This window comes from Phascolarctos cinereus, unplaced genomic scaffold (genome assembly GCF_003287225.1).
Source record: "Phascolarctos cinereus isolate Bilbo 61053 unplaced genomic scaffold, phaCin_HiC Scaffold_2;HRSCAF=192, whole genome shotgun sequence".
Classification (NCBI taxonomy): Eukaryota; Metazoa; Chordata; class Mammalia; order Diprotodontia; family Phascolarctidae; genus Phascolarctos; species Phascolarctos cinereus.
In genome coordinates, this window is record NW_027555625.1 from 322,046,101 (window position 1) to 322,334,458 (window position 288,358).

A 288,358-nucleotide genomic window follows, 5' to 3' on the forward strand; every position below is an offset into this window, starting at 1 on the left:
CCCCAGTCTACATCTCCAGCCCCAATCTCTCTCCAGGCCTTCAGGCCTGCATCCTCCACTGCCCTCTGGTAATGTCAGCTTATTTCCCATATTTTGTTTTTCCTAAACAAAACATTTGATTCAAACTGGTTTAGTGCTCCTCCAAACATGTCTGTTCCTGCTTTTGTTCCTACTAATCTCATCTGGAATATTTGCCTCCAACTCTCTGCACGGACAAAACCCACCCATCTATCCTTCAAGCTCAAAGTCCAACTTGTCCACGAAGCCTCCTCAACTACTCTGGCTCACACTGATTTCCTCTTCTCTGGGCTCTTCAGCATTTATCAGTTGTACCACATACTTTAGCAATTCGTCATATATTCCATCTTCACCCAACTTGATTACCTCTGTCAGAGATGATGTTTTTCTCAGGTTTGGAGCAAAATTGGAATTCCTTATCAATTACATTGGTAGGATCCCAATATCCAAAAGAAGAGAAACAACAGTCTTGCTGTCCTCTTGGTTGTTCAGACCACATACGGAGCACAAAGTTGAGCTTCTCCAGGTGTTTCTTTTTGCTGATTACACTCTATGAATTACATTCAACCCAGAATACTACAGGAACTTATCAATAAGGCCGTAGCTCCTCAAAAGAGATAAGCTTAGTCATACTAGAAAAACAAAATGGCTAAAAAATGCACATTGCTCATGCCCCAACAACATGTAGTTGGATGGGCAGACTGCACTGAACTGGGACAAGAATTGAGGAGCAGATCAGGCTGGATTGCATTGCGGCAATAAATGAATAGCTATACAATATCCAAAGAGCCGAGGAAGGCTCTGACACCTTGGGTAGATCTTCCATGGATGATTTATAAAAGGTCATGGACAAGAATTACACAGGGAGAGAAGATGTGGAAGGGATGTCATATGCATGAAGGGCTAATACATATTTTCAAATCAAAAAGCACTTACCAAGCAACTACTCCGTGTTGGAAATATGAAGATGAAAAGGAGAAAGCCTTTGCCCTCAAGAAGCATACATTCCACTGGGGGAAACAAAGTGTATATACATACATACATACATACATACATACATACATATGTGTCTCACTTTAAGGTTTGCAGAGCACTTTATATATATTATCTCAATATATAGACAAAATAATTAGGGAGGGAAGTAGAACACTACTAACTAGAGGAATCAGAAAAGGCTCTAAGGGCAGCTTGGTTGCACAGTGGTTAGAGCACCAGGCCTAGAATTAGGAAGACTTGTCTTCCTGAGTTAAAATCCAGCCTCAGGACACTTGCTAGCTATGTAACCCTGGGCAAGTCACTTAACTTTGGTCGCCTCAGTTTCCTCATCCATAAAATGAGCTGGAGAAGGAAATGGCAAACCTCTCCAGTATCTTTGCCAAGGAAACTCCAAATGGGACCATGAAGAGTTGGACATGACTCAAACCACCAGACAGCAATGGGAGTTGGTGCCTCAGTTGTGTCTTGAAGAAAGCTAGGGATTCCAAGAGGAGAAAGAGCTTTCCAGGCATGAGGGGCAGCCTATGGTAAGGGCAAGGGAACATGAGAAGGAGCGTCACGTATGGGGAGGAGAAAATAGGGCAGTTTGCTTGTGAAAGTCGGAAGTTGGGGACTGAGTTCCATGTATAAGGAACAGCAAATTTGGCTGGAATATAGAAGGTATGAAGGCAAAGTAATATGAATTCACTCCAGGAAGATGGCGTGGAACTAGATTTTGAAGGGATTTAATTGTTTAGCAAAGAGTTTGTATTTTATCCTAGAGACAATAGGAAGCCAATGAAACTTCTTGAACAGGAAACTGACACAGTTGCGCTTTAGGAATTTCAGTATGGCAACTGTGTGGAAGATGGGCCTGAGAGAGAAGACTATAGCCATGAAGACCAATTTGGAAGCTCAGCAATAGTCCAGGTGAGAGGTGACAAGAGCCTGAGCCAAGGTGATGGCTGTGTGAGTGAAATGGAACAAATAAGACAATTGCTAAGAAGGCAGAGCTAACAAGATTTGACAACTGCTTGGGTATGAAGGATGAGGCAGAGGGAAGAATCTAGAATTGCTCAGATTGATTGAGAAGATGATGGTGTCCTTAACAGAAATGGGAGGATTAGAAGAGGGGTGGGTTGGGGAGAACATAACGTTTTCCATCTTGGATGTTGAGTTTGAGATGATTCTAAGAGATCCAGCTGGAGATGTCTAACAGATGGTTGGTAATGTTGGGCTGGATTTCAGGAGACAAATGAGGGTGGGATATATGGCTTTGGGAGTCATCTGCATAGAGATGATAGTTGAACCCAAGGGAGCTGATAAGATTTCTGAGAGAGAATGTAGAAAGAGAAGAGGACAGAACCTAGGACAGAAACCTAAGGTTCTTTAGGGAACTCAGGGATGAAGATCTAGAAAAGGGCAATGAGAAGGAGTGATTGGACAGGTGGGAAAAGAGCAGTGTCAGAACAATCCAGGAAGGAGGGAATGTCCAAGAGGAGGGAGCACTAACAGTGTTCAACCCTGCAGAGAGGACAACATGTGCTGTTAAGTGACATATCCGTGGCCACCCGGTTAGTAAGTAATTACTATCATCTTACGTACGATTCAAAGCCCAGTTTTCCTGACTCTAGCATGCTATTTACCATACAAGGCTTCCCTGCATCTAGGAATTTAATGAGATGGAGCACCTGATCAAAGCTCATTTAATGTTTATTGTGAACAAAAAAAAGAGAAAAGGAGAAAAAGGGGAAAAGAAAAAGAAAAATGAGATAAAGGAAGGAATGAAGGAAGGAAAGAATGAGGAAAGAGAGAGAGAGAAATAGAAAGAGAGAAAGGAGGAAGAAAGAAAGGAAGGAAGGGAGAAAAAGAAAGGAAAAGAGGAAAGAAGTGATAAAGAGCGAGGAAGAAAAAGGAAGAGAGGAAGGAAGAAAGAAAGGAAAAAAGGCAAGAATGGAGAAAGAGAGGGAAGGAGGAAGAAAGGAAAAGAGGAAGGAAGAAAGGAAGAGAGGGTGGAAGAGAGAAAGGAAAGAAGGAGAGAAGGAAGGAGGGAGAAAGGGAGGGAAAAAGTAAGGGAGGAAGGAAGATACAAAGGAACAAACAAAGAAAGCAAGACAAAAGAGATGAAACTTAAGACAGACCTGGAAAGGGATGCAGAACAAAAGCATTTTTTACCCCTTTGCTGTTTGATCATTGATTTGGCTCTACTTCATTAAATGCCATGGATTTTATGTGATGTTTCATAGCTCATTTTGAACGCTTAATTTGATTATTTGTTTTTGTTAATGGTTATTAGTTAATAATAATTTTTAAAAAGATCTTGACATTTGAGAGCAATAGACATCATCCCTTCATCTGGTTTTGGTGAGACCTCTTCCCCCTTGTTAAGCACTTGGGTCACACTGGCTCAGTCTTCTGGCCATGTGCCTTCTCTAAGCTCTGCCTTACTGTTCTGCCCTCAACTTTTACAAGGGGTCCACATTTGTTCTATTCATCCTTTTTCCTGCACGGTGAGTCAGTGTTTTGTGTGAAACTATACTGGGCAAGTCACTTAGCCCCGTTTGCCTCAATTTTCTCATCTGTAAAATGAGCCAGAGAAGGAGATGGCTAACCACTCCAGTATCTTTGCCAAGAAAACCCCAAATGGGGTCATGAAGAGTCAGACATGACTGAAAAAAACGACTGAACAAAAATGGTTGAAGATATTGCACCCAGACCAGTAAGGGTTCTTCACCCAAAGATCTATATAGTAAATTCCTTCTTGAATCTAGCTCCAGATGGAAAAGTTTCTCTGTGGGGGAGTTCCTTTGCTCTTTTTTTCCTGCCAATGAAAACTTTTTATCTCAATGATTCTTCTTGTAGGCTGGGAAGTGTATCGTCAAATTTATGGCTAAGATGCTGTTATCTCAATAAGGGTGCCTATAAATATCTACTCTTTCTGCTTCATCTGGAAGATCTCTGTTCTATGTCCTCAAATGTCTTATGTGTTTTGACTCACCTCAAGATTCTTTGTAAATATTTATTTAAGCAGTGTTTAAATAGTAATAATAAGATAAGTTTAGAGCTAGAAGGACTTTAGATGTCATTGAGTCTAACCTCCTCAGGTTACAGATAGAGAAACTGAGGCCCAGAAAGTTTGAGCAATTGCCTGAGCCTAGATAGTAAGTGGCAGGGCTAAGGGGTCATGGTAAATAAAAATGGTTCCTTGGCTAGCTACCATTAGGAGATCTGGGCCTTGGAGAGGTGTGGGCTCCCCGAGCATGGTTAGGAGGATCTTAACACATTTTAGTGCAGATCTCTGTCAAGATCAGAAATGGGACTCCAGAATTATAGATTTAGAATTGGAAGGGATCTCAGAGTTCATTGAGTCCAACCCCTCATTTTACATATGAGGAAACTGAGGTGCAAAGAAGTTAAGGGCTTTGACCCAAGTCACATAACAGCAGAGCGAGGAGGTGATCCCAGATCCTTTGAGTCTTAAGCCAAGAGCTTTTCCATTGCACCATGCTGCTTTTTCTGTAACATAATTTCAGTACTGATTAAGAACTGCATACGAACGTGGCCCAGGAGAGCAGTGAAGTTATTCTTCTTGCTGGGTCTTTGCTTATACTCTGGGAGAGAAGAGATGAAAGGCAGGGAGGGTGGAGCCAGCCTCGGGGAACTGGCTGGTTAGAACTGAAGCTGAGGATAATTTGTAAGGATGGGCCAGGGAATCACAAACAGAAGATAAACCCAGTCGAGTTTGAGGCCATGTGTTACTATTCAGGCAGAGCTTAGCAGGAATAGTATTTGGTCTGGACTTCATCTGAGGCTGTGCCTGTAGCAGAGTCAGGGCCGAGGGCCGGGGGGGTCTATGGCCAGGGTCAGGGCTTGGGGCTCTGGCTACAGCCAGGGTCAGATCTAGGGATTCTGACTGTGGCCAGGGTCGAGCCATAAAGGTCAGGGCTCCGTCTGTGGCCAGGGACAGAACTCAATCTGGGACGCTGGTGAGAGCTCAGTCGTTGGTCAGCTTCATGGGGTCAGTCTGACACCCAGGATAGGGCTCAGTCTATCTCCCAGCCAGTTCCCATTCTCTCCCCCGGAGCCTCAAGCCAAGCAGTCTGGATGAGGAAGGGGAGCTGGGGCCTGGTGGGGGGTGGAGAGCAGCTTGGGCCTCGTTCAGCCTGGTGAGGAGGGAATGCAGGAGGGGTGAGGGGGCCGCCCAGGGCTGGCGCCTGCCGTGCCTCTCTCTGGGCCGTCACCCTGGGAGAGAGGCTCCAGCTGCTCTGGGGCCTGGCACAGACAAAGGACCTTTCTTTCCCTGCACGTGGCCAGGTTAGATTTTTTTCTTGGGATCCGAAAGCTCTCGTGAAAGGATCCAGTTCTAGGCCAGGCTGGCCCTGGAGAAGCAGAACTGAAACTGGTGAATTGTGCTCAGGAGAGCTAGGGTGGGAGTGGGGGTGGGGGCAAGGCCTCCAGGCATGCTTCCTGCTTTTTGGATCAGACCCAATGTTCCTTTGTGTGTGTCTATGCACACACACACATGCTCCAGCAAAAGCATATGTGTCCATTTTTATCTATATCCACACATATGTGCACACATATATCTATCTACATATGTGCAATGCATCTCTGCATGTTCTACATGTGTGTTCTGTGCATATACCAGTGTGTACAGAGATGAGGGAAATGACACTGCTCCCTACCCCCTCACCCTCAAATTCGGGGTAATAGTTGGGGGAAGAGGTTGGGACAAAGGGTGGCTTTGAATATAGAAGTAAAGGACTGCCTATATTGTCTTGGTAACTTGGCAAGAAACGCCTGGTTTGCACCGATATTAAATTTGTCCTATTAAAACAAATTTTTCTCCTCGGTTTTCTTCTCTTTTCCTTGGGGCCCTGGATAGCTGGGAAGTTCTGGTTTCCTGGTTGGAGTAGAGGACAATGAGCCAAGGAAAATTGTCCTGATTAGCCATAAGCCAAGGAGGATTCCGCATGTGTATGCGTGTCTCTGTGTTTACTTCATTCATTATTTCAGCAAATATTTATTGCCTTTATTAAATTTATTTTTTCAATTGCCAAGCATCTATTTTTTCTTCCTCCAACCTTCCCTCCTCGCATTAGAAAAAACAAATAAACAAAAAGCCAAAAAAAGAGACAAGATTCTTCTAACAAAAAAGCATAGTGAAGAGAAACAAGTTCCCATGTTGGTCATGTCCAACAATCAAGATTTGTGCAACACTCTTCGTTTGTCATTGCTCCTCTGGATCTTAAGTCTTTCCAAATTGCTCAGCTTTACAATTCAACAAGCATTTATTAAAGCACCTACTATGTTCTGGGCGCTGGGACAGATGCCCTTCCTCCCTGGAATTCACAGTCTAGTAAGGAAAAGAGACATGAACACAGATCATTTTCATACATGGTATATTATATGATTAGAAAATTTGAGAACACAACAGAGCTATGTGAGGTCTTGGGCAAAGGCGATACTGGCTGAAGGGGTTCAGGGAAAGCTCCCTGGAAGTGGTGGTCTTTCAAGTGAATGTTAAAAGACATAGGAATAAGGAAATTATGTGTAGTTATCTGTCTGTCTGGGCAACTAGGTGGCACCATAGTGCACAGAGTGCTGGGCTTGGAGTCATCTTCTTGAGTTCAAATTCAGTCTCAAACACTTACTAGCTGTGTGACCCTGGGCAAGTCACTTAACCCTGTTTGTCTCAGTTTCCTCATCTGTAAAATAAGCTGGAGAAGGAAACGGCAAGCCACTCCAGTATCCCTGCCAAGAAACCCCCAAATTGGGTCACAGAAGAGTCAGACATGACTGAAATGACGAACAACAATAAACCTGTCCGTCCCTGTATCTGTGTACGTGTGTACAAATACTAGATTCTTGGACTGCCGGAGTCAACAGGGACCCCAGAAGATTTCTAATGCAAAACTTACACCTGAGCAGGAATCTTTCTACAGTTTCCCTGATAGGTGGTCACAAGTGTGGGCACTGTCAGTATGAGCATATGTGAGTGTGTTTATACATGCACAGCTCATTCAACACAATCATCACTTAATGTTTTGTGCACAGGCCATGACCAGAAGGTGCAGGTTACAAGAATGGCCCCACCAGTCTCCAGGATGCTGCTGTGGCCACCCTAAAAGCTCCCGAGTCTCCACCTTGGGGACACAGCGGCTCCCCAGCCTCCCAGAACCCTCCTCAGTGATGATCTCACAAGTCAGGGTTCTGAACACAATGAAGACTCTTTGGCTTCTGGTGTGGAGAACGATACTGGAGGAAAACCCGGTGTGTAAAACATTTTCTTTTATGCTTTGTTCAAAAGTACACTTTAACAGGGAGAAGGTCCAGTCCTTATAAGAAAACCCCTTACAAAGAAGCATCTGGAAAGTTTAGTCACTGAAAGCGAAAGTTAGTTTGGCCAAGCCTTTCATTATCCATTAACTAGAAATTGGAAAGGAAAAAAGGAAGAGACAAGTCAGGAGTCCAGGCAGGGCACTACTACATGGGGAATGTTGCAGATGACTGTGACCTCCATGCTGTCCTTGGGGCATTTGTTCAGTTTTTGACTCATAAAGTGAAAAAACCACCCAAACACTAGCTTTAAAATAAAAGGACCTGGGTTTCAATGTCAGATTGATCGTTCCCCTCCCCTTCCCCTCCTTTCCCTCCCTTCCCCTTTCCCTTCCCCTCCACTTCCTTCTCTCCCTTCCTTCCCCTGCCCTTCCCCTCCCTTTTCCCTTCCTCCTCTTCCCCTCCTTTCCCTTCCCCTCCCTTTCCCTTTTCTCCTCTTCCCTTCTGTTCCCCTCCTCTCTCTTCCCCTCCTATCCCCTCCCCTACTTTCCTCTCCCCTTCCCTTCCTTTCTCTTCAGTTTCCTCATCTGTAAAATGAAGATTGGATTTATAGCCTCTGAGGCCCCTTCTTACTCCATGTTTATGATCCAATGATCCCTCCTACTCTATAGTATTACATGATTTAGTGAATTACTGTGGCAAAAACAATAAACCTAAATTCATCAGGTTGGCGATCAATCTTCTATTGCTAAGCCTTGTGTTACATCCTTGTAGGGCTTATACTTGAGTTGAAACCTTTCCCTGATGGGGTGGATCTTCCTGAACTTACACTCTACTGAGATAGTGTTTGAGAATACAAAGTCACCTCTATATCATGAGAAGCCTTCTGAAAAGAACTTCAATGGAAACATGAGGATGATAGCGATAGCGTTGGTGATGATGATGGTGATAATGATGATGATTATAATGGCAATGGTGATGGTGATGATCTGCTTCATGGAGGCCACCACCTTGGTGAGAAAATCATGGAAGCACTCACTGAGGGTTAAGATGATGGCAAAATTTTAAGTGTGAGCATCATAGCCAAGAGTTATTTGAAATGCTCTTTGGACAGATTGTTTGAGTCGACAAAACTTTTCCTCCTTTCTTTTTATTTCTTAAAAAAATTCTTTGTTATAAGAAGTGTCTCTCTGGGAGGGGAACAGGGGGAAATCCAACTGACATAAAAACAAAAGCTTCAACAGAATTGATTTGAAATGATAAAAGAAATGCTATTGGGGAATAGAATAAGGGTCACAGAGCAACCAATTAATTATATTGCACAATCAAACTTGTTTTTCCCCTGTGGCACAGTGGATAAAGTGCTGGATTTAGGAAGATACAAGTTCACATTTAGTGTCAGACACCTACTGGCTTTATGACAATAGGTAAATCACTTAACCTGTATCTGCATCAATTTTCTCAGTTGTTAAATGGAGATAATAACAGCACCTACCTCCCAGGGTTGATGAGGATCAAATGAGATAACATTTGTAAAGACCTTAGCACAGTGCCTGGCACACAGTTAGGTGCTTAATAAATGACTTATTTCTTTCCCTTCCCCTTCAGTATCCTCATTTGTAAAACTGGAATAACACCTACCTCCCAAGGCCGTTGTGAGGATCAAATGAAATGATAGTGGTAAGGTACCTTGAAGTGCTATATAAATACTAGCTATTACTGGTTTAAGAGTAGTTGAACTTCATAGTACTTTTTTGTGCTGATTTCAAATATGGCTTCCTATTTTGTTATTTGCCCATTGTCTTCACAGGAATTATCATTTTCGATCCTTTTTTTAAATTTTATTTTTGGCTAGGCAATGGGGTTAAGTGACTTGGCCAGGATCACACATCTAGTAAGTGTCAAGTGTCTCAGGTCAAATTTGAGCTCAGGTCCTCCTGACTCCAGGGCCAGTGCTCTATCCACTGTGCCACCTCGCTGTCCCTTTTCTCAATCCTTTTAAAATAATTTTTTATTAAACAAATTTGTGTTCATTTAATTCAACTGTAGCTTCTGATGTAGCCACTGCTATGTAGTTTCTGACGATTTCCTGATCCATTTTGCTTCTGCAACATCGGTCCTCGGCATCCATCAGTACGTTAGCCCACCTTCCGGGGCTCCCCCTGCTTTGCTGGTGGAGATTTCTTGATGCATGTATTCTCCATGCTCATTACTGATTGCAGTAGGTTTTCCGGGAAGGAGTCCAAATGTGAATCCCAGAAATGTATTTTGAATGACATGTTGCCACCCTTAATTCTTTAGGCTTTGAGGAGATCATTGACAATTTTTTGGTAATTTTCTGCTTCATAGTTTCACAAAAAGGTTTTGGTCACTCTTTAAGATGATTTCCATGCAGCTCCTTCAACTCCACTCAACTGTTTTTCAAAATGTTCTTATTTCACAGACAAGCTGAGCTGAGTTGAAATACCAAGAGGCAATTGGGTGGTGCAGGAGATGGAGTAGTATAGTCAGGAAGACCTGAGTTGAATTCTCCCTCAGACATTTATTAGCTGTGTGACCCTGAGTAAGCCATTTAACCTCTCAGAGCCTCAGTTTCCTCATCTGTAAAGTGACATCATTGGACTCAAGTTCTCTAAGACTCCTTTTCAACTTGAAATTCATTTTTAAGCAAGCTGCACATCAGAGAAATTTCAGGGCATCCCAGATAATCCTCTTCTTCTAATTTTTGGATATTGGAATATTCATGTTTCTAAAATTCATGGTAAAAATAAAATTTAAAAACCCCAAAATGTTGATCTTTTATAACTTCCCTTATTCAAGGGTCAATAATTTGTGATTTTAGCTTCACTGATTCTTAGAGATTTATTTTTCAGATACAGAAAACTGACACCATTTTAATCCATTGCCTTGACAAATTTTTTCATTAAATTAAATTGAATGTGCAAATGTGACAAGATAAGTCAGTTGTGGATTACCTCACTTTTCTTTCTTAGATTCAGTGCTTTCTTTTGAGGATAGTATTTTATAAAAATACGTCTTTTTCTGTCACTGTTGTCTCATTTACAAATAAAGCAGCAGTGTTTGGTTTACCAAAGTGATCTTCTAATAAAACAGCAGTCTCCTTTAGATTCCCACAGATGTACCAAGAATACTTTTCATATTTAATTCTTAAGATAAGTTTCATGATTTGAACATATTTTGGTGCCTTCTTGAAGACTATTCCATCCTTTCTGCCTAGAGGTAGGTTAAAAGTAAAGCATGACTTTTGAGTAAGTTATGATCGGCAGCAAGATGATTTAGATCTGTTTGAGTTATTTTTTACTATTTATTTTTCTAAATTTAATTTTTTTCAATCAAACCTGCCTTCGCTCCTTCCTCTCTCCTTCTTCCCTCTACCCACACTGAGAAAGGAAAAAAATCCCACCTATGATAAATATGTATAATTGGAGGGGATCTCAAATTGACCATTAAAAAATTAAGCTCCAAATCTCCATCTGCTCTCTGAATCTATCACCTCTCTATCCCGAGGTGGGTTTCATCATGAGTCCTCTTGAATCACGGTTGGTTGTTTCATTGGAACAGAGTCCCTAAATCTTTCAAAGTCATCTTTATAATGTTTTTCTTACTGTATAAATTGTTCTTCTGGCTCTGCTCACTTCATTCCGCATTAGTTCATACAAGTTTTTCCGGGTTTCTAGAAAACCACCCCCTTCATCATGTCTTATGGTTAAATGGTATTCTGGCATATTCATCCCTCGTAACTAATTGAGCCGCCCACCAATTGATGGACAGACCCCTTTGCCACCACACGAAGAGCTGTTATTTAAATGTATTCCTGGGTCCTTTTCATCTGTCTCGGGTTTCTTTGAGGGGACAGATCAAGTAGCAACATGACTGGGTCAAAGGATATTCTGCTTGAGTTATTAAATGAGGATCTGAGGATGGAAAACTCACTGCAGGCAGGGAAATGGCAACTTCGTTATTCTCTTACCTTATGTCCAGTCTCACGGGCGCAAACTAAATCATTAGGTTTATTTTTTTTTTTTAAAATCCCAAATCCAAGTTTTGGTAATTTTGGTGAAGGTAGTTCTTTACTACATAAAACAGGCCTTTTAGCTGATGGTAAATTTGGATAGTATACATTATGGTTACGCTTAGGGACAGCTAGGTGGCTCATTGTATAGAATGCTGGGCCTGCAGTCAGGAATACCTGAATTCAAATTCAGACACTAGCAGTGTGATGATCCTGGGCAAGTCATTTAACTCCTGTTTGCCTCAGTTTCCTCATCTGAAAAACGTAAAAATCTGTAAAATGTTTAGCACCGTTTCTGGCACGTAATAAGAACTATGTAAATGTTAGCGATTATGTTAGCTATTACTAATCCCTGCTATACTTGTTAAGCCAAAATAGCAATCTACTGAATTGCCTTTTTGTTCTCTCCAAATAATATGGACTGCAAACACCATGGCTGAGATCCACGGAGCCAAACCAGTGAGTATTCCAACACAAGTGATACTGAAGAAGGGAGGGGCCCAAACTTTATCCTGGACATCCACTTTGCAACCAAATAGAGTTCATATGCTTTCTTTACTAGAAGAATGAAATCTAGTCTGTATGATTTAAAATTTAGCTCACCGCATATATAACAAAAACGGTTCGGATGATTGATGCACTGATGAGACGTACTGAGAGTTTAAGTGATATACACCAACATGCACAAGGTACAAACATTAGAGAAAACAGAATTTTGAAACAATAATGATTTTTTACCAAGTGATGCCTGGCTTACAACTGATAGAACAGCCTGAGAATTTAGTGCAGGACCAAATGTTATGTCAGTATGTTCTGGCCTGGCCTGCCATGCAATACCTAGATTTTATACAACGTAAAAGAAAAAGTCAACCAGTGGCCTCTCTCACCACTCCCATCTCCCTGCCCCTCCTCAACCAAACTAGAATTGTATTACTACCTCATATCATATAATTTATATTTAAAAAAATCACAACACTAAATAAGGGTGGGGGACAGAGAAATTGCATTTGTCTTTTTTAATTCACTATCAAAAATACATATTAACTTACAGCAGAGAACAAAAGAAAACCTAGAAGGAAGCAAAGGAAAGCTGGGCAGCTTTGAAAACAATGTGTAGTATTTATCATATAGGCTTTCTTGAAATGGAAATTTATTGTTTTATATTGAATCCTCTCTTATGTTCTGCTGTATACATGGCAATGTTTTTTTTTTCCTTTCTCATTTTGTACTAAAGTTTAAAATACATTTTAAAATATACAAAAACATATTAATTTAAGAAATTTCCTAAATAATTTCCATGTGAAAATGTATATTAAACCCTTATAAGTCATTAATAAATGAGTTAATAACTAACATTTGAGAGGATTTGTCACTGCATGTTAGGTGTTTCATTTCTTTGGAATTTTGTTCTTTATGTCATTTCTATGTTATTTATCTTTTATAGAGATTCCACTAAAGCCTTAGTTGACTCCACATCATTTTTGGGTGGCTAAGTTTAGAGAAGCTTAATATCACATCTGCCACAGGAACCCCTGAAGACCTTCTACCAAGTCATGGATGGTTTGTGTAGACAGAAGTGGTTTACGTGAAGTTGTGATTGCCTGTAGACAGTACCTATATTAACAAGTCCCCAGATATTTAAAGTAATTAAGTATGAAGAAAAGCTTCATTATAATATTGTTATTAAAATGAAAAATGTAATTTTAATATGCACAATTTATTAAAGGGTGAAAGTCTGTGTGATTATACTGAAGCATCATTTATCTATACCTGCAGTAAATCAACCCACTGGATCTAAGCTAGTCACTAGCAACTTGGAGGGAAGCTACTGGAAATGTGAGCATAACTACCTGGTTGGACTTTGTGACCTCTGAAGTCCCTTTGAGTTCAAGACCCCAGGTGCTAAGCTGAATCACCCTTTCCCTTCTGGGACAACATAAGTTAGATCAGATGATTACAGAGGACAAGACAAAGGTGACCCCTGGCTGCAGGGAAGGAAGAAGGAAGTATGTAGTACAGAACCTTGACCATAGAACACAGCAGAGGGTGTTTGGTGGGAAGGCTGCTTCCTTTCCCACTAGGTGGGACGTGTCTGTGTGGGCCAGGGAGGGAGCAATGTGTATGAATGATGATCCTAGTGAGGATGGCAGGACCACAGAATTTTAGAACTGGAAAGGAGAGGCCTTCAAGACCATCTGTTTTCTGGCTATGTGAACTAAAGCCAACCATTTGCCCCCTTTAAGCCTCAGTTCTTTATGTCTAAAAGCTGGTTTTCTCCTTTCAGCTCTGAATCTTACAATTCTATGAGAGTCTAACCTCCTCATTTGGAAAGTGAGGAAACTAACCCTAATTCTAAGGCCCATAGGGTGAAAGCATCACACCTATTTTTTTTTAGGTCTCTGAGTGACTGAGGAGGGACCAGAAATCTGGTTCTCCTAGCCAGGCAAATAGGTCTTAAAGTGGTTGGAGAGCTGGACCTGGGGTCAGGAAGACTTGAGTTCAAATTCAGCCTCGGACACTTACTAGTTTTGTGACCCTAAGCAGGTCACTTGCCTGTGTGTCTGCCTCAGTTTCCTCAAATATAAAATGGGGATAATAACAGCACCTACCTCCTAAGGTTCAAGATCCCAAGGTGATAAGGATCAAATGAGAAAACATTCCTAAAGCATAATCTCTGGCAACATAGTGTAGACATTAACAAGGTTAACTCCTTGATAAGGTGTGAATTCCAGAGGGATACCATAAAGAAGAAGAATAATTAGACAAGAACAGAGGATAAGACAGCCAGAGGATCAGAGGCAATGGATGTGGTATTTCGAGGGAGTCCCTCAATAGGTGAACCAAGGGACAGAGCTCCTGGACCAAGCAGAGTCAGTGACAAGGAACACCAAGGGACAGAGTCATGGAGGAACAGGGTCAGACCTTGCCCTTCATTGGCTCTGTGAATTACAGGCACTGTGCAGGTTCAAGGAAGGGCTGGATTCTTCAGCAATGCTAAAAGTTGTCCCTTTGGGGGAGCCTCACCCTCAGGGTCTGAAGGTCCCTAGGAGGTGGAGGCCCATTGGAGGGGAAAGGACAGTTACCTTGACTGTTTATGGGCTCAAGCACAAGCCTTTGCGGTTTATCAAAGTGTCTCCTATATCTGATGTGTTGTTAGCTTGAGTGCTTATATGGGACCTGAGAGCATTTTTCCCAGGCAGACCCAAACCTTGGATGGGGGTCATAAGTAAAAAAGAGATAGTGAGAAACCCCATCTGTGTAAGCCCTGAGTTTTGGTTCTTGGCCACCAGTTCTTAGCCACAAATAATATACAATGCTACACGGTAAGTACATTAGAGAGGTGCAATGTGAAATCCAGGGGGAAGGAACAAGGAAGGGTTCAAGAAGCAGGATGATCTTTGTCTCTGGGCTAGGTTTCTGTCACAGTCATGACCTTAGAAGAAGGGCTGGGCAGGATAAACAGGACCCAGGGACAAGAAGAAGTCTCTAAGATCTGCTTGGTGGAGTGGGGCATTTGCCAAGAAGGTGTCAGAGCCCTAAGCAGAGGCAGAGGGGTATTCTAAGTTCTCCATCAAAGCTTCCTGCTCCTTTCCTGGGCTCCCTCTCTGCCCTCTGAGGTCTGGGTGTAAACATGGAAATTCCACCGCTGCCTCCGACCAGGAAACTGGGCAGCTGACTGCTCCTTGGATCTGGCCCACTCTCTCTGGCTTTTTTCCAGGGGGCCCCTAGTTTCTTACTCCTTGTCCTCCTCCTGGGAAAATTTGGTGGTTGGGGGAGGGAGGCTGGGATTAATAAAGTCACAGACTATCAGAGCTGTCAGAGCTAATGGACCTTAGAGATGGCGCCCCAACCCTTCATTTTACAAATAGGGAAACTGAGGACCAGAGAAAGGAAGGGACTGACTCAAGGATGCACCAGCAATTTGTGTCAGAGACAGAATAGAAGCCCTCCCCCATTTGAAAGGCTTAGGCTCCTGAAGGAAGGTCCTTTAGAGAGTCACATCAATTAATATCCAACACATACTGTTCCCTGGAGGCTTCTTTAATGCAGAAGACATGGTAGAGGAGGGAGTTAGGGGCAGGAATGGGATAACCAGAGACATTTTAATGAATGGTTAGGTGCACGTGTATTTAGACCTCCTGCATTCTGTTCTTTGCTCTGATCCGAGCCCAGGTGACCCTTCTCTCCACCCTGGACCTTCTCCCCACCTGAAATGATTACCTAGTCTGCCAAATGGGATTGGTGGTAGATAGAATTTGGGCAAGCCCATTGCAGTCCTGGCCTCTGACAGAAGAGCTGACCAACATGAATCCAAGCTGGTTCTCCCCCTTCTTAGCCATTCTGGTGGCTTACTTAGGGGCTAAAACTACAAAGACAGCAGAGGAGAGGGTCAAGTCAAGATGAGGAGGGCAAGCTCAGACACCAGGGTCACAGGGATGAGCAAAGGTACATCGGGACAGACCTAGACACTAAGGCTGGTGCCAGATGTAGTATGTAGAATAGTCAAGTCAACCAGCCTTTATTAAGTGCTTACATTACGCTAAGTTCTGGGGAAACAAAAAAAGGCAACCCTTCCCCCCTCCCCAGACTCCACCCCCTTCCTGGCAAAAACAAAACCCAGCCTCTGCCTTTAAAGAACTCACATTCAAATGTGGAAGACAACACGCAAACGACTATGTACATACAAGACCTATACAGAAGAAATCGGAGGCAATAGAGGGAAGGCATTAGAATTAAGAAGGACTGGGAAAGGCTTCCTGTAGAAGGTGAGATTTTAGCGGGAACTTGAAGGAAGCCAGGGAAGCCACGAGGTGGAGATGAGTGAGAGCATTCCAGGAACAGAGGACAATGGGGAAAGTTCCCAGAGTCAGAAGATGGAGTGTCACGTGTGAGGAACAGACAGGACGTTAATGGAGGCTATGTGGGGTATGTGTAAAGGAGTGAAGTATAAAGACTGGAAAGGTGGGAAGGGGCCAGGCAGGGAAGGGCTTTAAAAGCCAAACAGGATTTTATAGTTGATCCTGGAGGTATCAGGGAGCCACTGGAATTTAGTGAATTGGGGGAGGGGAAAGGTGATATGTTCAGTGCTGAGAATGAATTCCAGTTAGAAAATCCTTCTGGGTTTGCCTAGTGCATCCCCCTGACAGATGCTGGTATCCCCTCTGTACTCTCTTGGACAGTTGGTTTTTCTTTTTTTCTTTTTTTTTTCTTTCTTTTTTCTTTCTTTCTTTCTTTCTTTCTTTCTTTCTTTTCTTTCTTCTCTCTCTCTCTCTTTTTTCTCTCTCTCTCTCTCTCTCTTTCTCTCTCTCTCTCTCTCTCTCTCTCTCTCTCTCTCTCTCTCTCTCTTTCTTTCCAGCAAGGCAGTTGGGGTTAAGTGATGCAGCTAGTAAGTGCCAAATGTCTGGTCGGAGACCAGATTTGAACTCAGGACCCCTGAGGACCCAGGTCCTCACTAAGTGCCACTTAGCTGTTCCAACAGCTGGTCCTGAAGCCTCTTCTTAAACATGTCTACTACTGCAGAGCCCACTATAAAGAAGCCCACTCTATTTCTTTTGTTTGTTGTTATTCAGTCGTTTCAGTCAAGTCAGACTCTCCATGACCTCATTTGGGGTTTTCTTGGCAAAGATACTGAGGTGATTTGCCATTTCCTTCTCCAGCTCATTTTACAAATGAGGAAATTGAGGCAAACAGGGTTAAGTAACTTGCTCAGGGTCATACAGCTAAGTGTCTGAGGCTGGATTTGAATTCAGGTCTTCCTGACTCCTGGCCTGGCACTCTATCCGCTCCACCACCCCATTGCTGGACAGCTCTAATTGTTACTCTGCCAGGGCAATGGAAAGGAGCACTTTTCAGGCACTTACCACCTGGGTGGTTTGGGTCAAGTAACTTAAGTTCTCTGGGTCTGTTTCCTCATTTGTAAAACAAAGGAGTGGTCATGGATGGCCTTCTGGGTCCCTTCTGGTTCTTAATCTGTGATATTCTTTATACTGAGCTGAAATCTGTCTCCCTATAACTTCCCCCATCTCTTTCATAGCTCAGTCCTCTAGGATAAAATTGAATTCCTCTTCCATAAGATAGACCTTCAGATAACACCACCCATCAGCATGAAGCAGTTTGACTTCCATCACCCAATGCTTTGTCCAGCAGCGGTGGGAAGAGCCTAGTTTTACAGTCTGGAGACCCGAATTCGAGCCCCAGTTCAGATATTAACTAGTTGTGCAAATCACTTCATTTAGCTGAGCCTCAGTTTCCTCATCTATGAAATGAGGTCTATCAAACCTAAACCATCTACCCTTCTCCACAACACACAAACATGCAAGACACACACACGGTTGTAAAGAAAGAGCTCTCTGGGGTATTATGAGTCAAGGAAGGGAGAGGCACAGGAATCCAGATACTTTTGATTAGGTGAAAAAGGAAGCTAGGGATCCTGGGAGGCATCAGCCTAGGGGTAGGAGGACTGAGGAGAGAGGAGTCTGGGTACCTGAATGAGGGGCACAGGGACCGGTAAAGAGAAATGTTGCTCCCTCCACAGCTGTACCTGTCACTGGGCATGTCTCAGTGGTATCCCCACCCTGGTCTGTAGAAGGAGCTCTGAATTCAGCCTGTGACTCATCAGGCCTGGGCCCTGTGATTCAGAGAAGATAGGCTCCTTGGAGTGGGGGTGGTTGAATAGTGGAGCGGCTCTCCTTTTTTTCAGTCTCTATCCCTTGATCCTTTCCTTCTAGGGACATTACATAATCCCAGGACTTTGTGTACCTGCGTCCATCCTTAGTAGGAAAACTCTACGAAGGGTTTTCTGGTAGGCTTATCTCAGAGTCCACAGCCCCACACCTCTTTACTTTTCCCCTCTTCTCATTCCTCAGTCTCTCTTTTTTTTTTCACCAGGATCTGACACGAAGGAGACTTGCTTGATGCCAACAACCCTCTCCCCCGAGTTCCTGCCTGCTTTCTCAGCACAGGGGGCTGGGACCCAGGCCTTTTTATCTGTAGAGCTCCTGGCAAGAGTAGGAGAGTCACAGAGTGACAGAGAGGAACAGGGCCTTGGAAAAATACTACTGAATGGAAGGGGTTTTATTACTTGCCAGTGATAAGGTTGTATTCTGTCCTTGCCTACATCTCAAGCAGCTGGGATGGTTCATTAGCAGATAGAGATGTCCTGCTAAACTGTATGTAAGGATTTCTGTGGGTGGCATATTGACTTAGAAAATCATATACTAACGTTATCGATTTTCTACTGTACTTTGTTTATTTTATTAAATATTTCTCAATTTGGGTCCCACTCAGAAATTTTGCCCAGCCCCGTGTCTGACACCTCTGCATTACAGTATCTACCTGGGTTGCCTGGGGAGACCAGGAGATCAGAATTATCTCCAAGCACCTTTCTCTGTGACGCAGGTAGTGCAAATATTGTTATCCCCACTGTACAGAGGAGGAAATTGAGACTTAGATTCATAGAACCTACAGCTGAACAGCACCTTGGAAATCAATCAGCTTTCTTGAAAACTGTCAAGTAGCTCAAGAAGATCCTTGTCCTCCTTTAGGAAACAATACAAACTCCTTTGTCATTCAAAGCTCTTCACAGTCTGCTCTGGCTTTCCTCCCAGGCTGATTACATGTTACCTCCCATAACATTCTCTAGGGTGCAGCCACACCAGTCTACTTTCTATTCCTCTTGTATGAGAGATTCCAGTCTGCCCCCAGGACTAGAATGTTTTCTCTCCTCTTGGAACCCCTATAGCTCCTCAAAGTCCAGCCCAAGTTTCACTTCCGGGAGACTGTTCCCGATTGCCTTAGTTGTTAGTTACTTTTCTCCTCCCACTCCCCCACCTCCATCATCACTGTACACTTGTTTTGTATGTATCCTACATCTATTTCTCTTTGATCATGAGGCAGCTAGGTGGCACGGTCAGCCTGGAGTCAGGAAGACCATGAGTTCAACTTCTGCCCTTGACACTTAATAGCTGTGTGATGCCGGCCCTCTGTTTGCTTCAATATCCTCAAGTGTAAAATGAGGATAATAACAGCACCTACTTTCCAGGGTTATTGTGAGGATCAAAAGAGAAAATATTTGTAAAGCACTTAGCACAAAGGAGCTAATGAATAATAATGTTAATACCTGCTTATTCCCTTCCTGTTCCCCCTTCATGTTGTAACTCCCTGGTAGAATGTAAGCTCTTTGAGGGCGAATTTTGTATTTGTATTCTTAGTGTGTGGAACACTGCAGGGTACTTCCAGAGGAGGGGCTTAATAAATGATTATTGATTTAGGAAACTGGTCTAAAGAGATGGAAGGACCTGCCCAAAGTCATCCAGAAGGTTAGAAGCAGAGGGCACAGAGCCTCTGACTCCAACTTGTGTGCTCTTGCGCAGGGACATTTGTCTTGATGCCCCAGAGCCACTGGAATCCATGGCTTCACCTAGACCCAGATCCAGACGTAGACCCAGAGAAAATCAATCAACGAGCACTTACTGAGCACATACTATGTTCGGGCCGGTGCTAAGTGCTGGGGATACAAACACAAAAATGAAACAACCCCTGCCCTTACAGAGCTTACACTCTTATCAACGAAGGAACAGCCCAGACCTTTTACCAACCGAGGCTTTTTTAAAAGACTTTCTCCATCACCCAGGGAAATGGGAAGCACACACTTTTTTCCCCTAGAGGTAAGGAAGGGTATGGCCCAACTCGTGGGATGTAGTGGAGAGTGTGGTGATTTGTAACAGAATAATCTGGGTTCATAGAACTGGGAGCTGAAAGAGACCTTAGAAGCTTATGTGTAATACAGTGAACCTGGCTCTGCTATAGACTACCTAGGTGATTCTGGACAGGTCAATTCAACCCCCTGGGCCTCCATTTTGTCTTCTGTAAAACAAGAAGGCTAGACTAGCTAATCCGTAAGGTCCCCCACCCCAATTTCTAAAGTCTATCACCTGGGGTTTATGACTTGCCCCAAATCACAAAAGCTTGGAGCAGAAAGAAGCCTGAGATTTGAATCTACCTTGGAATCTGGTGCTTTCTTCACTGTATCACACACTTTGCTGTTGTTCAGTTCGGTGTTTGACTCTTTGTGGCCCCGTGTGGGGTTTTCTCGGCAAAGACACTGGACTGGTTTGCCATTTCCTTCTCCATCTCATTATACAGATGAGGAAATGAGGCAACCAAAGTTAAATGACTTGCCCAAGGCCACACATCTAGTGTCTGAGGCCAGATTTGAACTCATGAAGATGAGTCTTCCTGACTCCAAGCTCAGTGCTCTACCTAGTTTGCCACCTAGTTGCCCCATCATACACTCTATCACACTGAATTTCCTTCTCCCTGCTCCAGGGCCTGAAACACACTGAAGGGATAGTACTATCTTTCCCAAAAGTCATAGGATTTCTAACTGGAAGGGACCCTATCATTCATCTCATTCTACTCCCACATTTTACAGATGGGAAAAACGAGACCCCAAAGAGGTTAAGCCCTAGGTCAAAGCTGTAAATCACAGAGCAGAGATTGGTCCTGTTAACTCCAAATTGAATGCTCTTTCCACTAAGCCTACACTTGTTAGTCCATATTTAAGCAGAGGACAAAACCTTGTGCCAAAAGAAGAAAGCTCCAATGGTGGAATTTGAGGCATCACGGGGCAGGTGAGAGGGAGGGAGGCGTTTAGGAGTAACACTTTCAGTCTTATCTCTTGGCCCCTAGGACTCCCCACCCAATTGTTTATCATAAGACAATAGAGTAGTCAGTTCTGATCAATGGCTGGGAGCTTGGAACCTTGACTAATTGCTTTGGGGCCCAGGTGTCCTAGGGATTTGAGGGTCAAGCATAGGAAGGTGAGCATGCAGTCCCCTTACCGCATAAACTGGAATGGAAGACAGGAACACCTGTGTCAGGCTGGAGTACCAGCACTATTCAAGTGTCACTCTGTGCTAGGCACAGGAACAATGACAGCTACTGCCAGGGAGCTAGATTTTAGCTCTGGCCCTTGCCCCGTGTTACTCTGCACAGGTCCCTTCTCCTGGCTGAGTGTTAGTTTCCACATCTGTGAAAGGGCTAGCACGCTAACTGCTCTACTTGACTCCTCTTCACCTGCGGTTAGGGATTAGGTAGGAGCAAAGAGGTGACGCACTTTAGCTGGACCTACCTTCTTTAAAGAAGGTCTCATTCGTGATTGTCAAAACTGGGACAGACCTTAGCTCTTTCATTTTATAGAAGAGGAAACGGATCTTCTGAGATGGGGTGTGACCGGGTCAGGGCGACAAGTCTAGAAAGTAGCACAGTTCCAGTATGTAGGTCCTGGAGACGCCCATGGACCAGCTGAATGACAAACTTCATTTTCCTTGCCATTGAGCCTTGAAGGCAGGGGACTTTGGAGGACTCAGGCCACAGCAGCCACCTTACTAGCAGCCACTCCTACTCTTACTGGCCGCTTGGCTGGTCACTCAGTAGTGCCGCTTTCAGCAAAAGAACTCTCTCCTCCCCTCTTCACCCCCGCCCCTTGCCCCCGGGTGTGTGTCTGAGGAGGCCCCAGGGATTGGTTGCTTGGTGGTCGGACCCGATTCGCTCCCTCCTAGTTAGGGACAAGTGCCCCATTGTCCAAGCCGGAGCGGGCCTTAATTACATCCACATGCCGGGCAGGCGGGCAGGCAGGCGGGGCTGTTTCTTGGCTCTGGGATGGGTTGGGGGGTGGTGCGAGGAGGGAAGGGGAAAACAGCTTGGCTGTTTTCACCAAGGGTCTGTTCCCCCCAACGCAGTAACCCACCCCCAACACCTCTCCCTCAATTCCTGCAGATCCTGGACCCTTCCATCGATGTACTCTTAGGGATGAAGGAGGGGAAAGTTTTCAAATGCTTCCCTTGGTGGGGTGGAAGGGGTGGGGCGCAGTATACCCTCTGCGGGATGCCGACCCGGCCAAAACCTTCCCCCCTCCCAACATCCCATCTAAAAAAGGGAGAATAATAACTCACATTGATATAACCTTCCACTTAAAGGCTTCATCTGATGTCTCCTCTAGCCTAGGACAAGACCCTTGGCTCTCAATGGCTATGCCAACAGGGCACAAACTCTCATAGATTGTACCAAACTGAAAAGGCTCCCAATGCCATTCTGGCAACTGACTGCACATTTGGCCCCAGAGGCCCAGAGAAGCTTGTGGCGATGAATGTTTCGGTCATAGTAACCTTGAACACCATCTACTAAGTCAGTTTTTATTTTATTTTATTTTGAATTTTTTTCAGTAACAAGCATTTTTTCTCCTTCCCACCTCCTCTCTCTCATTGAAAAAGAAAAACAAGCCCTTTGCAACAAATATGCATAGTAAAACAAGACAGATTCCTACATGGGTTATGTCCAAAAATATGTGTCATTCAGCACCCTGAGTCCATCACCTCTCTGTCATAACGTAGGTAGCATGCATCATCCTGGGTCCCATCCACTAATAGGTGATTGGTCATTGCATTGATTAACGTTCTTAAGTTTTTCAAAGTTTGTCTTTGTAATGTTGTTGTCCTTCTACTAATTGTTCTGGTTCTGCTCACTGCATACTCTGCATCAGTTCATACAACCAATTTTCTCTGAAAACTTCCCTTTTCACCATCTCTTACAGACCATCTACTAAGTTATAGAAAAGTTATGATTTGTCCTTCTAGGCATACTCATACACAAAACATCTCAGATCTTCGAAAACAGTTAATATATAGCCAAACCTGAAAGCACTTTTGTCACAACACAGGAGAGTACTAAAGTATTATTCTCTTCCCCCCTTTCCCATTACAGAGGAAGTGGACACTTAGAGAGGTAAGGTGACTGTTCTTGTTGGTGAGTCATTTTTTTCAGTCATGTCTAACTCTTCGTAACCCCACTTGGAGTTTTCTTGGCAAAGTTATTGGAGTGATTTGCCATTTCCTTCTCCAGCTCCTTTTATAAATGAGAAACTGAGGCAAACAGGGTTAAGTGACTTGCTGAAGGTCACATAACTAGTGTCTGAAGCTGGATTTGAACTCAGGAAGATGAGTCTTCCTTGACTTCAGGTCTGGTATTCTATCCACTGTGCTACCTAGCTGCCCAAGGTGGCTACTACAAAGGTCACAAATTTAGTTAAATATCAAGCCAAGTTTCCATGAATCCAGGCAAAGCTCTCTTCCCACTATCAGCCTCTGAAGGGCTGGGGAAAGCACATATTCAGAGATGACAGATAAACCGAGCTGAGAACTGAAATCATCTCTCTGCCAGGAATGGTGTTGGCTGGACCTCTCCCATGAGGTCAGTCCCTTGTTCCAGTATGCCACTGGGATGGGAAAGTGGTAGTGGTGGTGACTAGGTCTATCAGCAAACTTAGGTACTGACCAGGCATCTCTAGGGAATGGTCAACATCCCTCTCTTGACATTTCTTCTCCAAATTTTTGGCTTTCAGGGGAGGCCAGGGAAGGACATGAGTGAGATGGTGTTTCAGATCATTATAGTCAATAGCAGCATATAGTAGAGAGAGATTGACTATAGGCAGGTTGAAATGGTACAGGGCCTGGGTTAGAGTGGCTCCCAATCGGATGGAAAGGAAGGAAGGAATGGGGAGGAAGCATAGATACAGTGGAAAGAGCCCTGTGTTTGAATGACGAGTTTTGCCACCTATTTGTTGTGGGACCTTTAGAAAAGTTCACATCTCTGGACCCATACATAGCTTCTTCATCTATAAAATGATGGGGGTTAGATTTAATACCCACTAAGATTTCCTCTGGCTTTGCTACTCTGTAACACCATGAGACAGATATAAAATAGAATCAACAGGACTTGATGACCAGTTGTGTTTAGTTATGGGTGCCATGTTTTAGGAATGGCACTGACAAAGTGGAGCAACTATAGAAGATAACCAAGATTGGGAGGGCACTAGAGAACATACCATACAAGGACGGGTGGAAGAAAATCAAGAAAAAGACTTGGGAGGGGCAGGGGATTATTGCTTTCTTCAAGTATTTGAAAGGCTGTTAAGGAGAAGATGGATTGTATTTGTTCTGCTTGGCCCCAGATGGCAGAACTAGGAGTGGTGGGCAGAAATTTTAGAAAAGCAGATTTTGGCTTGATGTAAGGAAAACTTACATAAAATCAGAGCTGTCCCAAAGAAGAATGGGCTGACTCACAAACTAGGGAGTTTCCTGACACAGGAGGTCTTCAGTTAGAGGCTAGATGTCGACTGGTCAGCGATGCTGCCGAAAGGATTCCAGCAATGAAATGGGTAGGAAAAGATGGACTTTGAAGTCCATGTATGCATGTGTATACACATGAGTCCAAGCATGTGTTGTGAGGCGGAGGGGAAGAGAGGAGTCAAATGCAATATTTTACAACTGTAAGAAAAAAAAAACTTCTGGTCTTATTAACATAGTTAAATGCATACTGGAAGAATAGCTGGAAAAATGATATTTGATTGGATCTGTGGGGATGGCAGGATGTCCAAATGGAAGTTTCTGGAAGCAGCAGGGTACAGACATGAGAATTATGTGCACTGAAGTGCTGAGACTGAGAGGGTATGAATGAGATCTATGAAGGAGAAAATGAAGAGAAGAGAGTTGAGAATCGAATTCTGGGGAATGCCCAGAAGGGGCTAGAAGAGAAATGGGAGTCAGTGAAGCTGACAAAGTGGTCATAATAGAGAACCTGGACAAAGTTATATAATAGGGCTATGGGAAAAGTGTTGGATTTAGAATGAGAAGACTGGGGATTATAATCTATAACTTGGTAGTAGCTGGATGATCCAGGCACGGATCTTTCTCCTTCCTGGCCTGAGTTTCCTTCACTACAAAATGCACTGGTTGACCAGTTGATCTCATTACGTAAGTAGAAGCAAAACAGTTTAATTTTTCTACATGTACTCCAGAAAACATAAAGCAATATGGTGTCACACTTAATAAAGATTGTGAATAAAGAGAGAAGCTACAGTGAATGCTTTCATTCAGCCACGTCTGCCAAGGGGGATACCCAGAAGTCTGTAGGAGAGTGAGGGGTTGGACTGGGGTCCAGACTGGCAAAGATGAAAGAAAAGGAAAATGACAGCTGTTGGAGGAACTGTGCTAAAAGAGGAGCACTGATGCACTCATCACTGGTGAAAGGGTGAATTGGTCCAACCATTCTGGAAAGCATTTTGGAACCATGCTCCAAAGAAGTCATTAAATGGTACATCCCCTTTAACCCAGTGATACCACTACTAGGCCTAAACACTAAAGAGATCAAAGAAAGGAAAAGGGCTCATAAATAATAAAGATATTTATAGCACCTCTTTTTGTGATGGGAAAGAACTGGAAACCAAGGAGATGCCTATCAATTGGTGAATGGCTGAAAAAATTATGTTACATTAGTGTCATGGATTATCTCCCTATAAGAAATCACAAAAGGGACAGTTTCAGAGAAACTTGGACAGACTTGTATGACTTGATACAGAATGAAGTAAATAGAACCAAGAGCATAACTTATAGACTTTGTCCCAAAGGAAAATAACTATTAAAGACTTTAGAACCCCGACCAATGCGATGATCAACCATGATCGAAGGGGTCGATGATGATGCATGCTGCCCACCTTCTCTCAGAGGTGATGGACTCAAGGCACAGAATCAGACAAAGGTTTTTGTATATACCAAATGCGTAACTTGTTTTGCTTTACTATGCTTATTTGTAACAAGTACTAGGATTTTTTTTTATTGGGGGGGTAGTTATGTGCAAAGCAAGTGGGAACTAGGGCTGGTGTTTCCTCCCAAAAAAGAAGAAAAGAAAGTATATTTTTAAATATGCAGAGGAGAAGAGAGGGAAATTCAGAAGGATAGAGACAAGTAATATAGCTTTGAAAGTAACATGTTGAATTTATTATATACTTTTAAAAAACAAGCTGTATATAACAGAGATTTGTGGTTTCATATATGCTTTCTGTTTTACTTTGCAAAAGGATATGTTCTTTTCGGGCTGTTTTAAAAATTCAAATTAATTTTTTAAAATTCATTAGACTAGATGATTTCTCAATAGTGTTCAATGCTGCAGAGGTCAAAGATGATTAGATCTGAGAAAAAGGCATTAGATATGCACATGAGGATTATTGGTGATTGCAGAGAAAGTCCATTTAGTAGAATGGTGAGTGTGGGAACCAAATTAAAGGAAATTAGGGGGAAGTGAATGTTGAGAAGGTGAAGGCAGCATATGTGTATAATCTGTTGGAGAAATCTGATCGGAGAGCAACACGTTTGTAGCTATGGGGACTTTTGGAGAAGGACTTTGTATATGGAGAAATGGAAAAAGATTAAAATGCTAGCAAGAAGCAACATTATTGAGACCAAGCTAAATGGCTAATGTGGTCATCATTTCCTGGCCAACTTGACACCTTCCACTGCCTCCATTCTGGCTGCCATCCACATCTCTTCCCCTTGTGCTTCCCTAGTATTTAGCTCAGTGCCTGACACAAATGAGTGCTTAATAGATGCTCACTCATTACCTATCTATCTATGTATCATCTATCTCCTGAACCCATTACTCAATCTCACCTCTGGTTATCAGCCAGAGCATCCAGGAGCTGGTGGCCTTGGCTGCTCCTCCAAAGTCCTTTCTTTTTCAACATCTTGTGTCCTCCATGCCTGGAATAGGATCTGTCCCCTTCTCCTGGCCTCCTGGCTTCCTTTCAGTCTCAGGTAAAAGTCCCACCTTCTGCAAGAAGTCCCTCCCAGTATTCTCTAATCTTACTGCCTTCCCTGAGACTATTCCCAGTTCATGGGGGCCATCTCCAGTTGTCCTAATCTATATCTTACCACTGGACCCAGATGGCTCCCGAGGAGAAAGTGAGGCTGGTGACTTTACACTGCCCTGCCCTCCTCCTTCCCCACTTAAATCCAATTCACTTGCAAGTCATGGCATCAGCTTCCTGATGTCATGGTCCTCTTCAAGAACGAAGGACAAACAACATCCCCAGTTCATACTCTATCTTGCTTATACATAGTCTTGGCATTCTGTTTCCCTCCTTAGATTGTGAGCAAAAAACCCAAACAAAACAAAGGGCTGGTTTTCGCCTTTTCTTGTATCCCCAGTGCTATTCTAGTCAACTGACTGACTTGGTCAGGAAAGCCACTTCTGGCCTGGGCTGATTCTTGGTTCAGAAAGTTGGAGGCAGGTTGTGTTTAGAAGGTCTAGGATTTATTCTTAGGGAGCTGTTGGCCAACTTATAAGGTTCCTGGTCCAGTGGATGATCCTGTGGGTCTATCTATCCCCATTCCCAGTGTGTCCTCTGGCTGCCCAAATGAAGATTCCCAAGCCAGACATGTGAGAAGAGAGGCAATTCTCACTTAAATCAATATATACTGGTTATGTTAATGGAAGGCTTCAGGGTAACAAGTCTCCTTACTACCTTTAACACAAGACTGAAACACTCTACAATGATTCTACCTACCTTTCAGTACTCTCCAACATACCATCCCTTACCTCTACCCACCTTTCCCAAGACCTGGTAGCAGTAACCTGCAGCTCCATTAGACAGAAGGAAGGATGTGGGTCAGGGTATCACCTTAAGTAGGTCAGATTTTCCCCATACTGGGGCCCAGAAATCCAGTCTAGCTCATTTCCTGGTATCATTTACCAAAGATATACTCTGTACATACACAGCCAGTACACATACTCATATACAGCATTCTTTCCATGCTGTATTCTAATGGGAACAACCAACATTTATTTACTTAGCACTTTAAATTAAATCAAAATTCTGTATATATTATCTTATTGCAGCCTCACAACCACCATGTGAAGTATTTCTGGTATTGTTATCTCCATTTTACAGATGAGAAAAGCAAATCTTCCTCATATTAAGTCCAGTCATTCTGTTTCTCTGCCATACAGTGACAGTCCTACTTGGACAGTTTTTTCTTATTGGCCTGATCAAATCCTACCTACTTATCTTTCAAGGCCCAGCTCAGGGGTCGCCTCTCCCAGAAAGCTATCCTTGACCACCACCAGTCCATTATATGAACTCCTTGGAATCAATTTCAATGGGAAGCTTGTTTTCTCTGAGCTATTCTCCCAAACAGATTGTGAATGACCTCCCTACTCTGCCTCCCTGAGTCCCAGGGGCTGGGCATGGGGGTGAGTGATCAGAGCCTTCTAGTGAGACCCTGAGAAATCAAGAAAATCTAATTACTTGAGTTTTCTTCTCTAAGAACCCTGGGCTGGCACAAAGTTTTAGGAATCCAAGTCTAGTGTCCTGGATTTTCTGATGCTCCTGTCCCCGATGTAAGGGAGACATAAGGTCTATTCCTGACCCTTGGACCTGACACAGCCTTTGACCAATAAATTCTGGTCATCAGAAGTCCTAAGAAGTCTCTGGCCAGGGAGGAGTGGAAAACGTGGATCAGAGCTGACTGAGGTGGGGGAAGGCCATGAGGCCCAGGCTGAGGGGCTTGGGGAGAGCCAGGAAAGAGGCTTAGTACTTCATCAGAGCAAGTGAGTCACATCCCCCAGCCCAACCCCCTCCCCTCAACTTATACACTTAACAGTCTTCTCCCCTTTTCCCTCCTCCAAACCCCCTCAGTACTTACATAGACCTTGGGTCACTTCCCTCCTTTCCCCTTGGAAACCCTTCCCCCTCCCTCAGCTCACAGCCCTATGACCCTTTACTCTTGCATATGAACCCAGGCCTCTTCTGTAGGGGGTGCAGTAGGAAGGGGAGGTGCTAAACTCACTAGTGGACACACAGGGTGGCATCTCCCCTTCCCCCCTCCCCCAAAGGAAGCCCTCCCTGATCTTCCCAGTTGAAAGTGATCTCTTCCTGATTTCATTAGACCATTTTATCAGGATCTTCTTCTGATCCCTTCACATTCTTCTTCAGGCACCTTAGAGCAGTGAGAAACTACCAGCATTAGAGGATCTACGTTCAAATCATCCCTTTGCCACTTACTACTACCGACGTGACTTAACCTCTTAGGGCCTCGGTTTCCTTATCTGCCAAATGAAGGGCTTGGATTAGATCACCTGTGAGCTCCTCTTCCAGCTCTGAATCTATGATCTTACTTTGTATTCTACCTATTACTATAAACATCTGACCTCCATTACCACTAGATTGGAAACTCCTTGAAAGCAGGGACTGGGTTGTTTTTGGTTTTTTCAACCCCAGTTCAGAGCACAAGACTTTAAGAGTTTACTGAACTGAATTAAATTGGTTTGGTGGAGGGAATGTGGGAACAGACAGGTTCTTGCTCACCTTTTTTCCCACAGCACTCACTGCAGGTACCTGACATCTCAGGTACATTTGATTGCTTAAGTATAAACAAAACTAAAAGATTAATGGCTACAGCTTATGGGCCACCACCTTCTCAGAGTGAGTCAAACCAAGGGCGCCCCAGGAAACCGAAAGGCACTATGTGGGTGTGAGTAAGCTGGGGCATGAAAATGTCATCTGAGATAGATCCATGTCGAAAAGGCTCATAGGATGAAGAGCTAAGTGACCTGCAAGAAGACAACCCTCCCACTGTATGGAAAAGGAAACCCGAGCCCAGAGAGGGAAAGGATTTGCCCAAGGCCAAAGTGATGAGTAGCAGGACTGGCATTTGAACACAGGTTCTCTGACTTCAGATCCAGATCTTTTCCCGCTATACCACTATTCTCATGGTAAAGGGTTTCTGGTTAAAGCAACTATCTCAAGATAGTTGACCCACAAGAACCTTCTCTCTCTGTATCCCCTCCCATGCCCTTCCCTAAGGCTAACTCTCTAACTCATTTTGTTTTGTATCTGTGATTTCTGTTGTTTTTCTCTATGCAACAGTCATCTAAAACACCACCTGACTTTGTCTTCCTCCTGTATTTATCTTCCTTCCCCATGCCTACTTCAATGTCCTCCATTTAAATCCAGTTTTGGTGTGCTTTACTCAGGAATTCATTACATACTTTTACATTTTGAAGACAATTAATCCCCCACAGAATCTTATATTATATATGCATGTGCACATACACGTGTGTATGAAGGAGCCTTCAGTCCAGCTTGATAGAGTTAGAAGGGGAACTTTTCTGGGGTTGGCTAACTGGCCACCCTCCAAAGCCTGCTTGTAAGCCATGGCTAGAGAAGTTTTGTGGACTGGGACTCCTGGCAGCAGAGAGCAGGGATAGCTATGGAGGAAGAACCCAGTTCTTGAGAGGGGAAGCTCTTTGACTTTCTCCTTCTCACTCTGGTTGGGGAGGGACCTAGCGTAACCTATACCACCCCCAAACAATCCTCCACAACATCCCTGACGAGGTCTTTATTCAAAGACCTCCAATGAAGGGGAACCCACTATTTTCCAAAGCACCCCATTCTATCTACGGATGGCTCTGTGCCCCGGGACTAAGCAGAAGAAATCAAATCCTCTTTCACGTGACAGCCCTTCAAATATTTGAGAGCTGTCATGCACCCCATCTGCAACATGCTCTTTGCCAGGCTAAAGATCAAATCCTCAACTGATACTCACATGACTTAATTCTAAGGATTTCCATTAATACGACCGCCCTATTCTTGTCCTGGGATGTTCTCAGTGTTTTCTCTTGAAAGATTTTAAGTGGAAAAAAAGGGGGGGGACACCCAGATTTATAATTCTATTAATGTAGAGATCTTTCTCAACCAATGCAGATTGGTGCCCGGCCTGCAATTCACAGACTTAGGAAGTTGCCTAGGGTACTGAGAGGTGACTTCTCTAGGCAGCCATGTCAAAGGTGGAACTTGAACTCAGCTCTTTCTGACTCCCAATCTACTGGGCCATGGTTTCTATTAAAGTAAATAAAACCTTTTATTTACATTGAGGCAGTTAAGTTCCATAGCTTCTAAAAGCTGGGACTTGGAGCAAGATAAAGCTTGAGTTCAAATCCTTCCTCAGGTGCTTAATAGTGGTATCCTGGACCACTTAGTCAGTCAATAAATATTTATTAGATTAGTGCCTGCCACACGTCAGGCACTGTGCTGGGCACATAACGTGCCTCAAGTTTCCTCATCTGTAGAATGGAGGGGGTCACCACAGCACCTACCTCACAGGGCTGCTTTGAGGACAAAATAAGATCACATATTCAATCTCCTTCACAACCCTTAAAGTACCATATACATGTTAGTTATCATTGGTGTTATTACACACAAAACCATGAATCCTCTATCCCTATTTTTTTAGGTGTGGTATTATTTCACCCTCCTCCCTCATTGTTCCTACCTCACTCCCAAATTAGATGGATCTTAATGATACATCAGGAGTAAAGCAAGGGGCAGCTAGGTGGTGCAGTAGAGAGAGCACTGGCCCTGAAGTCAGGAGGACCTGAGTTCAAATCCCACCTCAGACCACACACATGACACTAGCTGTGTGACCCTGGGCAAGTCACTTAACCCCAACTGCCTTAAAAAAAAAAGAGTAAAAGCAGGACGATCTGAGTGTTACACTGGTATCCATGAAATACTAAAAGAACCAGAGGTAGGTCTCCATCTCCATAGATTTATGTGGCAGTGCAGTGGGTGTAGTGGGTAGTGTTGCCCCTGGAGGCAGGAAGACCCCAGTTCAATTCTTGCTTCAGACACTTACTGACTCTGTGACTCCTGGGCAAGTCATGAAACCTCTCAGCTCAGTTTTTCCATCTGTAAAATGCGGATAATAATAGCACCTCCCTGACAGGGTTGTTACGAAGATGCAATGCAGTAAAGTATGTAAAGCACTTTGTAAATCTTCAAGTTAAAAAAAAAGTTAGCTATAGTTATTATGCTAAGAAAACAATCACACAGGATAAGAAGGTGTGGTGGGCTTGCCATCCATCCTGGTAGAGGCAGTACCTGAACCAGCGAAATCAAGTTTATCAAAGCATCGGAGTGAAAGAGAAAGGGTTTGGCTTCACCAGGGGAGACCAAATAATTCTGGATATCAGCGAACACTAGAACAAAGGACAACTCCAGCATCTTGGCAGGAGCAGGGTGCAGAAAGGAGAGAGGCTGGGATCACCAAGAACATAGAGTTCTCGAAGACTCAGGAGAACTCAGACTAACTGGAAAGGGAGATGTCCAGATGCTTAGGCAGCAAGGTAAGAGAGACCTTGGGCTGAGGCGTTGGTCTCCAAGCCTGAACAGAGGCATTAGCTGTTAAGGGAACCACATCTCCAGGATCTCCCAGAAGACCCCTCTGTCCCTTCCCTGCTCATGTTTGGAGAAGGAAATGAGAAGCTCTTCCTGCCGTTTAGCACAAATGGCTGGTACATCTACAAGTCTCTTTCCCCATCTCCTGACTCCAAAGGTCCACTACTCCTTGCAAGGAGGTGGTCAGGATTTTAGAAATCATCTTTACCATGAGGCAGTCATGGATACATCAACTCAACCAAACCTCTTCCAACTTCCCTCTCCCTCCATCCCACCAAAAAAAAGGAAAAAAAAAAAAGGAGGAAAACTGCTCCAGCCTGTGGCTGCAGGTTTTTCCCTTCCTGATATCCACTAAGTAATAATTTAGAGGTGGGTGGCATTGGGTGGGGGGGGCACTAGACTTGGTTCACCTGTCTGTGAAATGAGGATTGTAATCCTTATGCTACTTAACTGGTAGCTAGGTGGTACAGTAGATAGAGAACTGGACCTAGACTCGAGAGCACCTGAGTTCAAATCCAGCCTCTGACAACAGCTGTGGCAAGTCACTTAACTTCTGTCTGCCTCAATTTCCTCAACTATAAAAATGAGGACAATAGCACCTAGCTCCCATGATTGTTTTTAAGGATCAAACAATAGATGTAAAGCACTTTACAAACTTTCCTAGCTATTACAATTAAGAAAACTTCTTAAACTTTAAAGCACTGCAGAAACTTCAGCAAATATTATATTCACCTAGCCAGAGTGCCCTCAACTGTAAGTGCATTTCAAGGAACAGGCTTCAACACATCCTCCTCTCCTGCTGCATTCTTGTCCTTGGGGGCCTCGAACACTCCCACCTTTTTAATTACTCTTGATCCTTCTCTAGGGCAGCCCACTCTTTTCCTGACATTCTCACTGAGATTTGTTCTTTTGCAGCTCTTTGCTAAGACAACCAGTTTCCTATTTTCTCCCTCTTCCAAGTAGTTGATTTAATTTTAAAAAAAAAATGCTTCCTTGGCCCTTATACCTTCCTCCTAATACCTTAGGCTCACTGATGTCTTGTCTTTACTGTTCCTTCAGTTCAACACATTTATTAAGCAAGTATTGAAAAGCTACCCATCTTCCAGGCCGGTAGTACAGACAACACAAGACAGAATAAGTCTCTGTTCTCAAAGAGCTTCAGATCTAAAAGAGAGGACACCAACAATCAAGTGGAATGCAAACTCTTTGAAAACTGCAATTGTTTTTTGACCTTTGGATTCCTGGAAGCTTAAGATAATTTTCTAAAGTTGTTTTGCATTTAAACCAACTTTGCTGTTTACCACTTATGTCTGATGTTTGCTTCTAACCCTTTCTAGCTGGTGACTATGGGTGAGTCACAACTTCTGTCTGCCTTAATTTCCTCACCTGTGAAATAGAGATAATAGCAAGTATTACCACTCCTACACCCCCATTTTATAAGACTTGCACTCCATCATCAGGCTTTGTTTTTTTTTGGGGGGAAGTCTTATGTAAATCTTAAAATGCTATACAGATATTATGCTGATTATGAGTTAAGGCTCTAGGCAAGTCACCTAGCCTCTCAGTGCCCTCAGGCAACTCTATAAGACTAAATTTTAGGGAAAGTGAAGATCTGCATTGGTGGAGGCAGTCCCTCATGGGAGATTACCTACACTGATAAAAACACAGATCCTGTTAAAATATATACATATATAGTGTGTGTGTGTGTGTGTGTGTGTGTGTGTGTGTGTATGTATGTATGTATGTATGTATGTATGTATGTATGTATGTAAAATCAAGTCAACAGGCAGCAGCCAATAGTAGGAAAAGAATGCCCCTGGTTGTTACTGAGTTATCTATTTGGGGAGGAGGAAAAATGAGAGAGTAAAAAAGAGAGGAAATGAGAAAAGGAGGGACACCGAGAGAGAGAGAGAGAGAGAGAGAGAGAGAGAGAGAGAGAGAGAGAGAGAGAGAGAGAGAGAGAGAGAGAGAGGAAGGACAGAATAGATTAGAGGAAGAGGGAGCAAAGAGAAAGCCACAAACTGCCTGTTCTTACTGGCCTGCTTACATTTCCTACTGGAAATGGCCCCAACTATTTCCTGTAATATTCTGGAAGAATTCAGTACATTGTGCTATGCGACTGGCTGTATTGGCAAAGTTCCCCCTCGTGTCTCATTTCTAATAAGCTGCCCAGAGGTGGTGCTGCCCCCTTCCTCCTGGGGAGGCTATTACAAGCCTCTTCCTATTGTTCTCTTTTTTTTTTTTGGTTTTATTTTTTCCCCAGCTGAAGCTTTCTACCTATGGCTCTCCTTCCTTCTTAGGCCTGGAACATGTACATGTTCTTTGTCACAGTGTTATGAGGATAAAATGAGATCATCCATGTGAAGGCACTTTGAAAAGTTATATACTACACAAATATAACTTGTCATCTTCAGCTTAGTGCAGCTCAACATCTTTTATCAATGACTTGGACGAAAACACAAAAGGCTCCTTGCCAATCTGTGGATGACACAAAGCTGGGAGGGAAAGCTAGTATGTCGGATATAATTGGGATTCAGAAAAACATTTAGACTGGCTAAAGCAATGGGCAAAGACTAATAAGCACCCAGACCTGTGATTTCATTGGCACAGGGAACTAGGGTAACAAAATTCCCTCTGCCAATGCCAACTGGTATCTTGTCCTTAGAGCCTGAAAGAACTGCTATTGAACTGAGAGGTGAAGTCCAGGGTCATACAGTCACTTGAACCAAGGTCTTCATGGATCTGAGGCCAGTACTCTAGCCATTAGACCATGATATCTCCCTAATAAAACCTATCAAGATGCAATTGAACAGGGATAAATGTTGGGGTCTACACCTAAGGGTCAAAATATCAACTGTATAAAAACACTGGTGATGGATGTTGCATATGAAAAACTTTTCTAGTAGATTAGAAACAATACAATAGTCTGACACATCCGCTCAAAACAAAACAAAACAAAACAAAAAAAAACTCCTGCAAACCAATTAAACCAAATCAAACCAAACCACCTAATAGTGCTCTTAGATGCCATTACTGTGAACAGTGGCCAGAATGAGGTAGGTGATTGTCCCCCTGTACTCTGCCCTGATCAGACCATTCTGGAGTATTATACTCAGTTCTGAGGCTTTATTTTAGGAAAGGCATTAACAACCTGGGTAGGATGGTTAGAAGACTTATTTGAGGCTTGACGGAAGGGGCAAGGAACGCTTAGCCAGGGGAAGAGAAGGCTCAAAGGGATGACTATTTTCTTTAAATAACAGAAGGAGCAAACCTTCTGCTTATCAAAGGAAGAAATTAGTACCAAAGGCTGGTAATTTTAGGGAGGCAATATAAAAGGATAGGTTTTCTAATGATTAAAGCTATCAGAAAATGGAACGGCAGTTCTGGAGGCAACAAGACCATGGTCACTGGCAATACTCACAGACAGAAGATCATCTGATGTTCAAGAGACTGATGTAGAATTGGACTACAAGACCCCTCAGGTCCTTTCCAACTTTAAGATTCTAAAATCAAAACCTGGTAAGCTTACAAACTATAGTCAAGATGACATAAGTACATGCACACACATATAATTTGACTTGCTTTATAGATTTTCTCTCCCCAACTCTCCCATCTACTTCAAAGCCTAGGCCAATCTCCTCTACATTTGGAATTGTTGCCTTTGCTGTAATCCTTTATCTTTCATTCCTTCCAGGTCAGATTCATTTAATCTTTAAGAAAACTCACCAGTCTTCCGTGAAACACTGGGCCACAGGACCTGACCAGTGTTTGGTGGTTAGAGAGTATCAAGGAGATCCTTTCTAACCTACTGTGTTCTATTCAATGGCACATCATCATTCCTAATCAAATCTATCCTTTCTCTAGTTTTTCCACTCTATTACTCCTAGGAAGTGACCTCAGATGAACTCAATACCATTTAAGGAGGTACAGCAAAGGTCAGAAGTCAAGAAACTAAATTTAGCTTTATATAGCCAATATAAATGCCTAGATGAGTAACTGTTCCCCTATCCCTTTTTACCTCACTATTAGTATTTCTTATTTCTAAAGGGCTAATACAGTTTTCACTAAATTATACATTCCTGAGAAACCTCTGATCCCAATCACTGGTAAAACACTTAGATATTATGTCTTATGAAATACAGTCCTGGTCTTAAATTCACATTGGTTTGGGATTTTGTGAAAATAGGTTCATGTCTATTAAAACTTTAATCAACTATGTTTCAGAATCAAGGAGGATCACTCTGACCCTTTCAATAACATGTTTTTTGTTGTTACCAGTCAGTTCAGCATTTTCTTCAAAGAAAAAAATGTAGATCTGACCCATCATCATTTTTATTCTAGTCTGAATTCAACGCTTTCTGGAATAATTTTTTTTTTTTGGAGAGAAAAGAAGGCTTAAAAGACTCTTGGATAATAACTCTCTCAATGCAACACTTTAAAGAGTTAGAGGGAAATTATTTCAGCACACAGAAGACATTTTCCTAAGGATGTTTATACCATGACACCTAAAGATGGCCCCTATTTTTCCCCACTTTGAATCTCAAATTTACTGAAATGTCAGTTCCAACTTCTGACACTGGGAGTCTCCAAACTTAGTACTTCATGGATGCTTTGCCAAGCAATGTTGGAAACAAGCAGGAATAATGTGCCGTCCCTACAAAAAAGTCATGGCAACCTCAGAACTGACCTCGATTTTACTTATGGCCCTACTAGAAATTACTCTTTACTGAGTAATCCTGGTCAAGTCAACTCTATCTACTTATAATTAGATGGAAATAATGACAACTTTTCTCTATTTCTCTCCCAAGGATACTGTGGGGATAGATTTGATCTTGACCATAACACATAAAAGGACCAGTCTTTTCATCATTCTGTTCCCTTGATTCAACGAGAGTTTGTGTTGTTTTAAAAGAGAAAAAAAGTAACCAACATGTCACATACCTTTCCTCTCCACCCCCTTACCATTCTTCAACGTAAATCATTACTTAGGTGTAAAATAGTATGGAAGTCTTATTAGATTCATGCAATTGATGTTTGCTGCCAACCAATTACATATGGGGAACCTTGGGGGAGAACAAAGATGAACAAGACCCCATCTCTGTCCTGTTTCACTTGTACTGAATTCCCTTTAGAAAACACAGTTAGAGTGAAGCCTAGTCCCACCCAATGATGAAACGCTAGAATTTGATGGTTTAATCTTACTTTTCAGGCTACAAGGGAATGATCCGGAACTTCTGATACCCGGGGCTTGAAAGACTTCCCAAATGGAAACAACAACAACAATGACAACAACAACATTTCTTAGACTGGGATTTTATGGAGGCAAAAGATCTGCTTTAACCTATCAAAGACGAAACCCACCTGAAACCCAAAATAAAGGGCAGTTTCATGGTTGGAGCTCCATGGGCTGGAGAAGACAAGAATTTCCTAACTGGTTCCCTTAGAGACACCAATCCTGGCAAATGGCTACTCTTCCTTCTTCATCCATCCTCATGAATGGTTTTAACCAGGTGCCCTTGGAAGGCTGCTAAGTTGAAAAAAAGCATCTTTGTTTCATCACCAATGAATACATAAATACCCATAGGGTACATGGCCCTAGGCACCACATATAAATCCACCAAGTGGATTCTTGAACCCATCTGGTACAATAACAGACAGTATGTCAAATCTGCAGAAGACAATAAAGTGTCACTAAAAACCTCAAGTAAAAATCTGACTTTTCAACTTTTTTTTTATCCAGGGTCACGACCACAGACAATTTATTATGTAGTACGACATGGGTGAAAAATGATCAAGAGAAAGTGTGTTTATGAGTGACATGGATTTGAATGAAAAGATCCAAGTTGTGGACGGAAGGTGTAAATCTGGCTTTTGCTTTTGGAAATGGATATCAAAATAGTTATAAGAAGCCACGAAAGCCTTACAGAGCAAATAATCCATAGTGTATCACTTTCATTTTGCAAACAGCGTCACAAGAGCAGTCAAATATAAGCCCAGACACCCAGAGAGTTAGCATACATGTTTGATAGGGAAAAAAAAAACAAGAAACTTAGCATGCTGTTAGCTATTTAAATAAAATCTATATTGAACCCTGTTTCCTACTGACGGTGGAACTTGGGAAAAAGCAAATTTTCCATAGAAACTACCCCTCCCTCCCCCCAACTCTGCATAGATGTGTATAATACTCATTTTCAGTAAGGCTTTCAAAATATATGAAGTTTTATAGCATTTGTATTTTAAGGATTTAGGGCAAATACATTTTTTCTTCTACTTGATAAAAAGAAAATTAGTACTTAAAGGTTCAAAAATATATCAATCGAATGTTTTGTTTTTTTACATAAATAAATTATATTGATTTTGGATTTAACAGCTGAAAAAACCCTTTCTGCTTCCACTGGAGGCAAAACTGAACAAAATGTTAGTTAAATAGAGAGAGCAGCATTTCTAAGAAATCTGTGGATAGACAGCATTATACAGCAGCTATGCTACAAGGGTGTTATTAAATACAACATGTTTAATTATTGGCTTCTTTGCTATATGATCAGTTACATAATTTCTTGTTTACTCCTCTGATCCATGAAACTGGGAATCTAGTTTCTGAAAATACACTTGGCTGATTTTCAGTAATGGTATAACAGACTTCTTTGAGATGCTAATTTTAACACGTACATAATTTATAATCCCAAATGTATAAAAGACAATGACAAGCATCATAAATAAATAATGCAAACTGAAATAGTTATGTCAAACGTTTGGACCTTCTGATAAATTAGCAAAACTGTAACAGAAAAATGTAAAAAATACAGTAAATTGTGACAACAATGGACACTAGCAATACTTCCAACATTTCCAACTGTCCTGCGGCACTGCCCACTGCCCCCAGTGCACTCCACCACTGTGAGTTTATTTCAAGTCTCAGGTCATGAGCTCTAACAGAAAAGCTAAGACTAAGGGGACTGAAAAATGTTAACTAGCAGGTGGAGAAGGATGGTGATGAGAACTGCCTAAGCAGGTTTCTTCTCAGGCCAAGCTTCTGAAGATTGAGAGTCTAAGGAAGAATCAAAAATAATGTTAATTTGTAACATATTCTCGACTGTCTCAATAATTTGCTGTTTGGATCCAACTGTCCAATACAAACACAAAAGAGAGGCTATAAAGAAGTGGGGGAGAAAAAAAACAATTCACAGTCTAACATTATAAAAGGCAGGGTGTTGGTGGTGGTGCTGGTGACAGAGGTGACACAATCAAATTTTGAAAAACTTCAACGGCCTTGACAAAGGACCTTCCAAAACGTAAAAGCTGCCATCCTATTGGACTATTTCTTGTAGGTTTCAGCAGAGGCGTCCTTCTGGGTAAGGAACAATGTAAAATAAAATCTATCATGCTTCCATATTCCTTGGATTCAGAGGGGGTGAATTCGTTGCCAGGAAAAAAACTAAAAATAAAAAAACCCCAACCCTCTGTAAAGAGTATTAATGCCATAGATAAGAATAAAATGCCAGTATAATTCTAAAGTAATAGGCTTTAAGTAGTGACTGTTCCTCCCCACTGCCCCTCTGCTCATAGCCTACCATGTGTAAAGCTTCCTCAGTCAAACTGAGAACATTTTTTTTAAACTGTGGAGAAAAGGGGGCATTGAAAATAAGTCAAAATTGTCATTTAGTAAAGTATAAAACAACATCTCCACTTGCTTCAGATATCTGAAAAGCCAGGAAAGGGGGAAATTATATTGCTACCAGTTATGTTTTTGTTGGGTTTTTTTTGTTTTTTAAAAGAAATGAATATATGTTTTCAATCATTAGTTATATACCTGTCTATACTACTCATCTAGTAATCATGATAACATAGGGAAACATTGTAAATCAAAAATACACATTAGCACGTATTATAGATGTGCTTCTGGTCCCCCAATACCGGTTTGTTTGTTTGTTTTCCATTTAGTGTAACTCGCAGAAAAAGGCATTATTACCCTTGTCTCTGTTCTTCTGTATTTTAATTGTGGATCACTAGACACATGCTTTCTTTTGCCTTTTTCTCCCTACCAAATAAGTAAAAAATTTGGAAGGGAATGGGGTAGGGCATGTCACCAAGTACTGAATTTACTATTGTTTGCTGGAATGAACAACTGGATAACAGAATGAGGATTCTGTGCCTCCCAGACTAGCTAGACAACACTTTTATCTAATAAAGTGGCGAGACCCTGAAACTATTAATGTCTGTTACCATAGTTCCTGGACAGGGAATTAGGTAGGTAATATTACTCATGGAAACACAGGTTTTTATGAAGGTGAAGTGAGGGAAATAACAAATCTTTATGGGATAAGAAACTTACAAGCCACAATAATTTTCTTAATGAAATAAAGTTCTAATTGGTGTCACTATGAGTTCCTTTTAAATTGCTTTGCTCAGCTTGTACACCATGTTCTTTATCTGTGGGCAAAAGTGGGGTGTGCTCTGAACAGTTCTGACCATCTCCAGATTCTTTTTCTGATATGGGGATAGTTTCTGGGTCTGGATTCAGGGTATCCCCTTTCACTTTCTTTCTCTTCCTCTTCTGGCTTTCTAGGCTTGTGTTCTCAGAGTGTCTGGTCTGCTGCATGCCTGGCAATGTCATGCCAATGCCGGGAGAGAGAAACATTGATGGGTAGATCAGTCCAGGAGACATTCCTGGTAGGAGAAAAGGGTTAAAAGCTACAGGACTACTGGTAGTTATTGCGGGTTCAGACTGATCTGAAAAGGAACTAGGAATAGGCTTGTCTTCAGCTAAAGTATCTTTTTTTACATCATGGCTATTCTGTTTGTCATCAGTAGCCTTTTCTGTGTTTGACGTACCACTTTTAGTTGTGCTTGTTAAAGACGTTGGAACCGTTGAAGTACAAGTAGTTGTCATGGGTGTATTCAGAAGTCCTCCAACACCAAACATCTGGGGTACAGCTGCCATGCCTGGCAACATCATAGGCAGCATACTGAGGGTGCTTTTGACATCCTCTCCAGCAGGCACTGCTGCAAAGCCAGCAGGAAACCCCACCAGCCCTGTGAGAGGGATGCCCTGCATATTCCTCATATTCTGAAGTCCTACTAGATCCATTCCAGCAATGAGTCCATTCATGAACAGTGGTCCCATTCCTGAGGGAGAGTCTCCCACAATGCCAGGAGCCTTAATGAGGTCACTTCGTGGGCGCCTTCCTCTCCTTCGAGGACCAGCATCTCGGAGAACTGGCTCAGTTAGGATCTGACTGAACTTGTTTTCTGGTAGAAACCCCTAAAAATTGGAACAAGAAACACAAAATCCCTCAGTTACTACCCTATAGGAAATCATCTGGGGCGACTACAATGTTCTCATACTGGTTCTTCCTTCCACAGAGAGTGTACTTAGTAAAAATGTATGGATCAGCAAAGAAGGAAACTAACCTACCTGGGGCTGGTGGGTATTTTACCCAATCATTTTGGCGGTTCTTTACTGTGTATTTTGTTTTCTCACTGGGCATTAAATGGATGCTGAGGGAATTTGTTACAATCTTATCCAGAATCAAAACCACAATTCTACTATAATATTCCAGACCTACTGCTGGGCAGATTACCATTTGAACAAAGCTTCGACAAAACTCACTAGACAGAAGCAATCTTAACCCTTTAGAAAACCTGTGAAAGTTATTAGGAATTAAAGGTTTTATCAGAAGCAATATTAAGACTTCACTGGCAGGTACTAATGACCTGAAATGGCTTCTCTAATATCACAGGACACAGTTTCAAGTTATCTAAATGCTATGAGGAATTAGCATCCTTATTTTATCAAGTTGCTGGATAAATAAATACCATTTAAAGATTTGATGTTTTAGCTTACCTTACAGATCTATTTTTCTTCCACACAGGGATTTGCTACCTAATTTTCTTGAAATGCAAAAAAAGCACTTTGGTGAAGCTCTTATGTCTGATAAATTATGTGTTAAAGGAGAGTAAACTGACACTACTAGGGACTCACCCATCAGCTACTAAACGTCATATATATATATATATATATATATATATATACATATATATACACACACACACACACACACACACACACACACACACACACACACACACACACACACATATATATGGCTCACCTACACATGTTTTAATATGTGACCATCATGAGATCTCTGGATTATTAAGATTTCTAAGTTGCAGCATGAAAGAATAATAAATCTCACTGAAAACTCTCAAAGGAGGCACATTGTAGCAGAAACACCCGGGCTTGGTTCCTGGCTTTCCTGCAAACTTACTGTGAAGCTCTTAGATAAGTCGCTTATTTCCTCAGCTCTAAAATGAGAAGGTTGGACTAGATGACTTTCTGAAGTTCTCTCCAATACTTAGATTCTGTGGTTCTATGACCTACAAATTAGTCACTGAAAGTTCCTATTGTAAATCTCATAATCATTTTAACATATTTTTCTTTCCAAGTTTTTATTTTTCAGTTAACAAGCATTTATTCCCCTTCTTATCCTTCCTGACTGTAACCTCCTCCACAGAGAGAGAGAGAGAGAGAGAGAGAGAGAGAGTGTGTGTGTGTGTGTGTGTGTGTGTGTGTGTGTGTGTGTGTGTGTACCACCACACCAAACCTTGTAACAAATACGCAGAGTTAAGTAGAACAACTTACTGGCCATAACACACACACTCTTCTTTAACCCTCTACTGAACTGCTCCTCATCATGGCACTGAGTCACCCCAAGATTCTCTAAGGCCATGTCAATGGAGTGCAAGCTCTGGCACATTTTGCCAAACTGGACCCAGGCTCTGGATACAGTCTTGGCAAGAGATTACCCAGTGATTCTAGAATAAGTTTCATGGTTCAATTGTTTCAAACCAATGGTGACACTGAGGAGGTTCCCTATTAATGGAATTTAAACCTTCTTCCAAAGTTCTTTCCTGTGTTAACACCCTCATTTCCCAAAGAAGCAGAGAGATGGAAGGAGGGAGGCCAACTGGCCCATGCTGAATGATACCTAGATGCACTTTAAGAGGTCTATCTGCAATGATGTCAGGAATAGGGAAGCAGGAAACAAGATCTCTCCTGGAAAAATGTTAAGATATGCAAAGAGATGATAATATTGCCAACACCTGCCTCACACAGAGGTTTAAATTGTTTTATAGAATAAAAACCACTACAGAAATGTGAGCTATTATCAGTTACAGGACACTGCTTAGAGACTGCTGTAATACATAGTTTTGAAATAATCTGTGTAAATGTATCAGGTATGATACCTATCAATAGAAATAACTGATTATTATGTGTCTCTTTGTTTATAGGTACATTCTGTGGTTCCTAAGAACTGTAATAAACAAATTTTTAATGGAGACACCCTAATCTGGCTTGGGAATGCTGTCAATCAAATGTAATTGCTGCTATACTACAAAACACCTCTAGTACCTCTTCACTGAAGGCCCACCCACTATTAGATATTTCTTTTAAAGCCAATTTAACATTGGTAAAAGTAACTGAGGCTGAGTTTTCATTCACCCGCCAGCTGCTCCCTCCATTAAAAGGTGGAATTCCATCTCTTACTCATTAAATCTTGGAATGACTAACTGTGATCATAAATAACTTTCTGTTTAGAAGAAAACCACTAGTAGGCCTCAGAATAGTATTCAATTATGCTTCATTCTATATTTTAATTTACTTGCTATCAATACTCCCTTAACAATGTCAGAGATTAACATATATTATTTGGACTTCTAAAACCACAGAGCAGATAGGGAATTCTGGGCACTCTTGAGTGGCGTAAAATAGCTGGGTTAGTTAGGACATGTTTCCCCTCTCAGACCCAGAGAGTAATATCAAAGTACCCTCCAGAGAAGGAAAGCGAAAAGTTTACAGTATGTGGACAACTGCAGGCAAGTATTTTAACTACTTCCTGTATGGGGAGAATCATCTAGTGACCCAGCAGCTACACGCCCCCCTTACTGAAGGCCTTTCCTTCTAGCACTGAGGATTGTGGATGGCCACACGCAGCAGGACATTCACTCTCTGGAAGCCTCTGCCCCTTGGCAATTACACACTGGGAATGATCCCGCTCCCTTTCCAGAAGGCGGCTAAATGGAGGGGAGAGAAAGGGGAGAATCATATACAGTAACAATGCCTGGGGCTAGGTGTGGTTTTTTAAACAATTTCAAGTGCACTCTGAGATAAAGAGCTTGTCATTATAATAAATATATGGGCATCTTAGGAGTAAGTAACTTCACATTTACATGTTAACTTTCTACTAAAGATAATGAATGGAAGTGGCACAGTGGACAGAGTGCCAGGCCTGAAGTCAGGAAGACCTGAAGTTCAAATCCAGTCTCAGACACTTAATAGCTGTGCAATCCTGGGCACGTTACTTAACCTCAGTTTGTCTCAGTTTTTTTCATCTATAAAATGGGGACAATAATAGCGCCTACCTCGAAGAGCTGTTGTGAGATCAAATGAGATGATAATTGTAAAGTGCTTAGCACAGTGCCTGGCACATAGTAAGGATATAAATGTTAGCTATCATTATTAGTTATTATTATCTCTTGAATGCTTGCTGGAAATTCAATTAACATTTTAATAAGCAGTTACAAAATATTTAATGTATGCAGTTCAAGGGAGGCTGGTATATTCTTAAGATCTATACCTTCCAGAGAAATATGGTTTGGTATACTGGGCCCTCTGGCTATTATACCCATGTGCACAACCACTGAAGTCAATGATACTACCCAGTCTGAAATTAAGGGCAGAATACAGAAATGAATTTAAAATGAAGGAATAGCCCTATTTTAATTTGGTAGAGAGGCCACAGAACATGGGGAAAAAAGCACTCACAGCCTGTAGATGTGGGTTCTAGTCTTGACCACTACTGAGTAGCTATATGGTACTAGCAGTCCCTTGACTTCTCTGGGTCTGTTTCCTCATTTATAAAATGAAAAGGATGAATTAGCTCATCTCTAATGTCTCTTTTAACTTTCTATGATCCTATGGAAGTGTTTCCCCAGGCAAAGGCAGCAGAACAGAGTTAAAAAGCTCTTGGGGGGCTTTGTAAGTAATGCTAATAGAGTCGTTAGTTTTCCTATCTTTGCAGACAGTACTACAAATTATCTTTCAGAGCAGACCTACTAAATGTATCTAAGGACTGCAGTGGGCAGCACACTGATTTAATTTTAAAATATATTATTTATGTTTTGTTGTATTTTTATTTATTTTTTTAAATATTTCCCAATTATATTTTAAAATGGTTTAGGCTAAACTTGAAAGTGCTGTGGTCTCAGGAGTGAGTGTCTGACACCTCCGCTTTGGAACAAGGATTAGGTCCATTTAACAATGAAGGAGAAACACATTTGTGCAAAGAAGATGGTTAGTAAGGAAGGCTCTAAAATAAATTTTGACTCTAAGTAAGTAATCTACTGCAAGTGATAAACCTTAGCTTCTAGTACACTAAGGAAATTCAGGTGAAAGTAAAATAGGAAAAGGCATTAACCCAAAAATGCACATTTTCTCAAATGTTTCTAAAACCAATGCTTAGAGCACATAAAATAAACAGGAGGAATAGATCACATAGTATAACCCTTATTTCTATAATACTTTATGGTTCAGGAAGCATTTCCCCCAATAATATCTATATAAAGTAGACAGTATAATTACAGCTTAAAACTGCACTAAATACATTTGGGACACTGTATTACCTCCATTTTACCAACGAGGAAACAGATTAAGTGACGTGCCCAAGGTCATACAGGTGCTATGTGGCAAAACCTAGGCTCAGAAATAGGCCTTCAATTCAACAAGCACTACTGAATGGTTCAGTACTACAAAAAGAGCATTCTTTTCATTTGGCCTTCACAGAGGAACTGGAAGTCTTAGTATGTGAAGACAAGAAGTCCAGATGATTTAACCCTTTGATCCTAGCCGTGATACTTGCTGTCTGCCTGTGAGTGCTACTTCAACTGTGAACCACAGTTTCCTCGCTTGTGAAATGGGAACAATACTCCTCTTACTTATAGAGCTGTTGTGAGCTCTTACTACTATTACTGATGACCGCAACAATGAAAAACACCATCAGCTCATTCCTGGGATGCAGGGTTTCCACCAGCCTGGACTTTAGGAAGTAAAATGGGAGATGTTGTTAACTTGTACAGTACATATAGTTATGTGCTTCCAGACCTAAGAAAAGAAACTAGGATTTCTTACATTAAAGCTAAAAGGGAAAAAAAGGCACACACACCCACACACACCTTTTTAAGGGTGATAGCTCCAAGATGGATAGGCTTCCTCTTTCTGTATTCAAGTGGCTTTGGTAGAAGATGTGGGGATGAGAGAGAGCCTTACTGACTTAAATATTTATAGAATAAGTGAAATATCATGCTGTAAATCATCTAACGTTTTTATAGAATATCCAATTACATACTTTTAAATTGTAAAAGTAAAATGAATTGACCTTGGTAGGTTCCTTTCTTTGTTTTTAAAGCTGATTCCTACAGAAAGAATTAAGAATGGACAGAAATTATATAAAAATGATTATTTTTCCATATAATTACTGATTTAATATCCTAAGGAAAGAAGAATCACTCAGTAAAATAACTGAGCTAATTATATATTCATACAAATACACACACACACACACATAATATATATATATATATATATATATATGTATAGGTATATATATTTTAGGGAGCCTGCCTTCAACAAGGTGATGGAACCTGTGGTGGGAAGGACACAGTCTAGTTTCCATAAAGATCTGGGTCTCCTCTAAGCATGACCCTGTAAGGCAGCTACTAGTATATTCATGTATAATTTGTTTATCTAAACAGATGATGAAGCTTAGTCTTAATCCATTTTTAAGCTGAAAGGTTCTTGCCTTAACTAAAAGTTTTATTTTACATTTTGACCTAGACCTGCAATTTTACTGGTGTAGGGAATGCTCAATGTGTAAATTCCTAGCACTGATGCAGATTGCCAACTGTTTGTAATTCACCCAGTCAGAGACTGCCTGGGGGCACTGGGAGGTTAAGTGACTTGCTCATGGTTGCCCACAGTATGTGCCAAAGGTAAGACTTGAATCTAGGTCCTGCTAATGCCAAAGGTTGCTCCTTACCAAGTATGTCACATGATTGTTCCTAGGGGTTATGATTTTTCTATTAATCTACTCATGTCTGCAAACCTGAAACTTAACTCAGTTTTACTATAGCAGATGACATTTTTGAACCAGCTATATCCTGACAACCAGTGAAGACACTCTAGATAAATATCTTTAAGTAACAGAAAGGCTGAGGGTGGGGGCAGGGGTGGGGCAGGGGTGGGGGTGGGGTTGTTGGTTATAAAGGATTTCCAGTAGAAAGCATTTCCTACAGTGAAGTAACCCGGAACAGGTTCCTGAAGTAGAGTGTGGCTCTTTTCCTTTGATGATCTCAATGAAGAAGGAAGGCCCAGTCCTGCTTGGAGGGCTCTGGAGTGGGAGACCTTTGGAAGAAGTCAGCCACCAAGCACTCATGAAGCACCCACCACATGCCAGGCACTGAGGATACAAAAAGGAAAACGAAACCACCCCTCCTGGCAAGGAGCTTATATCCTATTAGGGGAGACACCATGAGAACAAATAAGTCCATGCCAAATAAGGATACTGGGGAGAGAATTAGCAGCTAAGGGAAGACTTGAAAGTTCCAAAAGAAAGGAAGGATTATAAAAGGAGCAGTTGCGAAGCAGAGAGCCCTCTAGGCAGAGATAAGGAGGGAGAGTGTTCCAGGAATGGTGACAGGGAGCTCCTGAAGTTTAATGAAGAGAGGCGATACTGTCAGATCTGCACTTAAGGAAGATAAACTGAAAGAAGGATGGACTAGAGCAGGGAAATAAACCAGAAGGTGATTTCAATAGTCTAGGCAGGAGGTGATGAGGGCCTGCACCAGGGTGGGGATAGTATCAGGAGAGAGTGATTGTATACAGGAGATGTTAAGAAGGTTGAAACAACAGGATTTAGCAAATGATTGAATGTTGGTGGGATGGGGGAAGGGAGGAGTGGAGAATGACCCCTGGGTTGTAAGCCTGAGTGACCAGAAGAATGGTGATACCATCAGTAGTAATAAGGAAGTTAGGAAGAAAGGGTTTGGGGAAAAAAATTATGAGTTCAGTTTTCAAGACATTGATTTTAAGATGTCTGTAGGACATCCAGTTTGAGATGCACTATAGGCAGCTGGAGAATGGAAGTTAGGAGAGTTTAGGGCTTGAAAAATTGATTTAAGAATCATCTACAGAGAGACAGCATTTGAATCCATGGAAGCTGATGAGATTACCAACATATAGAGAGAAAATGGCCTGGGACAGAGCCGTGGGGGACACCTATGACACATGGATATGACTTGGATGAAGATCCAGCAAAGGACACCGAGATGGAGCAATTGGACAGGCAAGCGGAGAACCAGGAGAGAATCTAGAAGAAAGTGATTGACAGTATCAAAGGCCAAGGTCAAGAATGAGGAGAAAAGGGCTAGGTAGCACAGTGGATAGAGCACCGGCCCTGAAGTCAAAAGGGCCTGAGTTCAAATCCAGCCTCAGACCAAACACTTGACACTTACTAGCTGTGTGACCCTGGGCAAGTCACTTAACCCCAATTGCCTTAAAAAAAAAAAGAATGAGGAGAAAAAGCCATTAGATTTGGTAATTAAAAGATCACTTTTAGCTTTGAAGTTAGCAGTTTCACCAGAATGATGAAGTCAAAGATCAAACCGAAAAGTGTTAAGAGAGAGAGAAAAGGAAGCACAGAGATGGGAGGTGGATTGTTGATTTAGAAACAGCAAAAAACATTTTGGCCAGCATGGCTGAAACGCAGGTTTCAAGAAGGTATGAGTGAGATCTATATCTATATCTATCTATTTATATCTTTCCGTACCTATATACCTAAATATCTGCAGATGTCTCTATCTATTTATCTATCTATCCATCCAGTCATCTATCTATCATTTCTTTTGCGGGCTGCTAGGTGACGCAATGGAGAGAGCGCCAGCCCTGGAGTCAGGAAGATCTGAGTTCAAATCCAGCCTCAGACACTTACCAGCTATGTGACTCTGGCCAAGTCACTTAACCCTATTTGCCTTAGCTTCCTCACCTGTAAAATGAGTGGGAGAAGAAAATGGCAAACCACTTCAGTCTCTTTGCCAAAATAACCTCAAATGGGGTCACAGAGAATTGGAAATGACTGAAATGACTGAACCACAAAATCTACCTGCAGATAGATTAATTTTTGCGACACTCTCTCCTGGTTTTCCTCCTACTTGACCTACTGCTCCGTCTTAATTTCCTTTGCTAGATCCTGATCCAGGTCATACCCATTAACCACAGGTGTCCCCCGAGGCTCTCTGTCCTAGGCCATTTTCTCTCTAGGCAGTGGTGATCTCATCAGCTTCCATGAATTCAATTAACATATCTATACAGATGATTCTTAAATTTATGTTTCTAGTCCCAACCTCTCCTGACTCCCATTATGTATTATATATTCAATTATATATTTTATATCCCCCATACACATATGTTTACATACACATACAAGACTATATATATATATGCATGCACACATACACAGGGCACATGTACATGCACACAAATACACATATGTATACACATATATGTACACACATATTATGTGAACACACACGCACACGCACACAGAGAAGGTTGGGGCCAGGTTGTAAAGGGCTTTACAAGCTTAACAGAGGTGTTTATATTTGACCTTAAAAGCAATTAGGAGACAATGGAATTTACTGGGTGAAGGACTGACATGGTCAGTACTGACCTTTAGGAAGATTACTTTGGCAGCTGTGTGGAGGACAGACTGGACAAAGGAGAGAGCTGAGCTGTGGCAACAGTCTAGGGAGGGGGTGAGGAGGGTCTAAACTAGAATGGTGGTGGTATGACCAAAGATAAGGGATGGATTCAAGACCGACTATGGAGGTAGGAAATACAAGATTTGTCAACTGATTAGGTATGTGGGGTGAAGAAAAATGAAAAGATAAGGATAATGCCAAGGCTTTACATGTGGGTGACTGGAGGGACAGGCAGAGTGGTGGGCCTGAGAAAAAAAAATAAGGAATTCAATTTTGGACATGATGAGTTTGAGATGCTCAGAGTTGAGAAAATCAGCAATATTTAATGTTTTCAGCCGCATGTCTTTACCAAATTATGTCACCTTTATCTTCCTCAACTCTTCTACAGATATTATTTGGCAACTTACTTAATAGACTTTTTAGCCTAGGCTTTGATCAACAATGAGGCTTCACTATACAACTTTATTATATTTTCTCTGCATCTCAAACGTCCTCTCCCTTACCTGCCGTCCTGTCTCCTTATGGACAGCAGGGACTCTTTCTTCTCCACTTAGGGAGCCCATGTCCAATTTTCCTGGTTCTTTACAACGCTGTCTTCTTTGCTTCGGTCTGTCTGAAAAATTCTAAGAAGCAAAGAGAGCAAATATTAAAATGTTAAACTACTCTCCTGCTGCTTTCTAAGGAGCTGGCTGCTACTGGTATGTAGCTGTCTCTTTCATTACACTTCTTTCTAAGAGCCCAACACCAAATTAAAGAGAATGAAATACACTGAGAGCTAGCCCATGCCAGGCCCTTCTCTTTGCTTTCTCGTTCCTTTGTCCTTTAACTTGAAAAAAGTAGATCAAAGTATCGATGTTTAGTAGAAAGTAAAACACATCAATGATTTAAAGTTGTGTTTATCAGAATTTTAAAAACATGTTAAAAATTGTTTTTACATGTAACTGGGAAAAGATTATAGAGTAAAAAAATACTAAACAAAAAATAAATAAATGAAGTTGTGTTTGGCTGTACAGTAGAAAGAACTTAGGCTGTTTTCTGTTTGTCCTCCAGGCTCGAGGTAGGCTAGAGATAGCTGACCTTGGAAGAGTCTCTTGTGGTACCTTGTGTGCACCCACCAATATTTTTTCCTCGGCATTTTTGCAATGGCCTTGTCACTTATGTACATATGTGTTTACTCTCTTTTCTCTTGGGGGAAGGTTAGGGCAGAGGGGCTTTCTGTCTCTGAGCCTTCTCCCCTCCTTTTTTATGAAGTACTTTACATGGTTTATTAGTATAGTGGATCTAAGGTGAAGGGAGTGGGGTTGATACTTAACGGAGAAGAGAAAAATTCTCCTTTAAGATGATTACATTCTTCCAAACCATTGTCTGAGGGGTGATACTACCAAGGTAAAACAGAAGGAAAAGTCCCCAAAAGACAACTTTAAGGGCAGCAGTGATTTAAAAACAACAACAACAACAACAACAACAACAACAAAACACCACAAACTAAAAATCATAAAAATGTTATCTAGCCTCTCATTTCATAATCTGATTTCTCATGCAACCACGTCACCTAAATGTCACAATGTGAGTGAGTTAAGTGCTACGCATTTGAGATTTCAAAGAAGTGTGAATGAGGACAGTTCCTTCATTATTAAGCTTCAGCCACATTCACTTCTTCATAGAGGTTACTGACTTGTAAGTTACAGGTAGAGGATTACTTGGTAGAGCAAAGGTCTCGGAACCACATACAAAAGGACTTTTTTTTAAAGTGACATGACACCCCCAGTCTTCATACATTTCACTGAAACATATCCCACACTACTCTCTCCAATAAGCTCTTCATCTCAAACTCAATCAAGTCACATGGAAGCATGCAGAAAGAAGACACACACTGCATTTCCACTTACTGTCCCAAAGGTAGGAACTTCTATTGTATAATCTGACTGTTGCCTTAACCAGTCCAACAAACTCTTGTTGGGAATTGTCTTCTCGGCTGGGACACTGGTCGTCGTGACTGCGTGAGGAGAGGAGGTAGCCGAGATTGGCCCATCAGGGAGGGTGCTGCTTGGTGAGGGCTGCTCCTGCTCTTCTTGGACCTCCTGACGAGAACAGAGGGAAAAAAATGAGTATCTGGGAATACACCATGTGTGAATATATTGGAACAGTTACTGGACTTAAAGAAAATGTGGGTTCAAATCTAGGCTTTGATTTTTATTAACTATGGGACTTCACTCTCTCTGAGCATCATTTCCAAGTCTATAAGATGGAGGTGATACTACATATGCTAATTGTCTCATAAAGCTGCTGTTCTGATAGCATTTTATAAAATGTAGAGGCCTGTAAAATGTGAATCATTAAGTACTAACAGTAGAATAAGAGAATGTCTAAAAAACAAACAGATAGTCTCAAAAGTTTTCCTTAACTGTTTTCAGTTTTTCTGTACCTTTACAACTAGACAGTTTCAGTAAAAATTTTAATATATACTGATAAAATAAATGCAATATTCTAAAAAAATCACAGAAGACTTTTTTTTTTTTGGAAAATGAGGGAGATTTAAAATAAAACACAGTTCTGTACAGCAAAGTCTCACTGATTGATTGGACATGCTGATTGTCAAAGTAACTTACTTGGAGAACTACAGTGAGCCAACAAATCATCTTAAATATTCTATAGATGTAGGGGTGGGAGGGAGGAGGGCACAAAGCAGGAAGAAGACTATTATCGATGTCAATTACTTATTAAATATCCAATGCAAGTACCATCTTGCTCTAGTTGCCTGCAACAGTTACACAGAAATTACGAAATATTATTCCCGCCCATTGTGCTTAAAATTTTAAAAGGGAGTCATATACAAAGAAATGTAATCGTGTTTAATGAAACACAACTGTTCAAATAAATGATAGCTAAGAACTACTTCTAGAAAAAGAGCCTCTGGATCTTAAAAAAACCCTACTTTTTACAAAGAGGAAACCTTGAAAGCTAAAAGGCTAAATGCTATAGCTCAGTATTCAAGGGTTATTGTTGCATTAGAATTTTGAAATACTGCTTCTTAATCTTTAGATCTCAATGGTAGCTCCTCAGAAAACGCTAAGTGACCTGAGCATTCCTTCCAGGGGCATTTATATACCTACCAAAATTCCCGTCTGAAGTGTTCTATCCTTCAAAAAGATGAGGTCCATTCCTCCTTCTACATTTTTTCTCCTCCCTCTCCGTCTCCTCATGGCAGCATCATCTCTTCTTAAGGTTCCATTGACAATCTGTCCTGTAACAGGGTGAATTAACCCAGCTTGCAAAATTCCAGACAAGTCCATGCCAAGGGATCCTTGGAGGGTGCTGACTGTCCCAATCTTGGGTGTGCTGGTGCTCAATGGGAAAGGGGAAGTGGTTGCTGGAGACCCATCAGGTGTGCAAGAGAGGTCTATGGCTGACTCCCCACGCCAGCCATTGAGCACAACAGGTGGGTGTCCATGGGAAGCAGAGAACTGCTCTAGGCTCCGAGACTTCAAATCTCTCTCCACGTCATACTCATAGGGTCGTCTGTGCTTTCGTTCTTCCTTGGCAAATACTGGAGCCAGGAAACTTTCCTATTAATATCAAATGTGGAATAACATTAATATCTCACTTTCAGAGAATTTCTTACGTACAAAGACAACTCTGTAATACAGGCAAGTGGTGGCTCCCATATGGGTCCAGAAAAAAGGTTTCTGTTAGAAGACTGCTAGAGGATTGTTTTTTTAGAGGATTGTTCTTGCTCTTCTGACCACCTCTAGGAATAGATTATTTCTCTGGTCTTTTAAATTGTCTTGCCTCATGGTCCAACGAGGTTAAATAGAACTGACAGGAGAATGTTCACCACTGATGGTCAATGAGACTTGCCAGGATCTAAGGTACTTAAAAAAAATTGGTTTCTACAATAAATGCAGTTTCTGTGTCAAGTCTTCAAGGCCCTAATGCTCAATTTAATACCCAATTTAGTTAAATGGGGCAGGGATGCTTTCATCAAACTAACCTTCTTCCACTGAGACAAAGCACTTTTGGTCCCTCTCAGAAACTGAAAGGAAGCCCTCTCCTGTGTCTATGTGGGGACAGGGCTGTGAAGAGCCCCATCCTTTGAATTACTTGCCCTTCTTCTAGGTCACTGAAGTACCTTTTGGATAGACACTGAAGTAAGCGTACACACACATTCCCCGAAACCATTAAATTCTCTGCTGAAAAAACATTATTTTGTTGATGCCTTTTGTTTTTAACTCATCCCTGCCCCCCAGACAGAATCATTTAAAACAATTAAAAATACCCAACACAGAAATTTGGATGGAAATGCACATCATGTTTATTTAGTCTTTGCAGTCCCCAGCCTCTCTGTTGTGAGGGTAGAGGCACATTCTGTTGTTTCTTCTCTAGGACCTTTATTTGTTTTCTCATTACTGAGAGCTCAGCTTCTTTCTGGTGATCATTGCATTTGCATTATTAGAACCATCATCTATTGCATTCTTGGTTCTGCTTATTCCCTAATCAGTTCAAACAAACCTTCCCAAGATTTGTTTTTTGCTAGATTCATCATTTATTACTGAATAATAATATTCTATTACACTAATACAGAATAATAATATTCCATTATACTAACATATAATTTTGCCCCAGCCATTCCTCAATTGATAGATGCCCACTTTGTTTTTAATTCTTTGCTTCCAGAAAGAATACTATGAATATTTTGGAACATGATAGATCTTTGTTCCTGTCTTTGACATCTCCAGGAAATACACCCAGAAGTGTGAACCACTGTCACTTTTCTTTCATAATTTCAAATGGAAATCCAGAATGTCAGGACCACTTCACAGTTCACGATCCTCTGCTTTATTTTGGTGGTGGGAAACATCCACTGTTACTTCTTTTAAAAAAAGGGTAAGGGTTTTAAAAAGTAATAATAAACCTAACAAAAACTCTGAATCTCTTCTGATCTTTGCTAATGTATATATCAAGGTTTTTTATTAAATTAGCATGCTTCCAGGAAAACATATTAGGTGAAAAGTTACAGGGAACAGTTGGAAACTGAAAAATAGAAGCAATGTTATAAATGTCCCTGATAGCCAAAATATTTATTACTGAAGTGTAAAATAGATATTTACAGAGGCTATGTAGTTTTAATAATGGTAAATATTATTGGCAATAATGGTAAAATATTAAACAAAACAATGAAGACCGACACTTAGGAAAAATGCCACTAAGATTCAGTGCTAGTTTACAGTCACCAGTGATCCAACATACTTGTATCTTGGGTGACTGCACAACTGAAATTATACCTAGGCCTCATGATGTTAAAAGTGAGATTTAGTTAGATTATATACTAATAATACTATTCTGAAATCACAGGGCAGAGACAGAGTGTTCTACATATGGCAGGCACTCATGATACATTTTTATTGTATTTGTATCATTTTCTACTTTGTGTGCTATTTCTCTGTGTATGTGTCTTAAGACCTCACTGAAAAAAACTGGAGCCATGCATTTATCTCTGTACGTCTCTCACTATTTATTGTGCATTACACATAGTAAACACTCGATAAATGTTTGTGGACTTATGAGTGAACACACTGAGAGAGGTTACAGACTTGCCATTTACACACCAGAGTATTCTCGCAGAGTATTCTCTGAGGCCAAAATGCCACACACCATCATTTACTTAACGACTTTCCTATTATGGAATGCTTGGTCTGTTCCCAGAATGGGTTTCTACAGATTACCCTTTTGTGGGACTGAGGTGGAGGGGGCCAGAAATAAGAGGAAGAGGAGGTACTTATTTTTGGGGGGTTATGCTTTCTTTTAATGAAAAGATCATTAAAAAGGATAATGAGCTTTGCACATGCTATCTGACCATTCTCCAGGTCTACACTAGTTTACAGTACCACAGTCAATGGACTTAATTCCTCAGAAACACTGGACTTTGTTACTTAATTAATTTGGTAGTTTAATAGGCATTTAACATCATATTAGTACAGTGTCTGGCAAACAATAAGTGCTCAGATACTTTTTCATTCATTAAAATTTAGTTTAGATTTGCATTTTTTTTTATTGCTCTTGAGGCTCTGCATTTCATTCAATGCAAACTCTTTTCTTTTTGACTATTTACTATGTGGAAGTCAAATAAAAATGTTATGCATTTGTATTCTAGTATCTTTTCACTTTCTTGGCACATTAATAATATTTCACCATACCTGGGATAGTGGAAACAACAATGGACTAGGAAATGAAGACCTGGATCTTACTCCAGCTCTGCCACTGGCCAGTGTGGCCCTGGGATTAGGGCTACTGTCTTTCTCCCAATTTTCCCACTCAAGACTTTCCAACAAAGGACAAATAAGACAGCAGAAGTGCTCTGACAAAGAATTATGGAAATACCCTCTATTTGCCCTGGAGATGCAGGACCAATGGATTTCCAAATTCTCTGAGGCCAAAATGTCTCAAAATGAAATGGAGAGTTATCCAGTAGACAAGTGGACAATGTCTATGAACAGTTTTTAAAAGAAAAAATTGCAAACTATAAATAACTATATGAAAACATTACCCAAATTACTAACTAATAAGAGAAATATAAGTTAAAACAATTCTAAGGTTTTAGAATTACATCCTACAAACTGGCAACAGTGATAAAGGGAAACAGTCAACGTTGTAGAGGCTATGGAAAAACAGCTGCAAAAATATACAACTGCTGGAACTCTTAAATAGTTAAACTATTCATAACAATTTGGAATTATACTCAAGAAAAAATATTAAGCCATTTATCCTCTTCGACCCAGTGATCCTTCTCAAGGATGTCAAAGACAGAAATAAAAGACTAATATAAACCATACTTTTCAATGGCAGAAAGATACAATGAAAAGATCATTAAAAGGAACTCAAACTCCTGGTTATTGAAGAGCCAATATTTGCCCCAAAGAACAAATAAACAAATACACTTTCCCTCTCATGAAAGAGAAGTAGGGGATTAATAGGGCAATATGTTGTACACACACAGTATCAGATACAGCTCATTAGTTATTTTTTGTTGTTGTTGTTACAAGGTAAGGTTCAATTTTGGGGCTGGGGGAGGAGGTAGTAATATTTCCTGAAATGACTGTTGTAAAGACAAAAAGGCACTAGTAAAACTTATTTTAAAAAAATGAAATGGATTGTCCCAATGTGAAATCAGGAAAGATGATTCTTCTCATCTGGATGCACTACTTTGGGATGTCTTTGAATGACTTCTCCATCATGCATACCCATGCCCCTCTCCATCCTGCCAGCTTTTCAGCTTCCTTTTGTGTTCTGTCTTCCCTCGTTAGATTACAAACTTCTCAAGGGCAGGGACTGTCTTTCTTTTTTTGTCTTTGTAGCCCTAGAGCTCAGCACAGTGCCTGGCTCAGTTGTTGTTGTTCAGTCAATTCAGTCATGTCTGATTTATTTGGGGTTTTCTTGGCAAAGATACTAGAGTGGTTTGCCATTTCCTTCTCCAGCTCATTTTACAGATGAGGAAACTGAGGCAAACAAGGTTAAGTGACTTGCCCAGTGTCACACAGCTAGTAAGTGTCTGAGGCTGGATTATTAACTCAGGTCTTCCTAACTCCAGGCCCAGCGCTCTATCCACCAGCTGCCTCAGCTCACAGTAGGTAATTAATAAATGTTTATGGAGATCCTTTAAGATTTCAAACCCAGATGAGTAGGAGAAACATTCTCTTAGAGACTGTCAAGATCACATTTATAAAGACAACTTTCAAATATTTATAGCCACATATTTTTCACTCGATAGTTTCACTTGGATATTTACTATCTGTAAAGCAGCAAGGATATAAGGATATAAGGACAAAAAAACCCCCAAACAGTCCCTGACTTTAAGAAGTTTACATTTTACTAAAGGATAAAATACATAGACATGAGAAAGTACAAGAAATCTGAGGAGAAAGAGAAGACTCTTTAGGAAGAAATAGCCTGGTATTAGCCAACATTTAGCATAGTACCAGGCACATAACAAGAGTTTAATAAATGTCTGTTGACTTGATGTTTAGGGAAATCCCCAGTAATGCTACTTACTGAAATTTCTATTGAATCAACAAATGATGCAATCAAGCAGAAGCTGCTATCAACAGCTCCTCATTTGGGGTCAACACATTAGCTGCCCTCTCACCTTTGGGATCGGTGTGACTAATGCAGCTCCACTGCTGAAGTTGGGGCCTGCTGTTTCTTGCTCTGCAAGGCTGTTTCGTGAGCTAGGACTGCTGATTAACACTGGAGCAGGCAGTGTGCTTGGCATTTCATACTGTTGGCTAGAAGGCCACCTGCCCTTTAAGACTGCATGGCAGATGTTATCTATGCGGTTAATTATTACTCGGTCCTGCAAATAAGAATGTCAACAGCAAATCTCTTACACTAGCACGGGGTAGCAGAAACTTAAAATACAATAAATGTAAATTCACAAATACTTTCTCCTTTGAGAGAATCTGAATGGGTTATGGCAAGATTGGGTGAGGGAAAGGACTAGGGTACACACCCCAAAACACTGCATGGAAACATTTACAACCACACAAACACTTCACAGGCAGAGCACAAAGAGAAGAATGGGTCAGTGATGGCCAGTATTTACTCAAAATTAATTGTGCCCACTTTGGACTCAGTGCGATCACAATGCACCATTTCTGATAAACAGACTAACTGGCCAACTGTGAGTATAAATGGAAAAACTAATCAATTCTAATAAAGCTAAAACATTTTAGCTGTGAGTTATTAAAACTATGCAGATGTTAAACATGTATATATGTGTGCGTGTGTATACACACACACACACACACACACATACAAACATACACACACACACAGAGCTATCTAGATCTAGACAGAAATTCTTGCTCATTACTCCATATATCATCCTATATATAAAGTGACTTGGATTTGCAGCCACAGAACCTGGGTTCAAATCCCAGCACACTAGCTGTGACCTTAGGCAAGTCCCTCAATCTTTCTGGCCAGTTTCCTCAACTGCAAAATGAGGGGGGTTGGACTAAATGACCTTTAAGGACTCTTCTCCAGTTCTAAATATATTTTAACAATTTAACATTCCTCAGATTCTATGACTAAAAAATCCTCCTGAAAGTTTACTACTTGAGAACCCTATTAAAATCCAACCCAAAATAGGAAGTTTCACCTTCTTAGTTCTAAAATATAAGTTCCTGATGATTGAAATAGGCTTATTAGGAATTTCTTAACTAGAAAGTTTGAGTCTGTAAATTTCTACAGTCTCATTTCCTTACCACATACACCTAAAAAAAAATTAAGTTAAAAAACTCTATAACCATTATAATCTTTTAAATATTAGAATTAAAATAAGTATGAAATATTTCTTTAAAATAAAAATGTTGATAAAATGTTTTTTGCCCAATGGACTCATGGCTCAAAATTTGCTAGTTTTAAAGAATTAAGTCTTTTAAATAGCATTTGCTGCAATAGTTATAAACATCAACCACAAATCATGAGACCAGTGAGCCAGCAGAAAGCCAAACGAAAGCAAAGACCACCCTTAGGGAATGCTTTCTGCTAATGGGTAGAGTGTATGTGTGTGTGGAGATGGGTATCGTCACAGACTATCTTTTTAGGGTCCAAATTCTGAAGTTCTGTGGACAAGTCCCTGATCTTGATCCCACCACTGGGGCAACAAATATCTTTCTTTTAGCTGTGAGTGCTCTTAATGGGCATCATAATGTTTAGAAGGCACCTTTGGCCATTCGGAGAAGGAATAAAGAGTTTTTTCTTGTAGAAGTTGGGCAATGGTTGGTGCCCGGACTTCCTGGAGTTCATCCCCAATGTCTCCTGCTATTCCAGATGTAGAGCTCTTACTTTCTTCTTCAGAGTATTTTCCTGGATAATCTGAGAATATAAAAATGTGCAGATGAGTTATATATGTTGAGATCACAATATTCAATTTATTCTTTCCTCTTTTTTTGGTGGTGGTGATGGTGGTGGGAAGCTTAGTACTCCTGTCTTGCACAGGCTGAAAGTTCAGCAGACACTGATGGGCCCACTCCCACTACTGATCAGCACAGAAGTTTTTCCAATCTGGCCTGGTTAGCCCCTCTCCTTAGGCAGTCTGGTGGCCCTCTACTCCCTGAGGCTCACTATATTGGTGCTGGATTTGGTATCTTTGGCACTCTCAAATGGCTCAACATAAGAAACGGTCATGATTTTATCAGTTTTTGTTAAGTCATTTTTCAATCGTGTCTGACTCTTCATGACCCCTTTCGGGGTTTTCTTGGCAAAGATACTAGAGTGGTTTGCCATTTCCTTCTCCAGCTCATTTTTTCAGATGAACAAACTGAGGCAAACAGAGTTAAATGACTTGCCCAGGATTTGAACAGGAAGATGAGCCTTCCTGATTGCCAGCCCAGTGTTCCATCCACTGCACCATCTAGCTGTCCTGATTTTATCAGTAGAAATGACATTAAAAGAGATGCACTGCCATCTTTTTTGCTTCTGCACCCTAAGCACACAGGACCTTTCCATCTGACTTGCAGCAAAACTTTCTATATGTGTAGTCTCTCCCTTTAGCATGTGAACTCCTTCAGAGGAGAGTTGGTTCTTCTACTACATATCTGACAGCTCCTTCTCTGTTTCCTTTGCTGGTTCCTCTTCCAGATCACACCTTCTGACCATAGGTGTCCCTCACGGTTCTGTCCTGGACTCATCTTCTTTTTCCCTTTATAACTATTTCACTTGGTGAACTCATCAGCTCTCATGGATTGAACTACCATCTCTACAGTGGGCAGCTAGGTGGCACAGTGGATACAGTGAAGAGCCTGAAGTCATCTGAGTCTGGCCTCAGACACCAGCTGTGTGATCCTAAGCAAGTCACTTAACCCTGTTTGCCTCAGCTTCCTCATCAGTAAATGAAGCTGGAAAAGGAAATAACTAGTCCAGTACCTTTGCCAAGAAAACCCTAAAAGGAGTCACAAAGAGTTGGACACAAATAAAAATGACTCAAGAACAAAAATGCTGATTCTCAGATCTACCTATCCTGCCCCAAACTCTCTGCTGACCTCCAATTTCACAACTCCAACTTCCTTTCAGACATTTCGAACTGGATGTCCCGTGAACATCTTAAACTCAGTATGGCCAAAACAGAGCTCGTTATCTTTCCCCCAAGCCCTGCCCCCATCCTACCCTCCCTTATTTCTGTAAAGGACAACCTCATCCTCCCAACTCTGCAAGCTTCCAACCTAGCAGTCACTTCAGACTCCAGACTGCCTCTCACCCGCCACATTCAACCTGCTGCTAAGGCCTGTCGATTTCACCTTTGGAACGCCTCTTGAATGTGTCTCCTTGTCTCCTCTGATACTGTCAACACTCTGGTGCAGGCCCTTATCACCTCTTGCTTGGACTACTGAATAGCCTGCTAGTGAGGGCTGCCTACCTTAGGTTTCTCCCTACTCTTATCCATCTTCCATTCATCCACTAAAGTGACTTTTCCTAAAGCGCAGGCTGATTATATCACCCCTGCCTCCCAACACACACACACACACACACACACACACACACACACACACACACACACACACACACTCTCCAGTGGCTTCTTATGGTCTTCAGGATCAAGTACAAAATGCTGCTTAGCATTCAAAGTCCCTCATTACCTAGCCCCCCTCCTACCTTTCCGGTATTCTTATACCTTCCTCCTGCGCATGTACTCTCCGATCCACTGACTCTGGCCTCCTGAATGTTCCACAAATAAGGCACTCCCACTTCCTATCTTGCCTCTGGCCGTTTTCTCTGACTGTTCCCCATGCTTGGAATGCTCTCCCCTCTTCTGCTCCACCTAATGACCTTTAAGTTCCAACTAAAATCCTACTTTCTAGAGGAAGCTCTCCATAATCCCTCTTAATTACAGTGCCTTCTCTCTGTTAATTATTTCCTATTTATTCTATATGTAGCTTTTTTTGTATGTTGTCTCCTCCATTAGACTGTAAGCTTCTTGACAGCAGGGACTGTCTCTTGCTTCTTTTTGTATCTTTAGTGCTTAGTACAGTGCCTGGCACATAGTAAGCACTTAATAAATGTTTATTGATTTGCATCTTAAATGCTTAGCACAGAGTAAGCGCTTAATAAATATTTTATTTTATTTCAACAGACAAACATTAGGAGACAGGTTGTTTTTCTTTTTTGGTAAGGCAATTGGGGTTAAGTTACTTGCCCAGGGTCACATGGCTAGTAAGTGCCAAGTGTCTAAGGCTGGATTTGAACTCAGGTCCTCCTGACTCCAAGGCCACAGCTCTATCCACTGCACTACCTAGCTGCTCCAGGAGACAGTTTTTGAATGAAAATTTTAAAACATAATGGAACGCAACAAGGTTGGTGTTAAAGAGGTATTGTGGAGAATCATTCAACTTCTTATCCTAAAGAACAAAGCAGTAAACTGGATCTAATTCATATAAGAAATATTACAGAGAGACCTACGACATTTGTAAGCAGAGAGCTGGCAGATCCCAAGGCAGGATGATCTGTGAATATCTTTTCTCTGTGAAGTGACAAGTCATACTTAGCCTTTCAAATGTGAGGCTGTCACATTGGCTGATGAAAAAATGTCATAAAGGTCAGAAGCACAGAGCCTAGCGGACACCTGAAATATCAAGGGGCAAAGGGTGGGCTGACCACTGTAGCACCAAGAATGGGACACTAGGACTGGCACGTCCCTTTAGAAAAAACTCCCCTTGAGCAACATACTGTAATATACAATATTTAACAGTATATTAGCACAGTAGCATTGTATTAAGTGCTTAATTAAATTTTTAAATTTGCATTTTTTTGTAGTTACTGCAGCTATGCATCATGTTCCTGTACTTTATTCTGTAAAAACTGTTTTCCCTTAAATTGCATACTATGTGGAATCAAACACTGACCCCTCCCCTTCTCCCCCCCACCCCCCCCCCCCCCCAGTTCTTGGATATCTTAAGATTTAAGCTAGGCAGGGACAGCTAGATGGCACAGTGGATAGAGCTCTGGCCTTGGAGTCAGGCGGACCCGAGTTTAAATCTGGCCTCAGATACTTGACACTTACTAGCTGTGTGACCCTGAGCAAGTCACTTAACCCCAACTGCCTCACCAAAAAGCAAAAACAAGATTTAAGCTAGGCAGACTGAATTTAAGTTACACCCCCTGCTTCTTGTGCTCTTTAAGAGCTTTCTTATTTACACTTCGGTAGTTCTCAGTCTCCACCTTACCCCTTTACAACTTCTTCTAGCAGCAAGTCCAGCCAACTTCCCAGAACTACTTACTCTCTGTCTCATCTAGTAAAATGACTTTGTTTTCAGCTCACCTCCCACTCCCTCGCTTTTCTACTCCTACAACAACTGGCAGCCTGATCAGCACCTTCCTTTGTGGGAACAGTTCCTTTCTGCAATTATGTCAGTCAATGCAATTTATGGAGTGCCTATGTACAGATTACTTAAGATTTATGACTAGCTAGGAAAGAAAGAAAATGAGACCTCAGTTAATCAGAACTCTCCCCTCCCTTGCTATATGCAACTTTCATCATCAGAAAGGAGCCATGAGCTATCAGACATCTTTTAAACAAGAAACCTTTCAAGGTTTGTCTTGTTTTCAATGAGAAGGGATTCAGTTCAGTTACTTACACATTCCATCTTTATAGGACTAAACAATAAGGATTCATGGTTGGAAACATCAGCCCTCAACAATTCTGAAATCCTCAACTGTCAAGCAAAGATTCAATTAAGTTTTACGTAGTGTACACTAAGGCGGAAAGGAAGACTATTTTTTACAAAGGTTAAAAAGGGACGAAACAAAAAAGATTTTTTGTTCAATCATTAAGTGACCAACTTCCCTACTTCCATTCTCTCCCTTTCTTCCTCTCACATGAGTAAAAAGCAACTGAAAATCCTAAGCCAGGGATCAGTGAACTTTAAAAAAAAAATTCTGCTAACTGTGTTTCAATATCACGCTTCCTTCATAATCCTATGTATTCTATTTTATGTGTTTTAAAATACTATGTGGAGGTGTCCACCCATAGGCTTCACCAGACTGCCAAAGGGGCCCATGATACAAAAAAGGTTAAAAACCTTTGCCCTAAGCATTCTGGTTAATCAAAATTTTACTGCAGACATCGTCACTACTATGTAATAAGAAATTTAACTTTTGTAAAAATGCAACATTTCTGTATTTTTGTAGAAAATAAAGTCACATAAGTATTTGACATTTCCAGGACTATCTTTTTGAAAGGTTCAAGGACCACAGAACATAAATCATTTTCTTTACTTTCTACCATTCTCCTTTCACATTCTTCCTGCTCCAGGTTTAATTTAAATTGGTTGGTCTAGGGAACCAAAAGCTTTCTTAAAATCTTGCTTTTCAGTGGCATTCCACCATCTCTTGTCATATTTCTTCCCTTTAAGTCTAACGTGGGTGTGGCTTTTTAGTATTTCCCTTTCTAAGCCAAACCTTTTGCTTTGTGAGTTAAGCTTCATGGGGCAGTGTGGTAGAATGGAAAGAGTACTGGATTTGGACTCCTATGTACTAAGCACTGACATGATAAGTCGTGCAAGCTGCTCAGGCCTCACTTCCTCAATTGCAAAATGAGAGGGTTGGATGAGATGACTCATGAGTGTCCCTCCAGCTCTACATTTAGTATTCTATCAACAGCATGCTCATTACTTCTTTCCACTTTCCTCTGATGCATCTAGTCCCCATTTTCATCGCATTTCTATTTCAAACCTTCATGAACGCTTTTGTTCAGCCAATTTTAAGTGTATATCTTCTATGGATTTTCCACTGAAGACTTTTTTCCCTTCATTCTTACAAGACTGTCAGTTTGAGAAAAATACAGTTTCCCCAGATTTTTGGATGAGCTAATCGATCCCCCTCCTCCCTCAATTCAGTTTCTTCCTTTGCAAAATGAGATCAAAAGAGATATTTGTAAAGCACTTAGTATAGTACCTAGCTCATAGCTGGCACTTAATAATGGCTTGTTTCTCTCCCCCCCCCTAAAGTGGGAATAATAATGCTTATACTACTTATTGTGTAGAGTTCTTGTAATGATCTGGTGAGAAAAGGCAAAAAGTACCCTGTAAACTCTAAGGCCCTATATGATATCATCAACTATTACCTGGAAGTTTCTGTGGAAAGAGCCCTACCTTTGGAGTCAGAAGACTTGGGTTTGAATCCTGGCATTGACACTTAACTAGGCAAGTCATTTTCCCTTTCTGAGGCTCAATTTCCTAATTTGTAAAACGGGAATGATATGTTAATTATCTACCTGATAGGGCTATTGTAAATGCCCGTAACAGTGATTATCTTTTTCTTTCTTCTTTTCTTATCTTTATGCCCTCAAGAAAAAATTTCCTTATTTCTAAAAATAAAAATCTATTCATGATTTTGTCTGCTAAGGACAAGGAAAGAGGTGACTATAAACTACTAGCCCTCCACATTTATAGAGAGTAGCTCCCTATAAACTGACCGATCTCTCTATTGAAACAAGTGGATGAATTTAACTATATAGAAAGAGTGACTAGGACTGTTTCCTTATGAATCCAGATTACACATTCATACCATACTAAGATTACAAGAGGCTTCTGAAAAACAAGGCTTGGGCGGCAGTGATGCTCTGGGCACTTAAGGTAAGGATGAAAGAAATGGTGAAGGGCCTGATCAGAAAAATACAAGGTTCCCCATACAGTACCTTGACCTTGTAAGTTTCCATCTTTATCATCATCATCTTCCTTATTCTCAAAGTCCACGTCTTCTTGTTTTAGATCACTCCTGTCAAGAGGACATGTGGTATAACCTCTTTGCCTTTCTACCTTATCTTCCCAGGAATCTTCTTTTAAAAACTCATGGTCCACTTTCAAGGGCTCTGATAAAAGAGCTTTGTTTCCACCTTCTACAGCAATAGTGTTAAGAACTTTGCCTTTGAACAAGTCTGGGTCAGGGAACTTGGTCTTTTCCATCTCAAATTCCATATTGTCACCCTGATTTTTCCACCTGTCTATGGGTTTGCAGTGACATTCACAGAATGTTTGATCCACACATCTTAGCTCTGTAGGATCACGGCTTTGTGTCTCTGGGCCCCCTTCCCTGGTTTTATCTATAGTGAAACCTCTGTCCATTTCAATTGGTATGTTAGTACTGAGATCAGTTTGACCTATACCCTCTGGCCTTTCCCTTATCTGCACTCCTACTTCTGAGTTTTCCTCCTCCTCCTCTTCCTCTTCCTCCTCTTCTTCATCACTACGGTTCTGACTCAACATTAATTTACCTTCTAGACTTTTATTTCCTAACAAATCAATTAACCGCTGCTCTGAAGAAAGTTTTCTTTCAGAATTACAAACACTAAGGCTACACATCTCCATTAATCTACTTACATTCCCTTGCTCTAAGGGCGGGGGAATACTACATTTGGCATCAGGATGTCTTACAGTTTCATGTCTCGCAGCAGGTAGGTACTCATTAGAGTCTATATCCTTTATAGCCAGGAGAGACAAATGCTTTTCAGTTTTATTGCTCATTTGTTCTATTTCTGCTTCTAAATTACTCAGGGAACAGTGGTGTGTAGCCAGCTCCAATTCAAAGCTACCTGGCTGATTCTCTTTGTTTTTGCTTGCTAAGGCTACAGAAACATCCTTCTTGGATTCAGTGTTGCTGGGGTTCTCTTGAATGAAAGAACTTGGCTCACTGTTGAAAATCTTCTCACCAAACATCATACACTCCAAAGAATCAGGTAGTAAGCTTTCATCATGGTTAATAGAAATTATATCCTGAACTTTAGAAATAAAATTTTCACATGTTACATCAGGTAGGTTCCTTTCAGTGTGGCTGAGATTATCACTTATGCTTTCCATTTTTATTTGATTCTCAGGTTCAGTATCTATGGACTCACAAGTCCTTCCCATTTGAGTATATGTAAGGGATTCATAAAGTCTAGAGTTAGTCTGGTAAAGGCAACACGCATTTTCTGGACCCTGGGCTTCAGTTCTTCTGTGCTGAGCATAGTTTCTATAGGCATCCAGAAAGGATAGCTGTGGATCATTCATGATGTAGTAATCAGTACGACTGAGCCCATGCTTAGCTGTGCCGATGAGTAAGTCTCGGTCATGCTTCCCACACTCCCACCACACGGGCAGATAGAGGCTAGGCCTACAGAGCTGGAGGCGCTCATGCAACTGAGGATATTTCAGTACTTGCTCTCGGACCTTCCGCAGAAGTTCAATGCGGTAGAGAGTTCTTGCAGCACGTTCTTCTGTGATTGGTTCAACATAGAGAGTGGGATCTGGTGGGCCTGAAGACACAAATCAACAGAAAATTAGTTAATTAATTGATGTGGCCATTGACAACATGGTGTTTGACTTACACAACTCAAAACTCTAGAATCATGGGTTGACTCTGTAAGAATCACAAAATAACAACGACATATACAACTATGTTGTCACAAGTCATTGCTACTGCAAGTCGTAGTCCGTTATTTCAGGGACTATGACCAACAGTAAATACCCAAAGCCAGGTGAAGATGAATTAATCTTATGGAAGAAACACAGGCCCAGGAAGGGTAAAAGGACCATTTTAAAATCCTAGCCACGGATGTATGCTTTCTGAAGCCATGGTAGAAGCAAGAACTTAGGTGTCCTTGTGCATTTAAGTCAGTTCTGTTCTCATCCCTGCTTGCTTCAACATTTACAAATGTAGGGGCAGCTAGGTGGCACAGTGGATAGAGTACTGGCCTTGGAGTCAAGAGGACCTGAGTTCAAATCTGGCCTCAGACACATAATACTCACTAGCTGTGTGACTCTGGGTGAGTCACTTAACTCTAACTGCCTCACAAAAATAAAAAAACCCCAAACAAAACCCATTTATAAATGTCAAATCTTGTGAGGTACAGCATGCCACTATAAGGTCTTTATCTGCAAATGCGTAGTTCAAAGGGCAAAACCACAACCAACCACTACAACTAGGTTATTGTAAAATTCCCAAGACTGGTTCAACACCAATTAAAGGATGACCAAATGACAGTCACCTACTTTCAGTATTTTTAACCTCAGATAGCTGCATTTGCAACAGATTTTTAATGTAAGCATGGTACAAAAGTACAGGTAAAAAACATTCTTACAGCAATATAAATTGGCCCGATGTTCACAGAAGAATAATTATATTGTTGAGACAATTTTTCTTTAACTATATTTATATTGTGAAGTCTTAACCTAAAGTGCAATTTTTATTGAACTAAGATACATTTTTCATGGGGAAAAAAAAGTTTAGGAATAATTTTTCTTTTTTTTTGGGAAGGATGAACTCAATTAGCAGAACTCCACAAATTAGCAAAACTTTCCTGGTTCTCTCAAGAGTGCCTCATATTGGAACATACATACTGCTACAGTTATAAATAAACTAATTCTAAGACTTTCTTCTGTCTCCTCCATGATATGCTAAAAGTAATGTTTCTTACCGTCATCTTTCCACATGGGGAGGCGACAAACATTTCTACACATGGCCACAAAACTGTAAAAATATTTTTCTAGGCTTTCATCTGTCTTCTTGTCTAAGCGTGAGATGACTCGGAATTGGGTCCAATCAAAGGATTTCTTTTCTTGATTGTAGACAACGCCAAAGGAGGACACCGTTCTATAGAAATCTGCCTGTTCTCTTCTTGTCCATCTTGAGGATTCGCATAAGGGAAGTTAAAAAAAAAAAGAATAAAATGTTTTGCTACTCCCATACTTAAATTGTGCCAGTCTGGTACACACTGTATCTTCATCACTGCTAACCCATACTCCAGAGACTATGCCAATTCTGGAAAAGAGGCTGCCACCTTCGCAGTAGAAGATATGGATACTAGAAATTTGAACCCAACCACCTCAGAGACAGCATCAGACTCCATACTTTCAGAAATTTACAATTATGAAAACCTTAATGTTTTGTTCTGTTTAATTCCAAGGACCCGATTAACCTTGGAAGAGAACATCTCCCTTTCATGTAAACTTCTGGCTTAGCTATGAAATTTAATTTTCTCATGTTTTTTACTAATATATACCATGACCTCCTTTTTTTGTTACTATTACCTTTTTTGGATATCCTTGTTGATAGGGTCCATTTCAGTGGCTCTCCTAAACATGTCTTCCTGGACCCAATATCCCTGGTTACCTGGACCTAAAATTTCAGCTCGAGTGGGTTCCTTACGATTACAACGTTGGTAAACAGTGACCAGGCGTCTCAACCGAGCTGTAAGGGTGGAGGAAACGGGCCAGGGCGATCTGTCTGGGTCGGAGCCATCCTGGGCTTCAAACATCAGTGAGGATATTAGTAGTTACAAACAACTAAAATAAAGGTGATACACTTTTAAAAATGAAAACACTCATATTTTCAATTTTTTGTTCCCAAGGATAGACAGGGAAGTACCAGAGAGCTAGAGAGAGAAAGGGAGCAATAACTTACTTAAAGTTGCCATTATTTTCCAAATTTTCCAATATTGCCAAATTTTCCAAATCTTTAATAAATTCAAGAACAAGGACTCAGTAAAGTGTTTGAAACATTGTGTTGTGCAAAATCTTAGTGATAACTTTCCATATCTGTAAAGCATAAATACTATGAAGTCCTTTTTCTAGAGTGAGTTGCTTTATAGGGGTGAAAGAGACCTCTGGAAATTTCAGATATATCTCATATGAAGCACAAGATAAGCAAGACCTGTTGCCTTCTTTATTAAGAACTATAAAGTATGATGTTGCTGGGCTTTTCTTCCCAATGCTATTCTAAACTATCCCTTGATCCATTAATCTTAAACCCTTACCTATTTGTCCTGCAGAAGAATAATGGACGCTATCTTAGAACTTCAATGTCAACTAGATGGAGACCAAAATCATTTTGACATCAATGTCTCAACCAAACAACAAAGGCATTGATGGGGTCTGAAAAAGGCCAAGCTTTCTTAAAGATGTTTCTTAAAAGCAGCAGTTCTCTTTTTTTTAAAGACATGAATTCCAGCATAACATGAGGTGGATTTTTTTTTCTTTGCCTTCTGAAGGGCATTGTCTCACCTGCCACGTTTTCATCCTTCTTCTCACTTTCACCAAAACTGGTCTCCTCCTAGGGACAAAGAAAGCCACCACAACCATCAAGGACCGCTACAAACTTCCTTGATCATCATTACTAATATTTACTACATGCTCTCGTACAGAAAGTATATGAATACTTAAGAGACATATTCCTTGCGAGCTATCACCAAATCTGGGTAAGACTTGTTTACTGCATGTGCTCCATGTGGTGATTTTCATATCTTAAAAAATGACTAGAGGGCAGCTAGGTGGCCACTGGATAGAGCACTGGCCCTGGAGTCAGGAGGACCTGAGTTCAAATCCAGCCTCAGATACTTGACACTTACTACCTGTGTGACCCTGGGCAAGTCACTTAACCCTGACTGTCTTTGCAAAAAAAGAGAGAGAGAGAGAGAGAGAGAGAGAGAGAGAGAGAGAGAGAGAGAGAGAGAGAGAGAGAGAGAGAGAAATGACTAGAAAAGAGTTTATTAATGTTTGCTCTTGTAACTGTATCCAGTAATATTTTCTGTAGCAAATTAGCTTTAAAAGTGGTGGAGTACAGTTGTTCCTTTAGCAATCACATTTTACAGAAGTCCCATTTTCATGGTGAATTTAACTAGAGGCTTTACCAATGGTTCTTACAATTTAGTGCTACCATTTCACCAAGGCTGTGTATAATGGTGTCAAACTTATTCATCTATATTTTTATTTTATCATTGTGTGAAAAACTTATCATTCTGGGGCTCATTATTCCTACCTCAATTCATATCAATACGAAAAATTCATAAATTACTATTGCCCAATCAAAGAACCCCATAGGATAAACTGCCCGGAAATTCAAGTTAAAATAATGAATCAAAGCTCCGAGTGAATCTGGACTATTATCACTGGCAGAGATATGCTTCGGAAGGTGGGCATTTTATGCAACTGGCACCAATAGAAATGCCCATAGAAAAGGTTCCTTATTCTAATGAGAAGATTTTTCCTTATTCCCCCCAAAAACAAAACCTGAAATATGAAGTGTGTGTGATTTGGGGAGGAGGGAGGGCTAATTTCCACTGAACTGTTTTATGTGGATTAATATTGCTGCTTTTTGATGAGCTCGTCTTAGTTGAAATGATCACTTAGGGGTATGCAGACAAGCCTCTGGTAGCATGTGTTTGGACAGGCTGCACATAACAGACCTCTTCTTGGATTCTATAGCTGAAGGTACCTGGCAGCTGAGTCTAGAAAAAAAGAAGTTGTACCATGGAACACAAAACTTGTTTAAAATGCAGATAATTATCTTAGAGTCTTGATGCTTTGGAGAAAAACCATGAAAATGTAAATCAGAGTGGGGAGTCATTTAAACATCTGTGTTTGGAGGAGTGAAGTAATTTCTAGAACTAGATCACACCAGCCTAATATGAATTCTTTTTCCAACTAAAACAAGCACACAGCATTGGATGTTCAAGTTCTTTTCATAATGTAAGAAAGGAGATAACCTTGAAGCTGTCCTTACCTTATCAGCTTTAATTTGGCACAAACATGTGCCACGTTACCTGAGACGGCAGATATACATTTTTAAACTATAACAAATATTTTCCTACTAGTCAGCACCTTTCCTGCAGTATTAGCATCTGTCAGCAATAAGGGTGACAAAGATACTCCCTAACTTGAAACAATGGATAAAATAATATATGAAGGCTGGCCTAAGCCATGCACAATTTGTGGTCAACAGGACTGGCCTTCAGCCTGCTATCTGGGAGAAAGGTCCTACCCTACTCTGCTACCAACTCATTGTGTTAACCTTGATATGTCATTTCAACTTTCTGGAACTTAAGCTTCGTCATCTGTAAAACAAGGTGGTTGTATTCACTGAGCTGTTTAAGGGTCCTCCCAGCTCTAAAATTTTATGATTTCATGACATTATTTCTAAGGGAAAACACGTCCTGAGTCCCAAATAAACTTCTGTAATGCGACCAATGTATAAGGCAGGCATTATATCTGGTTTATAACTTCAATTTTAAAGGCATTTAAAATTTAAAGGCAATTAAAAGATAATTTGAATTATCTTTAGCCTATCTTTAGCCTTTAAAGTCTAAAGTTTAAAGAATCAATGCTAATTTACATGACTGCATTAACCATCTTGCTTATCCAGTAGCTCAAGGGCTTTGTGAAACCATATCTTGGAAAAATTCTTACCTATTAATATGAAAAAATGATAGTCCAACTTCAGTATAAATAGGAAATTAGAGACCACTCTGGGGTAAACACAAGGTCGTCTCATCTTCTCCAGGATAGAATCAGTCAATCAATAAACATTTACTAAATGCTTACTATATACAAGATACTGTAGTAGAAACACAGTTACAGCTTCTTGGATACAACTCAGAAGAAGAAATAAGCAAAAGTATACATATGGGAATGAAAACTTGCTGGGCCTCTACATTCATAAGGCACATTATAATACATCTGTCTGATGTAATGATAAAGAGAGTTACCAGGAACTGAGGCAAGAGAAAACCTAGCCCACGGACTCTTAAACTTTCTTTTGTGCCACAGATCCCTCCTCAGAACATTCATAATGGAAGGAAATGTTAAATTTCACATAGAGGTTAGTGAAAACAAAGATAATTTTTTGTCTCTACTGAAGTTCATATGCTCTTTGAAATCTATCCACAGACCTTTTGGGGACCAGCAGACCCCAGTTTAAAAATCACTGAGCTAAGCAAATTATAATCATGCCAAGTATTAGATTTAGAATTATTCTACCACAGGGACCTGTATTTTTTTGGCCCCAGGAACCCATTTCTCTTGGGCAGTACAGTGTCTCAAGCTCTCTTTGTCCAATGTAAATTGCGAAAGACTGGCGACAATTTTAAAAAATAAGAAACATGAATAAAAGCTATTGCATATTTGACTTACCAACTGTTTCTGCAGACCATCTAATTTGTCTTCAGTATTATCTTCTTTATCCAGATTGCTTCTAGATAAAAGTCAGAGAAAAGATCACAAAATACCCTGGAGACGTTTCTGTTTACAGAGCACCGGAGTTGGAAAGAACCTTAGAGACTATCTAGTTACATCCAACAGATTGTCATCCAGCCTTTGCTTGAAGGCCATTAATGAAGAGCAGACTACCTTCTGAGGCAGCATATCACACTTTTGGATAGCGCTAATGATTAGGAAGGCTTTCCTCATATTAAACCTAAACCTGCTTTTCTGCAATGTCCACTTGTGACTCTGAGCTCTTCCCTCTCTAGCCAAGGAGAATAAATTAATCTTTCTCTGACATGACAACCCTTCACATGCTTGAAGACACTGATCATGGTTCCTCCAAGTCTTACCTTCCTCAGGCTAAATGTTCCTACTAACTTTACCAAGTCCTGTTATAGTATGGCCTGGAGGGTCATTCCCACCCTGGTCACCCTCCAATAGATATTCTCCAGCTTACAAATATCTCTAAAATGTGGCTTATAAAACTGAACCCAATACTAGTCTGACCAGAGCACAGTATAGTAGGACAATCATCTCCCTAGTACTGGATACTAATGCCTCTCTCAATATAGTCTAAGATTATAGTTATTTTTTGGCTGCAATATCACGCTGTTTTGAACCTGGAGTCCCTTAAAATCCCCAAATTCCTTGTGTTTATAAGTCCAAACTTCACTGAACAAAGGAAAGAATGATTAATAAATTCTGTAACACAATACTGTTATTGCAATGATACTGCTGCAACTCTTGGAGACCACCAAGTAACTGTGAAGATGAAAGAGGAATATAATTCATCCTATTCATCTTCGCTGTTAGCAAAGACAGCTTCAAGATCCCTGCAGGCAAGTTCAAAAGAAGTATTAAATAACAGAGACAGCAGAAGGAAGTCAGTCATTGATAGGACAATCAAAGAGACCCTTTCTAAAGTGGTGTACTCTGAATAATCAACGTTGGTGTAAAAATACTTTTGTCAATAATGTGAGACAGTGCATACCTACAAGTGAGTCTGGATGAGCCCTATCACCTCTGCTAAGAGGGAAGAGGTCAGAGTTCATATTTACATCCTTTCCACATCAGTAATATGGGTATGTACTCATATCATGCAGTTGCCACCATTCTGGCTACTGTAGGAGAGATCTATCTGAGGAGAAAGAATGACATGTCGAATACAAATGATAGAACATAGCAGACTATTGGCATGACACCCATTCACAGAAAAATTTAATTTGGTTTTACTCAAAATTTATCTCTACATTGTTAAAGCCCTAAATGATTACTATAGGAGGTCAACATAAGCCTTCTACTTGGTAAAGACAACTGTCATGACTGCAAACTCATCAATTTCCCCTCTCCTCAAATTGTCTTAGAGCAATTTATCTGTATCTGTCCTTTGTTCTTATCACATTCTGCTTTGCACAACACTTATTTGTTAACGTATGCTCTATCCAACTATTACACTGTAAAGGCCCGTAAGAAAGGGATTGTGTGTGTGCGTGTGTGTGTGTGTGTGTGTGTGTGTGTGTGTGTTTAAACCTTGAATCTACAGTACCCAGGACAGTGTCTTTAAAAGAAAAATAGTAGATGCTCAATAAATGCCAAATTGAATTTCTTAAGTTCCATTACATATTTGTTAATGATCTAGGTTCTTAAATATTCCTCCTAAGTGAGCCCAATTAAGGGCTTCATCATCAAAATGACTTATTTTCCTGGTCCTGTCTTTCTATGAAGGCATGTTACATATCTTTTAGTTATACACCTGCAACAGGTCTCTCAAATCTATAGTTGGAATGATCCTTCTAAGCAATCAGGACATAAACATCATAAACATTCAGGCAGCAAATCTGGGTTATATTTTATATGCAACCTGCGAATATACTAGAGCAGAGGTGTCAAACATGTGGCCTACAACACTCCCAAGTGCAGCCCAACTAAAATAAAATGTGACTGGGAAATATTTAAGAAAATAAATAAAAATACAATAAAACATAGATAGTAATTATATTTTAAAACTAAGTCAATATATGGTCTCCAGGGATCCTTCTGTATGGTTCAGGACCCCTTTTCTATTTGAGTTTGATACCACTATGTTAGAGTCACTAATACTTTTGGAATTTGGTGACATCTCCCTGAATCCACCCTCAACAATTTGTAGGCAAGGCAGGGAAAGGATAGAATAGTAGTTCTCACCTGGGAATAAAACCTGGTAAATACAAAAGCCTGATGAGAAAATGGAGCTGCCACTGCGCTACAATCTTGGCCATCTTTCCTGCCATTATTCAAATTTTCTCTGCCAAAGTGATGGTGATGGCAACTGGCCGTGGTTTTCTGAAACTGCCTTAACTTACAGTCTTCAGTCTTCTTTTCTAGCTCAGTCATAAATCTTAATGTTGATGATCCAACAGGTGTTATGGTTGAGGGGCAATGACAGAATAGTTTTCCTTCTCTCTTCCTCTACTTTCAAGGCATATACATTAAGGGATACACCACATTTTACCTTCCATTGACAATTTCTAAAAAATTTAAAGGCTTTAGGTGTTAACAGATTCTGCTTTAAACTTGTTTTGGGGAAAATAATAGTTCCATGAATTCACTGGCATAAGTATTTCCTGCATTAAGATCACAACTCTTCACCTGCTCCTGTTCTATGGCATTCTTATCTTTGTCTCTACCATAAATCTTTCCAAAGAATACAACTCAAAGGTAAGCTTTCCCTTTCTCCTTAAGGAATCAATAAGCCACTAGAGCCATCTCTCACCTTCATCAAATGAATGACCTACCTCTTTTTATGATCATAAATGGCCTTGCCATGGTTCTTCTCCCATCCCTCCTCGTTAACACTAGAAGAATACTCACAATCACCATTTTTTCACTGACACTTGTAATTTGTAGTTTTACTTCTCATGAAATTGTTTTCTTCCATGTTCTGCAGGCATATAAAGTCACCAGTAGAATATTTGCACTACATTTAGTCTTTTTGAAGTGCCAGACAGTTGGGGAATCACCAAAAGTGACCCACAATTTTCATATGCAGTCCAGCCTAATCTCTTCCCTTACTGAATTCTAAGGTCTAGCTAATTATCCATCAGCATGTTTATACAGAATATATACGTTAAAGCCTAAGTAGAATTGCTCATCCAGCTGTATGTCATAATCTGGGCAATGTGTACTTTCCTATTTCAAGCATTTCTTTTCTCAGTGCAGATAGTAAAACTGAACTCCAATTTGTAGTTTTTTAGCAGATGAAATTAGAAATTAGCACAAATAAGTGAATAGGGCATTTGAAGAGCTTCATAATCGATTATAAATTCTTCCTCTGTTTGAGTTCTACATAGGATATTCTTTCCCAAAATACCAAAGTATTATGGTATTCTACAAAAAAAAAAAAAGGTAGCCAACAAGATGCTACAACACTTATTTGCACAAGACCCGTGTGGAAGTCAGGAAATCTGCGTGTTGGGCAGTGGAGAGGGCACTGCCATAGACTGGGAACTAAGTCTGTTGAACAGAATTTCATGAATTTCTTTAATTAGTCAGTCAATAAGCATTTATTAAGTACTCACTACGTGCCAGACACTGTGCTAAGTGCTAGGATACAAAGAAAGGTAAGAACGCCGTCCCTGCTCTTGAAGGGCTCACATTCTAATCCAAAAGGCAACATGTAAAATACGGTCTATATGAGACATATACTATGTAACTGGAAAGCAATCTCAGAGGGAAGGTACTAGCCATGGGTGGGGAAGCATGGACTCCGAAAGGCCTCTTGCAGAAGGTGGGCTATGAGCAGACTGAAGGATGGTTAAGGAAGTCAAGGGGCTAAGATGAGGCAGGGCAGCTGCGCCACGAGGGACAGCCTGTGAAAAAGATGGAGTGTCATGTGCAAGGAACAGCAAAAAGGACAGTGTGGCTGGATCAGAGTGTAAGTGAAAGGGAGCAAAGAGCAAGAAGACTAGAAAGTTAGGAAGATGCCAGGTTGTGAAGGGTTTTAAAAGCCCTCTAACGACTCTGAGTAATCAGAATGATCTCATCTAAAGACTTGTGATCTCATTATGTCTCTTTTGAGGGACCCATCCTCTTTTTTCGGTCATCAGCTAGCAAGTGCAGCAGGAGACAAAATTAGTAAGGTAGTACTATACAGTGGAACATGGTAGACCGTCTCGGTCCCCTCACACAAAAAACTGCATTTGAACCAGCACTGTCCAGGGGCCACTGTGCAAACCTGACAGACAGGACTTCACTTAAACAGTGTTCTTAGTAGAAGATTGTGAGGGATGATTTGAAAAGAGATTAAAGACTAGAATATTATGATAAAGTAATTATGCGAAGTGCTGGATGAGGCAGGAAGAGGTGGTGTTTTCATGGCACAAAAAGCCATATTTTTACTTCTGCCAGGGACCTATATGGTTTCTCACCTCTCTGAAATATCTTGTGAACCATCAGTGACACCTTGTTCTGCAGAAAGGGATTTTTCGTCTGGCATTCCAACTTTTTCCAGGAAGCAAAGAGCTGGGTCCGCTCGCATAGCATTGTACCTTTCATAACCTGGATGAAGACAGCAGGGAGCATTAGAAACAACATCAAACCTCAAAGTCTACCTTCATCTTGTACCACAGGACCTCAATTTCTGTCCTTGAATAGAATGCCACAACTTTTAATCATGCTTTTTAAAGTATCATAAACCTATAAACCATTATCACATTCTTTTAATTGCCAGGAAAATATTTCTAACTTGAAGTAGAAATTTTTGGGTAACACAGACAAAAAAAAAAACTTCTTCAAATATGATGTGAGCAAACATTAAGAACATATATAAACCCACATGTTTTTAGCTAACTGGAGCAACAGAGCTATTTCCCACCCGGCTGCACTATGAGGATTTCTCTAACTTTTCCACCATGCCCTGGGAACCTCACCAGTGGGAATTTCATCCTGCAGGACTGAATCAGCACTGGTACCTGTTCCTCATAACTACCCAATGCCCTTCTGATTGGAGGACAAAGTCACAAATTCTAAAACCTCCATTTCAGGAGAGGGCTCAGGAAAGACATCTCACTTCCCACCTGGCTGCATGACTTTGGGGCTTCTCTGACTTCTCTACCATGTGCTCCATGTTGGATTCTTTCTTCTTGCTTTTCAGTTTCCTTTTGGAGTTTGTCTTCCCCCATTAGATTGTAAACTCTGAAGGCAGGGACTGTTATATTTGTATTCTTAGTGCTCAGTATAGAGCGTGGCACACAGTAGGTGCTTAATAAATGTTTAATGATGTTAAGATGACAGAAAAATAGGAATCTAGCTTTGGAGCTCCCATTTTGCATATTTTTTTCACCCTGTAGCAAAGTCTAGGTTCTAATTTAGGCCTGTTCCCTTCATCACTGCTATTTTAACCCATGGGATCATATAGATTACAATGAAAAAGTCTGGCAATGTGATTAAAAAATATTAAGGGCAAAAAGTTAATTATTGTACCTACTTAATGTGATTAAAAGTGACTCAATAACTGAATTCACCAGTGCTAGAAGTAAATTTAATCAACTGTGTATAGACAAGAATCAATCTACGCCAAGCTCTAAAAATAAACAACTTACAGATTCCTTCTAATCTAGAAACAGGTTATAAGACATGATGCCACACAACAGAAAATATCTTATTTTTAAGTTTCCTAAAACATAAATCTGGTAATAGATGGCTTTTATAAGCAGATTAAGAAGAGGTATGCCAGTGAGGTACTGTTGGACAGAAATCTCTAGGAGATATGACAGATTTCTATAAGTATTTCTTTCTGAACTACTGCTAATCCATGCTCATAATTCTCAGTTATGAATGATGTGCAGTTGATTGTATGTGGAACCATTCCAAGTGTTAATAGAATGATTTTAATTTGTTGTTCCTTAGTTTCCTCATTAGCTTTGGCACCTCTGTTGGAAATATGCATTTGTTTTGATGATGATAATGATACATTTGGACACAATTTTCTCTTGGGGGCTCTTTTGCTCTTAATCTAAAGACACCATCAGCATAACAAGTGTTGCTCACTCAGAGCTAGTAACTTGTTAATACTGCCATGAAACTCTTTCATTAGCAGCATGTCATGACGGAAAGAATATCAGATTTGGTATCAGAAGACCCATGGGCCTTAATTCCTCACTTGTAAAATGAGTAGGCTGGACTACATGGAAACTAAGGGCTCTCCCAGCTCCAAATCTCTGACCTTCCCCCATAATAATAAAGCACTAGTCACAAGGAAGAATGAAAGGTAAAAAAAGAAAAATGTAGAAGGAAAAGTGAAAATAGCAAGAAAATAGGTCTGTAAGAACAACTGCCTTTCTCCTTTTCTTTCTTTCTCACTGTCCTTTCCAAGAGAATGGATATTACTACCATAATCGATTCTCTACACCTCTGATTTTCATCTTCATGAACCCAGGCCTCCCTAAGGGTGAGGGGGGGAAGCTGGAGTAGTCACTTTACCCAAACGTGAGCAATCACAAGCATGATACAGATGAGAAGTTCTGCTATGGGAACTTTTCTATTAACAAATGGAATGTCTGTGCGTAGCCTGAAATATCTAATGTATTAGTCTTGATCAGCTTTGAAACAAACCTTAGTGTTCTGTATGAATTTAAGCAATAACTTAGCAGGTGCAACTTGTTTAGATTATCATATCCATGTAACATTAAGAGTGTTCTGTGTTAGTTAATATTGAAAATAATGTAAGTAGAAAAGCTGATTCATAACCAAGGCAGGAAGCAGGATCTGAATGACCCTTTAATTTCCAAGTGTATTTATGCTCTAAATAATCCACTACCAGGGAAAGATAATCACTATAATTATCAGTCTTTTCTGAAGGAATCAAACTCATACATTATATTCTGGTCTGCTTTTAAAATTTGCCCATCTTCAGAATACTGCGATATCTTACTGTATATCTTTAGAATTTCAAGCTTATCTACTTTATGGCCTCACATTACGGTATCACTGGGTCCCTAAGACATCACATGCTTTCTCCTCTAAAATTAAGGTTAAATGACACAGTTATTTCCAATAGCTTACCATGAGGCTATAAAAATAGCTCTGGCACTGGTCTTTCCAAGAGTAAAAATCAAAATACTTGAATTTTAAATTGTGTTTGAGGAAATTTCCAAGGAATTATTAATGCAAGCAGCATATGGACAAGTTAATATCTCTGAGCTTTCATTAACTGTTAGTGAAATGCTAGAGTTAACAATCTTTCAAAGGTGGCATACATACCAAGTTATTTATTCCCTTGGGGGCTACCAGAGGGGGATTATGGCATCCTTTACATCTTAAGTTATTATAGCTTGATGATTATAGTTTAATTATCAATTAAACACTTCATCATGGATTACCTGAGGGCACAAATGGAACACCTGATGGGACCTGGGAAGAGGTAAAGGCCTACATATTTCACACCTCTCCCACAACTCAAAAATTCTCTTATGTGCTCCAGATTATTATAAAAAGTTTCTAGAACCATTTGTTGCAGTAGATGGACTATTAGCATGGAAATATTTGTGGACATATTTTAGCTCTAGTCATTATACTAACAGTACTAAGGATATCCAGAACTTAGTACAATGCCTGGCACATAGCAGGTATATTTATGGATTGATCGAAGTAGACTGGGAAAATAGGGATTATGTGGTTGATTTTGCACAACCCTACACAACTGAATTTTTCTTCCAGGGTATATTTGTGACAAACCTTTTCTAGCCTTTGAATCTCTAACCTATTGAAAATATTCTCACTATTACCATAACATGTGCATCCATTTGGGCTAATTTCCAAGATCTAGAAGTGAAATTTTACTGAAAGTGAAAAACATAACTGGATAATGACCAAATTGCCAATAGTAACTATATGAAAAACTTCAAAAGCTAGTGACCATGCATATTTTATCTCCTTACAACCGTCCAAGAGAAATTTACTTAATCCACTTAAAAGTCTCTCTGACAGTAGGGTTTTCTAAAGCAAACTTTTCCCTGGGGTGATTATTTATTGGGAGAAAATTATTAAATCTCCTAGGAATACACACCATGTTTGACCACTCCAATAAGAAGAGACTTATCGGCTTCTGCATCCCACCAATCCACTGGGATCTCCACGTAGTCAATATCAGGCAGCAAAACATCCAACTCTCTGTGGAAGACACAGCATGGATAGAAATTTTTCTGTATACAGACAAAAATTCACCATCCAACAATCCAACACCGTATCCCAAGGCCTCAGTGGTATCACACTTAAGAACAGAAGCAACAACATTAAAAAAGGACAGTCTTCTTTGGATAGCTCCATTCTGTTTTCGACTCTCCCAGAATGTTTTATGCAGTTAAATTTGTACATAATCAAATGCATGGGACTAAAATGAGAAGTCTAGTATTCAGCCTGCTCACAGAGGGGAAAATACAAACACTATTATTAATATAACAAGAACATCTGTACTAGTGTGGTCACGAATTGGGGGAGAAATGATAAGGAAGGGAATACTGGCCTGTGAGGGGTCAAGAGATGTGACATAATTATGGGTAGAGTACTCAAAACCTGTCAAGCGAAATATCTTTTATCTAGCTGTAAGACTAAATTCAATATTAAAAAAAAGTTCTACAAGACAGCGCTGTAACTCTCATTTAAATGACATGTTTTCAGCCGAATCAGGGGATTATGCTTCTGTTTGGTTTTCACTATCACAAAGACCCATAGAATCACAGAGTTCAAAGTACTTTAGAGACCCCCTAGTCTAGTCCAAACCCCTCAAAATGAGTCCACACTAGAACATACTCAAATGTGATTTTTAAAATTCTGCCATAGCACAATGCACTTCTTGAATGATTTAAATCAATTTGAAAGTTTTTAGCTACAATGGAAGCTTTACCCAAAAAGCCAGTATCTCTTCCTTATGTCTACTATATGAAATTATTCTAACTACAAATCACTCAAAATGGTAATTACTTCAACAGCCAACCTAAACTATAATCTTACTCTCAAAATAAATAAAGATGTTTGAAGGTGATGGTTTTCATATTCTTTCCAATTCTTTCTTCCTTTATAGCTCCCGTGATCACCCACACAGGGAGGTAGGATAGAAAAAAACTCAGTTCATCTTTTTGGTTGTTATCTGTAGCTATCTGAGCTTTGTTGATTCAGTCTCTCATCAGTGCTAAAAGGCAAAGAGAAGATGGAGCCCAAGGAAAAAGTCCAAGAAACAGAAGTTGGCTCATCTTATGATGGAGCTACCAACTCCACTAAAAATGACCATTATGTACTAATGCTCTGGTATCACTACCTCTACCTGAGAGTCCACATTCTGAGAGATACTGCTAATAATAAGGTGTGCTAAATCAAACGAGCTATAGAGTAGCAATAAAAATATCACCTAAAGGAGAGAGACAAATGTCTAAGGATACTAATTACAATCATGAGGAATGTAACCAAAGGTAATGTTCTGTGTAAACGGTATAATCCTTGAAGAAAACATACACAATTCTATGCTGACTTTGCACAGTCAAAGCTATGGCCTGGCTACAGTGGTTATACCTGGCAGGGGTTCCTTCAAATGCTTTATCTGCTGCTTCTCCCAGCACTTCGGATTTCAGGTAGTATAGCATCCGGACTCGAAGAAGCACCCTAAGAAAGATAAACTGATTAATGCAAATAAACTACAATACTTGGTTTGACTTTGTGCTCTTTGACACCATATGCCCTGGTATATTCTGTATTCCTTCCTGTTAATAATCTTGATAGAATATTACATCATTAGTATATGAAAATATTTTTTAAAATACAAAGTAGTCTACAATTGTAGGTCATTATGAATACCTCCGCCTTACAAAGGAGGAAGAATACCTGTTCAGTCACCCTATGAGACAAGAATAGAACAAAAAAAGAAGGTTTCCCCAACTGCTAGAAGATTGTTGTTGCTGGATTATAATACAGGCTTTGAAGTGATCTCTTGCCCTCCCAAGTTCCAATAAATTATCTCCTTGGTCACAAATATCTACTAAATGTGACTGACTTCCAAGGGGCTGGTTACAGATTGACTAGTTTGCTGAAGTGGTGGCATATCTGACACGTGGCAGGAATGAATTTAATTTTCATAAGAACACAGGTCCGACAAGTGTTGCTGATGGAGCAAAAGTTAAATTTTTCTAGTCTTTGGATAAAGATTTAGCACTAGCAGAGACCTTAAATGTCTTCTAATCTAAACCCCTCATTTTACAGAAGAAGGAACTAAAGTGCTGGAAGGCTGAGTGACTTGTCAAGGGCCACACAGGTAGTATATGACAGAGCAAGGAATGGGAATCCAAGCTCGCTGATTCCATATTCAGCCTTGCCCACTGTATCATACTGCTTCTAAGGGCAGTCTTAGGAAGTACTGTTTCTTCCCTAAGGATCTGCAGATAAACTAAGCTAATCTAGCTACCTGAGCTCATCTCGGGAAGACAGTAATTGATAAACTTTTTACCAAATACGCCTAATGCTGTTCTGGGGACAGAAAAGAAGTACATGATTTGATATCTGAGATTACGGAACTTAAAATTTAAAATGGAGGAACAATACAAATTAACATGTCACAGATTTAAGAAAGAAAAGAGATGAGTGTGCTTTGGATCAGCTGGGGAAGGAGAAGTATGTATTCTGATATGTACACAATTTTGGACCCAAGGCTCAAAGAATCTGAGCTCCTTGAGAGCTGGGACTGTGTCATTCTTTACATTTATAAATGTTCTCTCTGCCCAGCACAAGGTACACAGGAGTACTTAAAAAATACTTGTTGACTGAACGAATGGCCCTGCCTTAACTCAGCTCGTTCTGTAATTTATTCTATAAGCTGCTTAACACTGGTCACAAATTAGGTGCCACACAGACTAAAAGTCTGTGGACTCTGTAGTAGCCAGAGGACCAGGTATCATTGTGAATGGAAATACTTAATATTCTACTCACTGTAAATCAAACAACTGGGATAACTTTAAGATGCGAGCTTTGTTGTAATTGTTATTTTCAAAAGGTACAAGAAATAAAAATCCTCCGGGGAACCAACAAAGCAAGGCCACTCAGCAGTAGCAGTAGCTTCCAAGAGGGTCTAGAGTAAGAACTGAAATTTTCTCTGGCCTACGCAGAAGACTTTAGAACAGTCTCCTGGGAGTCTAGGGCAGCTGGAACATCAGATTTTCTGTAGAAAGAAGATCAGAGCTGTTTCTACTTCAGCTGAAAGAAGGGACAACACATTCGTTGTAAAAATATCTGTGATGTATGTAAGAAGAGAGTTCAAATCAATGGTATTCAATGTTCTCTAAATGACAAACTGACTGAAAAATGATAGGAGAAGCTGAGCGGCCCTTCCCTGGACAGCGTTCTACCTAGACCCCTGTCTTCCTGGAACAAGATGGTCTTCAAGCTCCTCTCAGGGGGTCAAGCGATCTTAGCTGATGTCTGCATACAGAGGAAAAGCAAGAATTGAAGCCAAATATTTTGTTTTAAGAAATAATAATTTTAGAGTTGGTGTCCTTTCATGATGTATGACCCTATCAGAAATGGCTGAGAACAGCTTTTCCACGATTCTCTGAAAGATGATCTTAATCAAGATACCCAATTAAACCCAAACTCAAGGGCCCTGAGCAACTGCCCCCTCCCCTTTCTCCGAACCATTCTCACCTCCCTTCCACAGTTCTCTCCAACACAACCTTTTCAGAGCCAGTCAAGCCAAGGCTCTCACTGCTCCCACATAGATTCTGCTTCTTCAAGCTACCCTCTGTACTTTTTCTTCCACACTATTTTTCCACTGTAGGAAGTACAGTGCCTCCCTCTCCACTACATTCCTTCAAGGTCCAACTCAAGATTTAACTTTCTCCAAGATGCCAAATTTATGCTCAGCTTTCTTTACTCTAGGTTCCCAGGCCTTCCTATTTGATTGATGTCACGTTATTCTGTATTTATTCCTATGCTGTTTTGTCATCAATTCTCTATTTGTAGATCTTAACCATTCAAGTAACTAGTAAGCTCCACAAGATTGGGAGTTACATGTCTAATTCTTTTTTTTTTTGTATCCCCCATAGCACCTAGTATGAAACAATGAAAAATATATTCTTCATAAACGCTTTTTAAGGAATTAAAGTGAAGTAGTGAAAAGATGCTTCCAAGGCCTTCTGCAAGAGTTGCGGAGGAAGATTGGAAGGCAAAGACTCGGGAATAATATTGGGAAGACCTGGATCCTCTTTAGTATAACAGCATTGGAGGATCTGCAGCTCCTGTCCTCCAGATGATGATTAGGTTGCCATCACAAGGAAGGGTTATAACAGGAACTAAACAATTTTTTGAGAACAAGATTTCCAAGAACTTCAAGAGTACACAGTGCACATGTGGGACAGGGGTCCAGGAAGAGGTGGTGTAAAGAAAGTAGTATAATTAAAGTATTTTAACCCTTGAATTTCAAAGTAACATACAGCAACATCTCCAACTTTCTTGATCTTCTTTACTGGAATAATTACCAGAACTTTAGGGCCTTCCCTCCAGTTCAAAGCATCTCTAACATTGGAGAGATGTTCTGAGGTAAAAGGGAAGTAGATCAGACACACTTACTTATTGCAATGTTGTTTAAGGTGTTTCTTGTAGCTGTCATCATGCAGGACAACTTCAGGGTTGCAGGTGGCCAACCAGTCTGCATTCTTTAACTCTGGAAGTAGCATCTGATTCTTTGTTTTCTTTCCCTTTCTCCCTCTGGGGACTGGGGCAGATAACCCTGTAAGGGCACAAGAATGAATGAGGGTTCATAATTGGGCGATGGCACAAAGATTTTGCCTAGCAAACATAAGTATTACATACATGGTGGCGATCAGACAATATATCTTTTGGCCTAGCAGTCTTGGTCTATGATCTACCTGGGACTCCAGATGAGCAAGAAACTAATTACAAATTGGCAGAAACAAAATATAAAAATTTAAAGGACTAAACAATCAACACAATGGTTGGTGATGATTAAATATGACACAGTATCTATCTTCATATAGCTTTCGATATAATTAAGGACACAAAACACACACAAAACAATCGCAATGGAAATGAAAAGTTAAAGTGTGTGATAATGTCTGTTAAGTTCAAAAGCAGTTCAGATAAAGGGTTACGCTTTAGAAATATAAAGGGCATCTCTGGGGCTGGAGACCAGGCAGAGGTGGTGCAGAGACAAAGATGTCATTGAAAATTTCTTGGTAGATGTAGGCCTCGAGAACAGGCAGAATCTGGATAAGTAGAACGAAGGGGGGTGGCGTGCGGAGGAGGGAGAAGGATGAGGAAGAGAAGAAGAGGGAAGAGAGAGCAGAGCAGAGGTGAGAATGATTCAGACTAAGCAAATTCAAACTCAGAAACAGGAACCAATCAACCCTTCCACCTTTATTGTGCAAGTCTTGGGAGACAGGTAAACTTCACACAGAGGGTTAAATGAACTGACACAAAATCATACAGGTGACAGTTGGCTAGTAAGTTCAAATTCCAGAGAAGCACTAACTAACAGTGAGAAAGCCAAGACCCTGCATAATGATGTGGGTCGTTTGAAAAGGCAGACACCAGAAGAGAGCCTGCAGGCCAAATCAGTACGGCCCTGACTGTTCTTACCCGAATGGTTCTGGAGAGCCTGGTTTTGTCCATCTTTTGTGGGTGTGATCAGATCCCATATGAAACTCTTAATCTTCTCATCTCCCTTGTAGTGTTTGACACAGTATACCAGGAGAGCCCGGCAGATCATCTCCATGTCCTTTTCATTAAGATGCCACTTGAATCTCCCATGAGTCAGGATATCCTTCCACCGTCCCCACCTGTGGGACAGAAATATCACAGGACACGAGCTATGAAAAACCGAGAATACCAGAGCCACAACATGATGGGAAAAGCCTCCAAAGACCACGAATGACCAAAAATACTTCTAGTTTCTTAATGGGTTGTTTGGCTTCCTCTTGTTGTTCTTTACTCGGGCCTGAGGGGTCCCAACACTTGTGTGGTGTATAACTGCGATGTCCAACACACCAGGCGTTGAAGTATTTCACACGAAACCATCAGAACCATAAGACAGGAGGGGCCGGCAATGAAACCAGGTTTAAATGAGTACAAAACCTCCCAGTAGCTACCCTCTTTGCCTCCAGTCTCTCTAACATCCCCATGATGCCATTACAAAGTGTTGTGAGTACAGAGAACCCAGGTGAATAAAGCAGAGTCAAGGTTAAGTACCTAGTGCATGTAGTATTCTCACATCAAGACGTGAATGCCAAAGCTTTCTTCTTTCACCCTAGCCAAAGGGGCCATATGACTTTTTCTCTTTGATTTTAGCACCTGTTACATGGGGTGCTTTATCCTTCTTGAGTGAAAAGCAGATAGAAAAATAAAATAAAACAGAACTAAGCAGTAAGTTGGCTATGGAGGTGAGAATGAGAGCAGAAGATAAAATCCTGGTGAGTAAAATACTGAGTGAAGTTCACAGTAACCCAAGGGAACTCTAAGGTAAAACTGTTCTGCCTTAATGGTTCCCTCAGAAGGAATGGAATACCGGTGAGACTTCAGAAAAAAACCAAAGCCAGGGCTGACAGGACCTGTTAGATATCCCCAACAAACCCTGTGGGAGTGGCATGACAGAGAGGAACAGGCAGGCATAACAGATACCCACCCGAAGATGAGCAGGTTCTTCTCTACCCGGAAGCATTCTGCCCGGAGGTAGCGCCGGGTTTTCTCATTTAGCCGCCTCGATCGGGTGGGCCTTTCATCAGAGTCACTGTCTAACTCAGAAAATTCCATCAGCTCGTCCTCCTCAAAAGAGTTGTAGTGTTTGGTCTGCTTTCTCACACGGGGCCGGTCGATCACTAAGCTTTCCTAGAGACAGAGAGGGGGCTGTTGTGGGAGAAGCACCTCTTCTCTCTCTCTCTCTCTCTCTCTCTCTCTCTCTTCTCTCTCTCTCTCTCTCTCTTTCTTTCTCATCCACACACACAGAAGTGATCCTTTGCCAGCCCTCTTTGCATCTAAAAGAGCCATTCTCAGGCACAAACCCTGGGCCCTGCCTGCCTCCCAAAACATAAATCTTATCACAGCAGAAAGAGTAGGAGGAATTCTCTTAAATAAGTCTGCCACCCCATGACAAGAAGAGGAAATTTCTTTGTTTTTCTGTTTTTTGTTTTAAATAAATGTGCTCCCCGGTCCTTAGTGCTGTCCATAGCCATGTTGTTGCTGCAACCAGTCTCATAGAGGTTCAGAAAGATAAAGTCCCATGAGGTCCAAAGTGGCAGTTTGATCTTGCCAAGAGAAACCACAGTGGTGACCCCAGCTGCTGGCTTAGAACGCAGAAAGCAAGCTGAACTCCGGAGACGCCGTCAGTCACCTTTCTATCTATCTCACCCTGATTCGTTATCCATTTTCCAATGACAATGCTTTAGACAATTGAACTACAGAAAAGCCTTTCACAGAAATATCCTTTCTAGCTCTAAGATTTCACCTATTGATATAGTGTCAAAGGCCATTTCCCTCAAGGTCAGCCAGCGTGACTTAGTCCCCCCCACCGCCTACAGCTCAGGTCTTCCCTCTTGATTCCTGTAGTGTCTTCCATGCTCGCCTCACTGGCTAAAATCAAACTTTAAAATGGGCAACAAAACTGTTTATTGGGTCTAAAAGTCTTGCTTCATGTCACTAAGGACATAATGGTTATTTTCCTCCCCTATATCAAAGAGAGAGGAACCTGATTATAAAACAACGGGTAAGTTTAACATGGGTAACAAACACACTACAGTAGAAAGAATGTTGGAATTGGAGCCAAAAGACCCCAAACTGTGTGACCCCAGGCAAGTCACTTCCTCTTGCTGAGACTTAGTTTCACCCCCAGAAAGATGTGATTATACTTGCCCTGCATCATGGGATTGTTGTGAGGAAAGGGATTTGTAAATCCCAAGTAAACGTGCAGTCCTTTTATTTATTTTAAAGCCTGTAACAGAGTTCTTGAAAACATCTGGTGGGCTCAGCTGTGGCTGTAGAGGGGGTATTGCAAGGTATAAGCAGGTGTGCCTCTGTGTACTATATTTATTTTAAGGTGAGCTGATAAAGTGAGGGAGAGATTCATAAAAACTAACATACAGAAAGACTTGGGGAAAAGGGCTGAACTGCCTCCTGAGCCTTAACTCATTACTTGATGCACTATCCTAATCTTAACAGTGAGCTCTTTGTCAAAGTAAGTATCAAAGCAGGGAGTAGATGATCCTCTCTTAGAGGGTTGGACTAGCTGACCTCCAAGGTACTAAATCTAAGAGTCTATGGTGCTAAGTCTTCCACATCATTACCAGGATAGCAGTACTCATTCATTCCTGGTTCCCATTTAAAAAGCTGGAAGAATTTACTACATCATGAAAACTCTAAGTGACTGTATGAAGTAGCAACGAAGGGCAATCTGCTAGGCCACCCAGGACCAATCCAGGACAGGTAGTGATAGTTCGTAAGTTCCTCCTGGGTCCTTTCCTTTTTCCATGGGCTCTGTTCTTAGCTCTGGAGCCCCCTGTCCTAATTCCCTAGCGCTGCATGTCCCCTAACCCACAGGAGGAATTTAGTTTGATAATAGTGACTGGGTGAGAAAGGGAAAAAATCCAGAAGTAATAAGCTAGAAGGTAGCAATAAAACTCTTCAATTAGAAAATTACTTGAAAACAGACGCAGTCCATGTGAGCATTATAAAACTGCAAATCATAGAAATCATACTGAAAATATATCTTTGCTAACTATGCTATACACCCGTATGTGGCTCTTGGGGAAACTTCTACCACAGGTCCAAGCCATAAAGAAAATTCCAGGCTTTTTCTATTTACCTATCCCTTCTAAAAGCAGATGTTTTCAGAGCGGTGCTAGTCACTGGATGGTTGGCTGCTTCCAATCCCACATTATTCAAAGGCAGCAGAGCACAATGAAAAGCACATGGGCTCTGGGTTAAAATCCCAGCCCTGCCACTGGCTGCCTCCCTGGGACCTCGGACAAGTCACTTAGCAGCTCTAGGTCTTTGCTTCCTCATTTGCAAAATGAAGACATTGGACTAGATGACCTCCAAGATCACTTCAAACTCTAAAACTTTAAGCTCATGACTAAAGAGAAGTGGGGTTTTTTTGTGTGTTTCTTCTATTTCAAGAAATTCAGCTCTATCAGAATGAACATGTAGAAACAGGAACTACATTTTAAGTAATCTGTGTAATCCTTTTCACCTTTCAGGGACCCAAAAAGGGAGGAACTAGTACAGGGAAAAGGTGGGCAGACGTGATGCCCCTTTGGAATCTTGAGTAATATTTTCACTGTGTTTGTATCTAAGTAGGACAGGTTGTGGAGGTAAAATGTAAAGAACACTGAGCTGGGAACAGGAGAACTGGATTTTAAGACCTGGCTCTTCCGCTAACCCACTGCATGATCTAGGGCAAGCTTCTCTGGGACTCAATTTCTTCATCCATAAACATAGGCATGCATAGCACATTTCTTTAGGGTGTACACACGTGGATTTTTTTTAAGGTTGACATTTACTGAATATTCAAATATAAAGGCCATTTTTATTTATTAAATAAACTAAGCTGAAACAACTTAAAAAATTAATAACTAAACTGTATTAAAAATGAACTTTAAAAAAAATGCAAACTTTAAAAAATGAGACACAAAATACCAATTAAAAGTAAAGATATTAGAGCATGCCTGGAGGGGCAAGGGGGTGTGGATCACATGATCACTAATGCTCTCTTTTGGCACTAAAATTCAGATTTGAATTTCCCACAGTTACCTAAGTTGTGGGTATATTTTTGTTCTGATGTTTTGTCCTAATCAATACAGAAATAAACAAATATAAACCAAAACATATTTGACCCTCTACCTTCTCATTCTTTGCATCAGTGTCCAGTTCAGCTATTTTAGCCCATTTCTGCCAAAAGTTGGGGTCATCTAAGGAAATGTCAGTCCTATTCCCTGAAGCCACAAAGCTAGCCTGTGAAGAAGATAACAGTACATCAACAAACTGCAGTCAAAGAGCATGAACTAGTAATACGCTTGAGTTATTTCATACACATTCAAAACTAAAACTTTCAATAGAATACCACAGATAAAGGTATATGATGCTCAAGTCTATTCATTTATTAAAAGCCAGTGCAAAAAGCTTCATTTTCATCCATAGACTCACTGAATATTAACTCAAAATTTGGACATTCATACTCAACCTAGTTCTCTTCAAATAAGAAAATAAATTTTGCTACTGTTTTTCAGCCATGTCCTACTCTTCATGACCCAACTAGGGTTTTCTTGGCAAAGACATTGGAGTGGTTTGCTATTTCCTTCTCTAACTCATTTTAAATAGCAAGGAACTGACGCAAAAAGGTTAAGTAACTTGCCCAGAGTCATAAGTGTCTAAGGGAGATTTGAACTCAGTAAGCTGTCTTCCTGACATCAGGTCCAGTATTCTATCCATTGAGCCATCTAGCTACCCTCCATATCTGGAGGCAGTAACCTTGCAAGGGTTAACTCTAGAGAAGCACTACTTGGCTTTTATTTTCACTGAAAGCATTAGTATCACTCTCTTTATAAATTAAAGCATAAAGTATCCTGATGAAAAATAAATCAAATACTGCAAGAGGAAAGGGCTCTTTCCTTTGGCCTATAGAAAAACATGGATCTAAGCAGCCACACAATGCTGAGAGGTCATTCTGCCATGGTATAAAGAGCACTGAGCTATAAATCTGAAAACTGGGTTCAAGTCTGGTCTCTGCCACTTACCAGGTAGGTGAGCAACTCAGTTAACACTGCAAAGTCTACTTCCTTATCTGTGAAATGGGGAACATAATACCTACCTCACAGGGGATGTTGTGATATTAAGACAATATATGCAAAGAGCTTTATAAATATATGTTATCATCATGTCATTACCGTCAATATCTCGGGTGAAATCTCTATTCCCATGGAATTAAAAATACATAAACACACACAATATAAATCTCCAGTATTTTTTAGAACTAAACTGTCTATAAGAATTTCTATTCTTAGATACTAATCAAGGAATACTCATTCGTATAATATTTTATGATTCAAATGTACCCCTGCTGGAATATATCTATGGCCCATATCACCAAGATACTTGTTATTTTGAACACTAAACTTCAGTTTGAAATGGTCTTCTGTCTTGTCTGGGATACTACATTTTGCCCCCACATACGGACCTGAATTTTGAAATGAGCAGCAGTTGAAATGAGTGTGTATAACCACACACTTTCATATGGACTCCTATAATTTTTGTGTGTATTTACACTTAAGAGAATCAGAATCTTGGCTGGTAAAAGCCAAAGGAAAAAACTGCCCGAGCCAGAGAAGACTGATGGTAAGTGGGCAGGAGAAGACTTAAGTGATTAGCAAAAAAGCTCTGTACCTTGGCAAAGGTAGATCCCTTTCCTTCAGACTGGATGGTGATAGTGTGGGTTCTTCTTTGTAGGATCTGATCTATATCTTCTTCACAAAATTTGGAACCTTCATCTTCTTCATCCATCAAGGCTCCATAAGCTCCTTTCCGAAGCAAGTCCTCCACCTCCATCTTTGTGAGCTGCTGTACCTAAACCACCACCACCCCCCCAAAAAAAGAAAAAGAAAAGGCATTTGCCAAAGTGAAAAGAAAATGCACTGTTTTTAAGGAAGTAAAAATTTAAGGAATCTAAGGAATTAATTTACACTGAGTTGACAATTGTTTCTACTACAGACTTGTGATATACACAAGTTCTGAGCATGACACACTGCCCCAGGATTTAGTGGATCAAGGCTGTTGCCAAGTATCACAAAATTACTAAAAGAAGATTCGTACACACATTACGGAAAAGGGAAGAATTGGCATTTTGATTTCTTCAGTTTGACAACATCCTTAAAAAAAATGTCCTGATGGGGAAAACTTACATGTATTGATACAAAGTGAACTGAGCAGAACCTGGAGAATATCGTACACAGTGATACAATACTGTATAATGATCAACTATGAATGACTTAGCTATTCTCAGCAATACGATGATCCAAGACAATTCTGAAGAACTCATGATGAAAAACGTTATCCACCTCTAGAGAAAGAACTGATGCAGTGTGAATGCAGATCGAAACATACTCTTTTTTACTTTATATTTTGGTTTTTTTGTCTGAGTTTTCTTTTGTAACATGAATAAAATAGAAATGTGTTTTGCACGACCACACATCTATAGTCTATATCAAATCACTTGCCTTCTCAATGATGGGGTAGGGAAGAATTTAAAACTCAAAATTCTTAAAAAACGAATGTTAAAAATCTTTACAGGGGCAGCTAGGTGGTGCAATGGATAGTGTGCCTGCCCTGGAGTCAGGAGGACCTGAATTCAAATCCAGCCTCAGACATGTAACACATACTAACTGTATGACCCTGGGCAAGTCACTTAGCCGCCCCCCCCAACCTTTACATATAATAGAAAAAAAAAAATTTAAAAATGTCCAGATGTGCCATATGAGCTAGCAAAGGGCGATTTATACAAAATACGTACATTGGGATGACAGATTCAGAGCTGGGAAGGAACCTGAAAGGTCCCTGAGTCAAACCTTGTCATCTGTAAGATGAGGACACTGTGGACTAAAAAGGCTACATATTGGAAGTAACATCAGTTTTTGTATTAAAAAGGCTCTCCTTTCTTAACTTATTCTCACTACTGTAGTACTTTTGTTTATGTACCTCTTGTACTCTTACTATATTCTACTTTTCAACATAATATTTACGCATATATTTTATCTATGCTCCTGGACTTCTAGTTCTGCAAGAGAACACAGTGTGTTTGTTGTTGTTGTTTTTTAAATCTTCTGTCTTCCTGAGTGGCTCGCAGCTAGTTAAGTGTCTGATTAATGAATGCCGAATACTGCTGAGGTATGATTACTTCAACAAGTTGTTACAAATAAGAAAGAAAGAAAACCCTACTTCCTAGTAAGAATGTGGCTTTCTTTGTGCCAATTATCACAGACTAAAACTATTACATTTCCTGTCCTGCACTGATGACTTGATGTACTCATTACAGTAACAAGACACTGCAACATCTGAAAATTTTAACTTAAAATAGCACAGCGTCCTGTTTCAAAGACATTTTAGTTGCCTGTATTTTACAACATGCACAAGTTAAACTCCAGGGAACAAGATTCTTACCTCAAGCCATTCAGGTTTTTTCCTTCTTCATATTATTTTATTATATTGGGAAATCAGAGCATTGACCAACTATTTAAGCAGTTCTTTCTTTTTTTAATTTAGTATTTTATTTTTTCCCAATTACATGTAAAGATATTTTTTAACATTCATTTTTTAAAATTATGAGTTTCAAATTCTCTCCCTTCCTCTCCCCACTCATAGAGAAGGCAAGCAATTTGATACAGGTTATACTTGTGGAATCATGCAAAACTTATTTCCATATCAGTCATGTTGTGAAAGAAAACATAACTCTCCCCACCAAAAAACCCCCCCAAAAAATAAAGTAAAAAAAAGTATTCTTTGATCTGCATTCAGACTCCATTGGTTCTTTCTCTGGAGATGGATAGCATTTTGCATCATTAGTCCTTTGGAATTACCCTGGATCATTGTACTGCTGAGAATAACTAGGTCATTTACAGTTGATCACTGTACAATGTTACTGTTACTATGTACAATGTTCTCTTGGTTCTGCTCATTTCATTTTGCATCAGTTCATGTAAGTTTTTTCAGGTTTTTCTGAGAGCATCCTCTCGTCATTTCTCATAGTATAGTATAATAATATTCCATCACCAATCACGTACTACAACTCGTTCAGCCTCAATTTCCAATTCTTTGCCACCATTAAAAAAGCTGCTAGAAATATGTGTGTATATATACATTCTTTTCCTTTTTGTTTTTTCTCTCTTTGGGATACATAGACCTAGTGATGGTATTGCTGGGTCAAAGGAAAGGCACAATTTTATAGCTCTTTGGGCACAGTTCCAAATTCTTCTGCAGAATGGCTGGATCAGTTCACAACTCCACCCAAAGCAGTAATGTCTCAATTTTCCCACATCCCTTCCAACATCTGTCATTTTCCTTTTCTGTCATAGTAGCCAACCTGATATGTATGGGATGGTACCTCAGAGTTGTTTTAATTTGCATTTCTTTAATCAATAGTGGCAGAGCATTTTTTAATATGACTACAGATAGCTTTGATTACTTCATCTGAAAACTATCTATTCATATCTTTATCAATTGGGAAATGGCTCTTATTATAAATGTGATTCATTTCTCTATATATTTGAGAAATAAGGGCTTTATCAGAGAAATTTCCTGCAAATTTTTTTTCACACTAATGATTACTGTGTATTCCCCTCTGACCTGTTCTCTCTCTCTCTCCTCTTCCCCTTCTCCCCTTTCACCCTGTCCATCCTCAAAAATGTGTTTTGCTTCTGGCTATCACCTCCTTCAATCTGCTCTCTCTTCTATCAGCTGCCCCACTCCTTCTCTTATCCCCTTCTCTTCCTACTTTTTTATAGGGTAATATAGATTTCTATACCCAACTCCCCATGTTCTCCCCTACTGTAAAAGCTCTTTCATACCTCTTTTATTGAGATACTTTACTCTATTCTACCTTGCCCTTTCCTCTTCTCCTACTTCATTCCTCCTTCTCATTCTTTAATTTTATTTTTTTAGATATCATAGCATATTCAACTCACACTTGTGCCCTCTATCTATACAGTCTCCTTCTAACTGTCCTAATAATGAGAAAGTTCTTTGGAGTTACAAGTAGCATCTTCCCATGTAGGGATGTAAACAGTCTAACCTTATGGAATCTCTTATGATTTCTCTTTTCCATATAATTTTTTATGCTTCTCTTGAATCTTGTATTTGAAAGTCAAAATTTTCTATTCAGCTCTGGTCTTTTCATCAGGAATGTTTGAATTCTCTATTTCATTAAACATCCATCTTCTCCCCTGAAGGACTATCCTCAGTTTTACTGGGCAGGTGATCCTTGATTGTAGTCCTCACTACTTTGCCCTTCAAAATATCATATTTGAAGCCCTCTGATTTTTTAATGTAGAAGCTGCTAAATCCTGTGTTATCCTGACTGTGGCTCTGTGACGTACAGATTTTTTCTGGTTGTTTGAAATATTTTGTCCTTGACCTGGGAGCTCTGGAATTTGGCTATAATATTCCTGGAAGTTTTTATTTTGGAATCTATTTCAGGAGGTGATCTGTGGATCCTCTCCATTTCTAGAATATCAGGGCAGTTTTCCTTGATAATTCCTTCCTTGAAAGATGATGTCTAGGCTCTTTTTTGATCATGGCTTTCAGGTAGTCCAATAAGTCTTAAATTATCTCTCCTACATCTATTTTCCAGGTCAGTTGTTTTTCCAATGAAATATTTCATATTTTCTTCTGTTTTTTTTCCATTCTTTTGATTTTGTTTGATTGTTTCTTGATGTCTCATAAAGTCTAATGACTTTCCACTTGCCCATTTCTAACTTTTAGGGAATTATTTTCTTTAGTGAGCTTTTGTACTTCTTTTTCCATTTGGCCAATTCTACTATTTAAAGGGTACTTTTCTTCAGTGAATTTTTGTAACTCTTTTTCCATTTGGTCAATTCTGTTTTTTAAGGAGTTCTCCTTGGTGAATTTTTTATATATTTTTTTCCATTTGGACAATTCTGCTTTTCATGTTATTTTCTTCAGTATTTTTTAATGCTTCCTTTGCCAAGCTTTTAATTCTTTTTTTTTCCATGATTTTCTTGCACCATTCTCATTTCTTGATTTTCAAATCCTTTTTGAGCTCTTCCAGGAATTCCTTCTCGGCATGACAGGAATTCACATCTTTATTTGAGGCTTTGGACTTTGTTGTCTTCTTCTGAGTTTGCGTTTTGATCTTCTTTGTCACCATAGTAACATTCTATGGCCAGGGGTTTTTTTTGGTGGTTGTTGTTTCTTCATTTTCCCTGAATATTTCTTGACTTTTTGCTCTATGTTAAAGCGGGTCTCTGCTCCTGGGGTAGAGGGGGCACTGTCCCAAGCTTCAGGCCTTTCTTACTGATAGGTTAAATGACTTGTCCAGGGTCACAGAACTAGTAAGTGTTTAAGGCCAGATTTGAACTCAGGTCTTCTTGACTCCAGACTCAGCTCTCTATCTACTGTACCTCACAAAAAAGGTTAAGAAACCCTGATCTAAATAAAGCTTAATAATTAACCAGGCAATGACTATAACCTACTTTGAAATGCAAGGGTTGACTACATAGAACTAATAATGCTTTAAATGAGGCAAGTGAATACTTGCCTGGAACCAAGGAGTTAGGCTTGCTAGGATACTGACAACAGGCAAGAAAAGCCCACATTACTCTGTAACACGCAGTGCAGCTGCAGGAATGACATTCAGAAAACACAGGTGGTTATACTCACCCCATTTGTGCTTCCCTTTCGATTAATATCCTGCAAGATAGCTTTGTCCAGCCCCAACTTCAGACTGGCTTTGTCAAACATTTCTCGTTCATAGGAATTTCGAGTGATGAGACGATAGACCTTCACAGCCTTGCTTTGACCTATTCGGTGACAGCGAGCTTGAGCCTAGTGAAATTAATAAGGCCAAAGAACACATTAATTCACTTATCTGATTAACTTCGAAATTTTATAGCTTTTACCACCACACTGCTTATATCTAGCCCATTTTTTTCTACTCACATGACTACACTTCCTGGTTCTGGTCCTCATCACATCTCCCCTAGACTATAGCTTCCTAACTGGTCTTTCTACAGTATCTCTCCCTTTTCCAATCCCTCCGCCTCCACACACCTACCAACGTTATTCTTAAAGCCAGGGACAATCCATGTGATCACCAACTGAAGGATCTCAAGCAGTTGGTCCTTTATGCCTCTAGGACAAAATACAAACTCCTCTTTCACATTTTAAGCCCTTCATGGCCTAGGGTCAACCTAAGTTTTCAAACTTATTACACTTCTGTTCATGTACTCTTAAGATCCAGACAAATGAGGCCTTGCTCTTCCTTGATCATTATAGTTTATGTTCCCACCTCCTGCCTCTGTCTTAGCAGACTGTTTCCCATGCCTGAAATATACTAGTTTCCTTCAAAGCTTAGCTGAGGCTTTCCCTAATCTCCCTTAGCTGTTAGTGCCTCAGCCAACTCCATATTACCTTGATACATTTTGCATTTATTATATGTGTGTATTTTTTTTCTCTGATAGACTGCAATTTCCTGGAAGAGAGAGAGAGTTCCATTTTTCTGCATTCTAACCCCATAACCTAATATGTAGCAGGTGCTTAATAACTGCTTATTGATTTAACAGGCAGAAGCTGTATTTCCTACTATAAGGAATTATTTAATGTAGAAGAATATGCCTGATTTTTTAAAAAAATCAATGTAGGCAGCTAAATTCAAGCTGAACTCTCCAAGTAGTCACTCTGGAAAGCCATATGCTTATTCTAACAGTGCTGCTATTGCTTAAAATATTTTGGGGAATTCCTTTGTTGGCAATGCTTTCAGGGACTGAGCCACATTCTTCGCAATTTGCTAAGTGGTAACAAATCTTCATCATCTGAAAATAATTAGATTTTTGGAAATAATCTAAAGTCATTCAGAGACATCTGGTATTAAAAAAAGGCAAGTGATAAAATTGGTCAACATAACTTTATTCAAAATTAAGACATGTTTGCAAAGCAATGAGACCAATTTTCTTGTGTTACTTACAAACTGGCCCTATACACAATTTATAAACATGAACTCGAGAAACATTCCGAATAAAAACTGCTGACTAGAGGGGAGGATAATCTTTATCTGAATGCCTCAGTGTTGGTATATTTGAAGTTTCAGGAATAGCCCAAATTACAAATATCTCTAAAAAGTTAAAGAAGGCTTCTACAGAGTCTCTGTTTTCTAAATTTGAAAATCTGAAAATGAGATAAGAATGCAATACTGATTGAAGATCAGGAAAGCAAAAGAAATTAGTCCATGCATAATTTCTTTGGGTCATAGTTTCCTCATTAACAACAGAAGTGAACTATGGAAGTGTTGGAATTTGTATTGATGAAAGAGTAGCCACATCAATGAAATTATGGATAAAAAAAATTAGCAATCTGAATTAATGTTGCAATTCAAAGTAGAAAGCAAAGAATCCTTTTCAGTGGAAGGCTTAATGTTTCCATCTTAAGTTTTCCCATATGACAGAAACTACTGACCTAGATCTCTAGTGCTCACTGCCTAGTAAGGCAGAAGTACCCTTTTACAGCATGAACTTGGGCCTACTACCTTTAGTTTATGGACTCTAGGGTGACCAAGGGAAATATTTATCAACCTTATAGTTACCTGCAAATCATTTTGTGGGTTCCAATCTGAATCAAAAATGATGCAGGTGTCAGCAGCAGTGAGATTGATACCAAGGCCTCCAGCTCGGGTGCACAGGAGAAAGACAAAGCGATCTGAGTCTGGCTTACAGAAACGATCGATAGCAGCTTGGCGCAGGTTTCCTCGTACTCGGCCATCAATTCGTTCATATGTGTACCTGGAGGAACCCCAAAAGAGTGAGAGTTTAAGCAGCAAATAAGCACATTTTAAAGGGAGAATAGTTAAAAACATAGGAAATTTATTGGACTAAGACTTTAAATTTTATCCTCCTATATGCACACAACAGCCCAATGACCAAAAAGGAATCTTTTTTGCAAAATCTAAAAGTTATTACCCACTATTACACTGGGTAACAATATCTTCCTCTGAAACATCAGTTATTAACTAACATTAGTAACAAAATTCAAAAGTTTAAAAAGAACTGGAGTAATACTTATCTCCTTTATAAGGGCTGAACAACAAAGTCAACCCCAAATTTAATTTTATATAATCCTCAGTTTAACTTTTCTTTTAAGGGAAAGTCAGATGTGACCCAAATCTGATCATAAGATTCAGGCAACAACCAAAAGTCTCAGGAAACTATTTATAATATTAAGCAAAAAACCTCAGGGCCAATGAAATTTAAATAATTAAGCAAAACCCTGCCACCTTTTACGGTAGTTTGAAAATGATAATCACTTCCCACCAAAACCTTACTCAAGGATCTACTCAGATGCCTCACTGTGTGACTCAGATTGAGTCGGTCATTGTCACGTTGGCATACTTTATGATTTAAGTTAGAATACTTTATGATTTAAGAAGAAAGTATATACTAAAATCCCTAAATCTTTAAACGATGATAAATTCTTTGAGTAAAAGCAAAATTTTGAAGATATATGGGTAAATGATCTTCTAAGGTAGTGTGGGTAGGCAGAAAAATGACAGATGAATACCAGTGTGAACAAGGGGTGGGGCTGGGGTGGAATACTGCATTTAGCAAAAAATAATCCAAATCAAATTTTTCAGAGGCAATAAAATGCTTTCTATTTGCTTGCTTATCAAATAGGAAAGGAACCACTGTAAACTTATCAGACTAAAGTCTAAAAGTGAGTACCAGGAAAACATCAGTTATAACATGGAAAGATCAATAGTGGAGGTAATTCTCAATAATTCTTTGGAAAAAATATCAATGAAGACAGGATTAACACAGATGGCCTTCAAAAAAATGTTTATTAATGCCCAGAATATGGATAACAAAAACAAAGTAAATGTATAATTTAACACAAAATGATGAAAGCAGTTCGTAAATGGAAATAGTAATGGAAGGGCTTATATACCTCGTTCCAAATAAATACATAAAACAGAATGTGTGTGAAAACAGCACTACATGTCAGTAAATTATGCCTGTATGAAAATCTATGAACCAGAGGTACAAGCACAATGAAGGGCAATTAGAAGAAGAAAATCATAAGAGACAAAAATACTATTGCTAAAGAAACATATTTTAAACTTAGTGGAGATAAAGAACACCTCCACTATCTAGTCATTTGCCAGATGTTCCTTTTTGTTAAAAACATAATAAATTCTTGATTTGGTAGATTACTGGATGGCTAATTAATTTATGAATGTTAACATAAGGGATGTTAATAGTGTTGTGCTTGAGGGCTCCCTGCTTTGCCTTGCTTGATAAAGCCACAGAAATAAAGCCACATTTCAGATTTTGATGACGACACATGAGACTATATATATATATATATATATATATATATATATATATATATATATATATATATATATATATATATGTATGTATGTATGTATATATATGTATGTATGTATGTATATGTATGTATGCATATATATGTACATATATGTATATATGTATGTATGTATGTATATATGTACATATATGTATATATATGTGTGTGTGTGTGTATATATATATGTATATATATATGGACAGTATATTCTCTCTCAAGACTTCCCAACCTTTTTTGGTTCTTTCACCTTATCGATAAATCTTCCCCAGGTTTGGGAGGAATACCTCCTATTCAATATGCAAGGAAATAAATCCTAGTTTACTATGCAAGTACACATAAGAAATAATTAAAAAAAAGATTAATTTTAAAAAAACCAAACTTTTATTCAACATATAACAACGTTGTTTGGTGTCAAAAAGTTGTTAAATGCTTACTGAATAAATGAAATAAATTAGTAAGACCTCTGACTCTATTTCTTGTCAACCAACAGTTTTATTCTTGGTATAGTTTTTGAAAGTGATTCCTACATATCATGTTCAGCTTCTAAGTTCGTTTTTTACTTTGGACTTGATTAAAAATAGGACTGAGAATGCTGATTCACAAAGTTAAGTTGTTATAAAGGGAATTAAAGTTTTATAGCATGCTTAGTGAGAATGGGTTACTTTGCCAAGGGAACATCAAAAATTATGTCAACTTGATTGATGGAAAATTCTTTAGAATTCTGGCTATTAACAAGTTCAATTAGTTTCTGGTTTTGTTTTGTTTTTTTCCATACCAGCCTGACTTTTTTTCCCCCCTAGCTCAATATGAAAGGGGTTTTGTATTACAATCTCATTCATCTGGTTTGACTGAGTACAATTATTTTTTCAACTATCTCTTTCAAATTTTTCAGAGGCAATAAAATGCTTTCTATTTTCCCACCCTATCCCAACTTTTTCACCATTCTTTGCCCTCCAATTCACAACTTTTTTCTACTAACTGCTACTCACTTTTGGAGTATTTAAATAGAATAACATAGTTATCTACCAAATATTCTCCATGCCCCCATGACAAGCTTCTTGTATTCTCCTTTGGAAAATACATACTCTGGTGAGGTCAGTAACCCCTATGATATTTGAAAGAAATCAGAATTCAAAAATGATCAGCTCTGGTTGGAAAGACAGGCTGAAAGTAACAAGGAACTAATAGGGCCAAACGTAAATAAAGTTAATACAATCCCAAGTTTCGTTAGAAAAGGAAAGTCAAAGTTTCAATGTACTCTGCAATGGGGAGGCCACATACGGCCATTCGTTATTAGGAATCATACTTTAAGAGCAACGATGACAAATTTGTAGTGTATCCAGAAAAGGAAAAACTAGATATCAAGGGGTCTAGAAATTGTCATAGGACGAAGTGTTGAAGGGAACAGAGATGTTTATCCTGAAAAAGAGAATACTTAGGATGAAGATAATCACTATCTTCAAACACAGTAGGCATGCTCTGAGGATGAAGGAGTATCCTTATTCCATGTGACTCCACAGAGCAAAACTAGGATGAATCGATAGAATAAAGGTTAATCTGCGTTCAAAAACTAACAATTATACCTGTCCCAAAATAGAACAGGCTGTCCTGTAAAATAGGGTTGTTATACAAGTACAGACAGAAATTTTTTTCATTTAGGGCAAAAACAGTTGAGTGGGAAGAGGCAGGGTATTTTGTGGGATCAGGTAACAGAAGAGGGATTGAGAGCTGGGGGCAAGAGACAGATTGGAAAGAGGGGGCCAGAGTGACAGAATTCTGGCTGCAAGGCTGTGGCCATATGGAAGCACCATGACGCACAAGATTGTGGACAGTGGTTGCCACAGGAAAGAAGAACACAACCCTGACTATGCCCCAGCCCCTCCACCCCCACGTTGGGGCCTTGAGGCAAGGCCCCACTTGCCACATGCTTGTTCTGGCTTTACATTCTATAAGTGAAATATTCAAAACCAGGCACTATGTGATCAAGGATTTTACAAGGGATTCTTGCACTGAATAAGCAATTAGAATAAATGACCATTCAGAGCCCTTCCAATTACCTATTTTGTGCTTTTATTAATTCTATATTCTCCTAAGATACATGCTTAATTTATTACTCTGGCCTAAAAGACCAATACAAAATTGAACATTCTTAGGAAAGAAGTCAGCATCAAAACAGAAATCATTATTCCCTTCTTATACTTCTGGTACAAAGTCAAGATGCATCCATACCAGAATTCCGTGTGTAGTTCTGACTGCTACATCTTCAGAAAGCTAAAGGAGAGTTGGAAAAGGCACAGGGAAAGGTAGCTAAAATTATCAAGTGACTAATGGGTAGCTCAGCTTCCACATGAGGCCAGAATAAAAGGATTAAAACTCTTTAGACTGGAAGAACAAAGGTGGAAAGAGGATATGACTACAAAGTAACTGTAAAATTACAAAATGGTGGTGTAGGATAAGCAAGGAGTTGTCACCAAATCCCAATATGTTAAAAACTAAAGGATACCCTAAAATAAAAAAAATACAATATGTAGAACAAATATATGTCACAACATGAATACTAAACTTATTAAAAACCGTTATGCTAAGAGACAGTCAAAGGAAAAAACATTACCTGAAAAAAAGGTTGAGAGATATTAGAGAATAATATATTTATATGAAGGCTATCCTCCTAATGTTTCAATACTGAAGTTCTAGAATACAACCACAGCCTTCCATAAGTCTCTTGATGCACTGTTAAGAGAGATTCCTGGGATGGCTATTACCATGGATATGATGTTATTTTTTACAGCCTTTGCGAATGATGAGAAATCATCAACAAGCATGACATGGCCACTAAACTAGGAAAGAAAACCTTATTAATGTTAAAAAAGTCAAATCTACTAACTTGTTAACCTTGCATACTTTAAAAATTTCAAAAGAATGGATTAAATAAGTCCCTGACATACTGGAAGCTTCCTGAAGGCAGCAACTACTTTTGTATTTGAATCCCCAGCATCTAGGTCAGTGTCTGGACCAAGCAGGAGCTTAATAAATTATTTGTGTGATTGGCAGATCCTTTGGTTATTCCTTCACGCTTTCCTCATGCTTGGTGCAAAATTAAATAGGAGTAAAGCTAAATGGATAACTGTAAGAGTGGAAAATCAACTCAAGAACAGGAAGAAATAAACTTGAGGCCTAGTTCAGTATGAAAAAAACTTGGAATTAACACTTCATTATCAATACTGTGCACACTTTTTATTTTTTAAATGAGCTGATACTGCCCATTGATTTGGTAATTCAGGGTTGATTATTTTTATATAATGAAGATCAAGTGGTTCACTGCATGAAGTTTTATTTTTGTATAACGTGAGGAGCAGAAAGCGTATTGGACTTGGAATCAGAAGACCAATATTCAGTTACCAGGGCCACCACCTTAGGAAAAATGGGCACATTCTCTCAGCCTTAGTTTCCCCACTTGTAAAAAGGGGATAAAATCTCTTCTTCCCTGTTTATATCAAAGTTAACTATAAACATCAATGCAGATCATGTGTGTAAAAGTGCGTCATTTAAATGCTTAGCAAACTAATGTAGTATTAACAATAGGGAACACTCAACCCAGAAAACCACAAAGGACAATAATATGAGAAAGCTTTTAGTCTGCCTTTAAACACAAAGATAAATAAGATGTGGTAAATGTACTCAAGAAACTTTTACTCCATTAATACACACACACGTACGTATGTATATCTGATAATAGTTCTGCGGATTAACCTATGTTTGTTCTACATCCTTATCAGTTTATACAGATCTTCCCAGGTTTCTCTGAATTCACTGCTTTTCACTGCCCAGAGAAGCAACCTTTATAGAGAAGGGCACGCCATCAAGGCAACACCAATACCAGTTGCTGATGAGCTATCACCAAGGGGGCAGGGAAGCTAGTCTAGCTGAAGCAGCAAGGTATCCTGAGAGAGAAACAGGAGTCAGTGTGGGCAAAGTAGGTCAAAGCACTACCACTGACTTGACCATCATCTCCCCTCAGACCCTTATGGAGATAGCACAGGACTCTGTACTCAAGAGCTCCAACATAGCACTGCCCCTTAGATCACTAACTCTGTTTGCAGTTTGGTCAGAAGAGCAACTCTAGTGGAAACGTGACCTGGCAAATGCCTTTGTGGATGCTGCAGCTCCTGTGTACTCAGCAGCTACAACTACTGAAGACTGGAGAAATAAAGTCCTCAAAATTCAAGTCCTTGGTACTGTCAGATGGTTCAACATCAGAAAGGCATACTCTTTTTTTAACCAATGAAAATGGTACAAGAAAAGATATATTACACCTGACTTTATCCTTGTTCTTTAGGACCACTGGGACTTCCCAAATGTCTTACAGACTCATGCTCTCATATGTGCTGTCCTCTGTTAAGATATAAGCTCACTGAGACAATTTTTGTGTGTAACCACAGTGCCTAATATGATCCTTGGCACACAGTGAATACTTAATAGGTATTTTTCCATTCTTTCTTTTCTTCATTTATTTAATAGCTTTAAATCCTGTTAATTTCATACCATGTCATATTTTGTGCACTTCCGCGATCAAACATACAAAAGAAAGGGAGTGAATGGTACCTGTCACATAGCTCTTTCAGGATGCTACTCACCGTCTCTGGATAAGATAATCCTCTAGTATGTCAAGGCAACGCACCATCTGAGAGAAGATGAGCACTTTATGTCCACCAGCAATGAGCTTAGGGAGCAGTTTATCAATTAGCACCAGTTTGCCTGCTGCCTGAATCATGGCCTGCAGCTGAAAGTCCAAAGAATCAGGACTATGTGTTTTACGGAAGTCTTCCAGAATTTTCTCCTCCGCCCCTAAAAAGGAACATAACAAAACCATTCTTTGCACAAATTACCAGGATGAAAAAGATTATCTGTTTCTTGGAAAAGAACAGCTCAAAAGCGAAAGGAGAAAACTAAAGCAACACCTGAAAAGTTAATTTCTAGGCATCAAGTCCCAAATCTCCTGGAGCTGGTCATCCAAGTAAAATGAGCAGATTCAACCTGGGCAGCAGCAAGGTTAGCCTTGCAGGCTAGCGCCTTTCCCTACACAAGGGCTCTTTATCAGTTACTAAGAGTTTTCTAGATACCACAATCCTAAGCTTTCCAGTGAGACCGAAAAATGCTTCACAGAAAGCTAACAAGAAATTCCATTATAACCTTTTTTTGATATCAGAAAGTAAAAACCAATCAGAACTCAAACTGAATATTGTTTTAACAAGTTCTCAGGACTTTCTTCATGAAAATTCTCAAGTGATAAATCTTCACCAACTGTTATTATATCTGTACAGGTGCTTTTAATATCTTCATAATATTATCTCTTATTTTGCTTTTTTCAATAACCTTTGTGATAGAACACTTCTTTGCTATAAGAAGCAGACAGCTTAAGTGTAGTTTAAAAAAAAAAAGCACTGAGACCTGGAGTCTGAAGACCTAGGTTCATATCAAGGTTTTGCCACCTAGTCCAAGGTCACAACTACTTGGAACCACAGTTTTCCTTATTTGTAAAATGAAGATAACAATACATGTATTACATAGCTCATAGAGGTAAGAGGACAAATGAGATAATGGATGTGAAGCACTTTATAAACTGTAAGATACAATATAAACTTAGTCTCATTGCTATAATAACAAAAATAACAATGGGGTTAAGTTGGAGAAGAGGGTAGCAAAGTCATAAGTTTTTCTAGCTCCTCCTAAGTTCGGTTTTCACACTGCAGCTTCATTCTTTAGTTTGAAGTGTCATGAATTCCAAGAACATACACACCCATATTCAAAGTATGAGGATACATTCCAAAACCAAATGAAAAAATGACTTCTGGATTATCCATACCTCTAGTTCCCTCAACCCCCACCCCCTTAACACAGACGATTGAGAGCCAACTTCTGCAGTTTTCTTATTCAAACTGTCATTAACTGGATATTAGGTAATCTCTCTATCGAGACGAAATATGCCACAGATATAGAATCAAACACCCTTTTGCTATAATGCCATCTTTCCTAGAACTTCCTCATATCTTCCTCACTATCTAGCAAAGATTTATCCATTAATGCCAGAGTTCACTATGGCCCAGTTCAACTTCCCACATCTAAGGACAGCTGTAACTAAAAACTGACTTGTGTACATGTACACACACCCACCTGTGAACACACTGTATACCATACTGGATCTCTGAAGCATCATCTCCAATGAAGTTAATTCTCCCTCTTTCAGCTACTCCAGTCCCATATTCTGTGGTTTTTAGGAAATGTAAAATCATGCATTGATCTTGCATATTTGAAAGCAAAGGCACAATGTCCTAACCAAAGCCAGCCATGGCAGAACAATGCTATAACTGTTCTGATAAGATAAGATAAACAACTTACAACATACCACCACTCAGACCCCAGACCTATATATACACACCACTGCTGCTTTTCCCATTTCCACATCCACTCTGATTCAAAATCACCGTCCACTTTCTGGGTTGTTTCTGACCCCAAATTCTCCTAGCTTCACTGTGTTTCCTCTCTGCCAAGTGTCTACCCTCTTTAATTTTACTCTCTATCAGTTTTTGATGCCTGGAGGTCGGTGCTGATAATCCATTCAGGTCTAGTTAAATAAAAGAAAAATGGGGTCTATCAAGTAGGGACAGAAACCATTTATTTCAAGGGTACAAGTCAGAAATACCCCAAATATTAAGAGAGCCAAAATGCCAAGTAATTGTCTCCACAAGCACATGTGCTCAATCAAAGGGCTTAAGAGGGCATACCAACAATGCATTCATCTGGCCTTGAAAGATTTGCTTAATTCAAACTTGTTGCTCTCAGGGGTCTGTGGCAAGACTTAACCCTACCTTGCTCCCCCCTGGCTCACCATTGATCAAATAGGGGTGATTGCAGCACTTTCTCAGCTCCATCATGGTGTTGATGAGATTGGGCATGTTATGCTGATTTGCCCCCTTGGTCAGGAAGGAAAAGTTCTTCTCTAAAATGGCTCGATAATACTTTTTCTGGATATTGGTCAACTCTACTTCAATGATTGTCTCTTGTTTGGGAGCTAGGTTCTTTTCCACATCATCTTTCAGCCGCCGCAGCATCATGGGCTTCAATATGGACTGCAACTTCTTCACCTGCCCAGGAAAATGAGACTAGTTTACCTCTTTGAACCAAGATGAGGTTGAGAATCAAGATTTTTCGATCACTAATATATGTCTGTTGAACTGAATCAGTATAACAAACAAGTAAGTATTGAATATCAGCTATGGAAGGAACTAAGAGAGAGGATGATCCCCTTGCATTCAGAGAATTTATAACCTGCAAAGGGAGAGAGGAGACAGAATGCTGAAAAGAGAGACACTGATGAGACAGAGCTAGTGAAGATCATTCACCGAACCTCAAGATGTAGAACAGTGTCTTCAGCCAGAGGCACTGCTCTCATTCTTGGCCAAAGTTCGCAGCTTATTGCAATACAACACAAAATACTGCACTAAAACTACCACCTACCACCAAAAAACACACTAAAAGACAATGTCTGCTAAAAGATGACAAACAAAAATGGCTAACTTTTCCATATAAAGAAAACGGTTTAATAGGGGATGAATTTGAGTTCTTTTTCCAGTATAATAGTAAGATATACATTCAGCCTCTACATCCTCTCAACCGATTCCACTGTGACACAACACAAGGTAGCCAGATGGGGTGGGTCAAGAATAAAGTGTAGTCATAAAAGAAAGAGTAAAGCTAAACTGGTCTACACAAGCTTGTGGACTTGGCATCAATTGCACGTATTCTAACCACGTGAACAAACCAAAGTCAAGTTAGAACTCCACAGTCTCTTTGCTCAATGAACAGAAAAAAGTACAAAACCAACTTTCATCATTATGTTTGCTGTGAATGAAAGACATACACTAGCTTACAATCAATTCAACAAACACTAAGTATCTATGACTCAAAAAGCATAGGGTTGGACACTAGGGGATAAAAAGAAGTCAAAACAGTACAGGATTTCAAGGAGTTTATTTCATGTTTCTCAAGCGTGTTCCTGATGCCATGAAATAAATGAACTGAGTACTGAGTACTTCTAGAGTTTTGATCATTGAAGGGTCTCAGGCACTCAGATCCTGAAAGGGTGTTAGAGCCCTTTCTCAAGATCAATTTTAAGGCCCAGAGTTAGAGCATGACCTCATCCTGAGTATGGGAGCAATTAAAAGCAAAAAGTGGGAGAATGAGGAAAAATGAAAGCAAGTAGAAAGATTTTTACAACTCTCTACCTGTCCTGTGACCTAGCATAGACAAAGAATCTTAAAATAAGAACAGTTCTCAGAGATTATCTATCTGAAGTAGAGAAGATTTATAGACCCCAATACGAAGAAGAGAAACCATTTCAGAAAACAATGTTAGAACATTTACACAAAGTAAACTAGAAGTGAGAGCTTACCACATGTATCTGAGTACATGATTTCTGTGGTTTGTTATTTAGGTTTTTTAAACGTTAAAACAAGATGGCCAGTTGTTAAAAGAATAACTGTAATGAGTAAGAAGTCCTCCTCTTGTTCATTCACGAAAAACTAAATGGCTTAGCAAGCAACAGGTCAAAAGGTCCAGGCATCCGGGAAGAAGGCAATGGGAAAAAAACAAAGTGCATATTCATAGTTCCCTTACCATGGTAAGCTGGGGACTAGAGAAGACCTGCTTCTGAGTTACAGTAACTTAACGAGAAGTAGGTAACTCAGTCATATTATCTGGGAATACAAGGACATTACAATTAAAAAACCCAGTCCAGGCATCATTTTGCCAAAAGTATAGAGAAGTGGAGGCACTTACTATAAATGGACAAAGACAGATTACTTATTCTCTGTAAACTATAATTGCCTACCAGTACAATCATTCATACTTACAGAGTTCCTCACCATCTGCATACTTTTTAGCTGCGTTCAAGAATATTGGTCTAAGCATGTTTCACACTTGTTATTATAAGGACAGACACAGGAAAGAAGGGAGGGTTCTGTTCCCACTAAAGCAGCCAAAAGCAAGATCTTGAAGCCCTCAAGTGGTAGAGATGAAGACCAAGAAACTGCATGTTGGCGATGGCTCTTATTTATAATTTGATTTATAAACTTTCAGGGGCATTTTAGTTATTGTTAATTAGCTTCCTCACTTAGAAAAGATAAAAATAATAATTTCACAGTAAGGCTATGTGAAAATTAGTTTCTCATTCTTTCCAGAGAGTTCTGCTAACTCCTCAAATTGGCAAGGGCCAATACTGTGTCTTCTCATTTTCTCCAGGCTCTTACTTACCTGTTCCTCTGTCTTCAGATCTCCAAACTCCTCCAGAAAAGCAGTCTCTGAAGGAAACTGTGACGGTTCCAGGAAATTCAGTAAGCTAAAGAGTTCTTCCACAGAGTTCTGCAAGGGCGTCCCAGTCAGAAGCACTTTATGTTCCTATACAAATTAAAGCATGTGATGAAGAACAGTTCAGTACTGGTACACTTATTCATGGTGACAATGTAATGCTGGGGCTGTCTCCATTCTTTATAGGCTTTTCTATTATACTTCTCTAAAAACACAAGGTGTGACTAATAATAATGGTAACTGGCAGTTATCTGGGATATTTTAAAATAGTCAAAGTGCTTTCCAAACCAACACCCAACAAGGTGGGAGATCAAGTACTATGACCTTCAATTCTCAGAAGAGCAATCAAGGGCTAAAGTGACTTGGCCAAGGTCATAAGAACTGGTGGTCTTCTGATTGTGAGTTCAGTTGTATTTCCACTACATACTGTATTATCTCTGTACAAACTGCAAATTTTCTGAGTGTAAAAAGCATGAAACCAAACTGGAGTTAAAAGTAACATTCCTGGCTTGGTTCCTATCGAAAAATTGAGGAAACCCCTTGTCACAGTTTCTCTATTGTTTCAAAGCTCCTTGGACTAGAGACCTTGAGTAATCATTGAACGTCCTCATGTTTATAAGCTTGCAAACTCTCACCAAAGCCATGAGCTTCAATCCCTCCAGAAGTTTGCAGTTCCTGTTCTTTAGTCTGTGTGCTTCATCAATTATCACACAACTCCAATGAATCTTCTTCAGCTCTGGGCAGTCAGCCAAAATCATCTCAAATGTTGTGATAACAACGTGGAATTTGAAGATTCCAGAAAGGGGGTTGCCCTGAGAAGGCCATAAATAAATAACAGTGATAGGACTCTATCAATGGGTATTGTTGAACTTTGGGACAAAGTAAATTCTTATACGATTACTGGAAGGATAAATATTAACATTACTAATAAGACATGATTAAAGGCCAAAACACACTGTTACACGTATGTCTACAAAGGAACCCAAAAAAGACAAAGCACTACACCTTTACCTTCTAAAATAATTACTCCAAAGATTCATTATTTTGCTGTCACTCCTTCAGTATCTTGACAGATATCAGCGGTTCAATCAGTTGCTGAGAACCTGAAATTTCTCACTTGGTAGAACCTGAAAGATCTGTGCTCCAGTGACATATATCTATTGCTAACCTGGGTTGCCTACATATTCTGATAAGGCACTGTAACAGAACTTCAACTGAGGTTTCACTAAACCACACAAACTAAGAGAAAGAGTGCCAGTGCGAGGAAGATGGGAAGAACATGAGATCAATTGTATAAATTGCTACAATAAACCTATAGCTGACCCATGCTTACTCAATATTGCCAGACAAAAATGATATCAAAGTGTGTCTCTAATGAATACTAAAGGAAATTTTAGTGACTCAAGGACCTATATCACACTTGAAGAACACATTTTATTTGCAGTGTTAAAGAGTGAAGATGGGAACTCCCCTGGGGTGAGGACTACGAGTTAGTAGGGACTCAGCCATCTAGTTATTCCCAACCACTGGGGTCACTAATAAGAAACAGAGCTGACCTAATACAGCCTTGATTTTGTACTCCTTCCACATGTTGCTTCTACCTTCTTCTAGACCCCTTGGAAAAACATTAAACTCATTCTGGCTGAATAGTATAACCCTAACAGACAACTCAAATTGTCAAGTTAGAGAGGCAGTCCAACTGCTAATACTCCTATGTATAATGATTTGCTCTGTATATCCTTCCATTACTTTAATTTTCATTTTATTTTATTACAAGAATCTACGCCCAATGCATAATACTTCCTAAGTATATTCAATGGATAATTCTTACTGAAGGAAAGAAAAAAGCTTTGTTTTTATATAACAAGACTGAGCTTCTTCTTGCTTCTTAAAAATGAATTCATTTCCAGCTCCCTTTCTGATTTCAATGCTTGTCCAAGAGGAAATGTTTTGCTTGTAGCGTACATAGCATACATGACAATTCAAATTTAAAAAATAACAATACTTTAAAAGTAGTTTCAAAAGCTGCCTGAAAGTCAGGCTTCTTGGCCTTTGAAATATTATGGGGAATGGAAAGAATGCCCTAGGGCCTTGAATATCATTATTAATAATACAACATCAGAAAGATGAAAATAAAACTCTCTAAAAGGCCAGTGCCTCAAGACACAGAAAAACCAAACTTCAAGATGCTAGGTGGGAAAACATTTGAAGGAAAGATTCTTTAAAAAAAAATCCTACTTTGCAGGTTATTACACTAAGCAGCTGCTATAACTTTACAATTTATGTCAATTTTACCTGGGCATCCCTGTAGAGCATCTCATATTGCTGGATCATCTGCCTGCTAATCTGGCTGCCATGATACACAATGGCATTCATCTCTGTCCATGTCCGGAATTCTCGCTCCCAGTTAGTAATGGTAGATAGTGGAGCAATGATGAGGAAAGGACCATGTATTCCCATCAGGAATATTTCTGAGAGAAATGTGATGGACTGAATGGTTTTCCCTAGACCCATCTCATCAGCCAAAATACAGTTTTTTCTGAAGGAAACAAAACATGTTTTATTACCAATACAAACAAAGTTGAGAGGCAACAATGGATGAAGCTTCTGAAACAAAGGGGGGGGAAGCCCACTAACAATGAGAAATTTACAAAACAGCACTGTTCTAGTATTTACCTTTTTAAGGTAAATTCTTCCTTCAGAAGAAATGAAAATCATATGGAAGGTTCTAAAAAAGAAGCCACTGAAGACTTCATTTTCTAATCTAGAAGTAAGAGACTGTCAGCCACAGAAGAGAATCTTTTCTACTAGGACCTCAGTCCCCTTCCATAAATTTATAGTAGCTCATTAAGCTAAGAAAACTATATGGTGTTTCACAGTTTACAAAGCACTTTTACATCCATTACCTCATTTGATCTTGACATTTCCCTGCGAGGGAATTTACAGGTAAGGAAATGGACTCGAGAACGGCTAACTCAATTATCCAGAGTGACAAGCCTGGTAGAACCACTACTGTCATTCTCCTTCTGAAGAAAGATCTAAGAGACAATCAGCTTGGAGGATTCCCAGGATCACTCTCTATATTTAATTTTTTGAAAATGACCTTCAGTTCTAAGCAATTCAGAAAATCAAAGTGTAAAGGCAATGGTTTGTGAAAGAATTTCCCACCTCACCGAAATGCCATAGGATACCAAAATAAGTTTTAATACATACCACAGAGAATAGAATTGTTACCCTAAAAATCTGTGAGTTTTCTTCAATTCATTCAACAACCATTTAATCAAATACTATGTGCAAAGCTCAGTGTGTTAAGTGCTCAAGTACGAAAGTTTTTGCTTCTCGTTTCCATCTAATACTTTCACTTCCAAGCTAGTTGGACTGATGACCCTAGGTCAGTCATTTCTTTAATTTACATACATTCTGAAAAGGTACAGCTCAGGGAGATGGCACATGTGCTCTGGCTCCTCACCTATTATACCAGTTAAAAAGGAGCCAGTTCATCCCCTCAAGCTGGTACTCTCGAAGTTGATTATTGTTCTTGTATTCCCGAGACTTCTCAAGCTTCTGCCACGAATCTGAAGCTGGACGCTCCTAATAAACAAAGCAGAGAGCAAAATGCATGGAAAGACAATGCTTTATGGGAACTTCACATGTATGAGTACAGACACAAGAAAAGACTGAGAGAGAAGCAAATCTCAACATTCCTATCAAATTTGCAAATCAGTTAAGAAGGGTATTGGGCCTCAGCTGCTTCCCTGAATGCAAAACAATGCTGAGATTATTTTAGCCCTGAATGTGTTGTGCTATATTCGTGGTGTGTGTGTATGTGTATGTGTGTGTTTACAGGGAGGAGGGACAAATGTGATTTTATCAGTTTAAGGAGCTCTCTCTGTGAAATTTTATCTATCAATGCAGATTGATACCTTCTCTGCAATTTATAATCACTTGTGCTAGTTCACAAAGGCATTAAGTATAAAAGGCAGGACTTGACCCTCAGAAGCCAGGTCTTCCTCACACACCAACTCTATCTATTAGACCACACCACCTCTCTTTATGTAAATAAACTTTTGAAATTAACTTATTACTTTTCTAATTTTAATTTTTTTCATAGGGGCCAACACTGACTTTCTTTATTTGCTTCTATTTTCACAATCTACTCTGCCTACTTGGGGGTGGTTTCCTTCTTTGTGCACAGTGCATCAGTTTAGCAGTATGTTGAGAATGCTCCACAACATAAGAGTGTAATGAGTCTTCCAAATTGTATCCAAATGGAGTCCTTTTCCTAGTTTAAGCTAATATACATATAAGTGCACATTACAGACCCCAGAGATAGCTTCCCAATACATAGTTAATTCAAGACAGTCTGAAGTGCTGAATCTTAAGAGGTAATGAACATTTTACAGAGGGCCTAATGGAAATGAGATGCAATAAAACCAGTATTTTACTTATTGGGAGCCTCACCTCCTTGTCAACAGAAATTCCTTGAATTAAAAAGAAGAAATGACACCATTTATAAACGGAAACATTCTAAATAAGTAAGACTCAACAGGCAAGTTAAGTACAAAGCTTATAAGAAATTACAGAGCAAGCAATGAGAGGATTATCTGATACTCATTATAACGAAAGACTGACCTTATTTCCTTTTCATGGCACAGTTAACTGAGATTGGTACATAAGGGGGAATACCACAGACAAAGAACGTCACATTATGTCAGCAAAGCATTCAACAAAACTCCTATGATTTTTTGTAGATAAGATGGTGAAATAGAAACCTATGATTAGGTAGATTTACAATTAATCTAACAAACATACTCAAAGGTACTGACGGCAAGATGGAAAAAAGTGAACAGACTAGGTAGTAATGCCACATAGCCATGGACTTGGCTTATTCTATCAATAAACTAGATGAAGACATTAAAAAAGTATCATTTGTCAGATTTGTGGATAACACAATGATGAAAGATATATTTAATATAACAGATCAAAGAATCAAGATGCAAAACGGCTTCAGCAGTCTAGAATGCTGGGCTTAATAAGCTCCTAAAAAGAAATGTAGTACAGATTAATGTAAAGTCTTACTTTCAGTTTTTAAAAAATCAGTTTTGCAAGATAAGGAAGTCTTAGAATCATTATTTTTGAAATCAGAAGATTTCTGTATTCCAATATTTGAAAGGCTGTCATAAAGAAGAGAGATTATTCATTTTACATAGATCTACAGAACATTATTGGGACTGCAGAGTAGAATGTACAGCAAGGTAGATATTATTGTGAATAATTCAAGAAGTATTTACTAAATGTCCACTAAATGTCAGAATTTTAGTGCTGGAACAGCCTTAGAAATGTCTTAGAAGTAGAGCTCCACTTTCTCATTTTAAAGAGGAGAAAACCAAGGTTTAAAAAAGGTGAAATTATCTGCTCAAAGTTTACACAACTCCGAACACACTTAACACAGGCAATATACAATAACTACAGTCTTCTTGACTTCTGAGAAGCTAGATGCTGAACCAAAAAAAAAAATCCAAAACAAAACTCAGGTAATGCTAACACATGAATCTTTATAATATACCTTTTCCATGTGAAGATCCCAAACAGATGTCAATTATGGTTAGGCTACTAACTGGAATATTAAGGTTTATTCTCTAATAATTCCCAGGCCATATTTCAAAAACAGACTTGTACATTCCCGGGTTTGGCTGAAGAGCCTCAGGTCTATCCTCATAGAAAATATTTGACTGCAAGTAGAGCATTTTGCAAAAACTGAGACTTTTGTACATTTGTTTCAGTTTAGGGTTCCTCATATAGGTGAGGTAACTCCAGGTAATTGCAACATTTGATACAGTCCTGCAAATTACCACAAGAAAACTCAGAATCTTGAAGCTGTAAAGTTTTACAGGTCATCCAGGACAAACTTCTGCTTCATGATTATGAATCCCTAGCCTGAGAGCAGTGACCATGAAAAAGATCTGAGGGTTTTGATGGACTACAAATTCAACATGATCCAAAGTGATCAAAGGCTAACACAACATTAGGCTGAATTATTAGAAATATTAAAGGAAGCAAGAACACTAACAATAAGAATTTATATTTGTATACTATCTTACTTTTTACAAAGCACTTTACATACACTATTTAAATACCAGTCCCACTGTGCTTTGTATAGGTCAGATTACAAACAAAATATTATGTTCAATTCTGGGTGCTATATTCTAAGAAACAAGAAAAACTAGAATGTACCCAAAAGAAAATGACTGGGTTGTGAGGGATCTTGAAAGTAGGTTGTACAATAAACATCTTAAGGAACTGGGAGCTGTTACATCTAGAAAGAAGTCCTTGTGAGGGGTCTCTTCAAATATTTAAAGGCCTCTCCTATAGAGGGAGGATTACTCATTTTGTCTACATAGCTCTATTAGGCTCAAGAGATAGAAGTTAACATTATAGACATTACATTCTTGATTACAGTAGATATACTTCTTGATAATGAGAAAGATGGGAACAGATGAAAAGAAGAAATGGCAAGGGAGATGGAAAAGAAGTCAAGAGATATTTTTGTTGCATTATCTTTATCTATGGCTATCTTTGCAATTGTGGCATTTCTGAGATGATTTTAAAAATTAAATATGAATAGAAACGTGTCTTGTTCTGATTTCCAAGAGCAGGGCAAAGTAAAAGAGTACACAGAGTAGGACAGGAGTGTCACTTATTATCTATATGTCAACTACTTCTGAGGAAAGGAATGTATGAAAAAGGAGGGCTCATTAACCTCTGGTGACTGCAGAAGTGGCGATCAAAGCAAGCGTGACTGAGCTGTGCCCTTCAACGTGTCACACAGCCCAGGATGCTTGTTTAATGGCAAGCTTTAATGTAAGATATAAGATTCCTTATAGAACGTATCTTTTATTGCCCTAAGTTTTCCATATTTACCTTATTATTTGATTTGTGCCAAAGTATTTGCCTTTTCTTCTAAATCAGGGGTTCTTAACCCAGAAGACATGAATTTGTTTTTAAAAAATGTTTTCATAATTATTTCAATAGAATTGGTTACCTTTATAATGTCATATATTGTATTTTATGCATTTAAAAACATGATTCTGAGAAAGGTTTCACAGTATCTTCAGACTGCCCAGGGAGAGAGGAGTCCATGACACAAACAAAGATTAAAAAGCACTGTTTCAAATGGGCTTTTATTTATTGGTACTCTATGAGATTCTGGAAGCACTGGAAATAAGCAATAACTTATAAAACAGACCCTGTGTTCCTTAAAAGTTAAAGATGTAAAAGAAACAGATTCATCATTGGCAAAGGAGATATGCCCCATGATTTACAAATCATCTATTGCCCAGTTCCCCCCATATTTAGGGGAAAAGGGCATAGATTATATTTTTTGATATTCAGATTCTCTTAACTGTTAAAGGTAAGAGGTTAAAGCAGAAAAACAGTATTGAATTGAGCAGTAAATTATTTTCTTGAAGGAATAATGGGCGAATGCCTATACTGAGTGGCAGACTTGGGGTTGACAGCACCTGCTTAAGTGCCATCCGGCAGCAATTATGTCCACAGACAAGGTCATGACTCAGTCATCTGACCTTTGTGAGCTTCAGGTTCTTAATTGCTAAGATGGCGATAACAGTACCTACTCTCACAGGTCTGCTGAGGGACAAACGAGATTAGCATGTATCAAATGCGCTGCAAAACTTAATGGTGGATATGTAACACTTTGCCATTGATTCATGGCTTACATCAGTGATAAAAATCTAACTTTTATTCGGTCCAGATAAGATGGAGTTTGTGGTAGGTAGGAGGAAGCAGCTAGAAAATATGGCCATGGTAACTATGTTAACTTCATTTGAGGGCCAGTCTTTCTTTGCCACAGAAGTTCACACAATCAACCTTAAAAGTTTCCTAAAGCTGTAGTTACTACTAAAAGTTTAAGTGAGAATGTGGTGACTATGGCTTTTCTGAACTGCGGACTTCACAACAAATATGCAGGCTTTTGGCACTTCTAGTTCGGACCGTTATTAAAAAATTCTTTTTAACTGAAAATATCTGGCACAGAATTAAACCACTCAGTATAAAGCTGGTATTAAATAATAAGCACAACATTCCAATTATGAGCTTTCATACAAGTGCAAAAATCCATTAACACTTCCTCAGGGGACGTGACTGAATCTAATACTACAGAATACATAGTATGGGGCAAGGTACTAACAGGATCATACAAAATTCATAATTATGGTTATTTGGATTTCATGAAAAAACAATACATTCCACAAATAATATATCTTCAAGAAGAGAGCATTAAATTCTTCTGCTCTCTTTTACTAACTTTTCCATTCCAACTTAGCAAAGATAAGATTCTCTAGCACATTCAAGACTCTTCCTCTCTAAGTTACTACAAATCAATCCAGCAAGCACTGAAAAAAACCCAATACAGTCTATGCTCTCAGGAAGTTTACCTTTTACTCAGGGGAACATGGTATATACAAATAAGCAAATGCAAACCAAGTAACAGAGCCAGGTGGGGAGCAGTAGGGTGAGATTAGGCAGCCAGCATTAACAATGGGGATGATGAGAAAAGGTCTTGTGAGTAAAGTGGAACCTGAACTGAACCTTAAAGGGATGTAGGGATTCCCAAAAGCCTCCAAAAGAAGTGAAGAGGAAGAATATTCTAGGCATGGAAACTAGAATGGGTAATTAGGTACGAGTCAGAATGCCACATATGGCCAATTTAGCTGAAATAAAGAGAGAGCGCTTGAAGGGAATGATATGAAATCAGCATGGAAAAGTGGGTGGGAGTTAGAGTGTGAAAAGCTTTAAATGTTAATGAGAAGAGCTTGTATTTTATTCTAGGAAAAATAAGAGATCCACTAAAGTATCCTGAGTAGTAGAATGACCTGATCCTCACTCTTGCAGACAAATGATGGCAGCAAAGACTAGAATCAGGAAAACCAATCAAAGGGCTCCTCTATTACTCTAGGGTCCTGGCAGTTACTGACATAGTATTTTCCTTTAGAATTTCTTGTTATCAAATATTTTATGAAAAGAATATTAATATTTTGTTTCGAGGTTTACAAAGCATAAGCCCCAAGATTTCATGTGAAAGTAGAATCAGCATTAACTACAGCAAATCACAGGGTACACATTATCCTACTAGAGCTATCCAACTGTCACTAATTTGAACTTGATATACAATTTATTCAATAAGAATTTATTAAGAGACTACTGTTCACAGAACACTTGGCTAGGCTGAGGAAGATGGACAAAATTCAAGCAAGACTGTCTGCTTTCACGAGGCATACAATCAAGGAAGGGGTGAGATCTACACAGAAAACTGATATGCATGCCTCAAAATAGGGCAAACAAAATGCACGGCTAAGGGAGGAGTCTTCACTGGGAGGGAAAGGTCATTACCAAGATGTGTATGTGCATGCATGTGTACAGAGAAGACTTAGGAAGGAAGTGACATTTGGGTTTGGCTTTCAAAGGGTGAGGAGGCAGAACAGGACATTTGGTGCACATGAAAAATGCAAGCAAAGGGTGATGGGGATGAAAGCGTGTGACCTGACTAACAGGCATACAGACATTCCCTCCCTATGAACTGTCATTACTGATATCACTTGTTTCTCTGCCCTTATTCAAAGGAAAAGTTAGTCAGTCCTTCCTTGCCTCCTCTGAACGAATTTTTACTGGAAGACTTTATCTCTACTATTTCTTGCCCTTAGATTCTTTTTTTTTTTTAATTCTTTGAGATAAGCCTCATCCTTGCTAGGATGGCAACTTAAACAAAACAAAACAAAACAAAACAAAGCTCTCCTGTTTAACTGCTTTTATTTTCAGCTCCAACAGGCATGTCCCACCTTGTGGAAGCATAAAACAAATTTGCTGGGGAACATAGCAATGATATCGTGAAAGAAATTCCCAGGTGGCCAAAATGTGGACAATAAAAGCTTAAGTTGGCCTGTACAGAGATGTGAGACTATGACAGTTGGTTGGGGTTACTGACAGCATAACAGATCTGAAACTTGACACCCAATCATCAGAGAGACCATTTAAGTTTATGGTCATAATAGGGTGGGGGCAGGAAAAGGGAGTATCTGGTTTCAGGAAAAGCAGTAGAAAATCAAACAACATCTAGGAAGGAGGCTGAGGAGGAATAACTCCTTCCAGCGTAAGAATACCCTAAACTCCAGCTCACTATCTCATTAAAGATAAAACCTCACATGAATATGAACATTTCTACCCCCAACAAAAATTCATCGTCTATAGCTGGGGAAGAATGATCCATTCTCCCCAGAGGAAAAAAGCAACGGAAAATTACTGAGACCTAAGGCAAAGTTTGGCAGAACCACAGTTGATCAGAGACAGGCCCTAGGGATTCAGGAGCTAAGATTTTTGACACTTTGTCTTCCAGTGATTGGAAAAATACAGCAACTACTAGAATAATGACTTTTAACTTGAAGAAAATTGAATTAAAACTTTAAAAATTCTCAAGGAATTTTTTTCTAGCATTCTTTATTATATTCCTGAATCTGCTAGGCAGAGAAATTAACTCAGTGTTTCCTCTGTAAACAGATTTTCTTAGGTTAACAGTCCCTTAAAAGCAAACTGACTATAAAATTACTTGCCATCTCTGTGATATTTAAAAATTCAAGCAAAATACAAAAATATTTACACAGGGTACAATATCTGAAAGACTTTTTAGGTGAAGCTTAGTTAGAAAAATATTGCTAGGGAACTTTTATTTAGAATATAGCCCCTGAAATGAAATTTGAACATTTCACTATAGTACTGTTGTTTCCAGATTAGGAAAAAGAAATAAGAAAAAAGATGAACTGATTCACTATTTGATGAAGGAAACAGTGGCATGATTAATGGTAACAAGTGAAGAAAAGAAGACAGCTTCAAAGAAGTAGGGAGGAATTTTGCTTTTGCCAAATATGTTTGATGAAGAAGCAGGAAAACAGTTGGTATGAGGCCAAGCAGTAAAGAAACTCTCCAGTTAAAGGGTTGCACATCCTCAGATGCCCACACCCGTCTTGCATATGCAGATACAAATGACCACTCTTCTGTTTCATGATCAGTAAGTCCACATGCCTAATGCACCTATTATTTAAAGGAGTTAAGTGAAAAACAGAGGCATATTACCACATGTTTAATTTCAGGAAGAATTTGAAGAGACTCAAATTCTTTCACTTTAGCTGGATCAACATCTTCTTCCAATTCCCAGGTACTTTCTTCATATGGCAGGGAACACCACTTCACTAAATAATGAGTCACCTCCTGATTGGGAGCAAAGAGGAGAGAAGAGAAATCCGAGTCACTTACCACAAGAACACAGGGACTAGGACTGGTGCTACCTTGGCCAGGTATTTGAAAATCACTGCAATTAGATAACAGATGTGTGGAATTCAAAGAAGGGTTACAAAATTAACGTTGATGGAATAAGTACTACCCCAACACACAGCAGGAATGAAAGACACTGCAGGGAGCAGAAGTACTTACTTCCCCTGTATCAGAGTCCTTGGTGTGGGCCACTTCTAAGATACGATCAACTTCTACATAGTCTGGATTGAACAAATCTTCGTCAGGCTAATGCAAACAGAAGAAGGCCGTTAAAAAAAGACTTCCTCAATTCCCTTCAACCCCATACCCAGTGTTTTTCAAAATGCCATTAGGTCAAAAAAGCCCATCCATTTGCATAAAGACAGATATTTCTTTAAAAGTTAGCTAACAAATATCTGTTCTCTTCTCTCAAGATCTACCACATTACAATTCAGGACCTGCCATCTTTAATATTAAAAGTTTCAAGAAGGCAAAGCATAATTTTGCTTGAGCTGCTTTATACAGGACCCAAAATAGCACCATGCATATGTTAGAGAGGATCCTTATGTTCTCTCTTATTTCCCCTATAACTCCCTCTACAGATCATAGGAAACAGATTTAAAGGTAGAAGGGAGCTCAGATGCTGTCTTGTACAATTTCTTCATTTTACATATGAGGAAACAGAGACACTGAAGTGTGATGAAATGACTTGCCTGAGGTTACACAAGTAGTGTCAGATGAACACCTAATTTCTGCCTAAACAATTTTAGTGGTTAGGAGATCACTACCCCAACAAGAAACATTTTTAAAAAAAATTATTATTCTTAACTTGGCCACTATTGGCAAACATAGGCACCATACCATACAAAGAAGAACTGAAAGAGGTCTGAATCTGAAACTCCATATCTCCATTGCATACAACTGGCATTTCTTTAAAAAAATTATAAAATAAATCCCATACATAAAAGTTCACTTGCTTATCTGAGTTTCCTTAACTTTCCTCTTTTTACTTAAAAAAAAATGCTACAATGATCTACCTTTCTTTTCTTTTTGTTCTAGCTTCACTGTCATTGATATCATTGACATATCATATCATTGACATTGATATCCCCCTTACTAACTTCCATCCCTCCAAACAAAACAAAACAAAATAACCCTTGTACAAAATAAGAAGAATCAAACAAAACAAATCCACATACTGGCCAAGTCTAAAAATGTGTATCTCAACCTAATCCTTGAGTTCTCCACCTCTCTGTCAGGCTATAGGTAGTAGACCTCATCTTCAGTCCTCTGCAGTCATGGCTATTCACTGCACTGATCAGAGATCTTAAGTCTTTCAATTTTGCTTTTCTTTACAATGTAGTTACTATATAATTTTTTTTTCTGATTCTGCTCACTTCACTGTGCATCATCAAAAAGCCTTTTCAACATTTCACCAAAACTCATCAAAACTGTATATTTTGTTTCCTTTGAAATTTTAAAAACAAAAAAAATGAAATGAAACATTTGCATAAAAATTGTCTCCAATTTGAAAGCAAGAGATTTCACATTTAGTTTAAGAATAATGTGACTATTTTTTTGATGAAAGAGCATGCAAATTGCTCTCGTTTAAGTTATTGATCTATATGCTGTTAAATTCCTAAGAAATGTTCTGTTTAGTGGCTGAAGCCAAGATGGTGGAGAGAAGACAGGGACTTGCCTAAGCTCTCCCCCAAAGCCCTCTAAAGACCTTTAAATAATGTTCTAAGACAAATCCTGGAGTACCAGAATCCACAAAAGTAAAGATGAAACAATTTTCCAGACCAAGACACCTTAAAAGTTTGGCAGGAAAGGTCTGTGACACCAGAGTGAGAGTGCAGCACAGGTCAGTGTAGGCCACACCAGAGCAGACCACACCCCAGCAAACCAGGAGCAGGCCTTGGGAGTGAATGAATCAACAGGGGCAGTGGCTGTTTCCAGATATCTCAGTGAATAGACAATAAGTGTGGTAGGGTCGAACAATTCTTCAAAAGGAGATTATAGGGATCTCTCTGCTGGCACTGGGGACAGGATTCTGTTGCTTTCTCCCTACTCAGCTCTTGGTGGCAGTCCCAGGGCAAGGAGGAGCACTAGCAGATCAGAGCTTGTGGCCACAGGGCAGCAAGGACCCTCATCACAGTTCCAGGACAGAAAAGAGTGTTTGTGGAAGCTCACAGACCAGGATAGTAGTAAACACACCTCTCCTTAGATCATACCATCTTGGATTACAGGTCCAAAGAAATACCTACGAAAATAGCTCACAAAATCTCTGAAGCTTGGGACAGTGTGTCCTGTACCCTGAAAGCAGAGCCCCACTTCAGCAAAGAGTTAAAAGTCAAGAAATAGGCTGAGAATATAAGCAAACAACAGGAAAAAAATCTGATCATAGAAAATTACTATGGTGACAAGAAAGATCAAAAGGCACACTCAGAAGATAACAGCAAAGTCAAGATTCCTATGTCCAAAACATCTGAGAAAAATATGAATTGGTCTCAGGCCATGGAAGAGCTCAAAAAGGATTTTTAAAATCAAATAAGAGAAGTAGAGGAACAACTGGAAAGAGAAATGAAAGTGATGCAAGAAAACCATGAAATAAAGCTTGGTAAAGGAGGCACAACAAAAATACTGAAACAAATAACACTTTAAAAAACAGAATATGCCAAGTGGTAAAAGAGGAACAAAAATCCAATGAGAAGAAGAATACCTTGAAAAGCAGAATTAGCCAAATGGAAAAAGAGCCACAAAAATTCACTGAAGAAAAGAACTCATTAAAAAATAGAATTGGCCAAATGGAAAAGGCGGTACAAAATCTCACTGAAGAAAATAATTCCTTAAAAATTAGAATTGAGCAAGTTGAAGCTAATGACACTACGGGACATCAAAAAACAATAAAACAAAATCAAAAGAATGAAAAAATAGGAGACAATGTGCAATATCTTAGTAGAAAAAAAAACTGACCTGGAAAACAGATCCAGGAGAGATAATTTAAAAATTATTGAACTACCTGAAAGCCATGATCAAAAAAGAGTCTAGACACCATCTTTCAAGAAATTATCGAGGAAAACTGCTCTGAAATTCTAGAACCGAAGGGTAAAATATAAATTGAAAGACTCCACTGATCACCTCCTGAAAGAGATCCCAAAATGAAAACTCCCAGGAATATTGTAGCCAAATTCCAGAGTTCCAAAATCAAGGAAAAAATATTGCAAGCAGCCAGAAAAAAATAATTCAAGTATCACAGAACCACAGATAGGATAACACAAGATTTAGCAATTTCTACATTAAAGGATCAGAGGACTTGGAATATAATATTCTGCAGGGCAAAAGAGCTAGGATTACAACCAAGAATCACCTACTCAAAAAAACTGAGTATAATGCCTTTCAGGGGGGAAAAAAATGGATATTCAATGAAATAGAGGACTTTCAAGCATTCCTGATGGAAAAAACCAGAGTTGAATAGAAAATGTGACTTCCAAATAGAGGACTCAAGAGAAGCATAAAAAGGTAAACAGGAAAGGGAAACCATAAGGGACTTAATGAGACTAAACTATTTACATTCCTACATGGGAAGATGATACTCGTAACTCATAAGAAATGTCTCCTTATTAGAGCAGTTAGAAGGAGTATATAGAGAAACAGGGCATAGGTTTGAGTTGAATATGAAGAGATATTTTAAAAATAAAATTATGGAGTGAGAAAGAGGAACGCACTAGGAGAAAATGAAAGGGAGAAGTAGAATGGAATAAATTACCTCACATAAAAGGGTCAAGAAAGAGCTATTACAGTGGAGGGGAAGATGGGGGATCTGGCAGGGAACATTTGAACCTTACTCTCATCAGAACTGACTCAAAGAGGGAATAACATACATACCCAAATGGATACAGAAATCTATCTTACCCTACAGGAAAGTAGGAGGGGTAAGTAAGAGAAGGGGTGAGGGTCTTCATAGATGGGAGGATAGACTGGGGGAGGCAACAGTCAGAAGCAAAATATTTTTGAGGAGAGACAAGGTGAAAGGAGAGAGAGAATAGAATAAACATGGGGAAATAAGAAGTAGGGAAATACTGTTAACAATCATAACTGTGAAAAAAATTTTGAAATTTCGCTGATAAAGGCCTCATCTCTCAAATACATAGAGAAATGAGTCAGATTTATAAAAAAAGCCATTCCCCAATCCACAGATGATGAAAAACTATGAAGTCAATTTTCAGAGGAAGTAATCAATGCTATCTAGAACCATATAAAAAATGTTCTAAATCACTATTGACTGGAGAAATTCAAATTAAAACAATACTTCAGTACTATATCACACCTATGAGATTGGCTAATGGGACAGAAAAGGAAAATGATAAATTATGGATGGGAGGTATGAAGATTGAGACACTAATGCACTGTTGGTGGAGTTGTGAACTGATTCAACCATTATACAGAACAATTTGGAACTGTAGCAGCTCTTTTCTGGTGGCAAAGAACTGGAAATTGAGGGAGTGCCAGATCAATTAGGGAATGGCCGAACAATTTGTGGTATATAATTATAATGGAATACAATTGTGATATAAGAAATGATGAGCTAGATGCTCTCAGAAAAACTTGGAGAGATTTACATGAACTGATGCAAAGTGAAATAAGCAGACCCAAGAGAACACTGTATACAGTAACAGCAATACTGTAAGATGATCAACTGTGAATGACTTAGCTATTCTAAAGCAATACAGTGATCCAAGACAAATCTGAAGGACTTAGGAAAAGTAGTATCTATCTCCAGAGAAAGAACTGATAGAATCTGAATACAGATTGAAACAGACTTATTTTTCTTGGGTTTTTATTTTGGTTTATGTTTTCTTTTCAACATGACTAATATGGAAATATGTTTTGCTGATTACACATGTATAACCTATATCAAATTGCTTGCCTTCTTAATGAAGGTGGTGGGGAGGGAGAAAGAAAATTTGAAACTCAATTTAAAAATGAATGTTGAAAATTGTTTTTTTATGTAATTGGGGAAAAATAAAGTATTAAATTTAAAAAAAATGTGCTGTTGAATTTTCACATTCCACTTGGCAGCACCCAATGTGTATCTAACCTTATGTAGCCACTGATTCACTTAAATACTGGATGATCACTGCTTTTCTTTAGTATTAATTTGGACTAAATTATACCAGAAAACAGCAGGTTCAACAATGTGAGAGAAACAGTGGATTTACAGAGCCTCAACTTCAATTAATAAATTACTCAAACCCCTAAGCCAGATTTTCAAAACTCAAAGAACTAAAGCTACATTAATTATTAAATGTCATTTTACCTCAGTAAAAATGTGCTTCATTTGTGCTTGCTTATTTCTGAAGCGCTTTATCTTCTGAGAGATCCGAGGGTCTTTTTCCAGCTCTTCCATCGTTGCCCATTTACAATGCAAGTAGGAACTGCCCAAAGATACAAGGACATTTAATCCAGGAACAACTACACAAATGTGTTATTTGTTTTAATTGTTTAAAATTCAAACTATTAAACATAAAAGCAACTGACTGGTTCTAAGATTCAAATCTAGTTTCTGATGCCAAGATTCAGTATTGTTATTATATCAATTTTGCTATTTATGACATCTACACATGTGCCTTTAAGGAGTCTGCCCTTTAGGACAGGGAAAAGCTGGGGACAAGTTATAAGGGCTTATGAATCCCTAGCCTGAGAGCAACTCCCTTAGCCTGAGAGCAGTGACCATGAAAAAGACCTGAGGGTTTTGGTGGATGACAAGTTCGACATGATCCAAAGTGATCAAAGGCTAACATAAGAATTGACATTAACAGAGCAATGGTGGGCACAGACTTTAATGGCCATCACTGAGAGCAATAGATAAGCAGAAGAAAATGAAGAGAAGTGGAAGATCAAGAAGAGAAGAAAGACTATACTTCAGTAAAACTCAAGAAGATAAAAATTTTAAGGGTCATCCTAAAAATACATGAAAGATGTCGACATGGGACATTTTGTTAAAAATGGGGAAAGCATCCTTTTTATGTGAAGGAAATGTAAAGGAAGAAATTAAAAGCTGTAAACAAGTAAATACATACAAGTTTCTGTACTTGACGTAGAATAGCTCCATGTCAAAAGGAAGCTCCCCAGGGTGAACCTGTGGCCAACAAGCAGATTATCAATTCTGTCCCTGTGGCAGGTGCTACTCTGCATGAATAATTCATGTGCTAAATGAAAATACATAAATTTTAAGCAAGGATTACTTAAGAAAACTTTCACTTTCACAGGCCTTTTACTTCTTGCTGATAACTAAAGACTGTTTCATGGAGGTGAAACACAGTTAAAAACCACATGGATTAAGGCTCCATATTTCTATAGTCTTGCAAGCCTCAAAATAGGACTAGATTTATCTTATTCCTCTGATCACACAGCTAGCATAGATGATTAGGATAAACCTAGAGTAAAAGGGAATACTTATATAGCCACACCCCACATAACAATGGTCCAGCCAATATTATTTAGCAATAGTATCATCAATAAGCCATGACTCCAAACCCCAATCCATTTGAATGAACCACGACTATAACACCACAAGGCTGACTTCCCATTGTTCCTATGAACTAAGTATCCTAGACCTAAGTAGGTGCTGCTCTGCCTGACATCAGGAAAAGTATGCCTTGATTTATAATTTTTCTTATGACAGCCCAATAAATCATCTGTGGCAGTGAGGCTTAAACAAATGAAACTTACTTCCTTAAATATTTAATTTAAGGATGAAAAATAAGTTTTCATTGATACCATGCCTCAATATTCTTCTGTCTCTAAAAATTTTCTTCCTGAGATGCTATCTGCTAATTCTGGGATACTTTACTTTAAACTAATCAAACCAATCTAGGAGACTTCTCTGGTATACCACTCACTGTCTACCCTCTTAGCCCTCAACTGAATTCTAATGAAGGTAGCAATTATGGAATAGCTACCTCTAGATGCAAAGGCAAAGGAAAAACAATAATTTTGCTCTTATTAAGTTATATAACCCAAAATTTATTATGAAGGACAAATGGATGACAAATGTCAAAAAATATTCTGGCATAATTCTCACTCCTACCATCCCTATTCCAACCTCAATTTCTCCTTTCTGCCCATCCCCCATGCCCCTACTACACTTGTGCATATTTCCAGATGGCTGAGTTAGATGAAAATTACAACTCATAAGCCACTGACCTCCTTCTGTACCATCTTGGATGCCAGAATCTTCTCAATGATATTAGCATCATCTTCTGGAGGCTCCTAAAGAAAAGGGTTAAAGTAATGGTCATTATTCTACTGACACCAAGGAAGATTTCATCTGAAGTACTATAACTGGCAATTTTTGATCTAGAAGTTTACTAATCCTTAGTAACCATCAGCACGTAAGGTGAATAAAATAATCTTTTATAACATGTTTATGGCTACACTGGAGGGGTTCTAGTGCTGCATAAAAAGATGATGGACACAAAGCACAATAGATAGCACTAAGTGGAAAACTTTCAAATTACAAGGAACCCTCAGAAAGGAAAAAATCCTAATTAATAATATAAAATGTTACTAAGTACTCTAATAATAAGAGCAAGAATTCACATTTACATACTACAGCACTTTATAGTACAAAAAAAGCTTTCCTCATAGTTATCCTGTGATATAGGTAGTATAAGCAATACTAACCCCATTTTACAGTCAAATACATAGAAAGTCAGAGTGGTTAAGTGGTCTGCTCATTATCAGCCAGGAAATAAGTAGACAGTAGTCCTGGAACACGAGCCCATGTCTAATAGATTCCAAACAAGTCTTCTCTTTTTTTAGAAACAGAAGTGATAAGAAATCACAACAACCCACAAGGTCACGCTTGTTTCCTTTTTAAAGTCCATATATAATACATTCCATATGATACTTTCAAAGCTGCCCAGCTTTTCTCCCTCTGAACCTCCTTCTATTCTGTGTGCCTTCTTTTAAAAGCTTCACTGACTCTTTTGTTTCTTTTCCTTCTTTTTGTTGGCATCATTATCACTAGTCCCCCCAACAATCCCTTCCTGCAAAAAAGAACACAAACTTCATCCCTTGTAACAGAAAGGCCATCAAGCAAACAAATTTGCACATTAGTCATGCTCAAAAAACTATTCTACACTTCTGTTCTATCACCTCTCTGTCAGGAAGTGGGAAACAGTCTTCACTTTTGGTCTTTTGGAATTGTGACTAGTCAGAATTGAATTCCCAAGTCTTTCAAAGTTGCTTTTCTTTATATTGCTATAGGTCATTGTATAAATTATTCTCCTGGTTCTGCTTATTTCAATATTCATCAGTTTGTACAAGTCTTCCCAGGTTTCTCTGACTCATTCATCTCTTATTATGCAATAAATAGCATTCCATTATATTCACAGGCTAAACTTTGTGTTTAGCCATTTCCCTACTGACTGGTACCCTATTAGCTTCCAATTTCTTTGTTAGAACAAAAAACAAATATTTTTTGTATATAAGGGTCCTTTTTTTCCTTTGAGCTTTTTGGAGTTTATGTCCAGCAGTGGTATCACAAGGTCAAGGAGTATATGCATAGACAGAAAGAAAATGTTTTATTTTATCTTGTTTGACACCATCTCCTGTCTACAAGAACGCATTCATTATCCAGTTATAAAATATATCTTCTTCCTTGGTCCTCAAATTTTGTGGCATTACTTTTTATATCTAAGTGATATATCCATTTGGAGCTTAATGTGGCATACAATGTGAGATCTTGATCTAAAACTCATTTCTGCCAGGCTGCTTTCCAGTTTTCCCAACAGTTTTTGTTGAATAGACAATCTTTGCCCCACAAAGGAGTCTTTGGATGTGTTAAACTCTACACTACTGTTTGTTTGCTTCTGTATAGTGAATACCTAATTTGTTCCACTGACCAACTTTTCTATTTTTTAACCAATGCCAAATAGTTTTTATGATTGCTGTTTTGTAGGTTAGCTTGAGATCTGGTAATAGTAGATCCCTTTCCTTTCTGCAATTTAAAAATTTCCCTCGAGACTCTTGATATTTTCTTCTCCAGATTAATTTGCTTTATACCTGCTGAGATAATCAAGTGATTTCCAAATTTTTACTATTTATATGGTCTGTTGCATTTAGTTTTCCTAAAATTTAACCAACCATTAATTGTTCATAAATCTCAGATGGTCATAGTATGTATATTTTAAATATGTGCTAAAACCACTTTAATATTTTATATCAACTTTCATTATGGATACTGATCTACAGTTTTCCCTGATTTGTCAACTTCTTGGTTTAGGGATCAAATCATATTTCCATTACTGAAAGAATTTTATAGGCTACCTTTTCCTCTAATTTTTGCAAACTGTTTATTCAATGTTGGAATAAATTATTTTTTGAATGTCGGATATAATTTATCTGGTCTTGTTTTGTTTTTCGTTTTTCCCTTTTGGGAGTTCATTTATGCTTTATACAAGTTCATTTTTTGAGAATGAGTTATTTAAAATCTTGATTTCTTATTCCATTAATCTGCATCTTTTACATTTTCATAAATATTCATCCATTTTATATCAGTTTTGCTAAAACACATAATTGGGCAAAAGAGTTCATAATGATTTCCTTTATTTTTTCCTCCTTAGTTGTGAATTCTCCACTTTCATTTTTGCTGATATTTACTTTTCCACTCTTTAAAAAATTAATTTTAGCTATTTTTTTTTCTATTTCATTAGGTTTTTTCCTTTTGAAAAAATCAGCTTCTGGTTTTAGCTATCATTTCAATGACTTCTTTATTTATTTTATTATTCTATATTTTGGATTTCAGAATTTTTATTTTGGTGTTTAGCTAAGATTTTATTATTTAATTTTTTAAACTTTTTTTTAGATGAATGCTCAGTAAATACACTGATCTATTATTTCTCTTTTGTGTTAATTAAAGTTTTTAAGAGACATGAATGACTTCCGCTTCCAGAAGCCAAGATGGCAGAGTAAGAAGTAAGTCACTCTTACCCTCCTTTATTAATCTCTGAAAGCCCAGAAAATATCACCCCAGGAAAAACCCTGGAACAGTTGAACCAGAAGAAAGACGGGGTGCAGTAGTCCAGTAGCCCAGGTAGCTTGAGAGATGAACCAGAAAGGCCCCTCTTGCCCTGAGGCAAGGGGAGCAGTACAGAACAGGAGGTATCCCAGCAAGCTAGCAGAAAGTCCCACTTCAGCATACCAGGAGGAGATCTTGAAACCCAGGTGGTGGAGCAGGCAAACACCAACACCTGGACCTCTGAGTGCCTCAGTGAGGATGGGGGAACTGGTGGAAACCAGCTTGGAAAACCACCAGGTGCCTTGGCATTCTACAGTAACCAGGTCTCCCAGTGCCTCAGCAAAACTAAGGGAAGCAGCGCTCCAATGGGCTCCAGGCTGATAAACATCCTGCAACATCCATCTGAAAGGAGCTGAAGAAAGTGAAAGGAAGAAAAGGCCTGGGTGAGCAGGAAATCTCCAGGGGCCACACTACCCAATCCTACCCCTAGAGTTCCAGTGTTACTGTTTCCAGCCCAACACCAGGTAAGCTGCCAGAACCCTACAGACTCCAATTGCCAACAGTTGAGGCCCCAGCACACAAAGTCAGTGACCAGACCCTAGGCTCCCAACACAAGAAGCCTGGGTCAGTGCCCCTGCTCCCCAGCAGGAGAACTCAATCTCTTTAAAGGCCAGGAAACAAGCAAACACCATGAGCAAAAAGAAACACACAATGGATTCTTATTATGGGAACAGTGAAGATAATAAGCTCAAGGCAAAAATTCTGAAGAGGACAACACTGTCAACAAACCCACATCTGGAACCTCAAAAGGGAATAGAACTGCTCTGAAGCCCAAAAAGCCTTCTTAGAAGAGCTCAAGAAGGATTTTAAAAGTCAAATGAGAGAGGTAGAAGAAAAAAAGTGGGATAAGAAATAAGAGGTATGCAAGAGAGAGTCAATAGCTTGGAAAAGGAAGGACAAAAATTAACTGTAGAAAATGAGTCCCTATAAAACACAACTGGCCAAATGAGGAAGGAGGTACAAAATCTAATAGAAGAAAACAATTTGTTAAAAATTAGAATTGTGCAAATGGAAGCTAATGACTCTATGAGAGAGCAAGAATCAGTCAAACAGAAACAAAAAAATGAAAAACTAGATGAAAATGTAAAATACCTCATTGGTAAAACAACTGACCTGGAAAATAGATCCAGGAGAGACAATTTAAAAATTATTGGTCTATCTGAAAATCACAATGAAAAAAAGAGCCAGGACAGTATCTTTCAGGAAATCATAAAAGAAAACTACCCTGAGGTCCTGGAACCAGAGGTAAAATAGCCATAGAAAGAATCCACCAATCACCTCCTGAAAGAGATCCCAAATTGAAAATGCCAAGGAATAAGTAGCCAAATTCCAAAATTATCAGGTCAAAGAGAAAATATTGCAAGCAGCTAGAAAGAAACAATTTAAATATCATGGAACCACAGTCAGGATTACACAGAACCTTGCAGCTTCTACATTAAAAGACTGTAGGGCATGAAATATGATATTCTGTAAGGCAAAGGAGCTTGAATTACAACCAAGGATCAACTACCCAGCGAAAATGAGCATGATCTTTCAGGGGAGGAGATGGATATTCAATGAAAAAGAGGACTTCCAACCCTTTCTGATAAAAAGACCAGAGCTCAATAGAAAATTTGATCTTCAGGGGCAGCTAGGTAGTGCAGTGGATAGAGCACCGGTCCTGAAGTCAGTAGGACCTGAGTTCAAATCCGGCCCAAACACCTGACACTTACACTTACTAGCTGCATGACCCTGGGCAAGTCACTTAACCCCAATTGCCTAAAAAAAGGGAAAAAAAAAAGGAAATTTGATCTTCAAATACAAGACTCAAGAGAGACATGAAAAGGTAAATGGGACAGGAAGAAACAGCATATTATTAATAAGGGCAAACTGTTTACATCTCTACAAGGGAAGATGACACTTGTAACCCCTGAGAACTGTATTGTTATTACACAATATTAAAGTGGTATACATAAAGGGGATGGGTATAAGTTGACTTTGATGTAATGATAAAAAAAAATCTAATCAAGTGGGTTAAATGAATCCAAGTGGATTAATCTGATTTAAGAAAATGTACTGAGAGAAAAGGAAAGGAGTAGGCAGACAAGGGTAAATTACATTACAGGAAAAGACACAAAAACCTATTACAGCAAAGGGAAAGAAGGGAGGGATATGAGCATTGTTTGAACCTTACTCTCATTAGATTTGGCTCAAGAAGAGAATAAAATAAGCAGTTAGGTATAGAAATCTAACTTGCCCTAAAGGCAGTAGAAGGGAAAAGGGGATAGAAAAAGGAGGGAAGAAGTAGTAAGGGTAGAGAGAAAGAAAAGAGAGGGGGCTAATAGAAGGGAAGCAGGACTGAGGGAGGCTGTGGTCAAAAGCAAAACACTAGTGAGGAGGGAAAGGGAGAAAGGAAAAAGAAAAGCATAAAGAAGGGGGAAATAGGATGGAAAGAAAGACACAGATAGTAATCATAACTGTGAATGTGAATGGGATGAACTCTCCCATAAAACGGAAGCACATAGCAGAATGGATTAAAAACCATAATCCTACAATATACTGTTTACAGGAAACACATTTGAAACAGAGGGGACACACACAGGGTAAAGGTAAAAGGCTGGAGCAGAATATATTATGCTTCAGCTGAAGTAAAAAAAGCAGGGGTAGCAATCCTGATCTCAGACAAAGCAAAAGCAAAAATAGATCTTATCAAAAGAGATCAGGAAGGAAACTATATCCTGCTAAAAGGCACCACAGACAATGAAGTAATATCATTATTAAACATATATGCACCAAATGGTATAGCATCTAAATTCTTAGAGGAGAAATTCAGGGAGTTACAGGAAGGAATAGACAACAAAACTATACTAGTGGGAGACCTCAACCTTCCCCTCTCTGAACTATATAAATCTAACCACAAAATAAACAAGAAAGAAGTTAAGGAGGTGAATAGAATATTAGAAAAGTTAGGTATGACAGACCTCTGCAGAAAATTGAATGGGGATAGCTGATGCTGAGTTAAGTGAGAAGAACCAGGAGAACATTGTGCATAATAACAGCCACGTTGTGCAATGACTAATATTGATAGACTTAACATTTCTCAGCAATACAAGGATCTAAGACATCTCCAAAGGCCTCATGATGGAAAATACTATCCACATCCAAAGAAAGAACTATGGAGTTTGAATGCAGATTGAAGCATATTATTTGCTATTTTTTTTTCTTCTGTTGTGTTTTGCTTCTTCTTTCTGGTAGTTCCTGGTATTGGTTCTAATTCTTACAACATCACTAATGTGAAAATGTTTAATAGGAATGCATATGTATAGCCTATATCAGACTGCACGCTGTTTTGGCGAGGGACATGGGGGAAGAGGGGGAGAAAAATTTTAAACTCAAAAGCTTATGGAAGTGATTACTGATAAATCAAAATAAATTAATTAATTTAAAAAAAGAATGCTTAGGGGAAAAAAAAGACATAAATTTTCCTCTCAGGACTTCTTTGGCTCTATCTCAAAAGGTTGCTTCTTTTTAAAAGTTTTTTTAATATTTTATTTCCCCCTCCAATTATGTTAAAACAACATTCATTTTTAAAAATTGTGAGTTCCAAATTCTCTGCCTCCCTCTCTCCCTTACCCCCTCATTGAGAAGTCAATTTGATATGGGCACATAAAACATATGCAGTCACATAAAACATATTCCCATTTTAGTCACGTTATGAAAGAAAATAGACACTTCCCCCTGCCCCCAAAAAATCCAAGAATAAAGATGGTAAAAAAAAAAGTTTGCTCCAATCTGCATTCAGATTCCATCAGTTCTTTCTCTGGAGATGGACAGAATTTTTTATCATAAGTCCTTTGGAACTGTCTTGAATTACTGCACTGCTGAGAATAGTTAAGTCATTCATAGTTGATCACTGTACAATATTCTCCTGGTTCTATTCACTTCATTTGCATCCATTCATGTAAGTCTTTCCAGGTTTTTCGGAAGGCATCGTGCTTGTCATTTCTTACAGCATAATAGTATTACATCACAATCATATACTGTAACTCATTTAGACATTCCCCCAATTGATAAGCAGTACCCCAATTTCCAATTCTTTGCCAGTACAAAAAGAGCTGCTATAAATATTTTTGTACATCTAGGTCCTTTTCCTTTTTTTTTCCTCTTTGGAATACAGACTTAGCAGGGGTATTCTGTGTCAAAGGGTACGCACAGGTTTACAGCTCTTTATGTCTCTGTCTATAGTTCCAAATTGCTCTCCAGAATGGTTGGATCAGTTCACAACTCCACCAATGGTGCCGCAGTGGTTCAATGTTGCCAGAACTATGTGTGGGCAATGCAAGAGAGTCCTCTTCCCTAATCTCCCGTGGGCTTACCATCTGTGGGCTGAGACTCCTTGCCACTGATTCAGTTGCCTCCAAGGCCTGTTACTAGCTTGCCAGGTGTGGCCTGCGCTGGACTGCACTCCGCTCTCACCCCAGTGAGACAGACCTTTCCTGCTGACTTTCTAACTTCTTTTGGTCTGGAAAACTGTTTCACCCTCTTCTTTTGTTAGTTCTGCCACTCCAGAATTTGCTGTGAGGTGTTATTTTGACATTGTTTGGAGGGAAATTTAAGAGTGCTCAGGTAAGTGCCTGCTTATACTCTGCCATCTTGGCTCTGCTCCCCTCTCCCTAAAGTTTTGAAAAACTGCCTCATCACTGCCATTTTCACTGATGAAATTACTTATTATTTGTAAAATTTGTACTTTCACCTAACAATTCTTTAGGATTACATGATTTAATCTCCATCTAAATTTGAATCTTTTATTTAAAGGTGCTTCTGACCATAAACTGTATTGTATTGTGGTCAGTATGTGTGTTTATTTGTTTTGGCATTTGTTTATGAGGTTTTACATGCTAGGCCTATCACATGGTTAATTTTTGTTACGGCGCTACACACAGCAGAGAAATTCTATTTATTTCTATTTCCATTTAATATTTGCCAGAATTATATCTCACTTGATTAAAATTCTGTTCAAGTCCTTATATTGTTTCTTGTTTATCTTTTCATTAAACTTGTCTGAAAGCGGTCCACTGAAGTCTCCAATGATAGTTTTGCTGTCTATTTTTCTCTGACATTGGACTTTTCCCTTTAAATACTTTGATGCCAAGACATTCAGTGCCATGTATTAAGTACTGATATTATTTTCTTATCTACGATGCCTTTAAACATAATGTAGTTTCCCACAAATGTAGTTTAATCTTTTCTAAACATCTATTTTACTGTTGCCTTTATCTTTACAGCCACTTTCTGCTTTTCTGAGTTTGCCTGAAGCACAATAAAAACTGTTCCAGCTCTTATTTTAACTCTACAAATCTTTATACTTCAAGAATTTCTTGTAAAGCACATTTTGTAGAATCATATTTTCTAATACATTCTGATAACCGTTTCTGTTTTTATGGATGAGTCATTCTTTTTATGGTCTTTACAAATAAGGCATGTACTTCCCTTCATCATATACTCTAACCCCCCATCTCTTCCTTATAAAGAAGCCGAGAGAGAAGGAATGTGATCAACGCTAGTTATCTACACTTAAGAGATTTGCTTCTAATAAATTGTCCCACCTCTCTTCTTTTTGTCCAGATTCAGCTCACTGGTTCTTGTATTTTATTTTTTTAATTGCTCTTCCCCCTTTACATCTTTACTCTGAAGTGGATCTTTGTTTTGTTTGCCAACAGACTATTCTATACAGACTGTGGCCTCATTCTTAAACCCCCTTTCCCTGTCTCATTCCTGCTTCCCGCTGAAGGTTAATGTTCTTCTATACTGACCCTTTTTTTATAAATGTGTATGTTCAACCATCATTTATCTTTCTGACAAGAGTCTCATTCTCCCTACTCCTTCTTCTACATTTGTATATTCTTCTCCATTGAGAAACTGAAGGCTCCACACCCTTGTTCCTCAATTTATCCCAGGTATATCCCTTTCCCCACTACTTTTTCTTTGTTTCTTAATCTCAAGATGGAACATACTCCCAGGCCCTTTGCTGGTCTTATTGACTTCCTCTATGACATTTGAAGACAAAAACATTCTACAGGTACCCTTGTTTCTTTTACCCCTATTAGAATGTAAGTATTCCATCACTGTTTAGTCCCTTCTAATTAATCAAATGTATTTACCTTTCTAGGTTTCTCTTGACTTCTGTGCTAGCATTTGAAAACTTCTACTCAGTTCTGGTCCTTTTTAGCAGTAATGTTTTGAAAGTACTATATTCCATTAAAAGACTACCTCCAGCTCCGTTACTCAGTGGATTATACTAAGTCTTGCAAGATTATTCTTTAGTTACAAATTTTTATTTTTGCTTTCTGGAATGTCACATTCTGAGATTTTCTTAACTTGATAGTAACTGGTGCCAAATTTTCTGAGATCCTGGGAGTCTTTAGTATTCAGACTTTCTTTATATTGACTTAAGAGTAATTTTTCTTTGACTAAGAAGCTCTTGTTTTTAATTACATTACTGGGAGTTTCTTTCAGGAGGCAATGGTGGTTCTCTTCTATTTTCACTTTGCCCCCTGCTTCTAATAGCTCTGGACACTCTTCATTTATTATTTCTTAAAATGTATCATCCAGGTTTTCTGTTTAAGCTATTGTGTTCAGTGATTAATGATTCTTCAATTCTCTTCCTTTCCCTGTTTTCTAGTAGATACCTCATTTTATTCTATTTTTAAAATATTTTTATCTTGTTCTAATATTTCTTGTTGTCTCATAAAATCATTAGTTTTATTTTCTCCATAATAATTTTCAAGGAATCTCCATTATATAGATAAGGTTTTCTACCTTCTCTTTTTTTTTAAAAAAAATCATTGTATTTTAAAAGTTTTAAACTTAACAAGAACAAAAAAAATGAACATTCTCATCTACAAAAAAGAACAGAAAACAGTAGTGTAGATAAAACTGCAAAATTCTCTGTTTTATATATATAGCTTGCTTCAAAAAAAAAGAATATTATAAATTCAACATATTACTATCAAACCCATCCTGCCTCTGTGTTTCCTTCTAGGCACTTAAAAAATGCTTCAATGGTCATATTTTATTTTCATTTTGGGGGGCAAGGGAGACAGTCAAAGGAAGCAATACTGTTATTAGCACCACTCTCTCCTTCCTGAATACCAAACCCCTAATAAAGAAAAGAAAATCAATCCTTGTAAGAAATAAGCATTGTTAAGCAAAACAAAATCACACATTTGCCACATTCAAAACAAATCTCATTCTGCACCTGGCATCCATCACCCTCTGTCAAGACAATCTACTTTCTATTTTAATCTCTTTATCCTCCCAATTCTTTTCTCCAAAGCTCTAACCATTACTGTTTATCCTTTCTTCATTTCTCCCAACTACTCCTGTAGTTCTCTGGACAACTTTTTTTTACCTTTGAGGTTATATTTATAGATGCTGTGGAGTTATTCTATTCTTTTCAGTTTACTCCTTGGGCATTCTTTGACATTTCTTTATAGTATTGCCTTCAGTTTGCTTACATGACTGGCTTCATTTGTGGAGTGGGACTTTGTGTCAGGGCCAGACTCTGTCCTCTCCCACGCTCTTAGATGGAATGGTCAAGTCCTGTTTGGTCCTCAACTCAATCTGGCAGGGCTTTTGGTAATGGTAATTTTTTTTTCTACCTCCCCTATTGCACCTGCACACAAAGTGCTGGCAAGTTTCGGCCCATTTCAATTGTCTGGGTTCAATGTATTATGTTCTTCAGGGCCTTCAATAGAGTTCTCAGTGCAAAATGTTACAATCTTGCAGGTCCTGATCAGAGCTCTGGCAGCCTTCAGCTCTGTTCCATGGTTGTAGTGTTGTACATTTCTGACCCTTTCTGGAGCTCCCTACTTGGAGCATTTTGGTCTTACTGTCACTAGCAAGAGAGCTATGGACTTCCCCTCACCCTGGGCTGACCCAATCGCATCACCACCTTGACCACCATCTCTCCTCAGATGCTAAAGGAGTTAAGTCCAGGATCCCAAACCCAACAGTACTGAAAAGCAATCCCTCTGGAGATTCAGTCCAGCAACTGCTCCTGTAAGTGCTACAGCACAGCTACTGAAGGAAAGATTCTTGTCATCAAAGTCCTTATTAACACTGTTAAATAGTTCAACACTAGGACGGATACGAAAAATCAAATAAAGTCAAATCAGTGTAAGTGACATTAAAGAAGAAGCACTAACCTTTCCTTTCTCACTGTACCCTAAGGATCATGGGATTTTTCCATCTGATTTGCAGCTGAAACCTTCCACGTTTTATCTTCCCCATTAGAAGGTGAGTTTGCCGAGAGCAGAGACTATCTTGCTTTCCTATTTATATCTCCAGTGCTTAGTATATTTATTATATAATTATAATAATATGATAATATATTATAGTACATTTATTATATAAATAAATGCTTATTTATTTATTCACCCCCCAACCTGTACCCCCCAGAGGGCTGAGTGTTTCCCATCCCTCCCACCCAATCCCACTACCCCAAAAAGTTTTACCATCCAGCACTCCAGGCTTCTTACCCCCTTGGAATAAAGTATTATAGGTTTTAGGTGCTCCTACAGCATCAATGGTCAGAGTACTAGCAAACTGATGACTTGTTTAGCTGCCCTCAAGCTGGCTTCTCTGGTAGAGGATATTTATAAACTTCTGCCTACCTTTTAAAAAAATTAATATTTATTGGTATCTTTTGTTCTTACATTGCTTAAATTTCCCCCTGCACATCACTCCCTTCCTGAGAATCATCTCTTTGTAAGGTACACTGTATCTTTAAGGTTCCTTTCATAAAGATCAGTTAATGATGGAAAAGAAAAGGTGTTTCTGTGTAAAGGAAGAGGTTTGTATCAACTGCTAAAGGATAAAATATTGCAGCTGTTGTAGATGAATATTTTGATAACTAATATGAACAGAAAAAGAATTTTGTTTTAACATAAACTTCTAAAAATGTATATGAAGAAACATAGCTTTCAGACAGGATTGGTACAGTTTAGGAGAGCAAATGATCTGTACAGAAGTGAGGTCTGACATGGAACTTGCTGTCAACAATGTGGAGTGATGTGTGGTAACAAGTGAATGTTCTGAAGAAGAAAAAAAGATTATTTATTTATTAAGAAACAGAGAAGAGGGGGGCGGAGCCAAGATGGCAGAGTGAAAGTAGTGACTTGCTTCAGCTCTCCCCCAAACCCCTCCAAATACTCATGAAAAATGGCTCTTAACAAATTCTGAAGCAGCAGAACCCACATAAAGACAGAGAGAAACAAATTTCCAGCCCAAGACAACCTGGATGGTTGATCAGAAAGTTGTATGGCGCCGGGCTGGGAGCGCAGTGCCACGTAGGTGCGCAAGCCACAGCGAACCTGTAGCAGGCCTCAGAGGACTGAATCTCGGGCAACTGTGGAGGTGTTCAGACTTCTCAATCCACGAATGCCAAAGACAACTTAGAAGGTTAGTGGGAAAAGTCTGTTTCTGTGGTGCTGAGACAGGAAGGTGGGGTCTCAGCTCCATTCCCCAAGAGCGTGGCCCGGGGGGGGGGGGAGCTACTTCCCGAGCTTCCAGCCCATAGACTGAGGGGGAATCCAGTGGCTGATCAGAGAGGGGTCGCAGGGATCTCTTTGCCAGTGCTGAGGGCAGGAATCTCTTACTTTGCCCGTGTTTGGATCTGGGTCACAGTTCTGGGCAGCGGTGCTGGGGTGAGAAGAAGTGCTGGCATGGTGGAGCTTATAGTGGCTGTAGAGAGGAACCCCTCCTCACAGTTACAGGACAGAAAGGAGTACCTGCGGTCACAGGCCAGGAAAGGAGTAAACACCTCGCCCCTTATCATATCACCCTGGAAGAACTGAAAATTTACAGGTCCCTACAAGTATCTCTGAAAACAGCTGTATAAACCCCTGAAGCTTGGGACAGTACATTCTCCACATTGGAAGCAGATTCGTACCTTGACAAAGAGTTTAAAACTCAAGTAATTGGCCGGGATCATGAGCAAGAAGCGCAAAAAGAGTAAGACTATATTATCTTACTTTGGTGACAAAGATCAAAATATACAACCAAAAGAAGACAACAAAGTCAAAGATCCTACGTCCAAAGCCTCCAAGAAGAATATGAATCAGTCCCAGGCCTTGGAAGAGCTCAAAAGGCATTTTGAGAAGCAAGTAAGGGAAGTAAAGGAAAAACAGAGTGATGCAAGAAAATCATGAAAAACAAGTCAACAGCTTGCTAAAGGAGACCCAAAAAAAATACTGAAGAAAATAACATTTTAAAAAATAGCCTAACCCAAATGGCAAAAAAGGTCCAAAAAGCCAATGAGGAGAAAATGCCCTAAAAAGAAAAATTGGCCAAATGGAAAAGGAAGTCCAAAAGCTTACTGAAGAAAATACTTCCTTAAAAATTAGAATAGAGCAATTGGAAGATAGTGACTTTATGAGAAATCACGACACAGTAGAACAAATCCAAAAGAATGAAAAATTAGAAAACAATGTGAAATATCTCATCGGAAAAACAACTGACCTGGAAAATAGATCCAGGAGAGAGAATTTAAAAATTATTGGACTATCTGAAAGCCATGATCAAAAAAAGAGCCTAGACATCATCTTTCAAGAAATTATCAAGGAAAACTGCCCTGATATATTAGAACCAGAGGGCAAAATAGAAATTGAAAGAATCCACAGATCTCCTCCTGAAAGAGATCCCCAAAGGAAAACTCCTAGGAATATTATAGCCAAATTCCAGAGTTCCCAGGTCAAGGAGAAAATATTACAAGCTGCCAGAAGGAAACAATTCAAGTACTGTGGAAACACAATCAGGATAACACAAGATTTAGCAGCTTCTACATTAAAGGACCGCAGGGCATGGAATATAATATTCCGGAGGGCAAAGGAGATAGGATTACAACCAAGAATCACCTACCCAGCAAAACTGAGTATAATCCTTCAGGGGAAAAAATGGTCATTCAGTGAAATAGAGGACTTTCAAGCATTCTTGATGAAAAGACCAGAGCTGAATAGAAAATTTGACTTTCAAATACAGGACTCAAGTGGAACATGAAGAGGTAAACAGGAAAGAGAAATCATAAGAGACTTATTAAGATTGAACTGTTTACATTCCTGCATGGAAAGATGATATTTATAACTCATGAGACCTTTGTCAGTATTAGGGTAGTTGGAGGAAAAAAATTATATGTATGTATATATAGATAGATAGAGGGCACAGGGTGAGTTGAAGATTAAGGGGTCATATCTGGAGAATAAAATTAAGGGATGAGAGAGGATTATACTCAGAAGAAGAAAGGGAGAGGTAGAATGGGGTAAATTATCTCACAAAAAAAAACAGAAAAGAAAAGTCTCTTACAGTGGAGGGGAAACAGGGGAAGGTGAGAGGGAATGAGTGAATCTTATTCTCATAGGATTTGGCTTAAGGAGGGAATAACATACACATTCAATTGGGTATGGAAATCTGTCTTACCCTACAGGAAAATAGGGGGAGAAGGGGACAAGAGAGCAGGGCGATGATAGAGAGGAGGGCAGATTGGGAAAGGGGTAATCAGAAGTAAATACTTCTGAGGAGGGACAGGGTCAAAAGAAAGAATAGAATAAATGGGAGGGCAGGATAGGATTAAGGGAAATAGAGTTAGTTTTTCACAACATGTCTACTATGGAAGTGTTTTGCATAACTGCACATGTACAACTTATATTGAGTTGCTTGCCTTTTCAATGAGGGTGGTGGGGAGGGAGGAAGAGAGAAAATTTAAAACCTCAAGGTTTAAAAACATATGTTTAAAAAATGTTTTCACATGCTACTGGGAAATAAGAAATACAGGAAATGGGGTACAGAAGTCTATCCTGTCTTACAGGAAAATAGAAGGGGAAGGGGATAAGAGAAGGGGGAGAGATAGAAGAGAGGACAGACTAGGGCAGGGGATATTCAGAATGCATGCCATCTTGGGGTGAGGGGGGTGAGATGGGGTGAAAATTTGGAACTCAAAAACTTGTGGAAGTGAATGTTGAAAACTAAAAATAAATAAATTTATATATTAAAAAAAAGAAATAGAGAAATAGGTTTGTGAAAAAAAAGACAGTATCAAGGACACTGCAGAGGGGGACCTTTTCAGAAGTAAAGTATGATGGGCACCTCAGTTAATTTGCATATCTGTCACCCAAGGAAAGTGAGTAAAACTAAGAAAATGAGAAATAAACACTTGCGCACTGAGATAAATTTAAAAGCTTGTTAATTTAAAAAGGCCTATTGACTTGATGGGGAAATTGGGGGAGCTGTCACTTTTTAAAGTCAAAAGTGAGTGACTAAGAATTAGGAGGAGGCTTTCCCAGCAAACAGGATAGCAAAGGAAGGAGAGGAACCTTGAGAGAAGAGACAGCTAAAGAAGACAGCAGGGAGCTGAAAAGGGCTCCACCTGAGCAGAGTAGCAGTTACAAAGAGAATGCTTCAGCTGATCAATCCCAAATGGCCAGAAAGAAGTGACTTCATTGGCCAAGAGCTCCAGTGCCCAGCCACCTTGCCTCAGTCAAACTGAGACCTGTTAAGGACCTTAGCTTGAAAAGGCCAAAGTCTCTCAACGCATCCTGGACCATCTCCAGTTGTCCTGATCCATATCTGGCCACTGGACCCCGATGGCTCCAGAGGAGAAAGTGAGGCTGGTGACTTTGCACAGCCCTCCCTCACTTAAATCCAATTCACTTGCATGTTCCGGCATCACCTTCCTGGCAAACAGCAGCAGCAATCCCAGGTGACAGAAAGTTGTGGGCAGCTCTGTGCTACAACCTCTATCTTCAGAAAGGAAAGCAGAAGGGCATTACTGCTTCTTTGATAGCCTGGTGAGGATGGGGAAGGGTGTTACTCTGAGCTCTATTCTGAATGGGTGGCGAAACTTTTGGGAAGGGTGTTGGAAACACCCAGCACTCTGGTGTAGGACACAGAATGAGCAATAAAGGAATGCATTATTAAGTGCTTATTATATTCGATGTCCAAGTGAGTAAGTAACAGTCTGGGCTATTTTGTAGAGCCCAGAGAGAGCCAATTTGTTGAGCTCTTTAGTTCTCTGGCTAGAGACTTGCTATTTACATTAAGAGCTAACCCTTTCTAAGTGTTTTCTTTAAAGGTGGTGATTATTTGAAAGATCTTATGAAAAGTTATGTTCAAGTAAAGAAGGCAATTTCCCCAGATTAAGAGTGGTGAACATCAATAGTCAAGCAGTGAGGAGAGAAGCAGTTTCATGTGGTGCATACGTTCCTGAATGGACAACTAAAACTGAAGCTTGGAGTCTAGAACTGTAAGTCACCTGAATTACATGATTTGGCACTCCTCAAGTGTTCATGTGCTAGGTTCCTGTAATTGGTTTAAGAGTGTAATCTGGGTTTGAGTATTGTGATTTACCTTATTATTTATGTACTTTCTTTAGTGTATTAGTATCTACAATATTATGTCTTTTGCCTTACCGTTACTTAAATGATTATCTTTCAAATATAAAAGTCTCCATTAGCCAGTCAGAAAACACACTGGTGCTAGAGTGGTAAGTAGGAGAGTATATTTGTTCTCAACAGGGTTATACCTACCTCCACAACCCTAACATAGCTTAAATGTAACTGTATGCTAGTGGTCTATCTCGGGGAACTTAGATCTGCCAGTGTGCTGGAGTGAATAAGCCAAACCCAGAAAAAGAAGTGGGATATCTTAAAAGGCCTAGCTAAAGAGAATTAGTTACTGATGGTGCAGATGTTAAAACTCTATTGGATCAGCCCCACTGTACACCATTCTGTAATGTTAAACATGGGGACAGTAGAAAATTATGCCCTACAACAAATAATTTTTTTAATAGAAAAAGAGTAAAACAATCTGCAAAACCTATCAATAAATTGAAGAAAACCTGACAATATAAACAACATTCCAAAACTGAGGCCCTATTCCCCAACCTCTGCAAAGAAGCAGGGATCATGTCACCTTTTTGGAACCAAGCTTGTTCTCTGCAGTTTTTAATTGTTTTGTGCTTATTGTACTTTCTATTTAATTGTTGTAGTCATTCATTGTGCCTGTTGTTTTCTTGGCTTTTCATCACTCTTCAGTAGTTCATGAAGATTTTTCCATGCTTCATCATATTCATCATTGTTTACAATCCAGTAACATTCCATTACATTTATATATCAAAATTTATTTAGACATTCCACAATTGGTAAATATTTACTTTGTTTCCAATTCTTTGCTATCACAAAAAAGTGCTGCTATAAATATTTTGGTGTATATGGGATTTTCTTATCAGTGGCTTTCTTGGGATTTAAGAATAGTAGTGGAATCTCTGGGTCACAGTATGGATATTTTAGTCATTTTATTTGCTTAATGGCAAATTGCTTTCCAAAATGGCTCTAGTGATTCACAGTTCTAGCAACAATGCATTAGTATGCCTGTCTTTCTGCAACCTCTTGGACCTTGAATATTCTGATCTTTTGTCATCTCTGTCAATCTGCTGGGTCTGGGTGGAAGGCAAAATCTCATGGGCGTTTTGATTTGCATTTCTCCCACTATTAGTGCTTTGGAGCATCTTATATACAGTTGTTTACAATTTGTAATTTTTTTGAGAACTGTTTTCTGGCTCGCCTTTTGTGCAGTCTCAGGCTAGATGAGAGGACTTACTATTGTTTCTCTTTGGCTTCTTAATCATTATTCAATTGATATAATGTCTTTAAAATTTTTTTGATGGAGTACATGTGCAAAAGTTGGGCTCCTGTACAGACTTTCCACGTAATCCATACTAACTAGAAGACCAAGTGTTCTACTTTAACATGCTGACATTCAATATTTCTGTAAAGACTCCTAAACACCTGAAGGTCAACTAAGACATTCCTGTTTTTGGAATTATTTCCAGACCTGATTTGGTCAACTCACCAAATTATGTTTCCCTATTCCCTGCTCCTACTAAGTTTCTCACCTAATCAACAGTCTCTCTACTCTTTTCCACAATCTGCATACTCTTTTCCACTACCAAAACTGTATGAGCTTTCCCCTCTGCATACCTTCCTGTGGTAGCTTATATAGTGATCACTCTAAAATGCCTTATCATTTCAAATTGCTATTAAAAACCACTTTTTTCCTCCCTTGGATACACATTTTGATTCCTAAATTGCTACCCACTTACAACCAAGCTGCAAAATATTTATCAGCATTTGAGTGATATCAGAAGTGACAAACCTAAATGGTATGTATTATATATGGACAGCTCTTCTTTTTGCTATATTCTTTCTAGTACTTTATTCTGTCAGTATTTTTTCAGCAGAAATTTTGTTTGGGTTATTATGGTGAATCCTAGATGCGAGATTAACTCATTCATGTCTATGACTTTCATAATGATAGCAAAAGAATGCTTATTACAATGACTCTACATTTGTCACTCTACTTTGCTAGCTGAAATCTTAAGAACGTTCATAATCTATGTCACTATCTTTATTTCATCTAGTTTTTGCCTGCAATGACTGTTTGAAATTCCAGACCAGACACATAGCATTTAATTTCCTGAGTGTTACAGATTAAGTACTTATTACTGAAAAAAAGGATGCAAAAAGGCTTAGAAGGGTGAGATGGTATAAGATACATGTGAACGGCAGTCTGATAAGGGTGCTCGTAAAAGTCAATATTAAGTGAGAAAAAATGATTATTCACTCATATCAATAACCAACTATTAATTGAGATTAAGGTTTCCCCTTTCTACTTCCTCATTCAGAAATAACCTCCTGTAGGTTATACAGTCAGTCTCTGGAGGGTGCATAGTTGGTTGGGACCCCATCCAACTAGAAAACCTTACTAAAATAATGTAATCTAAGTGAATTCAGGCCCATTGTGTTCTATTTAGGCAAGCTTAGGTGGAGGTAGATTCTTTTGTCTAGACTGCTGGAGGCTGGGGGTGATCTGAGTAGAGAGGAGTAAGAGTGACATAAGTAAAGTCACATCCCCTAGCCCCTCATTAGAACAGGCCCACCTCTCATTATAATATTAATTCTTTCATTAATTGTTAACCAATCAATCAGAGTTGATTTCTGCCTGTCAGAAACACCCACTCTTCCAAGGGCATATAAGCATTGAGAGAGAAAGCCAACTGACTATTAATTATTTGCTAGCCGTAATTTAAAAAATGATTGTTAATTACCCAGAAATTATGTCTCTTGGACTTTCTATGTATCACATAAGTAATCTTTAGGCACATGACATAGAGTCAAGTGCTACTTTGAAATTACTTTATTTTTTTTTTAATATACTTTGTCTTTACTTAAAAGTAAGCTCTTTAAGGCCTGGGATTTGCTCTTTGACTTTGTAACCTCAGGGTCTAGCACAAGGCCTCGCACACAGTAGGTGCTTTAAAGTGTTTCAAAACTATTAAATGCGAATTCCAAAATTCATCCAAAGTGTCACTATAACCTGCTCACTAAAAGCTTAGAACTCAATGAGAAGACAGCAACAAATTAAACACCCACAGACCAACTGTCTGTTATACAAGCTTATGAGGACAAGATGAATTAAAATATGCTTGTTTTTCATATTTAAGTATTTGTTTTGTTTTTTACCAAATTCCTATGTATAGTAAAGAAAAAGTGTGAATACTTCAGAAGCAGATGAAACAGAAGTTATAGACCAGAATGAGATGTAATGAGAAAGGGCAAGGAAATCCAGCCTGGGGTGAAGAGTGTCACAATTATCAAAGGCAGATGGAAAAGAGATGACTGTTCTAGATGTAACTTAGTCCATGTGAAGTCTGATCTTCCCTATGCACACACATATTCATCATTCAACAACTCTGATGGAATGTGCATACCATTTTCTAGAAAATTCACTGTTAATTAATGGCCAACAACAAGGAACCAAAAGTGAGGCACTATTTCATGATATCAAGGTCGTTTGCCACCACTACTCTCCTATCTTGTAACGGCCAACACCTGAAACTTGGCCTCAGGGCAGTGAGTATAATAACAAAGGATGGGTTTAGGGAAGACTAGATACCCTCTGACATATTTGCCTAGCATTTAATTTTACAGCTAATAATTATCTCTAAGACCCAAGTGTTCACCCCATACACTTGTCAACAAGCAAAATATACACAGCCTTTTCTTCCTGATTACTTTGTCACATTCATTTCTTTTAGATTTTCTTAATGCTCAGAAAGATAATTTTCCATGGGACAGAAATTATCTGCTATTAGAACTGTGGTTACTATTAAAAATATGTCACAAGAATCTAAAGGAAGATATCAAATCTGGCTGAAGAAATCTGTGTGAATCAAAGCAATCAATTAAACGTAACTCGCACATTTATTGAGAGCGTAACGTGTGTACAACTCTATGATAGGCAGGCGGGGAGATACAGAGCCTGGGTAAGACAGAGACAATGGGTTTATCTTTGACATCAATATCAGAGAACAAGAATATGAGAAGATATGAATGAATGTTAACTAACATCAATTCCTATAGTTAAAAAAAAAGGTATAAGGAAGTTAGGTAAAAGAGGATAAAAATGTACAATAACAGGAAGCACTGGACTTACTTAACAGTCAGAAAACCTGGGTTTGATGATGGCAAAGGCACTTAAGGAAACCAAGAAGTAGAAATTATCTCTAAAGCATCCTATAAAGTAGGAACCTTGGTAAAGTTTTATCTTATTCTTCCAAAACAAGGGTGTTAATGAATTACAGTCTAACAGGCTCTTCTAGAACATGCCAAAATGTTCTTTTGGAGGATGATGGGTTATTTAATGCTGCAGATATTCCAACCATTATACAGTAAATTCAATACAAAAGCAAATGGTAGGAGAAAAAATGTGTCTGGAATAATTGTCATGGAAGTGGTAATTCATAATAAGCTAGATAAAGTTAGCCTACATTAATAGACTAGCAGTTTGTATTTTAGGCAGTCTAAAGAGGTGGGCAGAAGAATGACTACTAACATTTGCAAATACCCAGCTCCTAATCCCACCCAAATAATGGTATTAGATTATAGCAGAGCTATAGGAAAGTGGAATGAGCTGCTTAGGAACTTAGTGGGTTTCCCCTCTCAAGAGGCAGTTACAAAAACAGGATTGAGCGAACAAAACCTGAAAGTCAAGTGCCCTATTTAGTCCGGTCTTATTTCTAGTGATCATACCTCTGCTTGCCAGGCCAATGTGGAAGCAGAGAGGGCTGAAGTGCGGCCAGCCCCCAGAACTGCAATTGTTTCCCCATCATCATCCACCACTTTGAAGTCCAGGTCCTCATTGTACTTTCTTCTCTTCACTTGCCGTCCTGAGCGCCGTTTCTACAAAACAAACAAATCTAATCAGGGAGGAATTGTTCCTTCTGCCAAAGCCAAATTTCAGGGACCTGAGGTCCACAAGATTTAGGAGGGAAGCTCCATTTCTTTTTCAGAATGGTACAAAAGAATCCAATGAGTTTTACCAGCATCTATTCAGGTGTGTGCGCTCTTCCCTAGGAAAACCCAATACGTGAACATCAGACTTCACAAAGTTGATGTTTTCACACTTTGTCAAACAATTCTTTTCTAATAAGTGCTGAACCTGACTTGAATCAAAAGCTACATGAACTCATATCTCCTCTGTTATCTCCAAATCTCTACCAAAACTTTCCTACTACAGGCTCAGCTTACTTCTAAGCAAGATGACTATAATTTTATGAACTCCCAAAGCCACATCTGAAAACCATTCTCATTACTCTGCCACACTGACTACATCCTCCTTTAGATTCATGAAGACTACTTGCCTTACTCATCCCAAGCCCCATCGATCTCTACCTGCCTCACAAGTTCACCATCCTCCTTCTTTACCCTTACCTTTCTTATTTGCTAACCCTCATTATTTCTTATACGATACAGAAATTGTGGAACCATGACTGTAGCTAGAAAAAATCCATGCACTCCTAGTTTACAAGCAATGTTTTTATTTGGCATGCCAGAATATTGATTATCCTCAGATGCTGACCTACTCCTCTCGCTAAGGTCCTCCTTCTGCCTATTGATCAATGATTCTATGATCCTATGACCAACACAGTTTAGAAGGCTTTGAGATGTAGACAAGGTCCACAAAAGGCTGGAACTGCATGATCACAGACGGTCCATTAAAAACAGAATAGCTCAACTAGTAGCTGGGGGCACTTCAAGAAAGTTAGCATTTCCAGGACCTTCGAAACAAGCTGAAGACTAAATTCCATGAGGGAAAGAGCTGGGGTTTTTTTGGTTATTGTTGTTGTTGTTTTTGTCTTCATATCCCCAGCACCCACCACAGTACCCTACACAACTAATGAATGTTTGTTGAATCAAAGGAAAAAAAAGACAGCTCTGTCTATCAAGGGGGAAATTCCTACCTAAAGCAGTATTCACCTGGACACTGTTTGTAGGAATGAGATTTAGGTGGGCTTTAAATTGACTTTGGTGAAATAAGGAGCACATTCATATCTCTAACTCAACACTTTAAAGCCTTCAGATTTTAAAATTACTTGTACAAACAGTGATAGCAATCTGGATCCTAAAATTCTTAGAAGGACATAACTCCCTCTGAAAAGAACACTGGTCCCAAAAGAGTACACTAAAAAAAGGCCTGTTCACTACTTTCTGTATCTCTGACCAAGTCCCAGGACTCAGTTTACAGAAGGAAACCAGAGGCAGGAATAAATCAGTAATAAAACAGCAGTAGGAAGATCCCATCTAGAAGCTGTCTTTCAAAATGGTTCCCAGTCACAGCTATACCTGGCTGTCAGCAGACTCCGTGGATTCCTCTGGGTTCCGATGAGAGGAACTCAACAGGCCCTGATCCAGCTCTAGGCTTTCCACTGATAGATCATTTTTCCTCTTCCCTTTCTTCCTCTTCTCTACTGGAGTTGGTCCTTGCTCCTTGCTACAAGGGAAAATTAAGAGTTAAACTTCCTGACATAATGAATTAAATCCACTGGGCAGTTTTTAAAACTCTAGTAGCAAATACACACATAGATTATAAAACTGCTTATTCAAGACGTACACACAGGCTGGGAAGTGGTTCAGAAAATGTGAATTAAAGTCTGGAGACCCTCACCTCCCCCTTTCCCCCCAAACAAAAACACATACCACATATGGCCCCAAGACCAAAAGAGTATTAATAGGATTTTTAGTTTTTCATCAAAACAGAAGTTTTGCTTATGTTTACTTAAAGTAAAAGTCTTTTCAAGACTTACTGGTCTGCTTGGAAGGCAGAAGTCTTCCTAGGTCAGATCCTTAAAATTAAAGCCACAGAGACTTTAACTCCTTTTTCAACTCACATAGTCTAGATGCAGTCCTCATACGCTAAATTAAGCAACATGGTTTTAACATTTCCAGACTCGATGGAGAAAAAGACAAGGAATAACGATCACTAGAAAAAAGGACGCCAACCTGGCCTTCTTGGCTTTCATCCTGGGTGTAGAATCCGCACTGCCCCTTTTGTCTTTAGCATCCTTGGATGGTTTGGGCTCCCTCGGTTTCCTAGACTTCCTAACGGCCTCCTTTTGTTTCGGCTCCTTCTGCTTTTTCGGCTCTTTGGCCTTTTTAGGTTCTTTTGGTTCTTTAGGTTCTCTCTTCCTCTTTGGTTTGGGTTCTTTATCCTTGACTCCTTTCTCCACAGCCTCTTGTTCACCTGGATCCTTTTTCTTCCGTTTCTTCTTCACCCCCGTGCCTCCGCCTCCACTGTCCTCCATCCCATTATGGGATGTCATTTTCCTAGGGAAAAGGTGATCAGTGTCTTCAGCTGGATAGAGGTCCTTCTCAAGGATACAGTGACTGGCCAAATCTGTAATTTTCTCTTCTTGATCAGTGCTGCTAACAAATGAAGACTGAGACTTGTACTCACAAGTGACAGAAGCATCAGACATTGGGGAGCGACTCAGAACTTTTAAATTTGAAAACTGCTGGAAATATAAGACAAAAAAAAAGATTTAATCTCCCTTTAATACTCAATACTTAAAGATCTGTTATAAGCTCAAATGCACACAGAGAATTCCCTCTACCACACTTTGTAAGTGACCAGGGAAAACCAACATATCCTGAGGTTTTAAGAATTTCTATAGTATAGATATAAACTTTCATGAATCATATTCCAGAGGGCCCCAACCATTTTCTTCCACCAAAAAGTCTCTGGCACCAGTGTTAAACACAAAATACCAGCTATGCTGTAAAAACGCAGAATGGTATCTCTTATGTTTATCTATTATCTTAATTTATGAAGTAAAAAAAAAACCTAACTAAATGTGCATATGATATCTGGAAGAGGTAAAATGACTGGATTCCACTTAAGCTCTATTGTCTCATTCCCTCTGAAGGCAACCCTCTTTACTTCCTTGTCTGGATATAAAATACAGAGGGCAGACATGGCATAGCACACTATGGTCAAAAATACATGAAACAGGGCAGCTAGGTGGCACAATGGATAGAGTACAGGCCCTGGATTCAGGAGGTCCTGAATTCAAATCCAGATGCAGACACCTGATACTTAACTAGCTATGTGACCCTGGGCAACTCACTTAACTCCAACTGCCTAAAAAAAAGAAAAGAAAAAAAAAGAAAAGGAAACACATAAAACAAGGCAAACAAAATTAGTTTTGCTACTTTGAGGCTATAGCACACTCCTGGACAGAAAGAATATTATATAGTTTCAATAATCCATGAATGAACAAACATTTATTAAGTTCTTACAACACGTAACAGAGCTTCTAGAAACAAAAATAAAAGGGTCCCTGATCCCAAGGAGCTTATATTATATTGGGGTGGGGGGAAGAACAATACATACATATGTAAGTATATATGAAAGAAATACAAGGTAATATTGGTGGGGGAGAGGAAATTAGCAGCAAAGAAAACCACATCAGGAAATGCTTCCTACAAACAGTGGGATTTGAACCAAGTACTGAAGGAAACAAGGGATTCTAAGAAGAAGAAGAGGTGATGAAGGAGTACATTATCAACATGAGGGTTGTCTAGTGTAAAGGCATGGAGACAGGAAACGGCATGTCAAGTGTGAGAAACAGGAAGGCGGCCAATTTGGCTGGACCATGAAAAGTGAGGAAGGGAATAAGGCAGTATAAGAGAGCTAGAAGGTGGGCTGGGGGTCAGGTTATAAAGGGCTTTAAAGGGGAAAGAGAGATTATATTTGATTTTTTGGAAATGAGAAGACACTTGAGTTTATCAGGTAGACCCATGCCTGTACTTTAGGAAAATCACTTGAGGCACAGTATACAGTACTGTGTATATATTATCATACTATACCATGTATGCTTCTATGCATCATATTTCTGGACAAGGAAGCAAAGAAGGTAGACCTTGGGGGAATAAAACAATGAAGCCTGAGTGTGACGTGGTCATTTTACCTCTTCTGAACATTATACCCACATTCAGGTCTCTTTTACTACACAAATTAAGCAGAAGAGATACTATACTGAGTTAGGACAACAAGCCTGGTATTTTGTGTCTGGATGAAGTGGAAACAGGAAAAGACTTGAGACAGAGAGACCAATTAGGAGACTACTACAGAAGACCAGGAAAGAGGTTATAAGCACCTAAACCAGGCTCCTGGCCATGAAAATAGAAAGAAGAGGGATGTGAGAGATGATGTGCAGACAGAAACCACAAGATTTGCAAATGATTAGCTATGCAGAGTGAGAGAGTATAGACTGGGATAATATTGGGTTTGCAATCCTAGATAAATGGAAGCATGATAATGCCTTTGAGTAACCAGGTAAGTTCAGAAGATGGGTGGACTTTTGGGGTAAAATTAGTTTAATTTTGGACACACTAAAATGCCTATGGAAACCTAGACTGAAATCAGAACTGGAAATGAAGAGACCATTACTACCTTTGGAGACTACAATTTTAATTTATTGTTTAGTTGTTTTCAGTCGTGTCCAACTCTTCATGACCCCATTTGGGGTTTTCTTTGCAAAGATAGTAGAGTAGTTTGCCATTTCCTTCTCCAGCTCATTTTACAGATGTGGAAACTGAGGCAAACTGGGTTAAGTGATACAGCTAATCTCTGAGGCCAGATGTGAACTCATGGAAGATGAGAGTTCCTAATTCCAAGCCTGGTACTCTAACCACTGTACCATCTCGCTGCCCCAACAGTTTTATTAATAAACTCAAAAGCATAGACTTAAGATTGAGAAATGAGAGAGAAGACAAGGCAACAAGTTTTCTTCCCCCTAGAAGTTTACTTATGAAAAGAGGAAAAATATTTTTAGAAAATGTATTTTTTATTTTTAATCTAACACTCCTAAAAGGGACATTTTCATATAAAAGTAAAAGAGAAAAAGGATAACTAGTCAAACAGTACAAAGAATTAAATAGTGTCCAATTTCAAGTAATTTGCATTGAAATGGAGACAAACACATACAAAAATATATAATATATAATTAATAAATATAAATAAAATAATTCAGTTATAACACTTTGGGGTTTGCAAAGCACTTTACACATTTCTCATTTTATCTTCACAACAATCCTGGGAGGTTGGTGCTAATATTATTTCCATTTTACAGGCGAGGAAACAGAGGCAGACAGGTTAAGTGACTTGCCCAGGGTGTCTGAGGCCAAATTTGAACTCTGGTCTTCCCAACCAGGCCCAGTGCTTTATACACACACACACACACACACACACACACACACACACACACACACACACACACACACTGTAAAAGTCACTACTACTGAAGGTTAATTCACCAAAATAGTCCCTATGGCAAAATCCAGAGACCTAGGAACTCAGAAATTTTTTTAAACCACGGCTCATTTACTAATCAGTTTTAAAGAAAGTTAGCTTTTAACAACAATCACTTATAATCTACTGTTTGTACACACCTTTACCTTACTTACATTGAGGAAAAAGTTAAAAGGAAATGGTACAACAATCAATTAATCAAAGTGCCAGTAGGAATCTTCATACAATTAGATAAAATCCCAACACAATTCTTAGGGCAAAATAAAGATCTGTTCTGCTTAACTGTATTTCACAAGGAAAGGGTCTATGGGGGAATAATAGGGAAATGATAGCAAATAAAAATAAGCATCAATAAAACATTTCAAAACAAAAGAAAAATAAACAAAGAAACTATGAAAATGAGTGAAGGGCTCCCAATATGATACCAAAACGTACTATAAAGCCATATTTATAAGAAAAAAACCCTGTTTTTGTTTTGTTTTATCCTGTTTTAGTGAGGCAATGGGGGTTAAGTGACTTGCCCAGAGTCACACAGCTAGTAAATGTTATGTGTCTGAGGCCACATTTGAACTCAGGTCCTCCTGACTCCAGGGCCGGTGCTCTATCCACTACGTCACCTAGCTGCCCTGAAAAAAAACTATCTGTTGTTCATACTCTGACTCAAAGACTAAACTATCAGGACTATTTATGGGGAGGTTATTGACAACAAGAAAAGATCTATATACATATGCCTATATGTAACATGGTCATACTCACTTCATTTGTGATGATAACAAAAAGCTAGAAACAAGATAGGCACCCGATAATAGGGCAATGGCTAATAAATTATCATATAAAATTATTGGTATACTGTAAGGAATGAAAAATACACGTAAGTCAGAGAAACATGAGAAAGTCTATATACATGCTATAGGTTGAAGAAAATAGAGCCAAAAGAACAACATACACATTACCTTCAACAAGACATAAAATTAATACTGAGAAACAACAAAACTCTAGTGAAATACAAAAGTCAAATGTTTTGCTAAAACCTAGATGAATTAAATCTACAACAATCTGCTGATCTACTAGTCTATTAACTTGTCAAAAAGGAAATGAGGTCAGTCTAGCATGACCTGTTCCTGATGAAACCATGCTGGGTTTTTTGTGATTACAACTTCCTTTTCTCAGATGCTCACTAACCACCCCTTTAATACAATGATCTAAACTTGTTCCAGGAATTAAGCTTACCAGTCTATAGTCTGTAGATTTCATTCTCTTCTCTTTTTGGGAAATTAGGCTTTTTGTCTTTCTCCAGTCCTTCAGTACCCTGCCTACCCTCTATATCTCTGTGATCTTTCAAAGATAAGTGAAAGTAGCTCAGCAAACACATCTAACAGTTATCTGAACAGCCATCAAAGTAGTGCAACAGAGCCTAGTGCCTTGACTCTTAGTATCAAAGGCAGCTAAACGGTCTCCTACTCTATACTGAATATCAACTCTATTAAACGTTTTATTGTTCTTTCCACTTCCAAGGATGTCATAATTAATCAGTTAGCCAGAAAGTCAACACAAATTTATTAAATGCATACTATATGGTAGGAACTATGCTAAGAATTAAGGATATAAAGACAGGTAAAACAGTCCCTAGTCCTAAGGAATTCAAATTCTAACGGGAGAAACAATATTCAAATAACTACATATATATAAGATGTACATAGATGGAATATAATCTCAAGATGGAAGTCACTTAGAATGAGGAGAGCCAGAAAAATCTCCTGAAGAGAGCAGTATTTGAGTCTTGAGTGAAGACAAGAAGTACCGGTGAGGATGGAAAATATTTCCATGCATGGGGGCCTAAAAAATTAATGTAGCTGGACTGTAGAGCATACGGATTGTATAGTGTACAAACAGTGGAATGATAGGAAGAGACAGGTTTTAAAGGACTTCAAATGCGAAACACAGTACATTATATCCGGTAATGGAGATAGCAGGGAGCCACTGGAGTTTAATAAGAAGGGGGATGATATAGTCAGAATTATGCTTTTAAAAAAACCACTTGGGTAGCTGAATGAAGGATGGATTGGAGTGAGGACAGACTTCAGGCGGAGTGAGTTTTTAGCAGGCTATAGCAATAGTCCAAGAAGAAGTGTTGAGGACCTATATTAGAGTAGATGTATGAATAGAAAGAAGAGGATGTATATAAGAGTGTTGAGAAGGTAGAAATGACATGATTTGACAACAGACTATATATGTGAGGTGAATGCAAATGGGGAATTAAGGATGATTCCAAAGTTGCAAACCTGGGTGACTTGGAAGGATGGTAGTGTACCTTCAACAGTAATAGAAAAGTTGGGAAGACAGAAGAATTTGGAAACAAAGATAATGGTTCTATTTTAGACATAATTGAGTTTGAGATGCCTACAGGACATCTGGTTCAAGATGTCCAAAAGGCAATTGGTGACGTGAGACTGAAACTCAAAAGAATTTAAGGCTGGATACATAACTCTGGGAATCATGCGTATATAAATGAGAGTTGAAATCATGGGAGCTGATGAAATCACCAAGCAAGGTAGTAAAGAAGGAAAAAAGGAGAAAGTCCAAGAAGGAGCCCTGGGGGACAACCATGGTTTTAGTGGACATGACCTGGATGAAGATGTAGCAAAGATGACTGAGGAGCAGTAAAGACAGGTAGGAGGAACACAATTTTCTAACCGGGAAGGGGCCTTGGAGATGATTTAGTCCAATCCCCTCATTTTGAAGGTCAGGAAATTTAAGCCCAGCAAGGCTGTTAAATGGCTTGCCTAAAGTCCATAGCTATTAAATAATGAGAGGAGACTTAAACTTCAGGCTTCTGTCTCTAAATTCCGGGCTCTTCCCACTACACCCTGCTGCCACCTTGGCAAAGAAAACAGAAACAAAATAAGAAGTGAGCAGCTCTGCCTTCCAACTTCATCATGTTACTAGCTCACAGACCCCAAGCAGTGGTCCCATCTCTTCCTTGATGCTCCTCTTTCCCCCAATGTACCTAAGATGTTGGTTTCTATTTCATTTCTCTGCTCTTCTTGCTAGTCTCAATCTAAAACTTTTGCCTCTTGACAGTATGATATTACAGGGCTAGGCTGTATTTTTGTACTCATCCTCTGATATCTGTCCCGGCTTTCTACTTTGGTGACTGATATCATTTGTAAGCATGATCATCACTTCATAATAGATGACATTTATAGGGCACTTTGAAGTTTGAAAAAGGCTTTATATATACGGTGTCACTGAAGACTCCAAACAACCCTCTCAAGTAGGTGCTACAGGTATTACCACCCTCATTTTACTGATGAGGAAATGGAGGTCAGGGAAGTAAGTGATTTGCTCAGAATTACACAGCTCGTAGGTATTAGAGGCAGATTTTAAACACTAGTCTTCCTTACTACAAGTCCAGTGCTAAATTCTTTTTCTCCTCATCAAATTATTTGTCTTTGTGGTTTCAGAATTTTATTCTTGATAGCTTTCTATCCCCATTGGGCCAACTTCCTTTGTAGAAAGAATACAGGGTGTAGAATCAGAAGACCTAGGTTAAAATCTCAATGCTGCCACCTAGATCCCGGGCAGTTAAATATTCATGACTTATTTTCCTCATCTGTAAAATGAAGGGATTAGACAATATGATCTTCAAGATTCTTTCCAGGTTTAAATCTACGATACCATGAATTTTAGGCCATGAAAGCCTATCTGGTCTTTTCTCTGAACCCTTCAGAACGTGATATCTCAAAATCTAATACGTGGGTTAGTCTATTCCTAACTCTCCTCTCCTGTATCACAAACAAATCAGTGAATCTGTTTCAGAAAAACAAACAAGGGCAAAGATAAATAGGCCTAGTATGAGAAAGAACATTCAGGGGTCAGAGACATTTGTATCTCCAGGATAAAAGGAGTGACTGCAGGGTAAAGGAGGTAACTGCAGCGTCAATGTTGTACCAGCCAGATCTTAGAAGAATCTTTCAATACCAGAGAAGGACTTTCAACATCCAAGGAAACAAGGGTTTATGACAGGACTTCAACAAGAGGCCTACAGTTAGCAAACAAACTTAACAGCAAATAAGAGCACTCCAAAGTGTGCAGGAGACGGGCTGAGAATCAGGGGAGAACTCAGAAGGGAAAAAAGAAAAGTTGTCCATTCTAAAGACTAGAGATACCCACAGTCAGGGAAGTAGACTTTTAGATGGGCTGAAATAGCTAGGGGCTTTGCTCAAACAGGAACTACTTTGGCTAGCATTCTAGCTTCTTCAAGAATCCAACACAAACAGCACTGGGTTGGCTGTCTCCAGGAAAGAGAAGATGAAATAAACAAGAAAAGTTAGGCGAAGATTTTGCTCCTTACTTCAGATAGATAAATGGATTTTTACACACACACACACACACACACACACACACACACACACACACACACACACACGCACCCAACTGATTATGTTCTCTGTACATTTGTATGGAAGACTAAGCAGCAACTATTCAATCAACTGGACCCTCAATGCTTCACAAGTCCATTTATTCCTCCCTAATTATCCTTATCTCACTCACCACAGCAGGTATTCCAAACCTGGTCTTCCCTCCCCAAGTCCCCCACTCGGCTCCCTCCTTCTCCCCTCTTAACTAAGGACTTTGCCTCTTACTTTACTATGGAAATTGAGGCTATTCAACATTCTCTTCATTCTCTTCTCTTCATTCCAAAAATCACTCTCCTCTTTTACTCCAAATTCTGATAATGAAGTGGCCATTCTCCATGTGTCCTTAGTCCAGTCTTCTCCTGTCTTCATCAATCTTTCTTCATTCTTTATTTTCCAATCTCTCTCTATATACTAGTTCCTTCCCTAATGCCATCAAACATGCCCAAATCTCTCCTACCATGAAAAAAACTAGACTTCAGTAGACCTTACCTTTCCCTTAAGCTATCATCCTGTATATCTCCTTTTCTGAGCCAAAAGCCTAGAAAAAGCTTCCTACACTTGCTGCCTTAAATTCTTTTCTCTCACTCACTTCTCAGTCCTTTAAAATGTGCCTCCTGAACTCATCATTCAACTGGCACTGTCAAAACCCTTATCCTTCTGTATGTATCCTAACTGCTGTATTTGATACTGTTAACTACCTTCTCCTCCTGGGTTCTCTATTTTTTCTCTCTCTACTCTCTTTCTGTCTGTTTTCTCTCTCTCCCCTTCTTGGTCTCCTTTACTGGTTCATTATCTGTATCATGTCCCCTAACTATGGATGTTCCCCTTTTCTTCTCCCTCTATACTCTCATCCCATGAGTTCAATTATTAGCTCTATGCAGATGACTCACAGATGTATATATCCAGTCCAAGTTTTTCCCATGAGCTCTAGTTCATCACTTGCCTATTGGACATTTCACACTGAATGTCCCAGAAACATTTAAAACTCAACATGTCCAAAATTGAACTCATTATCTTCCAGTCCTCTCCACCCCAAAACCATCCTATCTTCCAAACTTTCTTATTTCTACTAAAGGTAACATCGCCCTACTAGTTTCCCAGTTTAGTAACTTCAACCTTATCCTGGACTTCCAACACTCCCTCACCCCACATATCCAATCAGTTACCAAATCTTGTTTCTACTGCTACAACATCTCTTGTACCTGACCCCTTCTCTCTATACTCCAACTCCAGGAGTTGAGGTCCTTATCACCTCTCACTTTGGTTACAACAGCCTGTTAATTGACATACCTGATTAAAATCTCTCACCACTCCAATCTATCTTATCCAAAGTAATTTTTCTTTTTTTTCAAAATTTATTTTAGTTTTCAACATTTACTTCCACAAGCTTTTGAGTTCCAAATTTTCACCCCATCTTGCCCTTCCCCCCACTCCAAGATGGCATGCATTCTGAATATCCCTTCCCCTAGTCTGCCCTCCCTTCTATCTCTCTCCCCCCCTTCTCTTATCCCTTTTTCCCTTCGATTTTCCTGTAAGACAGGATAAATTTCTGTGCCCCATTTCCTGTATTTCTTATTTCCCAGTAGCATGTGAAAACATTTTTTTAAAAAACATTTGTTTTTAAAACTTTGGATTCCAAATTTTCTCCCTTCCTCTCTCCCTACCCACCTTCACTGAACAGGCAAGCAACTCAATACAGGTTATACATGTGCAGTTATGCAAAACACTTCCATAGTAGTCATGTTGTGAGAAACTAACTCTTTTTCCCTTAATCCTATCACGCTCACCTATTTACTCTATTCTTTCTTTTGACCCTGTCCCTCCTCAGAAGTGTTTGCTTCCGATTACCCCCTTTCCCAATCTGCCCTCCTCTCTATCATTCCCCTGCTCTCTTGTCCCCTTCTCCCCCTATTTTCCTGTAGGGTAAGACAGATTTCCATACCCAACTGAGTGTGTATGTTATTCCCTCCTTAAGCCAAATCCTATGAAAATAAGATTCACTCATTCCCTCTCACCTTCCCCTGTTTCCCCTCCACTGTAAGAGTCTTTTCTTTTCCTTTTTTCTGTGAGATAATTTACCCCATTTTACCTCTCCCTTTCTCCTTCTCCCAGCATAATCCTCTCTCACCCCTTAATTTTATTCTCCAGATATCACCCCTTCATCTTCAACTCACCCTGTGCCCTCTATCTATCTACATATACATACATATAATTTTTTCCCTCCAACTATCCTAATACTGACAAAGGTCTCATGACTTATTAATACCATCTTTCCATGCAGGAATGTAAACAGTTCCACCTTAATAAGTCTCTTATGATTTCTCTTTCCTGTTTACCTCTTCATGTTCCACTTGAGTATTGTATTTGAAAGTCAAATTTTCTAGTCAGCTCTGGTCTTTTCATCAAAAATGCTTGAAAGTTCTCTATTTCACTGAATGACCATTTTTCCCCCTGAAGGATTATACTCAGTTTTGCTGGGTAGGTGATTCTTGGTTGTAATCCTATCTCCTTTGCCCTCCGGAATATTATATTCCATTCCCTCCAGTCCCTTAATGTAAAAGATGCTAAATCCTGTGTTATCCTGATTGTGTTTCTACAATACTTGAATCTGTTTCTTTCTGGCTGCTTGTAATATTTTCTCCTTGACCTGGGAACTCTGGAATTTGGCTACAATATTCCTAAGAGTTTTCCTTTGGGGATCTCTTTCAGGAGGAGATAGGTGGATTCTTTCAATTTGTATTTTGCCCTCTGGTTCTAAAATATCAGGGCAGTTTTCCTTGATAATTTCTTGAAAGATGATGTCTAGGTTCTTTTTTTTTTTTATCATAGCTTTCAGACAGTCAAATAATTTTTAAATTATCTTTCCTGGATCTATTTTCTAGGTCAGTTGTTTTTTTCAATGAGATATTTCACATTGTTTTCTAATTTTTCATTCTTTTGGATTTGTTTTACAGTGTCTTGATTTCTCATAAAGTCACTATCTTCCAATTGCTCTATTCTAATTTTTAAGGAAGTACTTTCTTCAGTAAGCTTTTGGATGGACTTCCTTTTCCATTTGGCCAATTTTGCTTTTTAGGGCATTCTTCTCCTCACTGGCTTTTTGGACCTCTTCTGCCATTTGGGTTAGGCTATTTTTTAAGATGTTATTTTCTTCAGTATTTTTTTGAGTCTCCCTTTAGCAAGTTGTTGACTTGTTTTTCATGATTTTCTTCCATCATTCTCATTCCTCTTCCCAGTTTTTCCTTTACTTCTCTTACTTGCTTCTCAAAATCCCTTTTGAGTTCTTCCAAGACCTGCGACTGATTCATATTTTTCTTGGAGGCTTTGGGTGTAGGAGCTTTGACTTTGTTGTCTTCTTCTGGTTGTATTTTGATCTTCTTTGTTACCAAAAAGATTATGTCTGACTCTTTTTGCAGGCTTGCTCATGATCCCAGCCAATTACTTGAGTTTTAAACTCTTTATTAAGGTAGAGGTCTGCTTCTAATTTGGAGAATTTACTGTCCCAAGCTTCGGGGGTTTGTACAGCTGTTTTCAGAGATACTTCTAGGGACCTCTAAATTTTCAGTTCTAAGGTGGTATGATAAGGGGCGAGGTGTTTACTCCTTTCCTGGCCTGTGCTGTGGTCTATGAGTGACCACAAGCACTCTTTTCTGTCTTGGAACTGTGAGGATTTTCTCTGCATAGCCACAAGCTCCACTGCTCCTCGCCCCAGGACTGCCACCCAGAACTGTGACCCAGATCCAAGCATGGGCAAAGCAAGAGAATCCTGCACCAGCACAGAGCGCCCTGCAATCCCCCTCTGATCAGCCACCCGATTCCCTCTCTCAAGAGGCAGCCACTGTTCTGGGGCCAAGCTCAAGGAATGGGGCTGGGACCCCACGCTTCTCTCTCACCGCAGAAACAGACTTTTCTCACTGACCTTCTAAGTTATCTTTGGTGTTCATGGGTTAAGAGGTCTGGAAATCACCACAGCTGCTTGCGATTCAGTCCTCTGAGGCCTGCTCCAGGTTTGCTGTGGCCTGTGTGCCCACGCCGAACTGCGCTCCTCTTTCAGCCAAGCGCGATATACCTTTCTGATCAACCATCCAGGTTGTCTTCGGTTGGAAATTTGTTTCACTCTGTCTTTTTGTGGGTTCTGCTGCTTTAGAATTTGTTTAGAGCCATTTTTTATACTATTTGGAGGGGTTTTGGGGAGAGCTCAAGCAAGTCACTGCTTTCACTCTGCCATCTTGGCTCCACCCCCCAAAGTAATTTTTCTTAAGCACAGATCTGACCATCTGACTCCCCTATTCAATCAATTCTGGTAGCTTCCTACTGCCCCAGAATGAAACAGGAACTCTTCTGTTTAGCTTTTAAAAAGCCTAGTCTCAATCTATTTTTTCCAGCCCTAATGCAGCTCATTACCCTACCACACTATGCAATCTAGACAAATTAGCGTCCTTTCATTTCCTCACACATCTCATTTCTTCGCACTACCCATTCCATATACTTGGAATGAACTCCCTCTCCATCTCGGCTTCTCCATCTTTCTTCCTTTAAGACACATTTCGAGTATCATCTCACATATGTGTGTGTGCGAATGTGTGTGTATGTGTATATGTGTGTGTATGTGTGTGTGTATGTGTATATATGTATATATGTATGTATATATATGTGTATGTGTATATATATGTGTATATACATACGTGTGTGTGTGTGTGTGTGTGTGTGTGTGTGTGTATGGGAATTCTTTCCTGATCATCCCTCTCAAACTACCCTGTATTTAACTACCTTGTATAACATTTACTCACTATTTGTGTGTGTGTGTGTGTGTGTGTGTGTGTGTGTGTGTGTGTGTGTGTATATATATATTATATATATGTCCCACTAGAATAAGCTTCTTGTGAGTAGGGATTGTTTCAATCTTTGTACTAGTATCACAGCGCATGGCACATTTAATAAACATTTGCTGACTGAATGATTGCAAAATAGCTGCTAAGAAGTCACTGGTAAAAGGAGTTTCCTTATTGTAAGTTCACTGCAACTAGTGAAATCACAGGTCTGGGCAATAAAATTCCCCTACTGTGTGTAACAGTTTAGAAGCAATAGTAGTGGCAAAGAAAAACAAATGTAGGAACCCTGGGTTTTGTGGCAGATTAAAGAAGGGGTCCAAAAGGATACATTAAGCCCATATAACACACTAACAGATTTTTGGGGGTTCCAGACCTACGATTTCATTACTGTTCGTAACAGGAGTGAAAAAACTCCTCTTACTGGAAATCTGCTGCTAATGTGCAACTTACTCTTAAAAAACTGCCCACAGGACTAAAAGGTGAAGTGACTTGCCCAGGGTCTCAAATCCGATCTATATAACACAGGTAGCACTTAAATCTAAGTGTTCCTGACTTTTGGGCTCTAGTCCCAATATTACACTCCCTGTCAACATTAACAACAATTTTCTCAAAATTCATTAAATATCCCTTTTTTCCCCTCTTTTCTGTTGTTTATTTAAGATTATCCATAATGACAGAAGCAGAGAATGGCTTCAATCCTTCCAAAACCATTTCACTTCCAAAGAAATATGTATATATTTGAGAGGTTTCTTCCCATTACCTCACAATCCATGCCAACAGAAGCAAAGAATCCATACCAGTTGAATTTACAATTGGTTCTGAGATTTTAGCCTATTATTTAAATAAATTATTGTTTACAGCTTAAATCAGGCCAAAATGTGATTAAGTTTCCCTTCCTTCTGGTTAGCAATTCAATGACAAATTATTATTACTGCTTTTACCAGGATTTTTAAATCTTGAGACTAAATAAAGGGTGGTGGAGTAACAATCCTTTAAAAAAAACTTTTAAAAATCCATATGTAAATATTTGTGTGAGGTTTCTCCCGATGACTCTTTAAACACATGTTTCTTTCAACACGAAAATAATTTGTTCCCAGGATTTTGCCCAGATTATGAGGATTCTGCCTGTAATACAATGCTCATTTTTCTTTCTCTTCTCTCTCTTTTTTTTTTTGGTGAGGCAAATGAGGGTAAGTGACTTGTCCAGGGTCACATAGCTAGTAAGTGTCAAGCGTCTGAGGCCAAATTTGAATTCAGGTCCTCCTGCCTCCAAGGACAGAGCTCAATGCACCACCTAGCTGCCTCTTTTTCTCTTCTCCTTTGGGAGTAACCACTATTCAACTTTAACCACTAAATGAGTTAAATAAAGTACACTGATTTATTTAATCATTACTCATTTTGCTTAAGACTGACAACAAACAGGTCAAACAGTTCCACTGACTGGTCATCTGATTGGTCATTTTAATTTTTCCTTCCAAGGAGAAACAAGGTGGCTACATTCCCAATAGAGTGGCTCAGGCTCTTGAGTATGGTGTGTTGTCTAGATCTAGGAAGTCCCCAGCCAATGCTATTACCATCCTACCCTATACTACCACTGGCTCTGCTATGAATTAGTGCAACCATTTTTGAAAGCAATATGGGATTATGCAAATAAAATGACTAAAATGCTCATAACCTTGGGCCCCAGACATTCTACTACTAAGCATATACCCCAAATAGTTCACTGACAAAAGAAAAGTTCCATATACACCAAACTATTTTACAGCACCTTTTTTTGTGATAGCAAAAAACTGGAAACAAAGTAGAGGTCCATTGATTAGGAAATAGTAAATAAACTGTGGTATGTAAATGTAATGGAATTTTACTATGCTGTAAAAAAAAGTATATGAAATATGAACACAGAATATCATGTAAAAATTTACATGAACATCAACTGATACACAATGAAGTAAGAAGAGCAAAGAAAATAATATGCAGCATTGCTATAGCAGTGCAAATAGAAAGAACCATAACCACTACAAAGTAATAAAAATTAATGTAAAATTACAATGAACAAGCATGGTCCCAAAGAAGAGGCATGAGAAGATACCTCTTCTCCCTCCTTTGCAAAGGTGGAAGTTTCAGGAGCATGGAATTTCATATATTTTCAGACTTTTTCGATATATTCATTAGTTTTGCTGATTTTTTCCTTTTTTTCTTTAAAAAAAAAAAGAAACCTTCTTTGTTATATGTGATAGGCCTCTGGGAGGGGAAATGAGGAAAAATGCAGAGGGAAATTCAGCAATGTAAAAATAAAAATATCAACAAAATGTACTTTTTAAAAAGACTGACAAATTTCAACAGGGTAACTAAGGTTTCAAAATACAGGGCCAGGATGCTCCCATTCTATATACCCAACCCCTACAATCAAAGGTACAGTTTTCTTTTGACCACAATTAGAAGACCCCAGTCAGGCACAAAGGATTTTGCTGGGCCAATAACTACAATGGCCAAATCCTATAATCAACTCATCTCCTCTAGAATATAGCCACCAAAATATCAGCATCTCACTCCCACCATGATACTTTGAACCAAAAATCTCAATAACTTAATATCAAACCCTCATCTCTCAATCTCTTTCTACTCCAATCATTTAAAATTGTGAGACAAGAACTAAATATAAAAACAATAACCAATAACAGGAGAACAGGGTCAGAATCCGTGATTTCATCCTTATAAGAAATTCCTGGATAAGGAAACTCAATAGACCACACAGATTGGCACTTTCCACAACTAAGTGTTATAGTACTGCCTACAGGAAGGGGTATGCCCAGCTAATGCAAACCTACTCAGATTGTAAAATTTCAATATGAACATTGACACCTCAGACAAACTACAAATTAAGACTCAATTTATTCTTTTGTTGATAATAAGCAGATTAAACTTAAAAGTGTGCCAGACATGCTGGTTGTTAAACATTTTGCAGCATACCCTTGCCTAGCATAGGGAGATAAAGGGGCTTGCCTAGGGTCATTCAGCCACTATGAGGCAGAGACAAAATTTGAACCCAGGTCATCTTGGTTTTAAGGCCAAATCTACCCACTTGTCATGCTGCCTCACTATGAGTAATCATAATAAATAAGGTACATCTCACACATAAAAGCAATGATATTTCAGTCAAATAAGCAAAATAAGAAAAAAATTCTTCCTTCAACCTCTTTTGCTCTATGTTATAATTCACAGTATATACAGCTATTATTATCTTTCTACCCCTCTCAGGTTGGTACTGAATAAAGGAGAAAAATATCCAGTGACTGAGACTCTCTAACCCACAGAGCTAAGTTTTAAGTCACTATGCAAACAGGGGGAACCAGGCAAGCAGACAACCTTAGAAATTATTCTAAGAATGAGTCCAATACTGCCAGTACTGATTCCATTAATCCTAGATATTTTAGATAGTAATTCAAAGGAGATATAGTTACCAACCTGTTTCTCTTTCTTCTGTATTTTCATTATCATCAATTGGGGGGAGGGGGAATCTTATTTCTGTAAAACAAAACAAACATCTCAAGGTAAAACTTAAAACATATTGTTAATTTAAAAAGCAAAAATATTTTTTCTCAGACCTCACTGTACCACAAAGAAAATATTACGAGGAATTATTTTTTTATAGTCTATTTTTATCAAAGTCTTACATTTTATCTTCCCAGAGAAAGTCTAAAACCGTGTGTTAAGTGAACAGTCAAAATCATATACTGAGTTTTTCTATCTATCTACCTATCTATCTGTCTATCTATCTATATGTGTAATGTCTATTGATGGAGCTAGTAAGGTAAGGCAGTCCAATTCCTGCCCTCACGGAAATTGTAATCTAAAAGGCAAGATAAGGCATGTCGACAAAATCACTATAATGGCAAGATAAAATTTAAAAGTATCACATGAAAGGTACAAAATGCCAATGGGAATTCCAAGGGATGGCCTTAATACGACAAATGCTTCAGATCACTGAATCTGGACAGATTAGAAGGCCTTTGGAGAAATGTCCCCCACTGTTAATAGCTATTGATGTTCATCTACTCAAATGTAAATACTTGAACCGACACAATTTAGTAGAAAAAAATTTCATCTTCCTAAACTCACTTTTCATATGTGATTCTAAGTTAATCATTACTGGTATAAAGTGCTAAGCACTAACTACACTAGATGGCACACAAAGCCAATTAAAGAGCTTACAAATTAAAAGTTTTTGAAAGAAAAGCACGTTGTATGTTTTACAAAACTAGTAGAAGAGGAATAAATGAAAACTACTTATTCCCAAAGATATGACAGTGATGTTAAAACTGAAAAGTAAGCAAAAAATAGTAAGGGTTAGCTTTTTAAAATTTTAGAGATCATTGGTTGTAAAATGCTAGTTTACTTTCAGTATCATTAAAAATTCAGAAATAATGGGGCAGCTAGGTAGCGCAGTGGGATAGAGCACCAGCCCTGGAGTCAGGAGGACCTGAGTTCAAAGATGACCTCAGATCAAACACTTGACTCTTAATACCTGTGTGACCCTGGGCAAGTCACTTAACCCCAACTGCCTAAAAATAAAAAATTCAGAAACAAAATAATTCAGTCCTTTATGGCACAGTGGAAAAAGCACTAGTTCTGTACTCAGAAGACCTGGGTTAAAATTCTGCTTCTTATCATAAACACCTGTGCAACCTTGGTCAAGCAACACTCTCTCTAGGCCTCAGTTTCCTCATCTATAAAACTGGAGGGGGTGGAGTAGAGGATGATGGACTACATGACCTCTAAGGTCCTTTCCAGCTTCAGTTATAATCCAATTATCTGTTACTTTTCCATCTGATAAATACTCCTCCCCAATTCAAAGATAATTGTAAATTATATTTGATGAATATATTCCTTTCCCATTTACTGGCTTCTATCATCAATATACTGTTTTCTTTATCATGAACATTTATTGAATGTCTGGTTATAGAAGATGCTAAGTACATAGAGGTCTAAGTCATATTCCTTAACTTCGAGAAGCTTCTACTCTATATGGAAAGAAACAACATATACAATAAAAGAGAAACATTTATATAAAGGTAGAATATGTTAAAGACCAAATGCAGAATGAACTTTCTTGCTTTCTATCCTGCTGAGCTGACAAGTGTTTACGTACTGAGGGAGATGGAAGGCAGCATATCAAAAGGCAAGAAAGAAGACAAAAAGAATGACAAGATTAGTCTCAAGGACATACTGAGTCACTTAATACTAAGATCCAGTCACAGAATTAATACATTATTAATGTATTAATACAGAATTAATGCATTAAAACAAATCTGTGACATACCAAATATGTTTTAAGAGAGGTTTTCAAGTTATTATTGTGCACAGAGCCTCATGGGTTTGTGTCACCAACAGGCTTCTACTGATGACAAATAATAGCCTACTCCCAAATCAGACACCCTCCCTTTTACATTCATTCACTCTGCTAACCTCTGTTAAGAAGCACTGTGAGCAGAGTACTGTGCTAACGCTCTGGGGTAGCTACTAAGTTTAGGTAAAACAATTCCTGTTCTCACTGAGCTTCTAAGCCTAGGTGAACAAAACATAAACATAATTGTAATATTCAATATTATATTATACACGCACTAGAAAGCTACCCAACAAAGTGCTATGTGAAACCCCAGATCAAAGGTCCTTATAAAGCAGGGAGATTAGAGGGAATATTTCAAGGTTGGGAAGAAATTCCAAAGGACAAAAGAGAAAGGGAGAATATTCTAGGCATAGGGAACAGTGTGCTTAAGGTAAATCGGGTGTGTGAGAGAAAGGAGGATGAATAGAAAGAGAGTGGTCAGATTTGGCCAGAGCAGAAAGTTTAGGGAGAGGAGTGATATGCAATAAAGCTGGAAAGAAGGGTGGCTGCAGAAAGAAGGGTGGAGGGCCTCCACTGCCAGGCAAAAGAGTCTGACCTTTTCATTCAGTTAAGTAATAGGAAGCCATTGAAGATCTTTAAGTAGACAAGTACTGACCAAATCTTTGCAGATGAAACATTATTCTGAGAGTAGATAAGATAAAAGGAAAGCTGTCAAGAAAATCTCTTTGGAAGTGAGTTAAATAAGTGGTAAAGAAGTAGCATTTATTAAGCGCCTACTATGTGCCACGCACTACGCTAAGCACTTTACAAATATTATCTCCTTTGATCCTCGCAACAACTTTGGGGGTTGTATATGAAAGGCTGGATTTTTCCTGCCAGAAGTTAAAAGTGCAGACAGTGAGGAAATACAGACATTTGGTGAACATAATTTTCCCCCCAATAAACTTGGCAGTGAAGGAGAGTAAAGATATGGGAAAGTAACTATGTGAGATAGATGCATCAAGGAAAAGCCTCTTTTTTGCATAAAGCTCTAAGTAAGTTACAAATCAAGAAGTTTGGAGAGTGGAAGAAGAAAACAAAACTGATTTGGGTGGGGAGCAAATGTGGAAATAGCTGAGAACAAGTCAATCTTTAGTATAAGAGACTAAGTATTCTTGAAACATAAGAAAAATAATATTAAGATATGCTTCATTTTTTTCTTTTTTCTTTCCTTTCTTTATGCTCAATGCAGTATCTACTTCCTGCACATGTATGTAGTACAAGGGATTGGAATAGGGGTGGGGATGGGGAGAGAAACAAAGACAAAATAACCTTAAGGAGCTTATAATCTTGTTGGGGAGGTGAGAGGGGTACACAAACTTCAATTAAAATAGATTAGAAGGTGCGGAGAGCTATGTGAATCCAACCTTGAATATGCCTGGCATAAAGAGAGAGAGAGAGAGAGAGAGAGAGAGAGAGAGAGGCAGAGAGAGAGAGAGAGAGAGAGAGAGAGAGAGAGAGAGAGAGAGTGTCTGTGTGTGTGTCTGTGTGTGTGTGTGTGTGTGTGTGTGTCTGTGTCTGTGTGTGTATGCACATGTTGGCTGACTGGCCAGGGAAAGGGGGTAGGGAATGGACTGAGTGGCAAAATCCTACAAACTAATTCACAATCTTCTTCAGAAAGAAATAGCATTCTAAGTAGAGAGATGATTACAGATAATGGGTTTATGCAATAAACACCTGAGAATTAGCAAAGAAACAGATGAGGAACTTCCTTCAGTAATGGAGTAGAATACAAAATAATTAAACAAAAACCATCAGCATTTTGCACATTACTAACAAAAACTAGGAGGAACTATTAGAAAAAGAAACTCCATTCAAAATGACTGAAATCCATAAAATATATGGCTGTAACCTATCAAAACAGGTTTACATATTTAAACACACATAAACATACAACTACAAAATGGCTATTACATAAATAAAAGTCTAAATAATTGGAGAAAATCAATGTTTGTGACCTGGTTTCACACAATAAAAATGATGCTACTATGTAAATTAAATTCGTGCCACACCAAACTACCAATGGCTACTATACAGAACTAGATAAAACAATTACAAAATTCACTTGGAAGAATAAAAATTTTAAAATTCAAGAGAAAGAATAAAAAAATGAAAACGATCTCACATCACACAGCAGTAGTTATTAAAACTATCTGGTATTGATTTTTAAAAAATTAGACAAATCACTAGCAAGGACTAGTTAAAATCTATATGCAAATTAACATGAATAATATGAACAGTTTTTAAAAGGATCACAAAATAGTAACCATACAGAAAATGATATGGATCATATACAAAACAAAACTCATCACTTTTTTGCCTCAAAACTAATCTTTTCTAATTTTCTAATCTCTATCAAGGGTACTACCATCTATCCAGTCACTCATTTTCACAATTTCAGGGTGTTTTTTGATTCTTCACTCTCCTTATCCCTCCCCCTATATCCAACCAATTATCAAGGTATTAATTCTGCCTCTACAACATCTCTCCCATCTGCCCTCTTTCCTCCATTCACATAGCCACCATCCTGGTTCAAATCTTTATTGATTTTTATCTATACTAACGTAAAGGCCTCCTAACTGGTCCGATACTCCCCCTCTCCCAGTTGCCAAAATGATATTCCTACTGTGTAAGTCTGACCATGCTTTAAGAAGTTTCAGCGACTCCCTAAGACCTCTAGGATCAAATACAAAATCCTCTGGCATTTAAAGCTCTTCACATTCTGTCTCCATCCACCCTGCTTTGCAGGACTAACTAACATATTATTCCCCTTCACACACTCTACAATCCAGGCCAATTGGACTTTTTCCTGTCCTTATACAGGATATCCATTCTCTGCCTCTATGCTTTTATACAGGTATGGAATACACATAATTTCTCTTGTCTGCCTCTTTCCCCTAGCTTCCTCTGAAGCTTAGGTCAAGCATCAAATTCTCCATAAGCACTAGTATCTCATAACCTGAAATTACCTTGTATCTACTTGTGTATCCACAGAACACAAACGATGTGTTCTGTATCTATTTATATGAATGTATACTGTTTCCCCTATAAAATGGAAGCGCCTCCAAGGGCTGGGACTGTTTCAATTTGTCTTTTTAACCCCAGAGCTCAGTACAGTACAGAAATACAAATTAAAACAACATTCATAGTCCCCAAATTGGAACAGATGATAAAGAACAGAAATCACACTAGAGGGGCAGGAAGCTAATGTACATTTGTCAAAGGTCTAAACTAAATGGTATAACCATGGCGGAAAACAATTCGGAATTAGTCAAGAAAAGTCATTAAACCATACCTTTTAGCTACCAATTCCACTATTGGATATATATCCTGCTGGAGTTAATGACAGAAAGAAAAGTCTCATAACCATCATAATACTCACAGTAATACTTTTTATAGTAGCAAAAAGCTGGAAACAAAGTATGTGTCCAGGCCTTGTGAATATCTTAGCAAATTATGTAATATGAAGATGATGGAGTATTATGGCACCTTAGGGAAAAATACATACGAGGAACTCAGAGAAATGCCAAACAATCTGAACAGATACACAAGGAAGCAGAACAGGAGACAATGTATATAATGCCTTTTTTTTTTTGGGTGGGAGGAGGGGGGCTTAGACCTATGATTTCACTGATGTAGAAAACTCCCAGTGAGGAAACTACTGACGGCAAATCAGCATCTGCTTGGCAACAAATGAAAAGATAAGTGTAGGCTATACAGAAGGAAAAACTTGCTAAAAATTAAAGTGGGCCTGGCTGTAGGCCTTCAAGCAGAGGCTGGATGATCCCTGATCAGGCATGTTACGGTGCAGAAAAGGTATGAATTGGACAAGGGGCTAATGACAGGTCATTTACAACTCTAAAATTGTTTGACTCAGTAAAAATGCTATGACAGGTCCACTGACAAAAGTAAGAGAGACATAAAAACCTACTTTAATGGAAAATCTGTCTAAAAGAAATACCTATACACAGAACTTACTCAAGAAGGAACCAAAACTTTCTTAAATGGAACAACAGAAATGAACTAAGGAGGAATAGGTTTGAGTGTTCTACAGGGAAGCAGATGAAGGTAAAGAAAACAACAATTCCAAGTGTAAACCCAGACAAAATGAGATGCATTAAAACTAGTTCTAATTCCAACGGCTTAAGTTCAAAATCAGCAACTAAATTCAATAGATACTTGCATCTAATAAGTCCAAAGAACCCTACGTTAGGCCCTGTAGAAGATATAAAGTATAAGAAGTGGTCATGCCCTCAGAGAGTTTACAATTTCATCAGAGAAATGAAGTACAGGCTAAAAACATAATACAATATATGCCTAAGTGTCCCAGAAGGGGTACTGAAAGTACTAGGGGAATCTGGAGGCAGGCGACATGTCTGTGAGTGTAGTAGCCAAGAAAGTCCTTGTGTAGAAGGTAGGTACCTGAGTTATGCCTTGAAGGCCAGGCAGTACTTGGAAAGGGGATGGTGAGGATGGAAGACACTGGGATAATGTAGAGGAATGAGGAAGGCATGGTAGGGCATGAGGATATTGAGGATGGCACCTTGCTTAGAACACAGAAATCTTGCGAAAGATAATAACTAAAAATGTTTTTAGGGCCAGATGAAAGAGGACTTTGAAAGCACTATGTAATCTAGTAGGGAATAGAGGATACAGAATTGCAGTTAGACCTGGATTCAAATCTGGCACAACAGTTGTACACAATAGTTGTGTGACACAATAGTTGTACAATCATGGTCAAACTTTTATTTAAACTTCTCTATGCCTCAGTTTCTTCATCTGTAAAACAGTGATAATACTTGCAGAAAGAATAACATGGCATAGAGGATAGAAGGCCAGCCTTGTAATTAGAAAAGACCTGGGTTTAAGTACTGCCTCTGACACTTATTAGCTGTGTTAACTACAGGCAAGTCATTTAAGGTCTCGGAGCTCCAGACAACTCTAAAAAAAACCTTCTGTAGAGTTGCCAAGTTTCATTAGAGAAATGAGCTTTCACTTTGGAAATTCCCTACATGAATGAAATCATGAATTCAGACCAGAAGAAAAACCAAAATCCTGTAGTACCCACTTATCTTACAGGGTCATAGTGAGGTTCAAAAGAGATAATGTATGAAGAACACTATGTAAAGCTTCACGTATTATTAGCTATTAATGCCAAGCTGAGATTCTTGTGTCATATCATACAAGCAACAAGAGATTCTGCGTGACGAAACTGGATCTAGTAGTGGTAGGCAGGGCGAATGGAGGGAAGGGGGAAGAAAGAGACTGAAAACAAAGATTACGATAGTCCACAAATAAGATTAAAACCTGAATTAAGGCAGAAGCAAAGGTATAAGGTATAAGAAATTATGTTTCCACAGATGTAGAGGAAGTGGTATAACAACAGAATTCAGAGGGGCAGCTAGGTGGCACAGTGGATAGAGCACTGGCCCTGGATTCAGGAAGACCTGAGTTCAAATCCAGCCTCAGATGCATAACACTTACCAGCTGTGTGACCCTGGGCAAGTCACTTAATCCCACTGCCTAGCAAAAACAAAAAACAAACAAACAAACAAAAAAACCCAATAGAATTCAGAAGCTGTCACAGGGGCAGAAAGAGTGGTCTTGCTCAAGAATTATTTTTAACAATACTACCCAGACACAGACAAAACCTGCTGACATTAGTAGTGGAGTCAGAAGTGAAGAAAGTAAAACAAAGGTTTTATAATAAAGGTTATAGCTCGGTTAAGGTGCATGTGTGTCTAATGAGCTTATGCATATTAACTTCTGGGGGGGAGGGATTAACACAATTGCTGGCACACTGTTGTATGTAGTGGGAGGGAGGGACATATTATGGAGTAATATGAAGTAGGTATTTTGGGAAGTTGTACACCCTGGAGTACCTGATCAATGGGGAAACAAGTGAGGGACCTTGCATTTCAGGACAGGGATATAACTGCTTGCTCTCGTGTCTCTAGCAACACACCTGCTTCTTGCAAGAATGTATAATAAATTAGCTTGCCTCATCTACCGTGGCAGTCTTTGTTTTTCCTATAGAAGTTATTCCCCATAAAGAAAAAGGAAAGGAAAACAGGGATTCAAGATATTTCAAATGAAGTTGAAGCCAAAATTTAAAGAGAATTTTATAAAAACCAATCAAAACAACAAATAATTATTGAACACCTACTTCATACATGGTGGATGGAGAATCCTACATAAAATCAGATACACTTCCAAAATTTCTACCATGGTTAGAAAAATGGTAACAAGAGGAAAAAATGGGAAGATGATCAGACTGTGAGAGAAGGTGAAGAGCTTCATTTTGGTTATGCTGAACTGAAAATAAGCACATACAAATGGAAACATGACAGAATCTTAAAATTATAGAATTTTAGAGTTTAGTGGGATCTTGGGGGAATAATCCAGTCCATTCCCTTTATTTTAGAAACAAGAAAACTGAGGCCTAGAGAGGGATGTAATTTGCCCATTGTCAGCAGAAATGCCAACACTAAAACTCAGGTCTACTGATTCAAATTCCATCTCTCTACTATATGAGGTTATCTTATAGACAGCTGGAAATTGGGAGAGCAGGCAAATGAGGGGGTCAATGATACAGCTGCAGATTTGGACTACTCTGTCATGGGAACAGATGAGATTTCTCAGGTGAAATGTGGAGAAAAATATATAACTGCACCAGGTCACTCCATTCATAGTTTCCCTACAGTAGCCCTGGGTATCAAAAAGTATTTATTAATCCATTGACTATTTTGCTTTCTTGGGTTTCCTCTGGCTGGTTTTCCAGTACTTTGATTTGAGAGTAAATGGTAGAATACCAGGGAAACACATACAGAGATCCCAAGGTAGTAGGAGATTTACATGAACCATTTTAGGGAAGACTGATGGAATCTTCTAAAAGGATTGAAGATTAAGAATAATTTATAGGATAAACAGTCATAAATCTTGAGGGATATAACTGAAATTAATTCAGCTTAATCTCTATATTCAAGAAGCATTTAATTTGATTTTGAATTATTAAAATGTGCATAAAATGTTTTTTGAGTAACATGCAAAAGATACCTAGAAATCCATGAGGTTCCTAATGTCACAACCAGATTGTCCTCATACCCCTAGAGGCAGTATGCCATACCATTAGATGAAGTGCTGGGCTGGGAAGCAGGAAGACCAGGATTCAAATTCCACATCTCATCCAGGGCAAGTCACTTATAACCTCTACGTCCCTCATGGCAAATCCTTAGGATAGGAGGACACAGAATAAGAGCTCAAGGAAAGTAGGAGGTCACTGAGCCCAACTCCTTCATCTTAAAGATGAAGAAACTAAGGCCTAAAAAGGTGAAGTGATTTGATAGCCAGGCGGCAATTTCTTGCGAGACAACTTCCACACCCAAAAGACAGCAAGACATCTAATCCAAAACTGTGGGAAACGAAACTGAAGTAGAAACAAAGAAGAACATTGGCTCAAAAACAACAACAGAAGTTTTGGCTTTTTGCCTCTACCTTAAAAACTAATTTTCTAGTGATGCCAGAATGCCACAACTACTCTAGGGCCGATATGGAGAAGAGTAAGTATGGTCACCTCAAGAATGAAAGGAATTTAAGATCTTGCAATTCCGCTCAAATGAAGCTATGGGATTATTCGTAGATAGAAAGAAAAAACATGGACTGGGGTTTTGCTATTAGTGTCTCTATTTTAAAATTCCATGATGAAAACCTGGATACAACATCTCTGTCATATGAGATCTCATGCTTCTGCAGGGACATATTATACTGTGTTGGCCTCCAAAATTATACTTTCTGAATGCAGCGCTCCACTTTGATCTCTGTACACACACCCTTAAAGAATGAGAATTTTTGTTTACTGTATTTTCCTTTATTTATATTTTGCTTTGTAAGCTCAGAATTTGAGGGGGAAATGTGCAGTTTTTGTCTCTACCCTTTTTTTCCCTCATAAGAAAATGAGAGCTAGAAAACACTGTAGCAGATGGAAAAACGGAGTCTGTGGGGAAGAGAAACAGCAAAATGCTACATAACTTGGAGCTATGGTGGTAGCAAACTAAGAAGTAGTTGAGTATTTATTAAGTGCTACTATGTGCCAAGAACTGTGCTACACCCAGAGGATACTAAAGCGAGACAGCTTCTGCCCTCAAGGAGCTTCCGTTCTAATAGAGGGGTACAAGTTGGGTAGTAGCCAAGGAAGGAAGTTTTGGTTTAGAAAAATCACAAGGAATTTTGTCATTTAGTGGAGTCATTTAGGAAATAATTTTCAAGCTCCTTCCAATACCAATGACAGTACTGATTTTATTTTTACTCCCAGAAAAACAACAAACTGTGGAAGATGTATGTATATATGGGAGAAGGGAGGAATGGAGGTGGTATTTACAAATACCACAGTAGGCAGTAGAAAAGATGGCAGGATGCACACACTGGATGGGCCCAATGTCTCTGTAACTGACTGGCTGGATGGGAAAGATGGCCTAGGACTAGCTGGATGGGTGGACTGGGATGAGTTTTCAATCACCCCTCAAAGGTATCAAGTGTATCTTTCACATGAGGAGAGGTACAGAAAGCAGTTTCATTTGCATTGGATTGACAACAGGAATGTAATACCCTACAGTAAAAGAGTTTAGGTTCTAAGAATCTGGCTACATCAGAGCCAACAAATTTCATCTATTTCAATAGGTGAAAGCAATGACAAGAAAGAAGCAGATTAATAACTAGAAGAAATAAAGTAACACTTCCCTAGAGCCCTTCCAGAGGTTCTATGATACAAAAGTGTATGAAACTAAAAGCAGGTCCCTTTCCTAGATTTCCTTACAAAAGCTACACCAATCAGGAGACCTCAGAAAGCACTAATCTCAGTCAATATCTGTATTTCCAATGCCCCAAAATAATTTTCTTTACCCAAGAATATAACAATTCATGGCAAAAAATTGTCTTTTATATCACAGAATTTCCAAAGCAAACCATACTAACTCTGAGAAGTGGTTCTCGAACTTTCCCATGAATGATGTGAAACTGAAGAACTCTCACACTACTCTATCCACCTGCACTTGGCACCCAAAGTCTGTTCTCAGGGAATCACAGAAACGGGAAAAATTCTCACGGTGGGAGCTCAAAATGTAGTTGAGGAAATCAAACTAAACATGTAAAACATGGCTAATACATAACTGAATCAACAAGTATATGGGCATACAAAGACAAGAACTGATCAGCTTCAGCTGTCAAGGAACACATGTTCTATTGGAGGAAACAACATGCCTATACACGAGTGTATATGAGATACACACAAGGTAATGGGGGGGGCAGCAAGGTACTAACAGCTGAGGAGAAAGACCTCATATGGGAGGTATTTGAACATGGCTTTGAAGTAAGGGGGGAAGGTGAACAATCACATTCCAAACTGAGCAAGAGCCTGAGAAAAGGCCCCCAAAAGGAAGACAGACTGGAGAACAGCAAGGAGATCATTATGACCCAAACATACACTGTGTGTGGGGATGGGGGAGGGTGGGGGGGATTAATGTGAAATTAGTCAATCAATAAATATTCATGTATTAAGCACCTACTATGTGCCACGCACTGTGCTGAGCCCTGCAGATACAAAAAGAAGCAAAAGCTAGTCCCTGCACTCAAGGTGCTTCACACGTTTCATCTACCTACCACCTCTCAAGTGAAAGAAACAAAGTATGTTTCACGAGTAGTTCTCCAGAATTAAAGATTCAACCCTCTCATTTTACAGATGGGAAAACTGAGGCTCAGAAAAACACATCTTGTGGCAAAACTGGGAGTCAAACCAAATCCGCCTCCAAGACCAAGGCTTTCTGCATCACTACATGATGTTGCTCATAAGATTTCTTAGTATCCCTTCCATGGTAGATGGATCCAATTTCTTAACAACTGGCCCTTTGCACAATCAGTTAATAATTATAAATACACACTATATACTACCTGCAAAGCACCAGCCTGAGGATTTGAGGGAAATACAAATACCAAGTTTAGGTTCCTGACTTCAAGGACTTTATAACCTAGAAGGGAAATGAGACAGATAGCTATATTACAAAGTATTACAAGATAACTAGATCAGGTGTTTGTAAAACAAAACGTCATGTAATGTCCAAGGTAGTCAATTCAGATATCTGTAACAGATTCTGTGGAAGAGGTAACATGAATTTGATGGTAATTCAATCAACCAACAAGCTATTATTAAGAGCCTACTATATGCCAGGCACGTGACAGGTGCTGGAGATACAAAGACCAGAAGAAAACAGTGCCTGCTCTCTAGAAGCTACATCCTCTGGAGGAAGATGATGCATACACGTTTAAGAATATACAGAATAAATCCAAAATAAATACAAAGTACATTAGTAGAAAATTGCTCCAATTACCCCAGATTTATTCCACACTGAGATTTTTGTTCACTTTAGAGTACACAGTTTCTTGCATTCTATAGTGCTACTATAGCCTACATCTGAGAAACCTAGCCCAATTTGGAAGCTACATAGTAAGCACAAAGTCTTACCATCCAAGGACAAAGGCCAGCTCTGTTAGAGCACTGCAGGGCACATCCTCTCCAGGCTCCCCACCCCACCACCCCCATACTAGTTTTGTTGTTGTTGTTGTTCTGGTTGTTGTAGTTGTTGTTTTGGGAGGTAAGGACGAAGGACTGGGAGAATGAAGACAAGGGAGAAACCATATCTGCTTAAACTCTCAGAACTTGCTTAAGTCATCAGACTCCCTAAACTGTCAATAGCTGCCTTTGGGATCTGCTCACAACCATACAATACAGCCATCAAACTTCTAAACTAAGCATCAACTAAGTATGATTCTCTAGACCACTAATAGTCATCTCTTGGGAAATTTTTCCTTTATCATCTTCCATGAAGTAAAGCTGTTATAAGTACAAATAGTTCTCTCTTTTTGCTATTTTGCTCATCTCATCACCAACGTGCAGTAAAAAAAAAAAAGACTTCATTTTCACCAATAACTTGTTCATTCCTTCATTTCCAACACTTCTCTAATTCATCAGGACAAAAATTCACTTACTAAGGACACAGGGGTGTCATCTAGTGGCAAAAAGAATAATAGCAGATTTCTTAATTTATATAATATGAATCCAACTGTATAGGCAGCGGGTGAAATGGGCCACTGAACTTCACTACACTACATAAGCATTACATATATGGAGGGAGGGGAGAGAGGAAGAATGGATAGTTCAAAGACTCCCAGAATCTCAAAGTTGGAAAGGATCTCAGAAACTACCCTACCCAAACAGGAATTCACCACTACAACAGAGCTGAAAAGTGGTTAGATAGAGTTGCTTGAAGACTTCTACTGAGGAGAAACCCAAATACCTCAGGAAAGAGCCCATTTTACTTCTGGATAGCTCCAGTTACTGGACAGGCAGCTAGGTCAGTAGACTGGGGTAAAAAGATCAGTAAACTCAGGAGTCTGGGGAGACCTAGGATCAAATTTTGCCTCTAACACAGGCAAGTCATCTAACTTTTCTGAGTTTCAATTTCTTCATCTGTAAAATGGGGATAAAACCTCTGTAGTACCTGCAAGTGCAAAGGCAAGGACACAACAGCTGGAGTGTCTTGGGTAAGAAACAAAGAGGCCAGGTTGGTTGGAACACAGAGGACAGGAGGGAGTATAATGTCCAGTGAAGATAGAAAGACAGCTTGGAGGGCTCGGTTGCCCTCTTTGCTTTCTCAAGCCAACTCCTGTAAAAAGCTGTCTCCATTATTTATTGCTATTTTCTCCTCTCACTCTTCAGCACAGTTGAAACCACTATTTCCAAAGTTACCAATGACATCGTAACTGCCGAATCTGATGGTCTTTTCTCATCCTCATCCTGCCTGACCTATCTACTTCATCTGACATTGCTGACCACTCTGTCCTTCAAGATCCTCCCTCTCCTCTGGATTTTGGTGATAGTGCCCTTTCCTGGTTTTCTTCCTACCCATCTGACTCCTCCTTCTCAATCTCCTGATGGCTCATCAGTCACATCATATCCTTTAATTGTTAAGTATTCCCCAAGGCTGTGTCCTTGGGCCTATTCTCCCTTCTCTCTAACTTCATCATACGGTTTTGTTCTTCCAGTCTAATAAAAACCTATTTTCTTAATGAATCCTAAGTACATCTTTGCTCGTTTCTGCTTTAATACTTCTGCTAATACTGTTTAAGCCCCATCTGGAATGCCTTTCCATCACCTGTGATCAATTCACAGGATTGTGGAGGGAGGAGTGAGAGGAAGAATGGGTAGTTCAAAGCTTCAGAGAATCTCAAGATCCTTTAACTATACCCAAACAAGAATTCGATAAAACATAGCTGAAAAGTGGTTATCCAGCTTTTGCTTGAAGACTTCTCCAGAGGAGAAACATAATACCTCATGGAAAAGCCCATTTTACTTCTAGATAGCTCTAATTCTTGGAGAAGTAGGCAGGTCAGTAGACCTGGGAGTGTGGAGAGATCTGGGATCAAACACGGCCTCTAACTCAAGCAAGTCGTTAACTTTTTTGTTTTGTTTTGATGAGGCAATCAGGGTTAAGCAACTTGCCCAGTGTCACACAGCTAGTTGGTGTCTGGTGTCAGAGGCAACTTTTTTTTTTTTTTGCTTCCTTCCAACTTTCAAATTCATTGATTCTGTTGCTCTGGTATAATTCACAGGGCCTAAAGTAAGAGCTGAGCAGAATCACAAAATCTGAGAGTGGCAATAAATATCTTCAGTTCACACCAATTTCCTCATTTGAAAAGTGAAGAAATTAAGGCATTTTATTACTCTGGATCTTAGTCTCCTCAGTGGTAAAATGATCTCTAAGGTCCCCTCTGACCTTAAATTCTATGTTCCCATGAGATCCAGAGAGACCGAATTTGATTTCCAGTCAGGACTAAAGACCAGGTCTCCTGGTTCTTGTCCAGTATTCACTGTGCTACACTACATTATGCTTAATAAAAAAGTGTGGAGTAGAAATGGGAGGAGTTGTACAGAATTTAAAATTTAAAAATATCTATTAAGTGCCTACTACGTACAAAGTATTGTGATAGGCATTAACAATAACAAAAAACTGAAGCAGTCTTTGCTTTCAAGAAGCTTGCCTAGGGACAGCTAGGTGGCCCAGTAGATACAGCACAGGCTCTAGAGTCAGAAGGACCTGAGTTCAAATCCAACACTCACTAGTTGTGTGACTCTGAGCAAGTCACTTAAACCCAATTGCCTCACACACACACACACAAAGCAGCTTTCCTCTCCTACTAGAACACCATATATGTGTGTGTGTGTGTGTGTGTGTGTATGTGTGTGTGTATGTATATATATATGTATGTGTATACACACACACACAGAGGTAAGTGTAAGTGCAGAATAAATAAATAGGGAGCAAGTGGAGGGCCCAAAAAAACTCAGTGGGAAGAACTGATCCTTAAAGAAAAATGAGGATTCCAAGAAGCAGAGATGAAGAGAGAGTACATATCCCCTTTCTCTGATTAGCTGGTTCCTCCCAGAAACTCCTTTTGAAGCAAAGCACTGAGGAGGCACAAGGGGGGAGGCTTGTAAGAACTTGCAGAGGTGTGAGATGAAGACTCTAGTTTGGGGAAGGACTGGCAATCCAGTTTGGTTGGAACAAGCAGTTTGTGAAGAAGAGCAACCTGACAGTCTGTAAATAAATACAGGTAGGAACCACATTATGGATAGCCTTAAAAGCTAAGGAGTTAAATACAGCAGAGTAATAATGGTATAATAACTTTAAGGTGTTTTTTCAAGTATTTTCCTTTCGATAATCATATTTTATCCCTTCTCAGCCTTGTAAAGTAGGCAGGGCAGGCATCATCCCTGAGTCAATAATGAGAAGACTGAAGCACAGAGAGGCTAACTTACTTGTAAAAGAGAGATGAGGCTAGAATCTGGGTCTAGGGATAACTCAACCTGGATTTTTTTCATTAGATTTTTTAAATTGGATTTTCAATTTGAAGTAGCTCAAAAATGAGAAACTTCCTTTATCAATGAAGATGCATACCTTCTAGGTTTTAGTTTTCAGGGGCACTAAAAGGTTAAATAACTTGCCTAGCATCACCCACTCAATCTGTGTGAGCTGCAGCACTTGAACCTGGGTCTTCCTGGCTAAAGTCAGCTCTCTACAGATGCTGCCTATTTACTAGTAATAATACTAAGTAATGAAAACACATCTTACATTACACCACGTTGCCTCTCATCCATGAGATTATCATGCATTATTGTTTGAAGCACTGTTTTCATAAAATACCTAATAACAAATGCCGAAAGACAGCATGGCAGAATGTGAACATAGTCAGCCTTAGCATGAGGAATATGGGCTTCGAGCCCCATCCCTCACACATACACACACAGGCTGTGTGACTGTGGACTAACTTTAACCTCTCCGTGCTTTAGGCAATTCTGCAGTGCTGTTTAAGCCTATAGAGAAGTTTCCCCTACAGTGACAGAAGTAGTTTCCTCATCCAGGGAATTCCCACCACCAATGAAGTCACAGCTCCAGTCTCTTTCCCACTATAGGATACATTTTCACGATGATGACACTTGATGCAACCAGCAGAGGAGCTCTGAGTACAGCAAAAGGACCAACCAAAAAGGGCTGATATATATTGACTATAAGTTTTAAAATATTTTCAAGAATCTTACATTTTAAAAACTATATCCTCCAACCTAGGGCAGAAGTAGACAAAACTACAGCAGGATGATATACAGTAAGACCCTGCATAAGTTAGTTTCCTTCTCTAAGATGAGAAGGTGAGTGTGTAGGATCTCTGAGATCCATCCTGGCTCTGACATTCTGATAGGTACTACTGTGACATGATGAGGGAAACTGCTGTTTCTTCGGTGCTTGATACAGCTACACTTATTCTAATTTAAATAAATGCCCTAAAACCACAGAACTATGATCTCACTATGCCTGTGAGGAAAGAACACAACTGCTACATCCACTGGTCTACATGGGCTATGGCAAGCGATAGCACACAAGCCAAAGAGCAGATTTTGGAAGAATGTGCCCTGCTCGGGGGCAGGACTACTTCACTTTCATCTTTGCACGCCCAGTGCTCTTCACAGTTGAGTGAACTGCAACTACACTGTAAAAGACTTCTCTATCTGCCCTGACCTCTGGAGTTCCTTTTATCCTTCATAACGACAAGCAAAGGGGAATGATAGTTCTCTCGGGTCAAAGGACAAGCCAAGAGAACAAAAATAGCTTTTAGAACTCAGAAGGGGCCACTTAAAGGAAAAGCACTTTCAGGCTCCACAAGTCAAGAGGGTTGTCTCATAATTACAATATGGTAACTTCTGAGGGCAGAGGAACAGGGTCCCACTGATGTTTATACATCTCCCAGAGTCTAACACAGTCAGCCAATAAATATGTATTAGACATCTACTATGTGTCAGACACTGTGCTAAGTGCTGGGAATACAAAGAAAGTCAAAAGACAGTTCCTGCCCTTAAGGAGTTCACAATCTAACAGAGGTACCTACATGCAACCAACTATGTACAAATAAGCTATATAAATAGGAAATAATCAATAATGAGAAGGCACTAGAATTAAGAGAGACTGGGAAAGGTTTCCGGCAAAAGTGAAGATTTAATCTGGGACTTGAAGGAAGCCAGGATCTGACGGTGTGGAAGGAGAGCATTCCAAGTGTGGGGGACAGGCGGTGAAAGTGCCTGGAGTTGGGAGATGGAGTGTCTTGTTAAAAAAAAAAACAGCAAGGAGGCTGCCATCACTGAATCAAAAGAGTATGCAACAGGGGTGTAAGGTGCATGAACACTGGAAAGGTGGGGGAGGGGCAGCCAGGTTACAAAGGACTCTGACCCTACAGGCTTTTGTATTAAATCCTGGAGGTGATAGTCTTTGGAGTTTATTGGGGGAAGGGGGAGGGGTTACATGGTTGGACTGATGCTTAAGAAAAATCAAATTTGGTGACTAAGTCGAAGATGGACTAGAGAGAGAAGAAACTCGAGGCAGGCAGACCTACCAGCAGGTTACTATCCAAGCATGAAGAGATGAAGGCTTACAGTAGGGCAGTGGTAGGATCAGAGAAGGTAAGCAAAAAGAGCATATGCAAGAGATATGGAGGTAAAGTCGACAGTCTTGGCAACAGACTGGATATGAGGGGTGAGAGAGTAAAGAAGTAGAGGAGGACTGAAATAATGAGCCTGAGGTACTAGGAGGATGGTGGTACCCTTGACAGTAATAAGGACACTTGGAAGGGAATAAAGATAACGAGTTCAGTTTTGGACATGTTGAGTTTAAGGCATCTATAGGATATCCAGTTCAAGATATCTAATAGGCAATTAGAAGTGCAAGAGTGAAGGTAAGCAAAGAAGTTAGAGCTAAATAAGCAGATCTGAGAATCACCAATATAGAGATAATTTAATCCATGGGAGCAGATGAGATCACCAAGTGAAGTAGTACACAGAGAGAAGAAAGCCCAGAACAGAGCCCCCAATACCAACCGTTAGTGGGGGCCACCTACCATTAGTGGACATAACCTAGTCAAAGATCCAGCAAAGGATACTCAGAAGGAGTGGGCAGATAGGTAGGAGGGGAATCAGGGGAACAGTGTCCCAAAAACTAGAGAAGAAAGTACTAAGAAGAGGATGATTGACAGTGTCAAAGGTTGCAGAAAGGTCATGAATGATGAGGACTGAGTAAAGGCTATTAGATTTGGCAATTAAGAGATCCCTGGTAACTGTGAAAAGAAGAGTTTTGGTTGAATGATGAGGTTGAAAACCAGATAAGAGAGTTAAAAAGTAAGAGGAAAGGAAGTGGAGGTATTTATTGTAAAGAGCCATCTCATTTAGCCACAAAATGGAGGAGAGAAATAGGACAACAGTGGGAACAGAAGGATAAAGTGAAGGGTTTTTGAGGATAGGAGAGACATGGGCAGGTTTCTAGGCAGTAAGGAAGTGGCTAGTGGACAGACTGAAGATTAGTGAAAGAATGAGGATGATATAGTGAGCAATCTGCTGAAAGAGAAAGGATAGAATGGGATCACCTGTGCAAGCAGAAGAACAATGGTGATCACAAAATGTGTGTTGAACTGAACTGCTGGAAAAAAACAACAATACTTTTTGAGCTATTTTTCTACTACTAAAGATGGGCAACATTACACTATCTACACACATTTCCCCTTGTAAGCAATTGGACAGATTTGTAGAACAGTTAACTGAGGTTACAAGAAAGTATGTGTCCACCAAAGCTACCTAACTGGTACTGGCATAGTCAAATGCCTTTAGACTATAAAAAACATGCTTTATGAGAGCTTAACAACCACAGTTCAGTTTTATCATTATGAGTAAAAAGAGACTGTTACAGAATCACAGACAGTGCTGCAGAACATAGAAAGGTACTTTAAGATTATCTAGTCCAAACTCCTTAGCTTATGATGAAGAAATTAGAAGTTCACAGAAGAGACTACAGTACTATCACAAAAACCCAAAGAGAAGAGTGTCCAGGAGAAAAGGGTGGTCAACAGTTTCAAAATGAAGAGTTGAAATCAAAAAGGATCAGGACTGAAGAAAGACCATGAAATTTGGCAAGTAAGAAACTGCTGATAGCTTTGAAAAGAACAGTTTTAGTTGATGGTAAGATCAAAAGCCATCCTCATAGAGGGTTGAGGAGAAAGTGAAAAGAAAAGAAGTTGAGGCAACAAGTTTGTCTGAGAAAGAGAGGAGAAACACAGGATGGCAGCCAATGCATCAGCAGCCAAACATCAGCATATCCAGACATCTATTCTCAACTTCCTAGACAATTTGTGAACCACTAAGTTCAGTTAGCCAGATATGACATACCAAAAGATCTTGAGTGAGTCAGCCTCTTCTCTCTACAGATTATCCCCACTACAACTCCCTCACATGGCACATGCTACACACATACTTCTGTTCAAAGCAGCTACGTCTAGGTGAAAAACAAAACAAACAAACAAACAAAAGAAACAAAACCAACCAACCAAACAAACAAAAACACCTTAGCCTAGAAGCCAAATCTAGGATGTTAAGATTTTTTTAAAAAATTTATTATAAACTTAACCAAACACATAAATACAAAAAAGAGCAAAAAAATTATATGAAACCACAAACTCTTGTTACCTATGTTTTAAAAGTTTGTATTAAATTTAACATAATTTGCCCCTTTTGGTGTGTCACCTTCTAAAACTTTTTTATTACAATGGTTCCACTCCTAGAGGCCTGAGATTATATCTGTTGCCATTCACTTCTATAGTGCTCATTATAATATCATATGTAAATGAGATTTTTAGTGGACATTTTTTTCTGCTTATATTCTGACTCTGAAAATTCTAGGTCAGATATCTACAACCTTTGGTCTCAGGAATTCACACAATTCCTTAAAGATTCATGTTCAGCCCTTGAGACAAATAACTGTACAAATTACATTGACACTCAGACTAAAAGTAACACAAACAACTGTGAATAAATAACATAAACAAGTTAGGCTACTCAATGTGATAAATGGAATCAGTATTAAAATTCTGGCACAAAACAGGTAGTCTTAGTCACTGGGACCAATTAATTCTGACTTTTTCCTTTTTATCATTACAGTCACCCTTGTTCTGAATTCAGAGAAGTGAATTTTGTTTCCCATTCATGATTCCAACTTCTCCCCTCTGTGAACCACTCTCTACACAGCTGTCAAAATAATCTTTACAGTGACCGTGTCATTCTCACATTCAAAAAAATGCCAATGGCTTTCTATTTCCTTTAGGATAAAATATAAACTCCTCAGCCCAGCATTTAGATCTCTCCACAATTTGGTTCTAACCTACCTCACCAGCCTTATTTCACATTACTTCTCTTACTATACTCTAATGCTTTAGCCAAACTGGTGTCCTAGTTGCTTTCCAAACTCTTTATTCCTTTATTAGCACCCATGCCTTCGCATCCAGCTGTCTGTCCCCTATCCCTAGAATGCTTTTCCTTCCACATCTCTGCCTCTTAGAATTCGTTCCATCAAGATTCCAGTCAGGCGCTCCCTCTCACAAGAAGCCTACAGCTCCTTCTGTTCTCAAATTACTTTACATAGCTGGGTACATATAATATTCCTCTACTAAAGGCAAGCTCTTTGAGGTGGAAATTTTTATTTTTGACTTCAACTGATTCATGATCTCAGTGATGGTACTGACTTCTGATTATGTAAGATTTCTTGTTCGTATCCTCATCTCACAAATCCTCCATAGAGGATCTACTGAACATCCTAAAGGCCTTCCTTTAGGTCTCTTTAGCATTTCATGGGTACCAGAATAGACCTTGGGCTGTTCATCTGTTTATCCATTTTAAGCCACTTTATGTAGTAAAGTTATTGTTAATATGCTCCAAGCTACTTACATCCACCAAGTATCTTTCCATGGCTCTTTGGGTTAAATCAATTTTAATTCTTTGGAGACTGTAGTGCTCTATACTTAGATGCCTTATAGAGTAACTGGAAGAATACTGGTATATTAAAAATATGGATTTTTGCATTAGAAAGTAGACTGAGATCACTGAAAATGTTATGCAATTTCCCAAATACAGTCTGGTCTCTTCTGTTACCCTTACTATTAAGTTCTGGGTCCAGCAATTTATTCATCTACAATGCTTGTCCACTATACAAGATCAATGGTCTACCCATTCAACTGTATATTATAATTTAGTCAGTAAGCATGCTTCATGTATTTGGCTTTTCCTTGTGGATCGTGAGGGCTCTTTTTAGCAGCCACAGGTCTTACTGAAGAAGCACTTTTAACATTTAAGGGTTGATGCAATCAGCAGTATGTCATCGACAGATAAATGCATTTGGAAGCCTTACCATCTATGGTGAATCTCCTGCATTGGGATTCATTACAGGAAATGATCCAAAACAATGGCAAGCACTACTAGTAAACACATCTTCCTGGTACATCCCTCCATCTATATTGACAGTCTTATGGTTTAAATAATAGTGTAGGGCACCTGAGATCATGCCTCATTTCCTACCGCTTTGTTGCTTAAAACCCAAGCAAAGGTTAATTCAACCTAAAATTAACGTGCTAACTATAATAAACACTAAACACTTAATAACAATTCTGCTTACTTTCTTAGACTGTGAACTGAGACAATGATCTGAATGGCCCAAATCTCTTTAAGAAGCTGTTTGCTACTGTCAAAGAACATGTTCATCACAAGAGTCTAAATGGAAAAGGGACTGGGAAGGTTCTCAAGACTGTGCTGATTGCATAAAGCCCTGGAACACTGCAGAGCCTCCTGCACAAGATCCAAGGCAACCAAAAGAGACCAGCCGTAGATGAGGAACATCTACTGCAATGATGCTATGCTGGACTGACAGGGACAGAACTAGTACTTTTACTCTGGCCAGACACTGAATAGGGACAATAAGCTGGCTTCAGAATTGAACAAAAGGATGTGAACAGGCTGGATTGTCTTTTGGATACTGCACAGTGCTTTTAATAACCTCAAACTTCTCCCTGAAACAATGGCCATCTCCTGAATACCAATATTAGTCTAGTAAAGCTAAATGGCTCTAAGTCAAGGAATACCACAGTTTCTGAAGAATAAAAGTTGCCTATCACTCAAAACTAATGGAGATGTACATGGTGTGTGTTGATTACTGCAGCAAATTACCACAGAACTACACAGAAGCGTCATAAAGGATATTATCAGAGCTTTCTAACTGGAAAATGAAACGTGCTAGTCTTACAGTGAGAGGAAAAACTCACGTGCTCCACTTCTATCCACACACCATCAGAAGAGCTAGTACTAGCATGTTAGGTGGATTCCCTGTCTTTGTCGAGACAAAAGGCGTCTCATATGAAGAGAAGGCACAAATGGCTTGTGTTAAATGTGACTGAAGGAAGTATCCATGTTAATAATATCACAGATATGGAGATAAATGAGCATTTATATAATACTTCAATGACTATATAATCTCAATGACACTGTTCAACTGGACAGATTACAATGCATTTGTACTTTCTCTTTCTAAGCAATTCATGTCTGTGCAAAATTTCCATTAAAAATAAAATCTTATCCAATGAGCTAAAGGTTTTCTCTAGATCTTAATTTATTTTAAGTCATGGGTCCCTTTGGCATCTGGAGAAATCTATTAATCCCTTCTCAGAATGTTTGTTGCTTATACTACTAATAACAGAAGAAAATGCTAAATTTCAGTTAGAGATCATTAAAAATGAAGATATCTTTTTCCATCTAAGTTCATGTACTTCCAGAAATCTATCCATGGACCCTTTGGTGGACCATGGACAAGGGAAAAGGAAAGAGAAAGAAGATTTAAGCACCACTACGCACTAAGCACTTTACAAATAGTATAATATTTGATCCTCACAATGACCTGATACTAATATTATATTTTTGCCAAAAGGTCCTAATATTATATTTTTTGCAATTGAAGAAACTGAGGTTAAATGATTTGCCCAGGAATTTAGGTCTTCCTGCCTCCACACCCAGTATCCAATTCATTGCGCCACTTCACTGCCTCTAATTGGGATCCATGGATCCCAAGTTAAGAAGCCCTACTCTGGAACTCTAACATTACTATTAGTTCAACACCTGGTTATCCATTTATTATTATCCTTTAATCTCATAATACCCTTGGCCTACCTACTTTTCTGATCATACATTTCTTGGATAATATCTCTTACGTGACTTCTTGCTTGCATTTTTATTTAAAGCAAGAATTATAACACTGACATGATTCAGTGACTGCTACTGCCTATAGTTTTTGTCCTTCATTCTTGAAGAGGACCAGTATGACAATCACTATGTTAGAGTCAAGTTACATGCCAATTATGGATGACCAGACCATATGAGTTCAGAATGCTCTACCAAGGTCAGGTGCAACTTGGAGTGGATTCTCTAAATTTGTGCATCTTGTGTTTCTTTTGAGCTGCTTCAATTCTGCTTTGCTCATAGAGCATAGCACCTTCTCTGATAGCAGCACACTGGGCGGTCCTGTGCCAGTGTCTCTCATGTCACACAACCAATCTCAAAGTTCTTAAGAGAGACCTTGAATGTCCTTGTATCATTTCTTCTGACCATCATGTGAACGCTTGCCCTGTGTGAGTTCTCCACAAAATAGTCTTTTAGGCAAGTGTATGTTTGGCATTTGAACAACATAGCCCGTCCACTGTAGCTATGCTGTCTGCAGTAGAGTTTGAATGCTTGGCAGTTTAGTTCAAGGACGGACCTTAGTGTCTGATATCTTATCCTGCTAGTGATCTTCAAAATCTTCCTAAGATAATTCAAAAGGAAGTGATTCAGTTTCCTGGCTTGGCATTGGTATACTGTCCAGGTTTCATAGGCATACAACCATGAGATCAGCACAACAGCTCTGTAGACCTTCAGTTTGGTAGTCAGTCTAATACCTCTTCTCTCCCATACTCTCCTTCAGAGCTTCCCAAACACTGAGCTATCTCTGGCATGGTATACATCAACCTCATTATCAATGCGTACATCCCTAGAAAGCATACTGTCAAGGTAAGTGAGCTTATCCACAACTCACCGGTCATGAAATAAAGATTTTACACTTAGAATACCAAGAGTAAAATGTCAGTCTTCAGCACACTCTACCCTACTTTCAGGCTGTTCTGCCAATTTATTGGAGAAGCAGAAAAGGGCCCAGATAATACTGGTGGGTCATTTTATATTTTCCTCCAATAAAGTTCTACTCTGATACCTACTTATTATCATGGCATGAGTAACCATACATTTTCAAAAGCTATACCAAAAGAATGTAGGCTCTAACAGTTGCTACCAAGCTTGAAAGTAATCAACGTACAATCTCATAAACATTATGTCCCTGCCATTTGAGGACCACCAAGCTTAGTACGAAAAGGCTCATCTCTAGTAAATGGGTCACTAGGTTGTGAACCATTTAATCACTGCAACCTATGAAACAAAGAAAAATAAAGTACTCCAAAGGATTAAGTATAGAGAAAGGCAGAGGAGTTCAAAATACCCACAGTTTAAAAAAAAAAGAAAGGAAGAAAAAAGAACCAATGACAGAGAGCCATAAGCAGAATGCAGATGTTTCTCGCTAAAATGTTAAGGGACTTAAAAGTTCTAAGTTAATAAGTACTTACTTTTAAATAATGAAAAAACAAAGGTGGTAGATGCACAAAAATGGTATAATCATTCAGCCAATATTCTTGCTCTTACTTTTGTTGGGGGAGACAAGCCAACATATGTGAAACAAAATACAAGGCAAGGTTGTGATCAGATGCTACATTGTATAGACTAGAAATTACATAATTACATAAGTAAACTTTGAATACCGATATACAATCAATCAACAAGTACTTATTAAGTGCCATGTACCACTATGATAAGTGCTGGGGCTAAAATAATAAAAATAAAATAACTACTGCTCTCAAGGAGCTTACATTCTATTGTTTCATACTGAAAGTAGCTCAAAGGCTAATAATATAGTCCTTTTTTCTTCCCAACATAATTTTTATGGTCTGTGAGTTTAATTTTGTTTGTTTCTTTTTGTTTACAAGGTACTACAACCATTAAATGAATCCTTTATACTTCACAGTCTGTTTCTTGGGGAAGGAAATTACATCATCAAGTTGTCATTTTGTACCAGAAAGCAAACAATTCACAAATACAAGCAAACAAATTTCTGCAGAGGAAAAAATAGACTATCCTGGGAACTGAAAAGCAGTAATTTCACCAGAATCCCTAAAACCTACATCCTCATAAAACTTAAGATGGGAAAATTCTTTAGGAACCAGAGAAATAGTAGTTAAAGTTCTATTATTAGGTGGTAAGTGATAAATAGAATGTCTTAGTTGAAATGTTTCTGTTTAAAAATAAACAAAACTCCTAAGATAATGGAGAGAGAGCTCTAGGATTCAAGACTTGAAAGTCTGTGAAATTATAATGGCAGTAGATGTTCAAAGCCTGATAGAGTGGATAAGTGCCCATTTAAAAGTACAGACTACAATATATAAAACATCACATTTGATTCCATGAAAAGCAAAAAAGGCCATGGGTTCATTAAATCTCAAACCTCTGAGCACTTCTGGAAATCAACATTGTGAAAATCAACCAAACAGATGAAGAATACCTCTTGTTCAGACTGTAACATTCATTTGGAGGAAGAGCCCATTGCTTTTGCTTATCAGTACCATAGAGCTTAGTGAGACATACGCAGATGGATAATAAGGTGATCCAAAACGGACTAGAGGGGAAAAAGGCTACATTGCATCTAGGAAACAATACCTCATCCTCAACAATCATTTGCTTCCTAACACAAAAATGACCCATCTTTTTAACACTAGTATCCTTTCAGTGGTTGTAAGAACACACCATCTTTTAGAATTGAAAATGAATGTCACATAGAGGGCAACAGAGAGATACAAGGTAGTTGTGAGCGGACTGTAGCATATATCAAATAAAGAGCTTTGAAAGACCAAGAGTAAATGATACGTATGATTAAAAGAGAAGAAGGGTTGATCTTGTCATGAGGGATAACAGATGGACAGAAAGCCCAAGTGCTCCACTGGGAGCTTTATGATGCCAGGAGAAAGCAACAAAGAAATCTCGACATCCCTCCAATCAGTCAGTCACTTCTACTCTCACATAGCCAACACCCCAGTCAAGGTTCTTAGCATCTGTCCCCTGGATCACTGTAACAGCCTTTTTAATTGGTTTCTCTCTGCTCTCTTCTCTCTAATCCATCCTCTGGACAAGTAACACAATAATCTTCCTACTTATGATGACACTGACCTGCCCAAAAACTCTAGTGATTCTCCATCACTTCTAAAATATCCTCCACAATTTGGCTCTCATCTGCCACCCCAGTCTTATTTTATTTTTCAAAATAGTATTTTTTTTCTGATTACATGTAAAGATAGTTTTATCATTCTTTTTTTAACAAAATTTTGAGTTCCAAATTTTTTCTCCCTTTCTCCCTCTCATCCCCCCTTCCCAAAATGGCAAACAATCTGATATAGGTTATATATGTGTAATCATGTAAACATATTTCCAAATTAGTCACAATGTGAAAGAACAGAACAAAAGGGAAAAGCCAAAAACAAATTTAAAAAAGTGAAAATAGTATGCTTCAATCTGCATTCACAGTCCATACTTCTTTCTCTGGATGTGGATAACATTTTCCATCATGAGTCTTTAGCAATTGTCTTGGATCACTGTATTGTTGAGAAGAACTAAGACAATCATAGTTGATCACTGCACAAAATGTTGCTGCTATTGTGTACGAGGTTCTGCTGGTTCTGCTCACTTCACTCAGCATTAGTTTATGCAAGTACTTCCAGGTTTTTCTGATACCTGCCTGCTCATCACTTCTTATAGCACAACAGTATTCCATCACATTTATACACAACCTGTTCAGCCATTCCCCAACATTCAGGCATTCCCTCAATTTCCAATTCTTTGCTACCACAAAAAGAGTTGCTATAAATATTTTTGTATATGTAGGTCCTTTCCCCTTTTTTTAGGATCTCTTTGGGGTACAGACCTAGAAGTGGTATTGTTGGTTCAAAGGGTATGTACAATTTTATAGCCCTTTGGGTAGAGTTCCAAATTGCTCTCCAGAATAGTTGGATCAGTTCACAACTCCACCAACAATGCATCAGGTTTCTCAATTTTCCCACATCTTCCCAACATTTATTATTTTCCTTTTCTGTCATATTAGCCAATCTGATAGGTGTGAGGTGATACCTCAGAGTTGTTTTAATTTGCTTTTCTCTAATCAATAGTGATTTAGAGCATCTTTTCATGACTACAGATAGCTTAGATTACTTTGTCTGAATACTACCTGTTCATATCCTTTGACCATTTATTAACTGGGGAATGGCTTGTATTCTTATAAATTTGACTTAGTACTCTATATATTTGAGAAATGAGGCCTTTGTCAGAGACACTGACTGTAAAAATTATTTCCCAGCTTTCTGCTTCCCTTCTAGTCTTGGTTGCATTGATTTTGTTGATGTAAAACCTTTCTAATTTAATGTAATCAAAATTATCAATTTTGCATTTCAAAATGTTTTCCATCTCTTGCCTGGTCATAAATTCTTCCATTCTCCATAGATCTGACAGGTAAACTATTCCTTGCTCTCCTAATTTGCTTATGGTAATTTGCTTTATGTCAAAATTGTGTATCCATTTTGACCTTATCTTGGCATATGGTGTGAAATGTTAGTATATGACTACTTTCTGCCATACTATTTTCCAGTTTTCCCAGCAGTTTTGACAAATAGTAGGATCTTTTCCCAGAAGCTGGAGTCTGAGTTTATCAACAGTAGATTACTATAGTCATTTACCATTGCGTCTTGTGTATCTAACGTATTCCACTGACCCACCACTATTTCTTAGCCGGTATCAAAAAGTTTTGATGTTTGCTGCTTCATAATACAGTTTTAGAACTGGTGTGTCTAGGCTACTTTCCTTTGCATTTTTTTCATTGATTCCTTTGATATTCTTAACCTTTATTCTTCCAGATGAATTTTGTTATTTTTTCTAGCTCTATAAAATTTCTTGGTAGTTGGATTGGTATGGCACTGAATAAGTAAATTAATTTAGGTAGAATTGTTATTTTTATTATATTAGCTTGGCCTACCCACGAGCAACTGATATTTTTCCAATTCTTTAGATCTGACTTTATTTGTGTAAAAAGTATTTTGTAATTGTGCTCATATAGTTCCTAGGTTTGTCTTGGCAGGTAGACTCCCAAATATTTTATATTGTCTACAGATATTTTAAATGGAATTTCTCTTTGTCTCTTGCTGTTAAGCTCTGTTGGTAATATATACAGAAATGCTGATAATTTATTTGGGCTTATTTCATATCCTGTGACTTTGCTAAAGTTGTTAATTATTTCAAGTAGTTTTTTAGTTGATCCTTTAAGTATGCCATTGTATCATCTGTAAAGAGTGATAGTTTTGTTTCCTCATTGCCTGTTCTAATTCCTTCAATTTCTTTTTCTTCTCTTAATGCTAAACTTAACATTTGTAGCACAATAATGACTAACAGTGGTATTAAGGGGCATCCTTGTTTCATCCCTGGTCTTACTGGGAAGGCTTCCAGTTTATCCCCATTACAGATAATACTTGCTAATGGTTTTAGACAAATATACTCATCATTTTAAGGAAAGCTCTATTCATTCCTATGTTCTCCATTGTTTTTAACAGTAATGGGTGCTACATTTTGTCAAAAGCTTTTTCTGTATCTATTGAAATAATCATATGATTTCTGTTGATTTTGTTATTGATATGGTCAATTTTAATGTTGAACCAATCCTGCAATCGTGGTATAAATGCCACCTGGTCATAGTGTATTATCCTAGTGACAAATTGCTGTAACCACTTTGCTGATACTGTATTTAAAATTTTTGTATCAATATTCATTAGGGAAATTGGTCTATAATTTTCTTTCTCTGTTTTGGCTCTTCCTGGTTTAGGTATCATATTCGTGTCATAAAAGCAATTTAGTAGGGCACTTTCACCTATTTTCCCAAACAGTTTATATAGTATTGTAATTAATTCTTCTTTAAATGTTTGGCAATATTCACTTATAACTCCATCTGGCCCTGGAGATTTTTTCTTATGGAGTTCATTGATGGCTTGTTCAATTTCTTTTTCTAAAATGTGGTCAAGTATTTTATTTCCTCTTCTGTTAATATGGGTAATTTATATCTTTGCAAACATTCAACCATTTCACTAGACTGTCAGATTTACTGGCAAATAGTTGAGCAAAACAGCTCCTAATTATTGTTTAATCTTCTTCATTGGTGGTAAATTCACCCTTTTCATTTTTGATACTGGTGACTTGGTTTTCTTCTTTCTTTTTTAAATCAAATTAACCAAAGGTTTATCTATTTTATTGTTTTCTTTTTCATAAAACCAGCGCTTAGTTTTATTTATTAGTTCAGTAGTTTTCTTACTTTCAAATGTTATTAATCTCTCCTTTGATTGTCAGAACTTCTAATTTTGTGTTTAATTGGGGATTTTTAATTTGTTCCTTTTCTGGCTTTTTAAATTGCATGCCCAATTCACTGATCTCCTCCTTCTCTATTTTATTCATGTAAGCATTTAGAAATATAAAATTTCCCCTAAGTACTGCTTTGGTTGTACCCCATAATTTTTGGTATTCTATCTCATTTTGTCATTCTCTTTGATAAAATTATTGATTATTTCTATGATTTGTTGTTTGACCCACTCATTCTTTAAGATTAGATTAGTTTCCAATTAATTTTTGATCTATCTTTCTATGGCTCTTTATTACATGTAATTTTATTGCATCATGATCTGAAAAGGATGCATTTAATATTTCTGTTTTTCTGCATTTGATTGTGAGGTTTTTATGACCTAATAGATGGTCAATTTTTACATAGGTGCTACGTACCGCTGAGAAAAAGATATATTCCTCTGCAGACCCGTTCAATTTTCTCCAGAGGTCTATCATATCTAACTTTTCTAAAATTCTATTCACCTCTTTCTTTTTTCTGGTTAGATGCATATAGTTCTGAAAAGGGGAGGATGAGGTCCCCCACTAATATAGTTTTGCTTTCTATTTCTTCCTGTAACTTACTTAACTTCTCCTCTAAAAATATGGATGCACCATTTGGTGCATATATGTTTAGTAGTGATATTACTTCACTGTCTATGGTACCTTTCAGCAAGACGTAGTTTCCCCTCTTGTCCCATTTAATTAGGTCTATTTTTGCTTTTGCTTTGTCTGAGATCAGGATTGCCACCCCCGATTTTTTTTTTTACTTCAGCTGAGGCATAACATATTCTGCTCCAGTCTTTTATCTTTATTATACCTTTATTACCTCTTATTTACCTTATTACTTTCATGTGTCTCTCTGCTTCAAATGTTTTCCTTGTAAACAACATATTATAGGATTCTGGTTTTTAATCCACTCTGCTATCACCTTCCATTTTATGGGAGAGTTCATACCATTCACATTCACAGTTACTATTACTAACTCTGTATTTCCTTCTATTCTATTTCCCCCATTTATACTTCTCTCTTTCTCTCCTTTTACCTTGTCCCACCTCACCAGTGTTTTGCTTCTAACCACTGCCTCGCCCTCATCTGTCCTCCCTTCTATCAGTCCTCCATCTTTTCTTTTTCCTTTCCCTTCCTACTTCCCTACAGGATAAGACAGATTTCTTTACCCAAATGAGTGTATATGTTATTCCTTCTTTGAGTCAAATCTGATAAGAGTAAGGTTTATATAATGCTCACCCCTCCCTTCTTTCCCTCTACTATAATAGGTCTTTCATGACTTTTCATGTGATGTAATTTATCCCATTCTACCTCCCTCTTTCCTCTTCTCCCAGTACAATCCTTTATTTTACCCCTTATTTTTTTTATCATCCCATCAAAGTCAATTTATACCCACATCATCTAAGTATACTCTTTCTAATTGTCCTACTTAGAGATACAGTTCTTAAGAATTACAAATATCTTCCCATGTAGACATGCAAACAGTTTATCTTTATTGAATAACACTTTTTTTTCTTTCCTGTTAACCTTTTTATGCTTTTCTTGAGTCTTGTATTTGAATATTAATTTTTCTTTTCAACTCCGGCCTTTTCGTGAAGAAAGTTTCAAAGTCCTCTATTTCATTGCATGTCCATCCTTTCTCCTGAAATATTATGTTCAATTTTGCTGGGTAGTTGATTCTTGGTTGTAATCCAAGCTCCTTTGCCTTCTGGAATATCATATTCCAAGCCCTCTAATCCTTTAATATAGAAGCTATTAAATCCTGTGTAATCCTGACTGTGGCTCCTTGATATTTGAATTGTTTCTTTCTGGCTGCTTGCAGTATTTTCTCCTTTACCTGATAGTTCTGGAATTTGGCTATAATATTCCTTGAAGTTTTCATTTTGGGATCTCTTTCAGGAGGTGACTGATAGATTCTTTCAATAACTATTTTACCCTTTGGTTCTAGGATATAAGATCAGTTTTCCTTGACAATTTCTTGAAAGATGCTGTCCAGGTTCTTTTTCTTTGATTTTGGATTTTAGGTAATCCAATAACTCTTAAATTGTGTCTCCTGTATCTATTTTCAAGGTCAGTTGTTTTTCCAGTGACAGATTTTACATTTTCTTCTGTTTTTTTATTCTTTTGATTTTGACTGACTGATTCTTCATGTCTCATTGAGTGATTAGCTTCCACTTGCCCAATTCTAATTTTTAAGTATTTTCTTCAGTTAACTTTTGTACCTCCTTTTCCATTCAGCCAATTCTACTTTTAAAAGAGCTTTTTTCTTCAGTGGCCTTTCCCCCCCATTTAGCCAATTCTATTTTTTAAGGAGTTGTTTTCTTCAGTCAATTTTTGAGCTTTCTCTTCCAAACTGTTGACCGTTTTTTTCATAAATTTCTTGAGTAATTCTCATTTCTTTTCCCAATTTTTCTTCCACTTCTCTTACTTGATTTTTAAAATCCTTTTTGAGTTCTTCCAAGAGGAGTTTTTGGGCTTGAGACCAATTCATCTTCCCTTTAAAGCTTTGCATGGAGGCATTTTGACACTATTGTCCCCTTCTGAGTTCGTGTTTTGATTTTCCCTGTCACCACAGAAGCTTTTTATGGTCAGGGCTCTTTTTTGGTTTTTGCTCATTTAAAGTTGAGCTTTGCTGCAAGACAGGGGCACTCTCCCAAGCTGCTTGCACTGGTGGTCAGGAGTCTGGTCACTGGCTTTCTGCACAGGGACCAAGCCACCAGCCCTAGTGGGTGGCCCAGCCTAGTCAAGCCTGTTGCACCTTGGGTTCTGGGGCTGGCAATTTGCCTGCTACACTGTGGCTGGGGCCTCACAGCTGGCCTGCTGAGCCAAAACCGCAAGGTTGCTAATCTGTACAGTGGCTAAGAGTCTCCTGCTGGCTTTCCTGGATACTGCCAGTGCTGGGTTCCACTCCCCTTTATCCCAAGTGAGACAGACCTTTCCTGAAGTCCTTCTAAATTATCTTGGTCTGGAAAACTGTCTCACTCCATCTTTTTGTGGATTCTTTTGCTCCAGAATTCTTTTAAGACACTTGATTGGATGCTGTTTCCAAGGAAAACTGGGGAGAGTTCAGGCAACTTTCTGGCTTTTCTCTGCCACCTTAGCTCTGCCCCCAGCCTTATTTTAAAACAACTACCCTTTCAACTTCAACTTTCTAGCTAAATTAAACTACTGGTTTTGCAACTCTATTTTCCATCTCTCTCTCTCTCTCTCCCCCCTTTCAGTGTTTTTGCATATTCCTTATCCTATGACTGAAACGTAATCTCACTTCATCTCTGCATCTTAGAATCTTTGCCTTCCTTCCATGCAAAGGTGAAAGGTGCCAACTCTTCCATGAAGCCTTACTTGGTTCCTGTTGTTATTATTCTATTGTTAATTATTATTAATGTTCTCTTCCTCCTCAATTTTCTTTGTACCATACTTCTATTATAAACACCACCACCACTACCACAAGAGTATAAATGTTCTTTGAGGGTATAATTATTTCTATTTTGTCTTTCTACCTTTATCTTCCAGCACAAAGCCACCTAGTAGGCACCTCATAAGGGTCTGTTGAATTAGTAAGGTGACAAATTACATAGGAATGTATGCTATGATGCACATCACTTATAGTTCTTCATATACACAAATGATACAGCCAGATCCCATTGGTCAAATCAATGGTATGTTCAACACCAATCACAACTAAAGGAAGAGGAGATTGACAATGGAATGACATCAGTATCAATACTTATACCAAAAATAAAATAATGATGGCTGTTTCATGGTTGTCTGAGATTTCCTCCTTCATCATTTCCCGTTTATTTTGGGTAGATGACATAAATAGTAAAAGTACTGATACCTACCTAAAAAGCCTAGTCCAACAGGTCTCCTAAACTACATGACAATTCCTAGTGGCTAGAAGAGAGAATGCTTTAAAATCCCAATTCTGGAGGAAAGTTTCTATAGGGAACAACAAACTAAATACCATGCCATAATTATCATTAGAATTAAAATCCCTGAATTAAAAAAATTCCCAGCAGATGGTTCATCTATTTTAAGCATTATTTGTTACAACAAAATTCCAATAAAATAAAAGAATTAAGGAATTCCCCCACAAAAATGGCTCTCTTTGCATCAGCATTTTATCTGAATTTCCAAGGAAGTAGTATCAGGAAATTTAAAGACTGAAGAATGGCATAAAAAGGCAATTTTCAAAAATCTCTCAAAATAAAATAACCTAAACAGTTTATTTCTTATCCCTAAGGGGAAGTATGAAGTAATTTAAATACTGCCTACAGGTATAACACTGGTCTTTTACAAAATGGAGATTAGCTGTTCTCAGTTTCTCCCCTATGAACATAATGTGGCTGGAAGGTATAAAACTGCCCAAGAACAGTTTAGATTATACATAATAAAGAATTTTCTTATGGTACGGGTTATTTAACAATAGCAGTTAGCAAGGGAAGCTAAAAAATTATTCTCCAGGGGATCATTGGAGAAACAGTTATTTGACATGGTTTAGATTCTTCCTTTATAGACCCTTTTTTTTCTCCATGGGGCATAAAATCCTAGCTTTAGAATTATAAGTGGTCATAGAAGTCATACACCACAATCCCATCATCTTAAAGAATAAGAAACTGAAAGAAGTTAAATGACTTTTCTAAAATCATACAAATAGTAAGAAGTAGGGCCAGAATTTGAATCAAGTCCCTATGATTCCAAATCCAGTGTTCTACCTACTGAATGTTATGCTGTATCCATCCCTGTTTATTGGATCATTTACAGTGTACATAGTAGAACAAAATCATCATTTCTTTAAGCCAGCCCCTCCTCCTAGCTTTCCTATTTCTATTTACAAACGGTGACCACCACTCTCAGACACCTAGGAATAATGACTTCTCCCTATGATCATATCCAGTCAGTTGCCAAATCCCACCAATGCTTTTCAATTAAATTTTTTCCCCCAAATAACACAAATGGATTTTTCTTCCCTCCCACTCAACCACTTAAAAAAAAAAAGAAAGAAGAAAGAAAGAAAGAAAACCCTTGTAACAAATATGCATAGTCAAACAAATCCAGCATAGGCCTTATCAAAAAAAAATTAAAAAGTCATTATCTGGGCATTGTGTTGACAAGAGTTCTCATGTCTTTAAAAGTTCTTTTTTTTATAATTTGTTCTATGGTTCACCTGAATTCAATTTATACAAGTCTTCTCAAGTTTCATTGAAACTGTCCCCTTCTATGCTTTCAGAAAAACTTGGGAAGACTTATATGAACTGATAAAAATAAAGTGAGCAGAACCAAGGGACCAATTTATATAGTACCAGCAATATTGTAAAAATAATCAACTGGGAAAGTAACTCTGATCAACACAATGACCCACCACAGTTGCAAAGGTCTCAAGATGAAAAATGCTATCCACCTCCAGATAGAGAACTAATAGATTCAGAGCAGAGACTGAAGCATTTTCCCCTTTTCTTTCTTTTTCTTGTTTACTTTTTTTTCCTTTTCAGAACATGGCTAATGCATAAATTTGTTTTGCATGACTTCATATTTGTAATAGGCTTTGTATTTCTTGCCTTCTCAATGGATTAAGAGGGGGAGAGTGGAGGAAGGGAGAGAATCTGGAACTGAAAGTAAAATAAAATTGAATAGGGGGAAAAAAAAGAAACTGCCCTTTCATATTCTCTTATGGCACAACAGTATTCACACAACATAATTTGTTCAGCCATTCTCCAATTCATGGGCACCCCCTGAGTTTATAACTCTTTACTCCTACAAAAAAAAACTGCTATAAATATTTTTGTACATATAGGTCTTTTCCTCTTTCTCTGATCTCTTCTGGAGAACAAGCCTGGTAGGGGTATTGCTGGGTCAAAAGTATACAGTTTAATAACTTTGGGGGCATAATTCCAAAGTGCTTTCTAAAATGACTGGACCAATTTACCACTCTGATAACAGGCATCAGTGTGCCTATCTTCCCACAGCCCCTATAACACTGTCATTTTCCTTTCTGACCAACTTGTCAATCTAATGAGTCTGGAACCTCAAGGTGGCTTTAATTTGTACTTCTCTTCTTTTTAGGGATTTGAGGTGTTTACTTCATATGGCTATTGACAGCATGATAGTTTTCAGGTCCTTGGCATTTGTCTTGAACTCTTGTTTATTTATTATCTCCCTCAATTAGAGTGTGAGTTCCTTGAGAACAGGGACTCTCTTTTTTTTATTTGTATCCTCAGTAATTAGCACAGTGTTTGACACAGTAAAAACTTACTAATTCTTTTTCAGTCACTCATGCATTTAATTGATCCTTATACAACATGGACTATAGGCCTTTTGCCATCCGATTTGCCTTCCTCTGTATATTAGCCAAATTTTCAATGTCCTTCTTAAAATGTGAAGCCTAGAATTAAACAAAACACTCTACAGATCAGAGGTGTCAAACTGGCAGACCCAAGGCCTGAGAAGCAAATTAAAACGTAATTTGGAAATGTTTAATAAAATAAAACTATAACATAGCTAATGCCAATTTGTGGTTTTTTAAGTCAATGTGTCCAGCAGTGATTAGTTTCTGACACCATTTTTCTAAATAATGTCTGACCATGGCAGAGTAAGATGGATCTATCACCTCCCTATCCTAAAAGCTATATCTCTCTTAATGTAGTCCAAGATTGTATTCCTTTACTTTGGCTGTCACATCCCATTGCTGACTCACATCAAGCTTAGAATCCAGTAAAAACCCCCATAACTTTCTCAGAACTGCCTAATCAAGCTTCTACCATCTTGAACTTGTCAAGCTGATTTCAGCCCATTACTCTAGTTTGTCAAGATCTTTCTGGATCCTGTCTCTGGTATCCAGTATTAGTTATTCCTCCCACTTATATGTTATCTACAAATTTGATGAGCATGCCAGCTTTTATCCAAATAAAAACATTCAAAAGCATGGAGTCAAGGGGTACCTCAATGGAAACCTCCCAACATATTGATACTGAACTACTCTCTGTATCCCAATATCAAATGAGTTCTGAATCTATCTAATTATATAATCACTGAATCCATATTTCTCCATCTTTTCCACAATAATGTCATGAGATACAAAAGCTTTATGAAAATCTGGGTAAACCATTATCTACAGCATTCCTTCATCTGCTAATTTAGTAATACTCAAAAAAGAAAATGAGATTAGCTTGTTCTTGAAGCCATGCTGGCTTTTTGTAATCCCCACTTCTTTTTCATACGATCAGCAACTTATCTCTTTAATGATCTACTCTAGAACTTGCCCAGGAATCAAAATCAAGCTTACTGGTCTGGTTTGCACATTCGTTCTTTTCACTTCGAAAATCAAGACACAGCCCCTTCTTCGATCTTGTGGTACCCCTCTTGTTTTCCAAGATCCTCCAAATATCACAGATAATGAAACAACCACCACACCTGCCTGATCTTTCAGGACTTAAGGAAGCAGTTTGTCTGGGTCAGGCGATTTGAATTCATGAAGATCATTCAGTGCTCTCTCACCATTCCCTTACTTATTTTGGGTATCAACTTCCTGTTGGTCATTTTTGTTGCCATTTCCAGTGCAAAGGTCACTGTCCTTATCAAAGAAAACCGAAGCAAGATAAGATTTGAGCAGCTCAGCCTTCTCTCTGGTGTCAGATAGCAGCCTAGCCACTGCAAGCGAGGGTTCTGTCCTTTCTCTGGTCCTCCTTCTGCCCCCACGTAGCTAAAACAACAACTAAAACCTTGGTTTTTTTCTCTTTCTCTGACATCCATCCTATTCATACTACTATCATTTGCATTCATGTCCTTATTACAATACCCGTACATGGACAAGTGAAATCTGCCTTCCTATATTAGTCATTCCCAGCTCTGATTATACATATAATTACATGTAAACCACTGCCAAAGTTCTTAGGACCTCTCTGAACCCCAAGTATCTTAACTTAAGAATGAGAATTTTAATACCCTCAAAAGGACAGTTAGGAGCGTTAAATGAGAAAACGTATATAAAGCACTTCGTAAGCTTCCAGATGTAAATGCTAGGTATTATTAAGCCACCACATCTTAACTTTGTCCTTTGGAGTAAAAAATAAACTCCTTCTTTAAAAAAGTGGCCCATCAAACTCTTGGATGATGCTGTCTGCCACCTGACAGTATATCTACATCTTTTCCCCTCTCTGCGCTTCAGTTTTTCTCCTTTACGCTACCTAATTTCTAAAGTTACACCTTCCGGCTCTAAACATGCAATCCTAAGAGTCTTAGTCTGATGCTCACGACTGTATCCCCAAAGCTTAGCACAGTGACTTGTACATGGAAGCGATTAATGTTTGCTGAACTGACTTGAATTTGCAGTTACTTTTGCAGTCTTACCTTAGAGGCCAGCACTTCTTAAACTGTGGGTCGCTACCCCACATTGGGTCATGACCCACAGTCTAAGTGCTGAAGGAGTCTTGATTGGAAAAGAAGCCCTGCCTTAGACTACACTGTCTTACATACCTAAACAACACATGAAATACCATTTTCTGCTATCAGCTCCTATGCATGTGGAATTAGTCCATATCTTACATACCTTTAACATACTCCTAGAGAATGTTCACAGTGCTTAAAGAGATATCCAAACCATTCTGATAAGAAAACAATATCAAAAACATGAGCTCCTCTCTAGCTTTTTCTAATTTCTTGAAAGTCTTGGACTATCAACTTTGGAAGTGCTATGGAAAAATTTTGTCAAGTATAGATTCTATCTAAATTCATCACTATTCTTGGCTTGCTTCAGTACACGTTCTTACAGATCCTTAACAAGTTAATCTTCAGGATTTGGGTGTTAAATAAAACTACACAACAACCATTCTCTCAATAATTCTTTCTATGATGATATTTTGACAACAAGAAGTTTTGGAGCAAAGGGAAACTGATAATTCTGACTCAGAGTTTGGAGAGGTCAAACAATAAACTGTAGGACACTGATGGCAGCATAGGATGCTCCCATTCAGAAGATATCTAGTCCGTTAGTCTGTATTAAGTACCTATTATATGCCAGGCACTACGCTAAATGCTGGAGATACAAAGAAAAGTAAAAGATAGTCCTTACTTTCAAGGAGCTCACAGTGTAAACAGAGGACACAACCTATAAACGACAATGTGTAAACAACATTTAAAGAGAGGATAAACTGAAGAAAACCAACAAGAGGAAGACATTAGCATTAAGAGAGATTGGGAAGGGCTTCTTGTAGGAACTGGCTTTTAGGTGGGACTTGAAGGAAGCTAGGGAAATCAAGAGGCAGAGACGAGGAGCAAGGGTGTTCTACAAATGGAGAACAGCCAGTGGAAATGCCCGGAGCTGCAAGATAGAGCGTCTTGTGCAAAGAAACAGCAAAATGACATGTTATTCCTGGAACTCAGAGTACGTGGAGGGAGGTAGGGTGTAAGACTGGAAAACAAGGAAGGGCCAGGATGTAAAGGGCTTTGAATGCCAAAGAGAAGATGTTGTATCTGACCCTGGAGGTAATAAGGAGCCATTTAAATTTATTAAAGGGAGGAGGGGAGGTGACACAGTCAAATCTGTGCCTTAGACAAATTAACTTTAACAACTGAGAAAAAGAATGGAATCTAGTGGAGAGAGACTTAGAGAAACAACATCAGCAGACTACTGTGATAGTCCAGGCGGGCAGTGAAGAAAGCCTGTACCAGTGCGGCAGCAGCGTCATGGGATTCCCAAGAAGGGAGAGTTATCTGAGAGATGTTATTATGTAGGTAAAATCAACAGGACTTGGTGAGTGATTAGATGCAAAGGGTTGAGAGACAGAGTCATTAAGGATAACAGCCAGGTTGTAAGCCTAGGTGACCAGGAGCACGGCAGGACCTTCAACAGTAACAGGGAAGTTTGGAAGAGGCCGGATTTGGGACATGTTGTGTTAGAGAGGTCTAATGGGAAAAGGGAGATCTGAGATTGGAGGTCAGGAGAAAGGTTAGGGCTAAATAAGTAAATGTCAGAATCATCTGCATAGAGATGATAATTGAATCCATGGGAGCTGATGAGATCACAAGTTATGTAGTACAGAGGGAGAAGAGAAGATGGCACAGAACAGAGTCCTAGGAAGATACACCAGTACTGAAGTCCCTGTTAGTGGACGTGACCTAGCCAAAAAAGCCAGCAAAGGAGCCCCAGAAAGAATAGTCAGAAAGGTAGGACAAGAACCAGGAGAAAACAGTGTCCCAAAAAACCTAAAGAGAAGACAGTATAAAGGAAAAAAGGGTGACTGACAGTGTAAAAGGCTACAGAGCTGTCAAGAAAGAAAAGGATTGAGAAAAAGCCATCAAATTTGACAATTAAAAGATCATAGGTAACTCTGGAGAGATTAATTTTGGTTGAATCTTGAGGTTGGAGGTCATACTATAGAGCAGGGGTAGGGAACCTGCAGCCTCGAGGCCACATGTGGCCCTCACTGAAATTAAACCTGTGAAGTTTGGTTTTAGTCAAAGGGCTGCACTTGAGGACCTAGAAAGCCACATGTGGCCTCGAGGTCATAGGTTCCCCATCCCTGCTATAAAGAGTTAAGATGAGAATAAAAGGGAAAGGAGTAGAGGCATTAATTACAGACAGCCCTGTCAAGGAGTTTTGGCCAGAAGAGAGAACAACTATAGGGAGGGATGGATCAAGAGTTTTATGAGGAAGGAAAAAGTATGAATGTATTTGTAGTCAGGAGGAAAGCAGTCAGTAGATAAGGAAGGACTGAAGTTGAGAGAGCGGAGATGATAGAGGGAGCAATATGCTAGAGAAGATGGGATGGGATGGCATCACTTGTGCATGTGGAGGGGTTTGCCTTGACAAGGAGAAGGCACCTATTCATGTGAGACAGGGATGAAGTTAGAGATAGTGATGGACTGCTTAGACAGTCACCAACTTCTAGAAAAAAAAAAGATCAGAAAACCAAGACCTTCCATTAACAATCTCTCATTAAGCAATTGACAATTGAGATTCTTGAGAAAGTTGGACAGATTCCGTATTTCCAAAAGACAGCTTTCCTCAAAAACAATGACAAATCCAACATTAACTTAATAAGTACTTCCTTTGGTCCTGAGAAAATGAAAAAATCACATTAAATCAGAAATCAAGCCTGCAGCATACTGGGCAACTGAAATCTCCACATTCCTAAAAAGTATATGCACATTAAGAAAAAAAAGGTGCTGAAGTTGTCAAATCCACTAGCTAAACTGCCATGATAGAGTTAATCTGAGTCAAGGTTCAGTCCAGGGTCAAGAACAGAAAGCCAAATCATCAAGTATTAAATCAGGAATCAGAAGTCAGGGTCATATTACCAGGCAGGCTATAGAATCAGAGATGAGGAACTGAAGAGAAGCAAACACAGCCAACAGAAAACAAGGTCAAGAATGCTAGGTGTCACAACTGGGCTATGTGTACATGCTGCAGGGGGCATATAGAGAGACCCACAGCATTTGGGATCACAAAATGTAGTAGGCCAGGGACAGAAAGGAAGATCTATGGCAGGGAAGCATGCCAGATAGCCTTAATTTCAGTGACACACTTCGTGGTATCTCTTTGTCTACTATAACGGATAGCACTGAGCCTGGAAACAGGAAGACGTAAATTCAAATTCTGTCCATGCCATGCTGTATGGCTATGGACAAAGTTGCTAACCTTTCTGAACCTCAGCTTCTTCTGCAAAATGAAGATGACATTAACATCTAGAAGACAGATGAGGTCATTCTGAAGCTTAAATAAAATTTAATATATGTGTGTGTATGAAATACTTTCTTAAAAGGCTATTATCAGCTATCATTATTATTATTATTAAATTTTTTAATTAAAAAAAATCATTAAATTTTCAACCAAAATTACTCACTCCAGATAATATTTTCTGCTGTCCTGTTACTCCACTGGATCTTAAGAGCAGGCTTTTGAAGACACTAGGAAAAAATATCAGGAATCACAACTGTGGAACATCTCTCTAATACATTAAGATTGTAGATAAACTAATATCAGCTTTGGGTAGTCATCACTAAACTCTTAAAATGGGTCATATTTTCAGGTCAGATAAGGTGTGTCTTCATGAACAAGGTAGTGAAGCCATTTTTAAGGATGGTTTTCAGGCCCATGAATGAATGAAAAAGCATTCTATTTTGTACTTACTATGTGCCAAGTACTGTGCTGTGCATCAGAAATACAGTCAGAAGGGTTCAGCCTCACGGCAGATGAAAAAGACGGGTAGTACTTAGGATACAGAGGCAAGGCAGATGGGCAGGCCGGTGCTCCTTAAGGTGGAGGGTCAAATACCAAGGTCTAGCAGGACCAGAAGGTATAGTTTCAGGACAGATGCTAAGACCTAATTGAACTCGTTTTACTAGAATTATAGTTTGTCACTCCATGCTCATTTAAGCATTTACGGATGACCATGTCTGCCAGAAAGAGAGATAAGAGGGAAGAGGCAGAAAAGAGACTGGAGGGACCTGGCCCACAACCTTAGGAAAGGGAGAATGAATCCAAGTGTCAGAATGGAGCAGGTGGTCAGGTCAGAGTACAGTTGTTAGGAAACAACAGGAAAGGGTCATCAGCAGGCAGATTGGCGGTAAGGGATACCCACAACACTTGCTTCTGCCAGGCCTTCTAGTATGAATATTAATAAATCAGCATTGTGTCCCATATATTTTAGGGGTTAAATTGCATGGTACTAGGTTCAAATTTGTTCACCCCAAATAGATGCCTTATGATCATCAATTTAATTCTTTTTATACTGTCAGAAGTGATAGGTTCATCAATTTTAAGGTCAGGTCTCAGAACATATCAAGACATATAATACAGGAAGGTCTACATTTACTGTAGTCAGAAAAGAGGTCTTGTTTATTAGCATCACATGCACAAAGTTTATCTAGGAAGTCCTTTGCATCCAGGGTCTTTATCTTGCAAGAGTCTTGTACTGCATTCACTGATTTCTGGTAACAGTACTAACAGTGACAACACTTATCTATGGTAGCCCTGCACCATGTTTTATGCCTCCTGCTGACTTCTAGTTCCATGTCCAAATGCTTCCCCTGGGTATTGTGCTTATTTTACAAGGGCTAAATCAGTTATCACTGGATTAGGAACTCTTAAAGTGCTGAAAAAGACCTAAGAGATCAACTAGACCTCATTTTACAGATGAATAAAATGGCTAGAGGTTATGTGTCTTGCTCAATGTCACACGGGTAATAAGTAGCACCACATGATTCAAACCCAGGTTCACTGACTCCAATTCTGATGTTCTTTCTACTACATAGTTCTTTATGCTAATTTCGGGCCTTCACCTAAAAGTCAGATGAGACCTCTTTGAGGCCCATCAAATCCAATCTCCTCATTTTACAGTTGAGGGAACTAAGACCTAGAAAAGTTAAGTGACTTGTTCAAGGTGACCATATGTGACCGAAGCTAATCAGATAAATAAATTCCTGATGTAAACACTTTCCCAAACACCTTAATGTCTTAATCTAATCAAAATGTTGGGAACTTCAAGTTCAAAACAAGCCAAAGAGGGAGACAATCAGGACAGCTTTGGAGGCAACAACTAAAATGGTGTGATAAAGACAAAGCAGACAAGGAATAGAGAGGATCACAGGAAATAGACAATTTTGATTTCATAAAAATGAAATGTTTCTGCAAAAGCAAAATCAGTTAAGTTAAAATCAGAACGGAAACAGTTAAGTGATAAAGGGGGAAAAAAATCCATGCAGCAAGTTTAGCTGAAAAAGGTGTGATATTCAAGAGAGGGAATGTGATCATCTCGAAGATCATCTCGAAGAGCGAACTACCCTTAGAACCAGGTAGGCAGGGGCTTAAATCCCACATTGTCTCCATACTAGCATACTCCACTTAACTAACTTCTCAAGTCTAAATTGCAGAAAAGGTGTTTACCTCCATTAATAGAGGATTTTCATTATCTGAAAGTTCCTTACATGAATGAAGTCCAGTCCCTATCCCAATCCCAATCCAAAACATATGGGAACCTGATTCAAATATAAAAGAACAAAAGCAACATTCTCCAACAGATAAAAGGTCAAAGGATACAAACAAGCAATTCTCAAAAAGAAGACATGCAAGCTACCAATAACCATATGAAAAAATGCTCCAACTCACTAAAAAGAAAAATGCAAATTAAAACAATTAAGAAGTTCCACCTCACATCCATCAGATTAGCAAAGCTGACAAAAAAAGGAAAATGACAATTGTTGGGAGTGGACTAAGGAACACTGATACAGTGTTACTGAATGCGTGAATTATTTGCCTGGCCATTCCCAAAAGGAATTTGAAACTATCCAAAAAAAAATCACTCAACTGTACATACCCATTGACCCAATAACACTACCAGGCATATACCCAAAAGAAATAGCAGAAAAAAGAAAAGGACCAATTTGTGCAAAAATATTCACAGCCAGCACACTTCTGATTGTCAAAAAGACCTGGAAACAACAGGGTACCCATCAATTTGGGAATATGAATAAGACATGACAAAAGGAACTGATTCAGCATAATCTAGAATATTTTCATGAACTAATACAGAATACAGTAACAGGACAGAAGAACAATTTATACAAATGACTACAACTTTGTAAAGAAAAATTACTGAAAGAATTAAACTCTGAACAATGCAATGAGTAACCATGACTCCAGAAGACTAATCATGAAGCATGCTTCTTCCTACCTCCTGACAGAGAGGTGATGGAATAAAGGATATGAACAGGCTTTCTCAAGAAGAAGATATGCAAATTATCATCAACCATAAAAAATGCTCCAAATAACTAAAAAGCAAAATGCAAATTAAAACAATTCTTAAGTCGTACCTGACCATCCATCAGACTGGTAAAGATGACAAACTGACACATGCATTTTCAGACATGGCCAATATATGACTTGTTTGCCTATGTTTATTTTTTAAAAGGGAAGGTCTAGTAATGCCAAAAAGGAAAAAAAAACCCACCTTTTTTCAAATGTACAGAAGAAAACAGAAATAAGTTCAAAGGGAAACACAACTGAACGGGACAGGTTTAAAATCAACATGTTAAATTGGTTATAAGCTTTAAAAAACAACCTGTACATGATAGTGATTTGGGTTTTTATATAAAAAAGATAAAACAGTGGGTTGGGTTTGTTTTTTGTTTTATTTTCCTGCTGCTGTTCATCGATGAAGAATAATCCTCTACTACATCTTGGAAAATAGTTCCAATAGACTAGGGATAAGAAAACTTTAGAGCCATTATAGATTTAGAATTAGAAAGATTAACAGGGATTTCATTTTTCTTGCTTTTTCAATGGGGGAGGGGAGAGGACAAGTAAGAGTGAGAAAAAAAAGTAAATCTTCATTTGCAAATAAAATTTAATCAAAAAGAACTACAAGACACTGAGTTCAACCTCCTGATTTTGAGTTCAACCTCCTGATTTGAAAGATGAGGAAACTAAAGCCAAGAAAAGTTGTGACTTCATCAAAATCACATATGTAATAAAGATCAGAAGTGAAGTTTGAGCCCAGGTCACATGACTAAAGAAAACGAGGCTCTTAAAAAATAACCTTATAGATAATTTTTGTTTTTACATCCACTATATTTCCCAATTTTCCCTTCCCCTTCCCTTCCCCAAAGGTCAGCCCTCATAACAAAGTTTTGTTTGTTTGTTTTTTCAAAGAGGGAGGAGAAAAAACTATACAAACATACCAATCAAATCCAATGTTATATGCAGATTTCCACACCATGGTTTCTGCCCTCACCTTTCCAAAGAAGGAAAAGAATTACCTTCTCATATATCTTCTTTGGAACCAAACTTGGTCATTATTATTTTAAAACATTTAGGTTTCTATTGTTTTTTGTTGTTCTATCCATTTACGTTGTTATAGTCATTGTCCATAGTTTTCCTAATTCTACTTACTAAACTTTGCATTAGTACATATAAATCTTTTCATGCTTCTCTATAGTCATCATGCTTCTCTATAGTCATCAAATTCATGGTTTCTCAAAGCACAGTAATATTCCATCGTATTCTTACGTCATAAGTTATTTGGCCATTCCCCAATCAATGGGTATCTACAATGCTACCAGTTCTTTGTCCTACAAAAAAGTACTGCTATAAATATCTTCATGTATGTGGATCTTTGGGACCTTTCTTTTTATTCTTGACTTCCTCAGGGTACAGGACAGCAGTGGGATCTCTGGGTCAAAGTGAGTGAATGTTTCACTCACTAATTCAGCATAATTCCAAATTGCTTCCTAGAATGGCTAGCCTCATTCACCGCTCCATCAACAATGCATTAGTGTGCCTGTCTTTCCACAGCTCCTCTGACATCAACTATTTCCATACTTTGTCATCTTTCTCAACTTGTCAGAATTGTTTTGATTTGCATTTCTCTTATTACAAATGATAAGGAATAATCTTTCGCATGGTTGTTAACAGAATTTGCAATTCTGTAAATAATTGCTTGTTCATATCCTTTGACTTATTGGCTTTTGACCTTAAAATATTTGTGTCAATTCTGTGTATGTTTTAGATATAAAACCCTAATCAGAGACAGTTAAGTGCAAAGATTTTTTTCCTCAATTAGCCATTTCCCTTACCATCCTACTACGCAGTTTACCCATGCTTCCTCCTAAAGAAAAGTTTAGGCAGAGACTTGACCTGGCAGAAAACATAGTCACAAGTAGTAGAATAGAATGAACAGGAAGTTGCATTAGATCATATCAGTCATCTTGGGTTCTGTTTCCAGCTCTGCCACTCGCTACTTGTATGACCTTATGCAAGTCACAAGCACATTACACTTCTATTTTCTATTGTCAAATGAGGGAATTGGTGCAGATCAAAAGGGTCCCTTCTAGTTCTAAAATTCTGAAACTGAGAGTTAGCAAAGAAGCTTTAATTTGGGAGAAACTAAAGTTCTTATACTTAACTAAAACACTACTATGCTAAGATATAACATTTTTAAAATGAAAGTAGCTGCTACATCAATAATCTAACAGCTGCATATGTCAATAGGAATCTTTCTGGGGAGCGTCTTCTAAAAACTGGGCCAGTTAAATAAAATGTTTCAGTAGCAAAGAGGCAGGTAAAGTATAGCAGTTGTGAATATAAAGAAACAGAGACTGATTTTTTTATGTGAGCGAACTTGTTTCAGTACTTTACATGCCAAGCTGCATGGGTAACTCCTGGAACTAACGGCAGCTGTGCAGATAAGGTTAACATCATAAAACTCTAATAATTTTGGAATCAAACCTCTGTAAATGTGTTAAATTCTAAACTCCTAAATAAGGAATTGTGCTTTTTTATCCCATGATACCTCACAGTACCAGTACAGTACCTAGTTTATAAATCTAGTGGTATTTCTAATAAATGCTGTTTACTGATTCACTAGCCTATGAGAAATCTACCCACTTATTACGACAAATGAGACAAAGTGCTAAAGTCTGAAGAATTAAAATTTGTTAAAAAGAGTCCATGAAAATATTGGGCTTCTTGAAAAAGCAAAAATTGCCATTAAAACAGTCTTCTGGCCCAGAAACGCTTTAGATGATCAAAAATCCCAAAGGCAACCTACCTCACTGATTTCCAGTTGCCAATGAAAAAAAACCCAAAAACTTTACCAGAATTTTTAAGTAACACCAATAAGAAAGAATTATTAATTACAGCCAGAAATAAAAGAATAACTATTGTCATCATATAAACATGCCTACTACAGAAGACCTACCATGGTCATGGTTTAATACTTTTGAACTATGGTCTGAACAATTTTTTTTCCAAAAGCCCTGTGAGGAGTAAATCAAATTTATTCATAGATCTTTTTTTCTGGAGTGAAGGTAGAAAGTAATTCTTCAAGCATATCAGTAGATATGTCAGTAGTATCCATTTTTTTTAAGACACAGATGCACATAGAAGCATTTCCAGAAATTGTTATATAAAGTGCTAAAAATCATACCTTGAGGTTATTCACATGGCTACTCTCCAAATCCTGTCTTTTCCTTATTTCCAACTATGGAAAAAACCCTAACTTCCTGTTATGGGGAAAAGGGGGGGAGGGGCATTTTAAATCTCATTTTTAACTTTTCCCCCTTTGAAGCATTCTTACAATCATATAGGTATGTGAGAGACCATAAATAAAAACAATTTCTTCTACTTCCTTCCTCTGCTTTCACTTCCTCTCAAGGAATAAATGTTGACAGAAATTCCATTAACCAGAATATCTTACTCCCTCACATATCAGTTAACTAAAGTGATTCCCTATCAGATTTGCTTAAAACAGGGTACACCCAACTGTTACTACGGATTTGATTCCTTTGGGTGTCTTCAGTAGGCTAACTAAGAACTCCTTAACTTGAATGCAACATAGTTGGGTTTCAGATACCCAATACTATAAAAAGTGTTTCAACTAGTTTCCATTAATAAATCTGTTTGTGAAATATAATTTGGTAAATAAAACCTCTGATCTGGGCCCAACTTATCAACTTAGAACTATCCTTAGATGAATTTCTAATACTAATAATGATTTCCTTGAAACCAAAGCAAGCACAGTCCAGATACATTTCTTTACTAGTACGTAGTAAGTCAAATATCCTTATGCCCTGCTTCCAAACCGACTAAAGCCCAGATGTATCAATGTGTACATCATGACAAACAAGAAATTTGCTCAGAACCAATAATTTTTTCTCAACTGGCAAGACTGACAAACAGATTTTTATAACTACTATAGGTCAAAGCCCACTTCAACCCACTCCAAGAGACTACCATAATTCCCTTACTGTACTGGAATTTTGTTCTATAAAAAGTTGCCTGAACTATTCAAGTAACTGAGCCCTTGTAAAAATATCTGTATAAAAATTTTCTTGGTGGGTGGGGGAGAGAAGCTCTGTGTTAAAATGGATTTAGAAGTGTATACATTTATTCTATAAAAGGAACTCATATACACATCTAGACAAACTCTCAAGGGTATCTTCATTTAGCAGAATATACTGACTGATAATGCTTGTAGAATTACTTTCCGCTGATGTTAAAGGAATAGAAAAATTGAGGATTTCCCATAGAATCATCTTAAACATCACCAAAACAAAACAAACCCAGGCATCTGATCAAGCATTATCAAAATTAAGCAGCTTTCAGTACAACATGGACAAAGGAGTTTAGTTAGTTCATCTTTTAGGAGAAGGGAAAGCTCAAGAAGTGTCAGCTGCCATGCACATCAGCAGTGGGGAGAAGGCAAAGATCCAGAGCCTGGGATCCCTCCAGGACTATTCTAGTATTTCCCTAATCCTGAGTTAGCCTGTCCTAGCTCTCCTTTCAGGCTCTGTGAACAAAGATAGGAAAGAAATCCCGTTATAACCAAAAGATGAATTTTAGGGGATGGCTCAGACAAAAAGGATCCATTGGAGACTCCTGAGCCATAACAAGCAGGAGTAACACCAGTAACAGGATAGGCCTATACAAGACTGCTAAGAAGAGACCCTAGAGGCCTACCTCAAATCACTACAAAGCTTTTCTTTAAGTAAAACACCAGAATTATGAAGAAATGACTTACTACTTTAATATGGACAAAAGGTCAATATAACCACAGGAGCTGACAGAGACAGAGTACAAAACTATAGGCTGGTTCTTTTATACATGAAGTCTATGGTAGTGACGAACTGCACCTTCTAAAAGTCAATAACTTTGGTCAAATAATCAACAAGCATTTATTAAATGCCTACTCTGCGACAGGAACAAATAACGCAAAACCAAAGAAATAACTAGAAGTTAACAACTTGACCCTATAAAAGTAACACATGGATGTTTCCAGTGCAAGCAATGGGATAGAAAGTTTCAAACTGTAGATGTATATCTATCTATATCTATATCTATATCTATATCTATATATATATATGTCAGAGTATGCTGCATTATTAGAAAATTTAATACAAATTTGAGGAAGCATAGTGTAGCAGAAGTAATTGGTTTTGCTGTCAGAAGATTTGGGTTCTCATCTTAGTTCTATTACTTATTCCCTGTGTAACGTTGGGACAGTCACTTTTATTCTCCGGACTTCAGACTCCCTAACTGGAAAATAAGGACGCTGGGCTAGATAATCTCTTTTCCCTCTCTAAATTCTATAAGCATGTGAAATTTTTTTTGAAATTGTATTATTTAACTCCTCAAAATTGAAATAATGATCCATTAATATGTTTTAGAAATTATACTTTATTTATTGGGTTATACCTGTATGCATGCTTGCTTTAACAGATAAAAATTAACTTGAAATACTGCTTGTTGGTTTTCCTAAAATTTTCAAATATTGTCTTTATGGTTTTCCTCCTTGTAAATAGCCACTGGAGAAGAAAAAGTCCAGTAGAAGGAAATCTGATTACTCCAGTCTTCCTTCTTTACTACAAAGTCCTAATAGTCCTTCAAAAATGACTTTTTTGGCTAAGAAAAAAAGAATGGTCTTCTAACTGAACTCAAGTTTAGTTATACGTGGCTGCTGTTAGAATATGATATGCTATAAACAGGCCTTTGATTTATATACCAAAAAGACACAAATCAAATCTCTTTAAAGCCAAAAATCTCATAAATTTTTTAAAAATGGCCCCTAATCACATATTTCAAGTCACATTCAATAATAATTCATTGGAACAAAAAAAATATGTGGACTGAATTGGAATTCAATGTACACGTCAAAACACGTTACTAAACTGAAGCTCTGTATAGAGGAATGGAATTATAAACAGAGATTCCAAGACCTCCCAAACCAACAGGATGTATACACAGATCCCCTGAATTCTAAAATACTGTCAAACTTATACAGAACTTATGTATACCATTTGTTTCCCCAAATAGGAAATATTCTGAGCCCAATGGTATCAAGCTATTTGAGACCTACATCTACTCTTTATAATCCTCACAATGCTCTAAGTTGCTGATTCAAATCACCTCTGGTGTTAGCACTGAGGTAGGGTGATACTTTCTTAAAACACCTAAAGATGCCTCACAAAAACTTCTGCTTATGTATCAAAGACAAGACCTATAGAATATTGTACCCTAGAAGCATTTTGTTATTGATTGGTCATCCACAACAACGTGGGAAACATTTCAAACTGTTTGATTTCTACAAAGACACACTATTGTAGACTTTTAAAACTATTTAAAGTCACCATCAGAAAGGCAAATCAATAAGCATTAGACATATGATTACCAAAAGATCTGTAAATTCAGAAGTGTTAGGTCAGGAATTCTGTCTCTTTTACTGTCTGATCTTTTAACATCTTCCACGTCTTACCTTATTATTTTCAAAAATCAGAATACCAAAGAACAAGAGTAAAGGTGATTAAAGTACCTTGCAATACCACTGTTTAATAGCTTATTATGAGATACCTTCATTGTATAAGATGTGATGGCACCATACCATAACTTTTATTTCATAATATCTGTATTTGCTCTGTCCACAAGGGGAGAAAACACCCCAAGGCGTAGTAGGGAAAACTGTCACAGCAATAATAATTGTTCAATGAGTTTTACTTTTAGAAAAAATCTGGCCTTTAATATACTACTAATCAATAATGGTGTTTTTTTTAAATAGAGGGTTTGTGATCATCCTATGAGCTGCCCTAAAAAAGTATTCCTAAACTATTTTTCTTAAACTTATTTTGCTATTTTACATTTTATTCAGGCCTTTGATCATAAGCAAGCATCAATTCTGACACTACAACTTCAGATAAGATAAACCAAGCTATGATACTGTAGCTTAAAGATTCATGCCTAACTTCTATCATGCACAGATTTTAAATACATTCTGTTTCTGTGTCTCTCGCTCTCAGTCACTCACTCACACACACACACACATACACATATTTGTGGTATGGGAGGAAGAGTACTGTATTTTGCACTCAGTTTTCTCATCTGTAAAACGAGGGAACTGGACTAGAATAACCTTTAGGCTTTTTCCATTTCTATATATTTGAAAACATACAACATGGCAAAAGAAGCTGGTGCCACTGAACTGTATCATTCATTGGAAATACAGTTGTGTCCACTCGAAGAACCTTTATAAGGACTATATGTAATATGAAAATGGCTCTCCAGTTGGGGATTGTTAGGATGGTATCCATATACAAAGAAGGAGTCTGGCATAGACATCTGTCTTTGAAGCCTAGATCTGAGTTCAAGTCCCTTCTCAGGCACATACTGGCTGTGTGATCCTGGGCTGGCTATGTGACTTAACTTTTTCAGACAGGTTTCTTTTATGCCACAAACCCCTTTGGCAGCCTGGTAAAGAGTACAGACCCCTTCTCAGAATTATGTTTGTTGCCTACATTCACAGGTGAAGGGAATGCTAAGTTTCAGTTAGAGGTAAGAAAAAAATAAAAAGGAAATTTTCTTCCCCATCCAAGTTCACCAACCCCCTGAAATCCCCACGTTAAGACTAAAAATCATAGAAAAGATGATGACCTGCATTGGTAGAGGAAGTTCCCCTTACCAGGGAGTTCCCCAAAGCAAAGACATCATAGGTCCAGTGCTTATCCTATACATACATGCATACATACACACACGCATACATACACACACACACAAAAAGAGAAACTGAAGTAAGTTCTTAAACAATTTTCCAATTGCCCAGAAATGTGTAATTTCTTGATTTTAACTTCTCTATTCTTTTCCAGCTGATATCAATGTCCCGGAGCTCCACAAATATGCAGCAGATATTAGAGTAGCAGGGTATCCCCAAGAGGCAGGTGAGTAAGGCAACACACACAGAATCCCCAGGGAATGGAAATTCGGGATGCCAAGCTTTCACCAGGAGCCTTAGCCAGACTACTAATGGTCCACAGGCCCCAATTTAGGGAACAGAGGCCTACAAACTCACAATTGAATTACACTGCCTAATTAGATACTGCACTACACAAACCCCAGTCACATTCATCATAACTGCGACTTTATGCACACACATTTAAGTGCCGACTTACGTATTTCCAATTAGTTCAAATAAAATTGTGTCTGAAAACTCAAACTCGATGGGGAGATTTCCTCTGAACACCTTGAAAAATGCAAGAGCCTGCCAATCATTCACCATGCATTCCCTGGGAAATTCGGAGGTGACACCTTTAGAACTTAAACCCAAAGAAGAGCCCAGAAGAGTGCATTTTTCTCATCCTCCCCCCTTCTCCCGCACCTCAAAAAGCTTGCAGCCCCACAGGATACGAAACTTGGCTCTGGGTTATCTCGGATGCTGGTTCCTAATCACTGCTCCCCATCGCAGAGAGGAACCCCAGCCAACGCGTGAGCAAAGGTGGGTGGGGGCAGCAGCAGCTGGAGAACTTGGTTCTCCGGCTGCGGGACCGCGGGGATGACAATCCGGGAAAAGCGCTTGGGGATCCTGAAAGCGCAGGAGGGACATCGTTACCTGGGCCCCCCCCCAATACTGCAGGGGAATGGAGCAACTTCTCCGGGGTCCCGTGGGTGCCCCCCCCTTCCTGCCAGCCTAGGAGCCCACGCGGGAGGGAGTCAGTCCCAGGTGGAGGGTCTTGCCCCGCAGCGCAGCCGGGGCCCGCGCCAGCTCCCAAGGACAGCGGCGCGCACCTTCCTGACGGCCTCGGCGAGGCCACGGACAGACCGACTGCCTGACGGACAGACGTGGGAGGGGGAGCGCGGCGCGGCCTGGCCCGGCCCAGGGAGGCCCAGCCGGGCTCGCCCCCCACCCGCGTTTCCCCTCCCCCCCGCCACCTCCCCTTCCCCTCCCCCTCCCCGGTCGTCCTCTCCCTCCCTCCCTCGCTCGCTCCGCGGCTGGCCCTGCTCTCAGCCCCCGTTCCCAGCCCGGCCCCCGGCGACCGCGCAGCCCCGCTCCTCCCGGCTTCATTCATATGGACAGACCGGCTGGACCCGAGGGGTGCGATCCTGGACAGGCGGGCACGGCCGGGCCGCGGAGACCGGGGCGGAAAATAAAAAGTTAAGAGAAGAACTTACCTAAAATGGCTCCTGCAGCAGCCAAAATACAAACAGCTATTATTTGGTGAAGTTTAGCTCAGACACCCTGCAAGGACACCCTAACCCGGATCGGGCCCGCCTCCCCGGCCACGCCATTGGACTTCCCCGGCTCTCGACGTAAAGCCATTGGTCGCGGCGGCCATCGCTCAGACGGCAACCCGTTTCAAGCTTGCTTGCAGGGGCGAGTGATGGGCTCGCTCCATTGTGCTCATATTTGCATGGATGTGATAGCAGCGCTGATTGGCCCGCGAGCGGGGCCGCACCGCCCCCCGCGCGCCTCCCCGGCGCCCCCGCGACAACGTCGCCCCCTTCCCTCTTCTCTCCTTTCCTTCCCCCTCCTTTCCTCCTCCCCCAGCGGGCTGCGCACCCCCGGCCCTGCAGAAGGAAGGGAGGGAGGGAGAGAGAGAGAGAGAGAGGAGAGAGAAAAAGAGAGAGAGGGAGGGAGAGGGCAGCGTGACCAGCCCGACGGGGATCCAGCCCCTATGCGGGGCGGGACCAAAATCCCCGCCCACAACCCTCGGAGCTGGGCCTGGGGGAGGACCAGAGAGAGAGCACGGAATGAGATTCTGGAGGGAGGGAAGGAGAGGAAAATGAACAAGAAAAGGAAGGGGAAAAGAGAAGAGAGAAAAGCAGGGGAAAGGGAAAACAAGAGACTAGGGAGGGGACAGGAGGGAAGCAGAGGAGGGAGGGGGAAGAGAAAACAGAAAAACAAAAGAGAGGGAGGGTAAAAGGAGAAGAGAAACGCAAATAAGGGAGAGGAAAGAGAAAAGGAAATGGGGGAGGGTAGGAAAGGAAAAAAATAAGGAGAGAGGATGAGGAGGAAGCAAAGAAGAGGAAGAATAGCGGGAAAAGCAGATGAGAAGATGGGTAAATGGTGGGGTGCAGCTGTGGAGAAGGAAGACTTGAACCCCCACACAGCTGAGCCATAGCTCAGCAAGTGGCTGGCAGTGTAACTGATGCCAGCCACTCTATGCTGATGTCCAGTATAAAGACCTCACTCACAAAATATTGTGCTTCAGCCCTGTACAGCTTTACAAGGTTGGCTACTCTTAATGACATCTTTAATACTGGATGAGCCAGATGGCCTTTCCTCCTAGGTCCAGTGGGTCCCCCAACCCTGACAGGAATATGGCATTGGCTCCAAGGAGTCTTCAATCCTATAAGCAGACTTAAACATCTTGGGTGGGGCTTTGAGAATCCACAGCATCATGCCAGTCCTGGAAGCTGTTAGTGGCCTGGCATCTTAGTAGTGTGCCCTGATTTGCTAGAGAGCTTTTCCTTTGTCTGCTTGCTCTCTTTGGAGCAGGTGTTTACCTTTGATTCCAACTGGGTATTTCTTAAATGTTGGTAATAGAAAAGTTGTTAAACCCAGTATGTTTATTCAAAGTAAGATGTAATTTAAAGCAATTGACTTACCCTAGCCTACTAGATACCCTGTTTTTCTTCAGTAAAAATAGAAGTAATCTGAATCCTGTTCATTCATGGGCCATTTTTTTTCCTGTTCACATGCATTTCAAATTAGCAAGGTTTTAGTCTATTAGTAACATCTGTTATTGTTAACAGCAAAAACAAAAATAAAACTTCCATTCTGAATAAAGAGGGATTTAAAATTTTTGTTTGAGACACTTTCTCCACATTTTAAAATCTTTCCATTATCATTTTGGGGCATCAGCTTTTCTCTTAGCTGATGTTAAACTTTTCTCCGACTTCATACATTTTAAGTAACCTAATTCACGTTCATTGGCTTAGCCCTTGCCACCTTTCTGCTCAATAATTGCAGATGTCTTCATGCTGGACAAACTTCAGAAATATCATAGATTCACAGGTAGAAACAGCCTCGGAGTAGAGCCCTTATATATATTTTAAAATTTTATTGGTATGTTTCATTTTTACATCACCTACATTTCTTACTATTTCTCCTTCACATCTCTTCCTTTCCCAGGGACTCATCCCTTATAATAATTTTTTTTTAAAAATTCAGCAAAACCAGCCAATATGTCATCTAATTCTGACATTATACGCAATATTCCTCACCTGTAGTACCCCACCACAACCTCACATCTCTTCTTTGGGGACACACTGGGTCATTGTAATTTCATAGCATTCTGTTCTATTATCTTTCTTTCCTTTAACATTATTGTAGTCATTGTGTATGTTGTTTTCCTAATTTTGTTTACTTCACTTTGCTATAGGCAATATGTCTTCCCGTGCTTCTTCTCTTGTAGTCATTGTAGTCATTGTTTCTTGCAGCAAAGTAATATTCATTACATTCATGTACCACAGTTTGTAAAGCCATCCCCCAATTGATGGACAGTTGCGTTGTTTCCAGTTCTTTGTAATACAAAAAATTCTTCTATAAATATCTTGATGTTAAAAAAAATGTTAATAAATATCTTGATGTTTATGGAAATTTTGTTTTTATCTTTGACCTCCTTGGAGTTTATGTCTAATAGTGGGAGCTCTGAATCAAATGGTGTGGACATTTTAGTCACTTTCTTAGTGTAATTCTAAATTACTTTCTAGGGTGGTTGGGCCATAACAGCTCTGCTAAGGATGTATTAATGTGCCTGTCTTTTTACAATCCTTCTAATTATTGATTACCTCCATTATTATCATCTTTGCCAATTTTCTGGGTGTCAGGTAAAACCTGAGTTGTTTTAATTTGCATTTCTCTTATTAGTGATTTGGAATAATCTTACATTTTATAGATGGGGAAACTGAGGCCCAGACTGGGGAAAAACAACTTACCTGATGAAACAGTAGAAGAGTCAGAATTTGAACTTAAGTTCTGCCTCTAAACCAAGTAAGTACTCTTTCCATGACACATACATATGAGCAGGACCTCTTTGCCTTAAATCAGACAATCAAATAAAACACAATATGTACACATGAACAGCAGGCACTAATGTACCATGTGGAAGAACAAGGAAGGCATGATCATTTCTGATCACAAGATCAATAAGTCAACTAGCATTTATATTAAGCTCCTACGAGGTGCCAGGAGCTATGCTGAGCACTGGGGATGCAGAGGCAAAAGGTAGAACAGTTGCTGCTCTTGTGGAGCTTGCATGCCATGAGAGGAGACAACATTTAATATGTAAATAGATAAAAAATAAATGCAAAATAAATACAAGATAATGAGAACAAGCTGACTATGGAGGAGGGATTTAGAAATACAGTATGCAGCTCAGGCATCATCTTCTGCATAAAACCTTTCCCGATCTCCCCAAATGCTAGTGCCCTCTTTCCCACCTTACCTTGTATTTAGCTGCTTTGTATATATTTGTGTAATTGTATGTTTATGCTGTAGATATTTGATGTATACTTGTTTTCTCTTCCATTAGAATGTTATCTTGCAAGTTGGGATTGTTTCGTTCTTTTTACTTATATCCTCAGCACTTAGCACAGTACCTGGCATATAGTAGGCACTAAATAAATACTTGTTGATTCAATTGAGGGGATTAGGAAAAGTTTCATGTAGGAGGTGAAACCTGAGCTGCATATTGTTTTTTAAATTAAATTTTTTTTTTTCAATCAGCGAAAATCTGCTTCGCTCCTTTCCATCCCATCCCATCCCCAAATTGAGAACAAAAGAAAAACAAAACTCCTGTTAATAAAAATGCATGGTTAAGCAAAATAAATTTCCTCATTGGTGGTGTCCTATACATGTATGTATGTATAAACAGACAGATAGAGATAGAAATAATGTATCAAGACAGATATCTATCTCTATCCATTTATCTATATGTCTCATCCAGCATTCTGACTTATCTATCAGGAGGTGAGTAGCATGTTTCATCATTAGTCCTCTGAATTCATGGAGAGTCATTATGATGATCACAGTTCCCAACTCTTTCAAAGTTGATTGTCTTTACAATATTGTCATCATTTTATAAATTGTTCTCTTGGTTCTATTCACTTCACTCTGCATCAGTTCATTCAAGTCTTCCCCAGTTTCTCTGAAACCATCCCCTTCATCATTTCTTATGGCACAATAGTATTCTATCATATTTATGTATCCCTTTAGATGCCCCTTCTTTGTTACTGCAAAAAAAAAAAGCTATAAATATTTTTGTACAGCCTTAGAATTTGTTTTGCTTAGGACTAATTCATCCCATAGTCTACTATCTCTCTAGTTCTTCCTCACTCCTTTTCTCCTTTGCCTCCTATTTCTCTGTTGAGTGAAATGTATTTCTATATCCAAATGAGTGCATATGTGTGTATGTATTTGTGTCTGTGGGTGTGTGAGTGTCTGTGGATATGTTAGTTTCTCCTTTGATTAGTTCATGAGAGTGAGGTTCTGAGCTGCATCTTGAAGGAGGTGAAGGATTCTGTGAGGTGGAGATGAGGACAAAGTGCATTCCATGGATTATGGGGATTGCCAGGCTTGAACATAGGAAATTGAGTGCTGTGTGAGGAACAGAGAGGAGGCCTGTTTGTCTAGAAAGGACATCATGTACGAGAAGGTGGGAAAGATAGGTTGGGATCAGGTTGTAAAGGGTTTTAAAAGCCACAGAGAAGAATTTATATTTGACCCTGGTGGCCACTATAGTTTGTTAAGTAGAGGAGCAAGATGGTCAGATCAGTGCTTAAGGAAAGTCACTTTGACAGCTATGTATAGGATGGATTGCAGTGGAGAGAGGTGTGAAGCAAGGAGAGCAATTAGGAGGCCACAGAATATTCCAGGTGAAGGGTGACGAAGGCCTAAACTTAGATGGTGACTGTGTGAATAGTGAGAAGGGAATGTATCCAAGAGATGTTGTAGTAGAAACAGCAAGATTTGGCAACCAATTGAATATGTGAGGTGATACTAGGGAGTTGAGGACAATGTGTGAAATTGGGAGAACTACAAGAACATGGATGTCCTTGGCAGAGATAAAGAAGTTCCATGGAAGTGTAGATTTGAGGGGGAAAATCACGAGTTCTGTTTTAAATATAGGGAATTAAAAGAGTCTATGGAATATCCATTTTAAAGTATGCAGTTGCTGATGCTGAACTGGAACTCAGGAGAGAGATTATCTGGGTTGGTTATGTAAATCCATGGGTCATCTGGATAGAGATCATAATTAAACCCATGGAAGCTGATGAGGTCATAAGGAAATGGTATACAGAGAAAAAGAAGAGCCTTGAGGAACATCCACAGTTGTGGGGGGCATCATCTAGACAATGATCCAGCAAAGGAGACTGAGAAGAAGTGATCTGATAAGTAGGAGAACCAAGAGAGAGCAGGATCATAAAAACCCAGAGAAGACTATCTAGGATTGCCCTCTGCTTCATGGAAGGGATGGCATTTGAGTTAGGTCTTTAAAAATGAATAGGAACTCAACAGAGTGGGAGGAGGCCCATTCTGGGCACAGGTGACAAAGTGAGCAAAGGCATGATAGAGATGTTAAAGATTTTGGAAGGCCTTGAATGCCAGGCTAAGGAGTTTAAACTCTTAGAGTTCTGAGCAAAAGAGAGGCATGATCACATCTGTACATCATTAATAATGATTAATCTGAGGGGCAGCTAGGTGGTGCAGTGGATAGAGCACCAGCCTAGGATTCAGAAGGTCCTGAGTTCAAATCTAGGCTTAGACATATAACATTTACTAGCTGTGTGACCCTGGGCAAATCACTTAACCCCATCGCTGAGCCAAAAAATTAAAATTAAAAAAAATTTTTAAAAAAGATTAATCTGTCATTAGTGTGAGGGATAGATCGGAAGGAGAGGCTAGAGGCAGGGAGACTAGTTAAGGGGATGTTTTCAAGTGAATAGTGATGAGGACCTCTAACAGACCCTTTTATGAGGCCATGACTGTGGGCTGGAAGTTCTGTAGGAGAGGGAATTGAACTAAGACAAAGTCTGGGAAGCAGAATAAGCAAAGGCAAAGAGGTGAGAAAACTTAAGCAGGTTCAGGGAAGATAACCAATCTAACTTAACCCACAGTGGTTTGTTGTGCATACCACCTAGTGTGTCTGCTGTCCTGTGCTAGACACTGAAGACACAGACAGATGTGACACAGACACTGCTCTCACAGAGGAGCTCGAATTATTTAATAGCTAACATTTATACAGAGCCTACTGCGTGCCAAGCACTTTACAAATATTCTAATTTTATCTTCACAACAATTCTGGGAAGTAGGTGCAATTATTTTCCCTGTTTCATAAATGAGGCAACTAAAGTAAACAAACATTAAGTGACTTGCGCAGGGTCGCACATCTATTAAGTGTCTGAGGTAGGATTTCAACTCAAATTTTCCTGAGTCCAAGTCCAGAGTTCTATCCGCTGTGCCACCTAGTTTAGCCAGAGACAAGGGGTTGAGTAAGAGGTAGTAAGAGGTAAGGTTCATGTAGTAGGGAAATGAAAGGTAAGACTGGGGCTGAAATGAGGAGAGGCAAGTTAAAATACAGTTGAGAAGTTTGGGTTTTACTCTATAGCTGTTAAGAGTTTTTGAACAGGAGAGTAACATGGCCTAAGTATTATTTTAGGAACAGTAATTTGTGAAGGACATTACTATATTGTAGGATAGATTGGAATGTATAGTGACTAAAAGGTGGAGACCAATTGTTGTCTTCTTCCATTAGATTGTAAACTCCTTGAGGGCAGGAGGATTGTCTTTGTTTTTAATATTTGTATTCCCAATACTTAGCACAGTGCCTGGCCCATCGTTGGCACTTAATAAATATTTACTGATGATTAACTATGAGGGAATCACAGGTAGTCTCAATATGAGACAATAAGAGTTTTTACTAGGGGCACAAGAATGGGGACTAAAAGGAAGAAAGATGAATAGCAGAGACATTTCATAGGAAGAACCAACAGGAATCATTGACTGATTGGATATAAGGAGGCAGGCAGTGAGGGAGCAAAGATAAATCAGAAGTTTCAAACCTGGGTAACTGGGAGAATGGTGGAGCCATTAACAGAAATGGGGAGAGGGAGGATAGGGTTGGGGAGGGGAATGAAGACTTTGATCTTAGGCATGTTAAGTTTAGGCAGTGGTGGAACATCCAGGTGGAAAGTCCTCATTAAGTTGTAATCTAGGAATTCTTATATCTTACTCAGTACCTAACCCAGTGATTTGTACTTGATAGGTACTTAATAAATGGTTGTTGAATTAAATTTAAAATGTGTGGCAGTTCACATGATTACACATGTGTAACTTATAACTAATTGCTTGTCATCTCAGGGAGGGGGCAGGGATAGGGGGGACAGCATAGAATTTGGAATGTAAAACCTTTAAAAAAATGCGTATAAAATTGTTTTAGCATGTAATTGAGGAAAAAATAATTTTTTAAAAAAATGCATGACAGTCAATTGGAGATACAGGCCTAGAGGTCAGGGTGGAGGTGTAGGTCTAAGATGGAGATTTGGGAATCTTTGTTCTAGATTTGATAGTTAAAGGTATAGACCTGAAGCTTGTAGAACAGCATCGTTTTCTTTTCCATGTCACGTTTTTCCAACCCTCTTCTGATTTCCCTATTTTTGTTAAGGATGCTTCCATCCTCCTAGGCACACAAGTTTACAGATCTGAAGTCATCCTCAGCTCCTCATTCTCCTTCACCCCATACATCCCAACAATGGCCAAGTCTTGTCAGTTCTTTCACCAAACTTATTTCACACCTGTCCCCTTCTTTGTGCTCATGTGGGTATGACCCTAGTGCAGGCCCTTGTCACTTCTCTCCCAGACTATTGCTATAGCCTCCTTATTGGTCTGTGTCTCAGCCCTTCTCCCCTCTCCAATCCATCCTCCACACAACTGCCAAAGTAATATCCCCAAAGCCCAGATCCAGGCACATCACTCCACTACAAAATAAACTCTAGTGTCTTCCTGTTACCTCTGAGATCAAATATAAGCTCTGTTTGGTGTTTGAAATGCTGTACAACCTGGCTCCAACCCACATTTCAAGGGTTATTATCCATTAATCTTCTTCATGCACTCTCTGGTACAGCCAAACTGTCCTTTTGGTTATTCTTCACATAGGACATTCTAGTTCCCATCTCAGACCCTTTTGCATAGACTGGCTCCATTTCTGGAATGCACTCTTCTCACCACCACCTCTTAGAACCCCTAGTTTCCTTCAAAGCTAAATGCAGGTACTAGCTGTGACCTGAGATCTTACCTGTGCTACATACCCCAGCTTCTATTGCCTCCCCCTCCAGTGGATAGAGTCTGGAGTCAGGAATACCTGAATTCAAATGCAGTCTCAGAGATTTACTAGCTGTGTGACCCTGAGCAAGTCACTTAAAAAAATTCACTCTTTGCCTTAATTTCTTTATCTGTAAAATGGGACTAATAATTACACCTACTTCACTAGGTTGTTTTGAGGATCAAATGAGGTAATATTTGTAAAATGTGCAAGTACAATGCTTGACACATAGTAGGAACTATATAAATGTTAATCATCGTGTGTGTGTGTGTGTGTGTGTGTGTGTGTGTGTGTGTGTGTGTGTGTGTTGCCTTACCTGACAGCATAGAAGGTCATAGAGGTTAGGGAAAGTATCATTTTTGGTTTTGTGTTCCTGTACCTAACACATAGAGAGAGGGACTGGACCTCTGATTTCATTGGTATAAGAAGCTCCAGATAAGAAATTCTTTTTGCCAGAGCAGATCAGCACCTTCTCTGAAACATATGGTTTTAGAGCAGGGCTTGGAGCACTAAGAGGGTAAGTGGGCCATATACATAGTATGTGTCAGAGGCAGGACTGGAATGTGGGTCTTCCTGGTTCCCAGGCTGGATGTCTATTCACCATATCATGCTTTCTTAGAAAAGCCTGGTGACTGACTTCTTCCATCTTCCATCTGCTTGTATTTTTATAATCTAGGTTGGTTGGTGACTTCCTTGTCTATCTATATAGCTTATCTATCTATCTATCTATCTATCTATCTATCTATCTATCTATCTATCTATCTATCTATCTATCTATCTATCTATCTACCTACCTACCTGTGTGTGTATATATAGATATGTATCTATATCTTTTCATCTTTCCTTCCTTAGATCTTTTAGAGCACTTTGTCGTACTTCGCAGTCTAGTATACAGCAGGCATTTAATAAATGCTTAATAATTTATTGCTTTGTCTCCTTCTTGTTCACTTATTATAGGCTATTCTGCACTATTAGTAGTACATATATAGTATTGTGCATTTATATATATGGCTTCTGCCCACTGTTGAATTGTAAGCTTTATGAGGGCAAGGATCATGCCTCAAATACCACAATGCTTTGTATGGAGATAGAACTTACTAAATGGTTTTATTAATGAATTAATTTAAAAGTCAATAAACAGTTAATAAAGATTTATTAAGTGCCTACTTTGTGCCAAGCACTATGCTAAGTGCCAGTAATGTAAAAAGAAGCAAAATATAGCCCCTGCCCTCATGGCAGCTCACAGCAAACAATTAAATACAAACAAGCTTATTTATGGGATAAATAGCTAATAGTTAAGAGATGAAAGGTATTGGAATTGAGAGAGGTCAGGAAAGGCTTCTTGTAGAAGGTGGGGTTTTAATTGAAACTTGCAGAGGAGGATGAGCTAAAGAAAATCCCTGGAGCTAAGAGAAGGTCCAATGACACATTGTATCAGTGATGTTTGCACATAGTGGCTTGGGCCTCCTCAGCAGCATGGGACATTCTGTTTTATTTTATGTTCATATTTTTAAGTGCTCCTTCACTTGAGCTTGTGTCTGAGTGATCCAGGCCTATCACAAAAATATGTTGTCCTGTTACATGCCAGTTATTCTTTCTCACACAGCATTAGCACTTTTTATTAAGCATAATTATCTTCAATATAAAGGATTACAAAGTAACAAAATTGGTAATGGAACAAGGACCTCATTGCTTTGGCTATCCCGGCCTTAAGTCTCTTTCCTGTCTGCTCCATCCTATACACAGCTGCCAAATTGATGTTTCTAAGGTATAGGTCTCACCCTTTCTCCCCTGCTCAAGAAGAATCAGTAACTCCCTAGTGCTTAGAGACTAAAATACAAAGTTCTTCTATTGGCATGTAAAGCCCTTTATATTCTGGCTCTCCTACTTTTTCAGGTGTAATGGGGGGGGGGGTCTGGCATACGCACAGAGTTCTCAACTGATACAATTCCTTCACATAGAAGAGTCTGAGAAGCTTGCTTCCTATAGAGTCATGAAAGTGCCTGGGAGAAACTTAGAAAATGCATAGCTCAGGGGTGGGGAACCCGCAGCCTGGAGGCCACACGTGGCCCTCTCAGTCTTCAAGTGTGGACTGAGCCTCACTTGAGGACCTAGAGGGCCACATGTTGCCTCCAGGTGTGGCCTCCCACCACAGGTTCCCCACCCGTAGATAGACATTCTGTAACTATGTTTAATAAGAGACATCCCTTTAAGGAGAGAGGCCTTGGGTCCTGTCCCTGTCAGGCCAATATGGAGCTCCATAAATATAGGCCTGGTATTTGTTCTTTCCCTTTAGGTGAAAGAGACCAGTCTGGAGGCTCCAACTTTACAAGTTTCCACAGGTCAGGGGAGTGATCCCCTGAGAGGGCAGGAGCCCAGAAGTTAAATTCATGCTGAGTTTTGCCTCGTGTTCAGTATCAAAGATTTTAAGAGTGAAAAGCAACCTTTGGGACCCAGGCCAGCACTGCCTGAGACAGGTCTCACTGAGGATTTTTGGCATGAAGTTGATGGACCAATGCTATTTAGAAAATATGCTAAGTCTGAGCTCACTCTCACAGTAGATCAAAGTGGAATAAGGGAGAAGATAACCTTGGAGATGGGGAAGAATGTTGATACCTTTGTTATTGCTATATCTTCAAAGTAACTATCCCTTCTTAGGAACTGTTTGATGTTACTTCATTACATGGAACTAGGGTGCCAGTCACTCACTGGTTAATAGTGGTGGTGGAAACACACCCAGAATGGGAGCTCAAGCTGAGGGCATTAGAGAAAGATACCCCAACCCCTCAGGGGTACCCAGAAAACTCGAGGGGGAAGATGCAACAAGCCTCACTCTTGAAGAGCTAGCCTAGCTCACTACAGCATTCCTCTTCTCACATGGGGACAGCTAGGTGGTACAGTGGATAGAGCACCGGTTCTGGAGTCAGAAAGACCAGAGTTCAAATTTGACCTCAGACATTTACTAGCTGTGTGATCTTGAGCAAGTCACTTAACCCCTACTAAAACGGGAAAAGAAAATGGCAAACCACCCCAGTATCTTTGCCAAGAAAACCCCACTGACAGTTGGTCCACCGGGTCACAAAGAGTCAGACATGACTGAATGACTGAACCACAATAACAACCTCTTCACACAGTCTGTGCTTCAGCCAAATTGACCTCCTCGATGTTCCCTATCCACAACCTTGTATCTGCCATCACTGTGCCATTATACAAGCTCATCCCTCGAGCTTGAAATGTACTGCCTTCTCATTCGGCTTCTCAAATGCAGATTTCCCTCCCAGGCTCAGCTCAAGTGCCACCTTCTACTCCAGGCCATTCTTGATTTCCCCTCCCACTTGTTAGTCCCTTCTTCCCCTGGAATTAATTTATATTTACTTGTATGTGTTTTGCATTTACTTCTCAGTGTCCATGTTTCCACTCTATTACTATGTTTGCTTCTTGAGAGCAGTAGCTGTTTCTTTTTTGTCTTGAACCCTCAGTGTCCAGCAGGGTGTCTAGTACATAGTAGGTGCTTAGTAAATTAGGACTTAATCTTTTTTGTGCCATGGACCCTGTTGTCATGGACCCTATTGATAATCTGGTGAAGCCTACGAACTTCTTATCAAAATAATATTCTTAAATGTATAAAATAAAAGGCATAGGATTATAAAGGAAACCAATTACAGTGAAATAGTTTTCAAAATGTTTTTTAAAAACACATTCACAGACTGTAGGTAAGAACCTCTGTACTAAATTCTTGTTGAAAGAAGGGAGGGAGGAAGGAAGGAAGGAAAGAAGAAAGGAAGAAAAGAAGGAAAGAAGGAAGGTAGTGAGGGAGGAAGGATGGAAGGAACAACAGAAAGAAGACAATCACCGGGTTGCCTTTCAATGGCAGTAAAACTGCCGTTGCTTAAAATGTTCCTGGAACTCCTCTTTGAAAATTATGTGGTAATTGGCTATGTTTTAAGCAGCAACTATTCCATCCTGAATAAAAAGAACATACCTCTAACTATAGTATGCCCTGCTTCTTCAGCCCTAGATAGACATAGTTTTGAACACATAAATTTTATTAATCTGAAGCTTCTTTCCAAGTCTGAACTTGCTGTGGAATTTTTTGTAGATCTGCAAAGTATACCCAATTCTTAAGCCTCATTGCGTCAAACTGTGATCAGCATTACTGATCAATTCTACCAGCCTGCACTGTCTTACTGCAAAAGTGGCTTCTCATTGTTGTAATATCAAAATAATACAAAGTGCACATAGTTATTACTATTCCTATGTATTCTTCCTATTATAAAATGATCCTTGATTTTCATTCCAGGGACATATGTCGCATTTGTAATTAGTACTCAGGTCTTCATTGGGCTGTTTTATGAGTATGTTAGTAAAAGATCTGTAATCATTCTGTTCTCAGCACTGCTTCTAAAATTTCCACATTCTCAATACATCCACGATCCATAACTTTGTCAATGTAGATATCCCTTGGCTGATGAAGATCGTGACCTCTCTATAACTTAATGGATGAGAGGCAGCCTGCTATAATGGATGGAGTATTGGACTTGGAGTCAGGTAAGGTGTGAGTTTGAAGCCTGTCACAGATACTAGCTATGTGACCTTGGGCAATTCACTTGACTGCTCTCAAACTCAGTTTCCTCATCTGTAAAATGGGCATAATAATATCTGTAGTACTAACCTCTCAAAGTTTTTGTGAGAATCAAATAAGATAATGGATACAAAGTACCTTTCAAACCTTAAGGTGCTATTATTATTATCTTTGAGAGTTGCATTAGTCAGAACAATTAAACACTATCCCAAAAATTCTTAACTTTTTTGTGACATTTACCCTCTGGCAGTATGATGAATCCAATGGAACCCTTCTCAGAATGTTTTTAAATGCATAAAATAAATTACATAGAATCACAAAGAAAACCAATTATATTGAAATACATTTATCAAAATATGTTTTTAAGTTCATGAACCCCATTTTAAGAAGCTCTGCTTTATGGCCAATCTGGGAATGAGCCTCTCCTAACTTAGACTGGTCATTGGATAGCAGACACACAAGTTCCATCACTGGTCCAGTCCTGTCCTTGGAATTTTCCCAAAGTGATAGAACCTGCTGGGACATAGGCTCTGCCAGGCTTTGATAAGCCAGGGTCAACTCTACTTCATGATAAGGCATCAGAGGAGGGCTTTAGTTCGTGTGTTTTGTTAGTACATGAACTAAATGTTTTCTCCATCATTTCTTTAATTGCTGTGTGGTTCAATCCAGTTCAATTCAACAAACATTTATTGATAACCTTCTGTATGACCTCTCAATTACAGAAAGCCCAGATATTGACATTCCATTGTCATTCACTTGAACTTTGCTATGAGCCAGTAAATTGTTTCAATGCCTTCATCGACCTGCATCTCTCCCTCCAACCTCTATTTGTATCTTGTGTAACTATTACTTTAACTACTAAAATGAGATATTTGTCAAGTACTTAGCACAGTGCCTGGCACATGGTAGGCACCATATTAATGTTTATTCCTTTCCATTCAGTGAAATAGCTATTGCCGTGATGTCACCTGGGCCAGACTGCCTCATTCTGTCTCTCTTCTTGATATAAATATCTGAGGAGTGTGAATAGAGGGCTCTAAGCTGGCCTCAGACCTGGCTTCCACACATGAAGGCACCAGCCGTGCTCCCATCAAACTTCTTTTCTTTGCTCTTAAACTGGGTGGTGCATCCAGTAGTGCAATATAGCATAGCAACATTTGGGGAGGGAAGAAGAGGGAGGAGGAGGAAGGAGAACAAGAAGGGGCAGAGAATGAAACCTGAGAGGCAGAAGAACTCACTTCAGACCTTTCTTTAAGGGCAGAGACCTGAGAAGAAAAAGGAGTCGGGGAGGCCCTCTGGTTCATTATGTTGTGTAAAACAAGCAACTTTTAATGCTCAACAGCATTATGTACCTTGTGCTGTCCTACTATATTATATGCACTTTAAGCTAAAAAGATATCCTCAGGTCCACAAAAAATTCACAATCTAAAGTTTGAAGATAAAGCTGAGACCCGTGCATGACAAAATATATCCACACAAATGCATTCAAACCCAGTTCTCTTTATGCACTAGGGGGAATTGGCTCACATAATAACGTGTGCTGACATGCCAGTGAATGTTTATAACAGGAAAAGGGGATGGAATGCTCTGCCTAACTCAACACGCATGCATGCACTTGAGCACGCCACACACACACACACACACACACACACACACACACACCACACACCACACACTCCTACAGCTCTAGGCTACTAACGAGAACTAGAGTATGGCTCTTTTGGAAGTGTATGACTGATCGGAATTAAAGGTAGGAAGGGGCAGAGCCAGGATGAGAGCGGGTATGATGATTAAGTAGAATGGGAGCACTAGTAAGAAAGTTTAGGAGTATCAGTATTACTGCCAGAATTAAAGTTAAATTTTAAATGTCTAGGTCAACGTCATGGAGAACAACAGCCACATCCTTCCACAACATATCACTAGCTGTCCCTGCCAGAGATGTTTCTAAAGCATATCACTTTTTTTTTCACAAAGTTCTTTAATCATAGTAAACTTATGAGGTAGGCAGAGCAAGTATGTCGACCCTTATTTTACAGATAGATAAACTGAGGCTTGGAGAAATTGAGTGACTTGCTTATGGTCACATAGTAAATGAGTATCAAAGCCTGTACTTGAACCCAGGTCTTTTGGCATGAAGCTCATCATGCTGACTTCGTATGCTGACTTCATTGTCTCCTACATAGCTTTTCATTCCAGAGTATTAAATTAGCAAGACTTGGACTTAAATTCAGTCCTAGTACTCTAAGTGTGATGTACTTTCTAGTCCTCCTTAGAATACTGGTTGGATGGATCCTGGGGCTGAGCCAGTATAGATGTGTGGCTTTTTATGTAACAGGAGCGTAATATCCATATATATATATACACACACACACACACACACACACACATACATATACATACATATATATACATATATGTATATGTATGTGTGTGTATGTATGTATGTGTGTATATATATATATGTATATATATATATATATGTATTTTTTTTTAATATGGTTTCCCCATGTCACCCAGGCTGACAGTACAGGGACCACTCATAGTCTCAATCCTACTGTTGATTAGTCCAGGAACTTTGACCCACTCCTTTTTCAGCCTGGGCTGGTTCACCTCTCTTTAGTCAGCGTGGTGGTTCCCCACTCTTGGGGACTCACCATATTGGTGCTGGACTTCGTGCACACAACAGATCAGTTTAGCTTACTGTAGCTTAGAACTCCTGAGCTCAAGTGCTCCACGTGGAGTCCAGGATCTCCTCTGACTCTTGAGGAGGCATCAGAAGAAGGCTTTAGTAGAGGTGACTTTTTTGGGATCAAATTGTATAGTTTTCAAGTTCAAGGTCCGTGAAGCTCCATGCAGCTTCCTAGGTTGGGGCATTGGGGATTACCATGCTACCTTTCCCATGGACATTCTTGTTTGGATTCTTGTCCTTCTGAGTCTGTCTCCATAATTTCTAAAACATTGGCATTAGAATGCTTTTCTTTAAACCTTTCTTGACTATTTTCTGTTTTAAAAATATTCTTTCATGAGCAATACTTTTTGAGCATTCATGAACTCCATCATGAAACAATAACCTTTCCTTCCCGCATGACACTCATAACATAAATGAGTGCTACACAGAAGATAACTGGATAATCCAGACTTGTTTGAGTTGGTTTGTACTAGTTTATGTTTATCACTCATGAACTTCATTTTAAAACAGAGAAAAATCACGTGGGGCTTCTGCTTTGGGCCCTGTTGCAGGTTAATTTTGTTTCTTTCCATGGGTGGTTGGCATTAAGACAGCTGACATGTATTCTTGCTTTTATAGTCCTAACACCTTTGAAGCTCCCTTGAGAGGTCATAGGAACATAGGATTTAATGCTAGAAGGGACCTTAGAGATTGTTTGGTTCAACTTTCTCATTTTATAGAGGAGAAAACTAAGGCCCAGGAAAGAAAAAGGACTTACTCAAGGTGATAAAGATAGGTAAATAATAACTCACTTAAAAAAAAATTGAACTGTATTCCTGGAAACATCCTGGCTGTGACAGTGGACTTTTGCCTTATTTTGCCCAGATTCAGGCCTTCATTTTTTTGACCATCTCTATACCATGCTGCCTCTACATCTTGCCTTCCTTTGCACTGGAAACTGGGACAGCACTCCTGGGCCCTTCCTTCCCCCTTTCTGCTTTCTTTTATGTATTACCTTCCCTCTTGTTAGAATGTAAGCTCCTTGAAGGTAGTGACTATCTTGCTTATTTTCCCCCCCTGTATCCCAACCAACCAGCATAGTGCATAGGAAGTATATAATAAATGTTGCATGAATGTATATATGTATGTATATATCTGCCTGCCTATCTACCTACCTACATCTATCTCTCTATCTTTAAGGTTTTTAATATTAGAGAGCCCCAGAAGAACCCAGCCCTTATGACACTAAAGTTCCTCTACTCTTACAGGCCATACCACTCCCCCTGTGTGACCTGGGAGCTCCACCATGCTGAAAGCTGAGTGGCTCCTACAGATGCAACCCTACCCCGGTTTTAGATTGGAGCATTTGAACTCTGACCTGGGTGACCTTAACTGTGTCAGTAGTACTTAGCAAGGCTTCAAGAGAAGGCCTCCAGAAGATATTCCCAGCTCTGGGGACAGGAACTATCAACTTTTTTCCTTTACTGTTTGCATTCCTTTTCTTCAGTCTCTCTCTGCCTCTACCTTTCTTTTCTCTCTTAACTGTTCTTTCTCAATCTCATGTAGCCCTAAGTCAGGCCAAAAAAAGTATGACCTTCTCATCTGATATGGTGACTGAAAGTTTTTTGGGGGGAGGGGAGGAAGGAAGGGAAGGGGCCGGGGGGGGGGTTCCTAGCCCCCAGGTACTGACCCATGATGTGTATTGGAAGCAGTTTTATCAACCAGAGTTCCACCAAAGGGGTGGAACCAATATATATGAGCCAGAGGTTCTGAGAACTACTCAGGAGGGCACTAGACTTTGTCAAGAACTTTTTTTCAGGGAGCTCTCCAGCGTACTGGATTCCTCTTGCCTGAAACAGTCTCTTACCTAATAGACCAGAGACTTCTGTCTCTGTGCCTGACCTTTGTTTGTACTGCTGAGCCTTCTGACTTTGGGTGCTCTTAACACCAGCAGTCTACTATGACTTGTGTCTGACTTGACCATGACTAACTTTTATATCTATCTTTTTCACCATGCCTACCAGGATCTTAATTACCTCCTGTTTCTCCAAACCACCTTAGCACCTCTGTGCCTAATTCCCTAGCCATGATCCTCACAACTTGCCCAGAACAAGTGAACTGAATGGAGTTCAGTTTCCTCCTTTGGTCCAACATCTGGAGACTAACTATACTTCCATCCTGTTACCAGCCACTAGGGGCCTTTCATTTCACCCACATCTGTTACTCATTCTGGTATTCTTTCTCCATTACTGTCCCTTCCAGTATCCAGTTGGCACCACTTTCTGCACCACTTCCCTCTTACCACCCCCCCAGCTTAGTTTTCTTGGAAACTATTAGTCTTTGAAAACCTGTTTGGTTTCAGCTTGTGGTCTGTCATAGCCTATTTTGCAAAGGTCTTTTTTCTTTCCTCTTCCTTTTATTCTTTTTCTTTTATTTTTTTCTTCTGTTGTCAATAATATGGTCCTTCTTTCTACTTTTCCATCATCTGTCTTTAAAGCGTTTCCTAGGCATCATAAAATAGTACTACATAAAACTGAATTGTACTCTATTTTCATGTGCTCTAAATACCACAACTCAATTATGTGTTGGTCATTTTTAGTCATTCAGGCATTACTAAAGCATCTGAAAGTACTCAAGAAAATTCTTCATTCACACTGAGAAACTAAAAAGCCAAAGTCCACACTTCAGAAAACTGTAAGGAAAACACACATCCTCCCTAGGGCCAAGATCTCATGCAACAAGCATCAGCTTGCAGCTAATTCCTCCAGTCAAAATCCACCCTCTTAAGAGACTGTTTATGGTAGAAACTCCGCACAAATGGAAATAACTGCAGCATTGTTATTTTTGTGTGTGAATGTGGGTGGGTGGGTATGGGGAGTGGTGGTGTTCACATTTTCTGAGAAAGGATTTTCTCTTATCACTCCCCTGCTCCCTCTTCTCCTGGGCCACAGCCTTCCCAACTTGGGGTTGGGGTCCTTGATGCATAGGAAATGTAGGTAAAATACAAGGAAATCCTTGAGAGATTCTAGGCTCTCCTGACAGCTCTCTGCCTCATTTCTTTACCCCAAATATATGAGAGTAGAAGTTCTGGCTAAGACCATTAGTCAGCTATATTAAAGAGGGCATTTCTTTCATATATATAGGTTGCACTAGATGGTTGCTCTATTCTAACTCTCATAATTTTCTTCTTCTCTCCAGGATTTCTCTGGATCTCAGTTTCCTTATCTGTAAAATGGGATTAATGATACTTGCAATACATACCTCACAGGGAAGTTGTGAGGAAGGAACTTTATAAAATAAAAAGTGAGCTATCAGTATTATAGATGATGATGATGATGATGAATAGTAAGATCTTGAGGTACTCTACAAAGCCCTCAGACAAGAAGGGGACCATTCATTCTCCCTCCCTCCAAATAACATCATGATAGGTCTGCATGGGAACCTTAGAGTGGTGGATGGCAGGAAAAGACAAGTCAGTCAGAGATAGGCAGGCATAGCCATGGTCTTTACTCCCAGCACAACATCCTAAGGGTGTCTCTAATAGTGTCACCCTAAGCCACTAACCCCTTGATGACCACAGAACAGTTCGCCCACTAGATCCATGTCAGGCAACTGCTCTTTGGTTATCTATCATATCATAAAACCAGGTCTTTGACCCACTTGGGACCTCCTCTGAACTGTAATACTTCAAGAGTACAATTTATTTCTCCCCTAAAGTATTCCAGGACTAGAGCCGTATTCTTCATAAACTTTATCTTCTTCTAACACAACCCTGTCCAAACCAGGAATGACCAGGTTGTTATATCCTAAGAGGCTGGTAACCTATTCATGGCACTGCTCTCTTCTGAAACCTTCACCAGCTCCCTTTTATCTACTGACTAATGTCTAAACTGTTTGACGTAAGATTCAAGGCTCTTCACCATCTGGCTAAAACCTGTCTTTCCAAATTTGGACTTAGGCTATTCCTTAAGGTTTATGTGCTCTAGCTAAATTGCACTGGTTACTCTTCCCCCAACACGGCTTACACTCTCCTTCCTCTATGTTTTAGCTCACACCTAGAAGTGTTTGAGCTGTACTTTATGAAGATTGATCTGCAATGTATGAAGGCTGAATTGGAGAGGGAAGAAATGTCTTCAAGGAGACTAGTTAGCAGAGTATTACAAAAGTCTAGGCAAAATGTAATAATGGGAATTTATTGTTTAAAAGCACCTTCCAGGCTATGTCTTGCATGTGAATTAAAATTTGTTTTAGTCTCTCACATATTTTGTATTTATGTGGTATGGTGAATAGAGTGCTAGATTTGGGTTCAGGGTACCTGGACTTGAATCCTGCTTAATACCTTTAATAGCTGCAGCTCACCACTCTTAGTCTCAGTTTCTTCACCTGTAAAATAGCAATAATAATGCTTGCATTACCTACCTCAACGGATTGTTGTGAGGAAAGCACTTGATAAATTTTTTTTGTAATTAATTTATTTTTAGTTTTCAACATTCACTTCCATAAGATTTTGAGTTTTGAATTTTTCTTTCACCCTCTCTGCCCCCTTCCACAAGATGACATGCAATCTGATATAGGCTCTACTTACACATTCATATTAAATATATTTTCATGTTAACTATGATGTAAAGAAGAATTAAAACTAATGGGAGGAAGCACAAGAAAGAAGAAACAAAATAAAACAACAAAAGAAAAGGAGTTCAAATAGTATGCTTCCATCTGCATTCAAACTCCTAAATTCTTTCTTTGGACATGGATATCATTTGCCATTGTGAGTCTTTTGGAGTTGTCTTAGATCCTTGTATTGCTGAGAAGAGTTAAGTCTATGAAGGTCAGTCATCATACAATGTGGCTGTTACTGTGTACAATGTTCTCCTGGTTCTGCTCATTTCACTCAGCATCAGTTCATGTAAGTCTTTCCAGGTTTTTCTGAAGTCTGCCTGTTCATCATTTCTCATAGCACAATAGTATTCCATTACATTCATATACTACAACTTGTTTAGCCCTTGCCCAATTGATGGGCATCCCCTCAATTTCCAATTCTTTGCCACCACAAAAAGAGCTGATATAAATATTTTTGTACATGTGGGTCCTTTTCCCGTTTGTATGATCTCTTTGGGATACAGACCTAAAAGTGGTATTTGCTGGGTCAAAGGGTATGCACAATTTTGTAGCCCATTTGAGCATAGTTCCAAATTGCTCTCCAGAATGGTTGGATCAGTTCACAACTCCACCAACAATGCATTAGTGTTCCAATTTTCCCACATCTTCTCCAACATTTATCATTTTCCTGTTTTGTCATGTTAGCCAATCTGATAGGTGTGATGTAGTACCTCAGAGTTGTTTTAATTTTCATTTCTCTAATCAACAGTGTTTTAGAGCACTTCTTCATATGCCTATAGATAGCTTTGATTTCTTCATCTGAAAACTGCCTGTTCATATCTTTTGACCATTTGTCAATTGGGAAAAGACTTGTATTCTAATAAATTTGACTCAGTTCCTCATATATTTGAGAAATGAAGCCTTTATCAGAGACCTTTGCTATAAAGATTATTTCCCAGCTTTCTGTTTTCCTTCTAATCTTGGTTACATTGGTTTTGTTTGTGCAAAACCTTTTTAATTTAATGTAATTAAAATGATCTATTTCACATTTTGGAATGCTCTCTATCTCTTTTTTGGTCATGAACCTGAACTCAGTTAACTTTTCCCCTTGAAGATTTTGTATGTTATACCACTTGTTGCATATATGTTTAGCATTGATATTACTTCATTGTCTATGGTACCTTTTATCAAGATGTAGTTTTCTTCCTTATCTCTTTTAATTAGGTCTATTTTTGCTTTTGCTTTGTCTGAGATCAAGATGGCTACCCCTCCTTTTTTTACTTCAGCTGAAGCATAATAGATTCTTCTCCAGTCCCTTACCTTTACTTTGTGTGTCTCTCCGCTTCAAGTGTGTTTCTTGTAAACAACATATTGTAGGATTATGGTTTTTGATCCACTCTGCTAACCACTTCTGTTTTATGGGAGAGTTCATCCCATTCACATTCATAGTTATGATTACTAACTGTATATTTCCCTCCATCCTATTTTTCCTTCTGTTTGTCCTGTCCCTCCTTTCACCCTTTCCCTCCTTGACAGTGTTTTGCTTCTGTCTACCTCCTTCCCTGGTCTGCTCTCTCTTCTGTCAGTCCCCCTACCCCTTACTTAATCTTCTCTTCTTCTACTTTCCTGCAGGGTAAGATAGATTTCTATATTCAACTGATTATGTATATTATTCTGTCTTTGAGCCAATACTGATGAGACTAAGGCTTAAGCGATGCCAATTGCCCACCCTCCCATTTTTCCTTCTACTGTGATAGGATTTTTGTACCTCTTCATGGGAAATAATTCACCCCATTCTACCTCTCCCTTCCTTCTGCACCTAGTGTATTCCTCTTTCTCATCCTTTAATTATTTTTTACCATTCCCTCAAATTCACCTTCTACCTGTACCCTCTGTCTATGTACATTCCTTTTACCTGTACTATTAGTGGTATAATTTTAAAGAATTGCAGGTATCATCTTCCCATGTAGGGATGTAAACAGTACAGCTCCATTGAATCCCTTATGTTTTCTTTTCCCTTTTTAAGCTTCTTGTGGGTTTTGATATTGTAGATCAAACTTTTTGGCTTAATTCTGGTCTTCTTATGAAAACTTGAAATCCTTCTGTTTCATTGAATGACCATTTTCCCCCTTGAAGTATTATGCTTACTTTCATCACATAGGTGATTCTTGGTTGTAGTCCTAGCTTCTTTGCCTTCTGGAATATCATGTTCCATGACCTGTGATCCTTTAAGTTGCAGCTGCTAAGACCTGTGTAATCCTGATTGTTTCTTTCTGGCTTCTTGTAGTATTTTTTTCCTTGACCTGATAATTCTGTAATTTGGCTATAATGTTCCTAGGAGTTTTTATTTTGGTATCTCTTTCCTGAGGTGATTGGTAGATTCTTTCAATTCTTATTTTGCCCTCTGGTTCCAGGATGTCAGGGCAGTTTTCCTTGATAATTTCTTGAAAGATGCTGTCTAGGTCCTCCTTTTAATTATGGTTTTCAGGTCATCCAATGATTCTGACATTGCCTCTCCTGGATCTATTTTCTAGGTCAGTTGTTTTTCCTATTAGGTATTTTATATTTTCTTCTATTTTTTTCATTCTTTTGAATTTGTGTGATTGATCCTTGATGTCTCATAGAGTCATTAACTTCCACTTGGCCAATTTTGACTTTTAAGAAGTTATTTTACTCAGCTTTTGTATTTCCTTTTCCATTTGGCCAGTTGTACTTTTTAAGGAGTTGTTTTCTTCAGTGGATTTTTGTATCACCTGTTCCATTTGGCCAATTCTACTTTTTAAGCAGTTAGTTTTTTTCCCCCGAGCTGTTAACTCTTTTTTTTCATAATTCTCTTGCATCACTTTCATTTCTTTTCCCAATTTTTCTTCTACCTCTCTTATATAATTTTTAAGCTCCTTTTTGAGTTCTTCCATGAGTTCTTTCTTGGCTTGAGACCATTTCCCATTTCTCTTTGGGGTTTTGGCCATGGGTGCTTTGACACTGTTGTCCTCTTCTGAGTTTGTGTCTTGATCTTCCCTATCACCATATCTTTCTATAGTCAGATTTTTGTTGTTGTTTTTTGCTCATCTTTTTGGCCATTTTCCTTTCTTTTAAATTTGAGCTCTGCTCCCGAGGTGGAAGGGACACTGTCTCAGGCTTGAGGCTGTTTACCTGGTGCTGCACTGATGTTGCTCTGAGGCCCGTGGAGACCCTTGCTTCTGGTGCTGTTTTAAGGGGATGGGGTGGGGAGTGGCTGGTGCTGCTGGAGGCCTAGAAGTCTGGCAGCTTACCTGGTGTTTAGCCAGGGTCTTGGTGCTGGTGTCTGAGGTGTGCTGAGGCAGGTGGAGTATTTCTGCATTTCCACAGGACTACACTGAAGCACATGGAGGTCTGGCCACCACCTGTTTGCTTTGGCAGGAATAGGGTTGGTGTCTACTTATTTGCCTGGGGCTATGCTGAAGCACATGGGGGTGGAGTCTGCCCTTTCCCCTGGTTGTGCTGAGCCATACATGGAGGGGCCTGGTGTTGGTGTTTGCCTGCTCCACCACAATGGGACTCAGGATCTCCTGCTGGTTTGCTGAGGTGAGCCTTGCTGCTGGCTTGCTGGGATGCTTCCTGTCTTGGACTGTGTTCCCCTTTTACTTGAGTGACACAGACCTTTCTTGTTGATCTTCCAAATTCTTGGACTAAAAGATTATTTAACTCCCATCTTTTTGCTGGTTCTGCTGTTCCAAGATTTGTTTTGGGGTGCTATTTTATGGTTGTTTGGAGATGAATATGGGAGAATTATGGTGATTTACTGCTTATTCCACAATTTTGGCTCCCAGAAGTCTATATCATAGAATCTTCTATGACTTTAATATATCTCCTTTTAGAGGAGAGTCCTCAAAGTTACATTTCTTCCTAGTCAAATAAATGCACATATATACATATCTGTATAATTGCCATAGTGGAAGTTTGTGTCCTCCATAACTTTCAGTCTACTTGTGTCACTGTGAAGATATAGTTTATTGTAGAAAATTGTGAGAGCATATAATTTTCTTCTCATATTTCATCTAGGACAACATTACTATGTGTATGGATAATTCTGACAAATATTTTATAGAGAAGAGATGTTAGACATATGTTTCAGTAGCTACTCATGTCTTAGTCTCCTTTTTAAAAGTAATAATACTGTCTGTGTTTTCCCCCCAATCATTTGTTATATTCCTCTCTTTGACATATTTTGGAAATCAGAATCTTGATACTTTAAAAAAAAAAGTGTCACTTCCAGAGTAGATTTCTTCTGTATGTGTTTTATTTGATCTAGCTACTCTTCCTGCCTTCTTTCATGCCATTTCCACTTCTTCATCTAGAACATATGGGCCTGAGGTGTTATAATCCAAAGGTAGTTGTTCCATTGCTGTTGAAAATGGAAACATTTTGTTATGGATAGATCTGTTCTAATTTTCATTTCTTTGTTGTCCTCTTTACAGTTTCACCTATGGATGCCCTTAGGATGGATTGTCTTAGAGCTCATGCCAAGCTTTCTGAAGACTTGTTTTTTTCCTTTCACTGCTCCAAGGTAATTTAAAATGCTTAATGATTTTTCTTTGGATTTTGACATTCAATCAGTTTCAACTCTATCTAACTATGCTATTGCCAAATAGATGGATCTTTCCATTTTCCCCAACAGAATAACATGAGAAGCTGTGTTAAATTACTTGCTAAAATCTAGCTAAGCTGTTTTTATGACATTCCTGTGACCTATCAGTCCAAAAAGCCTATCAAAAAAAGGAAGTGAGATTGTCTGTCAAACCTGTTATTGATGAAGTTATGCTAGCTCTCTGGGCCCATCACTTCTAGGTGTTCACTAATCATCCCTTTAATAAGATGTTTTAGAATTTTTCCAGGAATAAGCTCACTGGCCTATAGTTTGCAGACTCCAAATGTGTATATATGTGCATTTCTTTGACTAGGAAGAAATGTAGCTTTGAGGATTCTCCTCTAAAAAGGAGATACGTTAAAGTCATAAAAGATTCTATGATAACACTATCCTTTTATGAGAATTTTCTCCAGTTCTCTTCCAATAACCAAAAATTGTTTATTCTTCCTGGTTCTACTTGCTTTGCTCTGCATCCGTTCATTCAAATATTTCACTGTTTGTCTGAATTCAGCATAATTATGTCTCATGACATTCCCATGCCACAGTTTATTCAGGTATCATCCAACTGATGGACACTCACTTTGCCTCCTTTTTTTTTTTTTTGCAACCACAAACAGTACTACTATGACTATTTGGGCATATATGCAAGTTTCCCCCCTTCTCTGAATTTGATACCCTTAGGGCAGTTCCATCATTTTCAAAGATCCTGACAACTGCTCAGCAATCACATCTGTCAGTCATTTCAATATCTTTTGGCTTGCTGATTTAAACTCAGATGTAACGAGGTAGTATCTTAGTGTTTCCCTTTTTATCTTATGTTTTTACTTCTCTTTAAGAATTTTTGTTCTGTCTTTCCCATTCCAAAAATCATTCTTCTTGGCAGAGAAGCTTCACTTTCTTTCTGTCATCAATTATTACCCAATCTACCATGAGCCGTCATCCTATCCCTTCTTTAATCCTCCTTTTCTCAACACCCCTGTTTGTTGTGCTTAGCTTTCCTTACCATCTGCAGCTAATTCTGAGCCTTAGCACTCCTCACATTATTCTTACAGGACTGTGCCACACTTTTGTTTTTATCTTTCAATACATGACTTTTCTTCCGTCTTCTGTATATCTTTTTAGAATCTATATTGGTTGATGAGTTTCCTGTGTATTCTCATTCATTTCTTTAGGTAACTCCTCTTCAATTGAACTGTTTCTCATTGGGGCTTCAGGATTTCATTTCTGTGTTAATTTTTCCCTGTAGAATTTTAGGTCATGGGGTCTTTCTCTGAACTTTTTGAAATTTGTCCTCCTCAAATCTAGGGTATTTGCCAAACTATGCCTTTTCTTTCCTTTTCTATCACAATGAATATGATAAAGGAATTATTTCCCCACAAATGTTCCTATCATTTCTGACGCAATAGGCAGTTCTTCTTTATTGGTAAGAATCAGATCCATTTTGGCAGTTCCCCTTGTTGGTTCTTCTGCCTTTTGAAGGAGGAGATTATTGTTAAAGCAAGCAAAGAAATTACTAGCCAATTTGCTTCTGGCGGAGGAGTTTCAGCAGATGTCTGAATAATTGAAGTCTCCCATTGCCACTACATCCTGCCTTTGTGCCAGGATCTATGTCTCAAACTCTTTGTCTATTTCTTCTTTCTGTCCAGGTTGTCTGAATAAAATCTGATGACAATATCACTTCTGTTTTTGTTTCTTGATCTTTATCAGTATGTTCTCCACCATTTATCTCTTCTCTGGTTCCTGAGATACCTCACACTGAGGCTATCTGCTTACTTTAAAGCTATTAAAAGTTAAAACTGCACCCAGACTTTTTAGATGCCCTATATAACACTACACCATACCTTCTTTTGCTATCATTTTTTTTCTTTTTGTATTGTATGTATTTTTCCAGCGTTATATTCTTGTGATGGGTCTCATTTCACCAAGGACCACTTAATTAAGATATTGGTTTATATTGCCTGCTGTTCAAACTTTGTACATTTGTATAGGAACAGCTGAAGCCATTAGTCTTATTGTTGGCTCCCCCGCTGGATGTTGTTGAATGTCTGAGTGTCTGTATTGCTATTTTTCTTCCTCTATTAATGGTATCTAGCATGGTAGATATATATGGGCAATTTTCTCTCTCATCCTTCCTTTTTAATTTAATGCCTTCATTAGATGTACTCCTTTCCTAGCCAGAAGTCCCTATCATTCTGATATTTTAAGCTGTGGTCCAAAAGTCCAAATTCCATTCTCAGACACCATCTTCTTAACCAGAAGTTTTCTAAAGAGAAAATCAGTAAGTAAAATTATAAAAAGAGGCAGAGAAGAATCTTAACCTGTAGCAGGACTTCAGAGGTTAGAAGAATATAATTTGGGGAAGAAAAAGGACAACTCAATATTTGGAGATACGTAGTAGGAGTGAGCTCCTTCTTGTAGAGAGTAGAGCTGGACCCTTTAAGGGGAAAGCAATTATGTGTATTTCAAAGAATAAATATGTGGTAGCACCAAGTGATAGGTCATCCTGTAACAGTCAGAGGAAAAGAAACAAGTTACTGGTTGGTGTCTTCCTGGTGAGAGTATCAAGGTAGTTATTGGTTGAACTGACATAAATCAGAGTAATCTGTTGTCTTTCCGTGGTATGTCTCCCAGGTTGTGAGGCAAAGCTTCCAGAGACTTGTCATACCTGAAGACCACCACCCACTTCTGGTTGTTCATATGATTCACATGATTCTGCCAGAAGGAACCCCCAAAGCATTGCTGGGGAGTATGAAGTCCTGGTGGAAAAACACTGAAAACCTTAAAGTGGCTTTGGGAAAGAGTTAAGAAGGTAGTATCGAAGAAAAGCATTTGGATTTCTGAGCTATCACTTACTGTAAGAATTATGGGTTCTTGATTATGGATGGAGGGTTCTTATGAGGGTTGATTTTTTTTAATTGCTTAGAGTCTTGTGGATCTGATACCAAGGTCTTTAAGCTAAAAAAAAAATTGAAGAAAGGGAGAAAACTGCTCAGGAATATCTGTTAAGCAAGGTGCCAAAGAGAATAACAGAGAAAAAAAAAGAATGTCAGTAGAAATCAGTAATTCAAAAGAAATAATACTCCAGAAGAGTGCCTCAAATCATCTCCATAAATGAAAAGAGGCAAATTTAGCATCAAAGGTATCACTGGGACTTAATAGGACAGGGCACATAACTTGAAAATGAATCTAAAAAAGAGATAAAAATACAAATTTGGAAGTTTATACCTTATTTAAAAGGAACAGAATAGATCAAAAGGTGCAGTGGAATAACACTGTATATGAAACAGGTATTTTGGGGTTAATCAATTTTCCTTATTGCTCACTACTGATTCTTTATCATGTTCATTCTCATCATCATGAGTTCTGGAATAATCTAGGGATACATAGTGGATATTTCCTTATTAATTAATAAAATAGCAATGTTTTCTTTATTAATTAATTAGGTTGGAGTTCCTACCCCTGAAGCTGGAGAAACATATTTCCCCATAAATAGTTGTTGATCTTCTATGTATATCAACTCCTAATCTCCTAGGATTCTATAAATATTAAAGTTACTGCCTACACAATTTATTAACAATTTAATCAATAATACAAAGATTTACAAAATTATTTTCAATGTTTTAACCATGGGAAAGATCTTAGGTAGAGTCATCTATAAACATCACTGTAATTGCTGGAAACACATACCATTCAGTTTCTTCTCAGCAATACTCTTCTTCTTCTCCACAAGATAAAAGTTAAAATAGTTGTGTTTTTTTTTTCCAGGAAAGAAGACACCACTATCTTCTTTCTCTATCTTTTCTGGCTTCTCTTCACTATGACAGGAAAAAAGTCTCTTCTCTCAAGCCATCACTTTTAATAGTCTCTCTCCAGACTCACTCCACAAAATTCTCCTTGTTTCTTCATAAAATAAGGTGACAGTTTTACCAAGAACTAGGTTTTCTTCATTCATGTTCTGTCTTTCCCATAGTTCCCCTCAAATCATCTCCTTTAATTCTGTCTTCTTTGTCTTTCAAAAACTGTCAGTACCACCTGTCAAGTCTGATATACTCCATTTGGCTCTTAAAGCTTTACAGTAAAAGTAAGTATAGCCTCTGTTAGGAGAAGCTTTTGAAATAGACACTGCATATATTAAGAAGATTCACTAATAAAAGGAAATACAGGAACCATAGGGAAGACATATGATAGAAGGCATTTAGGTGAAGATCAACAGGGAAAAAAAAGAAGAGATGTTATCATGTTAATGTACTACACATCATCTGGATAGAAGAACAAAATAAATAACCAGTGAGGCAGTATGGTGTAGTGGTAAGAACAATGAATGAATTTGGAAACTGGAAACTTCAATTTAAATTCTAGTTGCTAATAGTGAATTTTGCAAGTCCTTTAGGATCATAGATCAAGGGATGAGAGGGACCTCAGAGGGTACTTAGTCTAATCCAAATCTTCGGATGAAGAAATAGAGGCAGAGGGAGCTTAAGTCACTCTCCAAAGGTCACATAAATACTATCAGAGGTGTGATTAGAGCTCAAGTCCTCACACTTCAGATTCAGTACATTTTCCATGGACCACTGCTGCCTCCAGACCTAATTTTCCTCATTTGAAAACTGAGGGAATTGGGTAGGATAATCTCTAAATTCCCTTCCTCCTATTAATCTGTGTTTTATGATCCTATGAAATTAGAAGCTCCTGAAATAGATCATCAACTTGACACAAAGTCGAGATTTAGTTATTATTGGGGACTTCAGTTCTCTGGGTATCTGATGGTGCTCCCTTTTAACCAAAAGTGAAGCAGCTGATGAAGTTTTGACTTGCTGTCATGATAGTTTCATTCTTTAATAAGAGATTGCAAAAACAATGAAAGGTACTCTTATTTTGAACCTGAACTTTAATTAAAAAAAAAGAATGAACATGTTACTGAAGTAGAAATTAATAAGAATATTGGGAGCAAATGATCATAGAATTTGGGATAGGGGAGAAGGAAACCAGGTGTAGTCTGATACCTTGGATATATGGAAAAACAGATTTCAAATGATTCAAAGAGAAAGTAGGATGAAAATAATAATAATATTTACAACAACAATAGCTGCCATTTGTATATTGCTCTAATATTTACAAAGTACTTTACACATATTATATCACTTGATCTTCACAACAACCCTGTAAAGTAAGTGCTATTATATTCCCCGTTTTATGGATTAGGAAAAGGGTAAGGTAGACTAAGGACAGGGTGTTCTCAAGAAATAAATTTTAATGACACACAAAACAAATGATTCCATTGAAGAAGAGATGGGGGAAGAGACATGGATACAGATGAAACTCAGTCAACTCAGTCTTCAAAAAAAATAGACATGTATAGAAGGAAGAAACAAGTGTAACTCATAGAATGGGATGGTTTGTGGTAAGAACAGTATGAGGAACACCAAGATGCAGTATTAGCAGAGGCTGGCAATGGGGGTAAAGGATAAAAAAGAGGAATTGCTGAGGGTTTCAACTATGTTGGGGGCAAGAGGAAGAGGAAAAAACCTCTGCTTAGATTGAATGGAATGATAATAATGGAGAAAAGGCAGAATCTTTAACATTTTATTTTTCTTCTCTTTGCCAAGGAAGATGATCTTAGGACTGGGGATGACAAATTAACAAATGACTAACAAAAAATTCTTAGAAGCAAAAGTTTTGAGATAAATTGTACCTTAAAAGTCAGCTATTGTGATACCCTCATTTTACAGATGAGGAAGTTGAGGCCCAGATGTTAAGTAACTTACCCAAGGTCATACAGCTAGTAAATGTTAGGGCTGGTATTGAAAGCAGGTCTTCTGACTCCAAATCCGGTACCTATGCCTTAACACCACACTGTCCCCATTTACTTAGTTGAAACACAAGTAAGTGAGGAGATAAGAGAGCTGTTAGCATCCCTTTATTAGTTCAAGTCACCAGGCCCAGATGAAGGACATCCCAGACTGAAAACACTTGTGGATGTGATTATTGAGTTCCTGTAAGTAATCTTTGAAAACTCATGACACATAGGAGAGTTGCTGCTATAGAAATGGACAAGTGTCCCAATTTTCATAAAAAGGAAGAGGGTAGAATCTTTAAACTAAAGCTTGACTTTGATTCCTTGCAAAATTGTAGAGCATATTATTAAAGGGATTATATGTGAGCATTGGAAAAAAAGTAGTGGTAATGATAGAGACAGCATTACTTCATCAAAAATAGGTCATGCCAGACTAAACTCATTTTATTTTTTTCTGACAGGATCATTAAACTGGTAGGTTAAATGAATTCTGTAGATATAATGCACATGAAGTTCATCAAGAAATTAGGCAGAATTTCTTGTGCTATCCTTAGGGACAAAACAGGTAGAAGTAGGCTGGATGGGAGTACAGTTGGATAGATCTGGGACTACTTGAATGATCAGACCCAAAAAATAGTTGTTAATGTGTTACTGTCAACTTGGAGTAGAGTGCCATGTGTAGCTGTTGGCCCTGTACTGCTTAATATTTTTATTAGTGACTTGGATTAGAGAGTAAACTGTATGCTTATTAAATTTACAGACATCAAGCTTGGAGGGATAGATAATACATTGGATGATAGAATAAAAAAAAGTTTGAACAGGATTGAATGGTGAGATGAATTTAAAAATAGCAAATCTCATAGGAATAAATAAAGTTCTACATTCAAGTTCAAATAATTTCAAAAGTATTGGATGGAGGGTGCATTGTTAAACAATGATCTGGGGAAAAAACTGGGGTGAATTGCAAGTGAATTTTAGTGAATTGCAAGTCTGATGTAAATTTATAATGCAATCCAGCAGCCAAAAAAGCTAATACCATCTTAGCCTGTGTTAAGAGAGGCATAATAGCCAAAGTGTGGGAGATGACAATCCAGCTATACTCTGACCTGGTAAACCACACTTAGAGGGTTTGTTAAATAGAGGGTTTGTCATATATACGGTACTATATGTGAAAGAGAACAGCAAGAAGCCTGGTGAGTGACAGAGCAGGGTAACTAGGACAATTAGAGGTCTGGAGATCACTTGTTTATTTGGTCTTAGAAAGCAGAATTGGGAGCAATGGGTGGAAACTGTTGAAAGGTAGGTATATGCTCCACATAAGGAAAAACTTCCTGATAATTAAGAGCTGTCCAAAAGTAGAATTAACTACTTTGGAAATTAGTGGCTCCCCTTCAGTGGGGGATCTTTACGTGAAGACTGGATGTCCACTTGTTGGAATGTTATAGAATGGATTCTTTTTCACAGACAGAGTATGCCTGTGTCAGGTTGAAAAACCTTTGCAGTTGGAGGTCATGAATAGTGATGATGATGATGATGATATAGCACTTTAAGGTTTGCAAAATGTTTCACTTTTGTCATCTCATTTGATCCTGACAAAAATCCTGTGATATTGGCTCTATTATCCCCATTTTGTAGATGAGGAAACAGGCAAACTGAGGTCAAGGGACTTGCCCTGGGTCACATGGCTAGTAAGTATCTGAGGCAAGATTTGAACTCAGGACTTCCTAGCTCGAAATCCAGCACTTTAGCCACTGTACCACTTAGCCAACTCAAGATCTTTGTAGCCTATAAGGTTGGACTATGGTTTCCACCTGAGCTTTGTTCCCATCCTCATCAATATAGCTCCAACCCATCTTTGCAGACTGATATCTGTCAAATGGGGTCAGTCAGACAGGACTGAAAATGACCAAACAACAACAATCTGTCATATTACTCCACTTCATATAATCTACATAGGGAAAGACTGGGAAGGGCCCTCATATGTGTAGAGTGGTCCATGGTTGGCCGGAGTTTGACCTTGTGTATGGCTAGAAGGGAGGCAGAATAGATATCTCTAGCCTCTTCTCCCCTCATTATTCTCCAAAGGGAGACTTTCATTCCTGCTAGGAGGGGAAGCAGGGGTTTGGGGCTGGAGTTCATAACTCTGACCTCTTTTGAGAGAGGGGGTGCCAGGCTAGAAGTATATTTATCTGCTCTCTTAAATATTGTTAGTCTATGGGATATGATTTGGTTTGAGGTAACTTTTGATCACTTTGTTATTTCTGGAGGGAACGGGGACCCCAAGATCTATCTCTAAGGCTTGACCCTTTTCCCACCAAATACCAGCTCCCCCACTTATCCAAATTATAGCAAAACAGAAATCAGAGAAGGTACACATAGCAGAATATATACCTGACAGTGCAGAGTGAAGTCCTCTCCCATTAGGAGTGAGATACATCCAAGATACAGGGTCCTGGATCTCACCCAAGAGGATACTTTCAGCATCTCTAGAATTGCAAGCTAGGGATAGGGACATCATAGAGACAGTCATTCCTCTCCTCTTATGTCTTCACAGAAAATCTGAAGACATCTTCAGGAACCTGAAGAAAGGTTGGCCTCTTCCATCTTCTCTCTTGAAGCTGGAAGCCAGGAGCACCTGAATGATGAGTACCCAAAAGGGGACTTGGCTGAGAACCAAAGCTCTTGCCTCCCACAAATGCCAACCCTTCCCTCTAGTAGGGCAGGGGCTTCATCTCCATCAATAAGGAGAGAGTTCCATGTTAATGGGCTTTGGGACAGGGGTTACATCTATGTTCTAGTCAAATTGGCCTAATAGCTGGTTCCCATATATTCTATTTCCTGTGCCTTTCCAGACTATCCCCATAGCTGAAATGCTTTCCTTTCTCCCTTTCCCCTTCTCAGAAGCTAAAGTGCCACCTTCTGAAGAAAGCATTTCCTGACCCCTCCCCCCTTATCCCTAGGTGTTGGTGCTCTCCATAAAAGTTATTCTGTACTTACTTTGTGCATGTGTGTATGTACATATATATATGTGTGTATATATACATGTATGTGTATATATATATGTAATGTTGTTTCCCACCCTACCTCCACCCCTAATAAAATGTCAGCTCCTTTAGGACAAGGACTATTTTCATCTTTGGCTTTGTATCCCTCCATGCCTAGAATAGGGCCTGGGGCATAGTTGTTCATCCTTCGTTTTTGTAGAGGATCAATGACATTATAGGTGATGTCTTGATTCTCTCTTGAATTTGGATTTAAGTGAGACAAAGTTGCACCGAATAGTCAGTTTCTTTCTTCCAAAGTCTTTGAAGTCCAGGAGCAAGACAAAAATCCGGACAACTGGCGATGGCTCAGGATGCAGTGGATGACTGTGGCATCTTTGATGTCTGACCAAGCTCTAAGTCTCCACAGCATCTGCTTCAGCCACCCTCCTGGTTATTGGAACAAATTGTTCTTGGCCATCCATTCTGTCAGAGAAGTCTTTAAATGTTTGGCGTAGATACCCCTCTAACTCACCAATGGGTTTGAGGCCTATTGGTTACCCTCAACCTGGTTTAGCCCATCTGCCAAAACAGTTTCACTAAGGTGTGGCTGCTTTGTACTCTACAGCTTCTTGGAGCCACAAGTGATTTGGGTCAATCAGGTGGATACCAAAAGTGATGAACAGCCCTGACAAGGGCTCAGCAGCCCTTACACCAGAGGTGCCGGTCCTCCCTGAACACCCCATACACCCCTGGAGTGTAGTAGTTACTTAATAAATGATTTTTTAATTGAATGCCTATATTCTGCAGTCATTCAAGTTCCTTGGGCTTCAGTGCCTATCCTTATCTAAAAAGCAGGGGTGAGGTTAGGCTAGGTGACAGCAGAAGTAGTTTCTAGCTCTAGATCAATGATCTTGGAGTAATCTACAGCTGTTTACCTGATCTCCCCAAGCAGTATGATACTTACGTACTCTTCCCAAATCCTGTGATCTTCTGGCTGTTCTCCTTTTTCCATCTAAAACCTTTGATCTGCCAAGCCCCCAGCCCATTCTGAGGACTATTACCTGCTCTTAGCCATGGGCCCGCTAGCTTTGGTCAGCGTGTCTATTTTGTGATCGTCTGGAACATTCTGCATATTCTGGCCCCATGTTGGGCAAAATAGCTGAGTCACTCCTTGTCAGAGAGCATCCTGCAGCAGCGCTGAGAGAAATCAATAGTGTGGAAGAAAATTAGCTCATTACACAGCCATAAACACCAATCCAAGGAGTGCTCACAACGTTCACACCCGCACCCAGGGACCCATTTGCTTCTATGTACTCTGGCAGATAAAGGACATGTAGAAGGAACACAGGACAGACAGATAGCTGTTCATTTTCAACTCTGGGCAGAGGCAAGGGGATGATAAGATATAATTTTTTTTTCCCTATTCAAGTTTATGGATACCCACAGACTACTTCACCACATCACACTGTCTCAAGCTGGTACTATCTGTGTAAATTTAGGCAGGTCCCTTCTCTCTAGGCTTCAGCTTCCCATTCTTATAAAATGAGGACATTGGACCAATCTCTTCCCACCCTGATATTCAATGACTCAGGAGAGAGTACTTCTGGCCACCTGTGATATCATCCTGATAATAGCTAAGATTGAGATAGCACTTTAAGGTTATAAAATGCTTCATATACTTCATCTCATTTGATTTTCCCACCTGCCCTATAAAGTAGGTCATGAAAGTATAATTATTCCCATTTCATAGATGAGGAAACTGAAAGTCAAAGAGGTCATGTAACTTATCCGAAGTCACACAGCCAATAAGGGCCAGCACTGACACAAGAAGCCATATTTCCCACAGATAAGGAAACTTTTTTTTTGGGAAATCCTTGAATCTCTTTTAAAGTCCACAGGGGAGAACAGAGAGGACAGGATACTGTGATGTCTCCTGCCTTTAGGAATTTGCATTAGAATTGATGACAGACCTGGCCACAGTGACTTACCAAAAGACTTCCTTCCTCTTTTAGTACCTTAAAGCTAAGAGAGCCTCTGGTTAGAGAGGATCCTTGGGACTTCCAGCATCTGGCCTGGGTCTTGAGGGCATTTCTGTTTTCTGGATGTTCCCTTAGCAGGGCCAGGAAGATGGCCAAGGAGGTTTCCCACCCCTGGCCTAACTAGCTTAGCCTAAATCTGAGCAGTACCTTTCAGTTCTTGGCCCCAGACCTGAAAAGGCTGACAGGGGCTTGGATTTGGAGGGAGAAACAATGAAGTCTCTGCTTCCTGTTAGTCTCTGCTTCCACCAGTGCCCAGATGTAGACTATTGGCCAATACCTCTGGGCACAGCCTGAGCACTCACTTATTTATGGGCTTGGCCTGAGTGAGAGTAGTGACCTCAAAAAAAAAAAAGGCCCAGCATCCATAGAAACTCCTTTTATTATGAGATTAGGAGATAGGGATCCTGGGATTTAGTCATGGGATCATTGCCAGAGCTAGAAGGGAACTTAGATATTATCTATCCTGATTGATTCATTTTTACAGATGAGGAAACTGAAGCTCACAGAGGTAAAAAGTCTTGCCCCAAATCATACAGAGAGTAGCAGACAGTATTCAAATGCCAGTCTTCTGACTTTACATTGGGACTTTCTACGGCAACTGCACAGTCCTTCAGCCTTGAATTATCTTTGGGAAACAGACAGGCTTGGGAAAGTGGATGATTTGGGAGTTCTTTTGCCTATCTAGAATGGAGACTTTGGCCCCGGAAGTGCAGATTGTTCTGCCTAAAGTCTCAAGTGACCCAAGGAAATCCCTTCTGGTGATAATATGGACATTAACTCATAAAGGCATAGTAAAAAAATAATCAAGGATTTCTTTATTTGCATATGAAAAGTGCACAATAAAAGCTAATTATCGACATGTGAGCCAACTGTACTATTTCGTTTTCACCGTTTGGTTGATTAAGTATTAGAGTAAAATATAACATTAAGGTAAATTTTAGAAATGGAGCACATTTGAGGTCTCTCTGAGAGCTGTTGTAGCTTATATGGCAGATACATGGATAAATGACAAAAAGGAGGAGCTGTCATTGGGCTAGGGGAGGTATCACTGGGTTCTTTCCCTTTCCATTCATGATGGGCTGGGGCCGGCCACTCCTGCGGCCACATGGACTGAAGAGAAGGAGGCTGGACTGGGCTTCACCAGGATAGCAGGGCATCTGAAAACAATGCTTCTGTTGTTACTAATAGGTGTAAGGACTAGGGTTTTAAATTGTCTGTGGCATTGAAAGTTACTTGGCCCCACTATTAAACCCTGCTTCCCAGAGCAGTCCCTTACCAGGTCTGCCTCACCTCTTGTGAGCCATCATAGCTTCCCTCGGGGCTGATTTACGTTGCTTGAGTACTAAGAACAAGCAATCCCATACCTGGGATACTTAGGTTCCTTCTTCTCTCAGTGATTCACATTAGGTCTTGCATCTGTCCCCTATTTCTCTAATCTTTATGGCATCATCTTCCTTCAAGTCCTCATCACTTGTTGCCTGGACTATTACAATAATTTCTTACTTGGTCTCATAGTTTCTAGTCTCTCCCCTTCTATCCTTTTGTCCTCCAGCTGTCAAAGTAATCTTCCTGATGAGGTCACTCCCCTGCTCAAAAACCTCTAGTAGCTCTCTATTACCTAAAGGATAAAGTACAAACTACTTATCCTATCATTTGAGGCCCTTCACAGGCTGGATCCAACCTATCTTTCTAGCATTATTTCATAATTTTCTCTTTAAAGTACTCTGTGTTCTAATCAAATGAACTCCAACTAGAAGCTAGCTGTTTCCCAAATTTGACATTTCATCTTTCTCCTTGATGCCTTCAAAGAGGCTTTCTCTCTGACTATTGAAATCCATCCCTTCCTTCCAGATGTAACTAAGATGCCTTCCCTGTTTCCCTCAAGTGAAAGTGATCATAGACTTAGAGTTGGAAGGAACCTTAGAAGTCATCTCTGCCAGCAGCCTCATTTTATAGATGAGGAAAATGAGGCTGTGGTCATATAAGTACTAAGTGGCAGACCTAACATTTGAACCTAGCTCCTCTGATTCAAATTTAGCACTCTTTACACTGTACCATGCCATAGTTGGGGGAAAAAAAATCTTTGCAGAAAGTTTTTCTGATAAAGGTCTGATATATGTAAGAAACGTTCAAATGTATGAAAAAAGTCATTCTTCAATAGATAGTCAAAGTATACGAATGGTCAATTTTCAAAGGAAGAAGTTCAAACTATCAAGAGCCCTATTTTTAAATTCTTTAAATCAATGATAGTAATTAGGGGAATTAAAATTAAAGAAACTGACATTCCAACTCACTACCCACAGATTGGCAAAAATAGCTAAAAAGAAAACTTAAAATTACTAGAGGAACTGCAGGAAAACAGGTGTAATAATTAAGTATTGGTGGAGCTGTGAACTGGACTGACCATTCTGGGAGGCAATTTGGAATCATATCCAAAAAGTCACTAAACTGTACATACCCTTTGACCAGAGATACCAGTATATCTCAAAGAGATCAAAGAAAGAAGAAAAGGACTCATAACGGACAAAAATATCCAGTCCTTTTTGTAGTAGCAAAGACTTCGCAACTAAAGAGGTGTCTATCGGTTGGGTAATGTTATATGAATGTTATGTTATATGAATAGAATGTATTATAATTGAAGAAGGGGATGGTTTCAAAGAAACCTCGGAAAACATTATTATATACAAAATGAACAGAAACCAAAGAACAATTTATATAACAGCAATACTATAAAGAAAAAAAGCTTTAAGAGACTTAAGAACTCTGATTGAGGAAATGACCAATCATGATTCCAGAGTACCCATGGTGAAGCATGGCTACCGACTTCCTGGTAGAGAAGGGATGGTCAAGGTATAAAATGAAATATGTAATTTTGGGCATGGCCAATGTGGGGAATTTGTTTTGCTTGGTAATGCTTATTTGTTACAAGGCTTTTTTCCCCCTTTTTTTGGAGGCAATTGGGGTTAAGTGACTTGCCCAGGGTCACAAAGCTAGTAAGTATCTGAGGCCAGATTTGAGCTCAGGTCCTCCTGACTCTAAGACTGGTGATCTATCCACTGTGCCATCTAGCTGTCCCCCTTTTTTCTTAAAGAGGGGGAACTAAAAGGAGAAAATAGTAATATGATTGCCAAATAAAAGAGGAAAAGACAGAAAAGAAGGTTGTTGAAGTATTTTTAAAATATGCAGAAGATGACAGAATTATATATTAAAAGAAAAAGCAAGCTGTATATATAGAGATTTGTGATGTCATGTACAATGTCTTTTCTTTTTCTTTTTTTTTTCTGGTTAGGCAATAGGATTAAGTGACTTGTCCAGGGTCACACAGCTAATAAGTGTCTGAGGTCAGATTTGAATTCAGGTCCTCCTGAATCCAGGGTTAGTGCGCTATCCACTATTCCACCTAGGTACCCCATGTCTTTTCTATTCTATAGGATAAGAAGCAAAAACCACTGTATTATGCCACCTTCTGTATCTCTTTATCTTCAAATTTTCCTAGAGCCTTTTGCTTGGAACTTTTCTTTTTTACTTATTACTTTCTACTTACCCTGCTCCAGTAGAATGTGTAAGCTCCTTGAGGGTAGGAACTGTGTTGTATGTCATCTTGGGCACACTTGCTCACTTAGTAAATGTTAGTTGAATATATGATGTCTCTTTTGGTCTTTGTCTTTGGAACCATCCTTCTCAACCAGGGGAGATTTCTTTTGTCTCTGAACCATGCTTTGGATATACCTCACACTACATCTGGGGGCCCATAGCTAATGGCTGCTCTGTCCTCCCTTCTTTTCCAAAAGCTGAGGCCTGTCTTTGAGAATGGGATAAATGAATATTATAGGACCAGGCACTAAGAGTAACGTAAAAACAACCAAAAATGTGCCTAGGAAAGCCAGGTGAGTGAATGCTACAGGTGTTTCCTTCCAGGGAATAATGAGCTACAAAGCACATGGATTAAAAAGGACACTGGACTTGATTCCAAGTTTTCTATGGGTAGAAAAGAGTGGATGGGGTAGGGCAGGCTGATGCCCTCACAATTCTGTCTGCCTGTTCAGCCATAATAGTTCTGACTGGCTTAACTCTCTGTCTCGGCATCACTCTAGCTGGACTAACTCCTGGCCTAGGGGATTTAGGACCAATCCATCTTCAGCTAGGGAAGAAAGTTTGGGTTTCTTAGCATCAGGTGCTCCTCTGTGCTGCTTCACCTGGATTCTAACAACCGGGCTTTGGACTTGTTATTCTTCTTTTAAAAATACATTTGGTCTATTCCTTTTGTTTTTATATCCTAGTTATTTTAAACCTTCCCCCCTTCAGGCTAAACCTTGTGACAAAGGAAAACAATTAAGCGAAAACATCTGATACACTGACTGCAGCTAACAATGTACTCAATGCCACCTCTCTTCTATGAGAGGAGAGGAATGTTTTGTTTTCTGTTTTTTGGGATTTTACTTGATTTTTCAGTTGCTCAGAGTTCAACTTCCTTTTAATAAGCATTGTTGTAGTCATCATGCAGCGTTCTCTTAGTTCTACTTATTTTGTGCAGCATCAGAAAGTGAAATGCAAATCATCACAATTTGAACAAGTATTCTATTTCTCTGAATTCCTCATATTCATTATTTCTTACAGTGCCATAATCAGTCAATCAACAAACATTTTAAAAATATCTGTTATACTTAAAGAGAATATGCCCTTATAGAGATATATAGGGAACACATTTAAAGCAGATACCAAGTAGCCCAAGACCTGAAAAACCTAGGAGAAAAGGAAAGGTTTCATGAAGTAGGTGGCTTTTGAGCTGAGGCTGAAGGGAAACTGAGGATACCAGGAGATCCTAGTGAGAAGAAAATACATTCTAGGCATGGAAGACAGTCATCCAGTGCGAAAGTGCAGAGATGGGCTGAAGTGTTTGTGAGGAACAATAAGAAAGCTGGTTAGATTGGATTGTGGTGTGTATGGAAGAGAGGAATGTATAAGAAGGCTGGAAAGGTAGAGTGGAGCCAGGTTTGGAGACCTTTAGATACCAAACAGTGGCAGCTAGGTAGCACAGTGGATCGCGTGCTGGGCCCAGAGTCAGAAAAACTCATCTTTCTGAGTTCAAATCTGGCCTCAGACACTTACTAGCTGTGTGACCCTGGGCAACTCACTTCACCCTGTTTGCCTCAGTTCCTTATCTGTAACATGAGAAGGAAATGGCAAACCACTCCAGTATCTTTGCCAGACAAGGAGTCAGACATGACTAAAATGGCTGGACAACAACAACAAAATACCAAACAGAGGATTTTATAATTGATCCTATTGATAACATGTAGCCAATGAAATTGATTGAGTGGGTGGCAGAGGGGAAGTTTTCGCGGTCAGATGTATTATGTTTTAGGAAAATCACTTTTGCACTGAGTTGAGGCTGGATTGGAATAGTAAAAGATGAGACTAGATGACTAGTCAAGAGGCTAATGCAACAGTCTAGGGCCTGAACTAGGCTGGTGGTTGTGTGAGTGGAGAGAAGGGTAATGTGAGTAATTCTGGGAAGGCAGAAACAGCAAACCTGACAACAAATTGGGTATGTAGGATGAGTGGGGATGAGGTGTCAAGGTTATGAGGATGAACGTGTATTAAGAGCCTACCAAGTGCCAGGCCCTGTAGTAAGCACTGGGGATACAAATAAGAGAAAGAAAGACAGTCCCTGCCCTTAAGGAGCTTACAATCTAATACGGAAAGGCAACATACAAAAGGAAGCTGAAAAGGGGGGTGAGGAGTGTCAGAGGGTACCCAGTATGGGGCATTATGAATAAATTGAAACCAAGCAGAGCAGCTGGTAGAAAATTAAGAGGGGCAGCTAGGTGGCATAGTGGATAGAGCACCGGCCTTGGAGTCAGGAGTAACTGAGTTCAAATCTGCCCTCAGACACATAACACTAGTTGTGTGACCCTGGGCAAGTCACTTAACCCCATTGCCTACCCCACCCCCCCCCAAAAAAAAAGAAAATTAAGAGATGGCTGGCATTTTGACTCATTTATAAAGGGAGGGTATGGGAAGAGGGTTTTTTGCTCTGCCCTCCAGTCCTCCAATCAGAGAGGCAGAAGCAACTGAAGGCACTGATGAAGTGTGAGTAGTGAAGCTGAAGCAATCTCCATGATGATGAATGTCCTGGTGATGAGTTTATCCTGGGCAGGACGTGATGAAGATGATGTGGCATTGAAGAGCAGAGTAACTGGTGGTGAATAAAGGATGATATTGAGGTTGAGTGACTGGAATGATGGTGGTACCCCCAACAGAAATAGGGAAGTTTGAAAGAGAAATGGATTTTGGTAAAAGACAATGAGTTCTTTTGGAGACATGCTGAGTTTGAGAAGCCTATGGCACATTTAATTTTAAATGTCCAATAGGCAGTTAGTGATGCAGTACTGGAGATCAGAAGAAAGATTAGGGCTAATTATATAGAATTGGGAGTCATTTGCATAGAAATTATCATTAAATCCAACAAGAGCTAATGAGGTCACCAAGTGAGAGAATGTAGAGAGAAATGAGAACAGAACCCAGGACAGAAACTTTGGGGACACCCATGGTTCATGAGTGTGATATAGATGAAGATGGGTGAAAAAACTATCTGCAGCATTTGATACTGCTGACCACTCTATCCTCCCAGCTATTCTCTCCTCTCTGGGTTTTCATGACACAATTATCTCTTGGTTCTTCTCAAATCAATAGTCACCACTTTGTTTCTGGTACTTTACTGTCACAAAGAGTGTTACTGTGGATATTTTAGTATATGCTGGACTTTTGTTTCCATTTTTGGCTTCTTTGGGACATATGCCCAATAGTAGGATTGCAGGGTCAAAGAGTATGGAAAGTTTAGTCACTTTTTATGCATATTTCTTTTTTAAATTATGTATTTTTTTCAATAAGAGAAAACATACCTGCCTTCTCTCATTCCTACCCCCTTTCCACTGAGAGTGAAAGAAGAACAAATTCCCTGTTACAAGCATATATATGCAAGCAGAACAAATTTCCACATTGGCCCTCATTCTTCAATCTGAGTCCTTTACCTTTCTATCAGGTGGTAGGTAGCACATTTCATTATTGGTCCTCTAGAATTGTCATTAGTCATTATGCTGATCAGTGTTTCTAATTCTTTCAAAGTTATTTGTCTTTACCATATTTTTTTTAAATAAATTGTTTTCCTGGTTCTATTTACTTCACTTTGTATCAGTTCATATAAGTCTTCTCATGTTCTTCTGAAGGCATCATCTTCATCATTTCTTATGGCACAATAGTATTCTGTCACATTCATATGGCACGACTTGTTCAGCCATTGCTTAATGTATGGGCACCTGATTCTCTTTCTTTGCAACCTTAGAGCTATAAGTATTTGTGTACATTCTTAAGAGTATTTTTGCTTAAGGCTAATCCTTCTCTTAATATGCCCTTTCTCTAATTCTTCCTTCTTCACTTTCTCTTCTATTTCTCCATTGAGTAAAATGTATTTCTGTACCTAACCTCTGTGTGTGTGTGTGTGTGTGTGTATGTGTTCTTCCTTCCTTTGACCAGGTTAATAAGACTAAAGTTCAAGTGTCACCTGTTTCCCTCCCCCTCTCCTCCTTGTTTGTACAGTTGTCTGCTTGAATACCCTGATTATTTCTCTCTAACATTCTTTTTCCTATACCACCTCTCCTCAGTATATTCCTCATCCTTTCATTCTCTATTCTTCTCTTAAAATCATCAGGTCATAACAGAACACTTCCAGGTGCTGATGATGATAGAGTTCAGAGAGGGCACATGTATCACATCTCCATGTTAGAATGAAAGCAATTTATTCCTGTTTAGTCTCTTATGACTGTTTATTTGTGTTTACCTTTTTATGTTTCTCTTAACTCCTGTGCCTGAACCTCAAAATTTCTATGAAGATCTGATCTTTGCATCAGGAATGCTTGGAAATCCTTTCCACTAAATTATTATACTTACTTTTTATGGATAAATCATTCTTTGATGTAAGCCTGTGTCTTTGCTTTCTGGAATACTGTATCATAAGCTCTCTAGTTCTTTCTAGTGATGAGTGATTCTGACTGACTCCTCAATACTTGAATCTTGAATTCTTTCTTCTTAGCTGCTTGCAGTATTTTTTCTTTGACCAAAAAGCTCTGGAATTTGACTATAATGTTCCTGGAAGCTTTCATTTTGGGTTTGCTTTTAGGAGATGACTGGCAGATTCTTTCTGTTTCCAATTTGCCTTCTGGTTCTAAGAGATCTGAGCGGTTTTCTTTTAAGATTTCTTTTTTTTTTTTAATAATTAATTTATTTTTATTTTTCAACATTGACTTCCATAAGATTTTAAGTTTTAAATGTTCTCTCCATTCCACTTCTTCCCTCCACAAGACAGTATGCAATCTGATATAAGCTCTACTTATACATTCATATCAAACATATTTTCACATTAATCATGTTGTAAAGAAGAATTAGAACTAATGAGAGGAATCATGAAAAAGAAGAAATAAAACAAAACAACAAAAGAAAAGGAGAGCAAATAGTATGCTTCCATCTGCATTTAGACTTCTAAGTTCTTTCTCTGGATGTGGATAGCATTTTCCATCATGAGTCTTTTGGAGTTGTCTTAGATTCTTGCGTTGCTGAGAAGATCTAAGTCTATCAATGTCAGTCATCACAATGTGACTGTTACTATGTACAATGTTCTCCTGGTTCTGCTCATTTCACTCTGCATCAGTGCATATGAGTCTTGCCAGGTCTTTTAAGATTTCTTGAAAGATGATGTCTAGATTCTTTTTTCCATAGTTTTCAGGTAATACAATGATTTAAAATTTTTATCTCTTCAATTTGCTTTCTAGGTCAGTTGTTTTTGCTATGAGATAACTCAGTGTTTTGGCTTTGTTTTTTTAATATTTCTTGTCTTATGGAGTGATTGGTTTTTATTTGATCCATTCTAATCTTCAGGGAGTTTGTGGTCTGGGCAAGGGTTATACTGCTTGTGCTATGCCATTAATTCCATATCCAATTTTTTCTTCCATAGTTCTTATTTCTTTTCTAATTTTTTCCTCTAGCACTCTTATTTCACTAATAAAAACATTTTCAACTCTTTAATTCTAGTTGTCTGTGGCAAAACTATGTTTTTACTTGAGGTTTTGTTTATAGATGTTTTAGAGTCATTCTCTTTTTCTAGATTGAACACCCTCACCACCATAGTAGCTTTTTATGGTGAGAGTCATTTATTTGCCCAGTCTTCCACCCTGCTTCCTGACTTTGGACTTGATGTTAGGGTTGGGCTCTACAGCACTTCTGGAAGGAAGGTCTAGGCTGGTCATGATGTTGCTTTCTTGGAATATTGAGAGTTGTGTTATTTCAGGATCTCAGAGACATCTCAGGGAGACCTGAAAGCTTTCAGGGCTCCCAAAATCCAGGATAAAGTCTGATCATGCTGCTAACCCTGGTCTAGGTTCTGTTCTGAGCAAGAGTAGGGTGTTCCTGGATTCAGTCACTATTACCCTTCTGGGAATCTCTGCTCCTTTAGAGTGAAAGAACTGCTGGTTCCCTTGTGGTCTGAGATTTCTGCCCTTTGTATCCCTCTGAAGGCTGAGCTAGATGCTGGAACACCATCTCAGCTCTGCTCCTGCAGTGTGAACCCGCACAGCTGCTGCAGACTTCAGAATGTCCTACTGTCTCTGGGATTCCTTTCACATCCTCCATTTGCCCTGGATTTGTGACCTGGAACTGGGTAGTGGGTGACAAAGCTGCCATTTGGCACCTGTCCCCATTGTGATGCATGGCCTCTCCTTGGGTGCTGAGTATTCTCTTCACAGCTGTTCCTGGCCAGACCATATTCCAGTGTCCATGGATCTGACCTATCTGTCTCTCTGTGTAGACTTGGGCTGGAAAAGTGACTCACTTGGACTTTTTTCTTGTTTTGCCCCATCAGGATTTGGTCTGGTACGTTTTCTAGCTCCATTTGGAGGGCTTTTAGGGTGGGGGTAGGGGAAGCTTGCTCCATTGCTTCCTTGCTCCTTGACCTTGCTTCTACCTTCCTCTCTTGCCTATTTCTAAATTGATATCCAGAATGATTGGACCACTTCATAGTCCTATTCATAGAGAAATAATAATTCATAATTCATAGACAGTGTGCCTGTCTTCCCACAGTGCATTCAACTTAGACTGTTCCTATTTCTTGTTATCTTTGCCAATTCACATAATGTGAGGTGAAACTTCAAGAATTGTTTAAGTTTGCAGTTCTTTTATGATTTGGAACATATTTTCATGCCTTACTCAACATTTACTCTTCAATTCAGTGACACTGGTCTCCTGGCTATTCCACAAATAAGACACTGCATCTCTTGGCATTCTCTCTGGCTGTGCCCCATGCCTAGAATGCTCTCCTTCCTCCATCCTGACTACTCACCTCCCTGGCTTCCCCAACTAAAATCCCATTTCCTATAGGAAGCCTTCCCCCAATCCCTCTTAATTCCAGTGCTTTCTCTCTATTAATTATTATTAATTATTTTCTATTAATCCTGTACATAGCTTGCTTTGTATATATATGTTTGCATGTTGTCTCCCCCATTAGATTGTAAGCTCTTTGAGGTCAGGGACTATATATTGCCTCTTTTTGTATCTCTGGTGCTTGGTACAATGCCTGGCACATAGTAGGCACCTAACATATATTTACCAAATTAAATATTATGGAATGACACTTGATATTATTTGCATACATTAATTCCTATAAGTCAGTTAACAAGTATATATTAAGCACTTATTATGTACCAGGCACTATACTACAAGCTGAAAATATAAGGACAGGCAAAAATACAGTCTCTCCCCTTAAGAAGCTTACATTCTAAAGGGGGAGACAACATGAAAAAAATTATACTTATCAAATTTATACAGTGTAAATGGAAGGTAGTCTCAGAGGGATGACACTAGAAGCAGTGAGAATTGGGAAACATATCCTACAGAAGATGGAATTTGAACTGAATCTTCAAGCAGGCCAGGGAAGCCAAGAGGCAGAAGTGAGGAGGGAGAGCATTCTAGGCATGGGGTTGGATGGTTGCTGTCCTTGGTTTTCAAAGAGGACCAAAATGATGTCACTATGTCAGAGTTAAGTTACAGTGCGTCTGACTGTGGCTGATCAGACAGAGCAAGATGACCTCAGAATGTTCTACCACAGGTTGGCCCAAATAGTCCCTGTGAACATTTGGGGTGGATTCTTTAAATTTGCACATCTCGGTTTCTTTTGAGCTGCTTCAATTCTGCTTTGCTTTTAGAGCACAGCACCTTCTCTAACGATGGCATGTCATCCTGAGAGGTTCTGTGCCAGTGTCTCCCATGTCACACAATCAATTCCAAAGTTCTTTTTTTTTTTTGCAAGGCAATTGGGGTTAAGTGACTTGCCCAGAGTCACACAGCTTGTGAGTATCATTTGTCTGAGGCTGGATTTGAACTCAGGTCCTCCTGACTTTAGGGTTGGTGCTCTATCCACTGTGCCACCTAGCTGCCCTTTTTTAAAAGTTTTTTAAGAGAGACCTTGAGAGTGTCCTTGTATCGCTTCTTCTGACCACCATGTGAACGCTTGTCCTGTGTGAGCTCTCCATAAAATGGTCTTTTTGGCAAGCGTACGTTTTGCATTTGAATACCATGGCCAGCCCATCAGAGCTGCTCTCTCTGAAGTAGAGTTTGAATGTTTGGCAGTTTAGTTCATGAGACGACCTCAGTGTCTGGTATCTTCTCCTGCCTGGTGATCTGCACAATCTTCCTCAGACAATTCAAATGGAAGTGATTCAGTTTCTTGACCTGACGCTAGTATACTGTCCAGATACGGGGACAGCTAGAGCAAAAGCAGGGAATTGGGAATGGAGTGCGGTATGGGAGGAACGGCAGGAAGTCCAGTGTCACGGAGTCACAGAGCAGGCAAAGGGCTGTGAAGTAGGAGCCTGGCAAGGCAGGAGGGGGCCAGATCGCGAAGGGTTTTAAAAGTCAAATCAGAGGAGCCTACTATGTTGGATCCTCGAGGTAATAGGGAGCCTCTGAAGTTCACTGAGTAGGGAGGTGACATAGTTGGGTTTGCCTTTTAGAAAAATTGCTTTGGGGCAGCGAGGTGGCGCAGTGAAAAGAGCACCCGCCCTGAAGTCAGTAGGACCCGAGTTCAAATCTGGCCTCAGACCAAACACTTGACACTTACTAGGTGTGTGACCCAGGGCAAGTCACTTAACCCCAGCTGCCTAAAAAAATATTGCTTTGATAGCTAAATAGAGGATAGATTGGAGTGGGGACAGTCTGGAAGCAAGGAAACCCTTCAGAAGGCTATGGAAATGGAAGGCAATAAAGCAGTAAGCTTCTAACTAGAGTAGTTGAGTGAATGGAGAGAAAGAATATATATATACACACACATATACATATATATACATATATATATATACATACATACATATATATATATACATATATATATGTATATATATATATATATGAAATGTTGATAAGGTAGAAGTAATAAGATTTGGCAGTAGAGTCTATTTTCATTGATTTTATTCATGCAAAATTGACTTGTTTCCTGTGTAACAGTGTTGTTATTTGAGCCCTATCCACCACACAGCACTTTACCCCTCACCGTTACCTCCTGGGCTCTTCATCTAGGAGTATGTGTCAATCATGACATAATAGTAACATGCCTCCAGTACCACCTTTAGTCCTTCCTTTCAGACCTGGTAAGCTGTGTCAGTCAATCAGGTCATAGTTGGGCAGCAGTTAATTAGATCACATTTTTTCAACTGGTAAAATTAAAAGCCTCAGCCACTTGTATCAAAAAGCACAATTCACTTCTTTCTAGTTCCATTCTTCAAAACAAAATCTTAAGTTAGAGTTTGATTCCTTATTCTTCAACCTCCCAGTTGCAGCACAGGAGTAGTAATGCTCCAGCCCAGAAGTTCACTGCCTTCTAATGGACCCTCCTCATCTTCCAAATATGACAATGAAGAGAAGGAATACTATCACTGCTATGGTAGGTCTCTACTGGGCTGGGCCCTCGGCTTCGCCACTAGCAGCACATCCATTGCTTTCGTGGATGCTAGAAGATGGTAATAATAATAACAATCATCACCATCATCAACAACATCATCATCATAACTGGCATTTATGTAGGACTATACACTTTGCAGTCTTCTACATACATTATGTCTTTTGATCCTCACAACCCTGTGAGGTAGGTGTTATTATTATCCTTATTTTCAGATAAGGAAATTAGGTTCGGAGAGGTTGGTCCTGTCCATGGTCACCCAACTGGTAAGGGTCCAAGGTAGAATTTTAGTCCAGATCTTGTTAATTCCAGTGTTTAGCACAATGCCTGGCACATAGTTGATGCTTGATAAATGTTTATTGATTGATTCCATAGCTAGTACTCTATCCACTCTGCTGTACTATCTCACTTTCAGGAACAGGATAAGACCTGTTCCTCCAGGGTTCCCCATTCCATGGTGCATTAGTCTGGTTCATGTACTTGTCTGTCTTTGGAGAATATCTCATAGGAAAGGGGGCATTGCTAAAAAGAACTCCTAGAGACAATGCCACCCAGAGCTATCGATGCCACACAGACTATTAATCGTTAAACATTTATTAAGAGTCTACTGTGTGCCAGACTCTATGCCAAGTGCTGAGGATACAAAGAGAGGCAAAAGACAGTTCCCACCCTCAAGGAGCTTATAATCTAGTGGATTTGCCTATCCCAGATTTGACACTGGCAGGGGAAAGGGGAAGGGTCACTTTGGCTTGGTGCTGTTGCTCCAGTCTTCATTGTCTCCACGTGTCTGACTCTGTTATTTCTCCTCTAAAACTCTCTGCATAGTCCTGTTTCTGACTTCAGTTCCTTCCTGTCGACTATCTGCTAAAAAAAAAAAAGCCAATGAAGCTTAAAAAAAAGTAAATGAAGGTTCTATGACATCAGAGCTCTGACAGAAGCCCAGGATGTTCCCCTTCCCCTTGAGAGGAAGTCCTCCCCTTCCCCTGGAACCTAGTCCTAAACATTCGTAACCTGCCTCATACTCTGCTTCCTCAAGGGCTGGAGCCCGCTCCATGCTGTGTGTTTCCAGAACTCCTTAATGCTGACTGTTGATTGGCCTTGATGTCTGTCTTCCACCTACTCCTGGAGTCCTCTAAGTAGCCACTCACGTCATCAGGTGCCTATTTCTGGGATCTTCCCATATCGTCTACCCACCCCGCTCTAATCTCTGGGTGTTAGGCATCTTGATCTGGACTGCTTCACTATTTAATAAGCTGTGATTCTGACAGTTTGTCCTTCTGACTCTGTCTATCACTGAGAAATAATATGAAGTCCTGGATTTGGAGTCATAGGACCTGAATTTGAATCCTGTCTCTCCTATTTATTAGCTGCATCAAGCTTGGGCAAATCATTTAACCTCTGGCCTCAATTCTCTCATCTGTTAGAGGGGATAGTATTTGTTCTACCTATCTCATGGAGTCAAAGGGTGAAGAAAGTACCTTGTAAACCTTAGAGTGCTATAGAAATATGATATATATACATATACATATATATTATATATATAAAAATTTGCCTATATATATATATATATATATATATATATATATATGTGAATTGTGAAAATATATAGTATTCTTCTTTGGCTCATTCTTTCTGCCTATAGCTCATTCTTCCCTCTTTGCCTCTGTCTGCCTGTCTTTTCTCCTTCCCTGTCTCAGAACCTTCATATGTATAAGAAGGAGGACTATTGGGTGTCCTGGGCTATAAGCCTTGGGAAAGGAGGCCTAACATGGCAGCCTTCTGCCTATGCCCAAAAGGTTTTCTTGTTTCTTTCCCTTTCAAGAGGGTCTTGTGTGGATTGTTTATAGAGTTAAGCAAGCCTAAGACTTGTATCCTCGATCAGCCTAGTGTGACTGCCTGTGGTAGGTCATTTTGGGAGACTGGAATAAGTCCTGGGTTTGGTTTTTTTTTTTTTTTGTTTCTGGTGCTAACTCAGACCTGGCAAACCCGTGCAGTCCTGTGGGTTAATCCTGGGTCTCATTTCCCATATCTGGTTATCAGTCATCCAGACATAGACTAAAGTAGGAGAATTCACTCGCTGAGTAAATTTCCAAATTAAAAGCCAGGCTTCCCCAACTGCAAACCCCGAGCCCCCTTCAAGGAGCCAAGAGGAAGGAAGGTCATGGAGCGTGCCATGATTGTTGCTAGGAAACGGCTTACTGGGTCTCCATGTGTTCCTGTCACGTGGTTCCTGTTGCTAAGGAAACGAGTCCCTTGGTATCCATGTGCTCAGCATGGCTTGGGCCCAACCAGCAGTGTTGGCTCTGGGTGTTTTTTTTTCTTTTTGGAGAAGGGTAGAGCACGTTAAAAAATGGGGACAATAAACAAGTCCACTATGTCCAGCACTCTCTAGTCCATGAAGGGGTGGAGGCGCAGGATGAAAAAGCCGCTCTCCCAACACCCCAGGTGCCAGAGAATGTTTTCCTGTGTCCTGGTGTTGTCAGCAATAGTGACACTGCAGAGGCCCTGAGCTGGGAGTCAGTGCAGGGACTAACCCCGTGAAGACGGTGGGGAAAATTCAGGCTCCATCCTCCGAGGCTGATGGCCCCAACATTAGGAACCTCTAGTTGCAGCCCGTTCCATGGTCTAAAAGGACCCTCTAACCTGGTACCTTTCCTTGTTATCTAGGAGGTGGGGACAGTGAGCCCAGATCTCCTATATCCAGCATTTACTTCATTATAGCCACAGTCACCCTGAGCAGTATTGGCTTCATTGGGTCTACCCTTTATTTTATGCTGGCTCTGTGACCCTGATTGATGGCATTACTTGGGCTCATTGGGGCTGTCTTCAGTAAAGTGAGAGCTGGATGAAAACCTTCCTCCCACAGCTGTGATGTGATGAGGCAGGAAAAACACTTGATTTTGGTTTAGAGGATCTGGGTTTCAATCTTAGCCCTACTGGTTATTAACCTATGACCTTGGACAAGCCACTTACCCTCTCTAGGCCTCAGTTTTGTCAGCTGTAAAATGAGGAGGATAGGCTATGAGAGGATCTCTAAGGCTCCTTCCAACTTTAAATCCTATGAGCCCATAAGGAACACTAGAATGGCAGACTGATTCTTGCCCCTTGCCCCAGCTTTGCCCTGGCTTTTAGCACAAAAAACCTAAGCTTAACTCTACTTCATTCATTTTTTTTTAGCAGTCATGTAGTTAAATTCCCTTGAAGTGTCCAACACTATGTTGAGAAAGTGTGGGAAGGAAAACGTAAGACAACAGGAATCCCCAAAAGGAACCACAACATCGGATGATGATGTAAATGCAGCAGGAAGCAAGACATCCTTTTTTTTTTTTTCCAGTTTTGACACTTTTCTCCCCTCTGGCCTCGGTTTTGTAAATTATCTTGTCAGTTAGAAGTTCTCTATCAAGAAGTAACTCACAGCCCATCTGTGCCTGACCATCCTGAGCAAATCGAGTTATGGTCTCCCAGAAAAGTTAACCGCAGGGGTTCGACTCAATGTGCTGGAGGCCTTCCCTGCTTTGTCATGAGCTTGCAAGGGTGCTAATTCACTCTGGCAGTGTATCAGTCATCCCTAGGTCTTGTCACATGACCAGCTCCTTTTCTTTTCTTGTCATACAATTCTTTGATGATATCCTTTATTCCTGGTCTTTGGAGTTTCTCATTGCTTATGGACTGCTATCTCCCTTCCCTGTCTCCTATCCACGTCTCACTCCGCACTACCCACAGCGAACCTTTCTATTGCCTTCTAAAGATGTAGGATAATCATCTGTAGCTCTTCAGAGGCCATGAAATTCCATAGGTCACTCAGTGCCTTAGAGCAGTTATGGTTAAATATTAGTATTGATAAGATGAGCTTTTGCTTTCATGGGAGGCTTAGAGTCAATAAAATAGTTTTGTAATTTTCCCAAAACAGTCTAGTCCTCTTCTTTTCAGCTCTGGTTCCAGATGATTATATTGTACTTTCTGTCCTACATATTGTTGGACAAACACTATAACATATAGGTTTTGTAAATACCTGTCTGAGAGTACAGGTCTGACCATTTTATGCCCCTTACTCAATAAATTCCTGCGCCTCCCTATCCTCTCCAGGCTCAAATATAAAATTTTTTGTTTGGCATTCAAAGCCCTTCATAACCTGTCCCCTCCCCGCCTTTTAGTTTTCTCACACCTTACACACCGTCCCCAAAATACTCTTTGATCTAGTAACAGTGGTCTTCTTGTCATCCGGGAACACAACACTTATCTCCCGACTCTGGGCATTTTTACTTGGCTATCCTTATACATGGAATACTCTCTCTCCTCATCTCTGCCTCCTGGCTTCCTTCAAGTCCCAGTTAAACTTTCTATAGAGAGTTGTATCTAGTCTCTCTTAATTCCCCTCTGAGATTATTTCTAATTTATACTCTATCATGTTTGTACATATTTGTTTGCACCTTGTCTCCTTCTTTAGATTGTTGTGAGCTCCTTAAGAACAGGGATTATCTTTTGTCTTTCTTTGTATCCTCAGAGCTTAGCACATTGCCTGAAACATAGTAGGTGCTTAATCAATCTTTTCTGACTATTTATATAAATGGAATCTACATCCCCAAACCGAAATTCTTATATAGACTGGGATCAATTTTGGGAGCTTCTCACATAATCATATTCTTTGGCCACCCACCTCTCCCAGGGACCTCTCCAGTCTTCAAGACCTAGAATAGGACTGTGAGGTTGAGGCTTACCTGCAAGGGAAAAGCACTTGGCCTTGTGATATTCAAGTAGTTCTCTGCTGTGGTAAGCTCCACTCCTGCAGGGATGTGTACAGAACTTTAGACTATCCTGGGTGGAGGGGAAGGTGCTCAGGGCTGCCGAAGAGTCTACCCTTCCTTGATGCTGTACATCCACATAAATCATAATGGTAGTGAAGGGCAAGGCTCAGGTTTGTTCCTGCATGTTGTTTCTCTGTCCCTTGCTGCTCCTGGGCTCCAATTCTGCTTGGTCATTTCCATTTGACCACTATCAGCTCACATTTTGGAAGCTTACAGCTTGGCCCGGGAACTCCTCATCGCTTGGCCACTGCCTCCATCCTCTACCATCCCTGGAGCTGTGGTTCCCTGGAGAGAATACGCAGTATTTTCTCCATACACTGAATTTGTATGTTACTAGGGTTTAAAATTTTGTTTTTACTGTCTAACCTTTCAGTAATTATTTCCCCTCTCTGTGGCCTTATGCTTCTGCTCTCCATTTTAAAGACCAAGACTTGGGATATGGCCCAGGTGTATGAAGAGCTCAGGAATTATTCTATCATGCTTAATGTGGTAGCAATGGAACATCCTAGAAGGAAGCAATTCATATTTATTAAAGAATTAGCCTCGTTAAAAGAATTTCATATGTTGAGGAAACATCTTCAAAGTCAGGACAAAGTCTTTATCTGTGAAGTGAAATGAAGACCCAGGACAATGCATTAAACAAATTGTGGAGAAAGCCAGGCAGTAGTCAGTGAAGATGGCTAGGTACCTATCTAATGCTTACGGGCATGCCTTGGTGCAGATCCTCCATAGATCACTGCTCTGGATTTTAAGTACTATGTGGGTCCACACTGACTCACAACCATAGGTCCAGAGCTCTCACCTATGTTTTTATCTTTCATAGCAAGAAAACATGATTAGCTCAAAGCAAAGGCATTTCATGAATTACCATCCTAAAGAAAAGCAGCAATTTAAAAATTCCCTCATAAACCAGGGTCTACTCTTCCAACAATTGCACATACCATCAATGCGAAGAGTTGACACACATAGGGCACACACAGAGAGGTACATAAAAAGGAACATATGTGGTCAGGAGGGATACCCAGAAGGACAGCTCATGACTCTAAAGCTCCAGAGTCACTGATGCCTTCTGGTGAGATCATCAGGATGTTTCCTTCCACTATGCCTACACCATGATTATCTCGAATGTTGCTCTGCTACATATATAGGCTCTGCATTGCATGGAGTCTTTTTTTCTAATCTTGACTTTGAGGTTTCTTATCTTTCCTTGGCTTGGGATCCCAGTGGGTGACCTTTTTCTATCTCATGTTGAGAATTTCCCATGACTCTTAATTTTAATTTCTGAAAGCTAGACTATAAGCCATGTGAGGTATATTTGCCCAATAACTATGAAACGGCTCTGGGAAATCTGTGTTCCCTAGTTTTCTAACACTATAATCCTCTTCTGTTCTCCCACAGAGATGTTCCTGTGAGGAAAAAAAAGCAGAGACAAAGTTAAGCCCAGAGGGCAAGGTTGTTGTCTCTTCTACCAGCCTACCCACATTCCAGGGCTTTTATATATAGAAACAGCCAGCCAAAGCCCAAAGGCGCTTTGGGCTTACCCAGACATAGACACTGTTTGTATTAGGCTTTAGCTTTTTAAAAAAAAGTTTTATTGATGCCTTTTGTCATTTCCTGAAATGCCCTTCTCCACTCAATGTGCCTGGGCCAAACACCTGTTTCCCTGGGCTCTCTTGTAGAAGCTACAGATACTGTCTCTGTATCTTTAAGATCCAAAAGGATTATTGATGAAATGGCATTTTCAACTGTCTGTTGGAGTGAGTGATGGCTTTAGGGAAGCTGAAGGAACTGTTTTCCTGTTATGGCTATAGAGAATATGGAGAAGATACGAAAGGAAGAAGAAGGAGAGGCCTTTTTTCCTAATGGAACTTTTAATCTTTATCATTCAAAAAGGCTGAAGAAAATTCCTGAGAAGAGACTTTATAAGAGAAGTACCTTATGTGAACTGAATGCTGGAACTGTGTTTCCAGAAGTAAGTCATCTGCAGTTTCAGTGATTGTTAAAGTGATTCTGGCTGTGATCTTTCTCAAAGATAAAATATTGTCATTGATTATTTACATCCTTGTGTAATTATTGGTTACACTGTTAATGAAATGTATAATCAGTAACTTTGATACTGACTTAATCCTAGGAGATTAAGGGTTTTGGTATTACAAAGATACGAGTTTCTCTAGTTTACTAAACTCGTTAGAAAGAAAAACAGTTAAGACCATCCGGCTGAGCAACCAAGTCTGACAGGAAATACAATATTCTCCCCCTGTAGTTCTCCACCTCTCTATCAAGAGGTTGGAGGTAGTTTTCATTATTTATGCTCTGGGACTGGAATTGGCCATTACATTAATCAGATTTTTGGTGTCTTTTAGTGCACTTTTGTTAATGTTATTGTAACCAGTGGGTATATTGTTCTCTTTGTCCTAGTTACTTCACTCTGTATCAGTTGATAGGATCATAACATCAGTGATTTTCTCATGTTTCTCTCATTTTTTCATATTTGTGGCTTTTTATGACTCAGTCTTATTTACTACCTAGGTATAACAGTTTGTTGAGCTATTCTCCAATCAGTGGGAACCTGTTTTGTTTCTTAAATTTTTTTTCCCCACAACAAAGAATGCTACTATGAATATTTTGTTATATATAGGACTTTTATTTCTGTCGTTAACCTCCTTGGGTATACCACTAGTAGCAGAATCACTGGGTCAAAGGGCCTGAACAGTTCAGTGACTTTTCTTGCATAATTCCAAATTGCTTTTCAAGTCTGTTGGAATAAATCAGGACTCAAAGTTTTAATGTGACTTCTAGTTAAAATAGTGCTGTGAGAGACTGCAGGGAAGCCCAGCTCTCATACATATATGTTCCAGGTCCCTATTGCATGGTGGGACATGGAAATCCATAGAAATGCCTGTGCTGGGGAGCCCAGGGAATTGCTTGGCCAGAGAAGATGCTAGGAGGGAATAGAAGCCTGAAGTAACAACTCAACGAGGGACAACCATCTGCAGAGTTCTGACTGGGTACACTGAAACATGCCAGTGCTCTGAGCACTGACACATCAGAAGAGATGAAAGTCAGTGGCAAGAGTCTAGGATATCTAGGACAGGATCAAAAAGGGCTTGATGATAACATCCAAGAATGTGAGATGGTATAAAGCCTGGCCCTCTCAAAAACTCAAATTAAGAAGGTTGGAGATATGAATATGCAGAAGATGCCAAACATTATTAAGAAATATTATGGGTCAAGCAACACTCAAGAGGTAAGCCAAGAAAAAGAGATTAACTCCATAAGAACTACAAGTAGAGCCTCAGAGACAAAAATGATTTGACCACAAGGACAATAAGTATACCTGGAAGAAATAAAGCAAGGGATAAAAAAAATGAAATAAGAGATTCGTAGGAAAGAATTGGAAGGAGAATAAATACTTTAGAAGAGGAGGTAGAAAACCTTGCCCAAGTACTAGAGTCCTTGAAAATTAGAATGGAGCAAACAAAACTCAATGACTCCATAAAACAAAATGAAATATTGGAAGAAAATCAAAACACATTAATAATAATAATAATACCAAATATTTATATAGTGTCTACTATGTGTTAGGTATTGTGCTAAGTGCATTACAAATATTATCTCATTTAATTCTTACAACAACCCAGGGAGATCAGTACAGTTATTACCCTCATTTTATAGTAGAGGAAACTGAGAAAAACAGAGGGTAAGTGGCTTGCCCAAAGTCACACAGCTAATAAGTGTGTGAGGCTGGATTTGAACTCAGATCTTCCTTCCTCTAGGCCTGGTGTTCTATCCAGTATACCACCTACCTACCCCATTTATCAGGTCAAAAACAACTGACCTGGAAAACAGGTCAAGGAGACAGAAGTTAAGAACCATCAGGATATCTTGAAAATCATGACCAATTAAAAAAACAACAACATGGATGTCATATTTCAGTAAATCATGAATGAAAACTGCCTAGAGCTGTTAGAACCAAAAGGCAAAGTCAAAAAAATAACTCACGTCCTGAAAGAAACCCCAAGATGAACAGTTCCAGGAATGTCATATCTGGAATCCAGAGTTTCCAGGTCAAAGAAAAAACACTGAAAGAAACCAGCAAGAAAGAGCTCAAGCGCCAAAGAACTGCAGTCAGGAATATGTAAGACTTGACAGAAACTATTAAAAGGAAGAAATATGATATTCCACAGGGCAAAAGCTAAAGGCTAACAAGCAGGAGCAATTTATCCCAACAGACTTAGTATAATCTAGGGAATGTGACTTGAGTTATGACTTCTTTGATGTAAGCAGGGAAACTTCTCCATCCAAAGCAGGTTAACATCTTTCCAGCAACTTACATTCTTAGAGAATTTCATAAGTGACTTGTCTGGAGTCACACACTAGCATGTGTGAGAGGTAGGACTTGAACCTAGATCTTCCTAGCTTCAAGGTAGGGTCTGTAGCCATTGTGCCATGTTGCCTGTGAGTATAATCCTATAGGGGGAATAATGGAGTTTTAAAATGGAACAGAGAACATTAAATTATTCCTGGTGAAAAGACAAGAGCAAAGTAAAAAAAAAACAGCCTGGAAAAGTAAACACATTGAGCAACTGTTAAATTTAAACAGCTGGCTAAACGATGATAAAATATATACATTCTAATGGGGAAGAAGAGACACATGTTCCCTGAGGACCTAATGTCTTCAAGGACCATAGAGAGTCAAATAAGACATAAGGCCTAGAGTAGTATTGTTCTGTTTTGATGGTCTTAATAGAGGAAATTAAAGGTAGGAGAGAAGTATTACATTAAGGATGAAATAAAGAAAAGGATGGTACTTCCTGTATCCCATAACTGGGATGCCCAAAAAAGGAAAGCATAGGAAGAGGGGATAGGAGAATGGGCATTGCATGAACATCATTCTTATCTGATATGACAAATGAGAATTGAATCCACATACATACACGCACAAAGAATGGGTATGGAAATGCATGTATAGGGAAATGGGTGGGAAGAGGGAGAGGAGAAAGAATATTTAAGGGGAAACGTAGAGTCTGTGAAGGAATAGTCACATGCAAAAGAAATTTCAGCTTCAGAGAGTGGATCATGGTGGGTAGGAGCATAGAATTAAAGAGGGTAAAAACCAGTGAAGTCTGGGTGTAAGGAAGAGAACTGAGGTAGTAAAGTGGAAGTAAATCACTTTAGTTACAAATCACTAGAGTTTATCACATTCCTTCTCATTCAGCACATTCTTCTTCTCTGTAAAGATAGAAGGCAGGGGGCAAAAAGAGAAAAGAAAAAGGTTATGATGAAAGAAAATATACTAGTAACATTCACACCTGTGAAAGTGATCAGGGTACCTGGGTCGTGCAGTGGGTAGAGTGCTAGTCCTAGAGTCAAGAAGACTAATCTTTGTGAGTTCAAATCCAGCCTCAAACACTTATTAACTGTGTGACTCTGGGCAAGTCACTTAACTCTGTTTGTCTCAGTTTCCTCATCGTGTAAAATGAACTAGGGAAGGAAATGGCAAACCATTCCAGTATCTTCACTAAGAAAACCCCAAATGTATTCATGAAGAGTCAGGGATAACTGAAAAAAAAAAAGACTCAAGTGATTAACTCATACATAAAACAGAGGAGGATAACAAAATAGATTAAAAATGAACGCTCAACAATATATTGTTACAAAAAACAAAACTGAAACATAAAAATTCATGCAGTGTTAAAATGAGGGAATGAAATAGAATTTATTATGCTTCAGGCAAACTAAAAAAAAGGATTAGTGATCATGTTCTCAAAGAACACAGTAGTACAAATAGACATAGTTAGAAGAGATAAACAAGGCAACTATTATGCTTAAAGGCACCATAGATAATAAAATAATATCAGTACTTAATATGTATGTACCAAATGGCATAGCATCTAAATGCTTACAGGAAAAGTTAATTGAATTACAGGGAGAAATAGATAGCAAAACTTTAATAGCAGGGGACTCCTTTTGGACCTGGAAAAATCTAATAAAAAGATGAACAAGCAATAAGTTAAGGGCCCAAATAGACTTTAAACAAGTTAGATATTATAGATCTCTGGAATGAATTCTGATCAAATAATCCTATGATCTCTCTAGACTGAACTCTTTTTTATAGAATAATGCTTAACAATAACAATAATAATAGCTAACATTTATAAAGTTTGCAAAGTGCTTTACACATGTTAGTTAATTTGATCTTCATAAGAAACCTGTGAGGTATTTGCTATTATTAATCCCCATTTTATAGGTGAGGAAGCTGAGGTCAAGAGAAGTGAAATGACTTGCCCAAGGTCACATAACAAATGAGTGTCTGAGGCAGGATTTGAAGTCACGTCTTTATGACTCTAAATCCAGTAGAAAGAGAAGAAAAAACTGGAACCTTAACACAGGAACCTCATGTGATAGTGTATACAATATTCTGTCCTAATAGTACCCAGTCTCTCTGTTGTGGGGGAAAAGTATGCTTAATTATCTGTTCTCCAGAGCTTTCGTTGGTTTTTCCATTACTTACAGTTGAATTTCCTTTTCATGATCTTTTCATTTATATTGTTGTAGTTGCTATTTGTCAACTATTTATGTTTTTAAAATTCTGTTTATTTCATTCTGCATCAGTTCATACAAATAAAAACTATCCTTTTTCTGAAATTAGGTAAAGATTTCTAATTATTGTTTTGTTAGTTTGGATATTTTCCATTGTACCAAATAAATGTTTTATTGATATTGTTTCACTGATGTCACTTTCCAATGACTCTTCCTCATCAAGAGAACATTCTTTTTAAGAAACAACTGCAATTAGACAAATCAACATGTTGGCTATTTATTCAGCACCTTTAGTCTGTCATCTTTCTACTGAGAGGAGGAAGGCATGTTTCACTTTTTTTTCCAGCCAAAAACAAGGTTTATTGAAGATTTGCCATATTAGCTAGACTCTTAAGGAATCTGAGCATCTGTGGGCTATTGGCTAGATTGTGAAAACCTGAGCAGTGGCTAGATTATAAGAATCAGAGCACCTTAATGGAGACAAGATGAACCTTATATACAGAAAGACTGTGGGAGGGATGTAGAAGTGGCCAACTAGTTTGGGGTGACTGGAGGAGGGGTCTAAGGAAGATCTGAATGGGAGTGGCTAATAAATTGGGGTGAACAGAACTCCTGGGACCTGGACAATGGAGCCTAACTAGGATTAAGTGTAGGAAATGGCCAGGGGCCATAGGGAGGGCTAGGCTAGGTTAAGGGTAACAGAATTGGGAGATTGGGTGTAGCCACAAAGAAAGGGCAGTTAATGGGATTGTAGCCTCAGGCAAACGCCAGATATTTGGCCATGTGGGAAAGTCCAAGGTTTTTCCTTTTTGGGATTTAGCTCCCATCCTCATCATTCCCCCCTCAAACAAATGGGACCCAAATTCTTTTGGGGTAAGAGGTGAAGGCTCAGCTTCTGAAACTGCTTCCTGCTGGCAAGGGGCATAGAGCTGTCCCTGACTCAAGGGGGTCCCCAAGAGGAGGTTGACCAGAACCAAGCTCAGGCTGCATCTAGGGAATGATGGGGGGACATTGGCTGGTATCCACTCTTTGCTATCAACTGTAGGTGAATGGCCTGTAGTCTGGAAGGCCCAAATCTGACAGAAAAAAAAACTGCAGGGCCCAAGTATAAAGCAGGGACTAGATTTAGGGCCCAACTTTGAGAGGATAAAACATCCTTAGCTCTATTTAGATTCAGATAATTCCGTTTTCCAACCATGCAGTATCAAATCCACTTCATAGACAGACTCAGGAATAGCCAGGTGGGTAACATTCCTTTTCAAAGGAAGAACATAATGTGGAAACTGAACCAGGATGATCCTATCTTAGACTGAGGCTAAAACTGTCCTCTCAGCTTTTCCCGATGCTGACTTCCCAGCAGTATCACATTCTCTCTGAGTAGCTTGTGGCATTTCTCTCAGATGGTAGATTATTGATTGTCGATGGATTATTATGATACATCAGACAACTCAAAATAAATCCCAACAGCTTTTATCTCAAACAACAACTTTCATTAGTCACAACTTAGGAAAAACTTTTCCAGGGTTTACATCTCAAATTTAAATTTGTTCTGGTGTAAAAAGCTAATCATTAGAGATTACTTCTATATACTTGCAAATTCTCAGCAAGACAAAACCCAAACAAGCTTTTTGGCAAGTTTACACATTAAGACAATAACCAAAAATAGCCAAATTATTTTAGCAGTAACCAAATTATGAAAAGTTGCTTGACATAATTCCTTGATGGCAAACAATTAGCTCAACTGTCTCTCACACTTCTGGGGAACATGGGGAGGCCTGGTGCACAGAGGGAAAAAGGGAGATGGGAGGCTTAACTAGAGAAGACTTGCTCCCCAAATTCACTATCAGGTCCCTTCCCAACAAAGGGGCAGGGCAAGAGGAGAGCATAAGGAGGGAGTATTCAAACAACTGATCCTCAAATAGGCAGGGGAGGGGGTATGTCTGGAGACATCCCTTAATTTTCCCTTCAATGCCCAAGACCAGACAGGTCGAGAGGCGGGTAGGGCCAGAATAATTGGTTAAAACAGAGAACAGAGTACGTAGCCATGATAAAGTCGGTAACCTTACCTTCAGCCTCGATTTGTTTTGCCCAGGGCCCTGCCAGAGATGGAGAAAGCCAGAGCACTACCAAGCCCTGGGCTTCCCTGTCATTCCCAGTCTTCATAAGACTGGAGGATGGGATGCTGGGGGGTGACTCAATCACTTTTCCAACCTGGAGGACAATCCCTCCTCCAGTGTCCTTCCTGGTCACTTCTTGGGCACAGTCCCAGAGGCATTGGTCATGAGGGCTCCCTCTGGGGGGTGGAGGCCTGGAGGGGCATTCCTTGGACCAGCAGGCCTCTTTGTGGCCCTCACTGACCAAGTTGATGGGCTTCCTTCGAAGAGATGCCCTGGAGAGGTACTTCTTGGACCAGTGACCCTCCTGGTGGCATTTCAAGCAGGTTTTCCCACTGCCAGAGTTGCCAGGAGCACCCTTGGGTCTTCTCCTGGGTATGGCAGCAGCCAAGAATTGAACATGTTCTCTGTCTCTAGCCCTTTCCCTTCTTTTTCTTTCCTCTGCTGCTACTAAGCCTCTATTGTTAAAAACTCCACAAGCCATCTCCAGTAATTGGGTCTGAGGTGTTTGGGGTCCCATTGCCAATTTCTGCAGTTTCCTCCTAATATCTGGGGCAGACTGATTAATGAAATACATGCTAAGGATTGTTGCCCCTTCTATAGAGTCTGGATATAAATTTGCATACTTCTTAATGGCTTCTACTAGCCTGTCTTGGAAAAGGGCAAGGTTTTCCTTTTCTCCCTGAGTAATTTCCTTAATTTTTGGAAAATTTACTTGCTTTTGAAATGCAGTTCTTAGTCCTTCTAACAGGCAAATTACCATCTGGTATCTCTTTGCCCTATCCTCACTCTTCTGATAATCCCCTCCTGGGTCAGTAGTGGGAACAGTAGCTGTTCCTGGGGGGTATTTTGTGGGGTCATTGGTAGCAAAACAATCCCCAAATTTTTGCGCCTGTTCCCAGATTCTCCTCTTCGCTTCAGTGGTACAACAGGTGGAGAAGAGGATATGCAAATCACCTCAAGAAACCTCAAATTGTAGGGACATGTCTCTAAACCCTTCAGCAAACTTAGTGGGATTTTCTGAGTAGTGCCCCAGTTTCTCTTTGACACAAATGAGGTCTGAAATAGAGAATTAACATGTACCCTAATTGTCTTCAGGAATTGAAGAGGATTGACCCTTTGCGGGCCTGGGGGCTAGAAGTCCCTCCCTCCTTAAAAGAGGATTTAGGAATAAGTCTCAGGAAACATAGGATGAGGTCTAGAGGTGAAGAGCTTGGTATAGGCAGTTTTTCCTGGTGCAGGGAACCATATGGCAAGGTCTAGAGGTTAGGGGTCCTGGAAGCCCAAGATCATGACACGTGGGTCCTGTTTGAAAGAATTCAACCCAAGTCTTCTTTCAGCCAAAAACAAGGTTTATTGAAGATTTACCATATTAGCTAGTCTCTTAAGGAATCTGAGCATCTGTGGGCTATTGGCTAGATTGTGAAAATCTGAGCAGTGGCTAGATTATAAGAATCAGAGCTCATGTTTCACTTTCAAGGTCACATTTGGTCACTGTATTGCTCTTCTGATTGAGTTCTGATATCTTTGAATATAATTTTCCTTTTTCATTGGCATGATTGTTATGTAAATTTTTCTTCCAAATTCCCCCTTCCTTTTCAATTCACAAACATTTTGATTAGATAAGCAAGATTTCAGACATATATACTCTTATTTTCCTTTCTTAGATACACTCGATCCCTAGCCAGAAGACTTCATTCCTATATTTTAAGTCATGATTCACAAATCTAAATCTCATTCTCAAACATCATCTTTTTTTAAAAATTTTATTAATTTATTTTGATTTATCACCAATCACTTCCATATGCTTTTGAGTTGAAAATTTTTCTCCCCCTTCCCCTCCCCCCCCACTCTCCCCAGGACGGTGCACAATCTAATATAAGCTGTACATTTACATTCCCATTAAACATATTTTCACATTAGTGAAGTTTTAAGTAAAAATTAAAACCAATAGGAGGAACCATCAGAAAGATGAAACAAAACTCAACAGAAGGTAAAAATAAGTGATAGCGATTCAACTTCCATAGTTCTTTCTTTGGATGTGGACAGCATTTTCCATCCCGAGGCCTCTGGAGATGTCTTAGATCCTCCTAATGCTGAGAAGGGTTCAGTTGAACAATATTAGTCATCGCATTTACATGGCTGTTATTGTGTACAAAGTCCTCTTGGTTCTGCTCACTTCACTCAGCATCAGACCATACAAGTCTTTCCAGGTTTTTCTGAAGTCAGCCTGTTCATCATTATAGAACAATAGTATTCCATTACATTCATATACCACAACTTGCTCAGCCATTCCCCAATTGATGGGCATCCTCTCAATTTCCAATTCTTTGCCACCACAAAAAGAGCTGCTATGAATATTTTTGTACATGTGGGTCCTTTTCCCATTTGTTTGATCTCTTTGGGATATAGCCCTAGAAGTGCTATTGCTGGTCAAAGGGTATGCACATTTTTGTAGCCCTTTGGGCATAGTTCCAAATTGTTCTCCAAAATGGTTGGATCATTTCACAACTCCACCAACAATGTATTAGTGTTCTAATTTTCCCACATCTTCTCCAACATTTATCATTTTCCTGTTTTGTCATGTTGGCCAATCTGATAGGTGTGATGTGGTACCTCAGAGTTGTTTTGATTTGCATTTCTCTAATCAATAATGATTTAGAGCATTTTTTCATATGACTATAGATGGCTTTAATTTCTTCATCTGAGAACTGTCTGTTCATATCCTTTGACCATTTATCAATTGGGGAATGGCTTGTGTTCTTATAAATTTGTCTTAATTCTCTATATATTTTAGAAATGAGGCCTTTATCAGAGAGACTGGTTGTAAAAATTCTTTCCCAATTTTCTACCTTCCTTCTAATCTTAGTTGCATTGGCTTTGTTTGTGCAAAAACTTTTCAATTTAATGTAATCAAAATATCCATTTTGCTTTTCATAATGTTCTCTATCTCCTGTTTGGTCATGAATTCTTCTGTTCTCCATAGATCTGATAGGTAAACTATTCCTTGTTCTCCCAGTTTACTTATGGTATCAGCCTTTATATCTAAGTCATGAACCCATTTTGACTTTATTTTGGTATATGGTGTGAGATTTGGGTCTATGCCTAGTTTCTGCCATACTTTTTCCAGTTTTCCCAGCAGTTTTTTTCAAAGAGTGGGTTCTTATCCCAGAAGCTGGGGTCTTTGGGTTTATCAAATAATAGATTACTATAGTCATTGACTACTGTGTCTTGCATATTTAACCTATTCCACTGATCTACCTCCCTATTTCTTAGCCAGTACCAAGCAGTTTTGATGATTGCTGCTTTATAATACAATTTAAGATCTGGAATTGCTAGGCCACCTTCCCCTGCATTTCTTTTCATTAGTTCCTTTGATATTCTGGACCTTTTGTTTTTCCAAATGAATCTTCTTATTATTTTTTCTAACTCTATAAAATAATTTTGGTAGTTTGATTGGTATGGCACTGAATAAGTAAATTAGCTTAGGTAGGATTGTCATTTTTATTATATTAGCTGGCCTACCCATGAGCAACTGATGTTTTTCCAATTATTTAGATCTGATTTTATTTGTGTGAAAAGTGTTTTGTAATTGTGTTCATAGAGTTCCCGGGTTTGTTTCAGGAGGTAGACTCCCAAATATTTTATAATGTCTACAGTAAGTTTAAATGGGATTTCTCTTTCTATCTCTTGCTGTTGGGCTTTGTTGGTGATATATAGAAATGCTGATGATTTATGTGGGTTTATTTTATAGCCTGAAACTTTGCTAAAGTTGTTTATTATTTCAAGTAGTTTTTACTTGATTCTCTAGGATTCTCTAAGTATATCATCATGTCATCTGCAAAGAGTGATAGCTTTGTTTCTTCTTTCCCTATTCTAATGCCTTCAATTTCTTTTTCTTCTCTTATTGCTAAAACTAAGGTTTCCAGTACAATATTGAATAACAGTGGCGATAATGGACATCCTTGTCAAACATCATCTTCTTAATAAGCTGTCTACAAACTTCACAAATCTGTGTTTCCTTTGTTGTTAGTGGTTAGCAGTGATGAAAATATCAATGGTGTCCCTAAACTTGACAATTCCCTCCCCCCCAGCTATGCTTCCTAATAGAGTGGGCATGATTGACTGT

General features: G+C 39.2%; 1 protein-coding gene across 8 annotated transcripts; it reads right to left on the reverse strand.

Annotated features, from left to right (window-relative positions):
• Positions 1-38,588: 38,588 nt before the first annotated feature.
• Positions 38,589-222,429, reverse strand: CHD6 (chromodomain helicase DNA binding protein 6). 8 transcript variants are annotated; one of them, XM_078150234.1, is made up of 38 exons: positions 222,322-222,425; positions 210,236-210,299; positions 168,472-168,531; positions 152,444-152,952; positions 151,787-151,934; positions 150,194-150,343; positions 129,194-129,259; positions 128,068-128,126; positions 127,305-127,422; positions 122,165-122,251; positions 121,808-121,942; positions 114,135-114,256; positions 112,961-113,204; positions 111,301-111,477; positions 110,612-110,755; positions 108,189-108,444; positions 105,937-106,147; positions 99,525-99,720; positions 97,607-97,771; positions 92,603-92,782; positions 91,064-91,174; positions 87,855-88,057; positions 86,813-87,012; positions 85,784-85,943; positions 82,742-82,831; positions 81,243-81,346; positions 77,605-77,734; positions 73,127-73,187; positions 70,223-70,271; positions 69,251-69,467; positions 68,638-68,846; positions 65,881-67,476; positions 59,914-60,065; positions 58,333-58,539; positions 53,306-53,758; positions 52,082-52,273; positions 50,696-50,815; positions 38,589-41,637 (listed from the first exon to the last, which is right to left on the reverse strand). In XM_078150234.1, the coding sequence occupies exons 3-38, from the start codon at positions 168,502-168,504 to the stop codon at positions 40,741-40,743; spliced, it is 8,151 nt and encodes a 2,716-aa protein (XP_078006360.1). In that variant the 5' UTR covers positions 168,505-168,531; positions 210,236-210,299; positions 222,322-222,425; the 3' UTR covers positions 38,589-40,740. The 8 variants fall into 8 exon arrangements, with proteins under 8 accessions (XP_078006360.1, XP_078006358.1, XP_020854549.1 ...); XM_078150232.1 differs by having other exon boundaries at positions 152,444-152,955; XM_020998890.2 differs by lacking the exon at positions 210,236-210,299 and having other exon boundaries at positions 222,322-222,429.
• Positions 222,430-288,358: the final 65,929 nt, after the last annotated feature.

What these genes read in the sequence shown, in the direction of transcription:
- CHD6 (XM_020998888.2), bottom strand. Translation starts at nt 168,504, where the DNA reads ATGATAATGAAAATACAGAAGAAAGAGAAACAG. An exon ending in CTTTTTAACTGGTATAATAG is followed by an intron (nt 113,205 to 114,134) that starts GTGAGGAGCCAG and finishes TGTTTCCTTCAG; the next exon opens with AAAAAACTGTATTTTGGCTG. An exon ending in CTTAAACAACATTGCAATAA is followed by an intron (nt 82,832 to 85,783) that starts GTAAGTGTGTCT and finishes TATCTTTCTTAG; the next exon opens with GGTGCTTCTTCGAGTCCGGA.